Source organism: Castor canadensis, chromosome 17 (assembly GCF_047511655.1).
Source record: "Castor canadensis chromosome 17, mCasCan1.hap1v2, whole genome shotgun sequence".
NCBI classification, from domain to species: domain Eukaryota; kingdom Metazoa; phylum Chordata; class Mammalia; order Rodentia; family Castoridae; genus Castor; species Castor canadensis.
In genome coordinates this window covers 11704125-11916502 of record NC_133402.1, presented here as the reverse complement: position 1 = coordinate 11916502, position 212378 = coordinate 11704125, and the positions used below count along the sequence as shown (strand labels likewise).

The 212378-nt window shown below is 42.8% G+C and overlaps 2 protein-coding genes, 1 long non-coding RNA gene and 1 pseudogene across 7 annotated transcripts; 1 reads left to right on the top strand and 3 right to left on the bottom strand.

The window, feature by feature from the left end:
• Positions 1–315: 315 nt before the first annotated feature.
• Positions 316–26911, bottom strand: Bfar (bifunctional apoptosis regulator). Of its 3 annotated transcripts, none has more exons than XM_020176078.2 (8): positions 26675–26910; positions 16033–16369; positions 14309–14513; positions 13456–13625; positions 11348–11492; positions 5511–5702; positions 3708–3910; positions 316–1616 (listed from the first exon to the last, which is right to left on the bottom strand). In XM_020176078.2, the coding sequence occupies exons 2-8, from the start codon at positions 16293–16295 to the stop codon at positions 1424–1426; spliced, it is 1371 nt and encodes a 456-aa protein (XP_020031667.1). In that variant the 5' UTR covers positions 16296–16369; positions 26675–26910; the 3' UTR covers positions 316–1423. The 3 variants fall into 3 exon arrangements, with proteins under 3 accessions (XP_020031667.1, XP_020031744.1, XP_073916159.1); XM_074060058.1 differs by lacking the exon at positions 316–1616 and adding an exon at positions 1626–2513 and having other exon boundaries at positions 26675–26911; XM_020176155.2 differs by lacking the exon at positions 5511–5702 and having other exon boundaries at positions 26675–26911.
• Positions 26879–176593, top strand: Parn (poly(A)-specific ribonuclease). 3 transcript variants are annotated; one of them, XM_074060055.1, is made up of 25 exons: positions 26879–27137; positions 29348–29425; positions 31042–31121; positions 31612–31679; positions 31764–31845; positions 38125–38185; positions 44623–44788; positions 45491–45556; positions 46226–46264; positions 47604–47646; positions 48917–48997; positions 51999–52103; positions 52840–52896; positions 58630–58707; positions 62846–62889; positions 64117–64159; positions 65197–65272; positions 67588–67698; positions 68305–68374; positions 89994–90049; positions 91295–91381; positions 94530–94604; positions 143950–144139; positions 169727–169920; positions 175668–176593. In XM_074060055.1, the coding sequence occupies exons 4-25, from the start codon at positions 31618–31620 to the stop codon at positions 175718–175720; spliced, it is 1839 nt and encodes a 612-aa protein (XP_073916156.1). In that variant the 5' UTR covers positions 26879–27137; positions 29348–29425; positions 31042–31121; positions 31612–31617; the 3' UTR covers positions 175721–176593. The 3 variants fall into 3 exon arrangements, with proteins under 3 accessions (XP_073916156.1, XP_073916154.1, XP_073916155.1); XM_074060053.1 differs by lacking the exon at positions 26879–27137 and adding an exon at positions 28747–28911; XM_074060054.1 differs by lacking the exons at positions 26879–27137; positions 51999–52103 and adding an exon at positions 28748–28911.
• On the bottom strand, positions 135277–142706 carry LOC141418609 (uncharacterized). The gene is made up of 3 exons (XR_012443259.1): positions 142326–142706; positions 142038–142140; positions 135277–141250 (listed from the first exon to the last, which is right to left on the bottom strand). It is a non-coding gene; the product is annotated as an uncharacterized lncRNA (long non-coding RNA).
• LOC141418642 (U4 spliceosomal RNA) lies at positions 153711–153835 on the bottom strand (annotated as a pseudogene).
• Positions 176594–212378: the final 35785 nt, after the last annotated feature.

The following is a 212378-nucleotide window of genomic DNA, read 5'->3' as shown; positions in this document are numbered from 1 at the left end:
TGTGGCAAATGTGCTCCAGCCTGGGCCCAGCTGCACCCACACCAGGCAGCCCCAGCTTTAGATGGGAAGGGCCTGAGGCCAGGCCTGCGCAAGCATGACAGCACCCCCCAGCCCCAGGGTCCTGAATGTCTCTGGCAGGTCATGATGGTAAAAACAGGAGGAACAACATTTTTCTCTGTTTTCACTGAGGACCCACCAAAGGGCAGCCCCTTGGCTCATTGTCCACGTAGAGCTGGGATTAAGCATGGCTTGTAGTTTGTATCAGGCAATTCAGATTTTTTTGTATTTTCTAATCAGTTTTTCATTGTACAGAGGTTTTATCTGTATAAAAATCTTTATTTTTATTTGAAGTAATTTCTTCAAACTTTCAAATGCAGCTTGAGTGAAATCTTTGCTCAAAGATACAAAGGGTTAAGGAATGGTTTGTGGAGTCACAAACACACACTTTGGATGCAAGCCTATCTCCCTCAAGCCAATCTTGATGAGAACATACTTGCTATTTTTCACACTGGAAGGAAATGAAAGGCCACCTTTCAGCTCATTCCTGGTATTTACAATAATAGCACGTGGCTTAATTATACCTGCTGTTTACATATCAGAACAGGATGATAAAGGCTATACATTATACAGTGTGAGGTCAATTTATAAAATGTTTCCTTGCACAAAGACTATCTTGGATTTATTTTACAAATTAAATTTTTAAAAACAAAACAAAACCCCAAACTGCTTTTAAGTAGCCCGACTCAGCTCAGATGAAGTGAACTACATTCTACTCACCCCTGACATTCCACTCACACCCCTCTCCCCTTCCAGGAAGGGATCCAGTCTCCCAATGATCGCAGAAACAGAAACAGTGAAGACAGTTACCCATCAGTTTAACCTCAATCTGAATTCCTTTAGAGGTTTACTCTGAAGCCTACCAACTATTCCACAAGAAAGAACTGCTGATTGAATTTTGAATTTTCCTCTGTATTGTTCATGTATAACAATCTATACCTATGACAAATCTTATCCCTGTTTTTCACAGGTCATGCTTGGCCCCAATAAGCCTGGTGTATCAGACTATGGGAGCCTCTGTCAGTCACTGAGATTAGGGCAAGGGGGGACTGGCCGACATGGTGGCCTTCTGACATCACCCACACTGTACAGCCACTGTGGCCTCAGCCTCCCCAGTCCCTGTGAGGGAGGCAGGGGAGGGGCTGCTGCTGTGCTGGCCAGACAGTCCTCTGTGCACTGGGACATCAGTCTCTGCTGCCACTGTGCCACAGGCAGAGGGAGAGAGGACCTGGTTGAAGCCTTTGACATAAAGCAGCACCTTGCTTTACCAGGGGTAGAAACAGGGAAGTCTGCTTCCTCCCTTGCCTTCTGAAGCATCAGGGCTCAGGGAGATCCGAAGAGTTTTCCAGAGCCAGGGTAGTGCCAGTCACAACACTTGGGTTTCCAGCCGTCGGACTTCCTTAACCACAAGATCAATATTAATAATTGGGTTGAAGTACAGGGCCCAGTAAAACAGACAGTTGCAAACAAACTGAGGAATGAGGGGCCAGAACATGGCCACGAAAAGCCCCTGCGTTGACACTTTCCAAAAGTGGCTCCACATCCTCTGAGGTACTGTCCTGAAAAGAGGAGAAAGATAGCTCAGGGCAGGATCGGTCACTCCAGGGCCTTTCCCCAGGCCTCAGAGGGTTTGCCTGTGCTGTAAAGACCTGTCCTCTGTCCCCAGTGTCTGAGACATAGCTTTGTCTTCTGCAACCAGGACGCAGCTATAGGGTACTTCCTCTGGGTACCACTGCTTGGTTGCCACACTTGCATGGCTCCAAACTACCTCCCACCCCTTTGTTGCTGTCACAATTTAACATATTTTTTTTTAGCATGCATTTTCCTCTGCTGGGATGCAGGACAGGCATCTTGAGCAGGGATGCAGGAGAGGAATATGCATCTTGTCAGCATGAATAATAAGTCTGCTGAATGGAAACACATGAGGGAGATTCTTGTAAGGTTCTCTGAACTGTTTATAAGGTTGCTTCTGATTAATGAGGCCAAGAATCCTGCAAGTCATGGATCTCAAGATGACAGCAGCCTCCCTTTCTGGAAAAGCTTCTGAGTTGTTTTGAGGATGTCTCCCTCTCTCTCCTATTCTTTTTTTTTTTTCCTGGGGTCAGGGGCAGGGAGGGAGGAGGGCAGAAGGTGCTGGGGATTGAAACCAGAGTCTCATGTATGCTAAGCACATACTCTGTGACTGAGCTACACTCCCAGCCACTCCCTACCCCATTCTTTTCATGTGGCCTTGTTAAGGACAATGATGCAGTCGGTGGTCAGAAAATTTCCAAATTTTTTGTATCCCATGTGGAAGAATCCATGGCAGGACACATGGGTATGATGAAGTTTATTAAAAGTTAAGGAAGGGAATTACATGGAGGGAATTACAAAATGGACATGGTGGGACCAGGTGGAAGCTGGAAGCAGAGAGAGCGTCTTTCTCTTTTCCAGGTGCTTTTAAAACCTCCGCTAACCTATGGTAAGGGAAGAACATGGTGATTGCTAACCACCAATAACTGATGAGTGAGGAGGGGCATGGGTGGTCCCTGAGCCAGGTGGGGTGGTTTGAGCTGTCCCTATGCCAGGGTGTGAATAACTTACACACATTTGCAACTGAAAAAAAGGCTCAGGGAAAGAGAAGAATATTCAACCTGAAATACAATATTAAGTCATTTATGTTCTAAGCATCCCAAGCGTTCCCTATAGCTTGCCTCACTCTGGGTGGGGCTAAAACCAACCCCCCCCAGGTGTGGGTTGAGCACACACCTTGAGCCTAGCCTAGGAGAGCCCTGTACACCCCTGCAAACTGATGGATTAGGGTAGGCACGTGACTCACACTGGGCCAACCAGACCTAAGGCTGTGAGTCCTGAGACTTGTCACCCGCTGCTCAGAGAGTCTGGAGCAGCCAAAGGCTCCATCCTGAGAGGCTGAACAGCACAGGACAGAGCCGCCGAGGGCAGTCAGTCCTCAGGACAGCGTTTGGATCCCTAGGTTCAGCTCCCTTGATGCCCTGAATGGCCATTTCCTTTAGAGTAAAGCCATGTTCGGATGGCTTCTGTCACTTGCACTCAAGACATCTCTCCCAGGGACTGCCTCGTCCAGTGTTCACCTTTCTCATGCTAGAGGGTCTTACTGCCCCAGCTGGTGACACAGCAGGATTAGAACACACGTTTAAGGAACTCCCTGTGTTGGACTATATTGCTGTTTTTCCATAAAGTACCCTCCTCTCATTTGCTTATTTCTTAATTATTAAAAATCCTTCAGGTATACATATCTCACAGGAATTATATGATTTGTCACCATTATTATCCCTACATTATTAACAATGATTATGAAGAGCCCAGTGTGGAGGTGCATGCCTATAGTCCCAGCTACTCAGGCTGAGGTAGGAAGATCATGAGTTTGAGACCAGCCTGGGCAACTTAGTGAGACCCTGTCTCAAAAAACAAAACAAACAATGAACACAAAGAACCCTCCCATCCCAAACACAAAATACTTTTCCTACTTGCTGCTCAGGTAGTATTTTCCAAATCCAGATTGTGAGGGGTCTTGGTAGGAGGATTTTTTTTTCCTTTTCAGGTTTGAGAAATACTTTGAAGGAGTTTTTCCCTCACTTGATATTCCCCACCTTGCTGCTCTAATCATAACCACATAGAAACACACTTACTTCAGCTCACTTCTTGACCAGATCCTCCAAAAGGAGAATAATTCCAGAACTGACAGTAACATGGCATTGACAATGAGAAACCTCGATGTCCAGTAATGGACCTCCAGCCAGTCCCAGGCAAACTCGGCTATGAGCTGGTAGGGAAGGAAGGAGTATTTGACAAGGAACTCTCGCCACTGCTTCCACGTGGGCTCTCTCAGGTCCTGGAGAGGGATCACACAGACACAGAACATCACGAGGACTGCTGCGAGCAGTGAGCTTTACACATGTACAACACACCTAACGTTCTAAAGAAAGGTTTGTGGGGGGAGTGCTGGAAATGCATGTGCACTGTATGCAGGTGTGGAATGGACACAATGAAATCCCCTATTATCAATGTATGATATATAAAAAATCAAATAAAAATAAATTTTAATCCACTTATAATAATCTTATAATTAATAATATAATCTTACAATAATTAATTTTAAGTTAGGTAATGTTACCAAAAGTTTGAATAAGATGATTGTTCCATAGTTATGGGCACTCAGAAGTAAAAGTCTAAATGAGCCTGAGTTATGGTAATTGGGTTGAGATGAATTTAAAGTAACCCTGGTGTTTTCTTTCTCTGTCCTTACATGGGCAAGTCAAGCCACTTCCTATACTCAACATCTTAGCGGTGGTAGAATGATGACAGAGGGTGGGAATATTAAAAACACACATAAACACTCACCTTGAAAAAGTAATTCATTGGGTGTTTGAGTGCAAAAGTTTGTAATTACAGATGCTAGCAGATAAAAACATTGCTGGATGACCAGGCAGGGACCGCTGGGTTGTTGAAAGGGAACATTTTACAGTTTCTGTGTCCAGTCTAGCAGGCAGGTAACAAACAGTGTGCCAGGCAGGCTTTCGACTCCACTCCCAGCTGAGGTCAGTCAGCAGGCACTCAACTGCAGTGTTTTTAAATTTCTTTGGAAATTTGCAAATTCTATTTCCATATTTAGGGGTGTGGAGTATATATGGTAACTGCTATATCCGTGAGACTTTTTGATAGAAACAGATCAAGATTATTCCCAAGAGGAGCAAAGCAAAGAACATTATTCTCAAATGGCCATACAGACATGAAGAAGTCACTCCCAGAGAAAGGGCCCCCCAGCAACTCTGAAGGAATCCACGGGTGAAACCAAAGAAACAAGTGCCCAGGGTGGGAAGGCATCCTCACCCCATGCAGAGCCCTGTGGTCAGCTGACATGTCAACTCCACCAGTGAGCTGGGTGGAGTTACTGCTGAGAGGCCTTCAGGACTGACACAAGCCTTGCCTTTAAGAGACATCAGACATCTAATATCCACGCCAGTCTGGACCTAGGCTGCCTTCTTTTATAACGACAGTAATGCTTTTTATTAAAAACTTTTTTTGGTAGTACTGGAGTTTGAACTTGTGCTTTACCACTTAAGTCACAACTCAGGACCTTTGTGCTTTAGTTACTTATCAGATAGGAGCTCACATTTTTGCCTGGGCAGTCTGTGTGATCTTCCTGTTTATGCCTCTCACATAGCTGAGATGACAGGTGTGCATAACCATACCCTGCTTATTTTTTGAGTTGGGGTCTTGCTAATTTTTTCCTCTATCCACGATCCTCCCAAGTAGCTGGGATGTGTGAACCATCTCACCCAGCCTCATTTACAAATTTTCTTTAAATTAAATATTTCAAATCTAGAGGGTTGCCCCTCTGGCTATTCAATGCAGAAAACAAAATGGCCTTTTTTCTTTTGCAGGTGGGTTGTTTTTGCTCTCCTCCTTTCCCTGGGCACCTGCAGACTTACCAGGAGCTTACTGAGGATGTGGTCCCCAGAGCCAGAGGTGGAGCCGGAGCCGTCTTCCTGTAGAGGGCATATGGTGTGGAGGAAGGGGAGGAAGGTGTCTGTGTAGTCAAACAGGTATAGGTACAGCAAACCGAGCCTTGGAGAGCTCTTGAGGGCATACAGCAGGAACAAGGATCTGCCCGGGTTTACGGCCTGCAGAGGACAAAGCAGGCACAGCGCCATGTTACAGCCACAGCGGCTGCCTGCCCACCTGAGCTCCTTCCTCAGTCCCTTTGCCACTGGCTTTTGTGCATGGTGTGCAGAAACAATGAATGAATGGCAGGAAGAAGTACCATTATAAAAAGGCCCAATCTCTAGCTGTGCCTAGGGGAAGGGGCAAAAAGCTTGTTCCTCTCCTTTGCTCAGGAATACAATCTTTTGGGAAAACAGTTTTGTAAAATACACCAGTCTTAAACATATTTATAGTGGGCACAACTTAAAGCAATCTGACGTGGAGAGGGATCCATATATAAAATGTTTAGTGCTGCATTGTGTGTACAGTGAAAACCAATGAAATCTGTGGCCTAAGTAATATCTTAACATGATATTTAGCAGAGCCGGTGCAGGTGGCTTACGCCCATAATCCTAGCTACTCAGTAGGCAGAAATTAGAGGATTGCAGTTTGAAGCCAGCCTGGGCAAATAGCTTAAGAGACCCTATCTTGAAAAAAACTCAACACAAAAAAGAGCTGGTTGAGTGGCACAAGGTGTAGGCCTGAGTTCAAACCCCAGTGCTGCAAAAAAAAAAAAAAAGTTTATTTAGCATGGAATTGATATGATATGGTCACTGAAAAGTGAGTAGGAGAAGATTTATACAATAATCATGTTATGTTAGGTAAAAATAATATTCAACAATGTGTAGCAAGGCCAGTCATGGTGCACACCTGTAGTCCCAGCCCTCAGGAGGCTGAGGCAGGAGGACTGAGAATTGAAGGCCAGCCTTGCCTACATGGTGAGATCCTGTCTCAACTAAAAGGTGCTGCGAGTTGTGGGTCACACCTGTTGGTCCCAGCTACTTGGCGGATGAAGGGGGAGGATCATGAGTCTAAGGCCAGCCTGGGCAAAGGTAGCAGTGAGACCCCATCTCAAAAATAAAAAATAAAAGGGCTAGGGGCATGGCTCAAGATAACAGTGCTTGCCTGGCAAGCATGAGACTCCAAGTTCAAACTCAGTACCATCAAAAAAACAAAAGGGCTGGGGGCAATGGCCCACACTTGCAATTCTAGCTACTAAGGAGTTGGAGATCAGGAGGATTGAGGCTCAGGAGGATTAAGGTTTAAGGCCAGCCTGGGCAAAAAGTTCGGTAGGTCCCCATCTCTATGAAGAGGTGACAGTGGCACGCGCGTGTCATCTCAGCTACAAGGGAAGCACAGATAGGAGGATCTTGGTCAAGGCCGGCCTGGGCATGAATTCAAGTCCTCTTTGAAAAATACCTACAGCAAAAGGGACTGTGGGTGTGGCTCAAGTGGTAGAATGTCTGTCTGGAAAGCATAAGACCTGAGTTCAAACCCCAGTACTGCCAAAACGAACACTACAAAAACCAAAAACCAAAGCAAAGAAAACCAAAGGGCTGAGAGCATTGCTCAAAAGGGAGAGCACTTGCCTAGTATGCACAAGGTCCTGGGTTCAATCCCCAGTGACACACACACACACACACACACACACACACACACACACACACAAAGATGTGTAGATGTACAGCAAGATGACCACCACACTGTCAGCACCATCACTGCAGGGTCTGGCTGAGGACTGTGGTCTCTTCTCCCAAAGGTACCTGGCTCTCAACACAGTCTATAGATGTTTGTTGAACGAATAAACAAAAGGTTGTTGAAGTCATTCCAGGACAGACTAAGAAATAGCTGAACAAAATGCAATGTCACTGTGCTTGATTCAGGTGGAATTATGGGCCATTTCCTTTTATCTTTCTTACTTACATAAATCTTTAAAATTTTACTACAATGAATGTCCACTTAATTTTTCCTGATTATAAAATTAACTTTAGAAATGATTCAACTTATATCAACTTAGTTGATCAAATAAAATGGGCACCTCAGCACAGAAGACCTAAGATGGCAAGTCAGCACATGGAACAGGCTGTCACTAGCCTTAGAGGAATGCATTTAGAACCACAGTGGAGACGATGCACACCTCTTAGACTGGGAGCCAGGGCTTACAAATGGGCAGGATTGTGGTGATGGTTTCACAGATATGTACGTATGTCCAAACTTACCAAATTACACATTAAAAAAATGTCCAATTTGTGTGCTGGGGATATAGCTCACAGGTAGAATGCCTGGCCTAGAATGTACAAGTCCCTGAGTTCTATCCCCAGCACTGGGAGAAAATAATCCAATTTGCAAAATGTCTCACTGCAGGCCTGGGGCAGGAGAGGTGAAAGAATAACTCAAAGTCAGGCACAGTGGCTCACACCTGAAATCCCAGCACTCAGGAAGCTGAGGAAGGAGGGTCACAAGGTCAAGGCCAGCCTGGGCTATATATTGAGACCCTGCCTAAAAAACAAAAAAGATGAAAAGCAACTTGAACAACTTGACACAAGAGAAAGGAAAGCAAAAAGGACTAATAAGGTCATACCAAAAGCACTCTACCAAGAATGCATTTTATCACTATTACTGTTAAGTTACAGACTTATGCTCATAATCCCTGTGAGATGTGAATGCCACAGGTGCTGTACAGCTGTTATGTACTGTGGGCTTTGGAGGCCTCACATCACTGCAGTTTCTAAGACTTGCTCACTACTCTCCCCAGAACCAGTTTTTGCTGTGCTGGGGTGATTCTGTTCTCATTGAAGATGCATGTTTGAAAGGAACACAGGTCCTGGAATAAAGCCTGATCAGGTGCAATAACAAGGGAAGGGAAGGACCACATCACGTGTCTGCAGCTCCAGTATCTGCCAGAGTGCTAGACCTAAACCCTAATCCCATCAGATAAGGAGGAAAACCCCAGGCAATGAGGCCACTATGAGGATAGCACCATAGAGGAAGGGAGGCCTCTTTCAAGGTGTTCAGGAGGAGCTGTGCCAGGGCACCAGCGTGGGGAATATTTCAGCTAAATGGAAACGGCCACCTCAGGGAAGGGCTGGGAAGCATGTACTAGAGGAGCTAAGTGAAGAAAGATCCTCTGGCTTTCACATCGCTCCCAGAATTAAATTCCCATTTGCTCTTGTTAATATTAAGATTACTTGCACTTTCTTTTTCTTTTTAGACAAGTTCCTCTATGTAGCCCCAAATGGTTTAGAACTCTTGATCCTCTTGTCTCAGTCTCCTGAGTGCTGGGATTACAGGCTTGCACCATTATACTTGCACATATTTTAAATAAAGTTATTGCTGGATACGAGACTCAGAAATGTTCTGCTACATATTAAAAGCCACACTGGGACTATTAGTGGCTACAGAAAGTCCAGGATTTGACTGGACTTTAACCAAACTAGTCATTTTTGATAAAAGAGAAGTAAAGATGTTTTCAAATTAAAAAAAAAAAAAATAGTGCCAGGCAGCAGTGGCTCACACCTGTAATCTTAGCCACTCAGGAGGCAGAGACCAGGAGACTGAGGTTTGAAGCAAGCCTGGGCAAACAGTTTGTGACACACTATCTGGGAAAAAACCATCACAAAAAAGGGCTGGTGGAGTGGTTCAAGGTGTCGGCCCTGAGTTCAAATCCCAGTGCTGCAAAAAAAAAAAAAAAAAGTGATACAAAATACACAAACTTTTCTACCCCAGGAACAGTACACCTATTCTTCAAAAATTGTGCAACGTGGGCTGGGGTTTACCTCAGTGGTACAGCACTTGCTTAGCATGTATGAGGTTTTGGGTTTGGGTTTGACTACCACCAAAACAAAGGAAAAAAAAAGGTGTATTTAAAATGCTAAGCATGGTGGTAATCCTGTAATCCCAGCACTGGGGAAGCTAAGGCAGGAGGATCTTGAGTTCAAGGTCAGTTTAGCTTCCACAGCAAGAATCTTGTCTCAGAAAAAATTATTTTTGAAACTGACTTTTTATAAAAGTAACACATACACATAATAAAAATGTTTCAAGTGGCACAGAGATGTATTTATATTTTTTGGCAGTACTGGGGTTTGAACTCAGGACCTCCCATTTGCTGTGTTGGTGTTCTATTGCTTGAGCCACTCCTCAGCCTGGCACAGAGGTGTATTAACAGACAGTTTCCCTCTCAACCAGTTCCATTCTCCAGATGAGACCACTGTTGATAGTGTGGGGCTGGACGTGTAGCTTGTCTAGGTGCATGAGGCCCTGGATTTGATCTTCAGCATCAAAAAAAAAAAAAAAACAAAAAAAACTTGTATCTTTTTCTAGAAACTTTCTGTTTCTATTCCAGAAAATACTTACCTATGTGCCAACATACACGTAGGTAGTATTTTCTAATGTGCTTTTCTTTCAGTTATCAATTCAACTTGAACATCCTTCCTTAATGCAGGTTTTTTTGGGGGGGGTGGTTGTTGCTGGAGCTTGAACGGGGTCTTGTGCCTGCTAAGCTCTATCCTGAGCTACACCCCCCAGCCTTCCTTATTAGCACAGTCACCTCCTCCTTTTTCTCTTTGGCAGTGCTGGGATATGAACTCAGGGCTACTTGGTAGGCAGGCATTCTACCGCTGGGGTCATGCTCTAGCTCACCTCCATCTTTTTCAATGGATGTCCTCATTTAACCTGATCCTGATGATGGACGTTTAGGTTCTAGGTGCTGCCATCACCAGCGATGCTGCAGTGAACAACTTATATAATGTTTTTTTGTGAATTGAAGTTCAATTCTCACCATGGCCCTCTGAGGCCATTTACAGAGGAGTTAAGGTGAATGAGAGGCCAAGGTCCCTGCTTGTGTCCCCACAGCTAGTGAGTGCTGAAGGAGCCAGCAGGAACTCAGGCAGGTGGCCTCAGAGTCTGGTTTTCGATCATGGCACTATGCTGCCTCCACTTCAGATGCAAAGAAGTGAAATGCAAGATCAAGAGTAGGTGCGGTGGTTTGTATTAAAATGTTATTGACAAACTGCCCTAAAGAGGCCATGACAATTTATGATCCTCAAAACACACAAGTGCCTCTTTCTTTATGTTATATGTTTTCATCTTTTTTTTTGGCAGTACTGGGGCTTTGAACTCAGGGCCTCCACTTGCTGCGCAGGCACTCTACCACTTCAGCCACTATGTTAACCCTGCCCTTCTTCAATAACAAATGCACATTTCCCCTCATAAGCTTATTAGCTATCTGATTTTATTTTTCTCCACAATGTCATTTTTAGGGTATAGAAGTGTATATTTCAAGCATTCTGTAACTAGTAAAAACACAGTAATTGTTGTGTTGTTGCAAAGCGTTCATTAAATCCTGTTTGTGAAGGAGGCCCAGTGGGTATGGGCAAGTTGAAGATTATTTTCTCAGCATGTGACGAGCTGAACAAATGCATTACTTGTGACCTAGTGATTCCACTCCTTAGTATAAACCATAGAGAAATGCTTGCACATGAGCCTAGGGATAGAGCTCCTTGCAGAAGGATCTGCTCAATTCATGCCTCTTGCACAAAGGTTACAACTTGCGAAATAACGCTCCCACTGCATGGACCCCACCCACGGTAGATGCAGGAAAACAGGCCCTGGAGGAGTGCCCAGCACCGGCTGCAGAAGCATGGTTGCCTCTGGATAGGAAGGGCTGCCCAGATGCTTCAATCAGGGCTGTGATGTTTTCTGTCTTCAGCTAAGCAGTGAGTGACTGCTCACATGGCAGGCAATTGCTATGTTGTTCTCTATTCTTCAATTAAAACAAACAGTTTACCTTATATTCCCAGAGATTTTGGGGTGGCTTCACACCTAGTGCTTTCACGCGCTCCAGCTCCATGAGGATGGCTCTTCTGTGGCTGCTGTTTTCTATGGTATATGGTGCCCTGGAAAATTCTTCCTCTGTCAAAGTTAAAAGCAATCTGTGGAGGGGGTGGAGGTAGGAAGAGATTTTTGTGAGACTATATACTGAAAATACTTTAGGCCTGAGCTAAGGTAAGCTATTAAAGACATGTAATAGACTTAATCATGGCAAATAGCGGAATGTACTACTTGCCCATTACTACCCAAAAAGATTTCCATAAACCATCACTGATTTATTCAGCAGTTCTGAGGAGTAAATGGCACAATGTCCACTCTGTAGATCAAAAACTGGCCTAGATTAAAGGCAGTGATTTGCCTAAGACACACCTGGGTGTTTCTGTCTCAAAGCCTTTTTCTTTGAACTACAGACTCCAATTCTCGAATTACTATTTTTTTGTGGTACTGGGACTTGAACTCAGGGCCTACACCTTGAGCCATTCCACCATCTCTTTTTTTGTGAAGGGATTTTTTTGAGATAGGGTCCCATAGAACTGTTTGCTAGGGCTGGTTTTGAACCCCAATCCTCCTGATCTCTGCCTTCCAAGTAGCTGGGATTACGGTGTGGCCACCAGCACCTGGCCTCACATCATCATCATCATTGTTATTAATGGGGTGGCAAACCCAGGGACTTGTACTTGCTAGGCAGGCAGTCTACCCCTTGAGCCACACCTCCAGCCCGTGATTCTATTTTTAAAAGTGTACGTATGTATAGGAAAAACTGGAAGGAAATCCAATAAAGTATTTCTACAATAACAGTGGCAATGGTTTTAGCCAGGTGCAATAGTGCTCGCCTGTAATTCTGGCACCCAGGAGGCTGAGGTAGGAGGATGATGAGTCTGAGGGTCAACCTGGGCAACACACTGAGAACTCACCTCCAAAATATTAAAAAAGAAAGAAACAAATGGTTGTTTGGGGGTAATATTTAATTTAATAAAAATTTTCAAGATCCCTTATCTATGTTCCTCATCAGAAGACAATGACCCACCTCCAGTGATTTGTCACTGAAAGCGTCTCTGCACAGCACAACAATACAAACAGTACTTGGGAGGCTGAGGCAGAAGGGTTGCGAGTTTGATGCCAGCGTGGGCTACACACTGAAGCCTCATCTCAAAACCAGCAACAACAACAACATACGATTTGCATAATGATACCTGTTTAAACACTGAGGAAACCCTGGGGCCAGGGTGGAGTTCAGTAGTAGAGTGTACACTTAGCATGTGCAAAGCCCTGAGTGTGATTCCCAGCCCTCCTGTCCACGGACACCTGCAAATCTGGAAAGATGTCTAGCAAGATATTAATAGCAGTCTTTTTCTGAAGAGTAGGATTATAAGAGTATTTCACTTTCAGTTTCGTGTAGTCTTACATTATTTTTTTTGAAATTACTTTTACAATCAGGAGGCATCAAAAGAACTAAAATGTTGCTAATATAAAATGATACAGCTCCTGTGGGAAATAGTTTTGACAGTTCCTTACAAAAGCAAACCCTATGACCCAGCCATTTCATTCCAAGAGTACTGAAAACATATATCCACATAAAAATCTGTACACAAATGATCATCATATCATTATTCATAATATCAAGGAAAAAAATGGAGTTAACCCAAATGTCCATCAACTGAAGAACACATAAAGAATATTTGGTCTGTCTATACAATGGAACGTTTTTCAGTCATAAAAAAGGAATGAGCACTGATATATGCTGCATCGTGGATGAACCTTGAAAATAGTGTTTATGCTAGGTGACAGCCGGACATGAAAAGCTACATATTGTATGACTCCACTCATATGAAAGGTCCAGAGAGGCCAATCTACTTCAGGAGGGAGAAAGCTGAGTGGTGTCTGCTAGGGACTGGGGGAAAACGTTTCTTTTCAAGGTCTGACTGGGGGGATGGTCACATGTGTCTGTGGAACATTAAAACTAATGTCTGTATACTTTTAAGTGGGTGAATTTAGGGCATGTGTAAGAGGTCTCCATAAAGCTGCTTACAGAAATGTCCATGGCATGCCATATTTTTTCCTCACCTTCCATTTACTCTTTCGGATAAAAACCTGTCTCTGTAGAGAGAGGCCCATGGGCCCAGCTGCTCTAGCCAGATGATGACTTCTTCTGCGGTCCATTTGGCCACAGCCTTGTGGACCAGGAGGTCGTGCTCGGAGTCCCTGCTGCTCCAGTGATACACTAGCAGGACCACCTGGGAAGAGGGACAGGGACTTCAGGACGTAGACAGGTGAGTTTCTGAGCATGTGAGTGTGGGGCGGGGCAGGGCAAGGGGCTGAGTCTGAGGCGATGATTCTGAGTTTGTGCATGGAAGCAGGCTGCCACTGCACAGAGACTTGGGGGCACAACTGTCCTAGGGCTCAGGTGTTGATTGCTGGGCAGTGAGGGAACAGAGATGGAAGAGGACTGACGGAAGGTATCTGGAAACAGATACACTCCTCACCCTATCAACAAGGACAACCCATGTGCCTTTTCTACCACAAACACGTTTAGGTATCAGGAACACTGAGCTTAAAAAGAAATAGTCTCTGCATGGGAAGTCAGAGACGTGTGCTCTCAAGATTCTATCTCCAATTCCAGTTCTGCCACCTTTCTGCCCTGTTTCCTCAGGTCTGAACTGGGGACAACAATGATGCCTGCTACGTAGGCTATGAGCAGGACTGAATACCACAGAGCTAATATTTATTGGGCAATGACTGTTATGTGGTCTATTTGAGTAGGCACCATTCCTTAAGAAATCATACAACCCACAGATTTCAATGTATATGGTGGTTTTACAAAGTCATGTCATCAACTGTTTAAATGAGATCAATCCAACCAATTTCAGTGGAAACTGGGAGTAGGTGGGAGTGCAGAGAAATGTGGAGACTGACTTACTGCTACACCAGTTAAAGCTGTGAGCACCCCGGAGAAGAACCCCCCTCCTCTCTGCTGGTTCACTCGGCCTGTGTTGGCAGCTGAAGGAATCTGTTCGTTCCCGTATTTTTGAAAGGCTGCGAGACTTTGGACTATGTCATTATTTTGCTGAATGTCTTCACGTCTCATTCTAATGGCATCAGGAAATAACTTTTCAATGGCATCCCTATAGAGAAGACAGAAAACAAGAATAGTCAATCAAGAGAGCTATTTAGAGGGCAAAATGAAACAGTCAACACTTAGTAGTATACAGGTGATCAGGAGAATAGAAAAGAGTGCATTCCATAGCCTGCCGTGAGGTAAAAGCAAAAAATTAGTAACAATCTACATGTCCACGATTAAGGAACCAGCTAAATGAAATCACATAGCTTTATGATTACATGGTTTTACCAATGAATCTCTGTGTCAAGACAGATAAATTTAAGACATCTGGTGCAGCATGAAAACAGTAAATGCAGACCCACACAGATAGCAAACCACTGACTGGAGAAAACTTTTGCATTTTTTATTGGCATATGCATGTCTAAAAGCATTTCTAAAAATTGTGAAGAAATCACAACTGGGACACAGCTGAAAATGCCCTGGGGAAAAGGAAGGATGGAGGTCAGGTGTGGTGGCTCATGCCTGTAATTCCAGCTGCTTGGGAGGCAGAGATTAGGAGGAGAATTGTTCAAGGTATCTTAACAAATAAGTGTGGAGTGGTGTCATACATCTACAATTCCAGCTATACAAGAGGCACAGGTAGGAGAACCAAGATCCAAGGCCATCCTGGGAAGAAAATTCAAGACCCTATTAGAAAAATAACTAAAGCAAAAAAGGACTGAGGACATGGCTTAATAGTAAATAGTACAAGTAGTAGAGCGCTTGACTAGCAAGTGTGGGGCTTGGAGTTCAAAAGTTCAAACCCCAGTACCGCCACACACACAAAAAGGATGGATTCTAAAATGGGGGACCTGGATTATTATTGTTCCAATCTTCTTTAAAGGATATAAAGAATGAATGTATGTGTAAGGCAAAGTTGAGTAGGAAGAGAAGAGTGGCCATGAGGCTGTTCTCATTTGCCATTACATAAAATCTTTTCATTTAAGATTAACCTTCAATAAAGAAAAGCTGACAGATGGGAGCCAAGTGTGAATACATCTCTGGTACAAATGAGGATGGTGGGTAATGGTTTCAGGGAACTTCCAAGTACTCTGTCGGTATTAAGAAAGTTGGACTCGAAAAAGACAAGGCTTGGAGGCTCGCAGGCCTCATGGAGACATAGTGACTGTACAGAAGCTGAAAAGAACCAGAGCTCTGCAAGGCCTGGCCACTGGCTGTTGTGTCAGAAACTCTGTTACATGTCGACTGGCACATGGTTTATTTAAGATTATGGAGATGAGCATTAGGTTATTCACACTTGTACAGCTTTATCATTTTCTCAGTAAATACAAATCAAATATGACAAAGGATTACAAGTAACAGTCTGATAACCAGAATTTACTCTGTTCCTTCATTTACCATAAATGGTGAATGAATGACAGCAGTCACATGAGTGGGAGTGGGAGTTTTCGCATCCAGAGCGCTCTGCCTCACATTCTGGAAGATCCAGAGTGACAACCAGGGGGACGTCAGCTCTGAGCCTGCCCTGTTTTCCAACGTGGCTGTTCCCATGAAAAGAAAGCACCCCTAGGAGCCAGCATTACCTGAGGAGAATGTTGACCTTGGGGAAACCTTCCCACTTTTCTCTGCATTCTGGACACTCGGTTTTCTTCGAAGACACCCACCACAGAGCGAGGCAGTGCCGGCAGAAGCTATGCCCACAGTTCAAGGTGGTGGGGTTAACCAGGATGTCATAACAGCAGTGGCAAGAAAACTCACTAACAGAGATTGGAGGGCAGGGGTCTGTGGGAGGGTCGTCCTTCTCCGGGCCTGTTGTGTTCAGGTTACTTTGCTTGGGCTCCTCCATTGCTCAGCAAATTCCAGGATCCACAGACACAAAAAATTTCAGATTCAGGAAACTGCTTCAGAGTTTCATAAAATCTAGGGGAAAAAAGCAGTGAAATAGGACAGAGTAGTTGTTAAAGATTACTACCATCCTATTAAAGTTCTCATTTTTATTTACTTCTGCAGGACCAGGGGCTTAAATCCAGGGTCTCATATGTGGTCGGCAAGTGTTCTACCACAGAACTAGATTCCCAGCCCCCAGGCTCTACTTTTTTTTGGTGGTACCAGGGTTTGAACTCAGGGCCTCACACTTGCTAAGGAGGAGCTCAACCACTTGAGCCATTACACCAGCAAGGTTCTACTTTTTAAATGGAACAAATTCGATTTTAAAAAATCCACATTTTGTAAATCAGATAACCATCTCTGAAATTTCTCCGGTGTATTTGTCATTTATTTCAAAATGATATGACACAAACAGACTGAGTTTTCAATGGGCATGGGAATGGGAGAATGCTGGATCTTTTCACAAACTTCCTTTTCACATGTAGTAACTCTAACCTCATTTTATATTTATATATATATATATTTGGTGGTGCTGGGGTTTGAACTCAGGGTCTCATGTTTGCTAAGGCAGGTGCTCTACCACTTGAACTACTCTGCCACTCTTTTTAGTGTTGGGTATTTTTGAGATAGGGTCTCTCAAACTATTTGCACAAGCTAGCTTTGAACCATGATCCTCCTGATCTCTACCTTCTGAGTAGCTAGGATTACAGGTGTGAACCACGGGGGCCCAGCAGCATTTTTTTTTTTTTTTGAGACAGGGTCTTGCTGTGTAGCACTCAGGCTGGTCTTGAACTTGACAGCCTCCTGTTCCCACAGGTGTGTACCATCATAACTGGCCCGGTCTCAGTATTCTTTGGTTAAATTTTTAAAGCTCCTTCCAGGTGTATGATTGTAATTAACTAGCTTCCTGGCCCACTAAAATGTCTGGAGTTGGCAAAAACAGATACATGTCATGTAAATAACATATTTTGTTCATACCAACCTGCCTTCCCATTAGGTAATCATTCTTTAATAAACATTTGGTTTCTGGGGCTTCAGCTGGAACAATCCCAGAAATTGAGTGATGGCTTGTATTCAGGTGTTCTGTGCCACTCCCTTGTGACTCAGTAGACCCCTTCTCCCCACATCAATCTGAATCTGCATATTGTGTCCTCTGCATTCGATCAGTGTGACACCACAGAATCATGCTAATCGCACAAGACCATTGTCTTGTCATTGTCATTTCGGTCTTAGGAGATTTTATTTTTGTACTTGACAGGTGGTAGGATGGCACACAGATTCCAGAGCTGGGCGGCCTGGGTTCTTCCCCCCACCTCCTCGAGTACAGTGGGGGAGGTTTGCTCAGTTAAACAAGAAGATGCAAGTACAGTGCCTAATACAAAGCATGGCACATGGCAATTATATCATAAATGAAAGCGATTTATTTGATTTTTGCTTTTCTGATGTCGGGGATGGAACCCAGGATTTCACCCACACTAGGCAAGTGCTCTCCCACTGAGCCACACCACCAGCTAACTTACCTGATTTTAAAATGCAGTGGTAAGAGTATTTTATCAGCCTTTAAAGGGTACATGGCCTTGTATGCAGCATGAGAACCATATGTTTTAAATAAGTAAGTGTGTGAGGAGAAACAAGAAGGTATAGTGTTAGTAGCAAGTGTGTTTGGTAAAGGAGGATCACAAGTGATATTTTTCTTGCTCTTGATTTTTTTTATTTGCCAAGTTGTTTGTAATAAAAACATGACTCTTATAATTATGCAAAATATATATAAAATTGTAAAGAACATATTGTATTCCTTTTGGCCAAACACTAATGGGAGATTTTCAACTGAGATAATAAACACAAATCAATAGTAAACTCAGTGATAAAGGAAGAATACAGATTCCTCATCCACCACTAAAAAGATAATTAGGTAAAGATATAGATAGATAGATACATAGATGTAAACTTAAAAGATCAAACACAAATTTAATAAACATAAATAAACCTCATCACAGTAAAAAGAGGGAGCAAACACCAGGTGTGGTAGTACACATCTGCAGTTCCAGCATTGAGGAGAATAAGGCAGGAGACTCCTGAGTTTATGACCAGTCTGGGCTCAATAGTAAGACCTTGTCTCAAAAAGAGGGGAGGAACCCTCTTGCATAGGCCTATTAGAAACTGTTCCTTTCTGGAAGAGACAAATTCCAGATTATTTGTAATAATCCCACTTGTTCATTATTTCTATGTTTAGGAATAGTTAAAATTTTCAAAGTGCTTTCCTTTGGGCAGCTTCTTCACACTGCTAAGGAAGTAGAACTCATAGGTATATAGGAAAAGAATAATTTTGATAAAGTAGTTCTTTTATTATGCTGATACCAATGAAACAATTACCTCGTGAAGAGCACTGTCCTAGGAAATACTAATGAAGACATCACTATTTATGAGCATCTCCTATAATACATCACTATTTATGAGCCAGGTCCTTTAGACAAGTTCTGATCACATCTGGATTGAGTGTCAGAGGGAGAATACAGAGACTTCTGAGTGAGGGGGGGAGCCTGCCTTGGCAGAGTTCACTTTTACTTTTACTGAAAGCAGCAGGGACACAGCTGAGGTGCAGGCTTGACACAGGGTATGGAGTCAGTCCCAGGTTAAAGAGCTGGCTGGTGGGAAAGGGAGCACAGAGAGACGCAATGAGATCATCAGAGCTGTGCTTGGAATGGTGAATCTCATTGTGCAGGAGGGGCTGGTGGAGTGGCTTAAATGGTGTAGTGCCTGTGCTGCAAGCATGAGGCCCTGAGTTCAAACTCCAGTACTGCCCAGAAAATAAAAACCAAAACAAAGGTCATTTTGAAGGAGGATAGGCTGGAAGCAGGTAGCATAACTAGGGAGAAGTTAAGAGTTCTGGGACTAAGGCAGCAAAATGAAAACACTAGGGCTATGACTGTAGCTCAGTGGTAGAGAGAAGAGAGAAAATACAGAACATTAAGAAAAAAATTTATGGGGTTTAGTAACTACAGAGAAACAGGGCAAGAAAGGGTGTACTTCTGATTGCAACTGGGTCACTGTAAACAAACGGTGCCAGTCTTGGAAAGTTGAGAGAAGCTGAGATTACAGTGATGGTAAGACTCCCAATTAGAAATGTCTACTGAGCAGGTAGAGATACAAAACTGTAAATGGCTCAATATGGATTTCAGAGTCATTTGCAGAGAAATGACAAATAATGCCTATTGAAATCAATTTCTCACCAATTAATCTTTAAAACTAGAGTACGTCAGCATTTCATTGTCTACCAGATCTTAGGTTTACTTCTCATGAGAAGACAAATGACACTGACATTAAAGGTGCATTTTATGTCATACTTTGCAAAGCTGAGCTCATCGACTGTTTTGCAACTGCTTTTAGCAAATTAGAAACTGCCTGGCCTGGGATTACTTGGTAGGAGCTTTGCTAGTTTCATTTCACCCTAAATTCGAAGCCTGGAAGCTCACAGAGTACACATCCCTCACCACATTCAGCTGCTCTTTCCTACTCCTATCTGTATGCACTGGTTTATTTCCACCAATTAAAGAAAGCAGTCCTTTGAGAAGAAGAAAGTGCATCCTAGTGATACAATCTGGGTGGACACTGAAGTCACAAGCTGCAGTGTTCTGACTTGTGTAAACACAGCCTGCTGCCCTGGCAATGCACAAAGGCCTCTATGAGGAGATGCTGTGCTCCTGACAATGTTTACAGCTGCTCTCTGCAAGCATGGCCAGCTGGGCAGCAGGCTGAGCCAGGAAGGGCTGGCTGGCCATGAACTCTTTCCCAAGCGAGCCTGTGATGGAAGGCTACTTTAGCCACGATGTTTTTACCTGTCCTCCCTGTGTCTGAAAGGCCTTGGACAAGACTGGGGGGACCTGGGCAGGAGTTGGGGGAGGAGAAACATTTTACTTCTACCTCTGGTGCCTTGATCACATGATACACTTCTGATTACAAGTGTTAATTACCTAGTTCAATGCTTGAGTTTGGGAAAATCTACAAAACAGCAAACAGAAGCAAGTTTAAAATGATAGGTAGAGCATCACGGAACTGCAGAGGGCAGCAAATCCCCAGAAGTCTCCTAGAGAACCAAGGGACTTTCAAGACCTCATTTCTAGGTTTTTGGTTTTCTTGTTTTGTTTTCGAGGCAGGGTCTTGCTATATAACCCAGGCTGTGGTGGAACTTACAATCCTCCTGCCTCTGCTTTCTGAGTTTCGGGATTACAGGTGTGTGCCACCCTGCCAGGTGCTAAGAGCTGGGATTTCTAATGAAATGGTGAGTCCCCCACTGAAGCATGGAGTGGAACATCTGGTCTGAATTCTGGGTCCCCTTTGTGTGTGCCTGGCACACGCATCTCCCTGGAAAGCAGGCTGTGGTTTTGTGAGGCTCTCTAAGGGACTACGCTCAGATAAGGTTAGGAACTATCGGTTGTCTGCTGGGATGAAAGCCTTCATATGTACTGGCTTCTCCTGCCTCCTGAAATGGGTACAACAGAGGAGGTGAGTGCCTCCCAGGGATGCTCACTGTGGCCAAGGGCATCCAACCTCCCTCCCCGTGTTAGTCTCACTACCAGCACTTACCACACTGCTGTGGCAACACCTGTCTTTCTTTCACAGGGTGTCCTTTTCCTCAGTCTTCTGTCCCTCCCTCCCCCTGCCTCACTTTCCCAAGAAGCTGAGACTACAGGAATGTGCTACTATGCTCGTCTTGTTTTTAAATTGCATTTGGTGCCAACATTTAAACAATCTGATTTTACACAGAAATCTCAATCTCTGGCTTCTCTTGGGAAAAAAACAAAACAAAACAAAAAACCAATCAGAAGACATGGCCACACTGGGGTCTGCTCTTGCATGATGGGCATCAGTGAGAGCTGAGGAACTCGGCAGTGCCCCTAGTCATGGCAAGTTAGCTGTGGCTGGCTGCTCCTCTCCTACCTGCTTGCTGTACTTCGGTTACTTTCTGACCCTGGATTTTGTCTCCTCATGTGATGCCTTCAGTTTAATGGATGGGTGCATGGATGTTTCTAGGCTAAGTGGTCCTGGGCCAGTCAACTTTTGGAGTTCTGTTAATTTGTAAGTTTTCCCATCAAGCTGTTACTTATATTGCTGAGAAAGTCGCTGCCTATGATGTCTTCCCCATCCTTTTCTAAATTATCACTCTGTTTTGTTTCAGTGTTGGAGGCCAGAGAACCCTGCTCTATAGACTGTATGAAAGGCTCCACGTGAATCTGAAGACTTTTAGCCCAGGGAGGGGCTAAAAGTTAGCGGCAGGTTACATGGGCATTTCCAAGGTATCTATCAACATGACCTTTTTTATGTTCTCGCAAAGACATATCTAACTGAAGAGGTCTAGTTATTTCGAAATCCTTCAAAGAAAGAAAGGGCTGACGCATAGTCTCCATGATGCTACCCCGCTGAAGAGCCTGCAGTGAGGCTGACTACTCCATCCTTGGAAGGCAAGCTATCAGCGGATCTAGTGCTTATCTACGGACGTATGTGGAGGGCTACTATCTAGAAGGAGACGGTGGCACTGGTATCTATCTGCTTCCTTTTTTTTTCTTATGGCGCTGAGACTTGAATCCAGGGCCTTGTGTATGTGCTGTACTACTGAGCTACATCCCCAGCCCCATTGCTTCTTTAGTCACTCGTTTAGAAAAGTCACTACTATTTAGGACAGTCAATTAACAGAGTAATTTTGATTGAGCTTATCAAAAAATGTATTAATTTTATATTTAAGAATTTTTATACCAGCTGGGTGCCAGGGGCTCAAGTCTGTGATCCTGGCTACTTGGGAGGCTCAGATCAGGAGGACTGAGGCTTGTCCAGGCAAATAGTTTGACAGATTCCATCTCCAAAATAACCAAAGCAAAATGGACTGGAGGTGCATCTCAAGTGGTAGAGCACCTGCTTTGCAAATGTGAAGCCCTGAATTCAAACCCTGCTCCCCACCAAAAAAAAATTTTTTTTTTCTACTTTAGAGTATAAAGATCTTATTACGTGATGATTGCTAGCTCTTTGGAAATTATAATCTTCACACTGCTTGGTTCAGCGGTACATGACTACAGTTCTAGCCTGTATCAATGCACATTTATTAGTTGGGTGTGATGGTACAAACCTACAGTCCTAGCACTTGGGAACCTGAGGCAGGAGGATCTCGAGTTCAAGGCCAGCCTGGATTACATGGTCTCAAGCAACAACAAAAAATACATTTCTTCTGACTGTGGTGGATGACTCATATTTTTAGGAATAATACTTTAAAGGCTAATTTATTGGGGTTCCAGCCTGAAAAATCTCTCAATTATTTCTTTGGAAGGATGTTCAGTACAAGACTGAAAACATTTTGGCTTCTGTGGGCCTCTTGTTAGCTACTTCTTCTTATTACACATTGCCCAGCAACAGAGAATAGCAACTACTAGTATTTACTGAGTCCTTACAATGGGAAAGTATTGCTGTCACTTCCATTTTACAGCTGCGAAAATGCAGGCTTAATTAGTGAAGGGCAGGGTCAGGTTAGAGCCTGACTCATGCTCTGACTTAAAGCCTGTCTTTATAAAACACTCTCCAGTACCGCAGAGCTGTTATTGCACAGCTGAGAACAACAAACTAGAGAAAATAAGCTAAGTATGAGAATGGTTTGGAACACAAACTGCAGCTGTTTGTTAGCTGTTAGGGTGAGCAGGCTGTTCTGCAGAGAAACATTCATAATGAAACAGGGGAGGGGGCGGGGAACTTCTACTTCTGGCATGCTAGGTCCAGTCCTGGGGATACCCGTATAAACACAGGCCCAAGACTTCAGACATTAAATATCCAAAGAGTGCCCATCCATCTCCAGTGACTATGAAATAAAAATAAATGTACCCAAATTAAGTAAGGCAGGGTCAGCAATGGCAATAAGAACAGAATATTCTGTGATTTTCCTGCACACAGCAAAACTGGTTCATTAATAAAAAAGAAACATTTCCAGCCTCTGATGTATGAAAGCTGGTGCTATCCTCATTTCAAAAGGACTTTCCTTCTGGACAGGGTCACAAATCACTAGGACAAAAATAGCTCCTTTGGATGGTAACATGCTGCCTGAACTTTGAAGCGCGGTGATTCAGATGTGAAGCATGGTAGGTTTGGCTGGCCACAGGTTTGCCAGGAGAATTAGTCACAGTGGTCCTTTGGAGGACAACGAGGCATTGATGCCTCAAGATTCAGCTGCACACTTTCATCCTTGTAGAAGTCACTCTGTGAATCCAACTCTCTGCAAGTTGGCCTTGTCTCCCCAACTAGAGTAAGGTCTTGACTAGAAAGAGGCCCATTTTGTACTTTATTTTGGGGGGGTTATCTCTCAAAGTCCCTAATGCTGAGCTGGGCTTGGGTGAACACAATCAATAATGTTAGTAACTTTCTGTGAGCTCAAGACACTGACGTTACCAAGCTCAGCACTCTTTCTGCATGGTAAACTGCTAGAGAGAAGTGAACCTGTATCTTATGCCAAAATCCACTATGTCTCTCCACTGTCAACTGCAAAGGTCCAAATACTGTATAAACTTATTTTGGCACTGCTGGGGTTTCAAACTCAGGGCCTCCTGCTTCCTAGGCAAGCATTCTACCAATCGAGTCATGCCCTAAGCGTTTACTGAACAATTCAATGTTTTAGGTTCTGAAAAATAAAATGTGCTCACTGACTTCATTCCTACACTTTGGATACACTATTGTTTCAGTCACATTTTTCCCTCTCCAACCAATATGTGGGATCCTTGAGGTCAGGAACCAAGCCACAGAGAGTGGCTAATGCTGGGCTCCAGATATTTGCAGATGAAAACCAAACCCTCAAATATTTAACTCCTTATGACAGCAGTTCTCAACATCTCCATCCCGGTCACCTGGGAAGTTGGGTGAACCTGAACAGAATGTCTGGGAACAAGAAAGACGAATGCAGTCATCCCTTGGTATAATGGGAGGGGGTGGTTCCAGAATACCTTGTACGCATCAAAGTCTGTGGAAATTCAAGTCCCTTGTGTAAAATGGCAGAGCACTTAACATAGTCTGTGCAAATCCTCCTAGATCCCTCAAGTCATCTCTAGATTTAAAATACCTGGTAAACGGAAATGCTGTGTAAACAGCTGTGACACTGTGGTGTTTAGGGAATTAGGATAAGGAAAAAGTCTGCGTATGTTCAGTGCAGATGCCACCATGGAAGTCTAACTACAGAGTGCATGAACAAGACACAAAGCAAACAACACGAGAAGAGTGCTGAAGAGACCAAGGAGCTATGAAGTGGCAGGAGGCTACAACAGCACACTACTTCAGTCACATGAATTCAGTGTAGTGCTTGGTGCAAGACAAATTCAAATTTTGCCTTTTGGAACTTTCTGGAACTTAATTTTCCCATCCATGGTTGGTTGAATTCATGGATATGGAATGCAAGGACATGAAGGGCTGGCTATACATTTTAAACAGCCCTTCAGGAGATTCTGATGTCCATGAAAGTGTAGGAACTAGAGAGTTGTTGCATATAAATAAACACAGGCCTACATATATATATATATATACACATACATATGTATGTATACGAGGTATATATGTATATATATACCTCAGAAAACGTATGGATAAAATACAGTTTAAACAACACTCCCCATCCTCTGCTTGTCAAGCTCTTCTTTCTTCACTGCCTGGATCATCTTCCTTGAGCAAAACTGCAATCAAGTCCTTCCTTTGCTCAAAACCCTCCAAACTACAAGAAAATAAAACCCACAGAACAGGGGTGGAGGAATGACTCAAGTGGTAGAGCGCCTGCCTAGCAAATACGAAGCGCTGAGTTCAAACACCAGTACTGCCATAAAATAAAAAATCGATGTCAACAACAAAAAAATCATTTTTGGGCTGGAGGTGTGGCTCAAGTGGCAATGTGCTAGCTTAGCAAACATGGAGCTCAGATCAAACCCCAGAACCAGGGGAGTGTGTATGTGTGTGTGTGTTGTGTGTGTAACCCCACAGTTGTAAGCTGGTCATTGAAGAATCTTTACAGCCAGCCAACAAGCAACATAACTTTTTTTTTTTTGGGGTGCTGGAAATTGCACTCAGGGCCTTGTGCATCTTAAATATACATTCTGCTACTGAGCTCCACCCTTAGTCCCAATCAGCACAAACTCGAGCCAGAATGACTGAGCTAAAAATCCAGCTCAACCAATTATTAGCTGCATGATGTCAGGCAACCTATTAACCTTGCAGGGTTGTTGATGACAAACTGCATTCATGGATACTTAAAAAGACTTTGTTGTTTGATTGATTGATACTACTGTTGGAATTTTAAAAGTACTATTTTACTGAGTGCTGGCTATAATGTAATTAATGGCAGTATCAACACTGGAGGATGGAAAAAGGACAGAACTGCCCCTAACAATTAGTTTGTCCATGAGGTTTATGGAAATTCCCAGGAAAACGCAAACCCTTCGGTCAGGATACCTCCTAGCTGGCTGTTTACAAAACACTAGGGACAAGATCAACCAAAACCTCACTGGCACGTGCTGTCCGCTGGCTCGCGTGTGCCTGAGGATGAGCGCAAAACTCCTTCCTATTGGCCTCTTCTCGCGTGACGTCGGGGCCACCCCAAAGGACCGACCAGTAGAGAGAGTTGAGGGCGTGACAGTCTGGACTCTCACTTTCTTTTTACTACTAAAGTTGAAGGGTCGCCTCCTGTCCCGCCAAAGATCGATCCCCAGTCAGACACAAGCTGACTCATCTGTCCGCTTTTCTTTCTTTTTCTCTTCTCTTTTTTTTCTGTAAAGTCCCTTTTGCACAAGTTAAGATTTCTGCTTCATGAGGCTAGGAATAAGAGAAGCCGGGTTCTACTACAGCCCAAGTATGACTTTGGGGTTTCATTTTCACCCTTTGCGCTTCCGTTACCCTAGCTTCTCCTTGGGGCAGGAACGTGCTGAGCGAATTAGACCTTAAGCGGGCGCCCAGCCCGGGCCCGATCAGTTTTAGCGGCTGTCACAGGCTGTGACCGCAGTTCCTGGCTTTCCCCTTCCAAGGAGTGTGGAAGCGACGCCCCGTCCCTCCGGCCCTGGGGGAAGCGGGGGACTGAAGTGACTGGCTTTGACCCTGACGCCGTGGGGACACAGACGAGGCCCGGCGACCTGCAATGCCGACGTGGGACTCTCGGGAAGGAATGGGGAAGAGGGCCAAGCTGGGGTCCGCACCCCGCGGCCGGGACAGAGGCTGCCCAAGACCCAGCCCTGGGTGAAAAAAGGCCTGCGTGCCTCTTCCCGCCCGGATTCCGTTCCATCTTCCACACCACGCCCTGAAATCACGCCCTTGAATCTCTTCCCCGCCACAGCTTACCCGTTTCACTCGTCCAGGGGCTAACCCGGCCATAGCCCCCGGCCAGGATCCCAGAAGCAGCAGAGGGGGAGGCTTCACTTCCGGAAGTAACCTAGGACTGACCGCGGAGGACAGTGCCCCCGGCCCGTGACCATAGAGGAGAGGCAGCAGTCGCTACTCAGGCCCCGCAACCCCGCGACCTCCCCGCGGCCTAGAGCGACCACTCCGGGGCGGAGGCTGTGTGCGCATGCGCATCAGCGCAGACCCCGCCCCTTCCTCTTCTGCTGACCAAGGGCGGCAACTCAGGAGTTACAGCCGCAGGGGGAGGACGGTCCTCCGCGTGACTGCTCCTCCCGGGCGGCTGTTTCTCTATCCGGAGGAAACAGCCCTACTCAGAAATTAAAATAATATTACGAGGCCGCACTATGCTGACCACAATAATTTTTTGTCTTCACATTTCACGCAGAAAATCACAGAGCTACAGGTAAAGTTCCATTTGTGGTGTTGAAGACTGTTAATGAAAATGACCTTACTGGAGTTTCTACTCCCATTTTCTGCATTGGGGGGGGGCAGGAAATTTTTTTTTTAACCCATCTCAACCCACTCTTATCCTGTTATGTTAAATTCATTTTCTAATAAACTTTACTATAAAAAAAGAAAAGAAAATGACCGTATTACGTTCCCCCCACAATCTCTGGGTCTTTTGAGAACTCATGCTGGTTATCTGTTTTAAATCAGGTAGCGATTGTTAAATTGCTAATTCGGAATGACTGTGAAGTTGGTAAAGCGTAAAAGTAATGCCTGGCTGGGCGCCGGTGGCAGACGCTTGTAATCCTAGCCACTCAGTACTCTTGAGATCATCTGAAAAATAACCAACACAAAACAGTGCTGGTGGAGTGGCTCAAGTGGTAGGGCGTCTGCCTAGCAAGTGTGAGGCCCTGAGATCGAACTCCAGTCCCCCACAAAAAAAAAGTGTTTTGTGTTAAACAGGGAGTGTGTGAACTTATTTTCTGGAGAATATTCTGGTAATAGGTATATGGTAAACATTTTTTTCTCTGTTGTAGTAGAAGACACATAACATAAAAGTTATTATTTTTTTCTTTTTTGGTGGTGCTGGAGTTTGAACTAAGGGCCTGCATGCTTGCTAGGAAGGTGTTCTACCACTTAGGTTACTCTGCCAAGCCCACCCCCTCCCACCCCCCCTTTTTTTTTTTTTAAAGATAAAGTCTCTCCATGTAGCTGAAGGTTCTGAAATTTGTGATTCTGCCTTAGCCTCTAGAATCCTGGGATTACAGGCATGAACCACTATACCTGGCCCTTTAAAACATGTTATAGTGGTTTTACAGTGCAGTGGCACTTAGTACACTCACATGGTTGGACAGCCATCACCACTATCCATCTATAGGACCTTTTCATATTTCCACACTGAAACTAAATTTCCATTTAAAAAACATTTAATTGTAAGGCTTTGTTTATACAGTGTTTTACAATTCACACACCTTATCACCAATTAGCCTGCGTACAATCCCAGGAAATTGAAGTTTATCGAGGCTGAATGTATTCCTGGGTTTATTAATGGCTGAGCTAACCTTTGCAAACAAGTCTTCTAACCAACTTCACAGAGGTCTTTTGTGAAAGACCAAGGTGAATTTTCATCCCACCGATATATTTGTCGAGCGTCTACTACTTGTGATCTCCGTGCTAGGCTTTGCAAGTTTCCTTCTCTCCTTCCCTGCCCTGGGGTTGGCCTGGAACGGTGATATTACTGATTTCAGCCTCCCGAGTGGCTAGGATGACAAGTGTGAGCCACCAGCACCCGGTTCCTATCCCAAGTTTTAAACTCCAGTGAGGCAGGGACCATACTTCATCCTTGTATCCTCACCGCTATCAGAGTGACGCATAATAGGAACTCAGTAGTTGGTGATGGGCTAGACCTCAGGACAGACGCATTTCATCTTGGAAAGCCTCCGTGAATTAGGCCACGCCCCGGGACCTGTGTAGCCACGCCTCCCCCTCTGTCCCTGGAAAGACAGGACTTCAGCCTTGGCCCCGCCCCCGGCGCTGACTCCAGCGCTGACGCAGGCGCAGCAGGCGCGCGCTGTTTCCGGAAGTCGCCGTCTCCGTCTGTTCTGTTGCTGCTGCCGCTGCCTCCGCTGCTGCCGTGGTCGCTGCGGAACTCTGCGAGTAGAACGGCTGAGGCGGGCCCAGGCCGGGGCCAGGGTTCCGGCTACTCTGCAGAATGGAGATAATCAGAAGCAGTGCGTGACCGCCGTGCACCTTCCGCGTCCCCACGCTCTCCCCCCCACAGCCTGCTAGGCCCAGACCACGGGCAGCCTGTTTGGCGGGGCCCCAGGCTGAGTCAGTCCCCACTCTAGCTAGGCTTTGCCCCCCCCGCCAAAGCCTTGCACCTCTTTGGGCCTTGTCCCTCTGCGAAACGTGCTCCCCTAGCACCCTTGCTTTCCTCCGGCTCTGGCACCCCTAGGGTCCTCGTTCCTCTTCGTCCTATGCACCTTTGGAAACCGCTTGGGGAGTTAACCCCGCGTGGCCCCTCCAGGCTTTGCACACCTCCGGGACTTGTCCCCGTGCAGCCCGCGACCTCAGGTGCCCCTCAGCCATCCTCCCCTCTCCGCGTAGGAATCCGTGGGCAAGGAGTCAGGCCACCCACCTCTGAGCCTCTTCTCGGTTTCTCCGCAGATTTTAAGAGTAATCTTCACAAAGTGTACCAGGCCATAGAGGAGGCGGACTTCTTCGCCATCGATGGGGAGTTTTCAGGTATCCCTTGCAAGCTTGGGGGTAGCACCTTGCAGTGCACAGCTCAGACTCCTTCATTCCCCAACTCCAGTCCTCCGAGTTCCCTAACTTCTCTTGTCTGCTGGTTCTTCCTCGCTCTTGTGGCCTTGGGCGAGTTGCCGAAGTCTCCGCGTTTCTTCTTAAACGTCTCCAAAGCATGGAAGAGATACATTAGTTTTGTGATTGGTCAGGCTGTGAGGGTTGCACACAGAGATTATGGTTTTGGTGCAGCTTAAAACAATTTGACCTGTACTTGATTGAAAGTTTGAGGATTAGGGTGAGGCTTTTTTTTTTTTTTGTGGCAAAATATACATAACCATAAAATTTGCCATCGGAACCATTTTTAAGTGGTTTTGCAGTTTGGTGGCATTAAGCTCTAGAATTTTTTCATCTTCCTAAATGGGCACATTACACATCAAATTCTGTATTCCTCCCTTTTCCCAGTCTCTGCAATCATTTGTCTTTACGAATTTGACTACTCTAGACACACTGTATAAGTGGAATCCTACAATATTTGTCCATTTGTGTCTGGTAAAGAACAAGTTTTTTTTTTTTTTTTTTTTTTTGTGGTACTGGGGTTTGAATTCAGGGCCTCTTCTTGCCAGTTAAGCAGGCATTCTATTTGAGGCATACCTCCAGCCTAGGATATTATTTTATGCATTAGTGGAAGTGTTCATTGCTTCTCCTGGCAGTGTGTGTGTGTGGGTGTATATATGTGTGTGTACACGCACACATGTGTGTATAATAGTCTACCAACACTTTTTTTTTTTTTTTGAGGTACTGGGGTTTGAACTTGGCCTCATGCTTGCTAGGCCGGTGGAGTGACTCAAGTGGTAGAGCACATGCCTGGCAAGCATGAGGCCCTGAGTTCAAACCCCACTGCACAAAAAACAAAACAAAAATAATGCAAAATGGGATGGTGGAGGAATTCACTTGGTAGATTTCCTGCCTAGCAAGGATCAGGTCCTGAGTTCAAACCCAAGTATCATCAAAAAAAGGAAAAAAAAAAAGTAGCAAACTTAAACATCGAGCTCATTTCCTTAAATGATTACTGGATTTTGAAACTGCTTTTAGACATGAGAACTGCCCATTCTTATGTTGAGAATTCACTCTGAAGTTTTTTTTTTTGTTTTGACTGTAATAGGCTTTGAACTCAGGGCCTCAAGCTTGGTAGGCAGGCTCTCCACCACTTTAGCTCCTCCACCAGCCCTTTTTATGTTGGGTATTTTCAAGATAGGGTCTTTTGAACTATTTGGCCAGGCTGGCCTCTAGCTTTATCCTCCTGATCTCTGCCTCCTGAGTTGCTAGGATTACAAGCGTGAGCCACTGGCACTGGCTTACTCTTAAGTTTATTGTTATAGAGTTAGCTTGGTGGCCAAATTAATGCTATTTGTTTTATTTTTTGTGGGGGGGGGGGATGGAGCTGGGAATGAAAGCCCAGGCTTCTCACATGCTAGGTAAGCACTGAGCTATAACCACAATCATAAATTTTGAAAAAATGAGGAAGGGCATACTTCCAATCAATCTTAAGTCTTAAGAATATGAAATTAGAGACTAGCATCTGTTAATAAGTCAAAAATTTACTTTTTAAAATTTAGGAATCAGCGATGGACCCTCAGTCACTGCATTAACAAACGGTTTTGACACTCCAGAAGAGAGGTATCAGAAGCTTAAGAAGGCAAGTGGATACACTTGAAACTCTTTTTCTGTCTAGATAGATCCTCCTTTTGTTGAATTCTAGAGAGAGATAACTATTAAACTTACACATTAACGCTTCCTATGCCTACTGCTTCTCAACCCCATCCACAAAACAATATTTTAGTGATGTTTAAAATAATGGCAAAAATAATTGTTTGCTGGAAATCATTCTGGGGAAGGATTATTATTTTTGGTATTAGTTTGTAGGGAATATGATAGGTTTATTTTAATAATTTGGAAATAGGCCTAATAGGATGTTCTGGATGATAGATAAGTAGATTGGGAAAACAATGAAGAAATGTACATAAATGAATAATGCTTCTGATACCTAATTTGGTAATCTTATTACGATCAGAAGTATTCTGCCAAAGGCAAGCTGAGTGATTCAGAAAGTCACCTGATTGGTAGTACTACTGCCCACGTCGAATATGCAACTCTGTTGTGACAGATGTTTTATTTCCCTTTTCCAGCATTCCATGGACTTTTTGCTGTTTCAGTTTGGCCTTTGCACTTTTAAGTATGACCACACAGATTCAAAGTAGGTTGTTTTAACAAATGGTGGGAATTCTTTTGTTGTGGTACAGTGTCACCCCCTAAGTCTCCTTTTGTCTTATTTTCTCAGGTATGTAACGAAGTCATTTAACTTCTATGTTTTCCCAAAACCCTTCAGTAGATCCTCACCAGATGTCAAATTTGTTTGTCAGGTAAGTTGTATAATTGTATTTTTTTTCTTATGAATGGTTGATGAAGCAGTATGGAAAGGTGGGATCAGAATTCTTTTTAAAGTTTAGATGCAGGGGATGTAACTCAGTGGTAGAGTGCTTACCTAGCATGTGCAAGACTCTAGGTTCTATTCCCAGTATGCAAGAAAAAAAAAGTTCTGTTCAATGATGATGTTAGCCAGGTGTAGTAACACATACTTGTAATCCCAGCACTCAGGAGGCTGAGTTGGGAGGATCACAAGTTTGGGCTACATAGCAAGTTTCAGGAGACCCTGTCTCAATTTTTTTTTTTTGGTTCTATTACTAACTTTGTGCTTTGGGCAGATAACTTCATCTCTATGGCCATCAGTTTTAGGTTTGTAAATTAATCCTTGTTATCTCCCCCTTTACTTCATAATGCATTTAGGAATAAGATGGAAATCAGAATGTGATCTTCATTATTAGTAAAGCTGAATTTGGGAACATGGCATTGGAAGGTGACCCCATTTGGGAACGTTAGTATCTTTCTCTGAGTTGAGTCCTACATCAGAACTTGCAGGCTTCTCTGTCCTAATCTCTTTGCACTGCTTCCAAGGGGGAGCTTTATTTTTTGATAGAACCCAACAGGAGCTTTATTTCTTAAAATAGGCTTGTTTCCAAATTATTAAAATAATCATATATTTCCTGTAAATCAAATTAATACCAGAAACTGTAATCTCCCAAATATTTTCAACAAATTATTTTTGCTATTGTTTTAAATATCATCAAGATACTGTTTTTTGGCTGGGATTGAGGAGAAGTATTATGCTTAGAAAATGTTAATTTGGGGCTGGGTGTGGTGACGCACTCATGTAATACCAGCTACTCAGGAGGTGGAGATAAGAGGATCTTGCTTTGGGGCCAGCTTGAGCAAAAACATGAGACTTTATCTTAAAAATAAAAGTAAAAAGGGCTTAAGTGGTAGAACACTTGCCTAGCAAGTGTGAAGTCTTGAGTTCAAAACTCCAGTTCTGCCCAAAAAAGACCAAAAATAAGAAAAAACATTAATATACAAGTGTAATGACTCTAACACTCTATGTGTATAGAGTATGTATATAGTCTGTTCGGAAAGCAAGAGCCCAGAAGAGACTAAACTACTTATGCTCAGGTCCTTTCCCTAAGCTCACCACTTAGGAAAGAGAAAGTGGAAAAAAGACTACAGTTTCTTCTTACAGAGGCGAGGTCTTACTTTATGGGTCCAGGTAAGGAAGCAAGGAGGTTCCCCTTAGGTGATCCCCCTAGGGTTGTGGCGGCTGACTTGGAATACACTGGGTAAATGTTAGTTTCTCTTGTACCTTCTTGATTACCTGTTGTAATGGATAAGGAGAACGTGAATGGGTGGTCTGAGTGTATGCATGTGTGATGCATGTGTGATTAGAAAGAAGTGCTAATCTTTTTTCTCTTGTAATCTTGAGTTCTAGTTTTTCTCCTTGTAGCAACATTAGTTCATTTGATTCTTGCCATTTTTCCTTTCTCTGGATGTGGTAATGTAGTTGTGAAAATCAAGAGGGTAGATTTCTGAGATAGCAAAGTATAAACCAAGGAGATAGAGTTAATTGCATGCCCTGAGGGCAAAAGAGAAAAGTGAAGGTAATTTTGGTCTTCTAGCTAGTTTTCCCTCCCTCCCTTCTTTCCTTTCCTCTCTCCTGCCCCTTTTTTTTGTTTGTGTGTGTGATAACTGGGGTTTGAACTCAGGGCCTACACCTTGAGGTACTCCACCAGCCGTTTTTTGTGATGAGTGTTTTGAGATAGGGTTGCATGAACTATTTTCCCTTATTGGCTTTGAACTGCTATCCTCGTTATCTTTGCCTCCTGAGAAGCTAGAATTACAGGTATGAGCCACTGGCGCCCTGCTCCGCCCTTCTTTCCTTCCCCCCAACCCCTTGTCCTTTTTCTTTTCTTTTTTTTTTTTTTTTTTGGACAGAGTCTCACTATGTAGTTAAGGCTGGGCTCAAACCTGTGATACTCCTGCTTCAGCCTTCCAAGTGCTTGATTACAGACATATGCCACAATGCACAGCTCATTTTTTTCCCTCCTTTCAGTTTTCTTAAATTATCAAGTAAGCCATAGTTAAGTTTTCCTTTGCCTTAAAATCAGTCCACAGGTATTTGACTGCTTTACCAGTCACCTTAGTATAAGGTACCTAATTAAATAGTATTTGTAGATGTACATCAAGAGAAAATTGGCTGAGTTTGGAAATTTGTGTGGACATAGATTTGTAGGAGTAACAGGAGCAACTACTTAACTCCAGAGGGATCTGTGACTTTGGCTGGGGCTAATCAAACAAAAACAAGAGGTGACAATGCCACACCTTAGGTTGGCCTTTTCTCTTAAAGGAACAGCACAAATAGTTATTCTGGGAAATGTATTGGAAACAAATCAGAAGATTACCCTCCACCATGTACAAGCCATAACATGGCAACATGTGGAATACTTCATACAGTTCTAGCTGCCAGATACTCCTAAAAACAAAGACATACTATATATTTGCATATATTATGTGTGTGTATATACACACACATATATGTTTATGTGTGGTTGTGTGCATTGTATGTATATATGTATGTATTTGGTGGCACTGGGGTTTGATTTCAGGGCCACATGCTTGCTGGGCAGGAGCTGTACCACTTGAGGCATGCCTCCAGCTGAAAAATGCTCTTGAAAGTAGTCCAGAGACTCATGTCTAAAATGGGGGAAGGAATAGAATGCTGGGCTTCTCTAGTCTGGAAGAGCAAAGGACTAGGCAGAGAAAAGGTTTAGACTCAGCATGTAACTTGTAAATTATATGGACAGTGTATCTGCGTCTTTGGATTTCTTTCCTTTTGTTTCCTGTTCAAGGTGGTTTTCATTTTGCTTAAAAGTCTGTAACTGCAGCAGAGTTGCATCTTACAGGGGACAGTGAGTAAATGAAAATTGTGTCACGTTTACTCTTAAAGAGCTCTTCTAACCCTTAAACCATATAGGATTTGAGGGTAAAACAACTTACTGTGTTCTTTGAAAAATTAATACAAGTACACACAGTGAGATACTTGCTTGCTCGATAAGATGTGGTGCACAACCAGGAGAATGTACACACTGGTGTAGTGCAGGCAGCATTCTTGGCGTGTACGTGACTTCTGTCTTCCCTCCTACCTTTTCTTCTCCTCCTTGTTCTGGCTCGTCATCTGTAGTTGAATCCGTAGGCAGTAATACTTACGTGGTTCAGAAAAATCGAAATGCTAGTGTGGAGCAGCATGTGAGTTTCTTTTCTTACCATTTTCTCCATGCCGTTTCCTTCTCATTTCACTCCTTTTTATGCACACATGTAAATTTTCCCGTATGTCTATACACATACTTAATTTTAGTATTTTTCTTTAATGTATGTAGAATGTGAGTATTCATATTTTATATAACTTACATTTTCCATTCAACAGAATGTCTTCATATTTCATAGTATAGATATGTGTAATTTCTTTAATCAGTTCCTTAGAATTTAGAGATAATTCAGTGGTTGTAAACAATGCTACATAGGTGGGGGCATGGTTCAAGTGGTAGACCTTGGGCTCAATTCTGTTACTGCCTCCCCCACACCCAAAAGAAAGAAAACATCAGGACTCTTGATATTGTACAAAAAAAGAAAACCCATGCTCTTGTCAATATCCATGTGCAATATATTTCTCTATATATGTAGGGATTTTTCTGTAGGCTAGATTCCCTAGAAGGGGAATTGTAGAGTGACAGGACATACACATTTAAAATTTTGATAGATGCCTCAAATTGTCCTCTAAAGTAGCTGTGCCCATCTCTTGAATCTTGGAAGTGGTGAATGTGGGATAAATCTATGGCAGTGGATTATAAACCTTAAATAAACTTTGTTGATTACATTTTTTTTTTTGCTGTGCTGGGGATCAAACCCAAGGCCTCGTGCATACTAGGCAAGTTGTTTTTTTAATTGAGGGAAAATATTCATTAAGATTTACCATTCTAAGTGTATAGTTCATTGACATTAAGCACATTGTCATTGTTGGGCAACCCAAAGGGTGTTGCTTTGATTGGGACATAGATGTCTTCAAAAAAGAAATAGATGAGTCTTTGACTGTGGATTCATGGAGATAAAGGAAAGGAGAATGTTTTGGAGTCTAGTACAGGCAAGACAAAAATGTGTTTCCCAAATCCATTGTTTAGTGCCTCTGCCAGAGATACAGAGTATTTAGGCGAAAGTATAAGAATTGAGGAATATATAAGAATACTTGGGCATGGCAGTCGGAGAGGAGGTTAGTGGGCTTCTGCTTGTTGTAAGCTGTAGAAAACCAAGTTGTTATGTATGTGTGACTGTGGTAATATTGTCTTTTTATATCCCACCATGTTTTATAGAGATTTGTGTTGGCCAATAAAAATATATACTGTATTTACCTTTTAATATAGAGTTAAAAAAACGAAAAGTAAATGAAGCTGGGTGGGTTGGGTCTTAACCTATAATCTAATTTCTTTGGGATTCTAAGATTGGGAGGATTGAAGTCCAGGCTAGCACAGGCAAAAAGCTAGGCATACCCCATTTCAACCAGTAGGTGGGTATGATGGTAAGTACGTGTCATCATAGCTAGGTGGGAGTGTAAAATAGGAGGGTCTTGGTCCAGGCCAGCCTGGGAAAAACAGTGAGACAGTATTTCAAAAATAACTGGAGCAAAAATGGCTGGAAGTGTATCTCAAGCAGTAGCATGCCTGCTTAGCAAACTAGAGGCCCTGAGTTTAAACCCAGTATCAACCAAAGAATAAGTAAATGAAAAATTGGAAGAAAAGAAAAATATGATTACTGTGGTATGATTAGAACACGGGATTTATACCAACGGAAATCTTAAGCTGTCTTCTTTGCTTCTGAGCAGTTGAGAAAAGTGGGAATCACACAGTCAGTTCGGTGGTTCCTAGGATCCAAACAATCCAGGCCTCACGAGAAGAAAACTTCTCTCAGAGGAGAAACCTCAGAACATCTACCCTTAAACTACCAGAAAGAAATCATTAACATAGTGTTCAGTGGAACTTTTTGGTACGGTGTCCTTCAGTCTGGAGTCCAGCTCAGTAACAGTAGTTTCATGAGGCTCTGGGTTAAAGTGACTCACACCTATAGCCTGCTGGTGTCCTAGCTTTACCCAGGAGGAAAATTTAAGTAGCTATAGCATTGTTTCCTTCTTCAGTCACTTTGAGAGTTTCATGATTTCACCATACTTGTATACCATCTCTAGAATTGTTTACCTAATTTCTTTTGGAGACAGGATCTTGCTGTGTAGCCCAGACTGGTCTGGAACTCGAGATTCTCTTGCCTCCACCTACCAGATGCTGGGATTATAGATGTCTGCCACCACACCCAGCCTTTTTACTTAATTTTTCAAATTTAAATCTACTGACATACTTGGACTTATTTTAGGTTTGAGATATGCTCATTACTGAAAACTTTTCTGTTTTTTTTTTTTTTTTTGGGGTACTGGAGATTGAACTCAGGTCAACTTTTCTTTCTTGATATCAAGCATTAAGAGCATCTAGGCAGGGTGCAGTGGATTATGGCTGTAATCCTAGCTACTGCAGAGGTGGAGATCAGGAGGTTCCAGGTTTGAGGGCAGACCAGGCAAGAAGTTAGTGAGATCCCATTTCAGCAGATAAGCATGGTGTGATACTAAACTCCTTTGATCCAAGTCATGCAGGAGGTATAAATAGAAGGATTGTGGTCCAGCCAGGTTGGGCAAAAATGTAAGACCCTGTATGAAAAATAACTAAAACAAAAAGGACTGGGGGCATGGGTAAAGTGGTAGAGTACCTGCATAGCAGGCCCTGAGTTCAACCCCATCACTGTCAAAAAAAAAAAAAAAAATGACCAAACATAAAATTAGGATTTGGGGCTTTCAATATCTGATATGAGGTGATTATTGATTCCTTATAACCTGCACATGTGGATGTGCACCTAAAGTGAGGTTACATAATATATTTTATTTCTGATTATAGCCTGCAAGGCAGTATAGCAGAAGTCAGGAACTTCCTACCTATTGAGAGAACATCTGTTTACCCAATGAATCTTTAGCAACTATTGTAAAACAACAGATGTTTGCTTTATAAGTTGTGAAGAAGAGGCCAGATGTATCGAGTGCATGAGTGGGCCTTTCGGCAGCCTCAGGGAGAGAGCTCTCACCTTCTGACCTTAGCATGTCACTCCTTGTCTGCTTCTGCTGGTGTGCCTGCACCAACATCACCAGAACCTCTGTTCTCTTGTTTCAGAGCTCCAGCATTGACTTTCTCGCCAGCCAAGGATTTGATTTCAATAAAGTTTTCCGGAATGGTAAGATGATGTGGAAATGATGCTTAGAGTTTATAAACCTTCACAGTGCCCTCGGGAAGTAAATCTGGCTTTGGTCGAGTATTACCATTTTGTAGCAGTGTGTGAGACACAGTAGTATACCATCTGCAGTATTTGAATTCTTTTTAACTCTCTTACCATGAGCAGGAGAGTAGATACTACTTCATGGGATACTAATGAGGCCTCTCAGCTCCAGAGTGTAGCTTATTGTACCACCAGAGTGGCTTACTCTCATCGGTGACCACTTGTGGGGAATGCTCCCTGTTTTCTTCCAATGTGACAGGCAATAAAGTACTTTATTTTTATTTATTTATTGAGACAGAATCTTGCTATGTAGTTCAGGCTGACTTCAAACTCTTGATCCTCCTGCCTCAGCCTCATGAGTGTGGGATTTTAGGAGTGAGCCATGATGACCAGCTAGTATAGTACTTTTTTCTTGTGGTGCTGGGGATGGATGTGGTAGGTAAGTGTTCTACCATTGAGCCACATTCCCCAGTACTTAGTATAATACTTTAAAAAGTGTCTGTATTCCAGTAACGCTCTCATGAAACTCCCATTTCCATTGGTTATTGTTTTGTAATTGGAGACAGTTTTTCATGGGAGAAAGAAGCCTACATGGTCTGTGCAGTTGTGCTGACTGACCTGCTGGTATGCTGGATTGGACTGTATCTCGTTCATCCCCTCCCCAGTGCATGGCATGACTTCTCTTCTGTATTGGAAAGATGTCTTAGTTAATATGCTAAATGATGGATGCATGAGTACTTACTTTGAAACACCCCAGAGTGGCTTTCCTGCCTCTCGTTTTTTCCTTAAAAGTTATTGGGAAAGCCTTTAGTTCTCCCAGCAAAGCAGCATTAAGCACTACTACTATAAGGTCATTATACATTTTAATTGCATTATTATAAATATATTATAATGCATTACATTTTGGAGTCAAAACTAATTAACATAAACCAGCTGGGTAACACAATTTGGGTATTTAGAATTTTTTTTAATTTTAAAATTTATTTTTTTTGAGACAGGGTTTTACTAGGTCGCCTTGGTTGGTCTGGAACTTGCTATATAGCCCAGACTGACCTTGAATTCATAATTCTTACTTTGTTTCTTTTTCTTTCTTTCTTTCTTTTTTTTTTTTTAAACTCACAATTCTGCCTGAGTCTCTCAAGTGCTAGAATTATAGGCATGAACCTCCACACCTAGCTGAAGTAATTTTTAAAAATTCTTTTTAAACTTCACTTTGAAAGCCATTATAATATAGTCAGGCATGGTGATACCTGCCTGTAATCCCAGCACTTGGGAGACTGAGGCAGTAGGATTGTGAGTTTGAGGCCAGCCTAGGCTATATAGTAATAAAAAAACCAAAATAACACAGCAAATTCCAGCTGGTAAATTCGAGACCATTGTTTTCTGGCAGTCCTCTCTGAGTTCCTTGTCTGAAGGGAATTTGGCAACTTCCCTCATTACTGTCTCCCTGTGGCCCTCTCCAAGACAGATGGTTTTACCTCACTTTCTGTCTCTGGCCAGGCCAGGCTAAGTCTCCTTGTTTCTCCATGCAACTCTCAGAGCACCTGAATTTCCCCTTCTGCAGGAGCCACCATTCTAGCTAAAACTGTGTCACCAGCTCTTCCACCCTGTCCTTGCCAATTTAGACACGGCATTCCCTAGTAGCCTGGGCTCTGGCTCATCCACCCCTTCCCCCCTCTTCACTCTGTGTGATGTCAGCATCTGTAAGGCTGACCCACCAATGACCTGTCCTGTGTGTGTCTTTAGTAGGTGGTCAGTCAGCAGCCTTTGCTTCTTCCTGCCTGTGGTTCCTCTACCCTTGGCAGCACCATGGGTTACATCATCAGCCATGCACCTTAGTTAGTGCTTCCATTGTTCCTTCCTCTGTGGACATGCCTCTTATTGTCCTACTCACTTACTCAGGTACCCCTTTTCAGCACTCTTAACCTCCATAGCTTTTTCCCTGTCTGTTCTTTGACCTTGACCTTCCTACTTACCTACATCATGACCTTCCTTCATTTTCTTGCTTCTGTCTTCCTCCATTTAGCTTGCCTAGCAAAGTCCCAGGTCTGTTTGAGTCTGACTATTCACCTTCCCTGTTTTGAAGCATCTGAATATTGCTGGGAAACATGACATTAATGGAAAATCTGTTACTCAGAATTCATGGTTACAGAATTCAACCAAGTTGTACTCAAAGTCCTATTTTCCTGCTGTAGAAATTCCCTCTTCAACTCTTGCAAATGTCTCTTTTTTACCATCTCTTCCCATGAACTTCTCATCCCGGCCCATGACCATGTCTCCCTAGTACAAACGGAAACTATGAGAAAGGAGCTGCTCATATTCGCCACCACATCCAGTTGGTTCCAAGTCTGAACCTAGCATTTTTGCCTCCCTCCTTTATAGTGGAGGAAGAGTCCTTGTCACCCACTAGCTCCTTTTCTTGGCTTTACTCATTCCTGAATTGTTATTTTTCTTCTCTATGATGTCATTACCATCAATCTTTTTTTTTTTTTAAGACAGGAAAGATTTCATATGTAGCTCAGGCTGGCCTTGAACTTGGGATCCTCTTGAGTGCTGGGATTGCAGGTGTGCTCTGCCATGCCCAGCACCATCCATCTTTCTTAGCATGTTATGAGTACAGAGCTCCTTAGCCTAGTCCACAGGTACTACTGCTCCCCATAGATAGAATTCAGGAGTCTGAACTTGGAGGGGAAAACACTTACATCTCTACTTCCTAACCTTGAACTAAAATTTAGCAGTTTCTTCTTTTTCCCTTCTGGCAGTGCTGGGGGTTAAACTCAGGGCCTCACTCTTGCTAGGCAGGTGTTCTAGCACTTGAGCCACATCGCTAGCTGTTTTTGGTTATTTTTGAGATGGAATTTCATGTTTATGCCCTAGCTAGCCTCAACCACGATTCTTTTATTTACAGTTCCTGTGTAGCTGGGATGACAAACATGTGCCGCCACTCTCAGTCATTGAAATGGGGGTTTGATCAACTTTTTGTCTGGGGCTGGCCTCAAAATTTGATCCTTCTGATCTCCATCTCCCAAGTAGCTAGGACTACAGGCTTGAGCTACTGGGTTCGGCCCAGCAGTTTCTTTTATTATGAATATAGACAATACCCACGCCAGTGATAACACATCTGGGACTATGGCACCAGTGAAAAATCCCAGGTGTCTTCAAATGACATATTTATTTTGTTATTTTTATTTATTTAAACAAAAAGTCATGAAGGTTTGCTCCTTTTTGGTATTGTTTTCTTGTAAGTTTTTTTTTTTTTCCCCATGGGGGAGCACTGCTGGAACCCAGGGCCAGTACATGCTATGTAAGGCTCTACCACTGAGTTGGGCCCCCATCCCAGATGACATTTTAGTAGTTGTGTGTATCATGAATATTGTTCATATTCACCAATACTTCATAGCTATTATGGTTTATTTCACTTGCCACTACATTTGTCATTTAATGTGTTGATCAAAAAGCAGAAATACTCTATTACTGTATCATGCTTAAAAGTGTTTATTTGTTTAATTAATTTATTTATTGTACTAGGAATTGAGCCCAGGGCCTCTTGCAAGGCAAGTGCTCTATCCCTTGAACCATGCCCCCAGCCCTTAAAAGTGTTTTTATAGGCTATTTCAATATACTTGCCTTCCTTTATGATCTTAATATTTTATTTTTTTGCATTTAAAACCATTATTCTGAGGGAGGAATGTAGGTCTGTATGCTTCATGAGATGCCAAAGAGACCTGTGACACTAGAACATTAAGCATTCCTGAGAAATACCTCCACAAAATAACCGAACCCGACATCACCACGCCCTTCACTTGATTCCACGTCCCGGTGCCTTTCTACCTTGTGATGTCTCCACTCTGAGCAAAGTGCCTTGACTGTTTCCACTTCCTTTCCAGTTTCTTTCTTTCTTTCTTTTTTTTTGAGTGCTGGAATGGAACCCAGAACTTCATGCATGCTATGCACACCCCCAGCCCACTTTGCAGTTTTTTATCTTCACTCTTCCCACCTCCACCTCCCACCCACCCCTCACCAAACCAGACTTTCTTCTGCATCCTCCATGGACACTGTACTGGCCACCTACTTTGGGACTTGTCATGATCTCAAGTCCAGTGGATCCCTCTTTGTTCTCTTCTTTTTCTACCATTGGCTAGAGTTGGATCTGGCTGATTACTCCCAATGCTCTCCTCCTGGCTTCAGTGCTCTTCCTCTGGTTTCTCTCCTGCCTCACATGACTCCTTGATGTCCTGATTGGCTCTTTCTTGCCTCGATAGCTTCTACTTATTACTGTCCCTAGTTGGTCTTGTATGTTGTACAGCTTTTTAATATTTATTTATTTATTTATTGGTGGTACTAGAATTTGAACTCAAGAGTTTCATGCTTGCTAGGCAGGTGTTCTTACAACTTGAGCCACTCTGCTAGCCCTTATTTTTATTTTTATTATTACCTTTTTTTGGGGCAGTACTGGGGTTTGAACTCAGAGCTTCTTGCTTGCTAGGCAGGCACCCTATTGCTTGAGCTTCAGCTCCAGCTTATTACTTTCTTTCTTTTTTTTTTTTTTTTTGTGTGATGCTGGGGATCTAACCCAAGGTCTGGTGCATGTTAGGCTAGCGCTCTACCACAGAGTTACAATCCCTCTCCCCACCTTCACATTTTTGAATAGTGGAGGTTAATTATTTTGCAGAATGCCCACCTATTCAGAATTTTCTGATGTTTCCTCAAACCTGTCCAAAAGAATTTATTCATTTTTGGCAGGAATTTCATGGAAGCAAGTGTGTGTTCTCAGGGCACCCTCTCAGAAGGCATGTGACATTGATGGCGGTCACTGTTGGATCACTTTTCTTACCAGTTAGTTTCAGCATCCATTGATGATTATTGCTTTGAAAAATTTCTGTCGTTGACAAATACTGTTTTCCTAATTCCGTCATTCGTGGGGTGTTTTTTGAGACACGGTCTCAATAAATAGCCCAGATTGGCCTTGAATTTGCTGTGTAGCTAAGGCTGGTCTTGAACTCAAGTTCCTCCTGCCTTAGTGACTTGAATACTGGGACTACAGGTGTTCACCACCATGCATGGCCTAATGCCATCATTCTTTCTACAAAGTTTGCTAGTGTTCCGTGGTTTTTAGTACCGCCATTTCCAGATGATAACTGGATTCGTGTTGCAACACCTTTCCCTTGAGCTTTAGCTTGTATTTGCAGTCCTTAATTTACATATATTGTTAGATAATTTAATATGTCCAGAGGGTAGCATTTGATTTTCACCTTGTGGGCCCTCAGACCTCTTCTTCCTGTAGTTTTCACTGCCTCTTCCCAATTGTTCAAATCAGAGAGCTAAGTTTCATTCTTTTTTTCCCCCTTCTCTGGTGCTAGGGATGGAATATAGGGTATTATGTGCTAAGCCTGTGCTCTGCCACTGAATATAACCCCTAGCCCCCAAATTTTCATATATTTTAGTAAGTTCTGTCTATCCTGCTTTGAAAATCACTGTTTTCCTCTATCCTCCACCTCCCTGGTCTAAGCCAGAGTCATTCCCTGGCTGCCTATTTTGTAAATTACTTTTATTGGAACACTGTCATGCCCATACATGTGCACTTTGTGTGTGACTACTTCTGTGCTACATAGCGGGTATGAGTTTTGGACAAAGACCTCAGTAAGACTCATAGCCTGAAACATTTACTGTCTGTCCGTTTAAGATAAAAGTTTGCTGATCTCTGATCTGAGCTGTCATGTCTTGACTACACGATTGTTTCTAACTCCTACTACTTTTAGCATAGTCAACATGACCTTTCAAACTTGAAGCAAATAATATCTTGTCTTGCCTAATCAATGCTTAAAACCTTCTAGTGCTCTTAGATTAACATTTCTTACCATGGCCTATAAGAACCTCCATGATTTTGCCCCATCCTCTGTCCAACCTGAGGTCATCTGCTCACCTTTTGCTCCCTGTGTCCGGACCATACCAGCTTCCTTGCTATTTCTGAAAAGTACCAGCCATTTCAACCCTCTGGGCATTTTACTCATTTTCCCTTCCTGAAAAAGCCCTTTCTTGGCCCTTTGTATATCTGACTCATTCTTGTCTTTCGGGTTTTCCCTTACAGTAGCCTTTTCTGATCATTTGAGGGGGGTAGGGGAGAGAAGTAATTCCCTTCACTACAGCAGGGTGCATCTGCTTGTTCTTTGTCACTTCCCCAGTGCCTAATATAATGCTTGGCACAACACAAGTGGCAAATAAATATTTATTGAAAGAAGAATGAATGAACAAACACATTAAGAAATCACTTGTTTTCTGTGTTATTTTTTTGAGATGTAGTTAAATCTAACATGCATTGTAGACTCTTCAGTATATTAAAAAACTTTTATGTGAAACATTTACTTCTGATTCATTCTTGTTGGATTTATGTTTAGGAATTCCGTATTTAAATCAGGAAGAAGAAAGACAGCTGAGAGAGCAGTATGATGAAAAACGTTCGCAGGCCAATGGGGCAGGAGCTCTGGCCTATGTATCTCCAAACACTTCAAAATGTCCTGTGACAATTCCTGAAGATCAGAAGTTGTTTATTGACCAAGTGGTGTAAGTCTCAAAACTAAAACCAAATGTGCACTGGGGCTGGATTGTTGTCTGTTTCTCATTCCTATGTTGCTCCTTTAGGTACACACGCAAGTGTGATGTGAGTGGCAGGATCTAATCATGGCATATCCTAATTTGTGCAACAGCTGCAAATTGTATCACACTTGGGTTTGCTTCATGTCACTAGGCAAGAAAGCTTAGCAAGTGGTCAGACTTGCTTGGACCAAGGCCTGACAGCTGTGCCCAGTTTCCCTGAAGCCAGAGGAGTGGATCAGACCCTGTCAGGCTGCAGCATGTACAATCCTTTTTTTCTCTCATAGTCAAGTTTTGACAAGCAAATCTGCCCATGGAGGAGTGTCTGATTTTGCTCCAGTGTAGTTATCAGTGTAAATACTTTACTAGAAAAGGCAAAAATTAAATCACTGGTTTTGACAACTTCTTGAGAAGTTGTCACTAATTCACTAATGTCATATGCTAAAATAAAACATTTTTTCTAAGTTTTTGAAATAAAAAGTTATTAGGTGATTTGTTGAATGCACAGAAATAAGAACTATATGTATAAGAAATGCGTATTCTTATATTTAGATTGCTTTTGAGTATGATTATTAGTGATTGTTTTAGTATGATTTTGAGTGTGATTGCTCTTGGTTGATGACTTCATTCCTTAAAGGTACTGATAGACGTGGTCTTATTCTACTCCCTCAGAGCGAAAATAGAAGATTTATTACAAAGTGAAGAAAATAAGAACTTGGATTTAGAGCCGTGTACTGGGTTAGTTGTTCTATACATTTTCACATGTTATTTTTTTGGAAGGGGAGATAATTTTTGGCATTTGAAGCATTTGGTCTTAAAAAGCCATCCTTATAAATATTCTATTACAGGTGCTCCCTAGGGTTAAGCGCTAAGTTTAGCATTGTCACAGTGGGGCGATTGATTATATGTCGAGGCACTGAATGAGTGCTCAGTCCTGTTGAGGAGGGCAGGGAAATCTGTGGAGCTTGACTTTAGGTTGTGCTTTGGCTTGAGGAGTACTTAATACACAAGGCTTCAGAAGGACTCACTGTCCTTTTAATTCCCTCTGCAGTGATGACGTCAGTGCTCCAGAGCCAGTGTCTCATCCTGTTTCTCCTTTTGCTTGGTAATGAGCATCATCAAAGTAGCTCCTTTAAACTCTGTCCATACGACTGCAGGAAGTGATGTTTTCATTAGATGAGAGCTACCTTTTCTCTAAAAACAATAAGTAACATTAGAATTTTGATAGAGACAAGTGATGAGGAATCCTTCCACTCCAAATATCCTTCCTATTTTTTTCTTTTTTAACACATTACCTGTTGTGAAGACATTTTGTTTACACATACCTGTAATGAAGTTCTCAGCTACTGCTTGGTTGCAGTTTACTTTTAATGAGCCAAATTAATATGTTTTCTTTTGTTTTTATAGGTTCCAAAGAAAGCTAATTTATCAGACTTTGAGCTGGAAGTAAGTGTTTATATTGTGTTAGAGAGCTTTGTGAAGGACCCAGGATTTAAGAATTAAATATAACCTCTGTTCTCATTTCCTTTTTGAAGTTCTACGGGTTTTTGTGACTTGACCATACCAATTCCCTCTACCACCTTTTTTTTTTTTTTTTGTGGCAGTACTGGGGTTTGAACTCAGGGCCTCATGCTTGTTAGACAGTTGCTCTTACCAGTTGAGCCACTCCCTTTTTTGTGTTGAGTATTTTTGAACCTCGATCTTCCTGATCCTGCCTCCTGAGTAGCCAGGATTACAGGCATGAGCCACTTGTTCCTGGCTTGTTACCATTTCTTAACAGATGCTTTAGGGACTTAAATTTACTTTCAGTTATCTTTTTGGCATCATCCATTAAGCTTTGGCCGTGTTGTGTTTTTGTTTTTGAAGGTATGTGATAAAGATTTATTTTTAAGTCCTAGAAAATACTCACATGAACACTTTTTCTAATGCAAGTGTTCTTGAAGTTATACCTTGGTTGGTTTCAAGAGGTTTGTAAGTCTGAAATAACATCCAAAGTTTTGTGCATGTATTTTTTCTGGGGATTTTTCCCTTGGTTGATTTCATGTGACTAACTCAAAAACTGAATGTCGGTATTACACAGATGGGCATTCAATTGACTCTTGGGTTCTTGTTCCTCTACTCTTCACTTAGATTATGCCAGTGTGGAACTGTGGGTGTGGCTTGAAGTACAGGTGCCTCCCTAGCATGCAGAGGCTCTTGATTTGATCCCCAGCACTGCAAACAAACACAAAAACCAGTCTGCCAGGGACATGTCTGCTGAATACAGTTCAAACGAAACAGCAGAGGGCCATCAGCTGGCTTGCTCAGGTTGCTTTCCTGTCATCTTTCCTTATACCTAACACCACGCGCTTTCCGGATCTCTCTCCTTGATTGATGCAAATTATCAAGCCACAGCCGGCCCTCCCAAACTTTCCCTTTGTATGCCCCATGCAATCTGAAGAGACCTGCAAAACTTCAGTTAGGAAGTAGGCATTATTATTTTTGGAAGCATAATTTGTGTGGTAATGAGTTGACTATCTTATGAGATGCAAGGCATTTTAGAAAATGCTAAAGTGCTAAAAAATGAATTTGAAATTGATATATTCCTGTGCATTCAAGAGCAGTGATAGGGAAACATTTAGCCATTGGAATGTTAGGGAATGAGCTTACTATAAGGTTGTCTTTGTAGTAATAATTACTCTGTAGTAATAAAATTTAGTTTATAGCTACATAGTTGCTTTTCAAAGACTTTGGGTTTTCTCAGTCATTGACTCGTACTGATGTCATGTTTTCCTTTTTTCTTTAGATATCCTAAAGGGATTCATGTTGAGACTTTAGAAACTGAAAAGGTAACCCCAAGAATTATTCAGAACTAACTAACAATAAACAGACCCAGTGTTCCACTGATGTGTTAAAAGTTAGCATTTACACCATGGGTTTGCCAATTACGAGCTGGTGACCTTGGGCGAGTTATTTAACCTGTCAAAGCCTCATTTTCCTCATTTGTACACTGGGGCTGAGTATGAAGGTTATGATCTATACCTAGCTCACTATGGTTTTTTTTTTTTTTTGGGTTTGTTTTTTGCTGGAGCTCAAACCCAGGCCTCACTAATGCTGGTGAGCACTCTACTACTAAAGTGTACCCCAGCCCAGCTCACAACTTTTTTCTTTTTTTTTTTTTGTGGGGTTTCAACTTGGCTTTGAGTCACAGCTTTTTTACGGTGATCCACTGGATAAGTGCAAGTGAGCATGCTATGTAAACTTGAAAGTATACACAAATATACAGAAAACATTGAAAGTTCACGTGCACATTCTCACTATTGCTTTGTGTTACGTTGGCCGGTAAACTTAAATGGTAGCATCTGAGTCATAAGTGTAGCTATTGTCATGGATTCCCAAGGTGCACCAGTGGCCCCGTGATGGGTAATGGGTGGCTAGTGCTAGATGCTTTTTTGTAAATTATAGATTTTTGAGTTCAGTGTTGCTGTTAAGTCAGATATCAAGTTAGAAATTATATAAATTTAAAAACACTCATTAGAAGATAGACCTCAAACTTAGATACAGAAGGTTTTGTGATGTGTTTAGTGGATACAAAATGCAGTGTATAAGAAAGAAAGCAGTGTAGTTATTTGGTTCCTCAAAGTTTTTTCCTTATGACCTTAAAATATGACTTGAAAATTTTACCTTGAAACTAATTATTTAGAAATTCATGCTCAAATACTCTATAACATTTCATTTCATTGTAGAAAATGTGTTATTCTTACAGTCTGCTGATACTTTCTTTTGTGTTGCTGGAGATCAATGTTAATCTTTTAACTGATATCTATTGGTGATAATAAACTCCGAAAAATGTCATGGAAACACAGACCTTTGTAATGTGTCAGCTCAACTTTTGGTGGTATTTCAAAATACTTTGCTGTGCTTGGCCCATGAAAAATTATAATGCTTTTCTTTTGGTGATACTGGGGTTTGAACTAAGGGCCTTGCGCTCTTACTGGGCAGGAGCTCTTCCCCTTGAGTCCCACCCTCAGTCCCTAAAATTATAACTTTTGATGGCTGAAGTTTAGATTTGTGGGTCAAATTTCTTCCAGAAAATTGTATGTGTGCTTTGTCTTCTAGAAGGAGCGATACATAGTTATCAGCAAGGTGGATGAAGAAGAACGCAAAAGAAGAGAGCAGCAGAAGCATGCCAAGGAGCAGGTAACGGGGAGCAGTGGTGGCGCAGAGACTCGCGCTTTCCACGTGTATCTAGGTACCGAAATGGTTGGGTTTGATTTATTTTTTAATTAATTTTATTCGTTGAATTTTTGTGGTGGTTCTGGGATTTGAACTCCGGGCCTTGCACTTACTAGGCAGTCACTCTACCATTTGAGTCACATCCTAGCCCTTTTTTACTGTAGTCTTGTGTGTGTGTGTGTGTGTGGTACTGGGGTTTGAATGCAAGGTTTTGTGCTTGCAAAGCAGGCACTCTGCTGCTTGAGCCACACTGCCAGTCCATTTTGCTGTGGTCATTTTGGTATGGGTCTTGAGATCTGTTTGCTCAGGCTGGCTTCAAACTATAATTCTCCCAATCTCAGCCTCTCAAGTAGTTAGGATTATGGGTGTGAGCCCCTGGTGCCCAGTACTTTATTTTTTTTGCATAGGGTCTTGAGCTTTTGACTAAGCTAGCCTCAGATGGTGATCCTTCTACCTATATCTCCTGTTGTGTAGCTAGGATTAGAGATTTGGACCACTGTACCCAGCTTATTTGTTGAGATAGGCTCTCCGAGGCTGGTCTTGAATCATAATCTTCCTGATTTCTGCTTCCTAGATTATAGGCATGAACCACTGTACCCAGCCCTGTTTTTGAGATAGAATCTCATCGATCTGTTTCCTGAGTTTCTGGGATTACAGACATGCACTACTATGCCCACTCTTTTTTTTGAGACAGGATCTCACTATGTAGCCCAGGCTGGCCTTGAACTGCACTCCTGCCGCAGCCTCCTGAGTGCTGGGATTACAGACATGTACTACCACACCTGGATAATGCTGGATTCCATTTAATGAATAGTTTCATACCATAGAAGAATTGGTGGAAAAAACTTGGGTTAGAATTAAGGAAAGTTAAATTTAAGCATTAGACATAACTAACAAAGTGAGTCTGATATAGTTAGCCAGTCTCCACTAAGGTGTAGCAGTCTTGAAGAAAGTAATTCTGGAGGCCAGGTGTGTAGCTCAGTGTTAGAGTACTTGCCTAGCATATGCGAGACTCTGGGTTCTATTAACAGCACTGCAAAAATAAATAAGTAAATCAATAAAAAGAAAAAGAAAATGTTCTTGATTGTCATTCAGGTTGTCTATTGAGCTTCATTGCAAATTACCTAATGTTGCCATGTCTGTGTAGTTAATAGTTTTCCTAAACCAGTTCAGAACATGTGACCTGACTGCTTGGAACAATGCAATTTACTTGCCTTGCTGACATTTCTCTCTTGTTGCTGTGCGAGAAATGGATTTGAATGAGTAAGACTGGAGGCCTGGAGTCCAGTGAAGCTGGAGTAACCTCACTAAAGATGTTGGTGACTGGGAACAGGAGAGTTAAAACTAGTATTGACAGACTCTGGAGATACTTGGAAGGTAGCACCATTGGAATTTGTGATTGGACATGGCTGGTGACAGGAAGGGAGAAAGAAGATGCTTCATCCAGAAATCTGAGCAGCTGGGAGACTATAGTCAGTTCATTTAGATGGAGTAGCTGGAGTGATGGTGGGGACACAGGTGGAGGAGGCCATGAGTGGGTTTGGCTGTGGTAGATGTCAAGCACATACATATTCAAGACAGGACTATTCGTGACTGACTTAACCAGTGGAGATACAATGAGCCACTTTCAGATTTAGACAGCTTGCTACCTAAACAGAAGGTAAAATTAACCAAAGGTGCCAGCTGCTTATGGTCCTTGTACCCCACAGCAAAGAGGACAACACTGAAACAGAAGGGGCGAGATGACTGCAGTGTGGCTATGGGATACCCCGTTATATCCCATACCAGTGTGGTTATGGGATACTCCAGTCTCCATGTGCAGACTGGAGTTCAGTGCTCTTGTATTCTGCAGCTCTATGCTGAGGGGCAGGGCAGAAAATCCCACACCCCAGAACCCGGGGGCAGGAGGAGCTACCTCTTCACAGCCTCCCAGAAATGATAGGTGGGTGGGTGGAAAATGGCCTCATAGCAGCCTCTTCTACCATTTCCTCAGGGTTTCCACCAGGACACAGACTTGTCTTTACCCGCATGACCTATTTGGATATGTGCCAGGTCGTCAGGACACCATGGTGGACTAGTTCCTCCACAGTGGGAGATGTTTTCTCTGCTTTTGACCCAGTGAGGTTTTAGGTGCCTTGGGACTCCATTGTGGTTGTTGTGTCTGCAGTTTTGTCACTCGTGAGAGCTGGAGAGAGGTGAGGTCTGGGTGTGGTTGTCATTGGCAGAGAGACCAAGACGGGATCAGAACACCTACAGCATGTGTGAGGATTGAGCACAGGGCCTGGGTAGAATCCTGAGGACAGGTGTTTAGTTGCTAGGCAGAAGCAGGACAAGGGTGCAGATTATTGTGACACAGCCAAGGGAAGAGTGTGTCTGAAGAAGGGTGGCCAGCAGTGTCGGATACTTTTAGAGGTCAGGGTGAAGACTAAAGCAAGGCCTTGGGCTGAACTCTGTTAATATTTAAAAAAATTTTTTTTTGTTTTAATTGTGGTTAAATACACATAACATAATTTACCATTTTAACTGTTCAGTGGCGGTAAGTACCTTCACGTGTGCAACCATCAGTACCATACATCTCCAGAACTGTTTTCATCTTGCAAAACTGAAGCTCTGTGCTCTTTAAACAACTCTGCATTTCCCTCTGCCTCCAGCCCCTGGCAACCACCATTCCACGTTCTCTTTCTGAGAATTTGACCCTCTCAGTATGTCATATAAGTGGACTCTTGCAGTTTTGTTTTTTTGTGACTGACTGATTTCTCTTAGCATAGTGTCCTGAAGGTGTCGTCAGTCTTATAGGATGTGTCTGAATTTCCTTCACTTTAAAGACTGAGTAGTATCTATTGTATGGATATACTATGTATTTATTTGTTGATAGACACTTTGGTTGCTTTGGCTGTTTTGAATAATGCCGCTGTGAACGTGAGTGTGCAAATATGTCTTCATTTCTTTTCTTTTTCCAATACAGGGAATTGAACTCAGGGTCTTGTGTTTGGCTAGGCAAGCTATACCATATGAACCACCCAACCAGTGCAGCTGTACCATTTTCCATCCCCACCAACAGTGCACAGAGGTCTCATTTTCTCTACATCCTTGAAAACACTTGTTAGCCTTGGGAATAGTTTTAAAGTGGTGAGCAATTTTAAGGAGGTTGAAGCCAAATAGCAGAGGGCTGGCAGCACCTGGAAGAGAAGGCACGGCGAATGAGTGCAAAGTCTTTTATGCAAGTTAGTTATGAGAAGACAAGAAGGGGCTTAGAGATAAGGCTGGGTTTTGAGGTAGGAGAGACATTTAGCCTATGTAAGTACTGTGGGGAAGAAAATTAGAAGATGGTGAGGAGGGATGAGTCTAAGAGCTTGCTTTAAAATTTTGGTAAAATGCCATTTGTCAAGGAAAAAAAAAGTCAGGAATTCTGTCAGCTGCTGGATGGGTTTCCTCAAAAGTTAATGCATTATTGAGATTAGCCAGCAGGTGGCCACTTTCTGAAGTTGTGGGGATTTTTGTTTTGATTTAAAGATACTTGACTGACTTGGAAATTTTAACAAATTGTATGAAGTGATCAGTAAACTCTGGGCACTGTTCTTTCAGTAAGTAACTTGTCACCTGCTTATTTTACCTTCTAAAACAATACAGTTGTGTCATAAATCATTTTAGATGCAGTTACTTAGGATACTGAGTACAAAGCTTGTAACAATAATACCATATTACTTGATATAAAATTTCATTTTGAGGGGAGCTAGGGTTTTAGTTCAAATAAGAAATACAGTGTACCTCAATCACTTTTTCTTTCTTTTTTTTTTTTTAATTAGGAGGAGCTGAATGATGCTGTGGGATTTTCAAGAGTCATTCATGCCATTGCTAAGTCTGTAAGTGAACCAGATTTTCTGCTTTGAGCTAGATTGTGGAACATAACATTTAAGGTGAAGTACTTAATTATTGTTGCAAATTAATCATCACATTTAGAATGTTTACCTACTATGGAGGAAGAAGCTGGAATTTATATATAAAGCTAGTTTGTGAGAAATCACAATTGCTGAATTACATCCAAACTCTTTTTTCAGAAAGCCTTTCTTATAACAGTGCAATCCAATAGTATATTGTCTTCCTTATGTGGCTACCTGAAACTAATGATTACTATTCTCAAAACCAGTAAGAAGAAAGTATGGAATAAGAGGAAAAACTATCAGATGTTTGACTGAAGGTATTTTCTTCCCTAAGTAGAGGATTCAAGAGGCTAAAAATAATTGTTTATGTTTTCTTCTGCATTGCTGTAATTCCACCTTACATCTGATAGCCTTAACAGTATTTGATGTTTGGCTCTTTGTGTAAATGTGCCAAACAATTCTGTGATGGACATTTGTCTCTGTGTCCTTTCTGAAAATTGCCACCACACTTTGCATACACGTCATTCTCCTGGCTGTTTTAGTCTGCTTGCTTGGAGGCTAAGTTGCATGGAGTCTAAAGCTTTCTTTTGTATGGGAAGTTGGCCCTGGGAGAAGGAGTCATCTTGTCCCTTAGATGCTGAGCTTTGTACCAGGGAAGCATTAAGGCAGTGGAGACCCTCTCAGACTGTCACACTGACTCATGACCAGGTACACGTATGGAAACATAGGTGCACTGGAGAGAAGGCACACTGCTGTACTCATTTGGGGAATAAACACAAGTTCTATAACCTTGTGAAAGAAGAGGGTTGGGTCACTAGGAACACTCTTGCTGAAGAGACGTAATTGGAACAGAATAGAAAACGGTATGAACTTTGGAGAGAGTTGAAGTTGTGAGTCTCTTCAGCAGCTGCTAAGATCAGAAAAGCAAAGTTGAGGTTCTGATCATGTATCCAGAAAAGCATAGTTGAAGTTCTGATCACGTCTGTTTGTGTTGTACTCACTGAGCCAGCACAGTTCAGATCTGTGGTTGCTTTGACTGAGGCTGACACAAAAATACAGAGCAATGGGACATCAGTTAGCTTTGAGCTCTTGTGTTGCTATCGTGATAGTTTAGTTAACATTTCCAAAACTGAGACATTTGTTCAACTAGTACATGTTCTGATAACCTTAGCTTGCTGTACCTCTGCTCTTCCGTGATATCTTTCTTTTCCAGAATACTTCATTGTATGTTACTAACCATTGATGGTTAACATCAAAGTGTGCTATGGAAAAATAAGTCCTATTATTAGTGATACAGACATTAAAAATTTGTAAGTTACATGCCTATGGATATTAACATTTTCTGATGTATTGATTTATTAATATCAATAAGCTCTATAATGCCAGGGGATAGTAAAAATATTTGTATCATGCACAGTAACTCTGTAGTCACTGTTAGGAAATCTGTGTTTTCTATATATTAAAAAAACCTCTAGGGCTGGCAGAGTAGCTCAAATGGTAAGAGCACCTGTCTGCCAAAAGACTGTGACACAGGTTACTACAGAGGCACCTCCACACCCATGTTTATTGCGGCACTATTCACAATAGCCAAGTTATGGAAACAGCCAAGATGCCCCACCACTGACGAATGGATTAAGAAAATGTGGTATCTATACACAATGGCATTTTATGCAGCCATGAAGAAGAACGAAATGTTATCATTCGCTGGTAAATGGATGGAATTGGAGAACATCATTCTGAGTGAGGTTAGCCTGGCCCAAAAGACCAAAAATCGTATATTCTCCCTCATATGTGAACATTAGATCAAGGGCAAACACAACAATGGGATTGGACTTTGAGCACATGATAAAAGCGAGAGCACACAAGGGAGGGGTGAGGATAGGTAAGACACCTAAAAAATTAGCTAGCATTTGTTGCCCTTAACGCAGAGAAACTAAAGCAGATACCTTAAAAGCAACTGAGGCCAATAGGAGAAGGGGACCAGGAACTAGAGAAAAGGTTAGATAAAAAAAATTAACCTAGAAGGTAACACCCACGCACAGGAAATTAATGTGAGTCAATGCCCTGTATAGCTATCCTTATCTCAACCAGCAAAAACCCTTGTTCCTTCCTATTATTGCTTATACTCTCTCTACAACAAAATTAGAGATAAGGGCAAAATAGTTTCTGCTGGGTATTGGGGGTGGGGAGAGGGAGGGGGCGGAGTGGGTGGTAAGGGAGGGGTTGGGGGCAGGGGGGAGAAATGACCCAAGCCTTGTATGCACATATGAATAATAAAAGAAAAAAGAAAAAAAAAAAAAAAAAACCTTGATTTCACAATCACCGAAAAGTTGCAGAAATTGAACAGAATTTCTGGTGTCCTCAAATAGCCTAACATTTCATTCCTATTGCATAGTTACCAGGACAGATTAACACTGGTACAATTTTATGAGCCGCACTCAATTCCTTATTTGAATTTCATTGGTTTTTCTTCTCAGTCCTTTTTGTCTACATAAAAAGGATTCAGTTCAGGTCCCATATTACATTTACTTGCTGTTTTTCCTTAGTCTCCTGCAGACTTTGATAGTCTGTCTTTGTCTTCTCATAATCTTGATATTTTTGACAGTGTTCATTATTTTGTCAAATGTGTCTCTATTTGGATTTGCTTCCTCATGTTTGGACTGAGTATTTCTGGTTTTGGTAAGAATGCCACAGAAATGATGGTCGTGATGTTGACCTTGATCAGTGGGTTAAGGTGTCTGCTGGGTTTGTGCTCTGTGAAGTTACTGTTTTTCTTTGTAGTTAATAAATACCTTGGAGGAGAGACTTCCAAATTGTGAGAATCCTGGTTTTTCCTAAACCTTCTACTAATTTTAGCATCTGTCCTTGGGTCTTCTTTACTATGGAGGCCTCTTTCTTTGTATACTTGTTTTTAAAATTCTTCCATACGGAAGAACTGTCCTTTTTCCCTCTTTATTTACTCACTTTAAGGTATATGAGTATGGACTCAAGAATATTTATTTATTCTATGGATTATAATCTGGTACGTTTATTGTTTATTTATTTGGTCAAATTTTAATGCCTTTAGCCATTGGAGCATCTTCATTTTGGCTTCTTTGACTTTTAAATAAGCCCTGTCCTGTTTTTTGAGCACTTTCTGGTGTTGCAAGTGGTTTAAGGCTCATGTTGTATTTTGCCTGGCTCAGCTCTGGAATACATGACCTCTCCAAGGATCTCTGGTTCATTTTTCTGGAAAGAGGAATTTTGATACCAAGATCTGGTTGTAGATTCCTATTGTGACATCATGGTTCCAGGCCCTGTCAGTGGACAGAGTTAAGAACAGTATGTCTGTATATTCATGCCTATACACACGCAGATATATTTCCATGTTTGTCTGGAGTGTGTGTATAAAGTTGGCACTCTTGTCTGTTTGTCTGGAGTGTGTGTATAAAGTTGGCACTCTGTCTCTGTTGGCACTCCTTGGATTCAACCAACTACAGATTGAAAATACTTGGAAAAATGTGTCTATATTGAATATGAGGAGACTTTTCCTGTCATCATTCCTTAAATAGTATAGTACAACAACTATTTATGTAGTATTTTTATTATATTCAGTATTATAAATAATCTAGAGATGGCAAGATGTGTATAGGTTATATGCAGATAATATGTCATGTTATATAAGGGACTTGAGTATTTTGGTATCCATGGAAGATCCATGTCTGGATATACAGCCTGTGGAACACAGTTTGCCAATTCCTGCTTTAAACTGTCATCACCTGAGAGCATGTGCCCTGTGGATATTGCAGGATAATTGTGTGTGCACTTTATAATGATATTTTGGTTAATAATGGGTCACATGTTCTTTGGTGGGCCCATGAAATTATAATGGAGCTGAAAAATTTATGTCACTTAGTGTTTTTATTGTACCTTTTCCATGTTTAAACACCCAGGTACCACTGTGTTACAGTTCCTACAATATTCAGTACAGTAACATGCTGTACAGGGTTGTAGCCTAGAAGAGGAGCAATAGGCCAAATAAACATATAGCCTAGGTATGTAGTCAGTATACACCTAGTTTTGTGTCAGTACTTTCTGTGATGTTCATCCAGTGATGAATTTGTTAACAGTGCATTTTTCAGGCTGTATCCCACGGTTACGTGTGCATGAGTATGTGTAGACACACTCACATGAGCGTGACCACATAGCATGCCTTTATACCGATACTTCAAATTCCAGTCCAGGGCTGGGAGTTTAGCTCAGTGTAGCCTCACATGTGCAAGGCTCTGGATTTGATCCCCAGCACTGCAAAAAAAAAAAAGGCTCCTGTTCAATACTACAGCGTTTACTTGGAGCCTATTCTCTTACTTGTAACTTCTTTCAACAACAGTGAGAAGTTCAGTTCTTATTATCTGTATTATTTATATTTGCTCATCTGGTACCCATAAAGGTAGTTTCTGCATACCATGGGAATTACTGTGTTAGTCAGAATCCAGCATTGAGGTGCAGTTTTTTTGTCTTTGGTTTCACACCACCTAGTCTGGATGCTGTTTGCCAAGTTCTCCTCTTCCCAGCCTCCTCAGCTGGCTAGAGTATTCTTTTCAGCATAGTTAGTTTCATTTATTAGTGTTTGTTTTCTATTTGGGGTTCCTCACACAACCATATCCATGGTTTCAATCAGTGCTTGGTGTGTTAGCATTGTATAGGGACCCAGAATGTACACAAATACTGAGCCAAAAGCACAACTTGTTAGAGTTGGAGACTTTATTTCAAAGAGTTATGTTTAGTCTTAAGAATCTAGCAGTGTTACATGAATGCCCATTGGGACTTCATAAAAAGGTCCACCATAGTGACCGTATGCTTTATGTTAAAAATAGTGTCACCCCGCTAGCTTAAATCCAAAAATGCTGTCACCTGGCTAGCTAAATCTAAGGTGACATTCCAGTTTTCTGGTATTTTAATTTTTATCAAAATGGAGTAATTTGTTGCACATGTATTTTAGTTGATTGAAAAGCAATGAAATGTAATGGAAATGTATTTTAGAGCATGCCCATGAATTTTGACATAGATGATATAGGAAATGAAAATTCATTGTGTTTGTAATAGAAACGGGGATTATTTTTTATTTTACAGCATTGTTACAAATGTATCTTTTGAGATAAGTAGGTTTTTTTAAAGAATATAGTCTTGTAGTATATATTTGGAGTTTTGTTCACAATTTAACAGTTAAAAGGATTCAGGCGTTTCAGATTTTACCTTTAGAAAGATTTTCAGTTAAAATTTTACTACTTCTAGCCAGGTGCAGTGGTGCATGCTTATAGTCCTAGTTTCTTGATAGGCTGAGGTAAGAGAATCAGTTGAACCCACGAGTTCAAGACCAGCCTGCACCATGTAGTGAGATCCTTTCTCAATTTTTAGTTTATTTATTTTCTTACTATTTTACTACTTCTGACTCTTGAGGGTGACAAGATTGATAAAAAAGCAGACAAAAGAGTCAAGAAAATAAAAATCATTTTGAGCTTTTGCTTTTTGCATTCTGAATTTAACATTCCAAAACTGAAGAGAAATGAAGCCAGTCCAAATTTATGTATTTGCATATATCTGTACTATTTTTTTAATGTGGAAAAGTTTTTTTTAAAGGTTAGTACAAAATCCTCATGCGTAATGTAATAGCACGCTTTATTCTCACCCCCAGTGTCATTTTGAAGTCTTTTTCCTAACCTTGACTTTCTTTAGGGAAAGCTTGTTATTGGACACAACATGCTGTTGGATATCATGCACACAGTTCACCAGTTCTACTGCCCTCTGCCTGCGGTAAGTGGCATGGGGCTTGTTTACTGAGAAAGTGTGGTCTGCTTGGGTGCCGTTTCCTCATATGCAGTGGATTTCCAGAGAGTCTTATGGGCTTGGTTGTACATTGTTGACAAGGCGTGCATACATGCTGTTTTAAGGGATATTCAGTCATCTGCCGTTGCCAGAGCAAGGGTAAATATTTGTTTCGTCTTGGTGCTCATTGTTTGCTCATTTAGTGCTGGGCAGGGGGTTGGTCACAGGTGTGGGGTGCAAGTTTGGTACTGCTAAAATTAGACATAGGTGAGTCACTGAAGGTAAGTGGTGTGCCAAGGGTACTGGATCAGCCCCTACAGAATTCTGGATTGGCTGCTGCTGAGTGGCTTCCCTCAGGTTGTCTGTTGATCTTGGTAGTGCTTTCCTCACACTTTGGGCCAAGTCATCTAAGCACACAGCAGAAGCTTGTTTAGATTCTTTGGATCCTCATCTGTTCCTTAACTGTATTTGGCCGAGTCTCATTTGCCTCAGTCCTTCGTCTTCTTCTTCCTCTATGTTTTCTATCCTTTGGTGATCTTGTGCACCATCTTCAGATACAGGCATCCCATGTTTATCCCCAGCTGTGGGCTCTTTCAGATCTGGGCATGCATTTCACCTTGGACTCCAGGGACCTCCCTGGCTGGCCTTCTGACTAAGGATTGACTAAGGCATGTCTCAAATGAGATTTTTAATTTTCACTGCCTTTCTTTCCTTATTCTGTCTCCAGACCTGTAATTGGTTCTCAGTCTCGGGCCATATTTTTAGTATCAGTTTTGATTCTTCCGCTGTCTACAGATCCTGTCCACTGGTAAATCCTGATGAAATCATCTCTATGCTGTCCCTCATATCTGAGTTCTTTTCATTTCTATAGCAAGTAGCCTTACTTCTGACCTGGAGTTCAGCAAACTCCAGACTGAACTCCTTGTCTCCTTTTAACACATCCTATCCTTTAGACAACACTAAGCCTATCCTTTAGACTACACTTGTCAAACCTTTTCTATAAAGGACCAGACAATGAAATATTTGAGACTTTCTGGGCTATATGGTCTGTTACAGCTCTGTCCTTGCAGCCCTCAAATTGCCATAGATACAGGCAAACAGGTGTGACTGTATTTCAGTAAAACTTCATTTAAAAAATAGGTGGTGGGTTACATTTGGACTGTAGGCCATAGCTTGCCAATCCCTGCTTGAAACAGCCATCGTGTTAAATTAATCTTTTGTGGCGTCTGCATTGGAAGATACCACCGTGGGAGTTTGGTCTCCTTGACATATCTACAAACTGTCTTTCACACTGCCCCCTCAGCAGCTTGGTTGCTTGCTTGGAAGTGTACAGCCCTGCCCAGCCCTGAGTACAGTGGGTCTTCTGCTCCCCTTGACCTTCTGTTCTTCAGCTTAAGGTTGCCACCACTGTTCATGATAACCCTATCACCCTCTGAGGTACAAAGGCTTTATGGTTGTAACTCAAATGTGATGGGAATAATTTGTATTTTATGTCTAAAGAGCTGATGTTTGTTTCAGATCAGTCCTTCTTACTGGCCAAGCAGACCAAAGGTGTTGATCCTCTCCTGACTTTTTGACCTTTAAAGCAATGAAGTTATCAGTAAGGACAGGAAAGCATATTTAATACTGTGCTTCTAGGTGTTTTGACTACCAAATAGCTTGGCCCATAGGAGCAATTAAATATTTAACAAATGAATCTCTTCCAACTGTGCCAGTTTTGTAATCTTCTGATATATGACTCTGTTCACATCATCAACCCTGCTTAAAATTCTCAAATAATCTCACATTCTTTGTTTTTGTATATAGTTCACTCTCTTTAGCCTGGCATATTGGGCTTTTTTCCATGAGGCTCAGGGTTCCTGTGTAATATAGCCACTTGTTACCCCACTTCTTTAGCCAGACTGGCTCATTTTATCTCTAAGAAGTGCTTTGTGTTATTCCAGGTCTGTGGTTTTTGTATATAAGTTTCCTCCAACTTGGATTTTTTTTCTAGCTTTCTCATGTTTGCAGTCCACAGCTTCATCTTACCTTTTCAAGGTGCAGCTTGCACCTCTTCCATGAAGTTTCCCTGCATGTTGCCTTGTCTAATATATAACCCGTTCTTTCTGTGAGTGTCCTCAGACCTTGGTACCTCTGTGGGACATAAATTTCTCCTTTTGTTATATAGCATAACTGGCATAGCAGTTTATGTATGAGTACTTAATAAATGTTAACTTGAATGAAACTAGTCTTGAGTCAGATTCACTAGAAAGCAGGTGACTTGTACAATAGGAGGTGGGTTAGGATAGCAGTTTTTTCCCTTGTTTTATCACTAAGGCAGCCTGGGTAATATATTTATATATGCTCTGGCCTTGTCAATAGAGAGAAATGCCTTCGATTTATCCATGCAAGAAGCAATAAGAGTAAATGAGGAAACCTATTTAAAATAGTAAGAGTTGTTATATACACTAGCACCAAACTTTTTGTTTAAAAGACACCAGAGCTCACACCTATAATCCTAGCTACTCGGTAGGTAGAGATGGGGAGGATCATGGGTTTGAGGCCAGCCTAGCCAAAAAAGTTAGCCACATTGTATTTCAACCAGTAAAGCTGGGCATGGTGGGACACTCTTGTCATCCTGTCTATGTGGGAGGCATAAATAGGAGGTTCCAGGTCCAGGTATGCCTGGGCAATACTCAAAAAATGTGAGATCCTATTTGAAAAACAAGCAAACAACAAAAAACCTCCAAAAACTAAAGCAGAAAGGGCTGATAGTGTACCTCAAGTGGTAGAGCACTTTCCTAGCAAGTGTGATGCCCTGAGTTTAAACCCCAGTACTGCCAAAAAATAAAAATTAAAAAAAAAAAGGTACATTGAAGAATCCATATCTTAGAGCTGCCTTTTAGGGGAGGGTCTCTTCTTATGGGACTTCACCTTAGGTTTTGCTCTGGAGGTAGCAAGAATTCTACTTGTCCCTGCTTGTAAAGCTTCATGGTGGTATTTCGAGATTACCAACAGTCCTTATGACATTTTTGTTTGACTTAGCATCGAAACCACGAGTTTGTGTATTGCCCATTAATTTAACGATAGCCACTGCAGAGTTGGTAGATATTTCGAACTAGCTAAGGTCAGTCTGTATTTACAGGCCTGAAAAGCTAATTGCAAATGGCAGTTTCCTGTGAAGCATGACTAATGTTGAAAAGAAGTGTAGTTTACAAAGGGTCAGGAGTGTGACTACTCAGTCTAACATGGCAATTATGTATGTAAATGAGTTAATTCAAAATTAGAGCACTCTCATTCCTGCTCTAGACTTTCTGATCAAAATAAACTTGGGAAATAAATAGTGTAATTTAGGCACTTGCTGCTAGTGCCACTTTAGCAATTTTCTGAGTACTTAGAGCAGGAATCATGTATATTGAAAAGTCTGTGTTTGAGTGGCCATTTTAACTAACATTCAAAGACAGCCTCAGTAGAGTTATAAACTACTTTACAATATGTCATTTCCTGTATAAATCATTTAATGACACTGCTAGTGTCACTGTTAGGATAAGTTTGTGTAATGGGCAGCCATCTGTTAGCTGTTACTAGGACCCCTTTAAAGGTACTACAAGCTTCTCAAATATGGCATTTTCTCCATTTAATAGAAATTCTTCCCTTTTATTTCAGTCATAAAACCCTGAAATTTGTCTCTTTTGGTTATGAAGAGGTTAGTCATATGGTTCCCAAGGAGTGAGGGTTGGGATGATTTTTTTAAAAAGTATTAATTAAAAATGTTTTTTTAAAGTTTAACTTATGGTTTGTATGAGGTATGATGGTTTGTTTGAGGAGACACCTATGAACCTTAGTTGCTCATGTATTACTATATTTTTTGGTGGGACTGGGGTTTGAACTCAGGGTTTTGCACTTACAAAGCAGGTGCTCTGCCACTTGAGCCACGCCTCTAGTCCATTTTGCTCTGGTTATTTTGGAGATGGGGTCTCATGAACTATTTGCCCAGGCTGGTCTTGAACCTTGATACTCCTTATCTCAACTTCTCAAGTAGCTAGGATTATAGGTATGAGCCACTGTTGCCTGGCTTGCTTATGTATGTTTTTAATATCATGGGTGTGTTAGGAAAATTCTAACAAATCATACTCTTGTTTTTTAGGACTTGAGAGAGTTTAAGGAGATGACAACGTGTGTCTTCCCCAGGTACGCTTTCTTTGAGGACTCATCTTGTTTTTAAAACAGTCATTGTAGCAAACACAAGGCCCTGAGTTCAAACCTCTGTAGTGCCCTGACCTGCCCCCCCACCCCCAAAAAAATCCAAAACAAAAAATCCCAGATATTGTGACATACACAATAGATATGTAGTAATGTATGAAAACCATTAGGTCATGATTAGTATCCACTTCATGTAAGCTGAAAATGATTAATGTCTTCAACTTTGTGATAATTGGCTATTTAAAATTGTAACTGGTTTTATTATCCTATTAAAAATTAGAATTTGAACTGGGAGTGAGTACAAATAATGATTCCTTTTTTGTGATCCCACATCTTGCTGTCTGAGGGACTGGGGAAAATTCCTTGTGATGTCTCTGGTCTTGTGTGTGAGATGTACCTTGTAACTATTCACCTGCCCAACTGAGTGTCTTCTCTGCTTGGTCAAGAACTGTCTGGCTAGAGATTTTTTTCCTCTACTTTAAGTCAGTGTCTTTCCCTGTTAGTGTTTTCTACAGTTAATACTGCTTGCTAGTTATGATACATCATGTGCCACATGCCTGAGAGATGACACATCAGCCATGTGGAGCCTACAGAGCCAGGGTCTGTGCCTTAGGACCCATTTGAAGAAGAACAGGCATGATAGCTGAGCAGTTCTTTCAGCTGGGATGTCTTGGTCACATTATCCACAGTTACATGAAAAGAAGTTGAGAGACACAGCTTTCAGATTGGTCAGTCTTTGTTTATTATTTCCAATCTCTGAAATAGAACAGTGAGAAATAATAGCACCAGGAAACTACTGAATGCAGATTCTGGCTCCCATTAGAATCTACAGTGTCCAAAGCTGGGCAGTAGTGGTAGATGAGATGAGGCTGCAGCAGAATTTGGACCATGTGACACCATATGAGGGTGTTTGACTTAGCCTTGAGGTGGATGTAGATCACTCCCTCTCACTTGTTACCTTGGCATGTTAGAGTGTGACCATCTGCAGTTGCTTGATGAAGTCCTAGGGAGGACTGTGTCACCAGCCTAATATAGCCATGATGACACTGCTAGGTTCAGAGTGGCTAATGTGCTCAAGTTCCCTCTGTCACTTTCACATATTTCATGTACTAAGCATGTATTTTATGTATGAAATATTTTGTGTATTTGAGTAAAATGAAGTTTGAACATTGGCATATCTTTTGTTTACCTTATTAAATGTTTTTTTTCTTTTAGACTTTTGGATACTAAATTGATGGCCAGTACACAACCTTTTAAGGTATTACTTAAATTTGAACTGTCACCGATAAGCTGTCGTTTGAGTTTTGAATTAACTAATAGTTTTGGGATTCTGGTCTATTTAAATGTCATTTCAAATATATCAAAGAAAAGAAGGAAGACAAAATTTAGAAAAAGATCAGAAATGAATATACTAAATGTGGTTGTCATTAGGTGGCAGAACTTTGTTTTTTTCCATTGTTTTTGAGCATAAGTTTTTAATATTGAGGTATGTAATTTGTTTTTGAGTAAGTTACACATGCACATAGTTCATCTCTCTGTTTTCTTTTCCTTATATATTTTGAACATATTTTATTTTTTAAAATTGTACATGTTTATTTATTTATTTGTTTTTGAGATGAAGTCTTGTTTTGTAGCTCAGGCTGGTCTTGAACTTACTATCCTCCTGCCTTAACCTCCTGAGTGCTGGGATTATAGGCATGCTCCGACAGCCCAGTTTTCATTATTTTATTTTATTTTTTGGATATGTTTTTTTACTCAAGAAACTTCAAGTCAAGATATGATCATTTGCTACTTTGTGAAGGAGATGAACTCCAGGGCAAGTAGCTTTCTGGCAAAGGGTCAGGGCCTGGTACATTTTGGGTGAGTAAGTGCTCAACCACTGAGCTGGCTCCCCAGCCTAACAAGTCTATAGGTTTGTTTTTATTCATAAAACTTTTTTTGAGATAGGGTCTTGCTATGTAGCACAGGCTGGCCTCAAACTCACAGTTCTCCAGCTTCAGCCTCATGGGTGCTGGGATTATAGGCATGTGCCACGACACCAGGCTGGTTATAATTTTCATAAAGTGAAATTTAAACTTGCTGCTGCTCTTGCACATGGAATAAATGGTGGCTTATTTTTCTTTGACAAACACAATGGGGCAGTATGAGATGCCTTTTGTGTGTGTGTGTGTGTGTGTGTGTGTGTGTGTGTGTGTGTGTGCGCGTGCGCGCGCCTGTCTCCATATGGTGGGTCTCTTTAATATATATCACACTGAGATGATGAAGTGTTATAATCCTTTGTTTCCTGGTTTGCAGGATATCATTAACAACACATCTCTTGCGGAATTGGAAAAACGGTTAAAAGAGACACCTTTCAACCCTCCTAAAGTTGGTAAGAATATTATGAAACAAAACTGAACGCCCTCAAAGTCTTTATGATAATTATTGATGTATACTGTAGAAGAAGGTGAAATGGCTCTAAAATGATACTGCACATTTGTTTATTTAGGCCAAGTTAACTTGCTCATGCCCTGCAGTGAATTACTGTTTCATGATTAAAGATGATCTTCTAACTCTTCATCTATCTTATATTGGTAGAGTTGGGTAGGCATTCAGTGAGGAGTTTAACAATTAAAGCTTCAAAGGCTTTTATTTCCTAATGCTTGAAATTCTTCCAAAACTTGATGTATCCTTTTCTATGGTGCATTGTTTAAGCAGAGAAAAAGAGTTGGTGGTTAATTGTCAGGAGTAGAATGAAAATACATTTTCTGTCTCAGAAAAGCCCAAGAATGCCTGCTGGTGCAAACACCAAGAATCCTAGCACTCAAGAGACTGAAGTAGGCTGGCAGAGTGCCTCAAGCAGTAAGTGTGAGGCCTTGAGTTCAAACCCTCATTCCACTAAAAACAAAAAAAAACAAGCTATGCCTTTCATTTGTGATGACTACCACTCAGCAGCATTCTAAAGCTTCCTTCGTATAAAAAAAAGAGACTGAGGTAGTAGGATTGTGAGTTCAAGATCAGCCTGGGCTACTATATAATAAGACTCTGCCTCCCAACCACCAAAAAAAAAAAATCAAGCTCAATCTCCTTTACTGATGAGATCAAATAAGAGTCCCCACCACTGCTTCTTCCTTCTGAGATGGTTCAGGAAGTAGAATGGCAACATTGAGGAGATCCAAAGGGGAAGGGGTTTTGCCACATGTAGAACTCACTCAAATATTTGGTGAGTTTGTGGGTTGCTACATCCTTGGTCCTGTTAGCCTAATTGTGCTGCTGATACTATAGTTAGCACCCCATTAGTGCAGGCTGAAAACTTGAAAGACATTGATGATAGGACTCATGACTCAAAAATTGATAATGGAAGGTATTAAAGTAGCCTATATTACAGTTATTTGCTTCCCTTTCTGGGTAATAGTCCAAGAAAGGAATTAAGAAAAGGACTGGTGGTTTGTGTGTATGTGGGGAGACTTAGACTTTGTCACAATATAATGAGGGTAATTGATTTGGGAAATAATGCGTTTCAGCTGATGGTCATCTCATGTTGAGGATATTACTTAGGTGGCAGCCATCTTAAAAGGCTTTTTTTTTTTGAGCTTTAACTGTACTATTTAATATTTACAGAAGTTAAAGAATTCTTGTTTAAAAAATTGTATCGACATGAAAAACATCTGCTGCCTTTTCATCATTAATTTCCATTCATGCTTTTGATTCTGTGTTACATAGCCTTCTTGAATTCATTTTCAGAATGATCTAGGAAACAGTTATTTATGAGTAAGAGTTTTATCCTTTTATTTCCATGTGCCTTCTGATATCTGGTAGAGAGCGTTGTCTAAAGCAGGTCATTCTTCTCAGGCTTTATCCTCTCAACATCTGTGCATATCAGTGTGACTGAGGAACTATGTTAGGAAATGGTGTTTGCAGTGAAGTGGCCCCGTGATGTAAGGGTAGCATTACAGAAAGTCTATTTTGGGAGTTGGTTGTGCTGTTGTCTTTAGATCTCTAAACTTAGAAACATAGTTAAGGGTGGTATTGACTTTGAACTGCCCATATTGAATTGGAGTCTTGTGTTTTAGGGGAGGATTACCTGGGGTATTGAAATAGAACAATTACTGAGCATTTACCATATATCAAGCACTAGGTAAGAGCTTTGCTTACGTCGTGTCATTTGATCACACAAAAGCCTTGTGAGGAAACTTTGGTTGTCATCTCCATTTTACAAAACTGGAGGCTCAGAGATAAAGTGACTTGCCCAAGGTCATGTAGCACATAAAAGATGGGATTCAGATTGACACAGTGTGACTCCAGAGTGCTAATCTTTGTTATGTCCTGATGTTTATCATCATGTAGAGGGAAAAGCTTCTTTTTTCCTGACCTTAGAAAGAAAGCAGAAGAGGAGTTATTGTCATAAGGTGAGTTACATGTGATGGTAAATGACCCACCAGTGTGTATGGAGGAGGCCCTTGGCTAACTCCTGGTAACATAACCAAGGCATTTCTCTAGTCTACACTAACACCCTCATTTCCATAACTCTAATCTCTTATTGTAATGTCTTGGACAGACAGAATTACAAAATAGATCAATTTTTTCCTGCTTATTTAGGATGTTTATTCAGTACACACTAATGTAATTTGAATTTGGTAGGCACTGTGCTGACTAGTTTTCATGTTTTGTGATGTCCTGGGGAAAACTCTTTCTTTTTCTTTTTAGAAAGTGCAGAAGGTTTTCCAAGTTACGACACAGCTTCTGAACAGCTCCATGAGGCAGGCTATGATGCTTACATCACAGGACTGTGCTTCATCTCCATGGCAGATTATCTAGGTATTCTCTCTCTGCGTTCCTATCAGACACCCAGGGGCTACCGTGATCTTACGTGCCTCCCTGTCTCAGCTCACGCTGAGTGATGAGTTACTATAGACTATGGGGTTTCTTTTGGTTCTGTAGAGTGGGAAGCACAAATGAAGGTGCTGGCAGTTCGTGTCTGATACTTACTTGTTTGCAGATAGCTATGTTCTTGATGTATCCTCAGATGATAATGAGCCGAGAAGGAGGAAACTCATGTCTCTTCTTATGAAGGCACTGCTCCCCTTAATTACCTCTCAAGTGACTTACTTCCAAATTCCATTATGTTGGAAATTAGGCTTCCACATATGAATCTGGGGAAGAAGCACAGCATTCAGCCTGCCATGTACCATTACCATTTCCCTAGGATCCACACACCCAGTTAGAGATGGGAAGTTCTGAAGTAGGAGATGGAGGAGATGGGGAGGGAACAGACAGAGAGGACCTGCTGACACTTACCTCTTGTAAGATACAGTACCTTTTACCTTTGCTGAATCATGCTGTTGATTTATCTGTATTTTTGTTTGACCTTTCAGGATTTGTCCACATGACCATGTATAATATCCTGCTTCTTTTCTTCATTAGGTTCTTTTCTCGGTCCTCCAAAAATTCATGTGTCTGCCAGATCAAAACTCATTGAACCTTTTTTTAACAAGTAAGTAATCAGAGGGTCCCAATCTCCAGTTCTCTCACTGAGGACGAGCCCAGTATCTTGGGATTATGGAGAGCTATAGTGCATTTTTAGATCAAATGTTTCTCTAGTAACTCAGATGTTTTTTGAGTATAGAAATGGACCTGTGGTAAAAAATTGATTAAATATAATGACAGAAAGAAAGAACTCTTACTAAAGGTAATATTTCTCTTCCAAGAATAAGAGCTGATGACTTTGGAATTTAAACTCCCTACTAGGGAGACATATATCCATTATACCCACCCTCTAGCAAACTTTACATGTGATGCCATTATTTCTTTCGCCACTATTATCTTCTTACATAATATAATTTTAAGGAAAAATCTAGATAAATGACTTTTAGGATCATCTTTGAAGTTTTGATTGTCCCTGTATCTTTCATTGGATCCCATCTGAATGAATCCAGTGAAGAAAGGCAGGTCTTGCTCTTCTGTACTCTTAATCTGGAGTCAGTGTGATTTAGGGAGAAGTCTTAAGTTTGGAGCATTTTGCAAGAATCTCAAGACTGTTATTTCAGAGTATATTTTATACTTGCTTGGCAAGGTTGAGACTAAAGTTGTGGATATGATCCTCAAGCAGCCACAAGTTGACTCTGTGCCAGCACCCTCAGCGTTCATCTTTGTCTCAGCCCTCTTACAGGGCTGGTGTTAGATTGTGTGAGCCAGACAGAGCAAGACAGCCCACACTGATCACCACAACTGTGAGAAATAGCTGTTTTACTGCTGTGTTGGTTACATCATTTCCTCCTATTATGTACAGCACTTTACAATCCTACCGATGCTCTACCAGGTGGGAACACTGTGTCCTTAATAATATCTGTATTAAATGCTACTTCCACACTGCTGACCTGAGGTGGCATACTGCAGAGAGGTGTTAATTCCAAATACCTAGATTCCTAAAGGATCTGGACGGGTGGTGTCTGAGTTAGTGAATTTATCATACTGCGGTGTCAGCTGTGGCTGCTGCTGCTTTTCAGTCTTTGTTGTTAGATTTTTATGGAAGTTCAGAGATAAGGTGTATGATTTTTAAAACATCTTTCAAAGTGGTCTGGGTTACAGCATGATGTATTGGAAAGTGATTTGAATGTTTCTTCATGGGAAATGGTGTGAACTTCAAAATCCTTGCTGTCTGTCCAGTTATTCAAGAGTAAAGAAGTATTTTCTTAGCTACTAATTCTTATTTTAGGGACACGGTTTATCTTTGGAAATCTTTGGAAATGTTCATGTCATAAGCCACGGAAGTCAGGTGACAATAAATGTGACTCAAATCGTGGCTGTTCCTTACATTTTTACGTACATGACATTTCATCACGATGTTTTCCAACATTTTCCAAGTTGGAAATGTTTATACTCACTTGTAAATATTTGAAGTGACAATCCTTCTTTACTGACTTCAGCTGCTTATAAAATCAGGTGAAGGATACAAACTGACTCAGATATCGGTCATCACTAGTTTAGCAATTACAAATGATCACATGCATAGCAGTGAAGATCAACTTTGATTAAAAAGCTTAGCTAAGACTTTCCGTATTTATTTTATTATTATTATTATTTTGGCAGTACTAGAATTTGAACTCAGGGCCTCACACTTGCTAGGCAGGTGTTCTACACTTGACCCCTCCACCAGCTCTGCATTTCCAGATCAGTTGAGTATTGCTAATTCTCTGCGGCACTTGTCAGAAGAACCGGAAAGTTAACATGGGGAGCTTCATTTTTAAATTGAACAGCTCTTCATTCAGACTTTTTCACCTACATCTAGGTACGTAGCAAAAATAGATGAATAGGAGGTAGGATTCAGGGCTCCTGTGATTTTGCATTAAAAATTCTGCCCTAACTTCATTTCTTTTGGTCTCTTTGCCATCCCATCTGTAAATTATTTTCTTCATTTTTGAAGGGGAAAGTTACATCAGGGTTTGAAATGAAAAGTAGCTTTCCCATGCTGTCTTGGATTAACTTGGTCAGGTGTGTCACCCATTTTCAGCCTACAAGCTGTGAAGCCACTGTTGCTTTTGCATCTCTTTCTGCTTAACACTGTGCCCTTGTTCTTATAAACTTACAGGTGCGATTTATGACATACACCTTGATTTTTATAATTTAAAAAAATTCTCCTTGTCTGAAAACATCGAATATTTACCCTCAGCATTATCTCAAGCTGATGATTTTAGAAAAATCATTAAGCTGCCCCCAGGTACAAATATGGTTTTGTTTTGTACTTGCCAGGTTTATGATTAAAGTAAACCTTGAGTAAACCCCCTCTATTCCTTTTAGTCCCCTCTCCTTAGTGTTGAAGCTCGGCCCCAGGGACTCATGCATGGGAAGCCCATACCTTGCTACACCCCCGGCCCCATGATATCTGTTTGGTTTTTGGCTTTGGTTTTTTGAAACAAGTCTTGCTGTGTTGTCCATGCTGAGCTTAAGCCATCCTTCTGCCTCAGTCTTCCAAGTAGCTAGGACTATGGGCTCTTATCACCATGCCTAGCTCTGCATTATTCAAAATTAGCATTTGGTGCTATTGGTTATGCCATTTTGGGAAGACTTGTTTGTTTATTTATTTAAAAGCATTTTTTTTTGAGATAGGCTGCCCTTTTATAGTTCAGCTGGCTTAGAACATGAAAGCTTCCTTCCTCTGCCTCCCAAGTGCTGAGATTACAAGTGTATCTCCCTATGCCCAGCTCTTGGGAAGTTTTACTGAGTCAACTATTGAGAGCATCCCCAGACAGCCAGTGTATGAGTAGTATTCAAAGATAGAATGGAGTATAAAGTGTTTTCTAAGCCATATTTGTCTAGAAGTATGTTCCTAGAGGATTTTGCATGGTGCCCTTGTGTTTTTTTCGTGGCTTAGTACCACCCACATGCCTCTTTGCTTTGTTGGAATTAGGGTGATGGTCAGAGGATAACTGAGGCATGGCACTCAGGATCCGCGGCTAACATGGGCTGTGTGGTGTGTCCTTGTTGTTTATGTTGGAGGCTCTCTGGTCAGGAAATGAATTATCTTCTTTTTAACTTTGGTCAGCTTTAATCAATGCATGGAAAAGCAGTCTTAGGGAAGATTTTTTGGTCCATTCCTTTTAGGCTGGAGAGAGCTAAAACACGCTGCTTTTACTTTCATTGTGCCACAGAAAGCACAAAGTATGACTCTGGCTTTACGTTTTATTAATAGTCATCTGTTTCTGCAAGACACCTTGAACCCTCTTGTAGGTAACCTTTTACAAAGTTTTTTGGGAAAGATTACTTTCCATTTACCTCAGTTCATAGAAGGAGGAAGGAAATGAGCAAGTGTTTAATTTGGCTATTTTCTATAAAATATTTAAAAGTATTTAAAAGGCAGGGGCACATGCCTGTCCAGAGTTGCCACCTATTCAGATGCAGTGTCCTCTTCTGAACAGGGTTCTGCTTGGAATCATGTTCTTCTGGGACAACACTGCTTTGTGATCTTTCTAAGGTACTGATGAGAAGAGCCATAGCAGGCGTGACATGCCTGTGGACAAATTCTTCCTCTTGAAACACAGATAAAACTGTTCGTCTTCCATGCAGCTTGTAAGGATTGAATGAGTTGTGAAAGTACTTTGGTAGTTACTAGAACTTGATAGACGCCTAGGATACACTGATTATTTTCCTTTCTGGAAGCGTGATGGGGAGGACTAGGGAGATGTTGGTTAAAGGACACAGAATTTCATTTAGCAGTAAATTCAAGAGATCTGTTGAACATGATTGTGACTGGACTCAATCTACTATAAACTTGAAAACTGCTAGATTACTAAAAAAGTAGATTTTAAATATTGCCACATAAAAGTATGTAAAGTAATGATATGTTAATTGGCTTAATGTAGCCATCCCTCAATGTAAACATATTTCAAAACATAATGTACATGATAAATACAATTTTTATTTGTTATTTAAAAATAATGAGGAGGAAATATAAAGACTGTAACATACCAGGAGTAATAAAAGTAGGTGTAGTGTGGGCTGGGGGTATAGCTCAGTGGTAGAGCACTTGCCTTGAATGTAGGAGGCTCTGGGTTCTAGCCCCAGCACTGCAAATCAAAAAAAAAAAAAAAAAAAAAGATAGAGTAGGAGAATGTATTATGTTTCTGGTTTAATGATAAAGAAGGAGTTTGTTACCTTGTGGACATAAAGTCTGAGTGCAGTGGCAGTCTACTTTTGCTTGTCGCTACTCTTTATTGTTTGTTTATCAATGATCAGATGAAGACTGTGTCAGAGTGGTACAAAATGGAAGCAAGATTGCTTTGGTTTGGAGCATTCAGCAGAGTTCTGTTATTCAAGTGGCTGTAATGCAGCAATTTATGGTAGGCTGCATAGGTATCTGTAAGAGCCATAAGTGCAGGAGGACAGCAGCCCTTGTGGTGCCTGGAATAAAGCATGTGGTTTTCCTTGTCCTATGTGGAAAGCAGTCATGTGCTACAACAAATTATATTTTCCTTATAATACACATGTGCTTGATATTTATTACCCAAGAGAGTTTTAAGCTCAACGATTACATGAAAGCAAAACACTAAGCACCAGAGTCGTACCTCCTTTCTTCCCAGCCCTCTTACTGGTAATGGGTGGAACAGTTCTTCCTTGCTGTTTACTGGTGTGCACCTTCCATTCATGCATAGCAGCACCCTGTGCAAGAATACGATCACCAGTAGGTAGGTGATTGGCCCATGTGTCCAGAAGTATGGACTTGCCTATTTCTGTGGAGGATATTGCTTGGTCACCTGTCTACCTCCTCCTGTCCTGCTTTTCCTTTATACAGAGGAACATTCCTGTGTCAAAACAATTCCACTTCCCCCTCCGTGAACTTCCAGCTTCTCAGCAGAAGCACAAGTTGTACCACAGTTTGCACTGTTGAAAGACACATGGCCAAGAGCATCACAGCACTCCACAGGATTGCTTTCCATCTGAGTTTAAAAGTTAAAAAGCCATTTGATTGATTTTCCCAGTAGAATTACATATTTTAGGAGGTTGAGTAGTGTAGTGTATTGTAGTTGGATCCCAGCTTTCCTCCCTATTCCTTGTGTGATCTTGAGCAAGTTACCTATGCTGTCTCAGCCTTCTTATCTGGAAATTGAGAGTTTCAATACCTGTGTGATAAGGTTGATGGAGGATGAAAGGAGAGAAGTGCTGTGATGAAGTCTATACCTGAAGCAGCTCTTCTGAACGATGCTGGGAGCAAAAGGAAGTCTGTTTTGTTTTCTCCTTCTTCCTTCCCTCCCTCCCTCCCTTTCTCCTTCCAAAACAATTTTAATCTGTATATGATAGCTATACAGGGGTTTTGTTGTGAAATTTCCATATGTGTATATGCACACACACACATATAGTACCCCAGTTTGATTCATCCCCTCCATTAATCTTCCTCCTTTCCCACTCCCCTTCATGAAATGACTTCAACAGGTTTCAATGTTTCATATTTATAAATATCTAGAAAGTAGCTCAACCATATTTACCCTCCTTTTCAAAGAAGATCCTGTGTCATTATGCCTTTTGTGCTTCTTATACTCTTTAAATAGGACTTTGCCTTGACCAGAAAGGGGGGGTGGGCAAAAAGCTCTGCTTGCAACTAAATGATATTCAGGGAGAAGATTTTGTTACCTTTTCTCCTTCAATTTTGTTTTTCCCCTTTGAGGCATGTGGTTATTTTTTAGTCCTGTGCTGTGCAGCATTTTTAGTGGTCTGTTTTTATTGGGAGAGGGAAGTAAGGAAGTAGTGCTTAATGGGGTGATTAGTAGAAATTGTTTCTTTCCTTTTTCTCCCTTTTTTTTTTTAATTTCTTCTCCCCCCCGCTCCCACCCCCTCCCTTACCACCCACTCCGCCCCCTCCTTTTTCTCCTTTTAACTACTTTAATTGAGATATAAATTAAACATACCATGCAGTTCATCCATTTAAAGTGTACAATTTACTGGATTTTGATACACAATATTACTAACTTTTTATAATTATGGTAAATATATATAACATAAGTTTTGCCGTTCTAACTACAGTGTGCAGTTTGGTGATACTAATTACATTTACAATATTGTGTAACTATCACCACCACCCTCTACTTCCAGAACTTTCTCATCCCCACAAACAGTAACTCTGTCTAACCAAGTAGAACTCCCCACATCCCCTCCTCTGTACCCCATCACCTCTAATCTACTCTGTCTCTGAATTTGTCCTATTGTGAGCTACTGCTTTTTAAGCAACTGAGTGCTTCAGCGGGTTTAATCTATTAAAACAGTTGGTATTTTACAAATACTGGGAGTGTTTCCTTTTTCAATTGTATTGTTGTCTTATGGTGAAATCACTTCGTTGGCATGGAAACTTTGAGATGTATAGATGTGTACTTGTGGGACCACCTCTGCTGAGGTTGACTTGTAAGGGAGGTGGTAGGTATGAATTGGCTGGGAAGGAGTCATACCACCTGAATGGGACATTGGACCCTTCTGAAGCTCAGTTTCCACATGTGCAAAATGGAGATGGTAATGTCCCCTCGTAGGGTGGTAGCATCAGTAAGACTGCTCAGTGTGGGGTGCGGTAGGCATGCAGAGAGACTTATACCACGTTGAACATCAAGAGAATACTGCTATTATGGGCAGTGTGAGAAACTAAAAGTTGCTGGTGTGAACTTAGGGGAGTACCCTAAGGGGCAGTCCCTCTGTGTGAACAGGAGCAAAGAGGCACCAGTATTGATGCCAGTAGAATCTTTTTAAAAAGACTGGAAGCTTAGGAGTTCTTAAGAAAACATTTCTTGTGCAAGCCCTGAGTTCAAAGCCAGTAACACACACACACACATACACACACAAATAAACCAAGAAAACACTTCACACTTCTTGCCTTTTGTGTGTTTGTTATTTGCTTGCCTCTTTGCCTGTTTTTTTTTTTTTTTTTTGGCGGTACTGGGGTTTGAACTCAAGGCCTCACACTTGTTAAGTGCTCTTACAACTTGAACCACTCCTGCAGCCCTGCCATTGTTTTGTTTTTTGAGACAGGGACTCAGTATGTAGCCCATGCTGGCTTAGAACTCTTGATCTTCCTGCCTCAGCCTTCCGAGTGCTGGGATTACAGGTGTGCCTCTAGAGCTTTGTGCATGCTAACTATGCACTCTGCTACTGAGCTACAACCCCAGACCCTTTCTATCAGTTTTAAAGGTCTTGCTGTGAATTTGCTTTGTGACTACGAGGAAAATGCCTGCCCTATATGCTGGTTGCATTCACGCATGTTGAGCCTCATGATGCTGTCAAGGGTCTGGGTATTGGGAGGCAACAGAGCAAAGCAGGCGGCCTCCCCTTTGTCTGCCATTTACATCTCTTTCCCCAGAAGCCCCTGGTGATGCCAGTGCCCAGGTTGGAGTGGGCAGGACAGAGGCAAATTAATAGCAGTGGCAGTTGTGGAACCCTTCTGCCTATTAGCTACTTGTCCCAAGAACTTGGTAGTTCTTGGGTAAAGAGTAACAGAAGTTTTTTTTTTTAAATATGATGTCCTTTGCCTCTCACTTTTACCAAAAGTGGATTTGGAAGCAGGTTAGGGAGTGGTGTGACTTAACCATAAACTGACTGGACGTGGACTGACTGTTACTCTGTAGTCAGAAAGAACTTTTAGTAAAAATGGAATGAATTTTTAGCCTCCCAGACAATGCAGATTTTGGAGTCAGGTGCCAAGATGACTTCCAAAAGGAAGGTCCACAGTCTAATCCTCAGAAGCTGTGAATGTCACCATCTTTGGAAAGGGGTCTTTGTAGATGTTATCAAATTAAAGACTTTGAGATAGATTGTCCTGGAATACAGATGGGCCCTAAACACCATCACAAATATTCTTATAAGACAGAGACGGAGGGAGACAGGACATAGCACCTAGAGGAGAAGAGGCCATGTGACTGGGGAGACAGGTTGGAGTGATGTGGCCACAAGTCAAGGAAAGCCAGCAGCCCCCAGAAGCTATAGACATCCTTGGAGAAAGCTTAGTTCTGCTGATGACTTGATTTGGAACTTGGGCCTCCAGAACTGTGAGAAAATAAATATGCTATTTTAAGGCACCAAGCTTTCAATAACTTGTTACCTCAGCCACAGGACACTAATATAATGCCCTACTGTGAAGGAGGCAAGCTGCTTAAATATACATCCAGAGGTTGATGGATTTCTTTCCACCTCAACAGATTACTTTTTATATCATAATGATGAACAAGGGCTTAAAGCAGCCCAAGTAAATACCACACTAGAACACAGCAGCTCAGCCCAAGGAGAGTCCCATAGTGCCCCAGGACTGGCTCGCCAAGTGGAGGATGTTGGGGGTGCACATTAAGGTTTCTTTAAAAAGCAGTTTTTTTTTCTTTTATTATTCATATGTGCATACAAGGCTTGGGTCATTTCTCCCCCCTGCCCCCAACCCCTCCCTTACCACCCACTCCGCCCCCTCCCTCTCCCCCCCAACCCCCTCAATACCCAGCAGAAACTATTTTGCCCTTATCTCTAATTTTGTTGAAGAGAGAGTATAAGCAACAATAGGAAGGAACAAGGGTTTTTGCTGGTTGAGATAAGGATAGCTATACAGGGCATTGACTCACATTAATTTCCTGTGCGTGGGTGTTACCTTCTAGGTTAATTTTTTTTTATCTAACCTTTTCTCTAGTTCCTGGTCCCCTTCTCCTATTGGCCTCAGTTGCTTTTAAGGTATCTGCTTTAGTTTCTCTGCATTAAGGGCAACAACTGCTAGCTAATTTTTTAGGTGTCTTACCTATCCTCACCCCTCCCTTGTGTGCTCTCGCTTTTATCATGTGCTCAAAGTCCAATCCCATTGTTGTGTTTGCCCTTGATCTAATGTCCACACATGAGGGAGAACATACGATTTTTGGTCTTTTGGGCCAGGCTAACCTCACTCAGAATGGTGTTCTCCAATTCCATCCATTTACCAGCGAATGATAACATTTCGTTCTTCTTCATGGCTGCATAAAATGCCATTGTGTATAGATACCACGTTTTCTTAATCCATTCGTCAGTGGTGCGGCATTTTGGCTGTTTCCATAACTTGGCTATTGTGAATAGTGCCGCAATAAACATGTGCCTCTGGAGTAACCTGTGTCACAGTCTTTTGGGTATATCCCCAAGAGTGGTATTGCTAGATCAATGTTTAGCTTTTTAAGTAGCCTCCAAATTTTTTTCCAGAGTGGTTGTACTAGTCTACATTCCCACCAACAGTGTAAGAGGGTTCCCTTTTCCCTGCATCCTCACCAACATCTGTTGTTGGTGGTGTTGCTAATGATGGCTATTCTAACAGGGGTGAGGTGGAATCTTAGCGTGGATTTAATTTGCATTTCCTTTATTGCTAGATATGGTGAGCATTTTTTCATGTGTTTTTTGGCCATTTGAATTTCTTCTTTTGAGAAAGTTCTGTTTAGTTCACTTGTCCATTTCTTTATTGGTTCATTAGTTTTGGGAGAATTTAGTTTTTTAAGTTCCCTATATATTCTGATTATCAGTCCTTTGTCTGATGTATAGCTGGCAAATATTTTCTCCCACTCTGTGGGTGTTCTCTTCAGTTTAGAGACCATTTCTTTTGATGAACAGAAGCTTTTTAGCTTTATGAGGTCCCACTTATCTATGCTATCTCTTAGCTGCTGTGCTGCTGGGGTTTCGTTGAGAAAGTTCTTGCCTATACCTACGAACTCCAGAGTATGTCCTACTCTTTCCTGTATCAACTTTAGAGTTTGTGGTCTGATATTAAGATCCTTGATCCATTTTGAGTTAATCTTGGTATAGGGTGATATACATGGATCTAGTTTCAGTTTTTTGCAGACTGCTAACCAGTTTTCCCAGCAGTTTTTGTTGAAGAGGCTGCTATTTCTCCATCGTATATTTTTAGCTCTTTTGTCAAAGACAAGTTGGTTATAGTTGTGTGGCTTCATATCCGGGTCCTCTGTTCTGTTCCACTGGTCTTCATGTCTGTTTTTGTGCCAGTACCATGCTGTTTTTATTGTTATTGCTTTGTAATATAGTTTGAAGTCAGGTATCGTGATAGCTCCAGCATTGTTCTTTTGACTGAGTATTGCCTTGGCTATTCGTGGCCTCTTGTGTTTCCATATAAATTTAACAGATTTTTCGATCTCTTTAATGAATGTCATTGGAATTTTGATGGGAATTGCATTAAACATGTAGATTACTTTTGGGAGGATCGACATTTTTACTATGTTGATTCTACCAATCCATGAGCATGGGAGATCTCTCCACTTTCTATAGTCTTCCTCAATCTCTTTCTTCAGAAGTGTATAGTTTTCCTTGTAGAGGTCTTTCACATCTTTTGTTAGGTTTACACCTAGGTATTTGATTTTTTTTGAGGCTATTGTAAATGGAATTGTTTTCATACATTCTTTTTCCGTTTGCTCATTGTTAGTGTATAGAAATGCTAATGATTTTTCTATGTTGATTTTATATCCTGCTACCTTGCTATAGCTATTGATGATGTCTAGAAGCTTCTGAGTAGAGTTTTTTGGGTCTTTAAGGTATAGGATCATGTCATCTGCAAATAGGGATATTTTGACAGTTTCTCTAGCTAGGAATTCTAGTACTATGTTGAATAGGAGTGGAGATAGTGGGCATCCTTGTCTGGTTCCTGATTTTAGAGGGAATGATTTCAGTTTTTCTCCATTAAGTATAATGCTGGCTGTAGGTTTGTCATATATAGCTTTTATAATGTTGAGGTACTTTCCTTCTATTCCTAGTTTTCTTAGAGCTTTTATCATGAAATGATGTTGGATCTTATCAAAGGCTTTTTCTGCATCTATTGAGGTGATCAAGTGGTTTTTGTCTTTGCTTCTATTAATGTGGTTTATTACATTTATTGATTTTCGTATGTTGAACCACCCCTGCATCCCTGGGATGAAGCCTACTTGGTCGTGGTGAATAATCTTTTTGATGTGTTGTTGAATTCGGTTTGCCATTATTTTGTTGAGGATTTTTGCGTCAATGTTCATTAAGGAGATTGGCCTATATTTCTCCTTTTTGGAGGTGTCTTTGCCTGGTTTTGGGATAAGTGTAATACTGGCTTCATAAAATGTGTTTGGCAGTTTTCCTTCCCTTTCTATTTAGTGGAACAGTTTAAGGAGGGTTGGTATCAGTTCTTCTTTAAAGGTCTGATAGAATTCGGCGGAGAATCCATCAGGTCCTGGACTTTTCTTTTTGGGGAGACTCTTGATTGCTGCTTCAATTTCATTTTGTGTTATAGATCTATTCAGGTGATTAATTTCCTCTTGGTTCAGTTTTGGATGATCATATGTATGTAGAAATCTGTCCATTTCTTTAAGATTTTCAAATTTATTTAAATATAGGTTCTCAAAGTAGTCTCTGATGATTTCCTGGACTTCCATGGTGTTTGTTGTTATCTCCCCTTTTGCATTCCTGATTCTACTAATTTGGGTTTTTTCTGTCCTCATTTTAGTCAGGTTTGCCAGGGGTCTATCGATCTTGCTTATTTTTTCAAAGAACCAACTTTTTGTTTCATTAATTCTTTGTATGGTTTTTTTGGTTTCTATTTCATTGATTTCAGCTCTTATTTTTATTATTTCTCTCCTTCTATTTGTTTTGTGATTTGCTTGTTCTTGTTTTTCTAGGAGTTTGAGATGTATCATGAGGTCATTGATTTGGGATCTTTTGGTCTTTTTAATATATGCACTCATGGCTATAAACTTTCCTCTCAGGACTGCCTTAGCTGTGTCCCATAGGTTCCGGTAGGTTGTGTTTTCATTTTCATTGACTTCCAGGAACTTTTTAATTTCCTCTTTTATTTCATCGATGATCCATTCTTCATTAAGTAATGAGTTATTTATTTTCCAGCTGTTTGCATGTTTTTTGTCTTTACTTTTGTTGTTGAATTCTACTTTTACTGCATTGTGATCAGATAGTATGCACGGTATAATTTCTATTTTCTTATATTTGCTGAGACTTGCTTTGTGCCCTAGGATATGATCTATTTTGGAGAAGGTTCCATGGGCTGCTGAGAAGAATGTATATTGTATAGAGGTTGGATGAAATGTTCTGTAGACATCAAGTAGGTCCATTTGATCTATTGCATATTTTAGATCTTGGATTTCTTTATTGATTTTTTGTTTGGACGACCTATCTGTTGATGACAATGGTGTGTTAAAGTCTCCCACAACCACTGTGTTGGCATTTATATATGCTTTTAGGTCTTTCAGGGTATGTTTGATGAAATTGGGTGCGTTGACATTGGGTGCATACAGGTTGATAATTATTATTTCCTTTTGGTCTATGTCTCCTTTTATTAGTATGGAATGTCCTTCTTTATCTCGTTTGATCAGTGTAGGTTTGAAGTCTACTTTGTCAGAGATAAGTTTTGCTACTCCTGCCTGTTTTCGGGGGCCATTGACTTGGTAAATCTTCTTCCAGCCTTTCATCCTAAGCCTATGCTTATTTCTGTCGGTGAGATGGGTCTCCTGTAAACAACAAATTGTTGAATCTTCCTTTTTAATCCATTTCGTCAAATGGTGCCTTTTGATGGGTGAATTAAGTCCATTAACATTAAGTGTCAGTATTGATAGGTATGTGGGGATTCCTGTCATTTAGTTGTCTTAGTTGTTTGAAGGTTTGATTGTGTGTACCTAAGTTGAGGTTACTCTCTACTGTCTTGCTTTTTCTTTTCCTGTGGTTTGGCATTGCCTGTCTTTTCATGGTTTAGTTGGGTTTCACTTTCTGTGTGCAGAATCCCTCGAAGAATCTTTTGTAGTGGTGGCTTTGTGGTCACATATTGTTTTAGTTTTTGCTTTTCATGGAAGACTTTTATTGCTCCATCTATTTTGAGTGATAGTTTTGCTGGGTAGAGTATCCTGGGGTTGAAGTTATTTTCATTCAGTTCCTGGAAGATCTCACCCCACGCTCTTCTTGCTTTTAATGTTTCTGTTGAGAAGTCTGCTGTGATTTTGATGGGTTTACCTTTGTATGTTACTTGTTTTTTCTCTCTTACAGCCTTCAATATGTTTTCCTTGGTTTCTGAACTTGTTGTTTTAATGATGATATATCGTGGGGTAGTTCTATTTTGATCTGGTCTGTTTGGTGTCCTGGAAGCCTCTTGCATCTATATGGGAATATCTTTCTCTAGATGTGGGAAATTTTCTGTTATTATTTTGTTGACTATATTACGCATTCCCTTCGCTTGCACCTCTTCTCCTTCTTCGATGCCTATGATTCTCAAGTTTGGTTTTTTGATGGAGTCGGTGAGTTCTTGCATTTTCTTTTCACAGGTCTTGAGTTGTTTAATTAATAGTTCTTCGGTTTTTCCTTTAATTGCCATTTCATCTTCAGGTTCTGAGATTCTGTCTTCTGTTTGTTCTATTCTGCTGGATTGGCCTTCCATTTTGTTTTGCAGTTCTGTTTCGTTCTTTTTTCTCAGGTTTTCCATATACTGGGTGGTTTCCTCTTTAATGTTGTCTGTTTTTGTCCTGAGTTCATTTATCCGTTTATTCATCGTGTTCTCTGTTTCACTTTGGTGTTTATACAGTGCTTCTGTGGTTTCCTTTATTTCTTCTTTTGAAAAAGCAGTTTTTTGATGAAGTCATAGAGGGGTTTACCTGATAAATCTTTCAGTAGTCAAGATTGTGAGAGGTAGAATTAAGACAGGTAATACCATCTTGAGGTAAGTACTCCTTCAGTTATTCCTAGCCTTTCCTAGGTGCTGACCAGGAGCAAGTAGACAGTAGTTATTTCTAAGACTATTTAGCATTAAATTTGTCATGCTCAAGGGCTAGCAGTTTCTCTTAAATTTAGACCAGCTATCAAATAGCTCATCTGTCGAACACCTTCCACTGCACAGAATATGTCACCTGTATTGACTATACTTTCTGACAGCAGACCTTACAGGTGATAAAAGTTTGCGTTTTAAAGCTGAGATCTGCCTTGGGCTCCCAGAGTGGCAGAGTCAGGGACAACTGACTGTCCTCACTGAGAATCCATTCTTCCTCCACAGCAGTCTCTGAATGAGACAATCCTACCGTGGACTGTGTATTTCCTTACAAGATGTTAATGTCTGTGGAAGAGTTCTTCTGATATTTTACAGGCCCCGCTGACTGTGTTATTTGTATAATGCTTAGTTTAACATTTTTATTTGATGTCATTTGATATGGTTCATTTGATGGAGACTATTCCAGTGAGCTGCTGGTTTTTGTTTTCTTTTTTTACCCTTATCTTTAGTGTTTTTTCTGTTTAAGAAAGGATGCGAGTTAGCTTTAGGACAAATGTTGGGTAATGCTCTATTTGTCAAACACCAAGTGGCGAGATTGAAAATTGTGTCCCCCACTCCAAACCTGAGTGAAATTGAAATAAGTGATGCCACAGTAAATCCCTTCTGGCCAGTGGTTACCCTTATTTTACATAGGAGCTCCAGTGAGCCAAACAAGTGAGCTTATTTAGTGAGAGGTGTCTGCACGGTTCCTACCCTGATGACAAAATTGGCTTTTTATAGCACATAAATATGTATAATGATGAGCCCTTGCACACCAGGTTCTGTGAAATGCTTTTACTACGACACCCTGAAGGAAATACAGGACCATTTGCTAGTATAGTAGATGGTAGCCTTTAGAGTTTCAATTTCCATTGAAAGGCCTGGGACTTGGGTGAGCTGCAGATTAATTCCCTGCTCAAATTGTGTTGGGATTAGATTGCATTCAACATTTCTGTTTCCCAGTCTGTAGTGGTGTGAGAGGGGTGCAGTATTACTCAGAAACCTCTTTGTTTTGGATGAGGTGAAGTGTAGTCTTGTTGGAAGCAGAAAGCAGATCAGTGAATGCAGACTTTTACCTGAGGAGCGAAATGCTGTGTTGTTGTGAGGAAGAGTAAGGAGTTGGGGGCTTGAGTTTTTTCCTTTGCTGCAGACAGAGACCAGAATAAACACTGCTCTTTATTAAGACCTGTCATAATATTAGGAGTCTTTCTAGACCATTCAGGCCTGTGTGCACATGTGCATATCTGACACCTGAGGTCTTTCATCCCTGAGCATTGCTGATTTGCTAGTTTTTCTGATGGTGACCCTGGTGTGCATAGTAAGTAAGTTTGGGAAACCCAATGCCCAGTGTTTTGCACCGTAGATATGGCATAGTTTTCGTTTGATTTGTGACCACGTGGCTCTCTTCACTGCCTGTTTTCCATTGCCTTGAAAATTCACTCTACCCAAAGCTTTTCTTCAGACAGCAACCTCATTTCTTATGTCTGGGATCTGTGCCATCACACAAAGCTTTAATTTAATCAGCCTTAGAGCATTACAAAAAAAAACCAAAAACATTGTTCTTGGGATCTTCACTTGTGTCCTGAGCTCTTGCTCAGGTGTTTGAGTGGCAATTTGGAATTGGCATCCTGTCTCTAGACCCTCCTGCTGGACTCAAGGGTTACCACTTACCTGGAGGCTTTGCAAACAGCTGAGGATCAAAGCCAGATGAGATAGGAGTTTCCAGTAGAGAGAAAGCAGGGCTGGTAGTGGACACTTTAGTTCTGAGGCCTACTTCTGCTCCCCTGGTGGCCAAGGGCAGAATTTAAAGTTTTGTTTTTGAAGTTTTGATATCTGTTTATTTGTTTGTTTATTTATTTTTGATCATGCTTGGTCAAAACCACATGCAATAAGTAAGCAAATAACAGTTACCATTGGCTGTTGGGCCTCATGTCAGTATGTACTTCCATTGTACCATGTTCTCTGCAGTGTTGGGAAGGAGCAGGTTTTTGTTTTGTTTGGTTTTGGTTTTTAAAGAGAGGTAGTCTCGCTACATTGCCCAGGTTGGCCTTGAACTCCTGGGCTTGAGTGATCCTCTTGCCTCAGTCTCTTGAGTAGGTGCCCTGCAGACTTAACTGCTTTTTAAAGTGAATGTGAGCACACCTCTCCCACTTCGTTTCTTCCTCTGCTTTCACTTGCTGTATGCTGGAAAGCCTGCTGCTTCTAAAGCAGAATGAAACATTTTCTTTCATTCCTGAATAAAATCAAATTTTTTTCATATATAGATTTGGTAATACAGAATTTTAAAAAGCTGTAATGTTGTTCAGTTCCTAGGAGTTGGGTCCCCAACAAAGTACTCCTAAGTTATTTTCAGGACTTACTTGTGTGGGTTTGTGTGTGTGTGTGTGTGTGTGTGTGTGTGTGTGTGTGTGTGTGTGTGTGCGCGCGCGCGCGTGTGTGTTTTCTTCTGTATTGAGGACTGAACTCAGAGCCTCGAGCATGCAAGCCAAGTACTTTATCTCTTGAGCCACAACCCCAGTCCTTCTTACTTTCAGTTTGTTTTTTGGATAGGATCTCTCTCTGCCAGGACCACCTTGATATTCCTGTTTCTGCCCCTCTAATTGCTGGGATTATAGCATGCACCAGCAAGCCTAGCTTGTTTTTGATGTAGGGTCTTGCTAACTTTTGTTGGGGCTGTCTTGAGCCACAATCCTTTTGTCTCTACCTCCTGTGTAGCTGGCATTACAGACATGTACCACCATGCCTGGCTTGTGTGCATTTTGGAATATCACATTTACCTTTTTTTTTTTTCCTTTGTGTGTAGCTACATAGAATGAGTTAATACTGGCACTGTTTTGCAATCTTTTTTATATTCACTGAATAATTAGGAAATGGCTCAGATAAGCATAGTTCAAGGCAAACTATTGTGTCACCAACGAATAACCTTTTATCTTAGAGCACTCTTTTTTTGGTGGAGGTACTAGGGTTTGGATTCAGGGCCTCACGCTTACCTGGCAGGCTATATCACTAGAGCCACATTCCTTGCCCATGTTTGGTTTAGTTCATTTTTTTAGGTTCTCTTTTTATCCAGAGCTGACTTTGGACTGCAGTCTTGCTACCTAGGCTTTCTGCATAGCTGAGTATGGCTGGCTTATTTGTCAAGATGGGGTCTTGCCAAGTTTTTGCCCTGGTGACCTCGAACTGTGATCCTCCCTAGCTCCACATTCTGAGGAGCTGGGATTACAGGTATATACCACCATATTCAGCCCTGCATCATTCCTTATAGCAGCCTGATGTGTTGTGTGGTTGTCAGAATCTATGTGTGCAGCTTGGTGGAGTTGGAGAATTTCAATAGGGGTCACAGCTGTTTAATTCTCTGTCTTGTGTGTGGTAGAAATGTTTGCCAGAGTTCTGTGCAGCATTGGTAGCTAAACCTTAGTTTGTGGCCAGTTCACAGGCTCAACTTTTACCAGTTAGTTTTGAGTAATCTTTTTTATTTTTTAACTGTTTAAAAATAAGAATGAAGTTGGGTGTGGTGGTACACATTTATGATTCCTTAGCACTGGGGAGGCTGAGTAAGCAGGATTGTGAATTTGAGGCCAGCCTGGACTACACAATGAGACCTTATTTGTGACAACAGCAATAACAAAAATGTGAGGGTGACAGTTGTCAGCAGTAATTTTCTCCAATTTATCTCTTGCAGAGAAACTAGTTGCTTGCCACAATGTGACCTGCAGGTTCAGGGAGTGGGAAAAGCCTTGTGTTATTGCTTCCTGAATTTTGAGGTAGTATTTGGCATTCGTTTGAATAGTCTTGTGGTTTTCTAAGTCAGAATTATTTAATACAGCAAATCATTAAGCCTGTTTGTTTTTGGACAAGTCAGCACAAGTCATTCTCCTGCTTATTAGGGAATCATCTTTTGTGGCAACTAACATCACAACATTGAACACAGTTCTCCCAAACACAGTGATGCTCAATCCAGAGTCTGGAGTTAGCAGCCCTTGGATGGGGCCTGGGCATGTGCGTCTGCAAAAGTTCTCAGGCACTGCTGCTATTGCTGCTGCTGGGGAAACACATTTTGATGCGAGCTCAAGGCTCTGTGCTCCTGAGAAGTTTTTATATCTAAAATGAAATTCTCCAGTGACTAAGGAGGCTTCCTAAGTAGTGCGGGACACAGTGTCCTACTGCCCTGGTTACCAAAGAGTTTGGAAAGTTGCTTTTTGTGAGTGCCATTCAGTATATGGGTAACAGAGGTAAGTTGGCTCTTTGGACATAAAGATATCATGTAGCATATGAAGAAGGTGAGCTACAGTTACCCAGCATGCTGAGCAAGACACCGGGAGTATTCTGTCCTTTACCTTGAATCTTTCTAGATTTGTTTGAAAACCACCATAACCAGCATCAGCAGTAGTATGCTCTTAGAACATTAAAAACCAACAAATCTCACAGAGGTTAACATTTGTTTTAGAGCATCTGGAATATGAACTTGAGTTGCATGGTTTCTTAGGATAGAATTCATCTATAAAATGGGTCACTGCATCACAGGGGAGTGTTTCGTCTTTGGTAGAGTTACTGTCAATCCTTTAGAGATTAGTTGGGAAAGAAATACTTTGGAAAGGTAGCAAGACTTCTGCACACAGTCTTGATTGTCTCAGCCACATTACAGCCATGTCAGATCTTCACAAAAACAGAAATACTGTTTCATGAGAATGTTGGTTCTAGTGTCTTTTTGATACCTGAAGATAAAAGGCTTTCTGGGGAAGATTGTTCTTCAGACAGTTCACCGTAAAGGAGCATCTTTCATGTGTTTGTCACAGCCTTTCTGCCTGCCTAGTGCATCTCTTCCTGTGTTAAGATGAAAACCGTTGCTAGCCAATCCATGTGCGAAGAAGTACTTTATCAAGTCATTCCAGGGAGACAGTGCAGGCCCTTTGGCAGCCGTTTGGATGAGGCATGCACACACAGGAGTGTTTTAATTTCCCTTCAGAAGGGCAAGGCTGGTACCAGTGTGAGGACTTGTAAACACCATGTCGTGAGGAGGTGGGAGGCTCTGGGAAAGTGTACTTTGGTTCGGTGCTGCAGACACTCAGCCACAACTTTAGAGCCACTTTCACAATTGCATGGCGTGCAGTCTGCCAAGTTACACACACGGCCAGCTTCCCTGTTGTCCCAGGCTCTGGGGCTGTTCAGTCTCTGAAGCGCACACATGAAGGTGGAGGCATGGGGGACGAGTGGGGCATGCTATTAATAATTCATTTGAAAGGGATTTCTATTTAAAGTGTAGAAAAGCAAATTCGGTAAGGTGAGATTAAGTAGACGTTTGAAAAGATGTTTTGGATATTTTACCTGAGAATTTTTCCTTATTTTAATCAGAGATAATATTTGAAATTCAGATGAAATATCACAGGACAAATAGGTTATATGTTACTTGACAAAAGATACCTTTCAGGGCTGGAGGTTGACTCAAGTGTAGAGCATACTGTTGAAATTGATTCTGACTATTTGTGTATTTAACATGATAACAGCAAACATCTTATTGAGTCACCTTTTTTCTTCTCTTGAAATAAGGGTAAAAATTTAAAATTATTTTTATGATGCTTGAAATGTCTTGTTAACTTTTTTGTGGTGTTGGTGATTGAACTCAGGGCCTCACACATGCTAGGCAAATGCTCTACCACTGAGCCTTTGGTCCCAGCCCTCCATTACCTTTTTAAATTTTTTTCATTTATTTGTTTTGTGTTTTTGAGATAGAGTCTTGTTATTACAGGCTAGTCTTGAACTCAAGATCCTACTACCTCCATCTCCTAAGTGCTAGGATTACAGTCACCACACTTGGTTTCATTAGCGTTCAAGTGTTTTGTTTTGTTTTTTTTTTTAAGAAAAGTTACTTGGTATTTAGAATTTGGGGACTGTTTCTAAATTTACTAAATGGAGAATTGAAAATTATATGAAGCATAAGCATGTTGGGTCTCCTAACCTAGAAATAACTTTCCCAGTTCTGGTTGGCAGTTATACAGATGGCTGCCCTTGTCACTGAGAACCTACTTGCTGGGTACTTTGAGTATCCTACTGTTTTCTGTCATATATGTACTATTGATTAAACTGGTAAAATAACTTACAAAAGCTGAGTCATACACTTTAGCCTAAATTAGTGAACTAAAAATAAATTTGGTTTCTTAGCCATAGGATTTGGTTTATTAAATTGTACACCATCCAAGTTCTCAACTCCCTGACTACCATGTCTTGGTTTTTCTGATATGAACAGAACAGTGTTGTTCACAGTGATGGTTCCATTTGTAAACTAGATCAGACCCTGCTTGACTTTTCAATGCCTGCTAATAATGTGCCTTAATTGCAGGTCAGTGGAGCCAAACTAATTGCTTGTTGGGCACTTGACTTGCCTTTTAAATTCTATGTATAAAGTAGTCTGTACCAGAAGTACACAATGCATTGTTATCCAACTAAAACTCATTAAAATCATCTTACAACAGAATACCTGATATTTTGTCCATAATTTTGCCAATAAAAGAACGTTGAGTGACATTACAGAGAGTTTTAATTAACAAGTACATACATTTTAGAAGATAATCATAAAATGACTCCTGTGGTTTAGATTAGTGATAAAGTTTCCTTACTAAGGATTATGTTGCTTTGTGTTTTTAGAATGCTTGAAGTGACAGTAATGGTGTGTGCTTTTGAGACAGATTTATTTTACACTGCAGTTTACCCATGGAGATTAGCATTCATCCGGTGATTTTGCATTTCATTAAAAAAAAATCAGTGCCCTTATTTACAACTTACAAACACCATTCACGAGGGTTACCTTTTCATTTGTAGGAACAAATTCATAAGTTGGTAAGATGGTTAATATTTGTTTTGCAGTTTTTCTGGAATAACTAACAAGGCAGCTCTGCATAGGTCTTTCAACTTTCTCATAATTTCACTTATTTATTTGGTATTTATTGAGTAACTACTCAGTGCCAGGAATAGCTGTAGGTGTTTGGAGATACCACACTTTATTTTTTTTCTATTTGTGATAAATGTTTAGCCCTAGAAAAATCTCTGAAATGAATTTAAAGAGCTCTAAAAATTATTTTAGAACTACAGTAATATAGTAAGGAGTCTCTGCTAAAAAATTTAATAGCCGCCTTTTGGATTGTTTCGTTGTTTTGGACTCTCACTACATAGCCCAGCTGGCCTTGAACTTTGATTCTTCTGTGATAGCCTCCTAAGTGCTAAGATTACAGGTGTGTGCCACTGTGTCTCTTTCTCTGTTGATTTTGTTTTAAAAGAAATTAGTCCATTACCTTTTTCTTCTTCTCTTCCTCCTTCCTTCTCCCCCTTCTCCTTCTTCTTTCTTCTTCTTCTTCTTCTTCTTCTTCCTTTTCAGCAGACATTTTAATTAAGAAATCCTATAAATCAGGCCACAACAGTTTCAGACACTTCGTTGCAAAATGCATGGTCAATAGGTAAATCTGAAGGATGAACAAGCCATTGAATGTTTAAAAAATTGGTTTAGCTACCTTAAAGTTGGGGGGAGGCACCTCATTACAGCACCATCAAGTTTCACAAGAGTAAAGTCAGTGATTTCCCCTCCTGTGGAGTCACATTTTTTAAAAAGGTTTCAGTGACAAAGAGTTGGAGGGTGAGGAGCTACAGAGTCTCAGGCCCATGGCTCCAGAGGCCATAACAGAGAAGAGTCTAGGGCTTTCATCCAACTCCACAGACACCAGAAAGAAGGAAAGACAGTTGGGAGGATAGCAGATTGTGTATGACTGTTTCTGAGAAAGCTGGTGGCATGGCCAAGAGTGGCCTTGCAAGAGGAGGAGTTCTAGAAAGAACACTGTAAAGAAAAAGCGAATAACTCTCCCCATACCTCTTTTTCTTCTTTTTGTAGGTTATTTCTTATGAGGGTCATGGATATCCCCTATCTAAACTTAGAAGGACCAGACTGTAAGTAAATTTTTATTTTCTCATTGCATCTGCACAGTTCAGTGTGTGGTCTGAAAGGGATAATGGAAGAAACACTATAAAAGATAGAGATTTTTCACTTAAAAATGGGCAGTGATTTTGTGGTTGATATGAACAGTATGCCTAAGTTAATAGAACCCCTGGGCTTTCCTCAGTCATCTCTCTACTTGCACTTTCCAGTTTATATATGGGTTGAACCTTGAAAAGCTGTGTCTTCATTATTTCATTTTCTAATTTCACTGTTTACTATGAATATTTATAACAGACTTTAACATATGCTCTCTGTGGCAGTAACTTGTTAAAATTTATCTTTTCCAATTACTTGAGTATGCATATATTCAAATTTTGTGAGTGTTTGTTTTTTTCATTACAGACCTTGAAAGGGCGGGGTATAGCTCTGATAGAGTTCATGGTTAACATGCATGAGGCCCTGGGCTCCATCCCGAGCACAAATACACAAACCCTTGAAAGATCAATGTGTTTGGGGCATGATTACGTCTTCTTTCTTCAGCCTCTCTGCTCTATTCCATTGTCCTTTTTCTGGCCTTGTTTTATTTGTCTTCAGCTTGTGATTAGCTTGTAGAAACCAGTGATAATAATCATTGCCATGATAGTTTTGGGGTTTTTTGGTGGTTCTGGAGTTTAAACTCATGGTCTCACACTTGCTGGCAGGTGTTTACCACTTGAGCCACTCCACCAACCCTGTAATGTTGTCTTGTGTTCCTTCTTAGCCTGTTGTTCTGTAATCTAAATATCACCATTCTCAATTCATCACCAAGAATGGACACCATGGTTAGGTCTCTTGCTTACTGTTGCACAGTTAAGTGGTGGGTCCTGGATTAGAACACAAGATTGTGATTCAGGAAAGCCTCTTCTTACAGTTAGTCCATTTAATTTGTACAGTGCACTATTATTTAAAAAACTAAATAAGCAAGCAGGTAGATTAAAAGAAGGCCAAATGTTTAGTGAAACTTCTTAAACAGTAGCAGGGTTTTTCCTTTAAGTAGTTTGCACAGGAACCTCATGAGAAGCTGTGTTTCTGTGTAGCATTGCTGGGGATCAAGTCATTCAGGGCTCTGTGAAATGTCACAGCCTGAAGTCTTGGTTGTGATGGTAGAGTCCTCCTAATCCTAATAATACTCCCAGGAGTTGTTAGATAATCAAGAGGCATTCATAACAGTTCCACAAGCTACAGTGGGCTTAGTCCATCTCATGTTTGTCTTGTAGTGCAACCTAAACGTGATCACGTTCTCCATGTGACATTCCCTAAAGAATGGAAAACCAGTGACCTTTACCAGCTTTTCAGTGCCTTCGGTAAGTAAAACACAAGTGCAGATGGATGTTTTAGGGTTTGAGCGTTCTTTTGGTTTAGGCGGTCAGATGTAGATAGACAGTTTTAGCTTGGACATAAAAGAATGCAAGTATGCAAGCTTTAATCTCACTTACAGGATTTTTTTCTGTACTAGTATCTTCTGAGGAGCTTTTAATAACACTCCCCAGTAGAGTTCTATGAGTTCATGAAAGTAAGACACCATTGCTATCACTGCCTTTACTGCTGACCAAGGAAAACCAGCCTAAGCTGAGGGCAAGTAATTTTTCTTTTCTTTTTTTTTCTTGAATTTGCTTGATTTTTTTTTTTTTTTAATGGCACTGGGGTTTGAACTCAGGGCCTTCAGGCTTGCTAGGCAGACACTCTACCACATGAGCCACTCCTTCAGCCCAAGGGCAAGTAATTTTAAGATTAAACTCAGAATGTTTGTTTCATAAGGGCAAGCATTGTGTACTTGAGATTAAATAATTAAAGCGACAAACACTGCTGTCTGAGCAGACCAAGATAAAAACCTATGTACGAAGCATATTTTATCAGGTCACAGGATTGTGTTAATTTGAGCAGGCTTCTGAGGAGGGTTTGTAAAGGTCATTCTGATTGCAAGCCTGACCAGTACCTCTTTATTTGAACAAATGAAGTATTTAAGCTGTTTATTCTCTTTGGAAATTGTTGGATAAAGTAGAGGTAGCAAAATGGCCAGAGATAAAACTGTTTAGTAAATGTTCAAGAATCTCCTCAAGTAACTTAATATGCAGCCATTAATACTCAATATTTGAAGAGTATTAAAAGATGGTAAGGTGTTTATATTTTAATGGGAGTAAAAAAGTAGACATAAAGTAGGATTCTTGTATAACTAACACTTAAAAAAAAATTTAGAGAAATCAGACCAAAAAGAAGAAAGTACTTGTTACCACTGAGTATTTTAGATAGGATCTTTTTTCTTCATCTGTATTTTTCTGTGTTTTCTAAAATAAGCATGCATTACCTTTTGTTAGTTAAAGAAAAAAAGTTTACACACTCTATTTTTAGAAATGTATGTAAAAACAGGTATATTTCTGGAAAGTTATCCTGATCTTTGCAGATGGTTTAGATAACCCCAAAACCCTAGTTCTGCTTTTTCGTTTAACTATAGATATGCAACTGCAGTTGAATTTCAAGGCTCATTTTTTTTTTTTTTTTTTGGTGGGAGGGTAGTATTTTGGCTTGAACTTAGGGCCTCACACTTTCTGGGCAGGTACTCTACCACTTGAGCCACTCTGCCAGGTCTTTATTGTGTTGAGTATTTTCAAGATAGGGTCTCTCAACTACTTGCCCAGGCTGGCTTCAAACTGCGACCTTTCTTATCTCTGCCTCTGAGTAGCTAGGGTTACAGATGTGAGCCACTGGCATCTGACTAAAGGCTCATTTCTTCAGGAAGCTTTTGTTGTTTGTCATCTTCTTAAATTCTTATTCCTATCTAGTCAAATTTTAATTGGCTGAGTTAATTAAAATGCTCTGAGTAGAATTTTTTCAGTTTTTTTAATTTAAAAAATTAAAATTAAATTAAAAAATTTTTTTTAATTTAAAAAATATATTAGCTGTGTGATTCTTTGTATGTTTCCTCATTGGAGATAATAATAATAATAATAATAATAATACCTGTTTGGTGTGTCACTAGGATCAGATGAATTAGTCCTTAGAAAGAATTTAGACAGTATGCTACTCAGTAGAAGTTAGCTATCATTGTTTATCTCTATGGCAGCTGACATGCAATGGGTGGAAAGGTAACCACATCGTAGTAAGTGACATTCAAGATTGAGAGAGTCAATATATTGCCTTACTATGAACTGGAAGTGAGAGTATTTTGTTTTTCCTTTATGGTAAAACAAAGCAGTGCTTAAAAATTCCTGGCCTTTGGAAATTTTAGTGAAAGTGAAAACCTTTTTTTGTCACTAAATTCCAGTAATATTTACCCATTTTGAAAAGCCCAGTCCTGTGTTTTTTTGAGAGTGGTCACAGAGTCATGAGGTCTCTACTTTTCCTTTCCATTGTCTCCAACTTCTTACCCTGTTCTTGTTCTCTCTTCACCTCTGTAAGGTCCTCCATTCCATGCTGTGCACACTCAGCCTGTTGGGAGTATTTGTTTGACTGTAGAGCCTTTTGCTCCTGTCTGTCTTCCCCTCCATCAGTCTGTTTTGGTTTTTTCTCTCAGCCTCTTTATTTTCCTTGTCATTCATTTTGCAGTGTATTTTCTTTACCTGGTCTGGATTTCAATATTGAATTTTTCTTACAACTTGTGATGTTTCTGACTCATTTCCGTATTCTGTATTCTTAATTTTCAAGTTGTGTCTGTGTGTGAGTCCATTTTCTCTGGCTAATAACACAATATGTAGACTGGGTGAGCCAAAATACAAAAGGAGTATTTTGTCTCCTGGTTCTGGAGGTGCAAGGTCAGGAGCCTGTGTCTGGTGAGAGCCTTCTTGCTGGCAGAGTCTCAAGGCAGCACAGGGGATCACAGGCTGGAGACAGGGAGTACACATGTGTCTTCTGGTCTCTCTCACTTTTCTTATAGTGCCATCAGGATGCCATCATGGGGGCTCCATTCTAATGGCTTTATCTTATTCTGATCACTTCCTATAGGCCCCACCTCTCAACACCACTGTCCAATTATATCTCCAGCTTCTTAATACCTCATAATAGAGATTAAATTTCAGTATGAGTTGTGGGATTCCCAACAAACTGTGTTCAAACCACAGCAGTCTCTGAAAAGAAATAGTTGTATTTTTGAACATATGTGGTTTCTGAGTTTCATTAGTGTTCTTAACAGGTAGAAAGCCTCCAACCCTAGTGTAAGATTATACTGAATAATTATATGGCCTAGGGTTTAATCTGGAAAGATTTTTCTTTTATTTATTTATTTTAATTTCTAGTAGCTTCTTACTTTCCCTGATTTGTTTTTTCTCTTCAAATGTGACAGAAATAACTGCTGTGGTAGCTTTAAGTTTTTTGCAGGTTAACTGTCATGCTGAGATTTGATCAGGCTTTAATCCAGCACCTCACTTCTCCTCAGACTGGGGTCTATACTGAAATAGGTCAGCTTGACAAAGCAAATCTTTCTAATGGCCAATGTTCACTTTCGATTCCAACTGACAGGTAACATTCAGATATCCTGGATTGATGACACATCGGCCTTTGTCTCTCTTAGCCAGCCTCAACTCGTACAAATTGGTAAGTGTCTTGGACATCCATTTTGTGTTAAATAAAGTGGGAGCTCACCCTCACCTTAAAAGCTCTGGTTTCAGTTAGCTGATTGGCATTACTACCTGGTTGTTTTTTGATCTTGTCTGTAAAATAAAGGAAATAATTAGTAGGTATCATGTATAGATGAGAAAATGAGGTACACTTTTGGATTCCACTTCATTCCTTTCCCATTATGCTTGTTTTTTTTTTTTTTTTTTTTGGCAGTACTGGGGTTTGAAGTCAGGGCTTTGAACTTGCAAGGCAGACACGCTCCCACTGGACCCACACCCTCAGTCCCCACTGTGATACAAATTGAAAATTTATTTGAGAATTAGATAATAAATCGAGGGAACTGGGTGGGACACCAAATAGTGATGCCTACGTCAGCCTGCTTATCTCTTTACTTTTGCCATTCATTCTTAAATATTTGTGATTTATTCACTCCTTTAAACTTGTATCAGGTACTTGTTTTACAAGCAAACTGAGTGATACTTATTAACTGTTAAAATAACATTCTAAACAAATGAAACACTGCATTCCTTGTACCCTAAATAATTTTGACATTACACATCAGTAAACATTCTGTTTTCTTAAGATGAAAAGTTATTGAAAAATATGTATTGTTAAGCCACATATTTAAATAGATTCCAAGTACCAGATGACTGGTGCTTAAAAATTTTAAAGGTATGAAATTTTAAGTGATGTGTCTGTTTTCTGCTGTAATTGCTGAGTAAGTATATATGAAGACTTCTACAAACATACAAAATCAGATCAGAATATTTTGGTGTTTAACTTTAATTATTTGGTCATCTCAGGAATACAGGCTGTTTTAGAAGTAAAATCTTAGGCTCTGGAATCATGCTGTCTTGTCACCTGTAGGTGTCATTCAGCCTTGATAAGCTGCTTATCTCTGTATAGTGAGGATAAAAGTATGGATGTGTTAGGGTTGTGTGAGCTTTACATTGAAATTGTGTGTCTAAGTTTGGCATAGCTTCGAGCTTTCATTATGGTTATTTAATAGCAGACTTGAACATAAATGTATTTCGGGGTACCTGACATCAACAGATGGTATTGGATGCAGGTTATAATGATGTTACTTGTTGAATATTTTAAGGTTTTGCTTAGATACATTTCTGTGATCCATTCCCCCACACCCTCTAGACAGATGACTTTAGAGAGAATCCAAAGGACTCAGTTTGTTAGAGAGCTAAAGGTAACTTCAAGTGGGGGGCAGGGACTTGGAGGCAAACTTGTAGTGAGGCTTCGGTGAGGCTGAAAGAAGCCTGAATTAGAACAGCTCTGCAGTCTGCCTCCTGGGCTCAGGGTCCACAGTCTACCTGCCTTGTTGGTCACATCCCGGCCATGTAGTGGGAAGGAAGGAGATGCACAGGCTTTGAAGTCAGACCAACATGGGTCTGACTTCTCTCCTTGCTGGCCATGCCTTCTTGAGCCCATGCTAGACGCAGGTACACATCTGTGAGAGGGAAGGGATTGTAGTTACTTTGCAGGATGGTGTGAGGATAAAATGAAATCTTGAGATTCAGTTCCCAGCAGAGAGCCTGGCACTCACCATCAGTGCCTGATGTATGGTAGGCACTGGTGAAAATAGATGCTTGGCCTCCTTCTGTGAAGTGTAAACATGAGGCTATGTTAAAAGCGCTTTGAAATCTATCAATATAATGTTTTTTGAGAAGACAAGTATCATTCCTTATTTATGTGTATGGGATGTCATAGTTCCTTTTCATGTTCTCTTTGTACCATATTTGATGTAAAATAATGATTGGCTCCCTTACAATTGGAAGCTTCTTCAAATAGTAATATTTTTTTGGTGGTGCTGTGGTTTGAACCTCAGTGCCTCAAGCCTACCTGCTAGATGGGTGCTCTGTCACTTGAGCCACATTCTCAGCCCTTTTTATTTTAATTATTTTTTGAAGGGTCTCACATTTTTTTTTGCCTGGGCTGGCCCTGGACCATGATCCTCCTGTTTATGCCTCTGGAACACTGAGATGTCAGGCATGTACTACCATGCTCAGCTTATTGGATGAGATGGGGAGTGTCACTTTTTACCCTGGCTGGCCTCAAACCTCAGTGCTCCCAATCTCTACCTCTTGAGTAGCTGGGATTACCCAGCTAAGCAGTAACTTCTAAGATGAGTATTTTATTCAGTGCTACCTGATATCAGAGAGCTACATGTCATATTGTATTTGATTGCTTGGTTGTATTGCCTCTGGGAGGGAAGTATTGGGTTTATCTTATTTAGTATTGAATGCTCTGTGCCTAGGAAACCCTGAGGCTTGAGTAAATAAGTGTGTGTTTGAATGACTAATATGGGAAATAGGTGAAGATGAAATGATAACCTACTTTTTCCCTCCCAGATGAAGAAGTAGATGAACGTTGACTTTGTTTTTTGGATGTCCTGGGGATTGAATCCAGGGTCTCTCTCACACATGCCAGGCAAGCAAGCACTGTTACTGAGCCTCACCCCCAACCCTTTTTAAAATTTTATTCTGACACAAGATTTTGCCAAGTTGCCCAGGTTTGTCTTGACCTCTTGATCTTTCTGCTTCAGCTGCCCAAGTAGCTGAGATTATAGTTGTGTACTACCACACCAAGCAGCTGTTACTTTTGATAATTTGCAGCCTTGCTATTAAAGCTTGATTTCCCACTGTAGTCTTTTTTTCTTGCATGAGCCAACTCTTCATAAAGTACCTGGCAACTTGAACATGCTGTACCTCTAACCATAGTTTTATTTCCTGTGTTTTCTCTTATCCCTCCCCTTCCCTTCCTTCTTGCCTTTCCTTCCCTTCTCTCTTTCCTCCCCTTTCTTTCCGTCCCAACCTTCTTTTTCCTCCCCTCCCCTCTCCTTTCCTCCCCTCCCCTCCCCTTCCCTTTCTTTTTTTTCTGTTTTTGTGGTGCTGGGGATTCATAATTTCTTTGACCAGGACATCTTTCCGTCACCCATTCCCTCCCTGCAGAACTGGGCCACACCCTACTTCTTGCCTCATCTCTTTGTAAATTTTTGTGTGTATGGTGCTGGGAATGGAGCCCAGGGCTTCACACATGCTAGGCAAATGCTTTCCTATTGAGTTACATCCCAGCCCTAAATGTCACTTTTTCCAGGTGTTTTTTATGGCTGCCTTGCAGGGAATGAGACCCAGTTCCCTCTGTTTACATAGCATCCCTTACACCTTGTCTCGATGTTTTCATGGGGAGTGTGCACACTTTTTGGGAAGGGGTACCAGATCACTTGTTCATCGTTGTGTGTACTGTGCTTCGAGGGTCAGTGTCTGACATCACTAAGTAAGTGCTCAGAATTACTGACCTGAATAAATGACATCGTGGTGTTGTGATAGAAGTGCCTTTCTGCCCTGGATGGATTAGTCTGATGTCTCTGGACTTTTTTTCCTCTGATTTCTAAAATTTTGCAGATGTTTCATTGAAAGACAAAATGAGATTCATTTTTTAAAGTGGTGATTTTAATGATGAGAGAGACCAGGGTACGTAGTGTGCTGCAAATCCTATTAATGTTATCACAGACAGATTACCTAGTCATTTCAGTGGAAACAGAGGGCCTGTTAGATCAATAATGCAACACTGCAGAAATCATTAAATGCCTATTTATATAGTAACTTTAATGGCTTTTTTGGCTCTGAGACAAACTGTTTTATATTCAAGGAGTTCCTTTTTAATTGACATCTGTCTTTTTCTTTTGATGTTACTAATTCTAATCAACATTTTTACTCCCCCCACCCCTTTCTTGGTGATACTTGGCATTGAACCTAGGGCCTCGTGCTTGCTAGGCAAGCATTCTAGCACTTGAGCTGTGCCCCCATCTGTGCCTGCTGCTCCTTGAAGATGAGGGTACCTGGTGGCTTTGGGATGCTCAGATAAGTGGTAATCCACACAAGACATGCATTTCACATTCTCCCCCTCTGGCTTCAGCTGGGGCCGTACATGCCCAGCATGGGACTTGAGCTTCTGGAGAGATGCCCACCTATCCTAGCTGCTTGAGAATTTTTCTCAGTGTAGTCAAGTAAGAAGTCACCTTTCTCTGTCAATCAGGACTCAGAGCTCATTCCTGGTTAGGATTTTTATATCGCTAATATAGTTTTGTTAAATGGGGCAAGAGCTCAACAATATTTCATATATTAAACTTAGTAGAACTTTCTGGTCACACTTAGTATTTGGACATTATCTTGAGTATTCTTAAGTACATTACAGGATAGTATCTTTCTGCCTATAATTTTTTATAGAAGTAGCTTCAGAAAAGTAGCTTTTGTTCATTTTTAAGATGAGACATTGGTGTACACTGGAAATACTGTAAGAAAAAGACCTTGCTTTTGGTAGTATTGGAGTTTGACATCAGGACTTTGAACGTGCAAAGCAGGCTCTCTACCACTTGAGCCATGCCTCCAAGTGGCTCTGGATGTTTTGGAGATGGGGTCTCATGAAGTATTTGCCCTGGCTATCTCCAACTGTGGTCTTCCTGATCTTAGCCTCGCAAGTATCTAGGCTCATAAGCACAAGCCACCGGCACCTGACTTACAAGAAAATTTTAAACTGGGTGAGTTGGTGTGTGCCTGAAATCCCAGCACTCAGAAGGCTGAGCAGGAGGGTCAGGAGTTCAAGGCTGGCCTGGGCTGCACAGGGAGACCCTGTCTCCAAAAAAGAAAAGAGAAAAAGCAGAAATTGATAAAGGCTCTTCAGAAGTAGAAGAAATCTAGTTATTTTGTAATACCAGCCCAAGTTCAGATGGTTGTATAAATTCAGGATATGCTGCCTTGGGAGCTTGCTCAGGGTGATTTATTGGAATGGGAAGATCCTTGGCTTCTGATAAGTCTGAAATACGAGTGTGCTTATATCAAATTATATTTTTAAAGGCACAGCTTGTGATTGTGCCGAACACATAAGAACTAGAATTGTGGCTACAGCTCTTCCTAGTTGATTATGTAGCACTGATTTTTCTAAAAGCCTGCTTATAACTTTAAATCTTGTCATCCTTTCAATGTTTGCAGAACCTGCAGTGACAACTGCTTTTCATTTGAGATACTGGTAATTTGTGTCCTCATTTTTCCTTGATTATTCTAGGTAGGGACCAATTTTGTGTGTCTTTTCAGAAACCTAGACATTGGCTTACTTCATTTCACTGCAGTGTTTGTTGTGGTCCATATTGTTGGTTTCTGCTTTTTACTTGCTTTGGGCTTACTTTGCTCTTTTCCCAGTTTCTCAAGGTAGTGGTTGCTTTAAAAATTTCAATATCTATCCATAGCTTTTCACGGTCCACTAAGAGTCCATATCCTAGTACTTCACAGAGAATATAGAGCTCTGACAACCACATAGGTCTATTTATTCCCCTCTGTGTGGCCTTTCAGGCTGTCATTTGCATGTGTATTATAGCTGCATAAATATAAAATCCCATAAAGTAGTATTATAATTTTACTTTAAATAGTCATATATATTTTAAGAAATGAGAGGAAGATTTTAAAATTAATCTAGATATCTATCATTTTCAATGTTCTTCATTTCTGAAGACTGTAACAAGTTTCTTTTTGATTGTATTTTTCTTTATCTTTTTGGTGATACTAGGCCTTGAACTCAGGGTCTCATGATTGCTAGACAGGTGCTCTACCACTTTTTGTGAAGGGTATTTTTGAGATAGGGTCTCAAGAACTGTTTGCCCAGGCTGGCTTTGAACCATGATCCTCCTGATCTCTGTCTCCTGAGTTGCTAGGATTACAGGTGTGAGTCACTGACCTATATTTTCCTTTCTACTTGAAGAGCTGCCTTTGGTATTTTCTTATATTGGTAATTTGGTGGCAACTGATTCTCTAATCTTTTCTTTATCATTCATGTAGGGTATTGTCTCTGAATATAGAATTCTGGATTTTTCATCATTTTTAGTTTTTTTTCTTTTATTGATTATCATATTTATAGTTGTGCTTGGGGGTACATTGTGATGCTTACAAAAGTGCTTACAATATATCTTAGATTCATCCCTCCCTCTTTCCCTTTATCCCCCCTTCTCATTGTTCTATTTTCATACATGAATATATAGTATTTCCACCATATTCCTGTCCCTTCACCCTGAAATATGCCTCCTCCCCCACATTGGTACCAATCCCTGAACAGGACTTGTTTTACCTTCTTGTCCTTCTTTTTTTTTTTTTTTTTAAAAGACATTTTGTTATACAGGGAGCTTCATTATGACATTTCCATGTATATATGTATAACACTGCATTGGTTTGTTCCCTCCTTTTTTTTTCTTTCTTATGTCTTCTCTTCTTACGGTGATTTCAGCAAGTTTGAATGTTCCATATTCATACAGAGTACATTGGCCATCTTTACCTTCTTCTCTTCATCTCTCCTTCCCGTTAGTGCCCCCCCCCCCATTGTGACCTGTCTTACATTCTTGTCCCTCATTATTTAGATGTCTGTTCATTGATCAGTGGAGTTTTTGCCATTGATTTTATCTTTTTTACTTTATTTTATCTGTAAACGTATTTATGCTTAAATCAGTCTAACCCCCTTCACTCCTCATCCTTTTCCTCCTATCCTGTGTTGTTCAACAGTGTTCACTGTGTTCTTGTGTCTTGTTCCTGCATAGACATGATGTGTTTCATCATTGTTTACTTTCTTTCCTTCTTTTCCTCCTCCCTTAGTCTCCTCTACCAATCCCACTTTTGGGTTCATGCCTCTGTATATTTATCTTTTATATGATATTGCTTGTATTTGTATTGGGCCTATAGTTCACATATTTTTCATCATTTTAAAGATGTAATTCTATCTTCTGGCCTCCAAGATCTGAGAATTCACTTATAATTACTTGAGTCATTTTTTCCCTGTTTGTAGTATGTCTTTTTTTTTTTTTTTTTCTGGCTACTGTCAAGATTTTCTCTTTACTATTGATTTTCATTGGTTTGATTATTAATGTACTTAGGTATGGCTGTGTGTGTGTGCATCTGTATGCTCACATGGGGGAATTGAACCCAGGGCCTTTTGTGTGCTAAGCGTGTGCTCTACCACTGAGCTAGACCCCCAGCTTCTCTGTAATTATCCTATTGGAGTTGGCAGAGCTCCTTCAGTCTGTAAATTTATGTGATTTTAGACATTATTCAACTATTTTTTCCCTATTCCATATTTTATTGCCGCTCTTCCTGTAACCCCAGGAGACGTTTTGATTCTAGTAGTCTGATGCTCTGCTCATTTTTTTTTAACCTTCTTTCTGTCCTTCAGATTAGATCATTTCTCTCTCTCTCTCTCTCTGTCTCTCTCTCTCTCTCCCTCTCTCTTCCCCTCTCCCTCCCTCTCCAAGCTCACTGAGTCTTTTTTCCTCTGTCATCATTATTCTGCTGTTAAGCCCATTTTTTATGTTATATACTGATGCTCATTGGCTTAAAGTAGGGTCATATCCTGATAAACCATTGTTAGCTGAAAGTATCATTAAGTTGAGAAGGCATTTAATACATCACCACTCATCCTAGTCTACCTTAAATGTGCTTAGATCACTTGGGCACAACTTGAGTTGGGCAAACTCATCTCACACAAAGCCTATTTTATAATAAGGTGTTGAATATTTCATGTAACTCATCCAGTACTGTACTGAAAGTAAAAAACAAAATGTTTGTATGGATGTGCCTCATACCATCATAAAATCAAAAATTTATGAGTTGAACCATCATGACTTGGGGGCTATTTATATTGTATTTTCAATTCTGTATTTCCATTCCATTTGTATTTATTTTTTTCTGCTTCTTTGTTTAGATTTCGTATCTTTTGTTTCATTTTGTACTTTATGTTCCTTTACCACATTGAACGTGATTATAACGGGTTGTTTAAAGTCCTTGTTTGATAATTCCAACATCTCCCTCATCTGGGTGTTGGTACCTGTTGATAGCCTTTTCCCTGAGAATAGAACATGCTTTCTGGTCTTCATATGTTTGGTAATTTGGGATTGCTCCCAGGACATTGTGAATAATGTTTTGGGGAGACTCTGGATTTGGTTGTATTCCTTAAAAGAGTATTGATATTTTTGTTTTAGTTTTAGCACAAAATGAACTTACTTAGTAAGACTCACATATGGTGGGTGATAGCTGAGCTTAGCCCCGACTGCTTTCAGTCAGCCACATGCACAGTGAAGGGTTAGCCAGAGACTTGGTTGAATCTATAGAACAAATCTGGGCTCTCCTGCTCTGCTTTCCTTTCTTCCAGAATTCCCTTCTCACTCTCTATGGCTCTCTGATTTCCATACCAGAAAGTCAGGACTTTCTATCAGAGCTTTAGCTGGCCTATACCCCTCTAGCCTCAGTTACCTTCAGGCAGAGTCAGGACATTCACTCCAGCCAGTTTGCTTCCTCCAATTTTTTTGACTGCCACCCCCCATCCCCCCAAAAAAATTCTACCTGGTTTTGCTGATGTTACACGGCCCTATGGGAAGATTGACTTGTTAGGAGCTTATTCCTCCATAATCTGAGGTAGAGGTCCATTACGTGTGCTTTTTAATTGTTACTTTTACAGCATCTGCTTTGTAAAGTTTTTATTCATTTGTTTGTGTTTATTTATTTATTGCAGTACTGGGGTTTGAACTGAGGATCTCATGCTTGCTATGCAAGCTCTCTACCACTTGAGCCATTTTGCCAGCCCTAGTTTTCTTTTCTTTTTTTTTTTAATTGTTTTATTATTCATATGTGCATACAATCCTATTTTTCTTTTCTTTCTTGTTTGTTTTTTGAGGCACTGTCTCACTATGGAGCCCAGACTGGCCTGGAACGTAGGATCCTCCTACCTTACCTTTCTGAGAGTGGGAATTACAGTGAGGGCCACCGCACCCAGGGCAGCATCTGCTTTTTATTCAGGTCTTCCTGCCATATTATATAGCATGTCTAAATCACTGATTTTTATTTGCCTTATAATATTTTAAGTAAATCTTAAAACATCAAAAAGTGCCACTCCTCTCCTTTGACCAATTAAAAGTGACTTAAGTTCACTTCCTTTAAGATATATATCCATCTTGCTAATATTCAAAAATGTTTCATGATTTTGCTTCTATTCGTGGTACCTTTGGTAGTTGGCTAGTGTGTTATTCTATTTATTCTTGCCAAAAAGAAAATGCAAAAAAATTTAAAGAACAATAAATTATGTTTTTTTTTCTTGTACATTATTTTTCCCTATTTTATTTTTTTAAATTAATTTATTTATTAGTAGAACTGAGATTTGAACTCAGGGCTTCATGCTTGCAAGGTAGGCTCTCTAGTGCTTGAGCCACACCTCCAGCCTCCCTCTACCTCCAATTTTAAACTCTTTGTACAATTAGCTTACAACAAGTATCTTGAACTATGAATGTAACAGAAAATGCAATAGTCATCTGTGATGTAACATTTTTAAAGTGAGACTTCTATTAAACAAGCTTGTTCTAGAGGAAGGGGGTTGATAATGTACCTTGCTGATTGAAATGACATGATTTCTTTTTCCATAAGCAGGGAATCCTAGAAACAATGTATTTCTTTTTACTTTTGCAGTTTATACAACACTTCATTTGGCTAAAGGAAAAACATTAGGAGGAGATGTACATAAATGTATGTTTTGTGTAGCTCTCTTCTGATGTGAAAACTTGTAAGAGAAACTGACTGAATTTTTTTCCCCTCTAATCCATCAAAAATACTACAGAAAACTCTAATAACATTTATTAAGAACCTTCTCGTGGACTGAGGATGTGGTTCAAGTGGTAGGATACCTGCCTTAGCAAGCAAGCATAAGGCCCTGAGTTCAGTTCCTGGTACTCCATCCCTAAAAAAGAACCTTCTTGTTTTCCTATTCCCCTAATGTGTTTAATCTTGAGAATTTGCAGTCTTACATGTCAGGCAGTGTGAAGAGTGTGACAGTAACTTGACTTTCCCTAATTAGCATTTTTGTTTTTTTAGGGCTTTAACTGGTATGAGACTAGAGCAGAGAAGGCTTCCCAAGTCTTGATACAATTACCAGTGTTACTGAGGACCCAGAAGGACACATCCAACTGAACTGCTTGACCTTGGCTGACTTTGTTCTTTGATTCTTGTGTTTTTGTTTCCTGTAATGCACATATTGACCTTTAAAAAAAGGTTATTTTTAAAATCTGAAGAAAAAATTTTTTTTTCATGGTAAAGTGACAGCGAGCACAATGTGTAGGTTGGGTGGCCAGTACAATGTAGTCACAAGAAAGGCTGTACTGGAGTAGGAATTTTCCTGTTGTGTTACAGTGCTTTTTTTCCAAATCACTGGCCTATATTGTTTTAAGGCCTGTGTTATCTAGATCTAAGAATATTTGTTTTGTGATGCACCATCAGAATATTCAGTAAGTCTGTTAAATGTAATTGTGCTGTCACTTGTAAAAAAGAAAAACAATGCTTTTGTTTTGTGCTCTGGGCCCCAGTTTTATAAGTGTTGGAAATATGAAATGTACTTGAAAATATAGAAGAGAATCTAGCTATGATCTCACAACCTAGACGTGAGCACTAGAAATATTCTGGTTAATATTTCCTTTTAGTTGTTTTACTTTGTTTGGATGAGTATTTTCATAACATTTTAAATTCTGATGGGTGCCAACATTAAATGCATTTTTGAATCTGCGCTTTTTAGTCAACATGTGAGCAAGTCCCATGCCATTGCATATTTCCCTAGAAGAATTTTTTAAAATGGGTGCATTATATATCATTATATAGGTAGACATAAGTTATTTAGCTCTATCTCTTTTGGATATTTAAATTATATCCAGATTTTTAGTATTTTAAATGACCAGTTTAATGAGTATCTATACTTAATTTTTATCTCTGTCTCTGATTCTTTCCTTTTTCCTTTTGGTGCTGGGGATTAAACCCAAGGCCTCAAGCATGTTAGGCAAGTACTCTGTCTCTGAGCTACACCCCTAACCCGGATTATTTTCTTAAAATAAGTTCTGAAGAAGCAGAATTGCTAGATATATGCTGATAGTCTTAAAACATTGAAAAACAAGTAAAAAAAAGTAAAAAGAATTTTTCTTCTCATATTGTTATTTTAAGGTGATGGGGATTGAACCCAGGAGCTTAACTATGCTAAGCATATGCTTTACTACTGAGTAGTGTTGGAATTGATAACCCTCTGGTGCTGAAAACAGATACATGAGAGACAGAAAATCTTGACAAGGCAATTTCCCTTGATCAAGAGCATGCAAGCATGTACTCACTCCCGCTGAGCAAACACACGAGCACAAAATGGCTGACAGTGGCTCCTCCTTATATCCCTGACGCAGTCGTACCTGCCCCTCACCTGGGATTTGTCCAGGTCAAAGGTTCACAATCTCCCTTGATTGGCTAAAAGGCTTGGGGGATGGGTTAGGGCATACAGTTGGCGGGCAGTGGAGTTGTACAGGAATCCGGAAGAAGAAGCAAGGACCCTTTAAACATGCAAGTCACCTAAGATGGCAACCTGCGGAATTGTTAAGTAATCTAAAAGGGTAACAAATACTTTGATAGAAAAGATCATTTTTCTTACAATTTCCCCCCTCCTTTTAATCTAAATTCTTTTCTTCAAACTCATTTAGGAGTTATTGGCTCTCATGTTCCTCGTGTTATTTTGGTAAGGCAGGGTGATTGTTTGGTGAGGGCTTTCTCAATTAATTGCTGTATTAGTACTCAGACATAAGGAATTATGCAGTATCCTACTAAAATTAAAACTCCAGCCACTATGATCAAGGAGGTTAAGATTGAGGTTATCCAGCCCTTCCATCTTCCAAACCATTTTCCCATTAAGTCAATGAAGGGATCATTTATACCTGCATTTTCAGCTAGCTCGTAGAGTCTTAGTAATAGTTTCATCAGGGGCTGTATTATTTGGTATATACATGCAACACAAAACTCCAGTCATTACGTAAACTCCTCTCTTTTTGATCAACATCATGTCAAAACCTGTTCTCCCAAGCCGTCTGGCTAGTTGGTCCCAATTGCTCTGCTATTCCTTTGGTATAGTTAACAAACCTTCATTGGTTATAATACATATAATTACTCCAATTGACATTTTTATTTATAATGGATCACCAAGAGTACTGATTCAAACCCCTCTGGAATTTGGTTCCTAGCTTTGAATCCGTTTGGCACTCTCTTAGGAACCCCAATGGTGTCAATGTAAACATGGGGATCAAAGGAGCATCTGCAGTTGGCTACAGTGTCTATTTCTGTGTCTCTCCTTTTTCTAGATGTTGTGGCACAGGCTGGGGATCTAGATGCTAGGGTGAAAGGGTTGCCAACTACACCAAAGCACAGGTGCCTGCCCAGTCACCTGGGAGAGTCTCAAGTAAAGGTCCTCCGCAGTACCACCAGATATCGGCTCTGCCCACCGAGAGTGTGGACTGGTTCGTGAGGCTGTTGAAGGACCAGCTTTCACTGCATCCTGTCAGGTTTCCCATATTTGTCAATCATCCCCCCTATCTGGCAAGACATGGGTTATAACTGATGTCTAGGGTGGGTGGCCTAATAGTCCTCGGGGGGCTGACCTGTAGGACCTCTGACCTCTGGGAACAGTAGTGATAGTGTCTGGCAGTATTCGTTGCCCCAAGCCTTGGCATCCTGAAACAGAGCCAATATGCAATACATATGATCTGAGGACCACCCTAACACAAACGGGACCACCTGAGACTCTGGTCTCCTAGTAGTACAAACATAGCAATCGCTCTTATTTAATGTGCAGACAGAATATTTTATCCATTTCATCCAAGCATTTGTATCCATGTACCCGATTTCAATAGCCACAGTTTAAAGATCCTTGACTTCTACTACGGTTACCTGAGTTCGACTGTTGTATAAACATGGAGGTAATGTTGGAGTGGAAGTAGAACTGGGTGTCACCTGGGAGGGGTTGGGAGTTAGATGGAGCTCAAAGGCTCTATAATAATCATGGCCTCCCTGTCTACTATAGAATATCCATTATGCCTTTTTCCCTCGATTACCCGAGAGGATCCATCCACAAAGAAATGGAACCTGGTCTGGCAAGGAGTTTCCCCAAGATCTGGCCTCACTTTTTTTTGATATTCAATAATATCTAAACATTTATATTCAGGGACTCCTCCCTCTTGCCTTCCTGCCAAGAAAGTGGCTGGATTTAGGGCCTCATCAGTAGTTAAAGTTAGGTCATCCTTTTCTAGCAAGATAACCTCATACTTTAGGATCCTGGAATCTGTCAGCCATCTACCCACCTTCTGGTTTAAGATTGTTCTAACTTGATGGGGAGTGCTAACAATTAGGTTTCCCCCAAAGGTGATTTTTTCTACTTTCTTTGGTTAGAAGGGCTGTAGCTCCTATTGCCTGAATGTACTCAGGCCAACCTTGGGTGATGGGAATCAGGAACTTAGATAAGAAGGCCACAGGTTGATGTTGGCCCCCATGTTTTTGGGTTAGTACCCCAAGGGCAACTCCCTTGTTTACGTTCACAAAGAGGTGAAAGGGCTGTTCAAGAGACAGCAAGGCTAGCACCAGAGCTGTGATAAGGGCTTGTTTTAGGTAATCTACTTGTTCTATCTCTTTGGGGGTCCAAATGAGGGGGTCTAGTCCCTCTTGGGTCAATTTGACATATAAAGATTTAGTTTTAAGGGCATATGAGTCTATCCATAAATGGCAGTATCCCACTAAGCCAAGGAACTTTATCAATTCTTGTTTTGTTCCTGGAAGAGGGAGACCAGTAATTCCTTCTGTTCTTTCTGGACCAATCCCTTGTTGGCCCTTACTGAGTAAATGTCCCAGATACTTTACTTTAGTCTCAGCAAACTGTAACTTACTCTGAAATACGAAGTCCCCGGCTTCCCAGGAAATTTGTAATGCTAATGGTGGTGTTGATCACTTCTTCCTGATTATCCCCTAACAAAAGTAAATCGTCCACATACTGGAGGAGGCACATGTGGGGATCTAATATGAACTTTTCTAAGACTTGTTCTAAAATCTGGCCAAAGAGGTGAGAGGAGTCAGTAAATCCCCTGTACTGTTGCTTGCGTCCTGAGTGGGGGTCCTCCCATTCAAAGGCAAATATGTACCTACTGTTCGCATCTAATGGGCAGGCCCAAGATGCATCCTTTAAGTCTATTACACTAAACCACTTGTGGTTATATGGAATTTTGCTGAGAAGAGTGTAGGTGCTTGGGATTACTGGGTGTTTAGCTTGCACTATTTGATTGATAGCTCTAAGGTCTTGAACTAACCTGTAGGACCCTTCTGTCTTGAGTGTTTGCTTAGCGGGAGTGAGCACATGCTTGCGCCCTCTTGATCAAGAGAACTTGCCTTGTCAAGATTTTCTGTCTCTTGTGTGTCTGTTTTTGGCACTGGAGGGTTATTAATTCCAACAGTAGTATCACCATCTTCCCTCCTTATTTTTAAAGAAGTGATACTTATTATTTTGTTGATTGATTGGTGGTATTAGGGTTTGAACTCAGTCTCGTGCTTGTTAGGTAGATGCTTTACCACTGAGCCACACCTCCAGCCAGATGATTTATTTTTATTTATAGAAAAATTAAAAGTACCTTGAAAAACAAAGGAAAAAGTGTCTAGTACCCCTTTGTTAGCAAAGATAATTGCAGATAATACTTAGGATTTATCTTTCTATTGTGTATTTGCTATTTAAGTATGTGTTACATCTATAATAGCTTAGGCTTTGCATTTTTTAGTTGACAAATACTGTATATATTTATGGGGTGAATATTGTTTTATAGTTTGCTGTTTTTACACAGTAGTGTTTCGTGTGTTTTAGTTGAAAACTTTTCATTGTGGTTGTATATTTTATTTACTTCCTCATCACATACTTAATTTAAGCTGCTATTCCTCCTTCTTTTCTTCTCTTTTGTATTTCTTTTGATTGAGCGTTAGAAACATTTTATTCAGGCGGATGGAAAAGCTCATGGGAATTTTCACCGACATTTTCTTTCTTTTTTTTGGTGTGGAGATTGAACACAGGGCCTTGGACATGGGAAGCAAGCGCTCTGCCCTGAGCCAGGTCTCCAGCTGCTTTCATAGGCATTTTTGCTAATTTCACTGACATCTTTATTTAGGCATAGTAAATCTTCGCCATCACCATAGTGTGGCATGTCTCTGTTCACATCATTTTGTCTGTCTTTGAATGTAATTGATGTTTTGTTCTTATTTTTATCAGGCATAGATTTCAAGGTTCTGCAGCACACTTTAAAAAAAAAGCAGGTCCCATCAGGCCTGCATTAGTATCACAGTCATATTTAACTCTTGGCAAGTATTTTAGGATGTGGGTGGTAAATATGAAATTTAAAGCAGGGAGGTTTATCCACCATTGCTCTGTGGCCACTGAGAAAGTGAACATTGAAATGGAATAGGACTCTCTGATTCCTTTTCTGAGGCTTCTAGTACCATCTTGTCATTGTAATTGTCACTAGATAGAACAAACTGGTACATTAAGTAGCTTTGTTCTACTGGTCTTTATATGTTGACATTGATTTCCCAGATGTGATTCCTATGTCTGTAGGAATAAAATAGCTGGGGTGGTAATGCATGTCTATAATCCCAGCACTTGGAAGGTTGAGGCAGGAGGCTAAGGCTAGCCTGGGCTACATAGCAAGTTCTAGGCCAGTGTGGGCTGTAGATCTGAGATCCTGTCTCAAAGAAACAAAACAACAAAAAGACAAAAATAAAATAAATGTAAAATTTTAGCAAATTTGAAATGTAACTGAATTTTTTTAGAGGATGTTGTTATGTAAATGGCTGTTTCAGAAACTTACCATGTTACTGAAAATGTTACCAATAAATCTCTCAGGGCTTTTTATAGGAGTATTGTATGGTCTTGTGTTTTTCTCTATTTTCTGATTTTTTTCCACAGTAAATGGGTATTAGCATGTAACACATTATTTAAATTTTAGGCTAAAAAGGTATTACTTGCTTTTTTATAAGTAAAGGAGCACAGCAGAAAGAAACATCTTGCTTTTAAGACTTAGTATGGCTAGCAGAATAATCCTTTCTTATGGTTGAATGTAATTACTTTATGATTTTTTTTTTGTGGCGCTGGGGTTTGAACTCAGGGCTTTGCACTTGCAAAGCAGGTGCTTACTGCTTGGGTCACACCTCTAGTTCATTTTGGAGATGGGGTCTCTTGAACTATTTGCCTGGGCTGGCCTCAAACTGATCCTCCTGATCTCAGCCTCCCAAGTTACTAGGATTGCAGGTGTGAGCCACCTGCACCTGGCAACATCTTTTTTTCTCATCATGAAATTTGTGGAATTAGTTTCTCTGAATTTTCCTTCAGTTTTTGGTTTAACTTGCTATTCTGAAAAGGTGAATATTAAACACTTTGATTTGTGATGTTTATTGATAATATTTCCACTGTTCAGTGTTTATGTAAGCTGTTTTTTCTTAGAGAAAGATATATTTGCTTATCTTGGAAAGAAGCCCAATTGTCACTTTAGTAGCACTTTGTTATGTGTAATAGAACTGCCAGCAAATGCTGGCACGTGAGACCAGATTTTATCTTAACTTCTTACCCTTCATTAACACCTCTGTGCATTAATAAGTGGTTTTCAGGTGCTTTCATTATAAAAAGTAGTCATGACTTCAAATAACTGTTGAGTAACAAAGCTTTATCGCTATGATGTCTAATGGTGGGAACGCCCTTTACCCTTTCTATATGTGCATCGGAGGAATGCAGGGGACTTCGTGGAGCCTTGTTTTCAAAGTGCACTGCAGACAAAGGAGTCAGCTGTGTAGTATTGGAGGAAAGACACTGACATGTTAAAATAAAACTCTGAAACTGAGAATTTTCTCCCTACAAATTCTGTATTATTATGTAGATAGAAGAGAAACAAATTATCATAGCATATTATATGAGCTAATTATAAGATATCACTAATTGAGGGCTTTGACCTCAGGGCCTCATGCTTGCTAGGCAGGTACTCTATCATTGGAGCCACTCTTCCAGCCCTTTTTGCTCTGGTTATTTTAAAGGTAGGATCTCATGTTTTTGCTCAAGTCAGCCTGGACTATGATCCTCCTATTTTAAACTTTCTGCCATCCTTGGGATTTAGGTGTGTACCACTGTGCTCAACTTTTTTCTGTTGAGATGAGGTCTTATAAACTTTTTTTTCCCAGGCTAACCTAGAACCATGGTATACCTGATCTCAGTGTCACATGTAGCTAGGATGGCAGGCTCCCACCACTGCATCCAGCTGCTCGTTGGGATTGAATCACGAAAACGTTTTTGCTTGGGTTGACCTAAAACCATGATCCTCAAAATCTTCAGCCTCTAAAGTAGCTAAGATTATAAGTGTAAGCCACTGGTTACACCTATGTCTGGCTGGCATCACTAATTTTAATTATCTATTAGCCCCCTCCTTCCAAGTAAGTTTGAATCCCTGTATTGTGAGCAGGGTCACATTTGGGCAAGCATTTTTGTAATTTTCTTTTCAGATAAACATAAAGCTTTCTTCCCTGTTGACTTATCTTTCTATAGTGCTAGAGCCATCTGTTTTTATGCTCAGTGTTCTGCATGATGACAACAGAGAAGAGAATAATAATTAGGAAGGTATTTGGCAGGGTTTTTAAGATTATGGCTTTTGTATGAAACCTGCTGTCAGTCTTTGCGTAAGCATTTGCCTGAGTCTTGTGGAAGGACTGAGGGACTGAATGTAGATGGGGAATGGAGATGAGGGAAAAGTCTGTGCTCAAAGAATCCAGTGTCTCCCAGGGCACATGGAAATGAGAGCGAGTCATCCTCTGTACTGGGTTGGAGGTGGCCTACTAGAGGAGGGTGGAGGAAGCTTTGGAGGAGAGTGGGACCTGCATGTCCTTTAGTGTGACCCAACCCATGTGTACATGTAGTAGAGGGCAGGAGGGGAAGGCAGCAGGTGGAAGCATAAGTTTTGTTGTAGAAATAGAAGTTTGAATCTTGTCTGTTGTGCAAGCCTTGCTATCATGTGATTTGGGTTTTTTTTTTTTTTTTATTAAAGTAGGTTTTAAAAAAATAAAACTGCCTTTCACTATTTTGTTTTTTCGAGTCTGGGGCTTTTGCAAGGATTTCCAGATTCTGATACTGAGTACCATGTTGATCACCCAGATGGGAAGCTGCCTATGGAAAGCGTGGTTGCTATCAGAGGTGTGCTGCCCTTCCTCCTACCCCATGGCACGCTTCCATGTGTTAAAGTGTGTTCTAGCCAAGAGTTCAAGAGAAATGAAATAGTTGGACATATTTGAGTCATTTCTATTTATTTTTAAATAGAAAGGTTGGTCTTTGCATTTTACTCTAGTTCATAGCCTTAGACTGAAGCCAAATTCAGTTTATCTGGAACCTGCCATATCTATAAATGCTACAGAGTAATAAATGGGCCACGGCTTCCAAGATTCAGTGACAATGCACTTCAGTTCCTAATTTAGAGTTCAGATTATCCCTCGACAAACAGGATTATAAAAAAAAGAGAGAGACCCCACCAGATGGATTCATCTTTTGACAACCATTTCAGTGTTTACACAAATGATGCTGGAGCAGGTGAAGGTGCGAGGTGGGGGGAGGTTATTGGCTGAATGAATAAATGGGTGAATACAGATGGCTAGTGGTTCTGTGTTCTGCAGAGGAAGAGATGACTAAGCTAACATACATCAGCTAATGTTAATGGTTCCTACGTGGGAGAAGTGGCGACTTGATGAGGGGACCATGTCTAAGTCATTTTTCATCCTTAGTATTTGGGATGGTGCTGGGAACAGAGTTGTTGGAGGCTAGGAGGAGAGGCTTCGTGTGCTTGTGAGAGGGCCAGTTCTAGTGTTAGCAGAGAAAAGAAGGGATCATGCTATGACCACAAAGCCAGGAGTCACAGTGGATGTTTGAGATAGTGTTTTTTACACTGGATCACATTCTTTCTCTCAGTGGGTTGTGAAATCATTGAGTGAGTGGTGACCAGCAAATTGTGTGTGTGTGTGTGTGATGCTGGAGATCAAACCCAGGGCCTCATGCTTGCTAGGCAGGCACTCTTATCACTTGAGCCACAACCCCAGCCCTTTTTGCTTTGGGTATTTTTAAAGAGGGTGTTACATTCATGTCTGGTCCAGCCTGAACTTTGACCCTCCTATTTACACTTCCTGCATAGTTAGAAGTGCCACTGCACCCTGCTTTTTATTGGTTGAGATAAGGTCTTGCAAACTTTTGCCTGGGCTGTCCTCGAACTGCAATCCTCCTGATCTTTGCCTCCTAAGTAACTGGAATTATGGCCATGAGGCACCTCACACTAGGTTTTTTTTTTTCAGTATAGGGTTTGAACTCGGGGCCTCAAGCTTGCTAGGCAAGTGCTCTGTCTCTTGAACCACTCCACCAGCCCAAATAGCATTTTTTTTTTAAAGGAAGAAGTTAAAAAAAAAGTCAGTATATTCCATATATAAAGGTAGTGCTTTTTATTCTGTTTGTTTGTTTTGAGAGACAGTGTCTTCTTGTGTGGCCCAGGCTGCCTCAAACTCTCTATCCTCCTCCCTTTGCCTACTGAGTGCTGGGATCACAGGCCTGCCGCACCTTAGCCAGCAATTTTTTTTCCTGGTTGTAATGATGGAACTCAGGACCTACTACATGCTGCGTAAGCCCCATCCCCAGCACTTGTTTTTTTAAATTTATGTTTTTCCAGGGTTAAATTTATACCTGCAGATACGTGTGTATGTACTGATTTGCAGGTAATAGTTTAAAAAGTTTGACCGTAGCTGGGTGCTGGTGGCTCATGCCTGTAATCCTAACTACTCGAGGCAGAGATCAGGAGGACTATGGTTTAAAGCCAGACCAGACAAATAGTTTGAGAGCCCTATCTCAAAAAAATCCTTCACAAAAAAGGACTGGTGGAGTAGCTCAAGGTGTATGCCCTGAGTTCAAACCCTAGTACCACAAAAAAAAAAAAAAAAAAAGTTTGACCCCAGATGGTTTAGAAAATGAGTAAAGTCTCCATTTAATGAAGAATTATTCTTTTTATTTATTTATTTATTTATTTATTTTTAATTTTCTTTTTCTTTTATTTATATGTGCATACAATGTTTGGGTCATTTCTCCCCACTTCCCCCTGGAATTATTCTTTTCCATGTGTGCAAAGCACGGTGGCAGGCGTTTGTGGTCAGGGGAGGAAGGAAAGTAATTCTGGCAGAGCCCTCATTGCACAGCACTTCTTAGCCCTTGACCATTCTGGGGCTCAGGCTTAATGGGCATACCTGGAAGGACTGCTCCTTCCTTCACAGCCAGGAGCCTCTCTGGTTGGTGCTTCCCACTCAGAGAGGAATATTGCCATGGAAGCATCTGCCTCTTGTTCAGTGCCCCCACCTTGGGAGGAGGATGAATAGTTTGTCTGGTGGGCACAGTCAGGAAGAGTCCAATCACCTATGACCTTTGGACGAGTGGATAGGCCACTGTGTTGAAGAGGACAGGCCTGGACACCAGCTGCTAGGGGATTTTCTGGGGAAGTTCACAGTTTGGAAACTCCTTCAGCTCTCAGCTCTCACTGATGGATCTCATGATGTGGGAGTGACAGTAGCCACAGAGGCCCAGCATTCATCCCCACTACACTCTATCATGGAGTCCTGTGCTTTGGAGGGGTGCTCTTCTACTTGTCCCCAACTGCTAGAGCCATGAGAAAGGATAACAAGGAAAATCCTACTCTCTGCAAGCTGACAAGGCCCAGGAGCGATAGGGTTGAAACCATGATTCCTATTCTCTATCACTACCTCTTTCAAATTTGGACTTTGTTTTTGGTTTTTGTTTTGTTTTGTTTGCAGTACTGGGGTTTGAACTCAGTACCTCATGCTTGCTAGGCAGGTACTCTACCGATTGAGCCACTCTGTCAACTCTTTTTTGTGTTGGGTATTTTTGAGATAGGGTCTCTTTACTTTTTTGTTTTGTTTTTTGGTGGTACTGGGGTTTGAACTCAGGGCCTCACACTTGATAGGCAGGTGCTCTACCACTTGAGGCACTCTACCAGTCCATAAGATAGGATCTCTTACGATTTGCCTGGACTGACCTGCAACCACTGTCCTCCTGATCTCTGCTTCCCAAGTAGCTAGGATTATAGGCATGAGCACCTGGCTCAAATTTGAACTTTGTATGTGAATGGCAAACAACATTTCTACATGCCTTGGTGGGGGGCGTGGCTCCAATGACATGGGAGGAATGACCTTTCTAGGGCGCATGGATGTGGGACAGCTGAGAGGTGGGGGTGGCTGCAGTGTTTCCAACAGCAGAATGGAAGCCAATATTGACCTAGAGTTAAATTTTCTCTTTCGTGATTGGTCTGTGAGGATGTCTCATTACTACTGATGTTGTTTGGATTTTATGGAAACTAAATATTTTAGTTTGCTGCCCTTCTAGGTTACAAAATCTGAAAGGCTTTTTAACTTCTTACCAACCAGAAGATGGTGCTGTCGTGCTGGCAACCGGTCCACCTTTCCAAGTTCAAGTAAAACTTGCCACCTAAATGCTTATTCATGCTCAGTAGCGTGGACTGACTTGGGTTTGTACTCAGTAGTGGGCCTCTCCTCCAGCATCAACACAAAAGCAATGGGGAGCATTTGTGGGCTGAGACCTTTAGGGTGTGGAAGTAGAGAAGACTGGCATGGGGGTCTTGGCTCAGTTTTCACTCAGGGCCACCTTTGCAGTGGGTGAAAGGACCCTTCTACACATTCTGAACAAAAGACCAGAAACTAGTGCCAAAGTGACTTTAGTTGTCTCCTCTTTTCTTTCCCTGCCTCTGGGTTACCATTTTAATTAACCTCCTATCAGTGCAGTCCTCCCAGGTTCCAGCTCATTGGAGAGTAGAGAGCAGTTTTCTGTTGTAGAGCTTAGCTTCGGAGTAGGTTCAGAGTAATACAAGGGACAAGAGTTATGGTCAGCGGTAAAGCACTTGCCTTGCATATGCAAGGCCCTGGATTCTATGCCCAGAACCCAAGGTGGTATGCACTACCACCACCACTACCACTACTGATACCACACACATACAGACACGAGCAGAGCAATAAGAGGTCACCACAAACATAAAAATCTGCTGTTAGCTGAGGTGGGACTCATTAGGATTGTGGATCTTTTTTCAGATACTATCTGGAAAGCTGTTTAGGGCATGGTGTTTGGGTTACCTATGGGTACACATAACCAGCTGAGGTTCAGTTCTCAGACTGTAAACAAGTGTCCTTTACCCAATATAATTAGTGCCATGGTTTTTTAATTTTACGCTTTTATTGGTGACTTTGCTGCTTAAAATGGCCCCAAAGCATGGTGTTGAAGTGCTGTGTAGAGTTCCTAAGTGGATGAAGCCTGTGAAGTGCCTTTATGGAGAAAGTACGTGCGCTAGGTACGTACGCGCTTGAGTGACAGTGCTGCTGGCTATGAGCTCAGTGGTAATGAACCAATGTGTATTAAACAAGGCGTCTTTAAACAGAACTGCATGTTAAGCAAAGCTACATATCAGTTGGCGAAAATGTGACCAGAGACTCATGGGATCTAATCTTGAGTATCCCGCAGAAGCAGTGTTCACAAAGACTTGAAAGAACATAACTGCTGCAAGATTAGAATGTGTTTTGCTTTCTACCCTCCTCTCTCCTCTAGGACATTTTACTCAAAGCCCTTAGGGAAAAGGCTTTATGTGTGGGTTTTGTTTTTGCGGTACTGGAATGGAACCAATCGCCTCTTTTGTGCTAGGCGAGTGCTGTTACACAGAGCCGCATCCCTGGCTTCTATTTGTTTTTTGGAGAGAGCATCAGAACCAGTGCTGCAAAGATGGGTTCCCTGAAACCACTCCTGACCCAGTTGGGAGTCTTCCTTAAGCCCTGGTGCAGGGACCACAGATGACTTAGGCGAATGGGGGCATAGGTTAGAACTGTTGAATGTGATTTTAATTATAGATGATGTCTTACTTTCTTTTTTCTTGATACCACATTCTGCAGATGCACTGTTACTGTAGGTTCCCGCCTTCACTTTTACTTTGTGGTATGAGGTCCAGGAAAGTCAGAGATGTATGGCTTCCTTTGTCAGCTTCTTTATTTCAGCTGCACTTTCACTTTGCACTTTGCCCCTTTAGAAAGGGAAGGGCCTGAGATGGGAGAAGAGTAAGATGCAATTTATTTAATTCTTTTAAATAAATTTAATCTTTTCACAGGCACTTGGAAAATTAACCTGACCAAATTTGATTGAAATAAAATGAGAACCCTCAGTGCCTTGTTATGCAATCTTTCTTTTCACCTTTGTACATATGACACAGTGCAGTCTTTCCCTGTGGAGCCTATAATTATGGCTAGTCAGATCTTGGGATTCACTGAGTGGCTGTGCCCCATCATTGGCATGTGGGGTCCTGCACAGGGGTGACATGAAGAGAAGGTGCTGTGAACACGGTGGACATGCTGGGTAGGGACAAGCCGAGCCCATGGGTGGCATGGCCGGCATGCCTCCGCCTTCACCCATCTGTCCAGCTGGAGGCTGCTTCTGCCTTCACAGCTTGTTTGCTGTGCTGACTTTCATTGGAATAGAGTGCTGGGAACTGATGTGTCTTGCATAGCTTCAAGCCAGCTCCCTGAGTTTTCCATCCTTGTCTTTCAGGTGGGAGGGGTTATCTGTTTCATTTCTTGTCCATTGGTACCTTTACTTCCTCATTTGCAGCGGTCATATTTAGTGGGACTGATGGAAGACACAATCTAGACATTTTTCCCAGAGATCTTCCAATTGAATTTCTGTCACGAGATTATCTGTAAATATTCTGAATAACTTCAGACAGGCAGAAACAAGGAAATACTTCATTTAACACCCCAGGTTTTTTTTTTTTTATTAGTAACAGTTTCTATCATAGACTGTTTTAAAATTGATCATTATTTAAATCCTTCTTTCTCCTTTATATCTATTGTGTTGGACTATAATGTACAAAGTCATTTTGATACACAAGTGAAGTGGTTTTTATTATGCATGCATGATACTGTAATATCTGGTAATAGAAAGATTTAACAGATCCGAATGAGGAAAGATACATGTAAAAACCATGGGCAGGTCTGAGTGTCTGTGTTGTGTTGATATTAGCCATTGTTACACATGGTTGAGAACTCAATTTTAATACTGCTTCAGAGACATTTTAACTGAATACTATTGGCAAATTATATTTGTGGAAGTAAAATACATTCAATAAAATACTTTAAGTAAATTGAAAGAGTTTCCTTTAAATTCTCATTAGATTTCTATTTAGGTTAAGGGGACTTTTCCTTCCTTGTCCTTCCCTCTATTAAATGCTTGCAAGCATTTTGAAAAGTGATTATGTTATAGCTTGATCCTTGTCTTCTTATCTTGATAAATCGAATAGTCTGAATGCTGCAATTCAGCAGCAGTAGTGAACAGCTGCCCCAAAGAGTAAAAATCTTTTTCATAATTCATGTTTGGATAAGAAAGTACCTGGTAATGAATCTTGATTATCTAAATCACCAGTGATGGACCAAGGGTATGATAATATACTTGGTTTGGCCTCAGGCCTTTACTCTTCTTTGAGAGCATACTGATGGGGAAAAACAAAGCAAAACAGTTCATAACTAGGCAGTTGTCTTGGCAAAACAACAATTCCTTTAGTGTTTTAAGTGTCTTAGGCTAAGAAAGATGAGACTAACTATATACTTCCATGGTAAAATTGACTACTGCGTTGCTTCAGGACTTCTCTGCTCCCCAGTGGCTGAGTTCTTTGTCTCCTCATCCTGTATCATCCCTGGGAGTACATAGGGACCAGCAAGTTGTGTTTTCCTCACAGGTTGGCTTCTGTATATTTCATTTTAATGTTCTCTGGTTCCACGTTCTATATAAGTGTTCAGCCTTTCCTGTGGCAGCTTTCTCTTCATGTGTGCAGTATTAATTTTATGTCTGCAAGAGGATGGGCTTCTCTGTATGCAGAGAAATGGGGCAGACAGTGGAGACTGTTCTAATGTGTACCCAGTCCCCCTTCCCTGGTTTCTGATTTTACTGAACTGTGGTAGAGAATGTGGTCAAGACAGGTGGTAGTATTTTTTGAGTCTTCTTTCTGACTTCGTTTTTGTAAATATTCCAAGTGTGTTTGAAAGTATATTTTCCAACTGGTAAGTGTAGGGTTAGGTATGTTTGGTAGATCAAACTTGTTGAAAATGTAGCTTCAGTTTTCTATGTATTTACTAGTTATTTTTGTTTGCTTGATCTAAAAGTTTGTAATTGAGATATATATTTTTAACTCATACTGTGGTTGTGTAATTGTTGGTTTTTCCTTGTAATTCTGTCAATTTTTGCTTTGCACAGTTTAATGCTATTCTAACTAGTGGTTTATTTATTTGTTTATTTTGTCCTGAACTCATTTTTGCCTGATATAACTTAATTATACCAAGGCTTTCCTTTTTTGGTTAGTATTTGCTTGAGATACATCTTTTTCCATCTTTTCAGTCTTTCAGAGTTGCTTTAGTTAGATGTTTCTTTTATGAAAAGTATGTAAGATGCAAAGTTACTTTTCTTCAGTCTGAGTGAGAATGTCAGTCTTTCAAATGGATTTGGCCATTTTATCTTTGTTTACCTTTTTTTTTTTTTTTTTTAAAACACCCATTCGTGGAGCATGCTTGGGGTGGAATTTCTCTTATAGACCTTAATGGGTGGTTGCAGTCCATGGCTGCTCTTAAAACTCCCAGAGTCAGGCTGTCTGTCCTTCCAGACACCTGGGTCCAGCAGGAGGGGGAACTTCTGCACCCTATCCACCTGCACCCCAGTTCTGTTTGGTTCTTGATGTCTGTGGCTAAATATATTTCTGTAGTGTTGGTGTCTGGGTTTTCTTGTTTTTACTTGCTGGAGTGTTTTTACTTAGCTCCTTTGTAATATTTAACAAATACTCTAAGTGGAAAGCAAAAATGTCTCTGTTGGTGAGCACTTAGGTTCTCTGGTGCTGTGTATCTATTTACTAATCTGTGACTCTGTATGGGTCTTACCATGTGGCACATATTTTCTAGGCTGGAGTACTGGGTGAGGGGCAGGGACCTGTGGGCATAGCATTTTTTGAACAACCCTGCTTTGCTTCAGAGGACAGCTGCAAGAGTCTGAGTTCAGAGATATATTTGCTCTGCTGTTGCTTGAACTCCTGATCCCTTGAGTGTGAGAGTTCCAATGAAGCCAACTTCTGATCACCATGTCTTAGCCAAGGCTTACACCATATCTTAATAAATCTAGAGGGTACAGGACGGAGCTTACCCTTTGGGCCATCAAGTATTCATTCACTCTGTTTTCATGTGGGGGAAAAACAAGGAATTTTTTAGGCTTGTTAACGTGTACATATTGCAGCAGTTCTTGAGCAAGGAAAATGAAATGATGTTCTGACAAATCCTAATGGCTAAACTAAGGTTAAGCCATTTGGAGAACTGGGCTAGACCATGAAAAGACAAATTATTGTGGTGTCCCAGAGACGCAAGGACAGTGGTGGTAGCAGTGATAAGGATTCTGCAGGGTGTGGGCCGGGGTGGTGTGGGGGGACAGAACGGCCTACTGCCATCTGGTTGATGGTTGGGTTGAACTTTTTATTGTGGAAAAAAAGATCCAATAATAAAGAAGAATGTGATGACTCTTTCTGTGCATTCACTTCTTCCCCCTCCTCTCTCTAAACATCCACTCTCTCTCCCTTTTTATTTCGAAGCATATTCTAGAGCCATGTCATATTCACGGGTAAATATCTCAGCGGGTGTCTCAACAACAGATTCCTCTTTTAAGCACAGGCTTAATGTTCCTATTGCTCCCGCCAAGGATGGGTGGTAGGTGATTATTAGCAAGCATCAGGTAGAGGCCTGGCACTCAGCTACCTTAGTGACAGTTCTTCTTTACATATTGTGAGAGAAAAGAGCGTTGTCTTGTGTTTGTACACAATGTTTCTTAATTTACGGCATCCAGAAAAGGAGGGAAATTACTTACTTTTAGACCCTAAAGACTTTTCAGAATTTTATAGGATAGTTTTTAGCTGGATTTAACATTTTGGGCACATGGAGCGCTACTTAAATCTTCTAAACCTCATAATTCAGTAGGCAGAAGAGAGCCAAAGATATTTTTGGCTCTATTTTATCTCATATTTTCGTCATGATTTCAGCTCATTGACTCAAGCTTACATTATGTGTGATGTATTGTTTGTTAGCTCTTCTGTCTGACTGGTATAGGAATTCATGTGCTCCTTGAATGTTTCCCAAGTTGGAATTTTTTTGTTTTTGGCATGCTGGGTGGAACTAAAGGCCTCAAACACGCTATGTAAGTGCTGTACCACTGAGCTATACTCCCAGCCCAGTGTTTCAAAATTTTTACCAGTGAACCATCAGAACCATCACAGAGAATGTATACAGAATAGGTTTGTGTTGCTCTGACTAGATACCTTCCTGTCCTTGTGGATAGCAGCTTTCATTTCTGAGCTTTTCATTTCATTGAGGGTGCGGGCGTCACAGAGCAAGCCACGCTCTCATCCTTGACTTTTAAAAGAAAGTGGGACCTTGGACTTAACATCTGTGTCAACTCACAGAGGTAAGCACCTAGTGCTATAGGGCTCAAGCTAGCTGTGAAGTTTTAATTTAATTTTTAAATAAAGAAGGACTAATGTCCAATTTAAAGCAAACACTTGCTAGATTGGAGATAATAGGATAGGACTTTGTGATCTGATTTTTGTGTTTATGGGCCTCTCTAAAAGGGGAAATGATCCAGAAACTACCTTTATTGAGCAATCCCAGGGTTGGGTGCCATTCAGAACTTTTGACATTCGTGATTTTTTTTTTTTTTTTTGCCTGTGGCTAGTTTTTTTCCTCAAAGTGAACGTGGCTCAGAAACATTTTCTGCTGTTCTGTAGATGTCTTTTCATCTTTGTCTCACCTTTCCTCCTTCCTGGAAGAACAACAGGAGAGTAAGCTTGGTCACATGACAGAAGTCATCTGCATATTGAAGTCACAACACCATGTCACAGAGGTGGGGGTGGCTGATTGACCTGCTGTCTGTGCTTGTTGTCCAGAGTGGAGACCTGGGTTTTCAGCACAGTGCCCTGGGGTGGGCTTTGGGAAAGCAGAGTGTTAAGTTAAAAACCAAATGCAGCTGGGCCTGGTGGCATACACCAGTCCTGGCACTAAGGGATTTAAGGATCATTGAGTTCAAAGCCAGCTTGGGCTTTGTAGCAAGACTGAGAAAGTGAGGGGAGAGGGAGGGAGGGAGGGAGGAAGAAAGGGAAAGAAGGAAAGAAAGGAGAGAGAGAGGGAGAAAGAAATGAAAGAAAGGCAGAAACCAGCTGCAGCCAAGGGTTTAGATTTCCTCATTTGTGATCTTTACTAAGTAGTTGTTTTCTTTCTCTTGGGATCTGTGATTTCTTTTCCTTTTTTATATCATAAAAAATTAATCTTTTCTTTTTGTACTGGGCAGTTTGTTCAGTGAAACTCATTACCTAGTGCTTTGGAAATGACCCTGACCTTTCCAGCCCACAGCTGTCTGTTCTGTCCTGTGAGAGGGGTTTCTGACCACAGAGATGCTTGACAGGCCCTGGCAGCAGATCAAATTAATAATCATGAGTTGTGCTAGGAATCCTAAATAGGAGCATTTCCAGCACTTCCCCAGGTGAGTAGCCGGGACTACAGGTGCTCTCCACTATGCCTGACTTGTTTGTGGGGTTTGGATGATAATTATAATTTTTGACCCATTTGCTATGTGGCTTATGTAGTGGATGTGTTTGGGGTTTAAAATTTGCATCACCTAAACATGCTTCCACATGAAAATGAATAGGTAATTAATTGCCTTACCATTTGAATAGCATTTTAACATAATATGCTTATTTATAGCCAAAGAAAAATTACTAAATGATGGTGCAGTAAGTCACATTTATTGAGTAAAGCTTTTTCTTGCCACCCCCAATTCAGTGCCCTTTTGTCCTCTTGGTACTGGGGATGGAACATAGAGCCTCCCACAGGCTAGGCAAGCACCCTACCCCTAGACAGTAGGTGGGGTCCTAAGGCTCCATCTGGGGCTGAACTGCAAGGGCTAACAAACATCCTCTGTACTGCAGCCCGTGGGAGAGAGTTCTTTTTCTCCAAAAGGGGCTTCTTTCCTGGGAGCTCAGTCTTAGTGGTCAGGTTCTCCAGAGTTGCTTACAGTATTTTCTCTCTCAGAACCAGGAATGGAGGGAGGGAGAGAAATTTAACATTGGTATGATCTAATAATGTTCAGACTACAATCACGTTTGTCCAATAATGGCCCTTAGCGTTTTAATTTTTGTTTTTTGACCAGAATCCAGTAAAAATCATGTATTGGATTTCATCTCATCATAGCTCTTTAGTCTCCTTTAATTGCTAGCTCCCTGGCCAGTTCTTATTTTTCTTAAGAGTCACATTTTCTACTGGGCTAAGTGGCTTATGCCTGTAGTCCTACTACTTGGGAGGTGGAGATCAGTAGGATCAAGGTTCCAGACCAGGCCAGGCAAAAATGGGTAGTGAGATACCATCTCAACCAATAAGCGGGTTGTGGCACATGCCTTGTCATCTTAGTTATGTGGGAGGCATAGAAAGGAGGATTGAGGTCCGGGCCCTGGGGGTAGGAGTGGGGGGTGGGGGTGGGGGTGGGTGGGCATCTTTTGTGAGACCTATCTATCTAAAAAAAAAAAAAAGTTACCTTTTTCTCTTTTGTTTTTCTTTGCCCTGGGGATTGACCTCAGGAGCTCAACCACACCTTCTGCCTCTCAACTACACCTCCATCCCGAAAGTGATACTGTTTTGAAGATGCAAGACTAGTTGATTTTTGGTGTTCATCTTTCAGTTTGGGTTTGTCTGGTTCTCAGGATAAGCAGTTCGTGGGAGCACTACCTAGGTGATGTGCTCACACCAAGGGGCGCATGGCATCCTTTATTCCATTATTACTGATGTTTTGTTTAATTTAGTTCAGTGGTGGCCTCCTATTTCTCCATTGTTCCTTTCCCTCTGTAATAAATAAGTACTGTTTAGGCTATGAAAACCCTGTTCCTCAGTTATCTTCCTTCCTTCCTTTGGTATTGGAGTTTGAACTCAGGGCTTCCCACTCACTAGGCAGGTAGCTCTGCCACTTGAGTCATGCCCCCAACCCTTTTTGCTTTGATTATTTTGGGGATAGGGTCTCATTTTATAACCCAGCCATCCTGGACTATGATCCTCCCATTTATGCTTATATCTGACTGCAATGCCCAACTTTTACTGTTTGAGATGGGGTTTGCAAACTTTCTGCCCAGGCTGACTTCAAACTACATTCCTCCTGATCTCTGTCTTCTGAGTAGCTAGGATTACAGGGTTGAGCCACTGCATCTGGCCTCAGTAATCTTTTATTCAGCAGCATCCAAAGATGACTTTTAAAAAATGGATTGCTTTTGTTTTTGCATGACCTTTCTGTGCAAGGGTGTCATTCAAATATTATTCATGTGTTGCCAAAGTGGGTACTAGAACCATTTTCAAAAGTTTACTTTGCAGTTGCTATTTTGTTAATGGTTTGCTTTTCTTTTAAATAATAACCTACGTTATGGTTATTATTCATTTCAAACATTTAGTGAGTCATTAGTAATACCAGACCCCATTCTGAAATCCTCATAACCACCCCATGAACTACAGGTACAGTTTTTCCCCTTCAGTTTTTGAAGAAATTGAGGCTTAGACTAACCCTGGTTTTGTTATTTTGTAAACACTCTCTCAATCTGTTGTGTGGTTCTTAGTACAGCCTATTTTGCTATAAGCTTTACGTTTTTTCATAGTAACAGTTATCAGTTCTTTTTATAGATTCTGGCTTTCGTGTCCTGCTTAGAAGTATTTAGCATTTAATCCATGGAGGATGAGTTTTGTTCCAATGTCAACTTATCAGTAATAGGGTTGCCAGATGTCACTTAAAATAACTGTCTCAAATGTGTGGAATATACTTACTGTAAAAAATGATTGGTCATTCATCTGAAATTCAGCTTTCGCTGTGTTTTTTGCTGGTTACTTTGTTGGTGTGGCTTTCCCTGATCCTCGTCCAAGCACTCTCTGCCTTTTGCTTTTCCGTTGCCCTATGTCTCTATTGTCTGTTCTGTGTTTGCTCAGTGCCCATAGCCTACCATGGGGACGCGAACTCCTTGAAGTAAGGTTTTTTTTTCTTTTACTTATTTATTTGAGGGCAGGGCAATATCGGGTTTGAACTTAGGGTCTCAGTTGCTAGGCAGGTGCTCTACCACTTGAGCCACATCCCCAGACTTCTTTTTTAAACTTGTAAGTTGAAACTTAACATAAAACAGAAAAGAGTATTTACCACAGTGTACTGTTGAATGAATTGTCTTAAAGTGAGCACACACAGCCACCGTCTGGGAGGTCAGAGATGTTTGTTCCCAGGTGTGGCATAAAGTAGAGGCATGTAGCAGTGACCAGCAAATCCTTGTTGAATGAATCAATGAAGTAACTGTGAGATACCATTGAAGTTTTTCCCTTAAATAACTAGCCAGAGAATTTGATTGTTTGTTAGTTATTATCTTCTTGAGAGCATAATGGTTTTTGGGTTTTTTTGCTTGTTTGTTTATTTTGGAGACAGGGTCTTGGTGTGTATTCTAGACTGGCCTCAAACTTTTGATCCTCCTCCTAACTGAGCCTCCTGAATGCTGTGATTACACAGGCATGCTCTATCACACCTAGCTTTGAAAGCATAACTTTTTTTGTTTTTTAAAGAAACTGTGCCAGATTTAAAGTTTCAAGGACTTGATTACCTTTCATCATGCACAAATGTTTTTAAACATTGTTTTCTTTTTCTTTTTTAAATTATTGTTGTGCTGGGAGTACATTGTGACATATACAAAAGTTCTTACAATATATCACAGTTGAATTCACCCCCTCCATCATTCTCTTTTATCCCCTCTTCCCCCTATTCCTGGAATAGTTTGAACAGGTCTCATTTTTCCATTTATATACATGTGTATACAATATTGCACCATATTTACCCTCCTACACCCCCTCCCACTGGTACCAACCCCCCAGGCAGGACCTGTTCCAGTCTCCTGTTCTTTGTTTTTATAAAAATTAAATAAAATAAAATAAATAACATTTTTGGTTATTTAAGATAGCTATACAGGGTGTTCCTTGTGACATTTCCATGTATATTTGTATTATAACCTGTATTGGTTCATCTCTATCTTTCTCCTTTCTACCTTAGTCCCCTTCTTAGAGTGATTTCAAAAGGTTTAAAAAATTCTTTATTTATTCTTATATAGGAAGTACATCAACCAAATTCACTTCCTTACCTCCTCCTCTTTACTGTCCGTCATTAGTGACCTCTCCTTAGTGTGATGAATGAAAGCATAACTTTTAATGAATGTGGATATCGAAATAGATTACCTGTCCCCCTATTATTGAACAGTTCTGTTTGTAGTTTTTAAATTTTAATTTTTAAGAAATTTTTGAACATCTTTATGCATTAAAAATTAGTCCTCGTTTCCGATTGTTTTCATAGACTCATTTCCAGAAAGAGGAAGTAGTAAGTTGAAGGATATTGTCTATCAGCCCGTTTTCATTTAGACAGAACATGCACTGACAGTGACCTCTTTGCAGAAGAAGACACATAGATTATTGATTCCAGGATCTTTGCTCACTGCTTCTGAGAGCAGCCAATTGTCACCTGCTCGCAGGGAAGGTGGCCAGTACTCAGTGTCTTCCTTCATGTTGTAGCATAGTGTAACCGAGACGTGCAGGGTTTATATTCCAGTTCTTCTTAAACTTGCTGCAAGACTTTGGACATGCCATTCAACTGATTGCCAGTTTTCTCCTCTATAAAGAAGCAAGGGCCACAGAGCCTCCAGTATCGGCAGTGTATCACCTCAGGAAAGGAGAGCTACAGCCTTCACACAGGTGTCCCTGCTTCTCAGGGCCTGCCCAGCAGCAGTCCAGACCATTTTGGAAGATGAGCTGACTGAGGCCTTGGCCAGAAGCACTCAGCACATGAATGAAGCCAGGATGTGATTTTACAGGACAGGATTCTCACATCCCATCATGTCCTAGGTATCATAATCCCTTTCAGGCAGGAACTTACTTGAACCAAAAGCAAATGCCTTCTCAGCTCAGGCTGCCCTTGTCTTTCCTTGCCTGTTCCCTCTGCTGCAAAAAACAGATACTGTAGTCCCTTCTTCTCACACCAGTCCTCTCTTGTTGGGATTGCTTTCTACCACACAGGTCTTCTCACAGCTCTGTGAGTGTTCTTCATGAACTGCCTTGTGTAAATGCTCTCTATAGACGTTACCTTCACCACCTTGCTGCCAAGCAGAGAAGGGTCTTTTTTGTCTCTAACATTCTCATTCCACCAGAAAGGAGAATTGGTCATTTATTCAGCTAAGATTTACCAAGTGCCTTTGTAAGGAGGTTACTTTCAGACCACTGCACAGAAGGAGAGCAGGTAGGGTGCTCAAGGGCGTGGGGCTGGGGAGGAGGAGCAAGAGTTGGAAATTCTCTGCAGTCTCGTGTTTTATTTAAAACATTCTTGCAAATTTAAACAATTCTCTCTAATATATCCATTTTATTTTAATGCTAAAATGTTTTAAATTACCAGATTAATTATTTAACTTTTCTTCCCGTATCTCCCATAAAATCCACACCTGGAGTGTAGGCCTTGGTTTTTCAGTGGGTTGTAGTCCTGGTAAGCACAGGGCTGTTTGGAAGCAGAGAGAAGTGACTGTTGGATATTCTGTCCTGGTGACAAAGACATACTCCCTGTCTTCAGGGGGCTAACTTGGGAATGTGTGATCAGAGGACAGGCACAAAGGCACTTATATTCACTGGTACCACATCTGCTTGCATCATAAAATTTGTAAACTTGTGGAAATTCAGATTTCCTTGCTTTGGGTAAATATTTTTGAGGTGGTGAGACTGGTTTTGCTGGCTCAGAGAAATTGGGAAGGGAGATGAGGATCTGCTCTCCCACATGAACATCAGTCCTCACACCACCCTATGGCACGTCCTGATAGTGAGCTGTGTATGCAAAGTAATGTGGTGCTCATGTGCAAGCTGCCTTCCTTCTCTGCTGTGCCAGAGAAGAGTGTGCCAGCTCTGTACTGGACTCATGAGAAATGACTGCTGTTCCCCAGAATGGGACCTCCAGGAAGAATTCTCCAGGCATATTTTGTCTAAAGGCTGTTTTCAACTTGAGTATCTTCTCACATGTCCACTGTTGCAGCACTGGCCTTCCTGCTGTGGAACCAACCACAGAAAGGGCCTTGGTTCACATAAGAGAACAGTTGCCCAGAGAGGGTCAAGGCTGGCTAGAAACAGCACTGGCTGTCCCTGGATTGTACTTGGAGGATATGTTACAGTGTTTTAAATCCTAAAAGTAATCTAAACAGCATGTAGTTAAGGTTTCTTGAGAGCCAAGCATGGGGTCTGCCTTTGTTCTTTTTGGACAGGGCAGTGAATCACACCTGGCTTAAGTCGGTTACAGAACATGACCCAGTTGTATGAGTTCTGTGCCTTGTTTGGACTTTATTGTGCATTTAGGTAGCTCTTCCTAATGCATGCATGCTCTTGAGAGCATGGTGGCAAGCAGAGAGTGTTTAAGGGCAGAGGCTAACCACGAGCTTGGGAGGCATGACTTAGCCTACTCTAGCAAGCCGCCTGCCTAGGGTTCTCACCAGGACTGCCCAATTAAAACAGTGGCATGTGGCCTGGCAACCTGAGCGGTGGTGGATTTTCTGCCTCCCTTCATAAAAGCCTCTTCTGATCAGCTGGCTGACTAGGTTGGGGTGGAGTAGGAGATACACCTTCACTCCATAAGCTCACTTTCTTTTTTATTTTTCATGCCTCTGCCTGCACTTTGACATTTGCTATCTTTTCTGTTCTCATTTATATAATACTTAGAGGCAGAAACTGGGCAGTTGACTCTCACATCAAGTCCATTGGTCAAAACCCTTTCATTTGTAGGCCTATGCACTATTCTACTAAGTATATTATAGTAGGGGAATCTGTAGGCATGTACCTCCTTGCTGCTAATTTGGTTTTGACAAAATGGATCTGGATTTAGTATTAGAAGCAAGCCAGGTATATTCTTTTCCTGTTGGTAATGACTGTAACTACCATCCTAACCTGGCATAGGACACAGGGAGCTCAGGCAAAACATGGCTTGTGGTACTTTATAGTGGGGTCCCGTGGAAGTTGCTGTCACATAACTTTAAATTTTCATTAAAATCACAGCATAAAAAAAATCAGCATAATACTATGCGAAGGCAGTGTTAGTAAGTTCATTCATTAAGCCTCACTTCAAGGCAAGACTTCTTAATATTGGAGGCTGTAGCTGAGGGCCTATAGAACTAGAATTTAAAGGATAGAAATATTTTTTTCTAGGGAAGAAATGTAGAGAATACTTTTTAAAATCCACCAGCACTTTACTATTGATCAGAAAAGTTCTTTGTTTTTCTGTGTAGGCAAATGATTGTCAGAAGTTTTTCAACTTCCAAATTTGTGTTGAGGTTTTGTTTTTGTTTTTTGCCCAGGGGCAGGGCAGGGGATGGAGAGGATTGAACCCAGGACTTTGTGCATGCTAGGCAAGCAGGCAAGTGTTGTACCACTTGAGCTGCACCCCTGCAGCTCAAGTTATTGAGTATTTTGATATTGTAGGGAACCCTTGGGTCACTGACAATGCTAAAATACAATGTTATAAATTATCCAGAAATACTTTGAAGTCTAGCAATATAACATTTGCCATTGTGTTAATTTTTTACACATAAGATTTTTTATCTAACCAAGTCAATTTTTGCATTGGATGCCCAAATACATAGAAAGATCTAGATGAATTTCTCCATAGAATGTAGAAAACAAAATGAATGCTTAGAACAATTTAGAGATGCTAACAACTTGAGGTAGGATGGCTGAGCAATGCCAGTATCACTTTGTGTGTCTATGTATTGCTGGGGGTTGACCCTGGGGCCCCTGCATGCTTAGTACATGGTCCACCTCTGAGTTACACCTCCTGCCCCAAGTGTCACTTAAAAAAAAATCTTATTCTGCTGGCAAAGAATTTCACTGATTGCTTGAATGTGCAAGAATGGTGAAGAATTTATCACTTGTTTGGATTATGGGAGCTGCTACCTTCTACGCATACTGACTCTTACTCTCCCTGCTTTCTTCCCTCTCTGTCTCTCTTCTTCCTCTCTCTTCTTTCTTTCCACTCTTGCTCTTTATGTATATATGTGTTTAACTGAAGAGAAATGTCACTCTAGTTCATCTTATTTTGGCAGCTAAATGTGCCCCAGAACAGGAAAACTACAGCAGACGAAAACAGAGATGGAACAGTCTTCCTGCAATTATGATGTACATTGGAAAGTGATTGGTAATTTGAAAAGAGAAACTGCAAGTGTAGAATCATTATATGAAGTGCTAAGACGGGATGAGACTTTAAAATTGAAGTAATTGCTGGGCATGGTGCCACTTGCCTTGTATCCCATCTACTTGGGAGGTGGAGGCAAGAAGTTTGCTTGAGTCCATGAATTTGAGGCCAGCCTAGGAACATAGCAAAACCCTGTCTCAAAAAAAATTTTTGAATTTTTACTCTGTTTCATGTTATAGTTCTTTTGGTAATCCTCAGGTTTCAGTGTGTGGTATACAGACAGAACCTTCCAATGAAGTAAATCAGTTGTCAGGCACATCTTCTCACCAAAGGCAAAGAATAGAATTGTTGGAAATGAAACCAATACCCTCATTCCCTCTTTGCTTATTTCCCCTTTGGAGAATTGTGACTATTTTGTAGATTTCTTCTCTGAAGTCAGATATTGCCAATTATAACAAGTCAATGTCACCATTCTAAGGCATCCTGTAGTTTGAAGAATTTACTCCCTTTCATATCAGCTGTTTTCCCTTCACTGAGGAGAAAAAGCACAGGTGCTCCCTTGTGGTGTGGAGGCAGCCCTCCAAGTGTTGAAGGAGGTGTGCTGGGATTTTCCAAGTCATTTTTGGGGTGACATCACATGTGGTATCCTAGAGATACTGGAGAGAAGTGTGGTTTCTCACTGTAGAGTTGGGGTGCTCTACATCTGTAGTTGAATTGTAGGGGTGGGAAGTGGAGAAAGCACTGAGTGCTTCCTGCTGGCAGCTGTCAAGGCCTGGCGAAAGGGAGCAAATCTTCAAAGTTGTCCTGTTTGCAGTTTCTGTGACTCCTTCTTTATGAGGTTGGGAGAGGCTTCTTTTGGCTGCTGACACCCTCCCTCCCAGGAGGAGTGACTCACCTTGTTGGTGAACTAGCTCAGCCCTGCCTGGCTGATAAGGACCTGCCATTCTCTTTCTCCCTCCAGTTTTCCTCCTCCTTCCTGGCTTTGCTTGGTTAATGTCTAAGCTGAGTCATGAGGTGTAAGTAAATTCTTTTATCAAATGTAAACCACTTCCAGACATCCACAGAGAGACGTTTAATGAGTCTCCGTTAGCTTATAAACAAACAAATTTCAAGCTTTTCAGCTTCTGAAACCTCAAAATCTTAATTCATGTGCACATGAATTCAGTCAGGCTTTTTTTGCACACGTGGTAATGGGAAGTGGAAAAGATTGGTGTTCTGCTCTGTCACAGAATCACTGATACTATGGCAGATGTAATGCTTTCTAAGCAGCTCAACAAGGTGCAAGGTTAAGTGGCATGCTCCTGTCTGGTGCCCTGCACTGAAGCAGCAGCATCCATAACAAGAACTAGTCCAGATGAAAGGACCCTACTTAATCTGGCTGGTGACCCACCACAGTCTGCAGCCAGCAGTTCAGTTACACTCAGGCTCTGAATAGGTCGTGTCCTAAAAGTTCTTTTGTTGATTAACCTTTTAGAACACAAAGCACATTGTCACATAGAAATGCCATTTTGAATAGTGGGTATCAGTGAGCCATGGTGTGTTTCAGACTTCAGGTCAGGGCCCATTAGTGGGTCAGGAAATCAATGCTGGTTGATATCAGCATAAAACAAAGAAGGGAAAAGAAGCAGAATAGAAGACATCAGAGTTGGTTTCCTGCACTAAGGTAGGTTTTGTGTGGTGATACTGGTGCAATTTAAAACCTATTGCATGCTGTAAGTTGCCACTGAAGCAAAAAAAGACTGTCTGGAGAAGTGGTGTCAAGCCATGGGTTAACCATTTGCTGCAGTCTGGCACTGTGACATCAGGCAAGTCACTTGACCTGTCTGAAGCTCCCTTGTCATATTTAAAATAGGCTGTCTTGTCAAGGAAGGATTAGAGAAGAAAGAGAATATATGAAGACTAATATAATAGGATTTTATAGGCTAATATATTAGGATTAGAGATGATGCAGCATCTGGTACGTAGTAGCCTCCCTAAGAACCGTAACGACTGTCTGTCTGTCATTATGGTGATATGATAGATGCAGGCCTGAAGATGCCGCTGTAAATAACATGACTAAAACATGAACTAGTAAGTCCTCCCTGGAGTGGAATTTATTCAGTGTTTTTGACGTTTAGGATGCGTCATTTCACATGATCTAGGAGAGCTTTGATTTTACCTTAAATTAATCTTGTGCAGTTGAGACATCAATCTTAATTTTCTCCCATGAAGTGTGAAGAACATTGTAAGTTGCTCAGGTCTTTCAGCTGTCTGTCAAGTCCCTCAAGACTAGTTAGTGTGGAATTGCTTCCCAACTACTATTTTAAGTTGTGTGTTTTGTCTAAAAAGTGAAGGTTTTTTTTTTAAAGTAATTGTTCTAAACTTTTTCCTGAACTCCATCTACTCTTGCTTATCTCCATCTTAAATCTCCTTCTTACCTTCTACACATCATTACCACACCTGGTAAGGAGCTATGTCAACAGTTGTGAAACCCTTTTTGCTTGGCTGGGTTTTAGAGCAACTGCTATATTGACTGTTTTGAGAGTATGTTAAAAGTTGTCATCCATAGTGAAGCATAGTGGTTCATGCCTATAATTCCAGCACTGAAGCTGAGGTCGGAGCTCAAGGCCAGCATGGGCTACACCTGTCTCAAAACTATAATGACAAAGGTATCATCATCAACAGTGTGGCATCAGAGTCAGGGGTCTCAGGATTCAAACCTCAGTCCTGCCATTAGAAATTGTGTAGCAGTTGTGGCCTTCAGCAAATTACTTAAACTGTGTCAACTTCTCTCTCTCTCTCTGTCTCTGTGTGTGTGTGTGTATACATATATTTATATATATATAAAATGATAGCTATTTTTTGCAGTACTGGGATTTAAACTTAGGGCTTCATGATTATTAGGCAGGCACTCTACCACTTTAGCCATGCCTCCAGCCCAGCTTCTCTTTTTTTGTCTGTAAAAATAGAGTTGCTACTTACCTTTTACTGAGAGCATTTTAGGAGAAGCGCATCCTGCAGATTTGAATTGGAGGTCAAGCCTCTGGTCTCTAACCAGTTACTAGCTGCATGACCTTTTCTGCTCCTCTTGTCCTTCCAGGCTCAGGTCTGAGCTCTTGGGAAAACTTAGACACCGCCACATTCTCCAAAAGCCAATTTCCAGGTCCCCTGACTCACAGACTTCTCCCTTCCTCCCAGCCTTCCCTCCCAATGCTCTGAGACCCATCTCCTTTAGGGGTCTTGCACTAGCCCTTCTCCAGAAGCTGTTGAACTTCTTTTCAACAGCATGAAAACCTGCTGATGGCCTTGCATCCTGTCAAAGCACCTCCCTCTATTCCAGCCTGCTTCCCTGCCCAGGCTTTCTTCACAGTTGCCCCTCTCCTCCTGCCCTTGCCCTGGCACCTTACTCACTCTGTTCCACCTGTGGTCCTCAACCCTAGGGTGTGTTCCTCCAGAGATTTCCAGTGGCCTCCTTGCCAGACAGCCTTCACATCCTGTCTGCTCTCTCAGTACCTTCACCTGTTCTTCCTCTTGACACAGTGTTTTTTGGATTCATGACACCTGCTTCCTCCTTCTCAGGGTTCAGTCTGAACTCTTTTCTTTTCTTGCTCTGGGCCTTCCCTGTCAGCAACTCTGCCCTTCCTCAGGCCTCAAACTACCTCCATGCAAGTGATTCCCAAACTGATTCCCTAGCCACTCCACGTTTCCACTGGCTTTCTCCCAGTACCTCAAAGCCACTCTCCATCCACTGTGTTCCTGACTATGTCCTACTCCCTGTCCCCAGCCCCTAAGGTATGACCATGCACTGCCCAGGCTGGGACTTGAGGACTCTTGCTCCATCTGTCCACCTCTTCTGTCCTTACTTCTGGTCTCCTTCCTCTCCTTATTTTCTGCACCTTCTTATTTCCTGCTGCCTTTTCTGGGTCTCAGGCTAGACCTACTGAGACTCCACTGCTCTTCACATAGCAGTCTTAGCTGTTGCCCCAGCCTCACAGTGGGTTCTTCTCCTGCACCCTCCCCGGGTTTCCCCATTGTGGTCTTTCCTTTCCTCCTCCAGAGAGAGACCTTAGACTACGACACACATACACACACCCTTCTGTATTTTCTACACTCTCTTCTTCTAACCTTCAAGTCTCAGCACAAACTTAATGTCTTCTCTTGGGGAAACTGTTCCTGTGTCCTCAGCTTGATGAGGTCTCCCCAGAGAACGTAGGACACAGTTCCTTTCCCCTCTTGGCACCTGGGTGGTGGGCTGTACACTGCCTTTCTCTCCTAAATGGGTATAAGGTAGTCTCTCTGGTTCACTTGCATAGCCCTGAAGCCAGAGCTTTGCAAGCCAGGCCCAAACTCCTGGACTTCCACATCCCAGTTCCTGCCACTTGTCCCTATAACACCGAATAAAGAGGCATGGTAAAAGACAGAGGAAGGAGGTTTATTGCACGGCCCAGAATATAGCATGAGAAGAAGCAGAGTAAACACTCAGCCTGTTTTCTGCCCTCTTCGGGGTAGAGACATGAGCTTTTACTTTAAGTAAATAAAGAATTAGGGGTGGGGGACAAAAGGTATGCATAGCTAACAGTCCCAGTCACAGTCCTTGTTCTTTGAGGGTTCAAGTAAAGTTGTCATCACTTGAGGGGAGCAGTTTGGCTCCCATGAGATGATTACTCCTGCTCCAGGGTGCAGCCTCATCATTATAGGTATCTGTCCTCATTTGGAAGGGTGGTCTGTCCTGCAAGGCTCCACTGTTCCTTAGGGATAGTTTCAGTTCCTTGTCATGAAGATGTTATCCATCATTCCTTTCCTTCCTTGATTCCATTGTGGATGCTGGAGAGAATGGCTGAGAACAAAGGACAGCAGGTACAAAATGGAAATGGAGATGCTAGGCTTTTCGCTTGTTTCTAGTTAATTCGTGCATCCAAGTAAGAAGCCAGTGCTTTACAACAAAAGCAGTTCAAACACCTCTTACAGCCCTAGTTGTCTAGTTTAAAAGATGGTTTGTTTATTCATGAGTGAATGGATAGATGAATAAGGAACAAGTGAGAATTAGATATATTTGTTTGTAAAGCAGTCAGCATACTTCTTGACATATCATGAGTACTTAATATTGGTAGCTTTATTTATTTTTAATTGACTGTTCAGCTTGTAACCATGCCATAAAGAGAAAAAGGAAACACCAGCTTGGTTAATGGAAGGTGTTCCTTAATGACATCATCCATTAGCTGCTGAGGCCCTTGGCATGGGCAACTCAGTCAGCCTTTTAATGTTTATTCTTCCTGCCCCTACTCATGTTGAAAGCTATGTTTCTTACCTAGATTCTCATCTACCCGATGTTCCTCTCCCAATTTGTCCTTTCCCTCACACTTCTTCTAGATCATGGGATTTCTTATGGGAAGGAGTGCCACTTCCCTTTTGCCATGTTTCAGGACCAGAGTTTGTTGAAAGAGTGAATGAAATGAGTGGTTATTTATTTATTTTTTTGGTACTCGAGATTGAACCCAGGGTCTTGTGCATGCTAGGCAAGAACTCTCCCACTCGAACCACACCTTCAGCCCTTTTATTTTTATTTTGTGTTTTGACAGTGAGTCTCACTAACTTTGGCTGTTCTGGCATGGAACTTACGATCCTCCTGCCTCTGCCTTCTGAGTAGCTGGGTTCAGGTGTGCGCCACTACAGAGATGAATGTTTTTAAAGCAGGCTGTGGTGGTGTCAGGAGAGTTCATGAAAAAAATCAGTAAAAATTTTAAAATTATACTTCAGACTTTTTCATTTTATATTCAGTCAGCCTACAAGATTGTGTTCAAATTCTAAATGATAGTATTTCTGCAAGCTATTGCAGGTTCAAGGTACATCAGGCACCCTCACTTCTGTTGCACAGTGGTGTGCCGAGTGTGGCTCTCTGAATCTGTGTGGCTGTGGAGCATCTTGTCCTGGGCTCAGGCATGGTTCCTTTTATCTCAACTATTTGCCTGGGGTTTAAGAGCAGTAGCCTCAGTACTTATGCATTGTTCCAGGCCATGTACTAAAAGCTTTGCATAATACTCTGTGCTCTACCTTACTGCTTTGTAGGGTAGATGGGAATGTCCACCTTATGGATAAAGAAAAGTCCAGGGAGACAGGTGATTCACCTCAGATAAGCTAAGACTGGGGCAGGATTTGCACCCAGGCCTGTGTAGCCTCAGCACCTCTGGTTTTCCCTCTTGACCTTGCTGCCTTCCCTTGGGTAGGCTTGAGGTAATTAAACATCACCTTTATCTTCACCCAGCCTTCATGTAGCTTGTGAGGAGTGTTTTTTCCACTCCTTGTCCCTGATTGGAGACCTGTGAGGTAAAACCAGATGTGGGAAGAGCAGCCTGTCTTGGTTCAGGGGAGGGATTGGTGTGGAGGAGCAGAGTGGGAGGCAAGACTCGTGGCAGGTGGCAGAGCCAGGATCACATCTTTGTCCTGCTCTGTGCATTCTAGCTGGCTGCAGGTGAGCTTCTCAGCCAGTGATGGAAACAACTCTCACAGCAGGAAGGGACCAGCCAGTGGGACATGTGGCCCACCTAAATGCTGTTAGCTGCTATTGCTGTTAACCTTTGAGCTCTGAAAGCTTTGCAAGCATGGTCCTCTGAGCCTGCTTCCTTCTCCACATTCGTTTCCTTTACTAAGGACCTCCTAGTGTCGGGCGCTACTGCAGAGTGTGATGAATGATGCCCCCCACTGCCTGCCTTCATCAGTGCTATCTGTCCCCTCGCAGGGCCTGGATGGAGCTCTTTCACTGTCCCAGTTTCCCGTCTTTCACCTCAGTACTACAAAAGATAAAAATAAGTATCCTTTCCTGGAGAAGCACCCACGATATAAAGGGATGAGTAAGGAACAAGGGAACCATGTGACCAAGGCAAGAGAATTGGCCTCACTGACTGAGCTGGCTGTCTACAGCTGTTGGCTATGTCTGCTTCTTACCCATTGTTGCTGCAAGGCTCTGGTGTGGTGATGGTCCCAGTTAGTACGGCCCAAAAGAAGCTCTCTAGAGCCGAGGCCAGGGCACAGCCGGGGCAGCAAGGGCAGGCCTGAGGCAAGGTCAGCACCTCTTGCTCTAGTCCAGGCTCTTTGTTCGCACACCAGGCTTCAACATGAGCTTTGCAAATGAAAGATTTATAAATAAGTGTTCTCGTCTGTCAACAGACATAAGGCTGGGCTCTTTGCTTCCTTCCCTTCCATAACCACATATTGAATTCCTACAAAAGAACCAGCATAGTCCCAGGTGCTACAAAGAGGAATAAGGTATGGCCTCTTCCCTAATGAGCACCTGGCCCTACTGGGGAGACAGGCTGATGTGAGAAGATGGAGTGAAGATGTGGGAGTTGGGTAGCAGTGTGGTCATGGCCATTCTGGGTGGGGTGCCAGCTGGTTTGAGCTTCACAGAGGAAACAGGAACATGAGCTGCAGAGGGCAGAAGATAAGCTATCATTTTCTGGGCTGGCTTACCCCTTTTTCCTGTTTGGGCATTTTGGAAATACCTGCATTCGCCTATATTTCTGTGTATGCTTAAATCTGCCTAGTCTCTTGGATGGGGGACAGGATACTGTTCTGATCAAAAATGATCAAGATCATTTTTTTGAAACACAGGAAAATGTTCATCATGACCATTAGAGTTGATTGTTTTTATGTTGTCTTCTTTTTAACTCCTTTCTTTAAAGATTTTAAAACTGGCAGCATCCAGGTATGGTAAAGCCCTCCATCCTCTTTTTGGTAAAATTGTCAACCCACACCTATCAGAAGTCTATGGAGTATGAAAAAACATTTATATCTAATATATTCCTATTTGAATAAGCACAAAGCAACATTGGGTGTCATCCATCCCGGCATGAGGTCCAAACTCAGAACGACAGCAGGTGGCTCAGGAGCTGGGCTGGCAGCTGCTGTGGGAGGAGTGGGAGGCTTTGTGCTGGCCCCCAAAAGGCAGGGGGAATGAATGGCACCATACTGGATGATGCACACACACTGTGCTGGCCAAGGGCAATAGGGCTCGGGTCTGTGCAGCTGGCAGAAGCTACTCTTGGCATATGCCATCCCAGGTGTGGTCAGCACTCTCGGATGTCCACAGACACTCCTTCTGCTAGTTATACCCGACTGTGTGGAATGGTGGATAGACTCTGATATGCCTGTGTCACCTACCAGGGATGCCATCTGGGAGCACATGTAATATCAGAAAAAAAATGCAGGCTTCAAATAGGATCCCAGCCTAAGCGCTTGTAGTCTGTGGAGCTTTGGGGTAGACATGACTTCTGAGCCTCGGGTTCCTTATATGTGATGTCAGAGTAATGCCTACAGGATTTTTTTGTGTTTGATGGGGTAAGTATCCAATAAATGCCTCTCTTTCTTATTAATCCAAATTAATAAGAATATTGGCAGTTCCCTTAGACTTTGAGAACTTGATGTTGACTGAGTTTAGTCGTTGCAGAAAATCCAGGACTAATGGTATGGAACTGCATCAGCTGTTTGCTGTGGTCTCCCCGCCTCAGCAATACATGGCTGCAGCAGTCTGAGTGCCAGTGTGCAGAGCCACCTGAGCTGCCTGAGGAAGCAGTTCTCACAGCCCTGTGCTCATCAGGGCTCCACTTCCATGTCCTGGAGGATGTCCACAGGAGCAACGAGGCTGGTCTTAAAGAGACCTTCTAACTTCAACAGTCTGTGTGGAAATGGCCCTCAGAGGTTGGTCAACGATAGCAATAGATGTTCTGTTTGTTTAAAATGTACCAAATATCCATGAGACAAGCCCTCAACCGAAGGACAAGTCATTGCTAATAAATGATATCTACCTATTGTTCTTTTACCCATCCTGCTGACTCCCTGCCTGGGGCAGCCTATGTCTGAGATTTATGCTGAGCACTCTCTTGTCTCTTCTCTCTCTCTGTATCTGTCTCCTTCCCTCTCCCTCCCTAGTGTGTGTGTCTAATTTTATAAAAGATGTCATAGGTCCCTAGGATTTGCATTTCTACCTGCTGTTACATTGCTAAGATTACTAAGATTCACCCATTTTATTCTTTATTTCCTTTGGGTGGCTATTCTACAACTTAGCTGTGCACCTGCCAGAGGGGTTTGGGATGGCTTCCTCCCTCTGTTTTTGGCTATTATAAACGGGTTTTTTTTTTTCTTTTTTAATTCTTGTATTTCTCTCTTAATACTCATGTGCTAATAATATACACCCAGGAGTAGAATTGCTGGGTCATTTGTTGGTGTGTGATGATCCAGTTTCAGAGAGAACGCCGAAGTATTTTCCAAGTGGTTGTGCAACCGCTGGAAATCCCATTGCTCCCCATCTTCCCGTGGTTGCTATTATCAGTCTTTTTAATATTCTCCCAATACGATGGGTACAAAATGGTACCTTGTTGTGCTCATAATTTGCCTTTGTCTGAGGTTGACTACCTCTGCATATATTTATTGGCCTTTTATGTTCCCTCTGTGAAAGGCAGATGCATGATTTTCAGGTCCTTTGCCCATTATCTGATGTTTTCTTACTGATTTGTAGGCATCTTATGTATTCCGGTGCTAATCCTCCACTAGTTAGGCTTGTACTAGCGTCTTCTCCTAAAGTCTTCACTCTTTAAAGCGCCTTTTGAAGGACAAAAGCTTTAATATTAACACAGCCAAACTTCCTGATCTTTTCTGCTAACCTCTTTTGTATCTTCATAAATTCTTCGCCGCTTCAAGCTTAGAAAGATATTCACTTATATTTTCTTTTCAAGTTTTCAAAGTTTGCTTTTGATGTTAAAGTTCCTCATCCATGTGGAGTGGATTTTTTGACCTAGTTTGACTAAGAGTCTCATTTGTTTTTCTGGGCCGTTCTGTCAAAAATGAAAGTCTCACAGATGCAGAAATCTGTTTCTAAGCTCTTACTTCTGTGTCATTGGCCAGTTTGTTATTGGTCCCATAACTGCACTGTCTTAATTACTACAATTTTAAAATAAGCTTTCTAGTTAGCAAAGTGAGTCCTCTACCTGTTCATCAGAAATGTTTGGGCTAAGAGTTGGGGATGGTGGTGTAGGCCTGTAATCCCAGCTACTCAGGAGGTGAAAGTGGAGGCAGGAGGATTTTGGTCTGAGGCCAAACTAAGCAGAATGGCACAAGAGCCTATCTGGAGAACACTAAAAGCAGAAGGGCTGGAGTGTGGCCCAAGTGTCAGAGCTGCCCAGCAAGCGTGTAAACTCTTGAACACAATGCCCAGTCCTGCCGAAAAGTTTAAAAAACAAATAAATAAACAGCAGGGTGATTGTTGATCCTTTGGTCTTCCATTTAAATTTTAGAATCTAGGGCTGGAGAAGTAGCTCAGTGGCAGAGAACTTGGGACCACGGGCCTGGAAGCGGAGTGACTGAACACATGTGCAAGATCCTGGGTTTCATCCCTAGCATCACAAAAAAAAAGAGATGGAGAGAGAAATAAATTTTAGGATCTTTTCATCCTCCACAGAATACTTGGGCATAATTTCTGTGCAGCAAAATGACCATCTTTGGTCACAGTTCTGTTTGGGCAAATGCATGCAGTTGTGTAACCACCATCACCACAAAGACAAAAGACACTTCCGTCCCCCGCAAAATTCTGTCAACCATTTGTAGTCAACTTCCTCCCACCACCCAAGCCTTGAACCCAGTTCCTTGTAATTACTGCTCCTTCCTTTCTTTCTTTTTCTTTTTTTTTTTTTGGTGGGGGAGGGGGAAGGGTTTTTGGTTTTGTCTTTTCTTTTTTTGGTGCTGGGATCAAACCCAGGGCCTCATGCATGCTAGGCAAGTGTTATACCACTGAACTATATCCCTGCCCTAGATTTTTAACTTTTTTTGTTGTTGGGACTGGGATTTGAACTGAGGGCTTTGTACTTGCAAAGCAGGTGTTCTGCCGCTTGAACTACACCCCCAGTCTACTCCTTTCTGTTGAGATTTTTTTTTAACCTTAATTTCTATTTTTAGTTTCTGCAATGCTTAATTAAAATATTGGCATTTTTTGCTGGAGTTCCATTAAGTCTGTGGATCAATTTCAGAAGGAATCTCCATCTTATGTTGTCTTCCTGTCCATAAACATAATGAGTCTATCAACTTAGCTGGAGAGACTGCTTGACAATAAAGGAAAGTTCGGGGATTTTTTTGGTTTATTGAAAGAACATCTTGCTATGCAACCCAGGCTGGCTTCAAACTCACCATGTAGCCCAGGCTTGGCCTTGAACTTGAAATCCTCCTGCCTCAGCTTCCCAAGGGCTGAGATTATATTTGTGCACCACCATGCATGCCTAGCCAGAAAGTTCTAAATTTAAAAAAAAAAAATGAACATTTTAAGTCATCCTTTAAAACCCCTAACACAGGAAAGACTTTATAAGATAGTTATCAACCTTAAGTAAACAAGATACCTATAAATATATAGCAAACAAACATGTGGCAGAATTGTGTCTGTATATCTCTGGCTGGTTCCAAACCAGCCTTGCTACTTACCTACAAGGCCTTAGCCAGCTGTGTAGCTTCTTGGATGTGGTAATTGGAACATCCCTTCCTTGGGGAGCTGTGGAGATTAAATGCTGTGATGTATGCAGAGTGTCAGGAGACGATGAAGTTGTGAACAGATGAGATTGTTATGTTCCATGATAACTGCCTCACTTGCCTACCGGGAAACAGGGTGACTCCCAATGGGTTTGGTTCCCAGGTGGCTTTGACAAAGTGTTGGGACCAAAAGATGGCCTTGAATCACTTCCCTGACAAATTTGGAAAAGGTTAGTGCTACCAAGCAGCTTGCTCCTTGCGGCCTCTAGCAGGCAAGCTATGCTCCTCGCTGGATGACAGGGTTGACAATTCATTCTGCTGATTCATCCATCAGAGGCGTGGCTTGGAGCCAGAGCTTGGCTTCTAGATTAAAGGCCCAGAGCTGCAAAGCTGCCGGGACATGAAGGAATGCTGGTAAATTATTGCCATGTGAAGGCTAGCAGTGAAAAGTGGATTGTTACTCGTTTCCCCTTTTAAGTGATCCCAATTCCTAATGTGCTCAGATAAATTCCCTCTCCACATTAACCAGCTGTTTTGTGCATTTGACCATGGAACTAGAAGCAGAATAATTGGAAAGTGTTGGGTACTGTTAAACACATCCTCTTGGCTGCTTTCTGGCCCTGTCATCACCCTTGCTGTTGTGGGGGATATTGACCCGAGTCCGCTTTTTTACTTGGTAATCCAAATTAAATTTGAGAGAGGGATTATTGTGAGTGCCATCCTTTTGGGCAGACATCAAAATAAACCTTTTAGATCAAAGAATGGAATTTAAGAGCGAGATCCAAGAGATGCTGCCTTGCCAGCTGTTGGGTCAGACTCATGATGGTAGGACCCGTGGCTCTCATTGTTTATCACATTGATTGAGTAATGGGTCTAGGTCACTCATATCCAGAGCCGGCTCCCCTCACCCCCCTTGTCTCCTTGTGAATTGGAGTGAGCTCACTTAACTCCCAACACTTCTCCAGGAGACTGTAACATACATATGAAAGTTTCTTAATATTTTGAGGCTTTTCGTTTATTTGTTTCTGTTTTTGAGACAAGGTCTCTTGATGCAGTTCAGGCTGATCTTGAACTCTCTTAAGTAGTCTCACAGCTGTCCTTGTCTGGGATTTAAGACACTGATGCCCTGGAGCCCTTGTCCAGTTCTGGGGCAAACACTGAGCACAGACACACAGCAGGCCTTCTGTATTTGACACAGAACTCACTACCACTGTCCATACAGCTCTAGTTATCATTTTTATTTTTAACAAACTAGTGAAAGTTTACAGTTTTTGCCTGCTGTATATTTTCCTTTTCTGACTCCGAAAATGACAGTTATGGTTGCGGCAAATGTCTTGATAGTATTTTATTTTACATCACTACAGTTTGTTACAGTTTACAGAACTCCTCCCCACTGGGAAGGGAGACTGGGGAGCAGTGACCTTCCCATAGAGAAGGACAGACCAGAATGTGCTCAAAGTCACCTTCCTCCTCAATGGCACAGCTTAGACCTGAGCCTAGGGCTCCTTTGGTCACCTCAGGCCAGCTTTCCTAATTGACATTCTTATCTCTTATAAGGATTTCTTTCTTTTCCTTGTAGCTGTCAATACAAGCAAATATGCAGAAAGCTACCGGATCCAGACCTATGCAGAATATGTGGGGAAAAAACAGGAGGAGAAACAGATCAAGAGGAAGTGGACAGAAGACAGTTGGCAGGGCATGGAGGGAAAGCAGCCGAGCACACAGAGCTTGTCCCACGGGCTGCAGAATCACAACTACCATACCAACAGGTGAGAGCTTGGCGCCACTCACAAGGATGACTTGTTCCATTGTGGCTGCTCTTGTGGCTTCTTTTAGGATATTACGTAAGAAATCAGACTTTTGAGGAAGGTACTTTCCATATAGTATCGGAGATGACTACTACAGTATTTTTTATTTATTTATTTTTATTTGTTTTTTGAGACGTGATCTTGCTATGTAGTCCAGGCTAGTCTGAATTCGAGTTCCTCTTGCCTCCGTCTCTTGATTATTGGGATTATAGGTGTGTACCACATGCCCCACTCATGACTACTCTAATTCCTTAGATTTGAGACAGGGTAAGGAAATGGAGGCTCTTTGATCTGCCCCAATGAAGTAAGAGACGAGCGCTGCCACTGGATCCATCTGCATCCTCTTCCCTGGAGCCGTGTGGCCTTGGCCTGAGCTTCTCAGCCCCTTTCAGATCCTACACTACTAGGGACCTTTCAGATCCCTAGAGACACACTCCTTAATTACCCCATCCTGTCTTCAGAAGATGAACACTGATGACATATAATGTAGTTACAGGAAAGAGGAAGATTATCTGTACGTGCATATATGCATTATAAAAAACTGTGATTTTCCAGAAAATGTGAACCAACAAAAGAAAAAAATTATCCATAATCCCAATTAGCAGTTGCTAATTATCCAGTGATAGAGGGCCAGTACGCTTAAAAATGTTTTTGTTAGGGATTAAAAACTTGAAGTATAATTTAGATACAGTAAAATGCACAGATCCTAAATGTTCCCTTCAGAGTGTTGACAGTTGTACAGACCCACGTAGCCATCACCACGAGATAGAGACCATTTCTTTCTACACCGAAAGTTTCCTTGTGCCCCTTTCCTGTAATCCCAAATTGCTGCTCCTTTGAGCAGCCACTCTCATGTCCTTACTGCTGCCATTCTGCCTGATCCTGGAATCTGTTTTAGAAAATGGAATCATGGTGTTGCATCTGGCTGGTCTCACTTAGCTCACTTGTGGGATTCATCCTTCTCTTATGAGTATGGATACGTTATTTTCTTTGTTGAGTAATACTTTCTGGTGTAGAGCTTTTTTTTTTTTTTTAACCTGTTTTCTGGTTGGTGGACACATGGAACAGTTTCTAGTTTGGAGCTATTAAAAATAAGTCTACTGTGAACACTTGTGCAAAAAAAATTTTTTTGTCAGCTTATGTTTTCTCTTGAGTAAATACCTAGGAGTAGAATTGATGACATTTAGGAGTTTGTTAAACTTTGTAAGAACAACAACAAAAAGCAGTCTCTAAAGTGTATGTAGTCCACCAGTACTGTATGAGTTCCAGTTGCTCCATTTCCTTGTCAACATTTTAATACTACCTGTCTTTTTATTTTAGGTATTCTAGATAATAGGGGTACTGCCTTGTGGTTTTAATTTGCCTTTCTCTCATGACTGAGGATACTTTGGCTGCTTTGGGGGATGGGGGTTAATGCTCAGAATCCAGCTTTCCCATGCCAGGCAAGTACTCTACCACTGAGCTGCACCCCAAGCCCTTAACCATCTTGTTATGTCCTTGTTAGCCATTCAGATATCTTCTTTTAGAGGTGGCTGGTTAAGTCTTGTTTTTTTGTTATTGTTAATTTATGGGAGTTCTGTGTACTCTGCATTCATGACCTTCATCAGATACAATTGCTGTACACATATTTTTTGATTCTGTGAAACCTATAGCCTTATTCATTTTATTAGTGAGTGACCAGATATTTTTAATTTTGATGATACTCTGTTTATTGTTTTTTTCTTTTGTGGCTAATAGATTTTTTTCTTAAAAATCTTTGTCTATCCTAAGGTAACAGTGACTTTTCTCCTGTTTCCTTCTGGAGGATTTGTGGTTTTAGCTTCGATACTAGAATTATCCATTTCAAGTGAGTTTTGTATATGGAGTGAGATGGGTATTACGGTTTGGCTCTTAGGTGTCCCCCAAAAGCTCATGTTCTGAAGGTTTGGTCTGACAGTGCTTTTGGGAAATGATGGAAACTAGTCAGAGGAGGTAGGTCATTGTGTCTGTCCTTGAAGGGGTGTTGAGACCCTGTCTCCTCCAGTCACTCTGCTTCCACACCACCGTGAGGCAAGCAGCATTGCTCCACCACGCACTGCCCGTGGCGTCTGCCTCACCACAGGCCAGAAGGATAGGGCCAAGTAACTGAGGCCTCTGCAGCTGTGGCCAGAATAAGCCTTTCCTCCTCCGAGTTATTTGCCTTAGAGATTCGCCACAGCAGTGGAAAGCTGACTAACTTGAGGGGTTAAGGTTTACTTCTTTTCTCTATGGCTGGTTGTTCGGCAACATTTGTTTACAAGACGTTTTCTTCCCTCACTGGATTGACTCGCCACCTTCATCAAAAATACATTGGCCATGCGTGTCCAGGTCTAGGTCTAGACTCCTGTGTTCCACTCGTTTATGAGTCGTTACTCAATGCTAATGCCACACTACCTTGCTGCCGTGACTCTACAGTAAGTCTTAAATCAGCAAGTATATACCCTCTAATGTCCTTCTTCTTCAGATTGTTTTGATTTGCACCACATGCAATTTAGAATAATGCCTCTGTACTCATTAAGCTTGTGTTTTAGCTTTTACTGTGGTGATCTTATGTGTTGTACATTATTTTTACATGATTCTTTTTTTGGAGGGAGGGTGTTGGGGTTTGATTTAGGACCTTGTGCTTGTTTGTCAGGTGCTCTGCCACTTGAGCCACGTTGCCAGCCCTCTTGTTTTGATGATTTTTAAAAAGTACTCCACACAGTCTTTACCTGCACAATTATGTTGTGCATGGAGTCTTTCTGAGGCAATCCCAATAGCTCATTTTTGTTCCTGTTTTTTTGTGTTGAAGCAGGATCCTGCTATATCCTGCTTCCAGACTGGCCTCAAACCACACAATTCCCCTGCCTCATCCTCCAAGTACTGGCCTTACAGGCATGCACCATCATGTCACCTTCCCAATAGATCTTAACAGCTTCTTTGATTTCTGGTATAACAAGATATTCTAGGCTCCTGCTGCACATTCTGTGCCTTGTCTTTGGAATCAGTCATTTCTGTAAGGAGTGCTGCTCTTATTCATGGGAAATGATGCTTAGAGACCACAATGTGAGCTCCACAGGTGTTTGTGGACATCATATTGGTAATTTGTTATAGTCCTTTGAATGAAAGGAATTAGCAAGGAAGTCTTTCTTTCTTCCCTTTTGAAGTAAGTTTATACTGATATTTCAAGTTTCATTTATACTGTAGTACTTTATTTCTTTTTTATAATTCTATTACTCTTCTTTTCTTATGCTGAAAATGTTGGTTCCTAATCATATTAAGGTATTTATTTGGCTTCATGCTACAGTATATATAAAACACTCTCAAAATAACTATTGGTACATCACTAGTAATATAACTGTTTAAAAAAAATTGTAGTTATTTTTGTTGTTAGAGTATATCCCATTAGGGATGAATTGCCAAATTACTATGTTTGAGGGCAGACGGTATAGCTCAGTGGATAGTGCTTTTCTAGCATGGGTGAGGTCCTGGGTTTGATCCCTAGCACTGCAAGAGAGGGAGGGAGGGAGAGAGAGAGAGACAGAGACAGAGACAAAGACAGACAGAGAGAAAGGAAAAAACTGTTTTCAATGTCACTTGAAATAATTCCTCTCTTTGTGCTTAAACAACAAACTCAGTAAACATTTAGGTTTGCTCTATTTTAACTTTCAGGGATTACTTTTTTTTAGAACTTAAATTTGCTTTATAATTATATAAAGCCGTTCTGTGGTTCCAGGGGCAAATCTACCAAGCAAGGCAGATTTAGGAAAGTCTGGCCTCTCTCCTTGTCTTCTCTGTCATGTTTTCTCCATCCCTGTGGTGACCAGCTTTACTTGTTTTTAGCATGCCCATCCACATTACAAGTATGTAAGTTACTACACATGTATACCCCCACGTTTTTACAGGTATGTGAGTGACACACATGTACCCCCACATTTTGCTACATGAATGGTAATGCACCACAGTGTTGTTCTTTACCATGCTCTTTCCTTTAGCCATGTATCTTGGAAATTTCTCTAGCTCTGTTTCCATCAAAATGTATTGCTGTACACTGCAAGGGGATTCAGTGTTCCACAGCCTCCTTAACTACACGTGGCTGTTGAAATTCTAGTTTACATTATCAATCTCGTAGCAAAATTCATGAACATTGTACAAGTCAGATGCTTTGTGAAAACTAATGACCAGTGCTCTCGTTCAGATGAGTCATAGTCTTTCACCTTTCCAAATTTCTTAGGTCTTTCCTGTCTGGTCAGTGGAAAGTTCACTGACACACAGCATGGTTTCTGCAATACCCATAGGCCATCATAGAAAACGAGAGTTGCTCATATTTATTACAGCAGAGTCTTCCTTCCAGGCACCATGCTAGGTGTTTTTCATCATTTCATTTAGTCTGTACAGTAGCTCAGCAAAACCCATTGTGATGTGATATTCCTGATTTATACACAAGGAAGTTGAGTCTGAGAGAAACTAAATAATTTAGCTCCAGTTGTACAAAAATCTAATGTAGTGTCCTCTGGGGTTCGTAGCACAGTGGATTAAGTCACTTCTTAGGATCATGGCATGTTTACACCTGACTGCAGGTTTGAGAGAGACCACTCATTTTAATAAATTATGTACGCTTTTATTTAAAAAGAATAAAAAACTGTGGCAAAGAAGCCCTAAGAAAGGCCTCCAAATATCAACCTTACTTCTGTGGGGAGAAGATTTGGATGCCCTGCACCAATGTAAAACTGTTCATTTTTAAAATGTAAAAAGAGACAGAAATGGCCCTGGAATGCTAGTCAGTCTCACCCATACTGAAATGTCATCCTGAGCTCAGCGCATTTGTGCTCTTTGTGGAATCCACTCTTGGTCCTGGAATGGGTTGACTGGTTTCAAGCAGAGGAACTACAGCGAGTACAGAGGAAACTGAGGGTGGTGAAAGGAAGGATGTTTGTTAATCTGGTCGGCCTGGTGCAGAGGGCTGTGAGAACAGATTATGAGAAGCTGCAAGAGAAGAAGAGGAGCTTTTCATCCTCCACGGACTGGGGAGGACCCCTGCCCGGCTGAAGAGTATTCTTAGCCTTGCACAGTGAAGAGAAAACTCAGGCTCTGAGAGTGGGAGGCTTGCTCAGCATGGAACAGTCTGCTATGCTCAGAGCCCGTCATGACCCACTGCCTCCCTCCTCTGGCTGATTGATTCAGGTTGATGGTCTTTTAAAAGAGTGGGCTAATTTCAGACTGGAGGAGTGGTGGACCTTTCCTGCCTATTCTAAAGGACTTTGGTTTTTATGAAGAGGCTCTGTACTCATCCTCCCTCTTACTCACTTCTTTCCACTTTACCAGCTCAACGGTAGAAAGCAAGGACCAGTCTGCTCTGAAAGGGGGATTTTAAGAAATTCAAATAGGTGTTCAGCATAAAACTAGAGCCTGACAAATATGAAATGCAGAAATTAAAGTATATAGTTACTAACAAAATCAAATAACCAATCAGGAATTTTAGGTTTACCGTAGAATGTCCCTAAGACATAAAGCCTGATGTTCAGTCAGGATATGGGATAACTCTAATAAGTGTTCCTTCTACCCCGTTTGCCTGCCTAGGTATTGAGGAAAGATGAACTGATACAGCTTATTGGCTTTCTTTGGCTTCTTCTGAACCAGTAGATCAGGGTACCGTTGCTTCCTTTAAGAGGGGATATTTGAATAGGATTCCTGGGAATAACAGAACACATGAGAGCCAGACAGCTTGGATAAACAGAATGTGGTATGTGAATATTATGCAGCCTTTAAAAAAGAATGGAATTCTGACACCTGCTACAACATGGGTGCACCTTGAGGGCATTGTGCCAAGTGAAATGAGTCAGTCAAGACAGATACTATGTGATTCCACTTATATGAGGTACCTAAGGTAAGTCAGACACATAGAAACAGAATGGGGGATGCCATGGGCTGGGGAGGATTGAATGGGGAGTTGTTTAATGTGCTCTAGTTGTGCAAACTGAAGTAGTTATTGAGATTGTTTGCATGACAATGTGAATGCACTTAACACTACTGAACACTTAAAAATGGCTCAAGACTGGAGGTGCAGCTCAGTGGTAGAGCACTTACTTAACATAGGTGAGGTCCCGGGTTTGATACCAGCACACACACACCTCTCTCTCTCTCTCTCTCTCTTTCACACACACACACACTCTCTCTCTCTCTCTCTCTCTCTCTCTCTCTCTCTCTCTCACACACACACACACACACACACACACACACACACACACACACGCACACACACAGTTAGGATGGTAAACTTTAAGTTATGGGTACTTAAGCACATTGAAATTTTAAAGAAGAGATTCATGCCAGGCAATTTGGAATTCAGTTTTTTATAGTAGAATTTGACTTGAAGCTTTGCTCATGATAGCAGGAAGTGGAAAGAATGTTGATAAGAGACCTAGAATAAGAATTTAAGTGGAGAATTAGGTATTAGTATCCAGAAGAATAGCTGGTAAATACATAATTTTCAGTTACTATTTATCAATTTATGTTTCATCTATTAAAATACTTTTTTTTTTTGTTTGTTTTAGTGCTGGAGATTTAACCCAGGGCCTGGTGCCTGGCTAGACTGTTACTGAGCTATACCCTCTGCCCCTAGAAGGCTTTACATCTGGTCTTTCTCTTCTCATCTATGGTATAGGTGTAGCACAGGTGGCAACTAGATGGATTGATTTTTTTTTTTTGATGGAGGTCTGTTTTAGGCTAGCTGGAATATAAAGTATCAATGCTACGACATTGGCAAAGCCCAGCTGTGAAAGCGTTATCAGTTATATTATTTGGAAATTACAGTTGGGTGCCCGTGGCTTACACCTGTAATCATTACTACAAGAGGATCATGGTTCGAAGTCAGCCCAGGCAAATAATTCCAGAGACCCCATCTCCAAAATAACCAGAGCAAATGAACTGGAGGTGTGGCTTAAGCAGTAGAGTGCTGGCTTTGCAAGCACCTGCTGTGCAACCTTGAAGCTCTGAGTTCAAACCCCATTTCCAGCAGACCCCCCAGAAAAATTATATGTGCATTTTTAGGATTGAGTTATTTATTTTGTGGTGGTAGGATCAAACCCAGAGCCTTGCTAATACTGGACAAGAGCTCTGCCACTGAGCTACATCCCTAGCCCTGAATATTTTTAGAACTTAATCTCTTAAGGTTTCTTTAGTTGATCTTTTAAAAATATATAATTATCTCATTAAAATTTAGAAGATTTTAGCAATGACTTAGCTCTCTTTAAACATAGAAAGGTTTGTCACTATCTCCAATAAAAGCCAACACTGCCATTTAAATGCTACTATATGCAAAAAATTTGGAATTTGGCACTGAATGATGCTGTCACCTCACACCTTAAAGTGGTGTGTCATCTCAGAATATATTTTAAATAATACAAAGCTACATTTAATGTCTTCTCATACATACATGACTTTTGAGGTGTTGGAATGCTTTCATGTTTAACAATAGCAGTAATACTTGAAATAATATTTTCTTTCCATATCTTTTTACTATTTATTTGATTGGCCATAATCAGAAGTCATTGTCATCTGTACTGTTAACAGTATGTTATATTACTTGGTACTTATCTGCATATCATGGTACAGTTTTTTGTAACAGTATAATGATGCAGCAATTGACACAAATTGCCCTCAGCACATTTGGATGATAGGAGTGAAATGCTATTTTTCCCATGTCTGGTAACTAAATGCAAAACACATTTCCTGTTTCAGTTGCCCAAATTACATGCATTTAGGCTTATTTCTATATTTTATAATAGTGCTAGCTAAAATAAAGTATGAAATGTATAAATCCTGAATTTTAATTGCCAGATGTAGAAATCCTTAATGTTTTTCTGGCAGTCCTTTTCTGACACTTTAGGCTTAGCAGAAATTCTGCTAGTGCATTTTCAGCCAGCAGGAACTGTGTCTAGCTTGTTTACTTGGGGAGGTCAGGCATAAGAATAAAGAATGACCGCTGTGGCCCATCACCAAGTTTGTCCTTGTCCTGATAGTGGTGCCATGTTTAAATGTCTGCATGTTTGAGGAGGTGTCTCTTTTTGTCTATTCAAGAATCCCTAAAGCAGAGAGTTTTCTTTTACTTCCACTGTGTTGCTGGTAGCACAGAAGCCAAATGTTTGCCAGATGGTAATATTCTAGATTCTCCCATTTGTGTCCCTTTTTCCCTAATGCAAAAGAACTAGAATCCACGGTGGGTAATTGGATGTTTAATGTTTTCAGAATAAGATATTGGGGGAAAGGTGGAACTGTGTCTTCCAGAAACCTTGTGTATAGTGGTCAGCAGGTTCCTGCGGGTCCTGAATTCACAAATGACCATCCAGCTGGAGGTCAGCTGTCCCCTGAAAGCTGCTGGAATGCTTCCCTTCTCACCACCAGCTGTCAGAAGTGTCAGCATCCTCACTGCTTGTGCCTGCCTGCTTCTCTTCGCCCTTTCCACCTCCTCCTTTCCTGATATTTTTCAAAGATTTGGAACATTGTCTCTGAAGACCCAAACCAGTGTCAGCTCTAAAAACATGGACTGGCTTTCTTTCTCCCTATAGAACAGGGAGGGAAAGAATAAGCACTCGCACTTGTTAAGAGTCTACCATGTGCCAGGAGCTGTAACATGCACTATTGTAATTTGTGTTCTTATTTAATGCTCACAGTTACCTGTTTCCTACTTGAGAAACTAGCTCAGAGTCACAAAACCAATAAAAGAACCTATATTCCAGCCCTCAGCCCTTGGCTTCCAATTCCCTTCAGGCATGTTCCAGAATGCTGCTCCTTCCTTAGACATCCTTCATGATCCGTGTTGGCCACTGAAATGCCTCCTGAGATGCTGTCCATGATTATAGCAAGTTAAAAGAAAGAGACAGTCGGGGATTCTTGCTTATTCCTGTCAGCATTCCAGCACCTAAGTCATGATGGATGGTGCGTGTGGTTACTCAGAAAGCCTTAACAGATGGTAGAGCAAGAGCACTTGAGACTCAACCTTTGCATACTGAAGTCCAGCACACTGCCTTTTTCTTTTTGACTCTATAAAGCCAGACCAAGAATACTTTGAGTCACGTTGCTAAAGGTGAGAAAGAGAGGAATGGCTACACAATATCTACTCATTTTATGCCTTGCCTGCTGCTTAGACCAAGAGTCACCTGAAGATGCGTGGTGCCTTGGGACATCTCAGATCCAAAGACTATTCGTGCATTCACTATCACTGTTTTTTCTTTATTTGCTTGCTTGTTGTCTGTTTTGAGACAGGGTCTCACTATGTAGCCTACGCTTGCAATCCCCATGCCTCAGCCTCCTTGTCACATTTTTAAGGGAGAAATAAAAGGAAATCCATCCCATGCGGTGCTGCAGAAATCATATTTAAGCCACCTTATCTTAAATCAGATGACTGTGTGATAGAGCTGAGAAGTTCTTTATTTTATTTTATTGTGTGTTTGTTTGTTTATTTGTGTTGTTGGGGTTTGTACTCAGGGCCTTGCACTTGCTAGGCAGGCACTCTACAACTTGAGCCACACCTCCACCTGAGAACTGGGAAATTCTCATGAATGACCATGAGGTGTGTTAGTTCATCCTCTTAAATTCATTTAGCAAAAATTGCACCTTGGATAAGCCTCATTGGCTATAATACGTTCACTGCATAAAGATATCCTCTTAAATTCGTGACTCTGAATTCTTGGAGGGAATTGGCCTCTAGTTTGCTGTAGCCACAATTTAACCCCGGAAGAGTCTTTACAAGCCAACCCAAGACTGCAGGAGCACGTGATCTCTTGGTGTCAGCATCTCTTGGTGGGGTGGTTCTTGGTCCTGACTGAGCACAATTATATCTTCTTGTCATGAGCAGCCTATCAGTTGGCACCTTGTTCTCTTGGCCTTCTTGTGAAGCCTTCCACCCTGTTGATTCTTCAGCTAAGATCCGTAGTACAAACAATGCCGTCTTATTTGGAATTTGCCTAAATATATAGCATGCATGTCCATTTAGAGTGGCTCAATTAATGATGTGTAATGAAGCCATTGGATTTAGAGTTCTCCACATGGTTGATAGCCTTCTTTTTGTCCTCTTCTTTCATCTCTAGTTTCTCTGTTTGCTCTGACCACTTTATCAAGAGGACCCAGATAAAGTTGAATGCACAAGCAGAGGAGTAGTTGGGTCCTTCCAGGCACTGCCTCCTTCCCTGGTCATCACTTGCTTATTTCCAAATTTGAGCTGCCGAATTGACAGTATGGGGCTTTCTTTCCTTCTCAAGTTGGAATTAGTAGGTTTATAAGGAAAACAGAAGAGGGATGAGGGTGTGGCTCAAATGGTAGAGTGCTTGCAGAGCATGTGAAAGGTCCTTGGTTAAATCCCCAGTACTGCAAAATGAATGAATGAATGAAGGAAGGACTTAAAGGAACCCAAAATGACAATTTTCAAAGAGATGGAATGTCTTCAAAAGTCCACAGGATTCGCTGCCTCTGGTGGCTCACACTTGTATTAGCTATTTGGGAGGCTGAGATTGGGAGGATCGTGATTTGAAGCCAGCCTAAGTATATACTTCATCAGGCTCCATCTCCAAAATAACTAGAGCAAAATGGATTAGAGGCATGGCTCAAGAGGTAGAACACCTGTTTTGCAAGCATGAAGCTCTTGAGTTCAAACCCCATTCCCACCAAAAAACAAAAAACACACAGCATTTCCAGGTACAGTGGCAGACAACACCTACAATCCCAGCTACTTGGGAGGCAGAGATTGGGAGGATTGCAGTTCGAAGACAGCCTGGGCAAAAAGTGAGAACTCATCTCAACCAACAAGCCAGGTGTGGTAGTTCATATCTGTGATCCCAGCTATGTAGGAGGCTATAGGTAGGACCATCACAGTCCAGGCTGGCTTGGACAAAAACATGAGGCCCTACCCAAACAGTAACTAACAGTGTAAAACGGCTGGAGGCATGGCTCAAGTGGTAGAATGTCTACCTTGCAAGTGCAAGCCCTACTACTCCAAACATGCACACACACCCCACAGAGCATCGATCACAGGAGTAAGATACTGATGCTATAAATTTTGTTCTTTAATAAACGGACATTGAATTTTTCTTATGTGACATTTCTGTTTGTTAGTGTTAATAATTATGGAACACACTAATACCACAGTAATCCTGATAATGGAAGTGGCTACAGACTGGATTGTAGGCCGATGCATTCTTCTCAGGAATGGGGAGCAGCTATAACTACATGAGCAGAAGCATAACAATAAAGCTGTATTCTCGTGGAGCTCTTGGGAACCTGGAGGTGACTGTGTCCACCACCAGTGGGCTCCACGTCTGCAGATCCAGCCAACTGAGAATCAAAAATATTTGGGGGGAAAAAATGCATCTGTTAACGGCTGTCCTGTGTCCATAGTTGAGGAGGACTACTTTGATTTCTTTTATATTCTGTCTTTTTGTGGTATCATAGTTCATGAATACCCTCTAGCTATTTACATTGCACGTTCATCATATATGATGAGTGCATTTAGATTTCATAGGTCACAACGTTCAAAGGTTTCCAGTATACTTTGTGATGAAGAGAAGAAAACAGCTGTGACTCTAAAAGGCCAATGAGAAAGAAATGCTCAATGTCAGGTGAAGCTGAATACTTCAAAATCTACCTGGGACCATTATCGAGAAGTTTCTGAATGTTCAGAGTCTCATTCTTTCCTGTGAAGTATAGGAATCAAGCTGTAAACTGTGGATAGTGCAGTAACCTTACCCTGGTGCCCTGGCTGCTTGAGGGTCTCACTGCCTCTTAGAATTTGGTCTGATATCAATGGCCATCATCTTTTAGCATTTTCAACATGATCTTTTTAAATGAAAAAAAAATGTGCTACGTTGTCCAAATTTATGAACTCTTTGTGTGGGAGAAAGGGTTTCCCTGAATTTTAAATTTGTTAAGCCACTTTAAATTTAATTTTTAAAAAATTGCATCTGTACTAAACATGTATAAACTTTTCTTACCGTTATTCCCTAAACAATATAGAGCAACAAACATTTACATAGCCTTTATATTGTCATAAGTAATCTAGAGAAAATTTAAACTGTACAGGAGTGAGTGTTGTCAGTTATATGAAATGCTACAGCACTTTTTTTGTGTTAGTTTTTTTTCAAGATAGGATCTTGCAAACTATTTGCCTGGGGTGGCTATGAACCGCAGTTCTCCTGATCTCTGCCTCCTGAGTAGCTAGGATTACAGGCATGAGCCACCAGTGCCCTGCTTGGAATTTTTCTGAGCAAGAAATTTGTCTTTTCTCCTGTTTTTTTTTTTTTTCATTTGATAATTCAACTGTAACATTATATGGGCACAGGATTTTTTGGTTTGGTTTGGGTTTTTGTTGTTTGATTTTTGGTTTTTTGAGGAAGGCTCTCAATATGTAGCCCAGACTGACCTTAAACTCACTCTGTAGCCCAGGCTGGCCTCAAATTCATGATCCTCCTACCTCAGCCTTCTGCATGCTGTTTATAAGCTTTTTACAGAGAAATAAAACACTTTAATTCTCAGCCATTTTGAATGTTTTAAGTTGCACTGTACTAAGTATATTATGCTTTTGCTTCCCCCCTTCATTTCTCTGGTTTTAACCTACAATAAGATAATCTGTAATGTTTTGACAGTTCTTAAAGGTCACAGAAAAACGAATTTTTCTTATGATTGTTATGCTGCTTTGCACTTTTTTAGCTTGTGTAAACATTTTTATTGTCCTGTACTATGTGCACAGTAAGACTGGCCATAGTTTTTAACGTTTTCCTCATCTCCCTACTGACACAAATCTCTTCTCACTCAGAGCTGCTTTTTTCTGTCTGAATATTGGTCTCTAGGTTGTTGTTACTCACATGAGAGACTTCTTCAAGTATCTGATCATTGTTGGCCATTCATGCTTAGGAGTAAACTGCAAGTGAACGAGAAGCCGTAGGTTTTCCTGTGTAGAGCAGTGATGTGAGAAGCTGACTTAGATATCTTTGCTCTTAGGATTGTGCAGTTTCTATAGAAAAAAGTCCTGCTTAAACTATGGTCAGAAAAAAAATTTGTCCTATTTTTCTAGCAGCTTCATGAATTTCAGTTTTAGCTTTAGATATGATCAATTTCAAGTTAATTTTTATGTATGGTGTGAGGCAAGGATACAAGTTTATTATTTGTATATAGACATCCAGTTCTAGCACCATGTTTGAAAAGTCTATCCTTTCCCTATTGAATTACCTTGACTTCCAAATATCAAAAATATTTGGCCCCTATATATGTGGTTCTACTTCTGGACTCTTGCATTTCTTTGATCTGTATATTTGACCTTTTATCAGTACCATTCTGCCTTGATTACTGTAGCTTTATAGTGAGTTTTGAAATCTGTTACTATATCCTTCAGCTTTGTTCTTCTTTTTGAAAAAGTTTACTCTAGGTCCTTTACTGGCACGCAAATTTCAGAGTCAGTTTGTCAGTTTGCACAAAAAGCCTGCTAGCTCTTTGATTAGAGTTGTGTTGAATTTCTAGATCATCTGGTGTAGAATTCGCATCTTAACTGTACTGTGTACCTTATTGTGAGGATTTGGTTGATTTCTCTCAGCAGTGTGAAGTTTCAGCACACATTTTGCATGTGCCTTATAGAGCTGTCCTTAGTATTTTGCCTATTGATGCTGTTGTAACTTGCATGTTTTTAAAGTTCAATTTCTAGTCATTCACTGCTCATATAAAAAATATAACTGATTTTTGTATTTTGATCATGTATTCTTGAACCTTAGTAACTTCACTTGTTATTTGGGTTTTATTTGTTTGTTTAGGCAATTTTATCTGTAAATAAAGACAATTCTATTTTCCCCTGCTGTGGGATTGTTTGCAAATTTTTGTTGTTGTTGTTGTTGTTTGAGGATTTTTGAGTCTGTGTTCATAAGGAATATTGGCCTATAACTTTCTTTCTTTTTTTTTGGTGGCACTGGAGTTTAAACTCAGGGCCTCACACTTACCAGGTAGGTGCTCTTACCACTCGAGCCACTCTGCCAGCCCATAACATTCTTTTTTTGAGCATCTTTGCCTAGTTTTGGAATGAATGTAATACTGGCTTCATAGAATGAGTTTGGTGATACTCCTCTCCCTTGTATTTTTTGAAATAGTTTGAGGAGCATTGGTGTTAGTGCTTCTTTCAAGGTATAGTAGAATTCAGCAGTGAATCCATCTGGGTCTGGGCTTTTCTTTTTTGGGAGGTTCTTCATAACTGTCTCAGTCTTGTTACTCATTATAGATATGTTTAAGTTGTTTATGTCCTCTTGGTTCAATTTTGGTAGGTCATATGTGTCAAGAAATTTATCTTTTTAATCCTGATTTTCCAGTTTGCTGGAGTATAGGCTTTCAAAATATTCCTGTATGATCTTCTGGGTTTCATTGATGTCTCATGATATCCCTCTTTTCGTCTCTGATTTTATTAATTTGGGTCTTCTCCTTTCTTCTTTTGGTTAGTTTGCTTGAAGATTTGTTGTTGACCTTGTTATCTTTTCAAAGAACCAACATTTTGTTTCACTGATTCATTGTATCATTCTTTTGGTCTCCACTCCACTAATTTCTGCCCTAATTTTTATAATTTCTTTCCATTTTCTACTTCAGGGATTGGCTTGTTCTTATTTTTCTAAGAGTTTGAAAAACTTTTAGAATCATCAGATTATTTGAGATCTCTGATTTTCTGACGTACACACTTGTGGCTATAAACTTCTCTCTTAAGACTGTCTTCGCTGTGTCCCACAGGTTTTGGTAAGCTGTGTTCTCATTTTTATTTGAATCTAGGAATTTCTTAATTTCTTCAATGACCCATTGATCATTCAAATGTGGTGTTCACTCTCCATGAGTTTGGATGGTTTTATGGTTTTCTTGCCCTTGGTTTCTAATTTTATTCCATTATGGTCTGTTAGGATCAGGGGATAATTTAGATTTTTTTGTATTTGTTGAGATTTGCTTTATGACCTAGGATGTGATGTATCTTGGTGAAAGTTCCATGGGCTGCTGAGAAAATGTGTTATCTGCTGCTGAAGGATGGAATGCTAGGTAAATGCTTGTCAAGTCCATTTTGTCCATGGTATTGTGTAGTTCTAGCATATCTTTCCTAATTTTTCTGGATGTCTGTTTACTGGTAAGAGTGGAGCGTTGTGATCTCTCACCAGTACTGCATCTGGACTTACCTGCTCCTTTATGCTCAGAAGTATTTGTTTAGGAACTTGGGTACAGTAATGCCATGCCAAGTTCTCAGAGGAAAAAAAAAAAGTATGCTATCTCGTGTTCACTGCTACTCATCCCTAGACTGACCACATACTCAGACAACACATTCATGTCTTCTCTCTGTTTCTCTCATGCACGCACAAATGCATGCTCCCATTCTATAAGACATGGCCTTTAGTACTGTGTAGCTGTCATATAGACATGTCTTACTTAATGTTAACTTTACTTTTCAAACTCAAATTCTCTCTTAGAAATAACCATAGTTTATTGGTGATCTCTGCGGAATTGGCTTCTGTCTGTCCAATACCCCCACCTTCCACTGAGATCATGCCCCAAAACACAGAAACAGTCATGTTCATGGAATTTGCATTCCAAAAAATCTTGAGTGTTTGTGAATACAATAAGAAAATGCTTTCTTATTCTAACTCCCACCTACCCACATTTTTCCGTTCATTCTGCTGTGTGAGGTAGTTTGCACAGTGGGAAATTCCTTTCTTCCCTTAGGGAATATATTTTTATTCAGCCTAGCTGAAAAGTTAGCTGCCTTTACAATGGGACATAAGCCATCCTAATATTACGCATAACCATGGACAGATTAAGCAATTTGGTGTTTGTCATTTGCCTTGTTGCTTTTTTGGGACAGCATGTACTTGCTTATTTCATCCATAAGCAAACTGAACTGGGCCTGACAGGACTGACTGTCTTGTGAGTGTAAGATCCTGTTTTCATGGAGCTTACATTCCCATGATGGGTGGGCGTTGAGGAGGGTGAATGAATGAATCTGAATATAAAGAAGAAGCGCAGGTAGAGGCTTAGGCTCTTGTGGGGGTCCCTGTTCAGTTGAGACCTGCGCAGCCCTGGCAGGATGCGAGCAGGGAGGTTATAAAGCGGCCCCAGAGGTACTCTTGGCTGGGAGGTCAGACATCTCAGATCCACCCACTAGCTTTGAAACCTGGGAGAAGCCATTTTCTCTGAGGAAGAGGTTCCTTGTCTGCAGAAGCAATGTAAATACTTGCTCACCAAAAATGGTCACATGCAAATATGAAAGGAGAGAATTTTGTAAACTGAGCAGCCCCTCAAAAATCAAAGGGTTCTGCTGTTTGATACAGCAGCGTGTGCCTCCTTGATGGCTGAGGGACTCTTTGCCTTCCTGTAAGACTCACTATAGAGCTACAGTAACAAAGACAATGTCTAAAGAAAGACAAACTGGCAATGAGATGGCACAGAAGGCCAGAAATGCAGCCACTTACCTGTGATCAACCAATTTCCAGTGGTGTTTCCATGTAGGCATTCCTTTCTGGCATTTCTAGGGATATTTGTATGTTATTCGACATTGTGAGAAAAATCAGTTGAGAAATCAGGAGAAGAAAAACTCTCCAAGAATTAAAGTTTTAGCTGTCAACATGTTCATTGGAGTTCATTGGCAATGAATCAAGATCAAGAATACTAGTGAGTACAGAGTCAAAGATGAATGCCTCCAGAACTAGATGAGAACACAGAGGACACAATCAAAGCAGGCAGTCCTGCTTGTAGCTGTCACTGGGTCATGAGTGTGTTTAGTGCCTGTCTGCTGCTTCAGTAAGTCATTCCTACCAGTGAAAATATATCAAATTTATATAGGAACACTATAAAAATTCTGTGAATCTTGGAAGTAATAAATTGTGGAAGCAGTCCTTAAATTGACAGTCTTGAAACATGATTCTGTGTGGCGCTGCTAGCCTTGCTAGTAGATGCAGATATTACAGTGTCAAGCCCAATAACGTTCATTGGTGTTCAAGTACTTTATGTAGGCTACAACTCTTTGTATACAAATTCTCTCACAGAAGAATGCAAAGAGAAAATGTGTGAATATCATTGCAGAATATTTCACCATGAAACCAACTGACACAAAATCTGAATTAAGAAAAGCAGTATCAATTTTAACAGCAAAGTCAAAATTAAAGCAAAAGGATTAAAGGTTTTTATCACTAAAAAAAAAAGGAAAAGCAAGCGGCTGAGCACAGTGTCACACATCTATAATCCCACCTACTTGGGAGGCGGAGATCAGGAGGATCACAGTTGTAGGCCAGCCCAGGCAAAAACTTCACAACACCCATCTCAGCCAATGAAGTTGTGTGTGATAGTGCATGCCTGTCACCTGAACTGTGAGGGAAGCATAAATAGGAGGATCGCAGTCCAGGGCAGCCTGGGCATAAACTTAAGACCCTATTTGAAAAATAACTAAAGCAAAAAGAGCTGGGGGTGTGGCCCAACATAGCACACCTGCTTAGCAAGCGTGAGGCCCTCAGTTCAAATTGCAGAAAAAGAAAAGAAAAGAAGATAAGTGTACATGAAGGAATATGTAGTCTCACACCCAGCTTCAGTTTGCTTCAGACACACTGAACATTGGACCAACATCAGCACAACACAGAGAAACACTTCTATATTTGGTATATTTGTCACAAAACAAATATTAAGAGTTATTGCTTGTGTGTTTTAAAATACTTCAGAATAGCTTTTAAATATTTGGAGCATTTGTGCTGGCTTTCAGTATTTTAAAATTTTAATTTATTTGGCGTCCATTCAGTGCTGATATTTTCTTTTAATGTTTTCCCATTGCTAAATGTCTGTATCAAATAGACTATTTTACATGTTACTGAAATAGATATATAATTTTGTTTCGTAGTGTTCATAACCACAGTTCCTAATATAAACTATACACTTTCGTATCTTACTTTAAAGAATTGATCCCTTGAACATTTAATATAATCTTATCACAGAAAAGTGATCCATTGTTTGTGGTTATGATTGCTTATTTAAAAATATATAATGAATTGCTATGAAAAACAGTAATTTATGATTTGGGAATTCTGTTTTCTCACTTCTGAATCTTGAAGTTAATAATGGTCAAGAATTTGGAAAAATTAACACTTTCTAAGAAAATGCTGCTAATAAAGTAGGCAGAAAATATTTGAGATAGTGCTGAAATAATTGAATAAGGAAGATGCAAAAAAAAAAGAAATTCTGTGTTTCTCTTACGCTATGTACAAAATGAACTTGACATGACTTGAAGACCTCAAGCTAAGAATTAAAACTGTCTTAACGTCTCTTAACACTGCTAGAAGATGAAAGAACGTTTTAGTGCCTTAGATTAGGCAAAGATTTCACCATAAAAAATTTTGGTAAATTGGATTTACCAATATCACAGTTAAATATGTTCTCCAAAAGATTCTACAGGGGTCTTCCTTACCTGTGGGTTCTGCATCTGTGAATTCAGTCAGTCTCTGATAAAAATATTAGAAAAATGTTGTGACTATGCTGAATGTATATAGACCTTTTCTTTTGTCATGGTTCCTAAACAGACTTTGTAAGTAATGTAGGGATGTGGTGGTTATGCAGAAACATAGAGGGTACTGGAGCATCCGAAGATTTTGGTATCTTGGGGCCCTTGGAGCCCATCCCATGTGGATTATGAAGACGACTATATTAAGAAACTATAAAGAGAAGCCACAGTCCAACAAAATGTAGAATGCGCGTGTAATAAAGTGGTTGTGTTCAGAAAATATGCAGAACTCTTAACCACAGTAATAAGAAAACCCAGCTTTTAAAAAGGGTGTAGATGAGAACAGAAGATTTCAATGGGTACGTCAAAGAATATAAATTTTAGCTGGGAGCCAGCGGCTCACACTTGTAATCCTAGCTACTCAGGAGGCAGAGATCAGGAGGATCGCTGTTCAAAGCCAGCCTGTACAAATAGTTCATGAGACCCTATCTTGAAAAAATCCATCACCATAAAGGACTGGTGGAGTGGCTCAAGGTGTGGGCCCTGAGTTCAAACCTTAGTACTGCAAAAAAATAAATAAGTAAGACATAAGAACAGTCAATAAATAGTTTGGCAGTTTCCCAAAAAGTGAAACACTCATTGTGAGTGTATGTTTACATATCATGTACTTTCTAGGTATTTGTCCTAGAAAGAGAACTTATATTCACAAAAAAGCGTCTACACAAATATTCATAGCAGCATTATTTATAATAAGAAATTGAGAGCAGCCCAAATGTCCATCAACTGGCAAATGAATAAACAAATTGTGAGATAGTCATACTACAAAATACTGCTTCTCGGCAATAAAAGGAATGAGATACCAGTACTTTCAACAGTGTGGCTTGCTTTCAAAATATTAAGCTGAGCAAGAAGAGTCAAACACAAAAGACTAAGTGTTGTGTGATTCCATTCACACAAACTTCCAGAAAAAGCAAGACTCCGAGGATTACAACAGGCTGGTGGTTGCCAGGATGTGGACTTAGCACGGAGTGGCACAGGCAGTCTTTTAGGGAAATCCTGATTGTCGTAGCCATTACTTACATGGTAATGTACACTTTCCAAAGGTAATTGAACTGGTTGCTTCAAATAATGGATTTCATTGCATGTGACTAATACCCAAATTTCATGTGGCAGCTACATATTTTTGATGTTTTATGGAAAAAAAATTTGTAGGCGCTTGTAAATATGATCTATTTATAATCAAACATTTTTTCTTACTAAAACAAAGTAGTTAGTGGAGATGGTCACCCTTACAAAATTTGATAGGTAGTTGACGGAAATTTAACTTTTAGCAAAAATACAAATCAAGTTAACATTTAATTTTGATATATGAATTGTATCAGTTATATTTTATTTTTTAATTATATGGATTTGAATACATACTTCATTATAAACTAGCTTACTTTGTACATTATAATTGTGCATGCAAAATTTTTTGCTGTCTCTCATTTTAACTTCTGGCATTTAAAATCAATCTGTAAAAGAATACCTTATCTATATCTTCAAACACACACACACCCTGGTACCTTCAAAATGTATAAACAATGAAGAATCACTTTTGGATAGGCAGTATTACATATATCTGGTTTTCAGTGTACAACAAAACTGTTTTTGATCTAAAATTACTTAGTTCTGTGGGATACAGTCACAGCTTTTATTTTTAGTAGAGGATAGTGAAACATGCATTGAGCAAATTTTGTTAGCATCTTAAATATATTAATCTATGGAGAAAAACATGAAATGTACTAATGACACATACCTGAGGACTTTCCCAGGCAGGATGCCCAATAACAACAGCCTTTCCTAGGAAGCAAAGGATTTTTATTTGAGAGCAGAAGCTTAGGTTAGGAACTAAGCAATACATTGTAAATTAATTTTTTTAATGTTTACATAAATACTATGTAAGCTTTAAAGAGACACAACTAGTTTAGACCCTGCTGCATAGTAGACACTGAGGTGTTTGTGGAGAGGAATGTTGCAGAAGCATGGGCCTCGTTAGCCAAAAAATACCACAGTAACCTGTGGTCAGAATAAAAACATTGTACTCTACCAATGGCCTGCAAAATCATCATTTGTAATTAATGCTAAAATTGAAGCACTCAATACCTACGTCTGTAAAATATCCACCTAATTCATGTGTGTGTGTGTGTGTGTGTGTGTGTGTGTGTGAGAGAGAGAGAGAGAGAGAGAGAGAGAGAGAGAGAGAGAAAGAGAGAGAGATATGACCCAGGGCCTCGTGCAGGCTAGGCACAGACTCTTACCACTGAACCATATCCCCAGCCTTTCCTGTAATGTGAAGTGTTAACTTTGTCAAAAGCACACTCTTACAGAACATTAACATCATGCCAGAAAGTTCCCTCATGTTCCACCAGTCCAAACCTGCCTACCCTCCCACCTCCATCATTCTTTTGAAATTATTTCTCCATGGGTTAGTTTAGCCTCTTCTGGAATTTCATATAAATGGGATTATGAAATACCCACTCTTTTCTGGGATTTTCTGTGAAGCTTCGTTCACTTAGCAGCATGCTTCTGCCATTTGGTGTGGTGTTCTTTATTTTTTATTGCTGAATTATATTTCATAGTATAAACATACTCAGTTTGTCTGCTGTCCCGCTGATGGACACCTGTGCTGTTCTCAGTCTGTTCATTTATAAAAGGAAGACTAACTCAAATGTCTTGATAGCTGAGCAGAGCATCGTGGGAGCACGGGAGGGAAGGAGTGTTAAGCGGGTTGGTGAATGTTCTTGGAAGACCTTGGTGTTTGAGCAGAAAGGAGCAGAGAGCAGGGGCTTTGCATGAGCAGTGACACTGAGACAGGAAGGATAGAGCAGGAGGTAGCATCTAGTGGAGCTCAGTAGGTCGGCCTGTGTAGGTGTGAGGGGAAGAGAAGATTAGAAAGGCAGATTAGACCTCAGATGGTAGAGGATCCTGGATGTTGTGCCAAGCAGGTTAAATTTAGGTTTATAGTGGAGAGCCATGCAAGCTTTTAAGCTGGAAATGTCTTGATCAAATCTCTGCTTTGAAAGAACTTTGGCAAAGTTGGAGGGAATGAATTTGAAGTGAAATGGAGACTGGAAAAAGGAGAAAAGGGGGAGACTGGCAGATTGGGACCCTTTTGTAGGAGTCCAAGGGTAAGATGTGCTGGCCCACAGTGGTGGCAGGTGATAAGAGAGCTGGGTCAGTGGCAGGCAGGTTAGCACCTTGGGGTGTCTGCAAGGTTAGCACCTTGAGGTGCCTACCGTGTTGGTGAAATGTTGTTAAATATATTTCAGTGGAGGAACAAGGGCTGTGGCATTGAAGAATGGAACAGATTAGACACCATCCCCAAGCCTGTGAGCCTGGGCAGCTGGAGAGAGGAAGTTTTATCAAATGAGAGTTTGTTAATGGGTCAAGATGCTCTGCCTTGTTTTAAATAGGCCAATAGTGCATTTATTAGTCACATGTACATACACACACATCAATGTCCTTCCTTCCTTTCTCTCTTTCTCCCTGTCCCTCCCTCCGTCCCTCATTCCTTCCATATATATTGATGTAGATATGTGAATTCCTATTTTTTTTTCGATGGTTTAAAATTTATTACTGCCCTTCAGTTATCTTTGTGCTCTAGTGGTCCCAGATCTGGTCAGCAGCAGCCATTCAAGATATTTCCTTTGTGTCCTGGGACATGCCCCATCATTTCTTGAGCAGTTTCTCTCTGGTGTTTATGAGCTAGTTCAGGCTCATTTTATAGCTCCTCTGCCCAGTCCCTGGAATCAGCTACTTTCTAGTTCCATTTAGCGGAGAATGTGCCAGAAATTAGGATCTGGATACTAGCGGTGCCCATTGCTACAGGGGTGTCCTTCTCGGTCCTCTCAGTGAACAGAGCTGGGAAAGATGTGTGTGAGTAGACACTCCTACATGCATGTGTTCCCGGTCTGTGTATACATATATGAATACATATGCATGCACACTTAACTGTAGAAATCAGAAGCCCAAACTCACAGCTCCAGTTCTAGAGCCCTCAGGCTCTTCCTTCCCTTCCCTCCCCTCATTCCAGTGTTTGTATGTCAGTCTTCCATCATCAGCACACTTGCTGATATGTTTAGTCCTATCACGTATCTTCTTCATAATTGCTTTAGTCATTGACAACAAAACAAACCTACTAAAAGCTTTCAGGACTTTTTTTTGCAGTTTTCTGCCACACCTACCTAGGACTGGAAATACTAAGTTCATAACTTGTTCTTTTATACTTTGCCTTTTACGTCTTTTTTTTTTTTTCCTGAAAATTACTCCATGGTCTTTTCCCATTCTTTGACATCTTTATTCTCTTTTGTAACTGCTTTGTACTTCACTGGTTGTATGAACTATCATGTATTTACCCAGTTTCCTATTCTTAAGACAGTCATTTTGCAGTTATAAATTATGCTATAGTGAATAATTTATACATAGATATTTTTGCATCGTTGGAGGTTATCTTCTAAATTCCTAGCAGTAGAATTTCTGGCTCAAAGCACATGAGCACGTGGTTTTGTTAGGTGTTGCCACTGTCTCTTCAGTTAGAGTATTGCGTTCTTACCAGGCTTTGTCAGATGCTGTTCTCCCAGGTTCCCTAACAAGCTGATCAGCGAGACTTTGGACAGCTTCACGAGTGCTAGTGGGTGAGAGACCGTATTTCAGTGTCTCGTTTGCTTCATGGAGGTGAGCACCTTCTCACATGCTTAAGGACTGTGTGTACAGTGAGTTGTTTATTCATAGATTTCTCATTTTTCTATAGGATTTTTAAGTCTCTTCAGTTTTGAGTTATTTTTGTTAATAATATTAACCCTTTCAACAAGAAGGCCTTTTGTTTTTATTTTGTTTTGTTTTCTTGTGTGCTGGGAAAGGAACCCAGTCAAGCACTCCACCACTGAGCTGTCCCCTGCCTGACACCAAGCTTTTATTTGTGACATTATTGTCAATATTTTCTCATGATTTGTCATTTGTCTTTTTTATTTTGCTCATATTATTACCATGCACAATGTTTTTATATTTATGCATTCAAGTTTATAAGTCTTTTATTGCATCTGTGTGTTAAGCCATAGTAAGAAAATATTTTTCTACAGCTAGGCTGTACTTGTGTAGTTACATTTTTTACATTGGATATCTGATCTATTGGGCACTTACTCTTCTGTATGGTATGAAGAATGGCTCTAATTGTAGTCTTTTCCACTTGTCCCATCAGCATTTTTTAAAAGTTCATCTTTCCCCATAATTTGAGATACCACCTTTATCATGCACTAGATTTCTGTCTGCACTTGGGGCTACTTCTGGACTTTGTATTTCATGAAGTATATTTCAGTGCTGTTGGTTCTGGCTGAATTTTCATGAAACATAATGTAAATGTGTAAAAGTCTACCAGGTTCTGGAATTTGTGCTCTGAAGAAATTTTGAGGCCTCTTCCTCTTTTGCAGTCAAAAAATAGGTCCTTATTATTTAGGTACTTATGCTTTCTGAATTGTGTAAATTTTCTGAAATCAACCAAATTTGTCTGCCCTTTAAAAAAAAAAACCTTTTTTGAAAGTCTCATCAGTCTGTTGTTTGAGACATGCTCTCAAACCCAGGCTGGCTTTGAACTCATGATCCTCCTGAGTTAGTTTCCCGTATGCTGGAATTATAATACATCTTGCCTGGTGATGTATTATCCATTTTTAAGTAGTAGAGTTTATCATGAAGTTTTAACAGTCCTTCCCCCACCCACAGATACTGCCACTGAAATCTTCCCTTTTCTTCATAGCCACTCAGTAAAATAGATGTTGCTAAAAGTTCTGTATAACTGGTGTGGTGACACACAGCTGTAATCTCAGCACTCAGGAGGCTGAGGTAGGAGAATCATGAATTAAAGTCTACCCTGGGCTACATAGTAAGACTCTGTCCCAAAAAACAAAACAAACAAAAGCCTCTGTGTACAGATGTGAAACAGAGCACAAAGGGAGGGCCAGCCAGCACTCACATCTGTCAGATATCTCCTCCACTTCCGATGACTTAGAAGAACCCATAGGGAAGCAGTTTATCCTCTTCACATGGATGAATTGTCAAGTATAGTCATCAAGTGCAGAGAAGATGTAAGTGCAGGAACCACGTGAACTTGAATAATTGGGCAGCCAGAGTTATACATGGAATATTTCAGAGGATTTACTTCCTGGAGGAGACTAACAGGTGCATATCAGGTGTATATTCATGTATATTCATCCTCATTCCTTTTCTCTTTCTCTCTCCCCCCACCCCTGTCTCGCCCTCTCTCTCCCCCTCCCTCCTTCCCTCTCTTTCCCCTTCCCTCTCTCCCTCCCTCCCCCACCTCACTCCCACTGTCTTTGCTTAAAAGGCTTCCCTTAAATGGAATGCCTTGATTTTTTTAAATGCTTTTCATAATAAATAACCTATTTACAAGACCCATCTAGAGGAGACAGGACTCACCGGCCATGTGGACTGTTTTTTATCAAGTTATATTTCAGGGAACATATTTTCTTAAGGAAAAACCAGGACGCATAATCTGATTTAATTCAACATGTCAAATCCTATAAAGCTTTAAAAACAAAACCAGGTTTCATTATAAATTTAACACGTCACCTTTTTGGAAAAGAAGAGGATTGCACGAAGGTGGGATGTGCTCTGTAACTACTCTGTCTTTGCGTTCTGTGAACAAGCAGATTGAAGGATTCTTGGGTTCTGTGTCCACAAGCAGTCCAGAAATAATACTGCCCCTTCTGACTCATGCACTCAGCACTATGGTTTTGTTGGAGTAGCCCTACTCTTCTGTTAACAGACTTTATCAAAATAGAGACTTAGGATTTCCTATAAAAGTTTGTTCTTACCACTAGGAACAGCTTGGACTTGCATACAGCTGTTCACAACACAGTGTGGAGCTTGCTTCTGAATAAGCTTGTCATGGTAAGCTTTCGGCTCCTACCTGATCGTTAGTTAATTGCTAATAAGATTAAGAGTATTAAATATTGTTACAGGCTGTTCTTCCTGCTCTTCTTAACACCTTTCATGTGGCTCCACTTTGTGCATTTCAGCTTTTCAGCCACCAGCACAGCAGGAAAGAGAAATTTGAGTACTGGTCCAGGACAAGCTGGCTTGGAGGACGGAGTATCAGGGGAGATTTCTGACTCTGAGCTGGAACAGACAGATTCCTGTGCAGAATCCCTCTCAGAGGGAAGGAAAAAGGCCAAGAAATTGAAAAGAATGAAGAAAGAGCTTTCTCTGGCAGGTTAGTATTGGACTTGCTAAAATCGTGGGGTTGGGTACTGCTTCAGTGCTCTAGAAACTCATATTTTTGGGGAGAAATGATAGCAGTGATTTCCTTGAGGACAGAGCCCATGTGGTCACCCACATGAGAGATGTTTTTAGGAACCCTGGAAAGGCCTGGCTCTGGTACAGAGGCTGGTGAGGCTTCCTCACCGAAGATAATTAGTCCATTCTGATGGTCTCTCTCCTGCATGGTTTAGAGATTTTGCTGGTGTGTTTAAAGTAGCTTTGGCATTTAAAATGCGCCTTTAGATCTGCACGGAAGCCTGCTCCTGCACGTCATTTTCAGCAGCAGAGTTCACACATCCCCAGCAGCTCCCCTGGCAACCTGGATTTCTCTCAGGAGCAGAATTATATAAGAAGTCAATGAAAAATTAACATGTGTTGAGAGCCTGCTACATGCCAGAGTGTATGTAGTAGGAGTTTTTCTCCCTTTATTTCACTAGATTTTCACAGCATCCCTGAGGTGAGGACCCATCATCCCTGTTTTAGAGATGTGAGTGTCTGGCTCCGTGTGGCCACTTAGAAGCAGAGCCCAGGCCTGCCTGAGCCCAGCCCCGTGTCATCTCTACCCCAGCCTAGTGCAGCCTGGGGGCACAGACCAGAGATGGTCCACAGCATTACCTCTGAAAGGCCACTCCCTACGCTGAGGGATGGTGGCCATGACTTGGTCAATCAGCAGACACAATGACAGTGGCTATCGTCATTGCTTACTGAGTGTTTGTTATGCTTTCATTTCAATCCGTGAAGCAGTCATCATTGTCCATTCTATGATTAAGAAGACAGAGGCCCAAAGGGCTAATGACTTGCCCAGGACCCAGAGCCCTTAAGTCCTGTCACACTCACCATCATGTGTTATGCACTTAGGATGAGAGCAGCACTGGCATAAATGCAGTTATCATTCTTTCTCTTTTGTCCCACATGGTGACAGTTGCCCTGGCTAAGAAGAGCTCTCAGTCAACCAAAGGAAGGCAGCAGTCAGGCAGTGGGACTAGGTTTGAACTGGAGCTAAGAACCTTTTAGTTATTTTCTTTTTGCATCTGTAGCGATCTGGCTGCAGGGAGTTTTCTGAATCTCATTGATACTAATGAAATCACAGAAGCAGCAAAAATGTTGCATACGCTTTTTATAAATTGTGCTGAAGCTTAATTTAACAGAAAACTTAAACTCTTGTTTGAAGCCTTGATTTTTGTGCATTTAGCTGTTCCTGTGAATCTGGGTGTTTGCTTCCCATCCTTTTCATAAATTAGATTTTGGAGAGGTTTCTAAACTGTTGACTTGGTAGTCTTCAAAATGTAGTGCCACCATCATCTGTATAAACTCAAAACTGCTAAATATTGACTGTTAGCATGACTTAGCAATTACTCTGAACTTGTATCCCTGTCCTTCATCACTCAGTCTCATGAATTGCTCATTTATCCCTTCTGTCACATTATATTGGGTTGTTTTTTTGTTTTTTGTTTTGTTTTTGTTTGGGGGTTGTGTTTTGGTTTTTTGGTGGACCTGACATTTGAACTTGGGGTCTCATGCTTGCTTGTCAGACACTCCACCACTGGAGTCACACCACAGCCCCAGTTTATCCCTTCTCAGGGACAAGTTTTTTGGTTTTTCTCCTGTAATACCATAATTTTAAAAATACTAAAATTAAAGCACCTAATTATAGACTGTATTGAGAGATTAGTTTCTTTTATAGTTCATCATTTAAGTGAAACTTTCTTTAAGTTATTTAGGGTTTTGAACTTCTGATACTGTAATAAAATCACTTTTCCCCCATTGACAGTAAAGCTGTCACTGCCAAAAGATTTGAGCTAAAAAAAAAAAATGTAAATTTTGTACTTCTCTGTCAGTACTGCTGAGAGAGGGGGAAAGAGAGAGAGAGAGAGAGATTGACACGTTTTAATTGAATCAGAGAACCTGGGAGAATTGGGCTTTTTTCTGGAGTGCCATTCACCTTGCGAGGTCTTCTGACCATGCAGGTCAGAACTTAAAGGGTCCTTTTCACCTGCTTTGTTTTAAGCATTTAATCCTGTTAGTATCTGCAGGCTATAGGTCAGGAAACCATGCACTGAGCCTGTTGAATCAGCCAGTATGCTTGTTCAATTCCTTGAGGAAGGCCCTCTAATGAGTGAAAGCACAAAGCTCCAACCTGAAAAGGGTCTGTGTTGATTACTCAGGGTGTTTGGCCATGCCAGGAGCCAGTGGGCTTGGTTCTGCCTGGTATTAAAGTGTTAGGGACAGTGTGGCCCAGTCCGTGTCCCACTGAAAGTGAGTCTAGTGCTCAGCATCTTGACAGGTATTCAGATACTGAGCTTTTTAATATCTAAGACATACTAGGAATTAAATGCTAGGCCCCTTTGCACATAATAAAAGTACCTAAATAGGAGAAGACATAACCATATTTATATTATGTTTATATCATGTATTGATGTGCTAGGAGCCGCCTTTTTCTCTCTTTTTTTTTTTTTGCACTGCTGGGGATTGAACCCAAGGCCTCATGTATGCCAGGCAAGCACTCTACCGCTGAGCTCTATTCCCAGCCCTTGTGTAGCCCTCATAAACATGCAGAGAGGCAGAGATGTCATTATTTCCCAATTACAGAGAGGAACGTGAGGCTTATAATGTACATTTTACAAAGTCAGAGGAGAGAGCTGGTGGGTGTGGGGCTGTCTGACTCCAGAACTCCTTCACTGCTCCACTCTTCAGTGGGTGAGTATTTCTAAAACTGTTCTAGATCAGAAACAAACCAACCTGGGGTTTTAATTCACTCGATAAAAATCCAAGCTATTGCTCCCTCCAGGGCTTCTGTTACATACTTACCATGTGCTCAGCAAGTATTTTTCTCTTAAGTGTGGTTGCTTCTCTCTTGTTTTCACAAAGCAAATGTATGGTGCAAGTCTCCTCCTTTTATATGAATTATGATTCTTGGTGACTAGTAGTACTAGCTACTTTTCCTCTGAGCAATTTAAGGTACATTCTTGGCTGGTACATAAGAAAACTATTGCATGTCATTTGTACTGAGATAAATTGTTTTGCTGGAAATGGTGGTTTTCCCAGGTCAAGCTTACCTGATGGATTTCCATAACACTCATTTTTGCTCAGCATTCGCCAAGAAATATTGGACAGCCCACAGCTAGAGTTTGCAGCAGCACCTGCCTGGGGGGCACCCACAGAGCTGGCCCAAAGGAAGGTGCAGGCACTATTCATGGTTGTTTCTTGTCCTGCAAGTAGAGACACTGTGCACATCTTTCCCCTAGTCCTTTTTCAGTTTTACTGAAATCTTGACTAATCTGCTGAACTTTCAAGCTTCAGCCCTTAGGGCGGTCATCTCCTCAGGCTGTTACAGGTCTCATTAAAGTCACAAACAGGAGCGACAGGTGCAGCTTTCCATGTGCGCCCAGTGACCTCCCAAGGAGCTTCTTAATAGCTATGTTAAAATGTGGCCCTCAGCTTCAGTGTGGCCCAAGAGGGAGGCGCTGGGCTCAGGAACATGCTGAATGCATATCTTGTCCTTGCTCCCCTGGGAAGTCCACCACACTGCCTTTGTGAGCACTGCTGATTGAAAGTGTGTGCCTCCCAACACGCCTTTGTGTTAATAAGTGTTCTTACTCTGCCTGTCATATTCTGCATAGTTGACAGCCTGCCCTTTGTACAATATGTATCCTGTTTTTTCCCATTTCAGACACTTTTGGTCAAATAATCTTAGTTACCAGCATAATATTTCATACTACAATTTTGTTGGATATTTTTCTCCTGAGACAGAGTCTTGCTATGTTGTCTAGGCTGGATTCCAACTTCTGGGCTCAAGCAATCCTCCTATCCCAAGTATCTGGGACTACTGGCATGTGCTAATCCCCTGCTGGATGTACCGGGGTTTGAACTCAGGGTGTCCTGCTTGCTAGGCAGGTGCTCTACCACTTGGGGCACTTCCCCCACCCAGGCTCCTTCCCCCACCCAGGCTCCTTCCCCCACTTTTTTTTTCTTTAATTCTTTTTCAGATAGGTTCTTGTGCTTTTGCCCAGGGCCTCCAATGTGGCTGGGACCACAAGAATGCACCACCATGCCTGGGTTTATTGAGTGAAATGGGGTCTTTTGCTGGCTTTGCTTAGGCTAGTCTCAAACTAAAATCCTCTCTTACCTTGCCTCCAGAGTATCTGGGATTCAGGTGTGAGCCACTGGGCCTGACCAGACTGCATTTTTCTAAATATTATTCCTAATGTCTTTTGCATGATCAGCTTTATTAAGATAATTTGCACCCAATAGAAGTCATCAATTTTAGGTGTACAGTTTGATGGCTTGCACAGCTGTGTGCAGTCATATATCTACCACTGTAATCAAGGTATAGAACAAAGGGTCTGGTTTGGTAGTGAACACCTGTGACTTGGGAGGCAGACACTGGGAGGATTGCAGGTTGAGTCTAGCCTGGGCAAAAGGTTAGCAAGACCCCATCTCAACCAACAAGCCAGGTATAGTGGCTCAAGTCTGTAACCTCAACTACTGGGAAGTATAGGTAGGAAGATTGTGGCCAGAAGCCAGCCCTAGGCAAAAATGTGAGACCCTGTCTGAAAAATAACCAAAGCAAAAAGGGCTAAGGCATAGCTCAAATGGTAGAGCACCTGCCTAGTAAATTCAAGGCCCTACATTCAATCCCCAGCACTACCCCCCACCCCCAAAAAACCCATATGTGTATAACAATTCTCTTTCCAGAAAATTCCCTTATATGGTGGTTAGTCCTTTCTCTGGATCCCTTAATCCTGGCAACTGCTGAATTGCTGTCACTATTATTTTGCCTTTTCCAGAATGTCTTCATACGGCAGCGTGCTGTAGGTGCCCTTCACTTCTTTCATTTAGTGCAGTGCATTTGAGATTTGTACTGTTGCTTGCATCATTAGTTCATACCCATTCCTTTTTATTGCTGAGTAATATTCCATTCTGAGGATGTAATGTTACTTGTTTCTCTACTTCCCAGTTGAAGGGCAGTTAGGCTGTTGCAGTTTGAGGTTGTAATCTGTCTTGGAGCCTTAACAGTCAACAGAGAAGCTGTGCTGGTTTTCCTGCCGCCCTGTTTAATGGCTGTAGCAAGGCACAACAGCCCCTGCGCAGTGAGCCAGGCTGCATACTTTCCACTGCTAGTGCACTCTTCCCTGACTTGGTTCACACTCACAGAGGTCTAGACTGCTGTGGCCCAGCAGTTGGCATTGCCACTCTTACAGAAAGTGGCATGAGTAGAAAAGAAGGGTTTCTGACTTCAAGGAAAGCATTTGCAACTAAAGATCTCTTCCGGTCCAGAGGACCCTGAAATTCAGAAAGAAACTGCAGCTGCTTTTCCATCTTGGATCTGCACATGGGAACTTGGTGCTGAGAAACCGTCCAGACCCTCTGCATCTCCTCAGCCTGTTCTTGCATTTAGCGTGAGGATATTGACAGCACCCTGGTGAGCTCTTAGGGAGATTACATGAATTAAGTACCCAGTGTGATTGCAGGCAGAGAAGGTCTCATGTGTGCAACTGTTGAGCCCATGTTCAGACTCCTGTAAACTGAGAGATGGAGGCAGGCAGCAGAGCAGGGAAGGGAGGCACTCCTCTAATCCCAGCTGGGCACCTCTGTGACTTCCTCTAGTGGGGCCAGCAGCTGGCCCCCTGCCTTTCCCTTTCACTGAGGCTGCCTGCAGCCACAGTGTGTTCTCTCATGCCCTTTTTCCTCTTCCACCAGGAAGCCGAGCGGACAGCCCTGCCAAGCTCTTTGAAGTCCCTGACACGTGGTAACCAAGGCCTGAGTAAAGCCACCACTGGTGCCAGCGCTGAGGAAGAGCAACAAGCACATCTGGAAGCCATGCTGTATTGTATTTAATAAAATGTGGCGTGGGGGGACCAAGACTGTCTCCTGGAAAGACCAGTTTTTATTTTGGTGGCTGTTTCTTTTTCATTTTTAATCAAAACTAACTTGACAAGCACCACAGTCTGGGCTGGCGGGAACACGTGTGTCATTGACCCGTTCGTCACGTACCACTCTGCTCGTGGGAGGCCTTTCCTGTGGCTCAGTGTTTGAGAATCCACCCGACTGGGAGCCGAGCTTCAGGGTGCTCTGGTCGCCTGTTCTGGGCTGAGCTCTTTCCTGCTGAGGAAGGTGCTAGCCCATCCTCTCCTGCTCAGACTATGGGACCATGGCAGGTTGAGGTCACAATCTTATTCTGGGGAAAGAGTGTAGCCGCTGCTTCCCGCCCTAGCTGCCTGAAGGCAGCATCCCGGCTTGTCTTGCCCGTAGGAAGACATCCTCTGGTGTCGACATGGGAGAGCTCAGCAGGTGCCTCGTTACCTTTCCTGAGATACTAGCTCTCGGGGATATTGCAGTATTTCGTCCCTCTGTTCTTACGTGCAGCACTGGGCTCCCTTTGCAGCAGCTCCACCCGCTCCTCTCCTGTTTGTGTGTGTGTGTGCGTGCATCCATGTGCATGTGTGAGTAACATCATGACCAGCTGCACAGATCAGCCCTTCGTGTGAACAGCACCACAGTGACAACCTCAACCTTCAGCAGTCTGCTTCTGGTAGATCATTGTTACATATGCAACATTTTTGTATGTGAAAATAAAAATGAAAAGCCTATTTCCAAAAAATGAAATTAAAAAAATTTTCGTAGAACCCTCTGGTTTTCTTTCTCTTTTTAACAAGTGAATGATGGATTCGCTCATTCTTTTTCTTTCTTTTTTCCCTCTCACCCTGGTACCTGCCACTGTAGGTCAGATCCCCAGTGCTGGAGCTAAGTCTTGGTGGTCACTGGCTGAGGATTTGGTGGGAGGAATTGGGGGCCTTGAAACTCCCATCTGAATTGGTGCTATTATGTGGCCCAGGTGTGTAAGGCACTTTCCCCAACAAGAGCCTCGTATCCCTTCTCTTTTCCTTCCCCTTTCTGCTGCTTTTCTTCTCCTAGAGTTCTGTGGCTTCAGAATTCCAAACCCAGAGCTGGTGGGAAGGGATACGCACATGTGTGCAGCTGCCATTGCTCACAATGCAATGGGAAGGTAAAGTTCACTTTTGATGGAGGCAAACGGGGTTTGAGGGGCTGCTGGGCTCTGTGGGCCCTTCAGACTCATGGGGAGGAGCAGGGAGTAGAGTGCCTGACACTGGAGACTACGGGTCCCCCATGTGTGAGTGTACATGGCCTAGTAAGCAGGCCCTGTGTGGTGGATGTAAACCCTTTTGTCCTGTGCAGCTCTTGCCCTGAGGAGATAGAAGTCTCCATTGTACCCTGAGGCCCACCTAGGAATACACACACACTCCCTGCTCAGAAAGCTTTGCCAAGGCATACATGTCGCACCCCTGCCAGAATGGTCAAGAGGAGCTTGGCCAGAATGCTTTCTGGAAAGGGCACATGCTCTAGAGCCTTCACTGTTTGCATCCAGTTCCTGCTGTGTGTCCCTGTGGATGCATTACCTTCTCAGCTCAGTCTCCTCCTTCATAAAATCAGGATGATAACCCTACTCTCACAGGGTGGTCATGCACACATGACAATTCTAGTGATATCAAAGGTTATATTTTTGATCTGAAACCCTTATTGTATCTACTTGTGTCCCTGGAGCTACCATAGAGGTAGACATTGGAATTTGGGTTACAGTTAAGTACTCAATGCACCCCTCACACATGCCCAGCGTGTTTTCCCAACTGCATCAACTGACTCAAAACATATGAACTGGTTGACCCTTCCCCTCTGCAAACACACGCCAGCGTTTCTCACCACCTGAGCATAAAGCCCACGGTAGTGCTTCTGGACTTGGTCTGAGGTTCAGGGAGCAGCATGGGTGGGGAAGGGCTTGAGGGCTTCTTGCATATTACAGCTAAACCTGCAGGCAGGTGGAATGGGGACCTCTGTGGCTCCCTGCGAACCCTTTTGTCGTTCTCGGATTGGGGAATGGGAGTAAAGACCACACACTGCGGCTATACATGTTTTTATAGTTTTGCGTTTGTCCAGTCTCCACTTCTCCAGTATCTTACTGTGAAAATTTTCAGACACACAGAATATTATTCAGTGAACACTCACTCGTACCACGGGCTGGACAATTACCATTGCTATGTTTGCTTTACTATATATCATTCATCCATCCATCCATCCATCAACTCATCTTAGTTTTTGATGCACTTGTAACTTGCAGACATCAATGCATACTCCTTCCTAAATACTGCATGCTTGTCATTAGCAAGAACTGAGTATTTGTTTATATTTGGGGACATTTGGACATAAAACCTAGAGTGAAATCCAGTAAGTTACCAGTAAGTGCAACTCCAACTATCAAGACACCGCTACTCACCCCAGAATGTTCCCTTGTGCTTCTTCCTACTCTACCCCAGTCCCACTCCTCCACCCCCAGAGGCAACCACAACTCTGAGTTTCCTCCACAGATTAACTGTCTAGAACTACATGAAAACTGAACTAGAAAGTTCATGGTATAAGCTGGGACTAGGGTTGTAGCTCAGTGGTGGAGTGATTACCTACCATGATTGAGGCCCTGGGTTTGAGCCCCACTCCGAAAACCATGTGTGTGTGTGCATGCTCACACGCACACGCACACACGCAAGGTGTGAGCCTCCAGTCACTCAGCACAATGTTTTCGATACTGATCCAGGCTGTGCATGAATCAGTTCATTGTTTTTGAGTGTGCATATGCCACAGATCTTTTATTCTTTCTCCAACTGACAGACACCTGAGCTGTTTCCCAGCTTGGGGGTAGTATGAATAAAGCTGCTGTGAACATTCTTGTATAAGTCTTTTAAATTTTTTGAAGAAGAAAGTCTTTGACCTGGGGATGTAAAATACAAAGGAGTGGGTACATACCAAGGAGGGTGTTGGGATAGGTGTGTGTTTTGTTTTATAAGAAACTGTCAGATCTTTTCCCAATGTGGTTGTATCATTTATACTGTCACTGATAACCTAGAAAAGTCCTGGGAGTTCCCTTCCTTAGTGACACAGTTTTGTCAGTCTTTGACTTAGCCCTTCTGGTGGTGTGTGGCATATCATAGCAATTAGCTCATTTCTCTAATGACTGGTGATGATGGACTTGGGGCCACATGTGTGTCTTCCTTTGGGAACTGTCTCATCCTCTTGCCCGTATTTTATCAGATCGTTTGTCTCTGTTACCATGTTAGTCCATTACATAGTCTGGACATCAGTCCTTTGTCAGATAGTTGTTTGGCAAATATTTTAGTCCCTGTCTGCAGCTTGTTTAGTTTTTTTTAACAGTCCCCTTTACAGGGTGGAAGTTTTTTATTTTGATGAAGTCTATTATTTATTTATTTATTTATTTTTGCAATGCTAGAGCTTGAACTCAGGGCCTACATCTTAAGCCACTCCACCAGCCTTTTTTTTTTTTTTTTTTTAATGGGTTTTTTCAAGATAGGGTCTCTCGAACTATTTGCCCGGGCTGGCTTTGAACCACGATCCTCCTGATCGCTGCCTCCTGAGTAGCTAGGATTACAGGGGTGAGCCACTGGCACCTGGCAAAGTCTATTAATTTTTTCGATCTACATCCTATCAGAGAAACCCTAGAATGGTAAAAATATGCTTGCGTGTTTTCTTTTATAAGCATTGTAGCTTTAGTGCTTTAGTCATCTTAACTTTTTAGTGTATTGTGAGAGACTGGAGTCAGGATGCCTTCATTCCATATGAATGTCTGCTTATTCCAGGGACATCTGCAGTTCTCTATTAAATCACTTTGAGATTTTAGTAAAAAAAAAAAATTGGTTGACTTAATAAATGGGTCTTTTTTGTGCGTGTGTGTGTGTTACTTGGATTTGAACTCAGGGTCTACACCTCGAGCTACTCCACCAGCCCTTTTTTGTGAAGGGCATTTTTGAGATAGGGTTTCGCAAACTATTTTCCTGGGCTGGCTTCCAACTGCGATCTCTACCTCTTGCGTAGCTAGGATTGCAGGCGTGAGCCACCAGCACCTGGCAAAGTCTTGAGTGCAGTTGGTTTGTTTGTTTATTTTTGGCCTCATGCTTGGGAGGCACTCTACCAGTTGAGCCACTCCGCCAGTCCTTTTTTGCTTTGGTTATTCTAGAGATAGGCTCTGGCATTGGCCAAGGCCACCCTGGCCCTCAAACCTCCTTTTTATACTTCCTGTCATAGCTGGGGTGACAGCTGCTGGAACCAATATCCTCCCCATGTCAGCTTCTGACATAGCTTAGGATGATAGGTAAGTTTCACTGTGCCAGCTATTGGTTCAGGATGGGGTCTTGCTAACTTTTTAGCCTGGGTTGGACTGGGATTGATCCTCCCAATCTCAGCTAGGATTATACTACTCAGCCACTGCACACGACTGAGCGTGTATTTTAAAAGTATGTTACTAGCAGTGCAAGGAAAATCTCCATCCTGTGCACAGGGTTCCCACGTGGACAGTCGCTCAGCATTTACCTTGACCTTCCAGAGGAAAATGTAACATTTGGTTGCTGCTGAGGCCAGCCAACCCATGCTCTCCTGGTCTGAAGCCAGTGAGTATTAAAAATAGTTCAATCTTTTTGAATAACTTGTTTTGTTTTTCAATCTCATGACTTAAGTTTCATCACTTCACCTGCCACCATTTTCCCCCAGTGATCATGGAATAAATCAGAACATGGTAGATTTTGTCAAGGAGGGAAATAGAAATACCTGAAGGCCAGTTCATGTTTCTGCTGCTTGGGAGCCACCTGCTCCTCCAAGTTGTCTGGTTGTCCGGTCCCTGTTAACAGCAGCTCAGTGTCTCTTCAGCCCCTTATCTGTTCTCTGTGCCATGAATTTGAACTTGAGAAAGCTCTTGATGCCGGCTGGGCCTGGTAAAAATGCTACATGTTCACCAACTGAGAGGCTCTTCTTAAATGGACCTGTTTTAGACAGGATAATTCTTAAAAAAAAAAAAAAAAAAAGGGCAACAAAAAGAGCCCTGTTATTTTTCTTTGTGAGGAGGGCTTTAATTGTGTTTCATATGAGCAATGGATCCTTGTGCTGGTCTTTTTTAAAGTGAGAATATAGGGAAAGTCTAGACCAGAAAGCTTGCAGCCAAGGCTTGTTGTCCACGCATGGATTGGTGCAGTCTGCGTGGAGGGAGGCCCACGGTGCCTGTGCACAGGCCTGCGCACAGCATGGAATTGTGCTGCCATAGTTCCGACACCAATCAGACAAGCAGTTTCAGGCCTTGTGTGTACAAGGCCTCTTCCTGCACAAGGAGGGGTGGGAGACAGGCCTCTCCCCAGAGTGCCCTTGCAGCCACTGCAAGCCTGGACAGTGGGCTCTCTGTCCCTGGCAGCCCTCAGTGGGCAACAGCCAGACCACTAACGGCACTTGGACAGACGTGGCTCCGTGCCTGTCTCTGCACAGCTTCCCCTCCAGGCACAGTGATCCACTTTGCCTAGACTCTTTATTTCTCACAACCCAGAACCTGGGAATTTTGAGTTGTTCTTTTGACTCAGGAAGGACTACTTCTATCTGGGAGGTGTCCTCATTTGTCAAGTGGGGTAAACATCGTGCAGCCTCTCCAAGCATGATGGTGACTCAGCAAAGCCTCAGCCTCTGCCTGCATTTGGAGGCTGGGTCTGCATGGGAAAAACGAGGGTCTGGTGGGCATGTCTCCCGTTTTCACAAGCCTCCTGTGCTTTCCCTGATCCGGCTGATTTTATCTCACCTGGGAGTGTGAGAATCGGCAAGTCCACAGGTCCTGACTGGATGGCAAGATGGGAGAACCTGCCTCGGAGTCTCAGAGCCCTCATTGTCTCCCTTTTCCATTTCCTCATCCCAATTTGGCCTCTCTGGCCAATAGCCTCCTGAAGGAGTTTCCATTAACACCAGGGCCCGAGAAGACCAAGAGGTAGAGGCCGTGCCTGCCTGCGTTCAACAGGTCTCTGGCTGCCCAGATCTGATCCAGGGCCTGCCCAGCTGCAAGCCTGAGGTGTCTGTCCAGCCACAGACCAATTTCCTCACCTGCCCCATGACCCCATGCCTCACCCCTCATGGGAGAGGGCAGGAAGCACCTACAGGCAGTGGTGCCCCAAGTGCCCTCCTTCACTGGAAAAACAAATGACCCCTGCCTTCTACAACTTGGAATTTTGAAAACACACTTGCCCTCTGGAATATAATCCTTGTTTTCTAAAAGTCAGGTTGTTTGTTTGTTTTGTTTTAGACAAATTATTTAGTTTTTGAGACAGGGTCTCACCATGTAGCCTGAAGATAAACCTGAACTGCTGGTGGATTTGCTACCTTGCCCTGGAGGTCACAGTCGCTGGCAGAGCTGGGTTTCAAACTCCAGGAAATGCTGTTACAATGCCCATATGCCCAGCCATGATTGGATGCCATCGTCTACATGAAGGATGTCACGTAGCGGGTAAAGACATGGGCAAGGTAGGAGTGCTGAGAACCCCAGTGCACAGCCCTCGAGTGATCGGGCAGCACGAGCAATTCCCAGCCCTCAGCACAGCTGCCTGGGCCTGCCAGAGTGAGGCTTTGACCTCAGCCTCCCTTCTAGTTCCCCACCACGCCTGTGGGCCTGCCTCACTCTCCACTCCAGTGCACTGGGCGTGCTTCCTTCACTTGGCCTTAAGCCTTTGAGGTTCATCGATTTAACGTTTGTCAGAATTCTTTTTGTTTTGTTTTGGGATGTGTGTGTGTGGGGGGGAGACAGGTTCTCACCATGTAGCCCAGGCCTGCCTGGAACTCTCAATCCTCCTGCCTCTGCCTCCCAAGTACCGGCAGAAGTTCTCATCTGTGCACTGCGTTGGGGCCAAACACGCCCCCTCTTCTTTCTCTCCCTCTGCCTGCAGCTGCAGGGATCCAGATTACAGATACCCTCTTCTCAATGCTACCATGAGCTTGGCCTGTGTCTCAGACTTTCTTAAGGGGTGACTTTCCCAAGCAGGATTACAGCAAGAGGGAGGAGAAACACTTTGAAGGCACTTGATATGTATTACCAAACTACCTTCCAATTTATGCACTGACCAGAGGACTACAAATCCTGTGTAGCACTACCAAAAACACACACCAGCTAGTCAGTTCAATTACAGAGAAGTCCTAGGGTTCTATGCCTGGGAGGATACCTGGAGTTCATAACGACTTATTGTACACTGAGAGCAAGAAGAGACTTCCAAGATTTCCAGCACAAAGAAGTGATAAATGTGGAAGAGGGGAATGCTAAGTACCCTGAACTGATACTGAGTGTACTGAATGCTCAGTTTCCCATAAACATGTACAATTCAAACTAGTTAGGTAGCCATGGTAATGCACACCTGTAGTCCCAACCTCGGGGAAGTTGAGGTAGAAGGACCATGAAATCAAAACCAGCCTGGGCTACAAAGTGAAACCCCGCCTCAAAAAATAAAAAAATTTAAAAAATCAGTTAAATGATTTTTAAAAATAATTGCAGAGAAAGCATTGGAAGCCCAGAGTGGAAGTGACATGTCCCAAGACCTCCACCCCTCGGAAGAGGCAGGCTCTTGCTCTCAGAGTGAGACCTGGGCACCAACGCCAAGTGACTGCTCGTCAGACATGCACATTTGGGTACAGGGGTGGGGGAGTCCAGTGGCAGAGCACCTGCCTAGCAAGCACAGGGCCTTGAATTCAATTCAGTACTGAGAGAGAGAGACAGGGAGGGGAAGAGAGGGAAAGAGGAAGAGAGAGAGAGGGGCAGAGAGAGGGAGGGAAGGAGAGAGGCAGGGAGGGAGGGAGGGAGGGAGGGAGGAAGGACAGAGGAAGGAAGGAAGGAAGGAAGGAAGGAAAGGAAGGGAGAGAGAGAGACAGACAGAGAGAGAGAGAGAGAGAGAGAAAGGCAGGCACATGCTTGCTTGGCCTCAATTCCAGTGCTACTAAGTCACAAACTCCAGGGCTGGGCCTCAGCCGTCTGGAAACTTGGCCTCCAGGGGACTGTGGTGCCCTGCAAGCTTGGGAGCTGCTGGTCTGGGGTAATTTCCCATCCTTGTGTTGGGCTGGGAGCAACTCCAAAGGAAATGTCACTTCCATGTCGCGTTGATGTGAAGAGTCACACCTCTGGGGTTGATAGGATCTTTGGTTTGAATACTTTGGACCGTGTGGAAAATGTCACTCTTTCTGTCACGAGAAGGGTCTAGCTCTGACAAACACTTGGTATTCATGCCGAGAGGTTTATTATGTGCCAGGCATATTATTACTTTCCCTTTTGTCAGGTCCCACAGCTCACAAGCAGCAGAACTGAAATGCGAACCCAGTCTGTGTGCCCAGCCTGGGCTCTTCACGGCCACACTACCTGCGAGAAGGTGTCAAGTCACTTATATAATGTGGGAGCCTTGCAAATTATCGGGTTTGTTGTTCTGGAATCTTCTGAAGCCCGGCATGTCTCCAGAAATGGCTTTCCCTTGCATCTCCTGACCTTGGACTTGAAGAAGCCAAAGCCAGTCTTGGCCACATGCAGCTCTCACTGGGTTGACAATGCCTAGCTGAGGGATCAGGTCTTTTGTTTTCTTTCCCCCACCTGTTTTAATTCAACTCTAAGGGATTGTTTTCAACGTTTAGACTCTTGTGTCTCAGCTGAATGTCACCTTGCATGTGGCACTTGGTGTGATAAATTCCCAGATCCTGTGTCAAATGACAGGTGATACCAGTGGCACTTGGAAAGGCCAGAGAGTGTGAGGGGACAGGGCTGGGGACTTCTGGTGCTTTGTTTTGGTGTTTCATCTGGGGATGGGGCTACAGTCCGGGATCCAGACTGGCACACTGGGGCCAGACTGAGCTTTCTGGAGTGAAGAGCTGTGCCAGAGGCCAGAGCCTAGGGGAGAAGTGAGGCCACTGCTGTCCAGAGGGGACCCCCAGAGAGTTCCCAAAGGTGCCAGCAATAGCAATGAAACAGAAGAGACTCCACATATTTCCTTTTGGGGATGGGGAGGGGAATCCAGATGAAATGCAAAGAGGTGTCTGAAAGCCCAGAGGAAACCAGAGGCCCTTCCAGAAGTTCTATTTGCGGTAAGAAACCTTGGCAGGGGGCAGCCAGCTCTACTGCAAAAATAGACCAATGTGCAGAGAAGTAGCTCAATTCTGGAAGTAAATGTCCCTCCACAAAAGAGAGCTTCAGCTGACACTCTAGAAGTTTCTGTCCCTTTTCACTGCTTCCCGTTGTACCCCAAAACCAAAAAGAGGGAGAAAAACAGCTAAACATTTTAAGAAAGAACCAGGAGCTTAAGCACAGCCATTAATACTGTCAGGAGCAGGGCCAGTAGAGATGCTGGGCAAAAGGAAAGTTTTGGATCAGCGCCTGGACACTCAAAAGATCCACAGCCCATCCCTGCACTGGCCAGGAGGTGAAACACAGTGTTGAGGACCCTGCGCTCACCCTCTGTCCCCACGGTCTGGAGATGACTAAGAAAATGGGCCGCAATGGGCAGAAGAAGACAATGTGGCTAGACAGAAAGCAATGACCTTGACTCATGAGCATCAGACATAACCCCTAGGGGGGTGGCCTGGGGGCCCTCCTTTAAAACACCAAGCTGACAGACTAATGCAATGTGTGACACTACTGTGAAGGAAGAACAGGAGAGAGAGAGAAACTCCTGAGGCCACCCTGATTCTGATACATATTTTTTTTTTTTGGCAGTACTGGCGTTGGAACTCAGGGCTTCACACTTGCAAAGCAGGTACTCTACAGCTTGAGCCGTGCCTCCAGCCTGTGATACAATTCTGAGGCATCCCGAATGTGACAGAATCGCCTCTGGATGTTAAGAAGGTTCAGGGGCCTCTCCTCTTAGGCACCAACTCGCTCTTAGGAGCTGGTCCCTGGCTCCCCGCAGCAGGGAGATAATAGCAGAATAGCCATAGGTACTGCATGCCATCAGGGTAGCTCTCTGAGGGTCACTGAGTGACCCCAGCACACCTTCCTGACCTGGACTCCCAGCCACCTGAAGGTCACTGGGAACAGACACCATATACAGGTTCACCATCAGTGTCACTGAGTTTCCACCAAGCAGTGAGGAGGGGAAGTATGGAGAGAAGATAGGTTAACAGGTGTAGGCCGGCAGTTAGATAAGACGAACACGCTCTAATGTTCTGTAGACAGAAGGGTAACTATGGTTGACAACATTTAACTGTACATGTCAAACTTGCCAGTAGAGAGGGCTTTTAAGTGTTCTCCACACAAAGAAATGCTAAACGTTGAGGTGATGGATGTGCCGTCATTAAACGCTGTAGATGTGCATTAAAATGTCACATTTGGCCCCAGAAATATGTGCAATTATCATGTCTCAATTAAAAATAAAATATACATGCTTTAAAAATCATGACCAAGCACAGAGGCTCAGGCCTGTAATCCTAGCTACTCTGGAGGCAGAAATCAAGAGGGCAGCCCAGGAAAAAGTTAGCAAGACCCCATCTCTACCAATAAATCAAGTGTGGTTAGAGCAGCCTGAAATCCCAGCTACATGGGAGGTGTAGGTAGGAAGATCATGGTCTGAGGCTGGCCCTAGGCAAAAAACATGAGACCCTATCTGAAAAATAACTAAAGCAAACAGAACTGAGGGTGTGGCTCAAGTGCTGCCTAGCAAGCACAAAGCCCTGAGTTCAAATCCCAGTGCCACCAATGCATCTAAAGAGCTTATATCCAGTGTCGTTCGGCTGGAATGAGAAATGTCAGACAGATCCAATCCATCTGCCCCTTTTGCCCACTCTCTTTCCTCTTGGCAGCCAAGAACTAACTATCCATTTCCAGCTGTGGGTTTTCACTCAGCTGCCACTCAGCCTGCTGGGTTGAAAGGCCAAATGTCACATGGAATTAGTAGCTTAGCTTACCAGCAGCTCTTCTGTCTTCGGAGTGCGTAGAGGAGCTGTCAGAGGGCCTAGACGAGGACCAGAATGGGGACACCCTCTCCCCAGGAAAAAGCTTCCCCTCAGTTGAATGCATCCTTTAGAGACAGTGACTGGAGGGTCTGTCCCAGAACCTCTCTTAACTGCTGTTAAGATCTTCATAAAAAACAAAACCAGGGGAGAAAAGTGAGGGGAGACTACCAGGAAGACAAGAAGAAGGGATGTGGGTGAGAAGGGAGGGAGAAGTGGCCCCACCCAAGTTCAGTGTGGCCATGTGTAGAGATCCACCTGCTTAGATTCAGTGGGAGACTTAGTTTTGCAAACATGCCCCAAAAAACCTTCATCCACATGTGCCATGTTGGACTGAAGGGGAATGCTTGCTTTTTCTGGAAGCTCTATTTCTTTGAACTGAACTTATCCAATGATGTCTGCCAGTTCACCCCACCCTGCTGTCCTTTCCACAGGAGGTAGGAACATGACACAGACCAGCCAATCAGAGTCCCCCTTCACCCTAGGATGGGCACACGACCCAGACAGGGACTGATGGAAAACGTGGACTGTGCAGGCAGTGGGACCAGATCCGGGGTTTCTAGGCCACACGAAGAACTGCTATTGGAAAGGAAGATGACCCAGTTTGAGAGTGCATGTGGACAAAGACATGTTTCCATCCATGTGTGCTCCATGCTAGAGCCACCCCGGCCTTCCCAGTTACACAAACCAGGACATCTGCCCCCTTTGGCTTATCTTAGTTTGAGTTACATTTCTGACACTTGCTACTATAAAAGCCCAGACTTTTACAAAGAATATTTAGACAGGGAGGGCCTGACGTCTGTGCAAAGAGCTTGCCAGTGTGTGGTTACCATCGACAAGTACAGAAAGTCAAAGAGAAGTGTTAAGTGTCACTTGAGAGTCTTTTCAGATCTTTGAGAAGTGCTCTCGACCTTTGGCAAAGTGACAAGTGAATAACTGGTCCTCCTTCATTTATCCAGGTGACATTGTTCACCAGGTTAACCGCGTTCTCTTGGGAGGTTCTGCTGGAGGTCAGGGGAGCTGAGCTGACTGGCCGGGTTGCTGGATAGGTCCTGGGGTTGGAACTAGAGTTCTCTGGGGAGGAATGGCTTTCTCAGCCAGAGCCTTCCATTCTATATTCATGGTCTGATAAGGACTTTCTCCAGAGGGAGGTGTCCTTGTGCCCTGGAGCTTTCTGTCCTGTCTGTCCCTCCTCTAGGACACCACCATTGTCCCTGCCTGAGGTGGCCACGACAACTCTCTACCTTCAAACACAGCTCTGGCGCTTCCCCCAGACCATCTGCTCTGCAGACTTTTTGCTCTGTCACTCCAGCCTTCTCTCTCACTTATTCTGAAATTGGGCATGTTTCCCAAACCACCAGTTTCCCGGTCCGCGATGTTCTTTGCTGAGTGTCCCCATGAGAGAGACAGTGAGCAGGACGAATAAAACCAGGAATCTTTGCTTCCTGCCCTAGTAAAGGGACTGTTCTGCCAGGCTGCTATCCCACACCACTCTGTGCGATTGATTTCACACGGTGAAAATTGGCTGCTGGAGAGACAGGACTTTCAGATGATCCCCACCAAGATGTTGCTTCAGAAGCTTGGGAAGGAAGAGAGGGTTTGTAATGAAATCCATTGGAAGGCAAGCACAGCCTCAATTGCTTACTTGCCTTTGACCTTGGATACATTCTATGTGCCTAGGCACCTCAGTTTTCTTCTCTGTATATGGGGATAATACCACTACCATGTATACAATTGGGTTCAGCTGTAGGTAGCAGTGCTCTGCACACAGTGACTTAAACTTCATGTAAAATGCTGAGGCAGGAAGTCCAAGGCTAGCAAGAAATTCAGTCAGTCTTCTGGACTAGCTTCCATTCCAAAGGTCACCTCATGGTCAAAGGTGGCCACCAGAGCTCCAGCCATCATGTTTCACTCTGCAAGAAAGAAAAAGAACATCCTGTCTCATCTTTTAAGGAGTCTTCACAGAAAGCCAACACAATACTTCGGCTTACATCTCCTTGGCTAGAATGTAGCTAGTCACATGGCCATGTCTAGCTGCAAGGGAGTCTGGGTTGGTGTCTGGTTGTCTTCTGGTTGGTGTTCACTCCCTTGTGCAATTCCCTCCCTGGGCTGGACCTGGTAATTTTCTTCTAACAAATAGACTATGGCAAAAGTACCGGGATGTCCCTTCTGGAATTAAGTTACAAAGAGATGATAGCTTTTATCTTGAGTGACCTCTCCTGCTCTGAGGAAAGCCAGCTGCCATGGTGTGAGCTGCCTGAGCAGCTATCAAAGACCAGAGGCTCTCAATCCAGTACCCTCGTGAGCAAGCAGGGAAGACGTTCCTCCCCTGGTTGAGCCTTCAGATGACTGTAGCCCTGGTGGACATCTTAACTGCAAGCACTAGAAAGACCGGAGCCAAAGGGTCCATAGAACTAACCACAAAAACTGTGAGAGAATCAGCATTTTGTTTTTGTTTTCAGATGCTAAATTTTGGGATCATTTGTTACACAGCACTAGATAACAAATGCAGTAGTTTTCTGGCTAAACATACTTACAGGCTTCTGATACTAAGAAGGGAAGGGGAGGGTAAAGATCAGGAGGCAATCAACAGACACCGCCACCTGTACCCACCTTACAGGACTACTGTATGAAGCCAGATACGTCTGTAAATGGACTCATATACAACTCGCCAGCACCAAGAAGTGCCAGGAAGAAGTGGTCAGTGAAGGGCCATGTCCAGTGCCTCCTTCCCAGGCCTTTCACCAAGATCTGCTAGGAGACACGGTTGGCTGTCTCCTTATGATTCTCCCTGGCTTTTTCCCCTCTCCCCTGTCCCCCCCAATCCGAATGGAAGAATGACAATCCCAAATCCAACTGGCGGGATTGAAGAATGTAAGAGTTCAGAGGCAAAGGGGCTGAGAGCCGTTGAATCCAGCATCCCACATACGAACAAGACCCAGACACTTGCTCAAGGTCACACAGCTGCAGGCAGGATGAGCACTGGTCTCTCTTAGAGACAGAGACTGGCTCTCTGGTCCACTTTCTTCCCACACTGCTATCACGGAAACAGACCTCAGTGTGTGGAGCATTTAGCGTTCCCTGGTTAAAAAAAAAAGAATCGCAGCTGGGCAGAGTGGTGCACACCCGTAATCCCACCTCTTTGGGGAGACTGAAGTGGGAGGAGCAGCCAGGGGAAGCACAGCAAGACCTCATCTAAATGAACAACGAGTGGTCATTACACTAGGTCAGCCCATACTTCTCCTCCAGAGGAGTCAAGGTCACGTTTGCAGGACGTCAGATGCTTCTTCACTGCATGAACCTTCCCTTCTGGTTTTCCTTCTGGCCCTTGAGGCCCGTCCTCTGGTCTCTCTGGCTTAGTGATGAGCACAGTCCCTGCAGTCAGCCCCCCAGGACCAGGTCCCTCACGGACTAACAGGAGAAAAGTCCAAAGCATGCACGCCTGGGCCTGACAATCCCACATGCACCCAACTAAGACCAGGACACAGGATTTATGTCACCCTGGACGAATGCGGACTCACAAATCATTTCACATCTAATCAAATCCCAAGTTTTTGGAATAGCTTGAAACCAAGGCCTTCCTGCGAACACAGATGTTTTGGGAAGTAAAAAAGTTGGCGACTCCTGAGATGCTTCCTCCTTTTAATCCCCTTCAATGCTGACAGAAGGGCTGGGGTGGAGCTCAGCTGTCAACCTGAGTGGGTGCAGCAGGCCCAGCAGCGCCCCCAAAATGTGCCAATATTCCTATTTATATTAGGGAGCCAGGCTATCTGGGAACTTAATAAAATACTCACGGAAGGCTGAAGTGCATTATTAAAAGCCTTTGTCGGTCTGAATTTCATAAAAGCAGCAATTTCATTAAAATCAGCGAGTTTGGGGGAAATGAGTGCATATGTGAGTACTGGTCTCTTATTTAATGCTGTGTTAACATGCTTTTGTGGGCTCTAAAGTTTGACATTAATAAGCTTTCAGTATGAAATTACAGAGGTTTGTCAGGATCCCGACCACATGGATGCTGTATGAAATCCTCACGGTTAACATCACTGGGGGCTCTGAACTTAAAAAGTCCAGGTGTAGCAGCTCATACTTGTACTCTCAGCTACTCTGGATCACAGTTCAAGGGCAGCCCGAGCAAAAAGTTAGCGAGACCCCATCTCAACCAACAAAGTAGGTGTGTGGGTGGTATGTGGGGGATCACCATCCGAGGCTGCCCTGAGCAAAAAAATAAAACAGAAACTATTCAAAATAACTGAAGGAAAAAAGGGCTGGGGGCATGGCTCAAGCGGTAGAATACCTGCCTAGCAAGCGTGAGGCCCTGAGTTCAAACCCCATGACCACAGAAATTAAAAAAAAAAAAAAAAAAGTCCAGCATGGAGGAGGATGGTGGTGCACTTTAATCCCAGCCCTTGGGAGGCAGAGACAGGAGATCAGGAGTTGGAAGCCAGACTGGGCTACACAGCAAGAGCCCAAACCCAGTGCAGACTGGAGGGCTATGCAGAGACCCAGCGCTGACTTTAAAAAGTTGTCTCAGTGATGAAAGCAGAGTTTGAACAGCTGTCATCGGGGGGATCGGGCTGAGCAGGGGCTCCTTGAGTGAGTGAGTGAGTGTGCACGTGTGCACGGGGTGTGCGTGACAGAAGAGGGTGCAGGGACCCTCTAATGCTTTGATTCTGATAAGAAACAGCAGCGTTTGCGAAGCAGCCAGGAGCTGAGTGTGCGTCTGTGACACGGATAACCTCTGAGCTTGGGGACAGACAGAGCTGCAGAGCGGGCACTTGGGGCATTGTTTTCTTCACCCCAAGTTCTGCCCTTGGCTTCCCTGGGAGGAATCTGATGCGCTCAAGATATAGTGAGCAGCCTGCTTGCTAACAGCAGGCTCCTTTCAGGCCATGTCCTCCACAGGAAATGTCACCATTGGGGTTTGTGACCCCGACAAACCTCCGGGCACTCACCTTTTCAGACCTTGTGAGGTGGCCTTGGAAGGCCAGAGCTAAAGCCACTTACACGATGATAACTGGTCCATGCGCAGCGTGCAGGGACCGTGCACACCAGGATCCACTGGGGGTGGCTTCCCTCCCACAGCCCACTTCCTGGACCCATCACTGCTGGTGACGTCAGTCCCTTGGCCCATGTGGCAGTGAGCCACACACAGGGGCTCCTCTCTGCTGTTTCCAGAACATGACATCATTGTCAACCTGCTGGTGGCAGGGGGTGAGGGAACAGCTGTGTCACCCTGATGGGGGTCCAGGCAAGGGAAAATATGGTGGCTGGCCTCCATTTGCCGATGGGTCCTGAGGTTCACTGTGGGGAGTAGGGGAGAGTCCCTGCAGGAACAAGTGGCATCAGATGTGGTGACCAGAGCAGGGGGGCAGATGTGAATCGTGACAGGAGCGGGGTGTTTGGACATCATGTCAAAGAACTCCATGAGCGTGGTGTGCAGTGGTGAGTACAGCTGCCTTCCAAAGAGCTCCAAGAGGTCATCAGGACCTCTCACCTGAAGCTGGCAAAGCACTCTGTGGAATGATGATAGCAAGAGCAGGTGCTTCTGCAGCCTCTCTGTGTCAGATGATGCTTTAAGTATGTAGCAGGGGTTAGGAGATGCACTAGAATAGCAGAAGAAAGTGCAGGCTACAGGGGGCTTCAGAGGTCATCTGGGGAGAGGCCAACAGCCTGCCTGTTGGGGTCCCCATCCTTCTTCAGCACATCCTCCCCCACTCTCTGTGCTACCCCACCACCCAGCCCTCTGTTGTCTAGCCGTCCTTAGTCTTCTCTTCTTGGGTCTCTCCTCTCCGGGAAAGCTCAGAAACCAGAATGCTCAAGTCAGCCTCCTCATGGTGACAAGATGGCTGCATGTGAGTCTAGCTCTCAGCTCCCCAATGTTAAGCTCCTTCAGAACCCCTAGTTGAGTCTGTTGGTGCTACTTGGGCCATCAGTCTGTTCTTGAACCAGTCCATGTCAGGTGGGATGCTCTGTGTGATTGGCCAGGCCCGAGCTACCTGGCATCCCTTGTGCCACATTCTCTCTCCCACGTCAAATCGTGGGACCTGAGCGTGGGGGAGGGGCAAATCTTCAAAGGCAAACCTGGGGCCTTGGGAGGCTGGGCAGGCTAAGCACCCACTGGGTCACTCCTCACCACCAGCTCCTGCCCTGGCCTGTAGACTCCGACTTCACCCCTTCGCCCCACAGAGGTCAGGGCAGTGAGTTGGGGGTTGAGAGCATGTCAGATCTTGGAGCCCCGCAGATCTCCCACCCTGAGGGGCTGAACTGGGTTGAATAGTGTGCTTCCGAAATTCATGCCCACCCAGAATCTGAGAGTGTGACTTTATTTGGAAATAGGGTCTTTGCAGATACAGTTAAGAAGTCATAATGCCCTAGGGTGGGCTGTATCTCCCATAGGACTCGGGTCCTTATAAGTAGAGGGGCATTAGAGCCAGGTGTGGTGGCTCACACCTATTATCTCAGCTACCCAGGAGGCGGAGGCAGGAGAGTTGAAAGTTCAAGGCCAGCCCAGGCAAAGTTAGTAATACCCCATCTCAAAAACGAAATAAAAACAAAAGGGCTGGGGGAGTGGCTCAAGTGGTAGCGCACTTGCCTAGCACGTGTGAGGCCCTGAGTTCAAGCCCCAGTAATGCACAAAAAAAAAAAAAAAAAGAAGAGGGACATTGGAGCCAGCTACACATAGGGAGAAGGTATGGGATGAAGGGAACAGAGACGAGTGATGCAGCCACAAGCCAAGGGGGACAGGCAGCCACCAGAAGCTGGGAAGATTCTTCCCTAGAGCCATCAACAAGATCAAGTTCCTGCTCACACCTTGATTTGTGCAAGTTGTGAGGGAGCACATCTGTGTTGTCTCTAGCCACCCAGTCTGTGACACTGTGACACCAGTCCTAGAAAGCTAATACAAGGGCCTTTGACGCATGCACTCTGTCATCCACCCCCGTGGCCTTCCCTCTGGGAAACCAGAGAAGAAATTCTCAGCTGACAAATTTTAGCAGAAAAGGCCGCATTGTTTTTTTGCAGCTGTGGTCACTTCAAAGGGAAGGCCAGGGATCTCACGCCCTTGGATGCGGCTGGACAGCCCGGCCGCACACGCTGGAGGGCCCCCCAGCTGCTCCGAGCGCCGACCAGCCTTAGAGCCCACCGAGGGTGAGGCCAGGGCTGTGGCTCTGGGCAACTGTGGCTTGAGTGACCAGCTCATTCCTGCTTGCCTGGGACTGTCCCATTGAGCAGCTCTGAAACTCCTTGGTGGGGTGCTGGGACAGCCAGTTTGGTCTGTCACCCCCACTAGAGCATCAGTTGGTTTTAGCTCCTTGGGAACAAGAAGGAGGGGTTCAAACATTTTGCAAATCCTTCCTTATATGCCTGTGGGCATTGTTTTTGTTTTGTGGGGTTTGGGGTTTTTGTTTTTGTTTTGTTTTGGCTGTACTGCGGTTTGAACTTAGGGCTTTGTGCTTGCTAAGCAAGCACTCTATCACTTGACTCATACAAACAAACTTTTGCCTTTAGTTTGTTTTTCAGATAGCATCTTGCACTTTTGCCCTGGCTGGCCTCAAACTGCAATTCTCCTACCTACTCCTCCCAAGTAGCTGGGATTACAGGCATGCACCACCATACCTGGCCCTTGTTTTAAACCTCTATTTTGCCAGCTTGTAAGGCAGGTGCTTTCTTGTCCCCATTTTCCAAGTTGTGGCTTTGAGAGAAATTAAGCCACACAGCGTGGAGATAGCACACAGCAACAGGGTGCAGGACCATCTTCCTAGCATGCACCATCTTCCACAGGCACTGGGCTCACTGTGGAGAGACAGGGATGGTGGGCAGTGCTGCTTTCCGGTCCCACTGTGCACCTGCTGGACCAGCATCTCCTGGGAATGGGAACAGTCAGCATCTTGCTGACTGGCCATGTGAGTCACAGAACTGAGTCTGTGACTCAGTATCCTTGTCTACAAATGAGGGTACATAGTGGCACCTTTCTGGCCAGGTTGTGTGGGGCTATACCCTGGGGCTCACTGTTTCTGTAGAGAGGTCATTGGCTGGGAGGGAGTCACGCAGAGCTGGCTGCAAGTATCAGTGAGCCTAGAACTGCCGTTGAGCTGGAGTGCCCATCTGCATATAAACAGGATGGCTGTGTAGACTGAATGTGCTGTCCACACAGGTTATCCAGCCAGCCCTGGGGCAAGCATCCATCCAGAGCTGTCTTCATTAACACTGACGATCAGTCCAGGCCCAGCCTAAACTGTGGGCCACGCTCCCATTATTTCTTCTCTTTGGAGCCATTAGGGCCTCCGCGCCCATGTCTTGCAGTTCAGTGCAGTGGACAGATGTTTCCTGACTGCCCAGGATGTACAATGGGCAGGGCAGGTCCCAGGGATACAGTGATGGAAGTAGAGTCATGGTGGGTTGAACAGTGTCCCTGCAAAGGTATATCCAAGTTCTAACCCCAGGCAGCTGTGAATGTGACATTATTTGGAAACAGGGTCTTTGCAGATGTAAGGTAAGGATTTTCGGAGGAGCTCATCCTGGACTTAGGGTGGATCCTGAACTCAGTAACAAGCGTCCATATAAGAGAAAGAAGAGAGAGAGAGAGAACACAGAAGGAAAAGCCACACGACGATGGAGGCAGAGACGGAGGGACGTAGATGACAAAGATGGCCAGCATCCACTGCAAGCTAGGAGAGCTTGGACCAGATTCTCCCCCAGAACCCACGGAAGGAGCCGCTCCTGCCGAAACTTGATCTTGGACGTCTGCCTCTAGAACTGTGAGAGGAGAAATCTCAGTTGCTTCAAGGCAGCAAATTGGTGGTAACTTTGCCAGGGAGCTCTACAAAACCCATGCATAAATAGACACGTATGGATCGAATAGTTAAGCAAACAAATGTGACAGTGCAGTGTGACAAGGAAGGCACAGGATGCTGTGTTGGGGAAGGACTCCTTGAGACTTGAAGTCAAAGAAGATGACTAATGGAGGAGATAGCATGGGCAAAGGTCCTGGGGCCCCTTCCATAATATCAGCAAGCTTTCAGGCCACCCAGTCTCTCTGATGAGTTGTCTTGGCTACAGAGGGCTTTAAAACGCCCTCCAAACTGGACAGGTGTCACTGCTGGTGGCAATGGAGGCGATTTGGCGCCTGTGGTTTCTACTCCACCCATTTCTCGTGTTTATGCTATGATACTGGGCGCTGAAGGGACTCTGCCTGCCAGGCCCTGACCTGCTGGCTCTCGCCAAGTCCTCTGACCTCTCTCCACCGTCTGCTGGGGGGGACACCTGGTTGCTCAGACTAGCTGTGGCGGGGTGTTTGCTGTCCCCAACAACAGAGCTGGGAATTTCCTGCTTCCTTTCATTGCCTAGGAGAGCTCTGAGGCCTGGCTAGAGGTGTGGCTGGCATGGAGGCCCCTTGATTGGCTGCATGAGGTCTCTTCTTGCAGGAGTCAGGGATGCAGCCAGTTCTGCTGTGCTTGGTCCTGGGACAGAGCCTCAGGCTGCTTGGGGGCGGGGCCTCCAGTCGCCTAGGGGCGGGGCTTTGGGTTGCTATGGGCGGGGCCTCAGGCTGCCCAGGTGGGACAGTCCTTTGGGGGTGACCAAAGTGCTTTCACCTTCCCCAGGAGCTCCTCTGCACCGTCTAGGGCACCCCATCTCTATGTGTTCCCATCAGTAAATGGACAGAAATTCCTCTTGTCAGCTCCTCTATAAAACAAAGTCCACAACTGTACCCCTTGTGAGAATTGGGGTGTCTTGCTTTTCTTCCCTAAATATTTTTTGAGCGGCTATTAGATGCTAAGCCCGGTTCTTGATGAAGGAATGCCACAATGAACAAAATAAGACCTGCGTGCTCTGTGGGCTGCCAACTGGGGCTCGTGGGCGGTCTGGCTTTGCATGGACTGTGAGCTAAGCATGGTTTTACTCTTTTTTTTTTTTTTTTGGTACTGGGGTTTGTACTGAGGGCCTGGCACTTGCTAGGCAAGTGCTCTACCACTTGGCAACACCCCCAGCCCTTTTTTGCTTTAGTTACTTTTCAGTAGGGTTTCTCTTTTTTGCCGGGGCTGGTCTGGGACCTCAGTCCTCCCACCTATGCCTGTCAAGTAGCTGGAATTATAGGCGTGAGCCACCATACCGAGCCTTTGGTTTTTTTTACATTTTTAAATGGTTGAAAGTAATCAAAAGAATAACATGATTTCGTGACACGTGCAGATTATCTGAAATTCAAATTTCATAGATAAACTCTGTGGTAACGTAGCCAGGCCCCTTTTTTGTGCTTTTGCCATACGTTGGTGGAGCTGAATGGTTGAAACAGACTACTTGTAAGGCCTGCAAAGCTGGAAATATTTGCTGTCAGTCCCTGTGCATAAAAAAGTTTCCCTTCCCCCTTCTAGTTTCTTGCGATTCCACATGTCCCTGACCCTGTATTATCAGTGTCACCTGGATGTTTGTTAGCACGCCAGGCCTCCTGAACCTGAGCCTGCAGCTTAACAAGGCAGCCAGGTGATGTGTGTGCGATCTGAGCGTGAGATTCGTGCAAGCACACTGAGCACGTGTGGCAGGTGGGATAAATGTCCCTGTCCTCAGAACCTGTGGTATGCTCCTTGCGTGGTAAAAGGGATTTTTGCAGATGTGATTAAGGTACGGCTCTTGAGATAAGGGGAGGCGCCTGGATTTCTCCCGTGTGCCCAGTGAAGTAATCACGAGAGCGGAGCTAGGGATTATGCATGTTGGAGATAGAGGACAGGGCCACGAGGCCAGCAAGTCAGGCTGTCCCTAGAGCCTGGAAAAGCAAACAGATTCTCCCTTGCAGCCTCCAAGAAGATGGAAGCCGTGTGAACATCTTGACTTTAGACTTCGGACCTCAGAACTGTAAGAGGATACACTTATGCTTTAAGTTGCTAAGTTTTGGTAGCTTGGTAGGGTGGTGACAGGAAGTCAGTACAAATTACTGGCGTGGCCGTCATTGTTGGTGTGTGTGGCACGCTGCCTCTGTGTATTAAGTGGTTTAGGCAAGTTACCGATTATTTCTGAATCTTCATTTCCTGACCAGTGAGATGGAGAGAACTCCTTCCTCAGGTCATTGTGAGGCTACATGAGGTCATGTGTGTAAAGTAGCTTTGTAAAATGTCAGCTGCACTAATAACCCGGCAGAGTGGATCTCACCTGTAATCCCAGCCCTCCGGAGGCTGAGGCAGGAGGATTTCAAGCTTGAGGCTATGTGACTTTGCACAAGTCATGGCCATCTCTGAAACTGTTTCCCTACCTACGAAGTGGGAATCGTGACAGGGTCAACTTTCTGAGGCTGCTGTGAAGTGGAAATCAGGCCCTGGGCATAAATCTGAGCCCAGGTTGTGCGTCAGGAGAACCCACGGGTGTTTATGACCATTTGGAAAATGCAGAATCGGATTTCTAAATGCGAGGCCGTCTGCGTCAGATCTCAGCCTGCTTGGCAGGGGCGTTAACACCTATCCTTTGGGCCCTTGCTCCTCCCTGGACTCCAACCTCCTTGTCTCTGGCTGTGGCTGCTACAGGCCATCCAGGGGCTTCTGCCTCAGAACCAGGAGCCTGTGAGCTGTCGGGGAAGTGCCCAGGCCTTGGCACCCCAGTGCCCGTCCTGTGCTCAGCTTCCATCTCCTCCAGGCCCAGGGGCAGTCAGCCATCTCCTCCCATTTTCCTGTTCAGTGGAGACCTGAGGCTCCAAGAGGAGCCAGTGTAGCTTAGAGGTGGAGCACTTGCCCAGCAAGTGTGAGGCCTCCATCCCCTCTCCCTGGTGTCCCCACTCTCCCAAATAATATCTGTTAATAATAAACATGTCCGGGGCTGCTCACTAGGGAAGTGAGTGTGGGGTGTGAGGCAGGGATTTATGGGGTGGATGCCTTGCTAAATGCTTGGATGGTGTTCTGCAGGAACATGGGGCCAGGGAAGACTTGTGGCTCTTACTTTTCCTTCTATTTTTGTTGCTGTGTCACCTCCAGCATGATTGAACATCTCTAGGAAATTTTGTTGTAGAATAGAGGAGGTGGAGAAGTCTGTACAGGCAATACAGGAAGGAGATAATCCAGGATTTAGGAACCTTCTGGATGCTCTCAACATCTCACAGGTGGTCAGCTGCTATGGTGGTGAAAGGTCCTGGTGTGTCTCATTCTAGCACTGACTTTCTCACATCCTTGAAAAATCCCCCTGTCCGGAGCAAAGGAGGATGGTTGATCACCCCAGTGACTTCCTACTGTCCCTGATTTGAGTTTGTGGATAAAGGGAGAGGCCAGGACGCCCCCCCACCCTTATTGCTGAAGGAGGAGCAATAAGGCTATGCCAGAGCCATCTAGGGGCTGCCTTCCATCTGTCCCTGTCCAGCTCACGGAGGTGCCAGGAGACAGGTAGCCTGGCCTTGTGCCACCTGTCTTCCCTTTCTTAAAGGCCCCTCCCTCGGGGGCCCTTCTAGGAGCAGAGCAGGTCGACATCTCCCAGGGACATGCATGCTCAGATGTGCCTGAATTAGAAAGCAGGCTGTCAGGAGAGCTGGAGTAGGCCATGCACCTACTGAAGGGGACTTTGACACTCGTGGGTGCCATCCCCAGGAGAGAAGCAGAGTGGGGTAAAGTGGATGCTGGAGGCTGCTTTCCTTGCTCTGCCCTTCCGTCTGTCCCTCTGTCCAAGAGGCGTTATTTCCCTCAGTTCACTGCCCCATCCAGCCTTCCTCTGAGCCGTGCAGGAGGGCTGGGGAGTGTCTGTGCACTTGGGTGAAATGACCACTCATGCCCTAAACCCAGAATACCCCCTCCCCTACCGGCAGACCCAGGGATGGGCGGTTGATGGGGCAGGGTGGCGACCAGGAACTGAACTTGGAGGTGGAGCATCTGGAAGCTGGCAGCTCTGAGTGTGGCTACAGATGTTGGTTTGAATGTCTCTTAGTTTGGGTCACTTGAGGACAGGGTCCTATCTTATTTATCACCATTCTGTCCCTCTTACTACTCACAGGGCTTGGCTTGTAGTCAGCTCAACAGATCTCGTTGGGACAATGGTTGTAAGAATGGCACTAGCTCGTGAGGCCCCTTGGACAGATCGCATCACCTCCCATCAGCATCTGTTTTCCCAGCTGTAGGATGGACCGGCTTCCTCCAGAATCCGTAAGATGTCTCAAGTCTCCCCTCCTGGGCTGACTCCTGCCCCAGCGCATTTTTGGGCTTTGGCCACTGATCCCCTGAGTGGGTTATGGCCCCCTCATACCCACATTCCCATCCCAGGTCCCAGGCTCCCTCTGCCTCAGACTCCCCCTCGCCCACTGTCCTGCCCACTGACCCCATTCCCACCTCAGACCTGGGCTCACGCTGGCCCGAGTCCTTCCCTGGCCTCCTCTTCCAAATGAACACCTACTTAGTTACCCTATCCAAGCACCTGTCCTGTGCTTTGTAGGATTTTACAATGCTCTCTCTTCACTGTTTTCTTACTTTCTTTTGGGGCAGGGCTAGACTATTCTTGTCTGCATAGAGTGGACACTTCTAAATCCCTGTTGAATGAATGTGTAAATGAATGGACAATTACCGGCCACTTGCCACCCCTGGGTCACATCTCAGCATCACTGGTGTCCCAGGATTTCCTAGGTGCCAGGCACTGCAATAAAACTTAGATGGTGCGACCCTCGACCCTCTGAAGGATCTTGTACATCACAGATGAGGCAGCTGAGGCTCAGAGAGGGAGGCTACAGTCCCCGGTCACACAGCATCCAGTGGGGAAGCCAGGATTCCATTCAAAACTAATCCAGCTTGAGGCTCACTTCTGAGTCTCTACAGTCATCCTGAGGTGGTCCCCCATCCTGGGTCCTGCCCTCTCCAGAAGCAGCACCAGAGTTCCAAGGGGCCCCCGTCACCCGGCCTGGACAGTGGCCTGGCTTGGGCCGACCTGCCTCCTGGCTCTGCAACACATTTTGCTATTGGTTGCTGCCTCTCAAATGAGTTCCACTCTCCAGTCTGAGGTTTCCACTTGTTTTCTGTAACCGGAGCTTTGCCAGCCTTTGGCATGGGCTCTGTGGCTCTGCGTCAGCTCAGGTTCCTGATTTCCTGGGATAATTTTTTAGATGACCTCACTGGCAGAGAAAAACCTGCTGGGAGGCAGTGGGCAGATCGCTCCCCTTCCCCTAACCAGGGAGGGAAGGGCTTGAATTATTAACAGGACTTTCAGGACAGCATGGCTGAGGGGAACCGGCCTGTTGAGCCCTGGTTGCTCCAGTCTCTTGTTCTAATGGCACTGACCTTGCAGGGTGGTGTCCACATTCCCTGTCTTGCAGCAGAAGAGCCTAGGGCTCAGAGAGGCACACAGCAAATGAGTGACAGTGCAGAATGTGCACCCAAGCCTGTTGGTCCCAACACCCAGCCTCGTCCTCCCTGATTCCACTCCTGCTGCGGGGCTGCAGGTGAGAACTGGTCTTGGGGACCCAGAGTGGCAAAACCAAGGGCCTGGCCCTCAAAAACCTCCAAGTCCTGCAGGAAGAGACTAGATTGAGTGCTAATGGTGCTCAAAGACACCTGCCCAGATGAGACCATCTGTATTTTTAGACAGAGGGTGAGTCAGTCCTGATGAGTCACAGGCCTGGCTGGGCAGCCCCAGGCCACCAAGGGCAGGAGATGAGCCACGCAGGGGATAGGAAGACCCAGTGGGGCCCCAAGTCCTCATTGTTCATCGAGGACTGGAGCCACACACTTTGTCACTCGTTTGGGTAAGTGCTGGCAATTTACTCATGTTAACAGAATTAGAAAATGATGTCAGCAGCTCACATCACTTTACAAACATCTCCTCCACGCCGGGCACCCCACTGGATGCCGGGAGACGGATGGCAGAGAACAAACCCACAAAGCCCAACTCTGCAGCAGACCTTCTAGAACAGCCGTCAGTGTGCTTTCACCATAAAGGGCCAGGTAGTAAATGTCTCAAGCTTTGTGGTCTCCATGGCAGCCACTCCACAGGAAAGCAGCCACCAGCAACATGCAGGCATGGCTGTGTTCTAATAAAACTTTATTTATAAAACATGGGGACCAGGCTGGATTTGGCCAGTGGGTTCTGACTTGCTGGCCCATGTTCTAGAAGATAGTTCTCATCTACCCTGGCTCCCCTCATTTGTCCTGCACTGTGGGATGTCAGGACCTGGATGGCTGGTGGTAAGCTGGTACTGCAGAGAGCCACTGCCTCGAGTGTCTGAAGTGGCCTCCCAAGCCCCTTCCTCCGCACAGGTGTTTATGTTGGACGGCGGCCTCCTGGGGGCAGTCGCATCCGGGAATCGCTCTGTGCAGCCCAGGGCTCGGGGCATCACAGGAAATGGACAGATATTTGCAGAATGAACAGGTTGTGCCCAGCACCGTCCATCTTTACTTAGAAACCAGCAAAAAAGTAGGGGGAGAAGTTATGAAACTTTAGGACTCCCTCTGCTCTTCGCCTTGTCCCCGTCCTGTGTTTCACAATAGTGCAGGTAAGAAGAGGTGATGGACGAAGGAAGGGTTCTGATGGGAACCCTAGCCTGGCTCATTGTGGACACCAGGTGATGAACCTCAGTTTCTCATCTGTGAAGTGGGCACGTTTCTTACAGAATTTGTGCGGACTCTCCGGCAAGTCACTGGGCCGGCTCAGTGTCTAAACTTCAAAGAGAATCATCTTGAGGATGCCTCTTGGAGGGTGGGGTCAGTCACTTTTACAGGTAACAGGGATTGGGCCCCTGGGGACTTGGTTGAGGTCATGGCCAGCAAGAGCACATGAGTTTCAAAGCCAGCTGCTCTGTGCTACCCTCTATGAATTAGTGACAAGGTGACTGTCCCTTCCTGCCCATTTCTCCAGCAGAAAGGCAGCCTTAATCTCTCACATCTTCCCTCACTCAGAAGCCAGACGGTGAACAAAGCTCCTGGCGTGGCAGGTGTCTGGAGGGGAAGGAGCAGGCAGTGTCATAATGCCATCAGGCAGTGACCATGCAGTCCTGATGCCTGGGTGCAGAATTGGTATCCACAGTCCTGGGTTCAAATCCTGGGCCAGAAGACAGCTAGGTCTGACTGTTCTGAGCCTGTGCAGTAGGAATGGGCAATGGCGCGTATGCACACACAGTTGGTTCTGGTTACATCTTGTGAAGTCACCCTGGACACTGAATCAGCAAATCCTGACCCAGAAGGGGAAATGCAGACGGGCCCCAGCTTAGTGCCGGGCAGCTTGTGGTTTTTCCCTTTGTGAGGGCATGAGACCATCTGCATCTTGTAGAAACTGTCCCTCAAGTTTTGAATCTGGGTCTTGTCCCCTGCTAGCACTGTGGGGATACGACCCTGTCCTACCACAAGAAGCCAGGGCAGCTCGGCAGTCAGTCAACTGCGTGATCTTGGGGGGCGGGGAGAAGACATTTTCCTGTGAGCCATGCGCTCATGCTACCTCCAACCTGGAATGGGTTTTTCCGATGTGACCTGTGACTTGGAGCTGAACTCAGCCGCAGGAGGCAGAGGCCTGTCCTGCGGGGGGCTGACCTGGGTACAGAATGTCCTGTGACTCCCTGCTCAAAATCTGCTCTGACAACTGGTTCCCAAAGCCTGGGACGGCTAGCATCGTGCGTGTCCACTCTGTGACAGTTGCTACCACTGAGTAAAGTCCCCCACTCAGGCAGGTGCCACCTGGCATATGGCACTTCCAACCCTGTGACCTCCTTTGTGGGCACTGTGCACGCGCTCTTCAGTTCTCGCCCCAGCTATTGCTCATGTGCGGGGAGACTTACGTCTCCACCAAGAGAGACCTCAATGTCACTTGTACATTGAGGTCGGTGCTCCATTTCCTCCTGTCTAAAATGGGAATTGTAGCATTACTGGGTGTGAAAAGGCCTAGAGCAGTGTATCGCTTATAGTAAGTACTGTCGAGCACCCCCCCCTCAGCACCGCAAAAAACCTTGTTATATCCAAGTAACAACTTACTCCTGAAAGCAAAGGTCATTAAGAACAAATACATAGCCAGGTGTGGTGGCACATACCTATAATCCCAGCACTCGGGAGGCTGAGGCAGGAGGGTCATGAGTTCAAGACCAGTCTGAGTTACCTAACAAGACCACAGCTCCGAAAAAATACAAATATACAGTGTGGGAATGTAGCTCAGTATCAGTGCTTGCCTGGCTTGGAAGCACCACCCTGCTTCCATCCCCAGCACTGCAGTAAATAATAAATACAAACGTGAGAGTTGTGTATTTAAAAATACCAATGAATACATGCAGATAAACATTCTGGTGGACTGCATGAAATCACCCTTTGATCAAGTGCTGCTGGGGTTTGAACTCGGAGCCACTCCACCAGCCCTTTTTGTGTTAGGTATTTTTGAGATAAGAACTATCATGACCTATTTACCTGGGCTGGCTTTGAACCTCGGTCCCCCTGCAGTCCTCCTGAGTAGCCAAGATTACAGGCGTGAGCCACCGGCGCCTGGCTCCGTCTGACCGTTTTCAAGCCACAGTCGGTTATATTTGATTTAATCATATCTGCGTGGGCACAGTGAGTGTGGTGTACATATCTCCGTGTGAAGAGGCCAGTGACATGGGGGAAAAGGCACTGGTCGGTGGACCAGAGCAGGAGCCCTGTTCTCACCTGGGCTGTGCTCTGCCCCATGAGGACCCTGGTGTGAGGCTTGTGGCTGGGAGCAATTCCCAGGCTTCAGGTTCAAGTAGTGAACTTGGCACTGTGGCTCTGCCATATCCCAGCCATCAGGTGGGGTAGGCCACTCAGTTACCCCCATCTGTCAATAAAGGTGGCAATAAAACCTCCCTGACCAGGTGGTCGTGATGTCGTGAATGTGCCATGCTTAGTCCGGTTGCCTGGTGGGTGATGGGCAATTGATTCTCCTCCTCCCCCTTCCCGTGATTGAAACCTGTTTAGCTTCACGTGCTAGTGAGCTGTTCACCAAGGAGTATAGACAGAAAGGGGTCCAGGATGGCTATGCTCCGCACAGGTGGGGCAGGCCCACCTCTTAGCTCCCAACACCACCTGTTCCTCCCTCTCCCAGCACTTCCCTCCACCCCTGCAGTCTGTGCTTCTGTCTTTAAGCGGCCCTCGAGGCCCAGTCCCTTGCTGAGCGCTACCCTTTTCTCCCCTGTTTTATTCCCGCTCCTTTCACTGGGTCTTTCATCTACTCAAGATCCATTTGTTGGTCACTGGTCTGTGCTGGCCCCATGCCAGGCTCTGGGGTCACAAAGCTGAGCTGCCAGTGAGAGAGAGAGAGAGAGACATGCAGGATCAAACCAAAGCCTCCCCAGCTCCAAGGCTCCAGCTCCTGGGAAGAATTCGGCCCCTACTTTAGACAGTCTCACATCCTGCAGACTTCTGGGTGTCTGGATCTTCAGGCCATTTCTCTGCCACCTCTTTTTGGGCAGCCCTTGACCCAGCTAAAAGGAGCATTTCCAATTCGTGCAGACAGGAGCCAGAAGCAAAGGGTCTCGACTCCATGCAGATGTCGCCTCCTCAGGCCCATCTCTGGTCAGTGAATGATGGGTGGCACAGCATCTGTCTTGAGCAGTTGCCTTGATTAAGTGAGGTTTAGGACCTGACATCCTCCAGTGGATGTCAATAACTCTCTCTAGGCCCAGTGGTGTACGCCTACAGTCCCAGCTACTCAGGAGGCAGAGGTAGGAAAATCATGGGCCAAGGCTGGTCCAGGCAAAGTTAGCAAGAGACTGTTTCTGAAAAACCAATGAAAAGCTTAAGTGGGGGCTGTGGCTCCAGTGGTAGAGCCTGGCAGCCAATGCTAGGCCCTGAGTTTAATCCCCAGGACTGCAAAAGAAACAACTCTCACTCCCTGGAGTCATGAAAAATATTGAGTCTCCATCCTGGGAGGATCGCAGTTCAAGGCCAGTCCAGGCAAAAAGGTTGTAAGACCCCATCTCAACTAATAAAAAGCCAGGTGTGGTGGATCAAGCTAGTTGTCCAAGCTATGTGGGAAGCGTAAATAGGATTGTGGTCCCAACTGGCCCCAGAAAAAATTTGAAACCCTATCCCGAAAATAACTAAAGGAGAAAGTGCAAGGTCCTGAGTTCAAACCCCAGTACTGCCAAAAAAAAAAAGTCACAAGAATAAAAAATGCGTGGCCGTGAATAAACCACAAAAAGAATACCTGTTTACATTATGAGAGCTGAAATGAGGGAGAGGGTGACCTGGTTGGCCATCGCCTGCAATCCCCACGCCATCCTTGTAGCACGGATTCTTATTAGTTGTTTTGATGGCTGAATAATATTCCATTGTATGGGTAGATCGGGTTGTTTATTCATTTCTTGATGGGCATTTGGGGTATGTGTTAGCTTTTTCATGCCTGGGACAAATATCTAACCGCTGAGAAGAGGAAAGACTTATTTTAGCTCATGGTTTCAGAGGTTTCATCCATGGTGAGCTGGATTCATTGCTTTGGGCCTGAGGCAAGGCAGCATCTGCTGGCAGGACTGCCTTACCTTGTAATGGCCAGGAAGCAGAGAGGAGTCGGCATTGGGCCGGGGACAAGGTGCATCTTTCCAGGGCACGCCCTCAGTGGCCAACTTCCTCTAACTTTGCCCCTCCGTCTACTTTCACCCCCCAATGATGTTACCATGTTGTGAATCCACCAAAGGATAATCCACTGATGGAGGCGGAGCCCTCGTGGTCCAATTACTTCTCAGTACACCACCCTGGAAACCAGCCTTCAATACACGAGCCTTTGGGGGACCCCACATAGCCAGACCATTGCGGGATGCTTCCATTTTGGGGGTGCTATGAACAGTCCAATTTTTGGGGTGCATGAATGTTTTCAGTTCTCTTGCACACATGCCTGCAAGTGGAATTGCTTGTTCCCAGGGTTAACTTTTTGAGTTTATTTTTTTAATGCTGGGGATGGAACCCTAGACCTCATGCATGCTAAGCAAGGAGTCTACCACCAAGTCACACCCGCAGCCAGACTGTCGTCCACTGTGGCTGTGCCACCTATGTCAAGGGTCCCCTTACTTAAAACTAAAAACAAAAGCAGCCCCTGTCCTGCCAGGTGGCCTAAAGGATTCCTCACGCGTCTGTCCCCTCATGCCCCCCAGTCCCGCCTTCTAGCTCCCCCTGTGCCAGCGCCGCATCAGGACACAGGATGGATGGTGGAATTCCACTATGCCCTGTGTCCGTTGCTCTAATCCTTGTCAGCAGGCCCTGTCATTGCGATGGCTGTCTTTTGTTTGGTCAGTACTCAGCTCTGCCACTTAAGCCGTACCCTCAGCCCTTTTTGCTGTAGGTTATTTTTCAGGTAGGGTAGTGCTTTTTGCCCCAAGCTATCCTGGGACTTCGATCCTCCTACCTGTGCCTCCTGCAGAGCTGGGATGACAGGTGTGCACCACCTGTTTGTTGAGATTGGGTCTTGGCTAGCTTTTTGCTTGCACTGACCTACAGCCATGATCCTCCTGATCGCTGCCTCTCAAGTAGCTGTGTGGCTGGGGTTTTGTTTGTTTGATTTTTTTTTTTTTTTTGGACAAGAAAGTTGGCTCAGGGAGATGACAAGAGAGGTTGTAAATCCTGCTGGTGATCAAAAACAGTCACATAATGGGCCATCTGGGATTTGAATCCAGGCAGCCTGACTCCAGGGTCTGTCCAAGGTTTCAGGCATCCACCTGGGGTTTCGTGGAACCCCCAAGTGTCCCTGAACTGGCACAACCTGAGGGTGCCTTCAGCTGCCCTCTGGCACTTCTTGGTGGAGGGGTCCTGCTCTGTTTGGACAACCTCAGGGTGAAGCTTCAATGCCATGGCAAAGGGGCCTCCTTCTCCTGACCTCCGGGGAGAAAAGGGATGGAGAGGGGCTGTGCCACCAGCAGCCCAGCTCCCTGCCTGTGCCCCTCGCCTCAGCTGGCACTGAGGTCGGCGCACACTGCCGGAGTCATCTGGCTCATCAGGCACGGCTGCTGTCCAGGGAGGCTCTTGCGGCATGAAAATGAGCTGATTACCCAAGTGACAGCACCCCTTCCCTGCTTGGCTACCTTCGTGCTCCTCCCCGCCCCCACACGTCCTTAGCTAGAGGGCCTGGGCAAGGGAGGGACAGCTGCAGGCATCCCACTCCTGGCTGCCCCAAGAGGGAGAGGCCTGTTCTTGCCTCACAGAGCAGGAAGCCCAGGAAGGCTGCCTGGCTGGGCTCACCAGTTTGGACAGGGGCTGCCTCTCTGTCCTGGGGAGAGCCTTCTTTTTATTGATTTATGTTATTTTTGAGTTAGCATACATTTCTAATATGAAGGGATTTCACTGTAATAATTCCATACATGCATACAGTGTATGCATGTACAGCTTTATTGATATACACTTAATCTATCATAAAACTCACTTGTTTAAAGTGTACAATTCAGGGTCAGGTATGATAGTGCATGCCTATAATCCAGCTACGTGGGAGGAATAGGTAGGAGGATCGAGGCCCTGTCTGGAAAATCAACTAAAGCAAAACAAGAACCAGGGGCATGGCTCAAGTGGTAGAGCACTTGTTTAGCAAGAGGAAATCCACTCTCCATTATTGGCACCAAAAAAAAAAAAAAAAAAAAAGCACAAGTCTATGAGTTTCAGTAAATTTACGGAGTTGTGCAACTATCACCAGAGTCTAATTTCACAGTCATCCCTGCTCGTCCTTGGATGATGCATCCCAAGACCCCCAGGTGGATGCCTGAACCCTCGGACAGGACTGAACCCTGTCTGTAATATGTCTTTCCTACACATAGCTATGACAAAGTTTAATTTATAAGTTGGGGACAGTAGGAGACTAACAGTAAGGAATAACAAAACCAAACAATTGTAACAAATTGTAAGAAAAGTTAAGTGATGTGGTCTCTCGAGATACTTTGTTCTTTCACCTTGCGTTTACAGGAAGCATTCAGTTCTGCTTGCTGTAACCAACTTGTCAGCATCCCTTCCGTTCTTGCACTTCTGGGCCATCACTAACCACAATAAGGGCTACTTGAACACATCCACCGAGATCCTGGGTCAATCTGATAACCAAGATGGCTACCAAGTAACCAGTGGACAGGTAGCACATACTGAAAGGATACTCTGGACAAAAGGATGACTCATGTGCCATAGAACAGTATGACATTGAAAACTGATAAATTACTTCTGGAATTCTTCATTTAATGTTTTTGGACCCATGGTTGATCAGGGTAATTGAAACCTGGGAAAGCAAAACTGGGGGTACATTTTCATTACTCTAAAAAGAAGCTGGGTGTGTATTTGCAGCCATTCCTGGTCCTATGCCTAGCATCAGGCAACCACTAGCCTTTTTTTCTGTCTCTATAGAGTGACCTTTTCTGGGCATATAAGCATAATTATATAACATGTGGACTTTTGTGACTGTCTTCTCCTCCTTAGCAGGTATTTGAGGTTCACCCATGCTGTACCACGTGTCAGTACTTCACTCCTTTTTCTGACTGAATAATATTCCCTTGCATGGACAGACCACAATTTGTTTACCCATCCATCTCTGGATGGACATTTAGGGTGCTTCCACTTTGGGGCTGTTATGAGTGATGATGTCATTGACATTCATATACAAGTCACTGTTTTCATTTCTCTTAGCTATAGACTAGGAAGGGAATTGCTGGGTCATAGGAGAGCTACACATTTAACAATTTTTGGAGAACTGCCAAACTGTTTTCCAGCATGGTTACCCTGGAAATCATCCTCACCACCATCTTTAATGTCTGTCTTGGTCTATCACCTTCCTGATGGGTGTGACGAGGCACTCGTGACAGCCTTGACTTGCACTGATATGATCACGTCGCTGGCCATCTTTTCCTGTGTTCGTTGACCAAGTGTGTATCTTTTTTGCACAAATGTCTATTCAGTTATTTGCTTTTTTTTTTTTTTTTTTTTTGCAAGGGGTAGGGAGATAGCATCTCGCCATGTAGCCCAGACTAGTTTCAAACTGGCAACAATCTTCTCCCTCAGCCTCCTAAATGCTAGGGTTACATCTAAGTGCTACCATGCCAGCTTCTGTTCATTTTTCATTAGGTTCTTTGTCTTCATGTTATTGAATGGTAGAAGCTCTTTATATATTATGGATGCAAGTCTGTTTCCAGCTCAGGCCCAGGTGTGAGACCCCCCCACACACACAGTGGGCCTGAACTACCAAGCCAGCTCCTGCCAGAGCCAGAAGCCAGTGCTCGCTTGGCTGGGAAGGGCCCAGGTGCAAACTTCAGAACTCCCAGGTGCCTCTGGGCCCAGCTGGTCTGGGATTACAGACGGAAAGAAGGGGGCTCCAGCAGCAGCTGCAGGGGCCGAGCCTGCCAATCTGGCACCTGCCTGTGAGTGGGAGATTCTTGTCCTTAGCTCCTGACTCCTTACCCTTCTCCATTTCAGAGAGTGGGTCCCTGGAATCGTGGCTCAGTTTCCCTCAGAGCCTCCAACCCCAGCCTACCTCCGGCTCTCTCCAGAGGGCCTCAGAGCAATCTTCAGGGTTTATACTCATTTTAGAGTACCAGGCGGGCAGCTCCAGGCCATCCTTCCCCACTGTCAGAACACCTGGCATCGAGCACTGAAGGCTGCATGGACTTGGGAGAAAGGCATGTGCTGGTTCCTCGTGACACAGTCCACACTTCCAGCTTAGGCCTACATTCTGTGGACCTGTGACCTCACTGGAGAAAATTCCACAGCATAAAGAGTTTTCTGCCCAAGAAAACGGACTGACATTGGCTCTGGTGTCCACCATGGGATGGCTGAGTGTGCCCACAAAGGGCCCCTTTAATAAAAAAGGTGGTCACTTTCCAAAGTGCTCCCCAGGTATGACTGAGTTGGGGGAAAAAAAGAGCAAGAGAAAGTGAAGTTCAAAGTCAACTGAGCACCCTGTATGTTTGTGAACTCTGACAATCCGAGCTCTGTGCTTTATTGCAAGTAACACAGGCCTGGACCACTTTGTGCAGGATAGACAGTCAGGGCTCAGTGTGGGGTTGGGGCTGTGGTGTGCAGTCAATTCCTCCCAGCCACTGGCTGAGGGAGGCCAAGGCCCTGGCCCCCCACAACTGGGAAGGCACCAGTTACTCTGAATCCTGAATCTATCCTTGAATCTGTCTCTCTTTTCTATTTAACCGGGGGCCCCATCCATTTCTCAGGTGGAGGGACTGAGGCAGGGAGCCCAAGAGGGAGGTAGCCAGCTGGAGGGTGCCACGATGTCCTCTCCCCAGCAAGGGCCCACTGAATAGTTTATCACAGCCTCCAGTGTCTGGGATTTCCACAGGGCTGGAACGACACTGTTCATACCCACCAACTACAGGGTGAGGACTCCTGTCACTTTCATCCAGGGGTGAGGAGGCCATTGTGCTTCACTGGGGTCCAAGACGTGCTGGCAGCTAAGTCCCACTACGGGAGATGATTCAGGGGAAATGACCAGCTCAGAGCCATCAGCAGACTTAATAGCAAGGCTGGGTCCCCTCCACGACTCCCGGCTTCCTTCTCATCCCAGTGGGACTCTTCTACTCAACTGCCAGTGCCCCCTGACCTTGGGTTTCAAGGTCTCTTCCCAGGGAAGACATGGGGACTCAAATATTTGTCTTCGTAACTCCACACCTGGTGATTGCCACACTCGGGGTCAAAGGAGTGTGCTGGAATGTCCACCCTATTGTGATGGTGGACGGGGTGAGGACACGCCGACTGCTGAAGTCTGGTGAATGTGGCCTCTATGAAGGTGCTGGAAGCCACAGCCTGCAGCCAAGCTCTACTGATGGGATTGGAAAGAGTGACTTCCACCAGATGCCTTGGAGGTCAGGGTGACTACGAGTGAGCTGGGCCCCGTGCCCACCACTTGGCCACCTTACATCTAGCCTGGCCAGCAGCTCCTGTGGCCCCAGGAGACCCTTCCCCATGGCCTGCACTCCCTGTCCTTGCCTTGAGCTCACTGGCTGTGGGCCAGGCTCCTTGGAGGAGGTCAGCAGTGTCTGCCCCAAGTCCTGTCCTGTCCCCAACCCTACATGCATGAGTCTCTGCCTGGCTTGTGTTCAGATGTCCTCTCATCCTCCTGGCAGGACTGTGGAGCCTGAGGGTGCAAACTGCCTGCTTTACAGATGCTCCCTGGCCAACAGGTTGTGTTCAACGTGCAAGGCTCAGGTAGCCGGGGCTGGAGAGCCAGCTCTGCCACCTCCTCGCAGTCTCTCTAAGGCCTTGTGCACAACACGAAGGGAAAACTGGCTGGAGCAGAGCCTGGCATGGGGAGAGCCCCATGCAGGTGTATGTGAGCAATGTCACTGTCGTTCAGTACCTGGGCTCCAGCTGCTCTTCTTCCTCACTTTTTCATTCACAGCGTCTCTGGGTGTCAGACTTAGATGTGTTGAGAGAGCCAGGCGCTGTCTATGGAGGACACAGGCAGGTGTCAAGAGAGAGTGTCACCCATCCTCAGCTTCTTTTTTACTGTGATGTCTGCCAACCCAGGGCAAAGCACTGGGGTGTCTGGGAGCTGGAGAAACAGGACAGGGACCTTTTGGTGAAGAGTGTTGTAAAGGCCAAGTGCTGGTGGCTCACACCTATAACCCTAGCTACTTGGGAGGCAGAGGTCAGGAGGATCAAGGTTTGAGACCAACCCCAGGCAAATAGTTTGTGAGATCTTACCTCAAAAATCACACACACACACGCTGGCGCAGTGGCTCGAGCAGTACAGTGTCTGCATAGCAAGCATGAGGCCCTG

Bases quoted from the DNA above. Each gene is read 5' to 3' on its own strand.
- Bfar (XM_020176078.2), bottom strand. From the start codon at position 16,295: ATGGAGGAGCCCAAGCAAAGTAACCTGAACACAACAGGCCCGGAGAAG. The intron at 11,493-13,455 runs GTGAGGAAAAAA...CCCCCTCCACAG, and splicing joins TCCGAAAGAGTAAATGGAAG to ATTGCTTTTAACTTTGACAG. The intron at 5,703-11,347 runs GTAAACTGTTTG...TGTCCTCTGCAG, and splicing joins AAAATCTCTGGGAATATAAG to GCCGTAAACCCGGGCAGATC.
- Parn (XM_074060053.1), top strand. The intron at 38,186-44,622 runs GTAAGATGATGT...ATTTATGTTTAG, and splicing joins CAATAAAGTTTTCCGGAATG to GAATTCCGTATTTAAATCAG. The intron at 169,921-175,667 runs GTTAGTATTGGA...CTCTTCCACCAG, and splicing joins GAAAGAGCTTTCTCTGGCAG to GAAGCCGAGCGGACAGCCCT.